The sequence below is a fragment of the Notolepis coatsorum genome, assembly GCF_963971535.1.
Source record: "Notolepis coatsorum genome assembly, chromosome: 7".
Taxonomy (NCBI): Eukaryota; Metazoa; Chordata; class Actinopteri; order Aulopiformes; family Paralepididae; genus Notolepis; species Notolepis coatsorum.
In genome coordinates this window covers 164,682,921-164,971,278 of record NC_140171.1, presented here as the reverse complement: position 1 = coordinate 164,971,278, position 288,358 = coordinate 164,682,921, and positions in this window count along the sequence as shown.

The window sequence follows — 288,358 nt, the reverse complement described above, 5'->3', positions numbered from 1 at the left end:
ACGACTGAGATAAAAAAAATATATATATATATATCATCAAACGATGCACAATGGAGAGGCATTGTTGTTATTGATATCATCTTCATCAATGCCATCAGCCCTGTTTAGACATTCACAAGACTTGCGTAACGTTAGCTAGCAAGCAAGCTAGTCGACAATATCTCCTTCCTCCATTGCAACGCTATCTACAGTACTAGAGAATTCAAAGTGCCCGCGAGGCGATGACGTTGTTGTTGTTGTTGTCACATTTAGCTTTTATCGCAGGTGTATATATATATCATCAAACGATGCACAATAAGTTCATGAACAATAACAAAACACTCCACCCTGGGCCTGATAGCTGCGGTGGTAGCCCTTTAGCTACGTTAGCTCCAACAAGTTATCTTCCTGAGATAAAAATTATTTTGTAAACAAGCCGCAGTATGGCACAAGAGAAACCATTATCTGATTGGGCCACAAGGCTGTCAATCATGCTAGCTGCAGAGCCGCAGCGCAGCAAAAGAGAAACCATTAGCTGATTGGATAACAAGGCTGTCAATCATTCAATCCCCCATTCAATGGCAAGAGTTAAACTGCACAGACCGTGCTTAGATGACATTAATAGCCTATTTTGATTGGCTATTATTTATTTAAATAAACCTGTGCAGATATTCTGCACGAATATTACTGCAGTGCAGGCCTGCTCAGAGCTGTACATATTGGCAATTTTTTGAAGAAAAAAAAATTCACTGGCATTTTTTTACAGAGGAAAACTTTTCTAATAAAAAAAAATTAAATAATAATAATAAAAAAATATATATATATGTATATATATATGTAAATTAATAATAATTATGAATTATGAGTGAATTTGTATTTCACGTGTTGTCATAGAGAAACTTCCACTGGTGCACACGTACACTGAGAATGGACTATATGGTCGAAGTAGCTAGTGTAATGTTTCTGTTCTGGCTGTCACTCTTAGTGTCTAGCAGAAAGAATTGAATGTCCACACGATGACAATATAGCTGAAGGTTCTTTACTTCCACACTTTGGGTTAACTTGCATACATCCAACTGGCGGCCACCGTATCTGACGTCATTAACATGAGTCTGGGCTAAACCAACATATGGGTGAAACTATTATTCCAGGATACCACAGCTAGCAGCTAACATTCATCTGCTGTTTACAGCCTCACAGCCAATAATACATTTACGTTATAATATTTGTTCCTTATTCTCACCTGTTATGAAATGGGTAGAGCAGATACACGTATGATTTGACTTGGGGGACCAGTGTCTGCTTTGATGGACTCTCCCGTCTGCATCTACGTGTGCCCTCTTGATAGCCACCAGCCACTTTTCCTCTGTGATGCCTCAGCTGGTAAATTATATAAAACTTCCGATTTTGATTTAGTTATTAGTACAAAACGTAACACAGCAGCTCTTTGGCATTGTGATGCACTGAAGAAAATTACCCTTGATTTTGTTTACTTTGCCGCTTTTCCGATCCGTTTTCTGCACTAAATGAAGCGTTCACAATGTACTCGTGGTGCATGTTTCCCCCCAAGCCATAGTTGCGTAGCAACAACAGACAGGACGTTGACTTCAAGAATATCTCCCGGTCTCTCTTACTATCCCACATGCACACACTCTCTCCCGGTCTCTCTTACTATCCCACATGCACACACTCTCTCCTGGTCTCTCTTACTATCCCACATGCACACACTCTCTCCTGGTCTCTCTTACTATCCCACATGCACACACTCTCTCCTGGTCTCTCTTACTATCCCACATGCACACACTCTCTCCTGGTCTCTCTTACTATCCCACATGCACACACTCTCTCCCGGTCTCTCTTACTATCCCACATGCACACACTCTCTCCTGGTCTCTCTTACTATCCCACATGCACAAACTCTCTCCCGGTCTCTCTTACTATCCCACATGCACACACTCTCTCCTGGTCTCTCTTACTATCCCACATGCACACACTCTCTCCTGGTCTCTCTTACTATCCCACATGCACACACTCTCTCCTGGTCTCTCTTACTATCCCACATGAACACACTCTCTCCCGGTCTCTCTTACTATCCCACATGCACACACTCTCTCCTGGTCTCTCTTACTATCCCACATGCACACACTCTCTCCCGGTCTCTCTTACTATCCCACATGCACACACTCTCTCCCGGTCTCTCTTACTATCCCACATGCACAAACACACACACACACATGCATAATTGCATACACATATCAGCCTTCAGTCTCAGACATATCTCTTAGAGCCATATGAAATCCGTTTTATTTTTTTCCAAATTCCATTAAATTTTTTTCCAAATTCAGTTTTTTCCGTTTTAATATTTCAGAATTCTGTATTTTGTAGGGATGCCCCGATCGATCGGCCACCGATCGTTATCGGCCGATAATCAGTATAAATATGCGATCGCGGAATTCCGATAATTAGTCATATTCGCCGATCGCGGAAACTGATCAAGTGGATATCTCACTCGCTTGTCTCAGACGCACAGGACCTGCAAACTGCTCCTCCTCCCTAGCCCCGCCCGTACCCGTGTAGAGTTTGTAAACACGGAGGAGGCGGACCTCCTCTGCTGAGTCTACATAGTGCATTCGTAACGTTAGCTACCTAGCTATCGTTACTGTTTAAACAAAATTACCCAGTCAACTATTCACTTTTAGTAGGCATTGTCTAACGGTATTTAGCCGGCTAGCTACTGATAGCTCCGGATATCAACAAATGCCCCAGGAAGTCTAGTAGCCCATGTTGATATCTCCGTTAGCTTGCGTTAGCTGACGTTAGTTCACGGTTCAAAACGAAATGTCCGATTGAACTAAATAGTTGTCTTAACGTCATCTAGCCGGCTAGCAGTAGCTACAGATAGCTCCTGATATCAATGTCTTATAACATTGATTGAATGCGTATTCGAGCTGAGGGCTTGCTGAATGTGAAATGACCAAAGCATAACGTTACCAAGGCAATAGGGTCCCGCTGCAGCGCCGGAGAATCCTTTTTGGAGCTAGGGCTACTAGAGTACACACAGACAGTGGAGCTGTTTGCAGATAGCGAGCATTTTGACTTGTTGCGTGGTGGCGATGTCTCGCAGATAATACAAGTACAAGTCTAATTATATAATATATATATTTTATAAAAAAAAAAAAAAAAAACTTTTTATATAAAATAATTTTTAATTTCTTTTTAATCAAAAACGATCGGTATCGGATTGGTATCGGCCGATATGGCTCACGACGATCGGTGATCGGTATCGGTGGCAAAAAACGTGATCGGGGCATCCCTAGTATTTTGCTTTGTACGCTCATTTTACCATCAGAAATAGTGTCTAATAAGTGGGAATGAATAAATGTCCACAATTTAATAAGATATAACAGTCCATTTAATAGGGCTGTCTTAAATACTTCGAAGCTTCGTTCGATAGGCATGGGATTCGAATATGAAAATAAAATTCGATTATTAAAAAAAAAAAAAAAATCATATATATATATATATATATATGCTTTTTTTTTTTTTTTTTTTTTTTTAAATCAACTCTGCCTCTCTTTGTTAACTACAACAAGCAATGCTGTTTGTTATTTAAGATGAGGTCGGACTCGGCACTGACAGATTTGTGTTCATTGTGCTGCTTTTATAAAGCCTCAAATGACGGCTTACAATATTTCATGAAAGCAAAGTGTTTTGTTTGTCTAAGATTTAAAAAGGTTTAAACTTTACAGCACTGACAAAGTTGAACAAAGTGCTGTACAAGTCCCACAACATAAAAAAAATATTATTATTTTATTCTTTTTACAGTTGATTCCATTTTTATTGCTCAATTCCGCGATTCCGTCCGCGATTCCGTGAACGCGGATTCCATATGGCTCTAATATCTCTCTACACACACTACCCCACCCCCCTTGCAACTTGTACACATATGCACAAAATAGAGCCTTCTCATGTCTATGATCTCCCTTTCTGACACACACATGTAACGGAGGTACCGCGTGTCTATCCACAGTCACGATGGACAGTGTAGTGAAGTGGCTGTGGACGTTAAGTGGTACTGCAAGTAAACTCACTCCCCAGAGGCATCCAGAGTTCACCTCTTGGTATAGCGGTCTGCGATGTCGCCTGCGGCGCGGGAGACCGGGGTTCAACTCCCACTCAGGGCATGTCAAATGAGACCGGTTTCAGTGGTGCCCAGTGACCCGGATGCCCTGGGTGTAGTGATGTGTCGGTCATGAGCGACTCGTTCATAAGAGCCGATTCAGTGCCGTGAGCGTGAGTCGAATCGTTCACGTCTGGCAATGAGTCGGTTCACGCCCCCCCCCACCCACCCCCCCCCCCTGGCACGCACACAGACACACACACAATGAACTCAACGGATATCGTCGATCGGGGGCTCAACTGAGTCTGACACAGACAACTGAATGAATAGCATACTACTTATTTGGTTGTATAGGAGTCGAGTGGCGCTAATGAGTGTCTTTTGTCAAACAACAGTAGCCTATGAAGAATAGGCTATGACTAACGTAACGAGATGCAAATATGCAATTGATCACTTGCCTGCTGCGCCTGCTGTGTGCTGTGAGTGTCAGTGTTGCTACAGTACAGTCACAGTCGTCAGTCAGTCACACTTATTTAACATGATCAAATGATCATTTAACATGATCAAATAATTATTATAATATTTTTTACTTCACTTTGAAATATTATAGTGAAATATTTTGCAATGTTGTCGCATTTATCTTGTTGAAATCCTCCAACAGGCTCTTTTTTGTAAGTTGACTGGTTTGCACACCAATAATACAGTGCAATAATAGAATAGTAGAATAGATAGTAAAAGTATGCAATAGAATGGCCAGAGTAAATAGTGCTACAGTACAATCAACAGCGGGATGTATTAGAAGGCTATGGTGAAGAGGTACGTTTTTAGCTTATTTCTGAAAATATTAAGAGATCTAGCTTCCCTAATGTCCATAGGTAGTGTGTTCCATAACTTTGGTGCATAGTTAGCAAAGGCTGCATCCCTGATTTTCTTTAGACTGTGGCTTGGAACCTTCAATAGTAGATGATCGCAATGTTTATACTTTGTATATAAGGAGGACCTTGAAATCAATTCTAAATCAATGTTCTAAATGTTACAGATGATCAGGGACCCTGATCATGTAAACAAGACGAAAGTCTTTCTCTGGTCTGCATCCCCTTAACAATTGTATGTATAATTGTATGTATAACATTGGCCACATTTTTTCCGCGGTCGCGCTACGTGCTCCCACTTCATATCTTTTGGCTCGCTGCACGATCCGGAAGCGCCACTGAACGGTGAACCGTGAGTCGCATCAGTGAATCGGATCATTGCCGTGAGCGTGAATCGAATCGCTCACTCACTGAAATGATCCGTTTGGGCACATCACTACCGGGGTGGAGTGAGTTTAGGGGGGTGAGTGTAACGGAGGTACTGCGTGTCTATCCACAGTCACGATGGACAGTGTGAAGTGGCTGTGGACGTTAAGGGTTCCTGCAAGTAAACTCACTCCCCATAGTAGGGCTGCAACTAACGATTATTTTGGTAGTCGACTAATCTGTCGATTCTTTTTTCGATTAGTCCACTAATCTAACTATTATTTTTGTCATTTGATTAGTCGACTAATCTAACGATTATTTTTGTCACACCCTCAATCTCTGCTTCCTGTGGGCGCGGCTCCTTCTCCAGTGCATGTTTTACCTCACATGCTCAAGTCTGCACACCTGTGAATGTCACCCTGTTGTCCAGTCCCTCTGCCTTAACACTTTGAGTGCCAGCGATGAGATTTCTCGTCTCTCTGTTTAATTAATTTATCCACTCTGGTTGGATGGTGTGTATGTATATGTATGTATTGTGCTGTATAATGACAATACATTTGAATCGAATCTCATTTTGAAATCGCTACGCTGCCTATGGACACGACAGTGGCAGACAGCTTCGGAGGTGATTGCATTGCACCATGGTGATCCACTCAACAGGTAGCGATTTTAAAATGAGATTTGATTAAAATGTATTGTCATTATACAGTACAATACATACATATACATACACACCATCCAACCAGAGTGGATAAATTAATTAAACGTAAAAAAAAAAAAATTTTAACCAAGAGTGATTTGAACTTGTGACCATAGGATCCACAGCCAGCAGACTAACGAGGTGAGCTAAGTCAGATGTTAAAACTGAGTGACTAATCCATGATTTACACTTGTGCCAATTGCGTTTGTCCCTAATCTTTAGTATTGGCATTAATAAATCAGATGTCATGCTAATATGTCATGTTCTACAGTAGGACGTACTACTGTGATACCCATTAAAACAGTAATTCGAATAATAGAAGCCTGCTTTGCTGGAATGATTCTTTTCAAAGATGAATTGGATAATGCAGGCGCGAGCTGGGCGTAACTGGCGTAGATAACTTACCGGGGGCAAAACTAGCGTACGTCAGTGGCCAATCAGGCCGCGCAAACCGAACACGGAAGTGCAATCCCCTTAGGGAAAGTATTCACGCGACCGGTACCCTGTCCCGCACACACAGGACTTCTCTACCCACCTAGCGGGGGCCATCATCTTCTCCAAGGTGGACCTGGTGCGCGTGTACCACCAGGTGCCGGTCCATCCACGAGATGTGCCAAAAACAGCTGTCATTACACCCTTTGGACTTTTTGAATTCCTAAGAATGCCTTTCGGGCTCATGGGGGCGGCGCAGACGTTTCAGCGCCTGATGGACTCTGTGCTCCAGGACATGCCGTATTTGTTTGTGTACTTGGATGACATTCTTGTAGCCAGTACGTCCATAGAGGAGCACATGACACACCTCCAGCAGCTGTTTGAGCAGCTCAGTAAACACGGCCTCATCGTCAACCCGACCAAGTGCCAGTTTGGGCAGTCCTCCATCACCTTCCTCGGACACCATGTCACTCCACAGGGAGCCACCCCACTCCCTGCCAGGGTGGAGGCCATTGCCAGTTTTCCTCATCCCCGCACCGTACGGTCTCTACAGGAGTTCCTGGGCATGGTGAACTTTTACAACCGGTTCCTTCCCCATGCTGCCCACCTCATGCGCCCCTTGTACGAGGCCCTGCGGGGCAAAGTGCCCAAGGACGAGTTAGATTGGTCTAGGGATGCCCCGATCACGTTTTTTGCCACCGATACCGATCACCGATCGTCGTGAGCCATATCGGCCGATACCGATCCGATACCGATTGTTTTTGATTAAAAAGAAATGAAAGATTATTTTATATAATTTTTTTTTATAAAATATATATATTATATAATTAGACTTGTACTTGTTTTATCTGTGAGACATCGCCACCACGCAACAAGTCAAAATGCTCGCTATCTGCAAACAGCTCCACTGTCTGTGTGTACTCTAGTAGCCTCCAGCTCCAAAAAGGATTCTCCTGTGTTGCAGCGGGACCCTATTGGTAACGTTACTGTGCTTTGGTCATTTCACATTCAGCAAGCCCTCAGCTCGAATACGCATTGAATCAATGTTATAAGACATTGATATCAAGAGCTATCTGTAGCTACTGCTAGCCGGCTAGATGACGTTAAGACAGAACTTTTTAGTTCAATGGGACATTTCGTTTTTAACAGAGAACTAACGTCAGCTAACGCAAGCTAACGCAAGCTAACGGAGGTATGAACATGGACTACTAGACTTGCTGGATCATTTGTTGATATCAGGAGCTATCAGTAGCTAGCCGGCTAAATACCGTTAGACAATGCCTACTAAACGTGAATAGTTGACTGGGTAATTTTGTTTAAACAGTAACGATAGCTAGGTAGCTAACGTTAGCTCAGGTCGAATGCACTATAGACTCGAGCAGAGGAGCCGCCTCTCAGTCCTCAGTGTTTACAAACTGTACACGGGTGCCGGCGGGGCAAGGGAGCAGCGGCAGTTTGCAGGTTGTGTGTGTCTGAGACAGACAGCGAGTGAGATCTTCGCTTGATCGGTTTCCGCGATCGGCGAATATGACTCATTATCGGAATTCACAGATCGCATATTTATACTGAGTATCGGCCGATAACGATCGGTGGCCGATCGATCGGGGCATCCCTAGATTGGTCCTCTGGGATGGACAGCGCTTTTGGGGCTGCCAAGACCGCGCTAGCCAACGCTGCTCTGCTGGCGCACCCCTCTCCCACTGCCCCGGTCGCCCTCACGACAGACGCCTCGGACTATGCGGTGGGAGCGGTGTGCGAGCAGTGGGTGGGCGGTTCCTGGCAGCCACTGGCCTTTTTTAGCAAACAGCTCCGCGACAACGAGCGTAAGTACAGTACTTTCGACAGGGAACTGCTGGGTCTGTTCCTCGCCACTAGGCACTTTAGATGCCTGTTGGAAGCCCGCCAGTTCCCTGCCTTTGTGGACCACAAGCCGCTAACGTTCTCCATGGCCAAGACCTTGGAGCCGTGGTCGGGACGTCAGCAGCGGCAGCTCTCGGCGATCTCCGAGTTAACCACGGACATTGAGCACGTGGCGGGCAAGGACAACTTGCCACTTCCGACTGCCTCTCTCTGGCGGTCATCGGGTCCGTCCACTTGGGACTCGATTATGCCACCATGGCGGCAGACCAAGCCACAGACTCAGACATTCAGGCCTACCGGACGGGCCCTACTGCACTGCAGCTGGAGGATGTGGTGTTCGACACAGCTAACGCCACTCTCCTCTGCGACATCTCCACTGGCCAACCGCGCCCTATGGTGCCTACGGCCTGGCGGCGCCGGGTTTTTAACATGATCCACAGCCTTTCCCACCCAGGTGTGAAGGCCTCGACTAAGCTGGTGGGGGTCAAGCTGGCCTCCAGAAGGATGTTAGGACCTGGGCTAGCTCGTGTGTGGCGTGCCAGCGTGCCAAGGTGCACCGCCATACCAAAGCCCCTTTGGCACCGTTTATAGTGCCAGAGAGGCGGTTCGACCACGTGTATGTGGACCTGGTGGGCCCCCTGCCCCCCTCCCACGGATATACTCACCTCCTCACCATGGTGGACAGGACCACCAGGTGGCTGGAGGCTGTTCCACTGTCCTCCACTACGGCAGCGGAGGTGGCCCAGGCGTTCATCGGCTGCTGGGTGGCCCGTTTTGGCACACCGGGGGACATCACAAGCGACAGGGGCCCCCAGTTCACTTCGGAGCTCTGGACTGCAGTTGCGGAGCAACTGGGGGTGAAGATCCACCGCACTACGGCGTACAACCCGCAGGGCAACGGACTTTGTGAGCGGTTCCATAGGGACATGAAGGCCGCTCTTCGGGCTGCCCTTACGGATGGCGACTGGGTTGACCGCCTCCCGTGGGTCTTGCTTGGTCTTCGTTCTGCCCCCAAAGAGGACCTCCAGGCCTCGTCCGCTGAGCTGGTGTACGGCCAGCCGCTGCGGGTCCCTGGGGAGTTTTTTCCGGAGGCCACAGCTTCCTGGTCCGTCGCCTCCCATCGAACAGTGTCCCGGGGTGTTGCCGATGCCCTTATTCCCATTCCAACATCCCGCCACTGCCTTCCCCAGTCCTACGTCCCCAGGGACCTGCCATTGTCCAAATATGTGTTCATCTGGCACGACAGCCATCGGACCCCGCTGCAGCCCCCTTATGACGAGCCTTTCCGTGTCCTGGAGGCAGGCACTAAAAACTTTGTTGTGGACATGGGGGGCAGGCCAGAGCGGGTCACTATAGACCGTCTTAAGCCTGCTCACTTGGACAAGGACGAACCAGTTCAGTCGGCCCTACCCCCGCGGCGGGGGCAGCGTTTCCGTTAGCCGGTAATTACCGGTATTTGACCGGCAAAATCTGTTGAAGTCCGACATATTTAATCTCTCCGGTCTTAATGTCCGGTGAAAATAATTCCCTGAGTCTAAGCACAATTTGATTATTTGAATTGTATTAAAATAGGCTAAAATTAAATAGCCTATGCGATGAACGAAACAATCATTACATTTGTTTCATCGTTGCTTCTAATAATGACAACGACGTTGTCAGTGAGAGCTTAGTGCTGGATGTGCGAGTGCATGTGAAGCTGCAGAGCCGGAGCAGCAGCGGCACAGTGCAGTACTCCAATTCAGCCATTGGCAATTCAGCTGTTGGGTGGGGGGCGCTGCTGTGCGGTCCCCAGATAGAGCCAAAAAAGAGCCAGAAAACAGCTGAATCTGCTGCTCTGCATCGACATACTCTCGCAAATAAGTCGTTGGGAGGTGGAGAGAGAGAGAGTCGTCACGCAAACCCACAATAATGTTGCCGTCTCTCTCTGCCAAATTTCTCAGTTCTTCGCTTGATATAATTAATACAAATGTCCAATATAACGGAATTCGTTAGCTCATAAAAATGTGATTATAACAGACTGCTGTTTAAAACGATGACAGACTACAAAGGCGCCTCCCTCAAACTGAACAGTGACATCTCCTTAGCAAATGACCTCAATACCTTCTATGCGAGGTTTGATGCTGGTAATAACAACACCAGCCCACAAGCCACGGCAATGGGGGGGGGGGGGGGTCTGCTGCTGATGGAGACTCAGTGTTCAGGGTAACAGAGCATGAGGTGAGGCGGACCTTTAAAAAAGTGAATATCAGGAAGTAGAGCTGCCGCGATAACCGCATTACCGCGGTATCGCTGTTGCATCACGCCCACCGCAGAGTTGGGCTGAATACCGCATCACAGCTGATTTTTTTAATAATAATAAAGTAGCGCCCAGACGTTGGACTTGCGGCTCTGCAGATCTACCCTACTCGGTTCCAAGCGACCCTATTGGGTAGAAGTGGTACCAGAAAAGTCATGTGAAACATTGCAGACCACTGATTGGTCAGAAGAGAGACTGGGGGGTGAAGATCCACCGCACTACGGCGTACAACCCGCAGGGCAACAGACTTTGTGAGCGGTTCCATAGGGACATGAAGGCCGCTCTTCGGGCTGCCCTTACGGATGGCGACTGGGTTGACCGCCTCCCGTGGGTCTTGCTTGGTCTTCGTTCTGCCCCCAAAGAGGACCTCCAGGCCTCGTCCGCTGAGCTGGTGTACGGCCAGCCGCTGCGGGTCCCTGGGGAGTTTTTTCCGGAGGCCACAGCTTCCTGGTCCGTCGCCTCCCATCGAACAGTGTCCCGGGGTGTTGCCGATGCCCTTATTCCCATTCCAACATCCCGCCACTGCCTTCCCCAGTCCTACGTCCCCAGGGACCTGCCATTGTCCAAATATGTGTTCATCTGGCACGACAGCCATCGGACCCCGCTGCAGCCCCCTTATGACGAGCCTTTCCGTGTCCTGGAGGCAGGCACTAAAAACGTTGTTGTGGACATGGGGGGCAGGCCAGAGCGGGTCACTATAGACCGTCTTAAGCCTGCTCACTTGGACAAGGACGAACCAGTTCAGTCGGCCCTACCCCCGCGGCGGGGGCAGCGTTTCCGTTAGCCGGTAATTACCGGTATTTGACCGGCAAAATCTGTTGAAGTCCGACATATTTAATCTCTCCGGTCTTAATGTCCGGTGAAAATAATTCCCTGAGTCTAAGCACAATTTGATTATTTGAATTGTATTAAAATAGGCTAAAATTAAATAGCCTATGTGATGAACGAAACAATCATTACATTTGTTTCATCGTTGCTTCTAATAATGACAACGACGTTGTCAGTGAGAGCTTAGTGCTGGATGTGCGAGTGCATGTGAAGCTGCAGAGCCGGAGCAGCAGCGGCACAGTGCAGTACTCCAATTCAGCCATTGGCAATTCAGCTGTTGGGTGGGGGGCGCTGCTGTGCGGTCCCCAGATAGAGCCAAAAAAGAGCCAGAAAACAGCTGAATCTGCTGCTCTGCATCGACATACTCTCGCAAATAAGTCGTTGGGAGGTGGAGAGAGAGAGAGTCGTCACGCAAACCCACAATAATGTTGCCGTCTCTCTCTGCCAAATTTCTCAGTTCTTCGCTTGATATAATGAATACAAATGTCCAATATAACGGAATTCGTTAGCGCATAAAAATGTGATTATAACAGACTGCTGTTTAAAACGATGACAGACTACAAAGGCGCCTCCCTCAAACTGAACAGTGACATCTCCTTAGCAAATGACCTCAATACCTTCTATGCGAGGTTTGATGCTGGTAATAACAACACCAGCCCACAAGCCACGGCAATGGGGGGGGGGGGGTCTGCTGCTGATGGAGACTCAGTGTTCAGGGTAACAGAGCATGAGGTGAGGCGGACCTTTAAAAAAAGTGAATATCAGGAAGTAGAGCTGCCGCGATAACCGCATTACCGCGGTATCGCTGTTGCATCACGCCCACCGCAGAGTTGGGCTGAATACCGCATCACAGCTGATTTTTTTAATAATAATAAAGTAGCGCCCAGACGTTGGACTTGCGGCTCTGCAGATATACCCTACTCGGTTCCAAGCGACCCTATTGGGTAGAAGTGGTACCAGAAAAGTCATGTGAAACATTGCAGACCACTGATTGGTCAGAAGAGAGACGCGTCACACATTGGAGTCTCTGAACAAAAACAGAAAGCCGCCATCTTTACTGCCTCGCTAAGGATGTATTTCATTCAGGATTTGTTTGCGACAGCACCGAGTGTAATAAACAGAAAAGGATGGATTCACTGTGTATTCAGCCTCATTTATTGATGAAACAAAACCGACATCAACCCAATTTACCACAGAGCGGAAAGTTTAGTGTCACAACAAGATCGCTGATGTGTTAAGTTTGTTGTTATTAGCCTAATACTAACGTCAGCAGATATACACGAGAGGTAACGTTAAACCCGGGTTGCTTGGTAGAATAGACACAATGAGGTAACGTTAGCTTTAGCACAATAGACACAACGAGAGTCTGGTTAATGTTGTTATTGATTGATTGAAACTGTGTTAAACTCTGGCTTGCTGCAAGCCCTCGGACATGCCCACGGAGCTTTCAGTGTACACAAGCGGCCCCGCCTGCATCCCCACACGGAGACAAACAGAGTTTTTTTTTTGTGTGTGCGCACTGTGCGGTAATAACCGCGGCGGTAGGAAATATTTCGCAAATTTGTGCGGTAAGGAAAATATCAATACCGCGGCAGCTCTATCAGGAAGGCAGCAGGTCCGGACGCGTGAATATTAAAGGCAACCAACTTGTGTTCGGCTTTTCTCTGATTGGCCGCGCCCCCCCGCCCCCACGCGCAGGCAAGCGCAGCCGTCCCACGTCCCAAATGAAATCCAAAGAGCAAGCGCGGCAGCGCGGCAGCGCGGGCAACCAACTTCTGTAGTGTTGGGCTGCTGTTCCAACGCACTTGTGTTGGGCTGTGGTAGCAGTGGAGCGTGGAGCGCTGCTGACTGATTATTATGTTTCGCGTTTTTAACAACCAACGGTAGATTCACTCGTCACTGTACATGTATAAACAAAGCCCATACAGTTATGAAATAATAAACACTGTTAGGACTCGCAATAATAAACACTGTTACGACTATATATATACTAGACTAGACTAGACACATAGCCATAATTTAAGATATAGTTTATGTATTCGCAAATATGAGAGCTCTGTCATTGAAGTGGGTGGTGGCAGTGTAACAACGTTCACCCTGATGTAAAGTAGCGATTTTTATTGTTTTGTCATGACAACCCAATTACATAATCCAACATATGTGTAAAGAAACAACATATTCCAGTTAACGGAATATTTTTTAATGATTCATTACGGTATAAATTAGGTTAACTAGAGCCAGCGGGGCAATGCGGTTGTTCATTCACCGGCTTCAGTGCGCCGCCCGCGGCTTGACTCGGTTCAGCGTTCACCCTGATGTAAAGTAGCGATTTTTATTGTTTTGTCATGACAACCCAATTACATAATCCAACATATGTGTAAAGAAACAACATATTCCAGTTAACGGAATATTTTTTAATGATTCATTACGGTATAAATTAGGTTAACTAGAGCCAGCGGGGCAATGCGGTTGTTCATTCACCGGCTTCAGTGCGCCGCCCGCGGCTTGACTCGGTTCAGCGTTCACCCTGATGTAAAGTAGCGATTTTTATTGTTTTGTCATGACAACCCAATTACATAATCCAACATATGTGTAAAGAAACAACATATTCCAGTTAACGGAATATTTTTTAATGATTCATTACGGTATAAATTAGGTTAACTGGAGCTGTGGAAACTATTATCTTAAATTATGGCTATGTGTCTAATATGGCTGTCTCAAACACAAGGACCTGGGGGAGCCTCATGCGCATGCGCGGCTCTCTGCCGCGACTCTCTTGTCTCTCTTGTCTCTCTTGCCGCAAGGCCGCGTGCTAGTGGATTGATTGATTGGCCGTGTGGCCAATCAGAGAAACGCTGAACGAAAAGCTGAACACAAGTTGGTTGCCTTTAATATTCACGCGGTCCGGACGGCATCCCCGGCCGCGTCCTAAAAGTCTGTGCCGACCAACTGGCCCCGGTATTCACTGACATATTTAACCTGTCCTTAGAACAGGCTGTCATCCCCACCTGCCTGAAGAAGTCCACTATTATCCCTGTACCCAAAAAATCCAAGCCTGCCTGCCTCAACGACTACCGCCCTGTAGCTCTCACCTCCATAGCCATGAAGTGCTTTGAGAAGCTAGTAAAGGGCTACATCTGCTCCTCCCTCCCCATCAACATGGACCCCCTGCAATTTGCATACCGCCCCAACAGGTCCACGGAGGACGCCATAGCCCATGTGCTGCACACAGCAGCATCACACCTGGACAGGCAGGGGAACTATGTGAGAATGCTATTCATCGACTACAGCTCGGCATTCAATACCATAGTCCCCTCCATACTCATAGCCAAGCTCAGGGACCTGGGCTTGAACTATGACCTCTGCCAGTGGGTCTTGGACTTCCTGACGGGCAGACCCCAGGTGGTGAGAGCAGGCAACTGCACCTCCTCATCCATCACCCTCAACATAGGGGCCCCCCAGGGCTGTGTTCTGAGTCCCCTCCTCTACTCCCTGTACACACACGACTGTGTGGCTCAGCGGAGTAGCAATACAATCATCAAATTTGCTGACGACACAGTGGTGGTGGGCCTGATCTCTGCCAACGACGAGAGGGCCTACCTGGAAGAGGTCAAGGTCCTGGCGGGATGGTGCCAGGAAAACAGCCTCTCCCTGAACGTCAGCAAAACAAAGGAGATGATTGTGGACTTCAGGAGGTCGGGGGTCAAGGACTACAGCCCCCTCAGCATCGACGGGGCACCGGTTGAGAGAGTCAACAGCTTTAAGTACCTCGGAGCCTACATATCCGAGGACTTGACATGGACACACACATTGACAGTGTTGTGAAGAAGGCACGACAACGCCTCTACTTCCTCAGGCGCCTAAGGAAGTTCCAAGTCAGTCAGAAGATCCTTAAGAACTTCTACTCATGTACAATAGAGAGCATCTTGACTGGCAACATCACCTCCTGGTTTGGGAATAGCACTGCACAAGACCGAAGCAGACTACAAAGAGTGACACGTTCAGCCGAACGCACAATTGGAGGGGGGCTCCCCACCCTCCAGAACATTTACAACAAGCGTTGCAGGGGCAAGGCTAAGAGAATCATTAAAGACTCCAGTCACCCGAACAACTGCCTCTTTGAACTGCTGCGGTCAGGCAAGCGATACCGGAGTCTCAAGGCGAGCACAGAAAGACTCAGAAGAAGCTTCTATCCCCAGGCCATCAGGCTGCTAAACGAACAATGAACACTACACAACAACAACCATCAAACGCACATAGCACACACATCCACACGCACACACTCACTTTAAACAAACACACTGTAGCACCCACTCCACACACTTTATAGCACACACCCACTTTAAACAAACACACTGTAGCACCCACTCCCCACACTTTATATTTATTGATGAAGGATTGCACTACAACTCGTACACCTTACTGTAAATTGTACCTAAATTGTACCTCATCCCATTTCTGCTTTGCACTATATAGTACTGTACATTAGTACACTGCATAGTATTGTATATTATATGGTAACTCAGTTACGTCTATTCTGCATCGAACATTGTACATATGTCTATACTGAACACTGTGACCTCATTTTCTACTTCTAAATGACATGCTATACTATGTTATTTGATACTATCTTGTCTAGCACAGTCTCTGGAGCGTAACAGTAAGAAGCATTTTGTATGAAAGTATTCTGTACTTCTGTATGACAACTATTAAAGAAACTTGAAACTTGAACTATTAATGTCGGGCGACTGCCCACAGACACCTATTTGATTTAAAGTCGGCAGCAGCACGGAGTCTCTGGACTTATTTTATTTGGAATATAATGACTTTATACGCAAAAGTAGCCTAGTTTTAAGTAATAATATTATAAATCTACATGCCTTGATGATGTCATTCTTTTGTTTTGTTGTCATTCTTTTGCCTATCAATTGTTTTTAAGCTCAATAAACTCTGACAGGAATTTCTCTCATTTGACCGGTAGATTGAAATCTACCGGACACTGAGGCCGGCAACAATTTTTTCTAACGGAAACCCTGGGCGGGGGCGCCCCCCCGGTTTCGGCTCAGACCCCTTCCCCGTCCTCTGTTCCGGCCTTGGCCCCTTCCATGGCCCGGCCGCTGGTCCCACTTCTCTCCCTTAATCCCCCTCTTGTTAAGCACAGTCGGTTCGGCCGCTTGATCCATCCCCCTCCACGTTGACTATTTCATGCGGTAATCTGTTCACTGATGGACTGTTCACTGGCTATTAATTAGTTGCAGTTTTTGTATTGGTGAATTCTGGGGGGGCCTGTGTGGTGACCTATATTAAGAGACATTCACCAAGGTGGGCTTGTGCCTTTAAGGGCGGGGGTTTTACTGTTTAGGGGAAAGGGGAAATACCACTTCCGGTTCCGGGTTAAGTTGGTTGTTATTGTAAATGCTATGTGCAGTGAGAAGTAAAGTACCTCAACTCGAACCACATCTCTGGTAGAGCCATATGAAATCCGTTTAATTTTTTTCCAAATTCCATTTATTTTTTTTCCAAATTCCGTTTTTTCCGTTTTTAATATTTCAGAATTCTGTATTTTTCTTTGTACGCTCATTTTACCATCAGAAATAGTGTCTAATAAGTGGGAATGAATAAATGTCCACAATTTAATAAGATATAACAGTCCATTTAATAGGGCTGTCTTAAATACTTCGAAGCTTCGTTCGATGGGCATGGGATTCGAATATGAAAATAAAATTTGATTATTAAAAAATATAAATGATAGATATATATTTTTTTGCAAAATCAACTCTGCCTGTCTTTGTTAATTACAACAAGTAATGCTGTTTGTTATTTAAGATGAGGTCGGACTCGGCACTGAAAGATTTGTGTTCATTGTGCTGCTTTTATAAAGCCTCAAAATCAAATGACGGCTTACAATATTTCATGAAAGCAAAGTGTTTTGTTTGTCTAAGATTTAAAAAGGTTTAAACTTTACAGCACTGACAAAGTTGAACAAAGTGCTGTACAAGTCCCACAACATAAAAAAAATATTATTATTTTATTTTTTTTACAGTTTATTCCATTTTTATTGCTCAATTCCGCGATTCCGTCCGCGATTCCGTGAACGCGGATTCCATATGGCTCTAATATCTCTCTACACACACTACCCCACCCCCCTTGCAACTTGTACACATATGCACAAAATACAGCCTTCTCATGTCTATGATCTCCCTTTCTGACACACACATGTAACGGAGGTACCGCGTGTCTATCCACAGTCACGATGGACAGTGTAGTGAAGTGGCTGTGGACGTTAAGTGGTACTGCAAGTAAACTCACTCCCCAGAGGCATCCAGAGTTCACCTCTTGGTATAGCGGTCTGCGATGTTGCCCGCGGCGCGGGAGACCGGGGTTCAACTCCCACTCAGGGCATGTCAAATGAGACCGGTTTCAGTGGTGCCCAGTGACCCGGATGCCCTGGGTGGAGTGAGTTTAGGGGGGTGAGTGTAACGGAGGTACCGCGTGTCTATCCACAGTCACGATGTGTGAAGTGGCTGTGGACGTTAAGGGTTCCTGCAGGTAAACTCACTCCCCATAGTAGGGCTGCAACTAACGATTATTTTGGTAGTCGACTAATCTGTCGATTCTTTTTTCGATTAGTCCACTAATCTAACGATTATTTTTGTCACACCCTCAATATCTGCTTCCTGTGGGCGCGGCTCCTTCTCCAGTGCATGTTTTACCTCACATGCTCAAGTCTGCACACCTGTGAATGTCACCCTGTTGTCCAGTCCCTCTGCCTTAACACTTTTGAGTGCCAGCGATGAGATTTCTTGTCTCTCTGTTTAATTAATTTATCCACTCTGGTTGGATGGTGTGTATGTATATGTATGTATTGTGCTGTATAATGACAATACATTTCAATCGAATCTCATTTTGAAATTGCTACGCTGCCTATGGACACGACAGTGGCAGACAGCTTCGGAGGTGATTGCATTGCACCATGGTGATCCACTCAACAGGTAGCGATTTCAAAATGAGATTCGATTAAAATGTATTGTCATTATACAGTACAATACATACACACCATCCAACCAGAGTGGATAAATTAATTAAACGTAAAAAAAAAAAAATTGAACCAAGAGTGATTTGAACTTGTGACCATAGGATCCACAGCCAGCAGACTAACGAGGTGAGCTAAGTCAGATGTTAAAACTGAGTGACTAATCCATGATTTACACTTGTGCCAATTGCGTTTGTCCCTAATCTTTAGTATTGGCATTAATAAATCAGATGTCATGCTAATATGTCATGTTCTACAGTAGGACTTACTACTGTGATACTAATAGAAGCCTGCTTTGCTGGAATGATTCTTCTCAAAGATGAATTGGATAATGCAGGCGCGAGCTGGGCGTAACTGGCGTAGATAACTTACCGGGGGCAAAACTAGCGTACGTCAGTGGCCAATCAGGCCGCGCAAACCGAACACGGAAGTGCAATCCCCTTAGGGAAAGTATTCACGCGACCGGTACCCTGTCCCGCACATACAGGACTTCTCTACCCACCTAGCGGGGGCCATCATCTTCTCCAAGGTGGACCTGGTGCGCGTGTACCACCAGGTGCCGGTCCATCCAAGGGATGTGCCAAAAACAGCTGTCATTACACCCTTTGGACTTTTTGAATTCCTAAGAATGCCTTTCGGGCTCATGGGGGCGGCGCAGACGTTTCAGCGCCTGATGGACTCTGTGCTCCAGGACATGCCGTTTTTGTTTGTGTACTTGGATGACATTCTTGTAGTCAGTACGTCCATAGAGGAGCACATGACACACCTCCAGCAGCTGTTTGAGCAGCTCAGTAAACACGGCCTCATCGTCAACCCGACCAAGTGCCAGTTTGGGCAGTCCTCCATCACCTTCCTCGGACACCATGTCACTCCACAGGGAGCCACCCCACTCCCCGCCAGGGTGGAGGCCATTGCCAGTTTTCCTCGTCCCCGCACCGTACGGTCTCTACAGGAGTTCCTGGGCATGGTGAACTTTTACAACCGGTTCCTTCCCCATGCTGCCCACCTCATGCGCCCCTTGTACGAGGCCCTGCGGGGCAAAGTGCCCAAGGACGAGTTAGATTGGTCTAGGGATGCCCTGATGACGTTTTTTGCCACCGATACCGATCACCGATCGTCGTGAGCCATATCGGCCGATACCGATCCGATTGTTTTTGATTAAAAAGAAATTAAAGATTATTTTATATAATTTTTTTTTATAAAATATATATATTATATAATTAGACTTGTACTTGTTTTATCTGCGAGACATCGCCACCACGCAACAAGTCAAAATGCTCGCTATCTGCAAACGGCTCCACTGTCTGTGTGTACTCTAGTAGCCTCCAGCTCCCAAAAGGATTCTCCTGTGCTGCAGCGGGACCCTATTGGTAACGTTACTGTGCTTTGGTCATTTCACATTCAGCAAGCCCTCAGCTCGAATACGCATTGAATCAATGTTATAAGACATTGATATCAAGAGCTATCTGTAGCTACTGCTAGCCGGCTAGATGACGTTAAGACAGAACTTTTTAGTTCAATGGGACATTTAGTTTTGAACAGAGAACTAACGTCAGCTAACGCAAGCTAACGGAGGTATGAACATGGACTACTAGACTTGCTGGATCATTTGTTGATATCAGGAGCTATCAGTAGCTAGCCGGCTAAATACCGTTAGACAATGCCTACTGTTACGAAGGATCAGATTAAACCGAATATATATATTTACTACTTGATATATATTGCATAATATTTGTATATCGTCTGATATCCCTTGTGTATTCTTTGTACATATACACGGAATATCCCTTTTACCTAGTACAGACCATAATATTTCGTTCTCCTATTGGATAGCGATCCACTAGGCGCCACTGCCATACCCCCAATGTCTAGTTCAAAGTCACCGCCAAGGCTTGCCTGGACATGCCCGGTTCTGCGCAAGAATACGAGACAGGAATAAGGCTGGTACTAGATTATTCACCGTACGTATAAATACGTCGCAGGTGGATACAGCAGCACTTAGTCTAAAGTCAAGTTAACCTAGAAACGTGTTACCCTCAAAACGTAAAAGCCTTCATCACGAGTCAACGACCAAGTGAAGTGAGCAACCGTGCATCTAAATAGAGCACTTATAACCGCGTGCGAATAGGACAGTAAAAGTGTCAGAGCTTAGTGTAATAACGTCAAGTTCGACCTAGTTAATGTGAAGTACCGCGCACCGGAGAATCTACACCGGTGAATGCAGAGCCCTTTTCCGGCTGGATTATTATTATAATGAACACTACACAACAACAACCACCAAACGCACATAGCACACACATCCACACGCACACACTCACTTTAAACAAACACACTGTAGCACCCACTCCACACACTTTATAGCACACACCCACTTTAAACAAACACACTGTAGCACCCACTCCCCACACTTTATATTTATGGATGAAGGATTGCACTACAACTCGTACACCTTACTGTAAATTGTACCTAAAATTGTACCTCATCCCATTTCTGCTTTGCACTAGATAGTACTGTACATTAGTACACTGCATAGTATTGTGTATTGTATATTATATGGTAACTCAGAACATTGTACATATGTCTATACCGAACACTGTGACCTCATTTTTCTTCTTCTAAATTCATGCTATATTATGTTATGTTATTTGATACTATCTTGTCTAGCACAGTCTCTGGAGCGTAACAGTAAGAAGCATTTTGTATGAAAGTATTCTGTACTTCTGTATGACAACTATTAAAGAACTTGAACTTGAACTTGAACTGTGGCTGTTGGAGCGGAGGAGAATCGTCTACACCCACTACTGTGTGGGATTTACCCGTGAGGAACATCACTCGAGCCCGTCTCAAGGAGAGGCTGGCTGACTTTCACCTATGCTGCACGCATACTTGGATTACAGCTGCTGCTTTCGTCTGCCGATCAAGGGAGTAATGTACCGACTCCCGTAGCTGGAGCTTATTGATTCCCCGTTGATCCAGAGTTTGCATTCGAACATTTCCTCCCCCTGCTGGCCTACAACCGGAGGGACCCTACTAGTATCTCCCGCTGCCCTACTAGTGTACCATAGATATAATTCCTATTGATACAGGTGGTATTTATTATCTCCTGCATACTATTCTAATGGACTTACGCTCTTGACTTACTCACGCACATTCTTCGCCTTACAAGCGCAATTCATAGTTATCATTCTGTAACCTACCGTTCAGTGTTTCCGTTAGAAAAAATTGTTGCCGGTCTCCGTGACCTGCAAGATTTCAATCTACCGGACAAATGAGATTAATTCCGGTCATAGTTTATTGAGCTTTAAAACAATTGATAGGCAGGGCAGGCTATATAAAGAATGTCATCCTCAAGGCATGTAGATTTATTTATTTACTAGGCTACTTTTGCGTATACAGTCATTAATATATTCCAAATAAAATAAGTCCCTCGATACTCCGTGCTGCTGCTGACTTGAAATAAAATAGACCGCGTATGTGGGCAGTCGGTCTGACACTAAACAGCAGTCTGTTATAATCACATTTTTATGAGCTAACGAATTCCGTTATATTGGACATTTGTATTAATTATATCAAGCGAAGAACTGAGAAAGCAGAGAGACGGCAACATTATCGTGGTTTGCGTGACGACTCTCTCCACCTCGCAACGACTTGGTGCTGGTCATAATGTCCGGTGAAAACAACTCCCTCCAAGCACAACTTGACCACCCGAACCGTACCAAAACAGGCCAAAATTAAATAGCCCATGCGACGAACGATTCATTACATTCGTTTCATCGTTGCTCCACCAAGCAGCCGGTCCAACAATGAAAGCTGTTATCAGCGCGAGCCGGCCGCAGTTAGTTTGCAAGAAGCATCCAGCTGCAGACCCGCAGAGCAGCTTTCCAGGTCTGGGGACCGCACTGTGCCAGCAAAGCTGGTGGGTTCTGTGGGTCTGCAGCTGCATGCCTTCCGCAAATCCAGCAGCAAGCTCTCGCTGAGCGAAGCAACGACAACAAACGCAATGATTGTTTCGTTCATCGCATAGGCCACCCAACTCCAGCCCATCCAAATACAATTCAAATAATCAAACTGTGCCCAGAGGGAACTATTTTCACCGGACACTATGACCGGAGAGATTAAATATGTCGGACTTCAACAGATTTTGCCAGTCAAATACCGGTAATTACCGGCTAACGGAAACGCTGCTACCGTTGCTATAATAATAAATATTATTCTAACCAAGATTTGTTGTGGAACCGTGCCATTGTGGAGGTGTTCATATCATATACCTGTGTACTGTATGGCCAGTAGTAATGTACATAAGACAGTAGTGGTTTAATGATACCATACTTATTAATACAGTCAGGGAATTGTACCCCTCAGTTACAATTGGTCCTTCGAGCCGGAGGGTAATTAGCGTAATATTAATATAATATTAATATTAACATGGCCGATGATGAACACTCCACAAACGGTTCTCCTAAACTAGATCGCCCGCAGCGCAGACAGCAGCCACCTCTTTCCCTAGAAGACTACGCTGACAGTCTACTACCTAGCTTTATAAAGAAGTTAAGTACGGATAAAATAAATAAAGCGGATAGTAAAAGTATGTCAAACCCTACCGACCAGGCGAGCCCGCCAGTAGAGACCCTAGTGGGTTCTAACGTAACTGACCAAGCTCACGGGGGGGACCAGGAGGGACCTGACATGACTTTACCCCCCGCCGACGCCAACGAGGTAGTCCCCGGAGAGCTCCAGGATAAAGAAAGCCCTCCAGGGACGGAACCCGACCCACTACCAGAAGAGACTCACACCCAGGAGATGGATCTCCTCGGAGCGCGACAGGAGAACGGATCTCCAACGAGCACTGCCAGAAGCCGATCACCTCCGCCTGTGTCTTCCCCCAGCGAAGCGGACAAGATGCTGGCGCAGGCACTCATCGCCACCCTGGCAGCCTCCACCGAGCGCGAACGAGCTGCAGACCAACGAGAGCGCCTTCACGCGCAACTCCAAGCGCAAGCCCTCAGTGAACGCGAACATTCTGCAACCGAGCGAGAGCGCTTCCAGGCACAACAAAGGAGTGAAGACGACCGCATAAGACTGGAGACCAGACGCCTTCAGACGGAAGAGAACATTGAAAGAAGCCGCGCCGATGCACAGTGCGCCGCCGCCAATGCACAGCGCGACGCCGCCCATGCCAGCGCCAATGCGCAGCGCGACGCCGCCAATGCCCAGCGCGAAGCAGTGCGCGAAGCCGCCCATGCCCAGCGCGAGGCAGAGCGCGACCGGCTGCAGGCGCAGCTGATGGACAAATTGATTGCCATGGCGACACCCCCTCAATCCGCACGGAGCTCCCGGAGATCGTCAAGACAAGGGTCTAGGACACATTCCCCTACCCGACTAAGCGACCCGGGACCCCGCCAACAGGAGGATCCTGTCCACGTCTCCGAACCCCCTCCCCGGCCGGTCCATACGAGACCCAGCAACCGGGAAGAACCGGACCACGCCGAGAGACTGAACAGAAGACTCCAGGACCTAGCAGAGGAAGAGGAAGAGGAGGAATGTCAAGCCGACCAGCAGCAACGTACTCTGGACCAGGAGGCCCAGTACAGCCCCGACCAGCAGCAACGTACTCTGGACCAGGAGGCCCAGTACAGCCCCGACCAGCAGCAACGTACTCTGGACCAGGAGGTCCAGTACAGCCCAGACGTCAGCCCCGAGGCACTGCGCTACAAACCCCCGACTCAACTCACGGGTGAGTTTGACGCACCGTCAGCACCGAGGAACAGCACCTGGGTACCCGACCTTCGGTACCCACCAAGTACCAGCCCAAGACGACACGCACGGGGAGACTCGCCCCAGGAGGCCTCTCCCCCAACGCTCACCGATGTGCCAGCCATCCATGGCATCGTACCTTGGCACACCGACGTTCCCGGACTTCACACACGAACAGAGCACAGTACACAGAGCTACGAATGTGCTTAGAGACAATGATGTCCGATGTACCGGATGAAACGTACAAGTATGCTATCCTACTCAAGCACCTGAAGGTGCCCAGAGCGCACAATATAGCGCTGGCATATTCCAACTCTACTACCCCATACACCGCGGCTCTAGTAGCCCTCGACCAATGTTATGGACGCATATGGGACTACGTGATACAAGAGATAAGAGACATTGACCGTCTCCCCCCAGCCAGAGACAACAGAGCACTAGATGACCTCTCTATCAAGGTACAGTCCCTGGTAGGGATGCTGGGGTCCCAAAAGGAAAAAGGGATCTATGAACTGTACGCTAACTCTAATGTAGAGAGGATATTAGAGAAGCTTCAGGCGGCAGAGAGACCACCGCGACCCCAACGGCCCAGAGGCATCCCTCCTAGACTTGTCTGACTTCCTCGCGAGAGAAGTCAGCAGCTTACGACTGGACACGTTTGTATGGAGTGGACCAAGCCCAAGACCAGGACCTCGGGGATTAAATGATAACCGCCGGTCGGTGACCGTTATGCACCAAGCCGAATCAGTACCGCAGCACAAGAACCACAACACCCCCTCGACGAAAGAGGAGTGGAAGATTGAATGCCAGTACTGTGAAGGAGAACATCGGCTGTATCAATGCGACAAGTTCAAGACGCTGACCACGGACGAGGTGAGTCAGTGGGTCAAAGACCACCGCCGCTGCGCGCGCAGCCATATGGCAGCTGAGTGCCGCTTGAAGAAGAAGTGCGGCAGGTGCGGCGGCGCCCACCTGGAGGTCCTGCATGACATCAACAGGCGTCCGCCAGGACAACAGAGTGGGCCCGTCACGGTAATGTACCAGGCCGAGGCGGTGGCACCAGTACCAAAGATCCACCAGACCGCTCCCTACTGTTCCGACTGCTACAGCAGACACTGGGAGTCACGGTGCTACTCGGACGACCGCGAGTCGGCACCACCCCAGACGATCCAAAGCAACCGACCAACAGGAGTGCTCCACATTGACCAGCATAGCGGGACCCCCCGAGTGCTCATCAAAGTGGTCAGAGTGCTCCTGAGCTACGAGGACAAGGTCCTGGACACTTACGCCGTCCTGGACGATGGGTCTGAAAAGACTCTCCTCCTCGCTTCCGCAGCAGCCCAGTTGGGCCTGCGGGGTGCCAAAGGTACCATGACAATACGCACCATCAGAAGGGACCAGAAGACCATAAAAGGTGAGAAGGTCTCCTTCAAGATAGCAGCGGTGGACCAGCCCGAGAAGCAGTATAGTATAACCAACGTCTTCACCAGCCACGACATAGGCCTATCACAGTACACCTACCCCATCCCACAGCTGATGGCGAAGTATGTGCACATACGTCAACTACCTATACCGCTTATCGATGGCGCCACACCGACCCTGCTCATCGGCTCCGACCACGCGGACCTCATTCTCCCAATTGAGGCGGCCCACATCGGACCCAAAGGATGCCCAGTCGCGGTTCAGACCCGACTGGGGTGGACGCTCCAGGGCCCCCTCTACGGACTTGACAGTCAACCCACGTCTACACGCTGCCTACACACAAAGGCGAGCGACACCGGCCACTCCCTCGTACAGCCCGTTGAGAGGCTATTGACATTAAGCGAGAGGCCTGTGAGAGAACCGTGGGCACAAGAGGGAGTTCGGAACTCCAGACGTAGCTGACCTCGAACCCAGCACCCCGAGCGACTCCTTGATGGTGCGGCCGGAACCGGCCCCTCCTCAGACGGGGTACAGAGCAAACAAGAGAAACAGACGGAGGAGGTGGAGGCGCAGCCAAGCACAGATCAAAGCAGTCTCAGGCCCGCTTCCTCCTAACCCCCCTACCATCCCTTCCAGCCCGGCAGAAGCGGGTCAAGGACGGGGACAACTTAAAAGTGAACACAGTCGTCATGACCATAGACCAGTCACTACCCAGAGCTGCGTGGCCGGCCGGCCGCGTAAGCAACGTGATCACTGGTGCCGACGGAAAGGTCAGAGCGGCAGAAGTGCTTGTCCAGGGGCGGACATACACCCGACCCGTGGCGAGGCTGATAGAGTTGCCAAGGCTCCCCGACTCTCTTGATGACGACCATGACCCCCTGACTTTGTGAACTGCCCTACCCTCACAACGGACATTGAGTAGTGGACAGTGCGGTTAATCTGTCTCTGCTTATCTAATTAGGTGGGACTAATTAGGAGGCGGCTGTTACGAAGGATCAGATTAAACCGAATATATATATTTACTACTTGATATATATTGCATAATATTTGTATATCGTCTGATATCCCTTGTGTATTCTTTGTACATATACACGGAATATCCCTTTTACCTAGTACAGACCATAATATTTCGTTCTCCTATTGGATAGCGATCCACTAGGCGCCACTGCCATACCCCCAATGTCTAGTTCAAAGTCACCGCCAAGGCTTGCCTGCAGGGGAGGAAACTAACTTTTTGGCTTACCAGCCAACTGGCGAGTATCTGATTTTTTTTACCAGCCAAACAGATTTTTTACCAGACAAAAAAAATCGCTAATTGTGATAATTACTTCTTTGTATGTCAAGCCGCGTCAATGTTGTGTATGCATCTGGGTAGGCACACTGTGCCTTTAAGACAGCACGGTGGTCTTACGACAGTGCTGTGACGTACCGTCAAGTGTTGTGGTAACGTCAGTTGGGTTGGTGTGCTGTTGTCTGGTTGAGCTTAGCTAGCCCCTTTCGTGACTGCGATGTGCAAGCCAGGGGCTTTTGAGCATGAAATAAAATGTCTAACCTTACGTCGTAGTCCGGTGCTTTTTCGGAAACATTATAGTCATAACAGATACACCTAGCTGGCTGCTTTGAGCACACGGGGCTAACGTTAGCTAGCAAGCAGCTATATAACGCTAACTAGAAGCTAACCACTGTATACAGTTCCAGTAGACAACATTACACCTCTGATTTAAATGTGTCCTTAGTAACTTATACTCGATGGTTGTACTAGGGTTGGATGCAGTTCCCCGTTGGTCAGTCTGTCTGTTTTCCATATTCTAGCTATGAGGTCACCGAGGTCCGGACCTCGGTAACTATTTGTAACTATTAAAAAAAAATATATATATATATATAATTTTTTTTTTATAAAAAAAATTATAATTTTTTTTTTTTTTTTTTTGTCAACGACTGGCCCACTACTAGGCTGAGACATCGGCCCATTGGTACTGACTGACACTGGGCTGGCCCAATCACATCTCTTACTAAGCACCCCCCCGCCAGTCGTGCAGGTATATGACTGAGAGGGGGGCTGGTACATGACTGAGATGGGGCTGGTACATAACAGAGGGGGCTGTGGTACATGACTGAGAGGGGGCTGGTACATGACTGAGAGGGGCTGGTACATGACTGAGAGGGGGCTGTGGTACATGACTGAGAGGGGGCTGTGGTATATGACTGAGAGGGGGCTGTGGTACATGACTGAGAGGGGGCTGGCTGGTACATGACTGAGAGGGGGCTGGTACATGACTGAGAGAGGGCTGGTACATGACTGAGAGGGGGGCTGGTATACATGACTGAGAGGGGGCTGTGGTACATGACTGAGATGGGGCTATGGTACATGACTGAGATGGGGCTGTGGTACATGACTGAGAGGAGGCTGGTACATGACTGAGAGGGGGCTGGTACATGACTGAGAGGGGGCTGGTACATGACTGAGAGGGGGCTGGTACATGACTCAGATGGGGCTGTGGTACATGACTGAGAGGGGGCTGGTAGATGACAGAGGGGGCTGGTATACATGACTGAGAGAGGGCTGGTACATGACTGAGAGGGGCTGGCTGGTACATGCCTGAGAGGGGCTGGTATAAATAATAATTTAGGACCTGCTCCGAGGTCATCAATTGGCACACATGCGATGCATGCATGCAATTCGTATCTGCGATTAACCCATCCCGTCGTCCTTCCCCCCCAAGGGCAGCCGGGAGCAGACAGGCGTCAACGTGAGCCGCGCCAGGGGACCAATCCAAGTGCTCCTGTCCGTCTTCGTCAAGGACGCCACAGTGTTAGCGATCTTGTTGTTGTGCATGTTTTTCCATTGGGTTTATCTTATCGGGGGGAAACCCTTGCGAGCACGGGGAGAACATGCAAACTCCACACAGAAAGGCCTGGGAGATACCCCACCTGGGTAACTGGCATCATGGAAACCTGGTCCCCAAGCGGGAATCGAACCCTGGACCTTCTTGCTGTGAGGCGACAGTGTTAACCACTACACCACCGTGCCACCATGACTGAGAGGGGGCTGGTACCATGTATTGTGCATCATTGTAGGTCAAACCATTAAAAAGTTAATTTCCACGGCAGCCATTTTGGATTTTGGTCTCTCACAAATTTCCCCCGCCTTTTTAAAAAATCCATTGAGAAACAAAGTGCCACAGATGACCCAACTACTAGGTCCATATCGTATCATCATAATATTATTTTTTAAATCATTAGGATAAGGGTTCCCTTGATAAAGATGCATGAAAAGGCTGTATAATATACAACACCAGTAGCTCAACTGCAAAAACTGCTTTTTTATTTGATTAGATTTATTTGGAAATTAAAAACACATCATAAAAACAAATGATCTTGACCAATTTGTATTCCTGAGGATATCACCTAAAAGCATTCATTAACAAGCATTAACACTTATTTCCAAGGTGGTCCTCGATGGAAGACATAAAAACACAGCACATTATAGCCTACTCAACTGCAAATTTTTCCTCAACTGCAAAAATGTATGCCTACTTATGTATTAGCCTACAGGGAAAAACACATTCACAACAGGCAGCAAAGTTTGTTTTAAGCCAAGTATGGTAATAAGGTAACTATTAGGATATATATGGTATGGATTACTTACTCTTAATAACTTATTACTATCTGTGGTAGCTCTAGTCTCCACCTACACAAATTGTTTTTGTGCTGTCCATTGATCGCACCTTCACGTGGTAGGCACATAGGTCAAACTCCCCAAACAAACACACCATTGATTTAATTGCCATATAAGATTAATATAAAACAAGAAGGTGATCTATTAACTGTGTAAACCTTATGCAATATTCATCATTGATATTTGAATACTTGAAATCTGTATGAACTGAGTAGTTGGTATCAAATGAAATAAGATGGAACTGCTCCATGCATTCATTGAATAAACAACTATTTTCTCATTACCAGTATGGTATTGTTTAAATTGTACAGCTTTTTGCACATCTTTGTCAGGGGATTCCAACAATTCTGGACCTGAATGTACCAGTTAATTGTAATCATCTCTCTCCTTATGCCTAGTCAAGCCAGGTTGTGGAGGAGAGAGACAGGGATGAACAGGCTATAGACTACGTTGCCCATCCTGAGCCTGCTATGATGCAGGTGTTTTTACATCACCACCCAAAACAAGATTCAGCCAAGAGCGAGTGAGTACACTGGTCCACTTGTCCATGGCACTTACTACCCAGCTTTGTAATTGGTTGGGGGGGGGGATAGTACAGTAGGTACGCATATTTAAGGGGACCGTAAGGATGGTGTACTGGTGGGTGGTGTCCGACCGATTATAGTGGGCCGGTCTGGGCCAAAAAAATAAATGGACCTCCCTAATTTCTAAACCCTGGCTACGGCCCTGTTTGCGAGTGCTCCTGATGGCTAGCCTAGTAGTACCGCGGGACTTTTATTATTATATGTCCGCGGGTTGGCCAGTACTGCGCAAACGTTTATTAAACATTATATGTCCGCGGGTGGTCTTGTGCAGTGCTCTCGTGGCACTGTCAACTAAAGCGAACACTCAGAAGACGCGCACCGTTTGCCAGTGCAGTGATTGCAGAATGTTTTATTTTTTTGTATACTCGCCAGACTGGCGAGTGGTCTTCATGAATCACTCACCAAACGTAAAAAATACTCGCATTTGGCGAGTAAAGTGGCCTAATTTCCTCCCCTGCTTGCCTGGACATGCCCGGTTCTGCGCAAGAATACGAGACAGGAATAAGGCTGGTACTAGATTATTCACCGTACGTATAAATACGTCGCAGGTGGATACAGCAGCACTTAGTCTAAAGTCAAGTTAACCTAGAAACGTGTTACCCTCGAAACGTAAAAGCCTTCATCACGAGTCAACGACCAAGTGAAGTGAGCAACCGTGCATCTAAATAGAGCACTTATAACCGCGTGCGAATAGGACAGTAAAAGTGTCAGAGCTTAGTGTAATAACGTCAAGTTCGACCTAGTTAATGTGAAGTACCGCGCACCGGAGAATCTACACCGGTGAATGCAGAGCCCTTTTCCGGCTGGATTATTATTATATTGCTTTGGTCCTGTGGCTGTTGGAGCGGAGGAGAATCGTCTACACCCACTACTGTGTGGGATTTACCCGTGAGGAACATCACTCGAGCCCGTCTCAAGGAGAGGCTGGCTGGCTTTCACCTATGCTGCACGCATACCTGGATTACAGCTGCTGCTTTCGTCTGCCGATCAAGGGAGTAATGTACCGACTCCCGTAGCTGGAGCTTATTGATTCCCCGTTGATCCAGAGTTTGCGTTCGAACATTTCCTCCCCCTGCTGGCCTACAACCGGAGGGACCCTACTAGTATCTCCCGCTGCCCTACTAGTGTACCATAGATATAATTCCTATTGATACAGGTGGTATTTATTATCTCCTGCGTACTATTCTAATGGACTTACACTCTTGACTTACTCACGCACATTCTTCGCCTTACAAGCGCAATTCATAGTTATCATTCTGTAACCTACCGTTGCTATAATAATAAATATTATTCTAACCAAGATTTGTTGTGGAACCGTGTCATTGTGGAGGTGTTCATATCATATACCTGTGTACTGTATGGCCAGTAGTAATGTACATAAGACAGTAGTGGTTTAATGATACCATACTTATTAATACAGTCAGGGAATTGTACCCCTCAGTTACACCTACTAAACGTGAATAGTTGACTGGGTAATTTTGTTTAAACCGTAACGATAGCTAGGTAGCTAACGTTAGCTCAGGTCGAATGCACTATAGACTCGAGCAGAGGAGCCGCCTCTCAGTCCTCAGTGTTTACAAACTGTACACGGGTGCGGGCGGGGCAAGGGAGCAGCGGCAGTTTGCAGGTCGTGTGTGTCTGAGACAGACAGCGAGTGAGATCTTCGCTTGATCGGTTTCCGCGATCGGCGAATATGACTCATTATCGGAATTCACAGATCGCATATTTATACTGAGTATTGGCCGATAACGATCGGTGGCCGATCGATCGGGGCATCCCTAGATTGGTCCTCTGGGATGGACAGCGCTTTTGGGGCTGCCAAGACCGCGCTAGCCGACGCTGCTCTGCTGGCGCACCCCTCTCCCACTGCCCCGGTCGCCCTCACGACAGACGCCTCTGACTATGCAGTGGGAGCGGTGTGCGAGCAGTGGGTGGGCGGTTCCTGGCAGCCACTGGCCTTTTTTAGCAAACAGCTCCGCGACAACGAGCGTAAGTACAGTACTTTCGACAGGGAACTGCTGGGTCTGTTCCTCGCCACTAGGCACTTTAGATGCCTGTTGGAAGGCCGCCAGTTCCCTGCCTTTGTGGACCACAAGCCGCTAACGTTCTCCATGGCCAAGACCTTGGAGCCGTGGTCGGGACGTCAGCAGCGGCAGCTCTCGGCGATCTCCGAGTTAACCACGGACATTGAGCACGTGGCGGGCAAGGACAACTTGCCACTTCCGACTGCCTCTCTCTGGCGGTCATCGGGTCCGTCCACTTGGGACTCGATTATGCCACCATGGCGGCAGACCAAGCCACAGACTCAGACATTCAGGCCTATCGGACGGGCCCTACTGCACTGCAGCTGGAGGATGTGGTGTTCGACACAGCTAACGCCACTCTCCTCTGCGACATCTCCACTGGCCAACCGCACCCTATGGTGCCTACGGCCTGGCGGCGCCGGGTTTTTAACATGATCCACAGCCTTTCCCACCCAGGTGTGGAGGCCTCGACTAAGCTGGTGGGGGTCAAGCTGGCCTCCAGAAGGATGTTAGGACCTGGGCTAGCTCGTGTGTGGCGTGCCAGCGTGCCAAGGTGCACCGCCATACCAAAGCCCCTTTGGCACCGTTTATAGTGCCAGAGAGGCGGTTCGACCACGTGAATGTGGACCTGGTGGGCCCCCTGCCCCCCTCCCACGGATATACTCACCTCCTCACCATGGTGGACAGGACCACCAGGTGGCTGGAGGCTGTTCCACTGTCCTCCACTACGGCAGCGGAGGTGGCCCAGGCGTTCATCGGCTGCTGGGTGGCCCGTTTTGGCACACCGGGGGACATCACAAGCGACAGGGGCCCCCAGTTCACTTCGGAGCTCTGGACTGCAGTTGCGGAGCAACTGGGGGTGAAGATCCACCGCACTACGGCGTACAACCCGCAGGGCAACAGACTTTGTGAGCGGTTCCATAGGGACATGAAGGCCACTCTTCGGGCTGCCCTTACGGATGGCGACTGGGTTGACCGCCTCCCGTGGGTCTTGCTTGGTCTTCGTTCTGCCCCCAAAGAGGACCTCCAGGCCTCATCCGCCGAGCTGGTGTACGGCCAGCCGCTGCGGGTCCCTGGGGAGTTTTTCCGGAGGCCACAGCTTCCTGGTCCGTCGCCTCCCATCGAACAGTGTCCCGGGGTGTTGCCGATGCCCTTATTCCAATTCCAACATCCCGCCACTGCCTTCCCCAGTCCTACGTCCCCAGGGACCTGCCATTGTCCAAATATGTGTTCATCCGGCACGACAGCCATCGGACCCCGCTGCAGCCCCCTTATGACGAGCCTTTCCGTGTCCTGGAGGCAGGCACTAAAAATGTTGTTGTGGACATGGGGGGCAGGCCAGAGCGGGTCACTATAGGCCGTCTTAAGCCTGCTCACTTGGACAAGGACGAACCAGTTCAGTCGGCCCAACCCCCGCGGCGGGGGCAGCGTTTCCGTTAGCCGGTAATTACCGGTATTTGACCGGCAAAATATGTTGAAGTCCGACATATTTAATCTCTCCGGTCTTAATGTCCGGTGAAAATAATTCCCTGAGTCTAAGCACAATTTGATTATTTGAATTGTATTAAAATAGGCTAAAATTAAATAGCCTATGCGATGAACGAAACAATCATTACATTTGTTTCATCGTTGCTTCTAATAATGACAACGACGTTGTCAGCGAGAGCTTAGTGCTGGGTGTGCGAGTGCATGTGAAGCTGCAGAGCCGGAGCAGCAGCGGCACAGTGCAGTACTCCAATTCAGCCATTGGCAATTCAGCTGTTGGGTGGGGGGCGCTGCTGTGCGGTCCCCAGATAGAGCCAGAAAAGAGCCAGAAAACAGCTGAATCTGCTGCTCGGCATCGACATACTCTCGCAAATAAGTCGTTGGGAGGTGGAGAGAGAGAGAGTCGTCACGCAAACCCACAATAATGTTGCCGTCTCTCTCTGCCAAATTTCTCAGTTCTTCGCTTGATATAATTAATACAAATGTCCAATATAACGGAATTCGTTAGCTCATAAAAATGTGATTATAACAGACTGCTGTTTATTAATGTCGGGCGACTGCCCACAGACACCTATTTGATTTAAAGTCGGCAGCAGCACGGAGTCTCTGGACTTATTTTATTTGGAATATAATGACTTTATACGCAAAAGTAGCCTAGTTTTAAGTAAAAATATTATAAATCTACATGCCTTGATGATGTCATTCTTTTGTTTTGTTGTCATTCTTTTGCCTATCAATTGTTTTTAAGCTCAATAAACTCTGACCGGAATTTCTCTCATTTGACCGGTAGATTGAAATCTACCGGACACTGAGGCCGGCAACAATTTTTTCTAACGGAAACCCTGGGCGGGGGCGCCCCCCGGTTTCGGCTCAGACCCCTTCCCCGTCCTCTGTTCCGGCCTTGGCCCCTTCCATGGACCGGCCGCTGGTCCCACTTCTCTCCCTTAATCCCCCTCTTGTTAAGCACAGTCGGTTCGGCCGCTTGATCCGTCCCCCTCCACGTTGACTATTTCATGCGGTAATCTGTTCACTGATGGACTGTTCACTGGCTATTAATTAGTTGCAGTTTTTGTATTGGAGAATTCTGGGGGGCCTGTGTGGTGACCTATATTAAGAGACATTCACCAAGGTGGGCTTGTGCCTTAAGGGCGGGGGTTTTACTGTTTAGGGGAAAGGGGAAATACCACTTCCGGTTCCGGGTTAAGTTGGTTGTTATTGTAAATGCTATGTGCAGTGAGAAGTAAAGTACCTCAACTCGAACCGCGTCTCTGGTAGAGCCATATGAAATCCGTTTTTCCCCCCCCAAATTCCATTAAATTTTTTCCAAATTCCGTTTTTTCGTTTTTCTAAAATTTCTGTTCATTGTGCTGCTTTTATAAAGCCTCAAAATCAAATGACGGCTTACAATATTTCATGAAAGCAAAGTGTTTTGTTTGTCTAAGATTTAAAAAGGTTTAAACTTTACAGCACTGACAAAGTTGAACAAAGTGCTGTACAAGTCCCACAACAGTTGATTCCATTTTTATTGCTCGATTCCGTGAACACGGATTCCATATGGCTCTAATATCTCTCTACACACACTACCCCACCCCCCTTGCAACTTGTACACATATGCACAAAATACAGCCTTCTCATGTCTATGATCTCCCTTTCTGACACACGCATGTAACGGAGGTACCGCGTGTCTATCCACAGTCACGATGGACAGTGTAGTGAAGTGGCTGTGGACGTTAAGTGGTACTGCAAGTAAACTCACTCCCCAGAGGCATCCAGAGTTCACCTCTTGGTATAGCGGTCTGCGATGTCGCCTGCGGCGCGGGAAAACGGGGTTCAACTCCCACTCAGGGCATGTCAAATGAGACCGGTTTCAGTGGTGCCCAGTGACCCGGATGCCCTGGGTGGAGTGAGTTTAGGGGGGTGAGTGTAACGGAGGTACCGCATGTCTATCCACAGTCACGATGTGTGAAGTGGCTGTGGATGTTAAGGGTTCCTGCAACTAAACTCACTCCCCATAGTAGGGCTGCAACTAACGATTATTTTGGTAGTCGACTAATCTGTCGATTCTTTTTTCGATTAGTCCACTAATCTAACGATTATTTTTGTCACACCCTCAATCTCTGCTTCCTGTGGGCGCGGCTCCTTCTCCAGTGCATGTTTTACCTCACATGCTCAAGTCTGCACACCTGTGAATGTCACCCTGTTGTCCAGTCCCTCTGCTTTAACACTTTGAGTGGCAGCGATGAGATGTCTCGTCTCTCTGTTTAATTAATTTATCCACTCTGGTTGGATGGTGTGTATGTATATGTATGTATTGTGCTGTATAATGACAATACATTTGAATCGAATCTCATTTTGAAATCGCTATGCTGCCTATGGACACGACAGTGGCAGACAGCTTCGGAGGTGATTGCATTGCACCATGGTGATCCACTCAACAGGTAGCGATTTCAAAATGAGATTCGATTCAAATGTATTGTCATTATACAGCACAATACATACATATACATACACACCATCCAACCAGAGTGGATAAATTAATTAAACGCAAAAAAAATAATAATAATTGAACCAAGAGTGATTTGAACTTGTGACCATAGGATCCACAGCCAGCAGACTAACGAGGTGAGCTAAGTCGGATGTTAAAACTGAGTGACTAATCCATGATTTACACTTGTGCCAATTGCGTTTGTCCCTAATCTTTAGTATTGGTAGTGATGCACCGATGTGAAAATTGTGGCCGATACCGATAACCGATATTAATATTGCTGTTCTGGCCGATACCGATATTTACCGATGTCGATATCTCTGTATAGAAAACACTTTTTTATGATAATCAAATAAAGAGCTATTTTCCAAAACGCAATTTTTTTGTACTTTTGTAACTTATTTTCAGAAATGACTGATATTTTGAAACTATTTGAGGCCAAAACATGTAAAAGTTTTTTTTTTTTTTTTTATATATATATCGGCCCTATCTTGATATCGGACCGATACCGATGTGTAAAAAAACTGCCATATCGGCCGATATTATATCGGCGGCCGATATATCGTGCATCACTAAGTATTGGCATTAATAAATCAGATGTCATGCTAATATGTCATGTTCTACAGTATGACTTACTACTGTGATACCCATTAAAACAGTAATTCGAATAATAGAAGCCTGCTTTGCTGGAATGATTCTTTTCAAAGATGAATTGGATAATGCAGGCGCGAGCTGGGCGTAACTGGCGTAGATAACTTACCGGGGGCAAAACTAGCGTACGTCAGTGGCCAATCATCATATGGCTCTAGTCTCTGGCTCGCTACTTTCTTATCGCCACAGCAGCCTATTACTAGCCTCTAGGGCTGACCCCTATTAGTAGATTAGTCGACTAATCGGTCGAAAGGAGCCATAGTCGACTAGCCAACCTCTTAGTCGAATACAAAAAAAAATATATATATATATATATTTATAATTTCTTTATTTCTTTATTTTTATTTTTTTCATTCTTTCCAAAAGAAAAGAGGCCTAGAAGCATGGTTAACGCTAATGGCACGCATACCAGAGGCTAACTGCCTACGAAAACAGGCACAGAGGCACTGAAAGAGGATTTCACCGATCTAATGAACACACTAGACTAGACAAATATCAAGATGTATCCATCAGTGGACCAATTGCATGCTTTTGCAGAGGACAAGAAGCCTCCAGTCGACTCCTTCAGACATTAAGCACCCCCCACAGCCCAAATGGAATGATAAAATATATATATATATATATATTTGTTTTTTAATATTAAAAATATGATGCCTTTTAATTTTTTTTGACCAATAGGCGACTAACAGCAAGTTTTGGCCAATCATAGTCGACCATCCAAATCCTTAGTCGGGGACAGCCCTACTAGCCTCCCAGGAATTACCCTAAACCGCTCTAAAACCATACTTATATTCACCACGGTATAAAACGGGAATGTATGGATGGAAAAATTATTCCTTTTTCACATCTTGAATGATAGATACTCGATGTCAAATGGGCCATGTGTTAATGATAAAGTTATCTACTGCATCTTTGTTTGTTATTCATATTATTATTATTCTCTCCTCCAGACCCCCCACAGCTCTCTGTCTGTGAAGAGGAGGTTCCCCCTGAACAGCAGGAGAGGAGCCCCAGTCTGAGCCAGGAGGAGCCAGAGCCCCTACAGATGAAAGAGGAACATGAGGAACTCTGGATCAGTCAGGAGGGAGAGCAGCTCCAAGGTCTGGAGGAGGCTGATATCATCAAGTTCACTTTCAACCCTGTCCCTGTGAAGAGTGAAGATGATGAAGAGAAACCTCAGTCCTCATGGTTTAACCAAACCCAGGACCCAGAGTCCCTACAGATTAAAGAGGAACAGGAGGAACTATTTCAAGATCTAGAGGAGGCTGATGGCTCCAAGATGACCTTACAACCTATGAAATATGAACATGGTGGAGAGAATACTCTGTCCTCACTGCTCAGCCAAACCCAGGACCCAGAGCTCCTACAGATCAAAGAGGAACTACATCAAGGGCTGGAAGAAGCTGATCTCTCCAAGATCACAGTAGACCCAGTGAAATGTGAAGATGGTCAAGAGAACGCTCTGTCCTTCCAGCCTCTTCAAACCCAGGGGGAGAAAAACAGAGAAGCTTACTCTTTACCCAGCACCTCAACTGGACAGATGAAAACAGAACCTGGTGGAGAGGACTGTGGAGTATCAGAACCAGCCAGTAACTTATATCCAGATGGTGATTTAGAACCAACTAGAGATGGCCAGCTTCTCTCTTCAGACTGTCCTGAGACTGATGACAGTGATGATTGGAAGGAGAGTGGGGAACCTCAGTCAGGGTTAAAGATGCTAATATCAGACAAGAAACAAAAAACATTAAGTTTGTCTCATACAGGACAGAAACAATTTAGTTGTTCAGTTTGTAGAAAAGGGTTCAGTGACAAAGGAACTTTGAACAGACACATGTCAACTCATACAGGAGAGAAACCATTTAGTTGTTCAGTTTGTTCAAAAGGGTTCAATCGGAAAGGACTTTTGAAGATCCACATGACAAGTCATACAGGAGAGAAACCATTTAGTTGTTCAGTTTGTGGAAAAGGGTTCAGTGACAAAGGAATTTTGAATATCCACATGAGAACTCATACAGGAGAGAAACCATTTAGTTGTTCAGTTTGTGGAAAAGGGTTCAGTGACAAACGAATTTTGAATATCCACATGAGAACTCATACAGGAGAGAAACCATTTAGTTGTTCAGTTTGTTCAAAAGGGTTCAGTGAGAAAGGATATTTGAAGATCCACATGAGAATTCATACAGGAGAGAAACCATTTAGTTGTTCAGTTTGTTCAAAAGGGTTCAATCAGAAAGGACTTTTGAAGATCCACATGACAAGTCATACAGGAGAGAAACCATTTAGTTGTTCAGTTTGTTCAAAAGGGTTCAATCAGAAAGGACTTTTGAACAGACACATGTCAACTCATACAGGAGAGAAACCATTTAGTTGTTCAGTTTGTTCAAAAGGGTTCAGGGATAAAGGACATTTGAATATCCACATGAGAACTCATACAGGAGAGAAACCATTTAGTTGTTCAGTTTGTGGCAAAGGGTTCAGTGACAAAGGAACTTTGAATATCCACATGATAACTCATACAGGAGAGAAACCATTTAGTTGTTCAGTTTGTGAAAAATGCTTCAGTCACAAAAGAACTCTGAAAATACACATGGGAACTCATACAGCAGAGAAACCATTTAGTTGTTCAGTTTGTTCAAAAGGGTTCAGTGATAAAGGATATTTGAAGATCCACATGAGAACTCATACAGGAGAGAAACCATTTAGTTGTTCAGTTTGTTCAAAAGGGTTCAATCGGAAAGGACTTTTGAATATCCACATGAGAACTCATACATGAGAGAAACCATTTAGTTGTTCAGTTTGTTCAAAAGGGTTCAATCAGAAAGGACATTTGAATATCCACATGAGAACTCATACAGGAGAGAAACCATTTAGTTGTTCCGTTTATGGGAAAGGGTTCATTGAGAAAGTACATTTGAATATCCACATGAGAAACCATTTAGTTGTTTAGTTTGTGGAAAAGGGTTCAGTGAGAAAGGACATTTGAAGATCCACATGAGAACTCATACAGGAGAGAAACCCTTTAGTTGTTCAGTTTGTGAAAAAGGCTTCAGTCACAAAGGAACTCTGAAAATACACATGAGAACTCATACAGGAGAGAAATCCTGAAGTTTGTGGAATGGTTCAGTGATAATGGGGTTCTGAGAAGACGCATGGGAAGTCATACTGGAGAGAAACTCTAGTTGTTTAATTTGTTGGAACAGGTTCAGAGGTTCAGAGATAAAGGAAATGCACAATAAGTCATTGTAGACCATTTAGCTGTCCAGTTTGTGGCAAAATATTTATTCAGAAAGGTAATTAACATGGAAACAACATGTTAACTATATTCAAGGGGAAATATCTAAGTCAGTAGAAATCTTGTATAAATGTAAGGATATATTAAACTATAAAGCCTTGTACATTATCTACTGCTCACCTTACATATCTTACTACGGGGGATATGTAAGTATGGGGGTCGACATAAAATACTGTAAATCCGATAGTCTTACTGCAAAAGCGTGCCATCCGGAGCCTTCATACGGCTGGTTACTATGACCACACAAATCCACTGTTTATAAAGTCTCATGTTATGACATTTAATGATTTGGTTTATTATAAAATTATGCAAATAATGTACAGAGCTAAAGCAAAGTTACTCCCGGACGGTGTGCAAAGGTTTTTTTTCAATACACGGAAGAAAATATGATTTGAGAGACATTTGTAAATTTACTGTTCAAAAAGCTAAGAAAGGGATTACAAGGAGATGTATTTCTATTGTTGGGGTTAACTTGTGGAACAATGCTGATATACATAAGAATGAGTCATTCACTTTTGGTTTTTAAGACAATGGTTTCTATAGCTATTTTTTAAGATTACAAATGTGAATAATTATTTTTTTATTTTATTTTAGAATACTGTTTTGGAGTCTTAATTTTGTTAAGAATATAGGACAGGCATGTATAAGCATTATGCTTCAGTGTGTACCTTTTCAGTCACTGCCAAATCAAATATTGTGGAATGATTGTGTTGTATTGTGTGTGATGATGACTGAATACAACTACTACTACTACTACCTATAAAATAACTTTTTGAGTGATAAACCCAGCTTGTAACTATTTTCACATTGGTCACACCAATTATTATATTCTTAGTCTTCTAGTTTATAACAGAAGTATTGGGTTAAAAGCCCATGACTTGATGCATAACAGCATTCTCCTACACAAGAGCAGAATATGTCACGTAAACTGGCTCCCCCTTGTGGTTGATCCTTTATTTCAGATCTACAGTCAGTAGCCAGTATTGAAACTATTCCAGTCAGAGATGGTCATTATTGCTGGTATGAGGTTGACTGTTTAATATCTGAGATGAAAGATTCGCCTTTAATACACATGTTGCTGCTGCTGGTCATGTATTTCAAAATGAAAACAGGATCCCTTCTTATTAATGATAGTGTGCAATAAGTCGCCCACTGAGTCATATTTCTCTGTAAACTACAGCCTTCCTCTCCTAGTGTTATTGAGGCAGTGCAAGACATTGATAAGAGGAGACATTTGATCCTTTATCTAAAGCTATCTGCTCCATTGATTACAGAGTAAATAACACTTATATTAATAATATTTAATCTGGCATAGTTTGTAGGTTTTTGAAAGTCATGACTCATTCCGTTAAATAGGGTGAAGATAGATGTTATCTCAATAATTACAGACCAATTTCCAAACTATTCTGTAACACAAATCCTGTAATCATTGGTAATTAATAATTAACCCAGTGTATTCTGTATTGAGCTCTCAACAGTTAGTTCCAGAGTTAAGTTATGTTATTAGGTCTTAAATAGTGTATCTGCTATGGGCAACAGAAAACATTGTGCTGTTCTTTTCATCAATCTGTATTGCATTGATATAATTCACTGCTTTTTGAGAGATTACGTAGGATTGGTTTTGATTCAACAGGGATCAATTGAACCCTATCCGAGTTCTTACCGGTAACTAAATGTGTTCCAGAGGGATCAATGTTGGGTCCTGTCCTGTTTATTTCTATTATTGATATTAGAAAGCATAGCACAGCTATTAGGAGCATAGCTATGACAAGAAAATGTACAAAGTATTTAACATAGAGGAATGAGCACTAGTATGAAAATAAGATAAAGGCTAAATGTCAAGGCTCGGAGCTCAAAATATCAATCATATACCATTTGGATGAATGTATGTATTCCACTCTGATCCATTTGAAGTAGGGGGGCGACGTAGAGAAGATCACACCCCCTTGGCCATCACCACGAGACATCCACCCCCTTGATCATCACCATGAGACATCCACCACCTTGATCATCACCATGAGACATCCACCACCTTGATCATCACCACGAGACATCCACCACCTTGATCATCACCAGGAGACATCCACCACCTTGGCCATCACCATGAGACATCCACCACCTTGATCATCACCATGAGACATCCACCACCTTGATCATCACCATGAGACATCCACCACCTTGATCATCACCACGAGACATCCACCACCTTGATCATCACCATGAGACATCCACCACCTTGATCATCACCATGAGACATCCACCACCTTGATCATCACCACGAGACATCCACCACCTTGATCATCACCAGGAGACATCCACCACCTTGGCCATCACCATGAGACATCCACCACCTTGATCATCACCACGAGACATCCACCACCTTGATCATCACCAGGAGACATCCACCACCTTGATCATCACCACGAGACATCCACCACCTTGATCATCACCACGAGACATCCACCACCTTGATCATCACCAGGAGACATCTACCACCTTGATCATCACCACGAGACATCCACCACCTTGATCATCACCACGAGACATCCACCACCTTGATCATCACCAGGAGACATCCACCAACTTGATCATCACCATGAGACATCCACCACCTTGGCCATCACCACGAGACATCCACCACCGTGATCATCACCAGGAGACATCCACCACCTTGATCATCACCACGAGACATCCACCACCTTGATCATCACCACGAGACATCCACCACCTTGATCATCACCAGGAGACATCCACCACCTTGGCCATCACCATGAGACATCCACCACCTTGATCATCACCACGAGACATCCACCACCTTGGTCATCACCACGAGACATCCACCACCTTGATCATCACCATGAGACATCCACCACCTTGGCCATAACCACGAGACATCCACCACCTTGATCATCACCATGAGACATCCACCACCTTGGCCATAACCACGAGACATCCACCACCTTGGCCAGCACCACGAGACATCCACCACCTTGGCTATCACCACGAGACATCCACTCACAGACAGACAGGGAGACGAGGACAGGGGTTAGAGAGTTCCCTATGAAAACCTGGAAGAGGATCATTGAAGCCAGTTTCTTGGCAGTTTTGGATTACGGTGATACCTGGGCCCTCATTCATCAACGTGTTCTACACACAGATCTGTGCTTACCCTGTGCGTACGATCATTTCTAAGCAAAGAGTGGGATTCATCAATTTCGATTTGAACTTGACTCCGTGCTTACGTCTACGCACAGGTCAGACCATGCGTACCTGGCGCCCAGTGGTAGAATATATTATTACAACAAGGAAATGAGCTTCTGTGCATAATAACACTGGCATGTTCTGTACGAACCGTAGTTCATTATAGTTCATTGTAAAATAGCAACAGTAGTGTAATTATGGTCAAAACCCTATAAATAGCATTTGGAATAATAGATCTTTCTCTCAGAATGAATGCAGCATGGTTTATATAGCGTTATCGGAATATACGGGGTGTAGGCTACTGACTGACTGCGCTCCGCGTAGCTTGATTGATTGATTGATTGAAACGTTTATTAACAGATTGCAGAATGGGTACAGTACAGTACAGCTCAGTACATACAATTGTTAATTGGGGATGCAGACCAGAGAAAGACTTTCGTCTTGTTTACATCAGGGTCCCCCATTTTCAATTCATCATAAATCATAAAGCTCAACTCGTTATTATTTTGCGCAGACCGCAGAAACACGGGAACGTTTTGATTATATTTAAAAGGCTTTACGTTAAACGAAACAAGTGGAATTTCGAAGCTGTAAGCAGAATACAAGTCATATGAATATAGTGTTCTTCCCCCTTTTTACTGTATAAGAAAGAATAGAAAACGCATTGCAATGACACCAGATAGTGGACAGACTATGTATATGATGGGATTCAAGTTCGCGTTTTTGTTGATCATAGGCATGCTGTCAGAGTATGATATCTTAATCAAACATTCTAGAACATTTGTCGTCACAGATCATGTCCTAATAGAACATAGGCTATGGCATGGATCGTGATATTGTGTGGACTGTTATTATTACCGGTACCACCCATTGTGACAACAGCCTTGTGAGTCCCGCACACAAACATGATGGAATTCAAGTTCATGTATTGAAAGGCAGGCTACATCATACATGCAGTGAGATTCATTGTTCTTGTATATGCTCTCGTATTATTGTTTATATGTGACTCCGCCCAGCGTGCGCGCCTACAACTCGGCGACCCAGGTTCCTCACGAGAAGAGAAAGAATTTTTTATTTTTTTTTTTTTTTTCATTTCCGTTTTTTTTTTTTTTTTATATATACTTACAGTTCGAGGGTTGAAGAACATATTTAGTATAACAGCGAACATATATAATAACTCTAATTGTGTTTAAATTGTGTTTAAAAATGGCTCCTTGAGACATACTCTGATCGTCTCTCACGAAGCTGTGGGGGCAGTTCCCTCGGGCTGTCCCATTTTTGCATGTGAAAGGCTGCTGTTGATGTGAGGTACGCCCCCACACGGTGTGGTGTTTATATTCACAGCACCTGTAGCAGAGAACACTTTTTTGCTGCTTAGATAACATCGACATGGCCGCACAAAAATTATCAGCTGCTCTTAATAGAGGAAGAGATGGAATGAGTATAGACTCCTCGGCGACGATGAGTGACCACATCACGGACTACATGGTCATCACTGAAGGTGAGCCGCCACCAGCTCTTTTATCCGACGATGAGACCGAAGACGCAGATGAAGACGCAGATGAAATTGTCCCAGATCCAATCGAATCTGCCGACGATGGTGAAACAGAGGAAGACGGAGACCTTTGCGTTGAAACTGTAGCATTGGGCTTTTCAGCTGAATCGACCATGCGATCAGTTGAAAAGATGTCTGGTTTAACGGTGGAGGGCGAAATAGAAGAGGAACTCGGAAAGATAAACTCTTTCCACTGCAAGTGCCAGGCGCGCCGAAAGGAAAATTCAGAACGATCTGCCCTGTCTTGTTCAAGCTTGAGCTAATTTACCAAAACCGATTGGACACCGCGTCGTTGACACCAAGAGAAAGGGACATGTGTCTGTTGTCCATTATTGGAACATGCCAAAATGTTTCAGAGATGACGCAAAGTACAAAGAAAGTCAACGCTATACGCCTGGCTTCAAGGACAACGTACAGATTCCACGACGTTGTCGTCTGTCGTCCAACGTTCTGTTTCATTTATGGGTAAGTGTTTTTATGCTTGTATATTGTATTGGACGTAGATGTATTGTATTGGACGTATATGTATGTTTAGCAATAGGTTTAAATAGGTTTAAATAGGTGTTAAAGTCTAGATATAGTCGTCGAATCCTATTCTACCCTGCGAGGGCGTCCATTTTGGATATTCTGGGTAGTGTAGTTTTTGTGCGGCCATTTTGTAATGCACATCGCTAGGATAGGGATTCTTAAAAACTACACCTGAATGTAAACAAGAGTGATTGATTGATTGATTGAAAAGTTTATTAACAGATTGCAGAATGGGTACAGTACAGTACAGCTCAATACATACAATTGTTAAGGGGATGCAGACCAGAGAAAGACTTCCATCTTGTTTACATCAGGGTCCCCCATTTTCAATTCATCATAACATAATATATGACATACAGATACAGTGTGTACAATGTGTGTATTTCATTCATTAATTCTCTTCCCTATTGTTAACATTTTTGTTTAGGATCAGCGATGCGCTTCTCAAAAGCCTTTTCAAACACTACAAGACAGATGGCCTCACACCGCGGGAGAGGAAGAAACAGCCGAGAAATCACAAGCGTTTTTTGTCTCTTTTTGACGTAAAAAGGGTTGTGAAATTTCTGATCAACTTTGCTGTCCTCCATGCGATTGTGTTGCCTGGCCGTCATGCTGGTCACAAGGATTTCACTGCAAAGTTACTGCCAACCAATCTGACCAAAGCTGCCCTGTGGCGCCTTTACAGCGATATAGAAGGTATGTCATAAAACCACCCCTTTCTTTCTCTCTCACACACACACATGGTTCCCACTTTTTCTTATTCTACCAATCTAACAAAAACACTTGTCTTTTCAGGATTTCGTGTTGTTGGTCAGAGATCCTTCCTTCGGTTGTGGAAAGCACTCCTTCCGCAGATAATGATCACAAAACCCAGGACAGATCTGTGTTCTCAATGCTACTCCAACAATCACCAATTACAGCAAGCCGCGGGAAGGCCAGAGAAGTTGCAGGTGGAGAAACTCCAGGGCCCTCATTCATCAACGTGGACTTTGACCTTGACCTACTTCCACACGTAAGCACGGAATTTAGAACTAGCGCACGCACAGGGAAGTCGGCATTCATCACACGTGCGTAAGCAGGCTCTACGCACACCTGTCATGATGAATCCCACCTTGGCCCTGCGCCGCAGCTCGTGCACGCTTTCACGTATTTGCATACCAAAACCGCCCGACCAACCAAATATGGTCAGGCCCTCCCCTTCAAATACCATGAGGGAATCCCTGTGCGTGGAATGTTGGAGGATGGCAAAGCGAACGAAAAAGAGAAACTACACAGACACCGAGGTGGAGGTCCTCGTAACGGAGGTGGATAAATAAAAGGAGGATTTGTAAACGGTGATGTCAGATATCAACGGCTCCCTAAGACCATTGCTGCAATTCTGCCTGGACAGCTCAAAATACTAATAAAGACCGTTCGTTGACCACTGTTTGGCGTTGGTTGTGTTGTGTCATTATAACCGTGCTGTACAATATGAATGCCTTTATTAGTTGTGTTCGATTGGCTATATGATTTTTAGAGGCATCTATTTTGTTGTCGGCTAATAAAGACCGCGCTGGAATATGACTGCCTTTTCCCGTGTTGTTTGATTAATACCCACGGATTAAAGTTCTCCTCAATTCTATTCCAAATCGCGATGGATCTCCCGTCAATTTTCTACCTGCTGCATGATTTCTAGAGGCATACTACTACAATCTATTTTGATGTCAGTATTGGGTAGCCTATATAAACAATATAATACGAGAGCATATACAAGAACAATGAATCTCACTGCATGTATGATGTATCCTGCCTTTCAATACATGAACTTGAATTCCATCATATAGTCTGTACACTATCTGCATGGTGTCATTGCAATGCGTTTTCTATTCTTTCTTGTACAGTAAAAAGGGGGAAGAACACTATATTCATATGACTTATTCTGCTTACAGCTTCGAAATTCCACTTGTTTCGTTTAACGTAAAGCCTTTTAAATATAATCAAAACGTTCCCGTGTTTCGGCGGTCTGTGCGCAAAATAATAACGAGTTGAGCTTTATGATTTATGATGAATTGAAAATGGGGGACCCTGATGTAAACAGGACGAAAGTTGGTCTGCATCCCCAATTAACAATTGTATGTACTGAGCTGTACTGTACTGTACCCATTCTGCAATCTGTTAATAAACTTTTCAATCAATCAATCAATCAAGCTACGCGGAGCGCAGTCAGTCAGTAGCCTACACCCCGTATATTCCGATAACGCTATATAAACCATGAATGAATGAATGAATGAATGAGAACTTTATTAACAGATTGCAGAATGGGTACAGTACAGTACAGCTCAATACATACAATTGTTAAGGGGATGCAGACCAGAGAAAGACTTTCGTCTTGTTTACATCAGGGTCCCCCATTTTCAATTCATCGTAACATATATGACATGCTGCATTCATTCTGAGAGAAAGATCTATTATTCCAAATGCTATTTATAGGGTTTTGACCATAATTACACTACTGTTGCTATTTTACAATGAACTATAATGAACTACGGTTCATAGAACATCCAGTGTTATTATGCACAGAAGCTCATTTCCTTGTTGTAATAATATATTCTACCACTGGGCGCGAGGTACGCCAGGTCCGAAATGTGCGTAGATGTAAGCACGAAGTCAAGTTCAAGTTGAAGTTGATGAATCCCACTCTTTGCTTAGAAATGATCGTACGCACGGGTTACGCACAGATCTGTGCGTAGAACACGTTGATGCATGAGGGCCCAGGTGTGTACAGTCTACTTTCACTACTACACTACAGACTGTTTTTTACCACCATCTATTCCCCTGTACCCCCGTCCATAGTGGCTTGTTTACAGTATTTACCCAAACATAGCAACGTCCGATGACGACATAGAATGGGTACAATACAGTACAGCTCAATACAACAACAGTGGACTGGAGGATGAAGACCAGAAAAAGACTTTCGCCTTTTTTACATAAGGGTCCTCCATTTTCAATTCATCAAAACATTTAGAGACATACAAATATACAGTAGTTTCATAAAAATGCTAAAATGCTATTTATTGATTGATTGATTGATTGATTTAAAACTTTATTAACATATTGCAGAATGGGTACAGTACAGCTCAATACATACAATTGTTAAGGGGATGCAGACCAGAGAAAGACTTTCGTCTTGTTTACATCAGGGTCCCCCATTTTCAATTAATCATATTTCATATCTAAATCATATAATATCTCATTGCTAAATATATGCAATATATAATCTAATAATCCAATAATCTAAATCTAATATATAATATAAAAATGCTAAATGCATGGGTATTTTATTTTGTCTTTAATGTTAGCTTGCAAACTCGAATACTGTCTTGGTAAGCCTCATAATGAATTGTTTGGGGGAAAAAAGAAAAACATTGTGATGTGTATCGTGTATCGCCGAAAGGTCAGAAAATATCGTGATATCATATTTAGGACATATCGCCCAGCCCTAGCTTCAACACACATGACATTAGGATAACCTGAGGATAACTGAGCACTGCCACCTCATTAGCCGTGTGTGTGTGTGTGTGTGTGTATTGAGCCGTACTGTGTTGTACCCATTCTGCAATCTGTTAAATAACGTTTTCTTTCATTCATGCTTTCATCCAGGTGCAGTTAAAACATCTGGCCCTTGTTGACAGAGAACGCGAGCTGTTGCAGGAGATGACTGTCGCCACAAAGCGCACATGCGCCGAGAACATGGATCTGTCGCTAGGCCCCTCCCCACCTGCAAGCAGAGATATCACGATGCACTACAGCTTTGATTACGCACAGCAGGTGAATATCCAATATAATGTTGCTTTTTGTTGTTAAAGGAAAACTTACAGGAACGTTTGAGTTGTATTTGGAGTGTATTTAGATAAGATGAGAGTGGGAGGAGAGAGGAGAGAGAAAATAGGAGAAGAGAGGAGAGAATAGGAAAAGAGAGGAGAATTTTTTATGTAAAAATAGTTCCTTATAGTTTTAGCAGTATTTTTTCATGAATCACTCGCCAAACATAAAAAATACTTGCATTTGGCTAGTAAAGTGGCCTAATTTCCTCCCCTGTTCCCTTATTTCAATGTCCCTTATTTCAATGTCCTTTTTTCTTTTTCTTCTTTCTCTGTCCTGCAGGTTCATTTTCCATCTCACCCTTTTCAAGTGGGTCCCATCTTTTTTCAAACACCGCGCAAATGTGGCCTGTTCGGTGTCCACTGTGAAGGGCTGACGAAGCAAGTGAATTACCTAATTGATGAAGGGATGTCAACTGGTAAAGGCAGCAATGCCGTTATCAGCTATGTGGATCATTTCTTCACCAACTATGGAGTTGGAGAAAAATCAGTGGACCTGCACTGCGACAATTGCTCCGGGCAAAATAAAAACAATTATGTCTTGTGGTATTTTGCGTGGCGTACTATTCACAAACTTCACCTGCAGCTTGCTCTCCACTTCCTAATTGCAGGCCACACTAAATTTGGCCCCGACTGGTGCTTTGGTTTGATAAAGCAGGTTTACAGGAAGACTGCGGTCGACACCCTGGCAGGCATCGCAGACATCGTCAGGAAAAGCTCTGCAGTGAAAGGAGTCAATATCCCCCAACTTGTCGGTCGCGAAGATGGCACAGTTTATGTTCCAAGCCACGACTGGCAGCAACATCTCGGAGGCTTCTTCAAAAGATTCCCACAAATAAAGAAATACCAGCACTTCAGCTTCGATGCCAACAGTCCTGGCATGGTGACGGCGAAATTACACTGTGACGATACAGAGCCATTCACGTTTCAGCTGTTGAAAGACCCAAAACGCTACCCAACCATCTCTGGTTTTCCTGTCCTCACCCCACCTGGTCTAGACAATGACCGACAGGAATATCTTTATAAGGAGATAAGACAATACTGTTCTGATGACGCAAAAGACATTACATGCCCACTCCCAACATCTAGAGCACCTCAGAACAAGAAGACTGTACGATGTTAGACACATGGATGTAGAGCACACACACACACACACACACACACACTGTACTAGCAGTCACTTTAACATGAACACACACACACACTCATGCTGCACACGCTCACAATGTAAGGTCACTTTAAAAAAATTAAACAAGAACAGGAGTGGTTCTTGTAGAGTAAAAGCTTATTACTTGTTCTTATTACTTGTATTATTGCACAATGTCGCATTCTCATCCTATTGGAATCTTATTATTGCATTCTTGACTTGACTTGATAGTATAGTAGTACTAGTATAGCATAGGGACATAGAAGAATTGTATTGTTGTACCGGTACATCATACATGTACATTATATTTTTATTACTATTGTTTTATTGCACAATCGTAGCGGGCATGGCCAACCGCATTTCACTGTATGCCCTGGTATGCAATGAATAAAAAAAAATGTCACTTTAAACTAAATGGAAAGGTCACTTTAAAGGAAAGAACCGATGTGGTTCTTGTATAGTTTAGATTATTGTAGTATAGCATAATGACAGCATGTCTATTTTTATCATGCACATCTTATGCCTTCTTATTACCTGTTTATGTATTTTATTATTAGTATTATTGCACAATCGATGCGGGCATGACCACCCGCATTTCACTGTATGCCCTGGTATGATATGCAATGAATAAAAAAAAATGTCACTTTAAACTAAATGGAAAGGTCACTTTAAAAGAAAGAACCGATGTGGTTCTTGTATAGTTTAGATTATTGTAGTATAGCATAATGACAGAGATGAAACTGTATTAGCATGTCTATTTTTATCATGCACATCTTATGCCTTCTTATTACCTGTTTATGTATTTTATTATTAGTATTATTGCACAATCGATGCGGGCATGACCACCCGCATTTCACTGTATGCCCTGGTATGTATGTGACGAATAAACCTCTTGAATTGATTTGATATTGTCTGCTGATTTTCGTCCAGTTGTCACATGAAAGGTGGTAACAAAGACTGATAATGATAACAATAATAATGATAATAGGCTACCTGTTTTAGGTCCAATTAATATAATAAGCAATGTGAGAAGATGCAATCTTTATCTGTGTAGGCTACACGACATAACATTTAATGGGGGCAGAGGTAATGCCACACTAGAAGATATTCCATGTTTATCACCTCGTGCTTCCCTCCTTGGAGACCTGTTTCAGAACCACAACCCAAGATGCTTCTATCCACCCTTTGCTGGGTTCAGTGTAAATAAGCAAAGCCGGCAGAATGAGGGGTCTTCTTTAATGCATTATTATTTATTGCATTTCTGTATAAAAAAGGCTTGTGTCTATCACTCCGCTGGCCAGTTCTACCAACTATGCATTAAAATTCCCTGCGGTCAACATAATTTCTTCCTATTTTGGTTGTAATTGTGTAATGATAGATGTATAACCTGAACACTGTACATATCTGTTTTCAGGAAACACTGGGCTATACAAAGAATATGCTGTGATGTCACATGAATGTATAAATATATGGCCATGCATTTAATCTCTCTCTTTTTTATAAAATCATTATAGCCAACATGCAATATATCCCATTGATTGGTACAATGGGACAGACATTTGTTTTATACAGCTATAACCTGCATTCTTTCAAAATATATCATTAATCAATAAAACAGATATTGGAATACACTATGTAGCCTATGTGTCTAATGAATAATGCTGCGAAAGATTGGACACAACACAAGCTGTGTAAACAAATAGGTCAATATAATTTAATTTAATAAATAAAGGTTTTCAATTCAATAACTGAAATATACATTATTCAGACTAGTAGTTATATTACTACTACAATACAAAATGTTTGATTTTGTATCTGATCTGTCATGACAGCATGGCTGTCACAGCACTTAATTATGTTAATACTATTCAGGGGAGAGGTGTGGCTGGGAGGTATTGTTTACGCCCAGCAGAATCCTGGCAAAAGGTGTCAAATCTTTAAGAGCTGTTTTCTCTGCTTAGGTCTCTGGGGAAAAAAGACTGCTACAAGATTTAAAATTAGCACATCACAATAATAACATTCTCAGATTTCAAAGTATGACACATCATTTGAAAGCTTACATTCTGTACTTTCACAATCTGGAAAAATCTGGAAAATGAAAAAATAGACATGTAGGCTATAGCACTGGTCGGGGTCACATATAGGCTACCCAATACTGACATCAAAATAGATTGTAGTATGCCTCTAGAAATCATATGCAGCAGGCAGAAAATTGACGGGAGATCCATCGCGATTTGGAATAAAATTGAGGAGAACTTTAATCCCTGGGTATTAATCAAACAACACGGGAAAAGGCAGTCATATTCCAGCACGGTATTTATTAGTGTTTGCGCTGCCCAGGCAGCAATGGTTAATAGATATCATATCCGACATCACCGTAAGTGTACACGTCTGTCAGCCTGTCTCATGACACGCTTCCCTCGGCTTAGTCCATTTTCCCACATTTCATGGGTGTATTCCATTACGGTATATGGTTAATCGGGGCGTTCCTGGTATGCAAATACGTGAAAGTGTGCACGAGCCTCGGCGCAGAGCCAAGGTGGGATTCATCATGACAGGTGTGCGTAGAGCCTGCGTACGCACGTGTGATGAATCCCGACTTCCCTGTGCGTACACTGGTTCTACATTCCGTGCTTACGTGTGGAAATAGAACATGTTCTACGCACACATTGATGAATGAGGGCCCTGGAGGGTATGGCAATCACTCATGTGGTCATTCTGTCTGTCTGTCTGCATTAGCCATAACTTCTAAGGTTCTGGTCTGATTTGGATGAAACATCGCCCAGGCCAAGGACCTGAATTCCAGAATATTTTTCAAATCTGTCAATGACAAGCATTTTATTTGAATTAATTCCCATTATCGTGCATTGAATAGATACTGTATGAAGTTCCACCTTTTGAACACAAGATGGCGATACGACACAGGTTGCTGCTCAGAGCCACTGCTTCTCCACAAGCTGCTCTCTCCCCCATGCTTGCTTTTTCCCGTAGCCTCTGTGAGCGAAGACGCTCTTTGATTGCAGCGAAGAAGAAAAAGACGCTCTCCGATTGGCTAACCCTAACTCTAAGCATAACCACGTCGAAAGAGGGCCTAAGCATAACCACTTCGAAAGAATGCCTAAGCATAACCACTTCGAAAGAATGCCTAAGCATAACCACTTCGAAAGAATGCCTAAGCATAACCACTTCGAAAGAATGCCTAAGCATAACCACTTCGAAAGAATGCCTAAGCATAACCACTTCGAAAGAATGCCTAAGCATAACCACTTCGAAGCAGAGAATATATGTACAAGGCGGAAAAGACCCTTCAGAGCTAAACCAGTCAGAGAGGGTCTTTTCTTCTTCGCTGTACGCGGCCTAGCCAATCAGAGAGCGTCTTCGCAAACAGAGGCTACGGGAAAAAATCATGCCTCTCCCACGGAGCGCCTGAGTGTATGATTGATTGATTGAATTGATTGATTGAAAAGTTTATTAACAGATTGCAGAATGGGTACACTACAGTACAGCTCAAAACATACAATTGTTAAGGGGATGCAGACCAGAGAAAGACTTTCGTCTTGTTTACATCAGGGTCCCCCATTTTCAATTCATCATATGACACACACGACATACAGATAGACAGTACTGCTACATCATCTATACATTTATGACATACCAGATTTGCAAATACAATACCGTTTGTGATACTAAAAAAAATCCAGAAAGAGTGTATATACATTTGACATAGAAGCTGTACATTGGAGGAGGTTGGGTAGGTGGGGTGGGGTTGGGTGGGGCTGTACATTGGAGGTGGGGGGTTGGGTAGGGGGGGGGGGCACTGTACACTGTACATTCTCGTATCGTGACAACCACTGAGCAAGGGCTCGGATATTTCACATACTGGCCGAAAGAGAGACCAGATCCCAGCGATTCTCATAGTTACATCAATATTGTGCTGTCGGAACCATTTCATGTTTGTAGGTTAATTATTTATTAATGTTCGCTATATGGCCAATTCCGGACAACACGCTCATCACAGACAAGCTGGATGTGGCCAATTACTTAAACATTTTCTTCACAAACATAGCCACAACACTGGTAAATAAACTACCCACCCACTCAGGGCATTTTGGGGTAGAACACATCATAGCCTACTACAATAACCTAGGGGTCCACAAAGACGATTTCAAACTAGAAATGGTAACAACAGCTGAGGTACTCAAAAGACTGAGCGCCCTCCAACCTAACAAGGCCACTGGCCATGACAATATCCCCTCCAAATTCCTCGGAGACTCAGCAGCCGCCATCACCCCAGTCATCACACACATAATAAACCTCTCCATAAAACAGGGATACGTACCCAAAGACTTCAAAATTGCGAGAGTAACCCCCCTGCACAAAAGGGCAGCAAATTAGACCCAGGCAACTACCGCCCTGTTTCTATTCTTACCTCCATCTCGAAAGTCATGGAAAAAATAGTATACGAACAGGTCGAAAAGTACCTTGCGGAAAAAAATCTAATCTTCGAATTCCAATCTGGCTTCAGAACATCCCACTCCACTGACACATGCCTTCTCTATTTGAACGACCACATCAAACAAGAGGTGGACGTGGGCAAATACTGCGGCATGGTCATGCTGGACCTACAAAAGACCTTTGACACTGTCAATCACTCTATTCTGATTGACAAGCTAAAAGCAATTGGTTTTGATAGTCTATCAGTGAGCTGGATGCAATCCTACCTGGAGGGGAGAGAACAGATGGTGGAGGTAAACGGTACCCTATCCCCCCCCCTCCCAGTGAGCTGTGGTGTTCCACAAGGAAGCATACTAGGACCGCTACTGTTCCTAATTTATGCAAATGACATGTCGTCAACTTGTGACTGCAACTTGTTCCTGTTCGCGGTCGACTCAGCCCTGCTGGTCTCTGACAAGAACAAGTTACAGGTTGAAAAAACCCTCAGCTCGGAACTAGGCAAAATCTGCACCTGGCTCGCTGATAACAAACTATCATTACACCTGGGTAAAACAGAGTCCATTCTCTTCGGTTCAAATAACAAACTCAGCAAGGCCGACGGCTTCTCAGTTACAGTGGGTGACAATATTGTCACAAGGAAAGATGAAATTACATACCTAGGTTCCATCCTAGAGGCTAATCTTTCCTGTGACAAAATGGCATCCAATGTAATAAAAAAAAGTCAGCAACGAACTAGATTCTTGTACCGGATCTCCTCTCTGGTAAACAAGAATACCCTGAAGACTCTGGCAGGAGCACTCATTCAAGGGTACTACGACTATGCTTGCACCTCATGGTACCAAAGCACCTCAAAGGTGCTAAAAACAAAATTACAAACATCACAAAACAAACTGGTCAGACTACTGCTTGACCTTACTCCTAGAACCCACCTCACCCCTGCCCACTTTGACAACCTAGGATGGCTTAGAGTAGACGACAGAGTACAGCAACTTGCAATGGGCCTGGTCTACAAGATACACTACACGACTAAGGTACCCATGTACATGTCAAAATACTTCTCAAAGGTCAGTGAATACCACGACCACAACACCAGAGGGAGCTCCACAATTCATATTAAACCCAGATTCGGCTCAAACAAGGGACTAAACATGTTTCGCAATTATGCCACATCAATGTGGAACGCCCTACCCACAGCTGTAAAGGAATGTGAATCACTACCCACTTTTAAAACCACTCTCAAGGAGCACCTACGGGAGACTGCAATTCGAAACTGGCCCCTGTAAATGTCCTAACCCAACCCCCTCCAATGTACAGTAAATGTCCTAACCCAATAATACACAAGACCCTCTTCTTGGAACCAAGTAAGTTTTCGTCGCTGTTTACAACAACCAGGACCCACCCACGCCGGCTTCCCACCCACTGACACTGCCAATTGTGTCAGCACGGACGACCGACAAGCCGGAGGTACCGCTGGCAGTTGGATTCGATCCCACTGTCTCTGCGGTGGTAGGCAGACGCTTAGTCCGCTGCGATTTTCAATCTGTCCCTGGCCCAGGCAAAAGTTCCCACATGCTTCAAAGTCACCTCCATCATTCCTGTCCCTAAACACGCCTCCCCAGAGAGCCTCAATGACTACCGACCCGTAGCACTCACCTCCATCATCATGAAGTGCTTCGAGAGGCTAGTCCTGGCTCACCTTAAATCCTGCCTACCACCCTCACTTGACCCCTACCAGTTTGCCTACCACCCTCACTTGACCCCTACCAGTTTGCCTACCACCCTCACTTGACCCCTACCAGTTTGCCTACCACCCTCACTTGACCCCTACCAGTTTGCCTACCACCCTCACTTGACCCCTACCAGTTTGCCTACCGCCCTCACTTGACCCCTACCAGTTTGCCTACCACCCTCACTTGACCCCTACCAGTTTGCCTACCACCCTCACATGACCCCTACCAGTTTTCCTACCACCCTCACTTGACCCCTACCAGTTTGCCTACCACCCTCACTTGACCCCTACCAGTTTGCCTACCGCCCTCACATGACCCCTACCATTTTGCCTACCGCCCTCACTTGACCCCTACCAGTTTGCCTACCACCCTCACTTGACCCCTACCAGTGTGCCTACCGCCAGAACAGGTGTAATGACAATAAAGTGAATCTAATCTAATCTAAAAAATTATGTCATTGATTGAAAAGTAGAGCCAGGTACTAATATTTAATTGTGTGCCCAGGTAAACGAGAAGCCATTCTTCCTGTTTTCAATGATCAATATTGAGATATGGGGGAAGGCCAATACCAGTGATGTATAGAGATATCCAGGAGAGGTCATATTCCAGGTGGAGTGAACTCCTATTGAGCGGAGCATTTAACGCCTTACTTTTATAAATAATAAAGTACCTTGGACCTGATGAGGAACTAAATGTTAACAAAGTATATAGAACAAATATTATTCACCTGATTTTTATTTGAGGTAAACAGATGGATAGGTCTTTACTGAATGTGTCATTAGGAAGGGAAGTAGAAGCCATTCTGGAAGGATTTCAGGTAATCAGGTCTGAGACTTGAGTAACAATAATCAATAGTTTAACATCAAATTCCTCAATAGGTGCTTAATCATGATTAGTATGCCCTCTAAAGTAAATGTTACTGTATTTATAAAGGACCTTTCAATACAGTTAAGTAACAAAGAAACACAAATAAAAAAAACAGGGGTTTACACATTAAGAAAAATGCCTGTTGGTTGTTTTTAAAATTCAAATCAAACTTTATTTATATAGAGCCTTTTGTGCAAGATTGAAATACAAAGTGCTTAACGTAGAAATCATGTAAAATAAATACAACACAATAATTGAAATAGGAATAAAACAACAATAGTGTTAATGAAGTAATGAATTAGATAAAAGCTAATAAAAGGAGCATGGTGAGACAGACTGATGCAGCACAGCAAAAGCAGTCAGATTAAAACGGAATGGGTTAAACAACCATTTAAAAAAAAGCAACTGGTTGGGCTGATCTAATCCCAGCAACTGGTTGGTGTAGTGGGAATTGGAGATTAAAAGAACTCGAACAGCCAGAGAGTGCGTTTCTCCGGTACTTTATTCAATCACATCATGTGTTCTCTTCCTCACACTCCCACAGAGTCAGTGGTTGTGGAAAAGAGCCCCGACCACTTGTCCGCTGACCCCTCATATAGACAATAGATCACAGAAGTGTCTGGTTATTCTCCTGATCAGTTATATTTATGGCCAATGTATTGACAGCTATAGACCTTTTCAGTTCTGTACTGGGGATCCTGGTTAAATTCAAGTTCAAGTTTGTCAGAACAAAATACAGGATACTTTATGATGAAATGCTTGTTTCTGTATTGGCCCCTGAGAGTGTGCTACATACAGAGAAAGTAAGTACAAAATAATTAAGAAGTAAAAAGTAGGTAAAGTCAATATACATATATACAATACAGAGTAAAATGAGTACCAGTGAGGTAGAATGCAGAGAGAAAAATTGGGGTAGGGTGCAAATGAGGTATGAAAGTGGTGCAAATCTCTTTAATAATAGATAAATATAAAGTGAGTGGTACGGTGAGTGTTTGTTTAAAGTGAGTGTGTACATGTGGATGTGTGTGCAGTGAGTGTAGATGATGGGTTGTTACATGGAGTCATTGAGCATCCTGATGGCCTGGGCCCAGGAGTTCAACACTTTTAATCCCTATCAGATTTGGATTGTGGGTAGTTCTAAACCAAAAAACAGGATCAGGATCACTTTGATATCCGATCAGATCAGGAAATCAAATCCAAACTTTAATCTGGATCAAATCTTCAAAACGGGTATTTCAAACCGACAACACCGGATTGGGATCAATTTGATCCCAAAAAACTGGATTCTCTTGATCCCATCAGAGGGGTGGATTTCCAAAAAAATATGTTTCAATATAAATAAGATGGCAAAGTTTGTTAACTGAAATAATACACAATTCTTAGCCTTCATGGCAAATCAATCTTTTATTTTTATTTTTTGGTCACGTTAATGGTGGCCTATTTTGTTTTCAACCAAATGCTGATGACATAAATGTTTATGCTCATAAAAGTATCACAACAAAGATTGTCAATCACAAATGTAATTTAGGTTAAAGAAAAAATATCTTCAACAAAAAAAAAGTCCATCTGTCATCACCTTCAGCAAACAGAAATCTCACTTAGAATTCAGCTCCTCAAAGCACGTCTGGATGATCCAGCTGCCTTTGAATCAAGTTTTTTTTTTATGTTACCCTAGTGGGAGTCTTTTTAAAAAAGAATTACAATTCCATTATGATTTGATGTCCTTTATGTATTTAACAATATAATTAGACATTATAGATGTCTCTGCAATGTGGTCCTTGTCTTCCTTTTTTCCCATCGGAGATCGGTAGGATTAAAGCACTGATATTCGGATCTAGTAATCTTGAAAAGTCTCAATCTGGATCAGGGTGATCCTATCCTGGATTGCTTTGAAATACCGGGACAAAATCTGGCCGAGTTGTGATCCTGGATCACAAAAAATGGGATTTAAAAATGGGATCGGATCAGATATGGATTAAAAGTTTTGAACTCCTGGGCCCTGGGCATAGAAGCTCCTTCTGAGTCTCTCTGTACTGGCCATGAGACTCCGGTAGTGCTTGCCTCCAGTACTGCGCTACATTAACCACTAGAGAGCAACCACCGGTCTCATCAGTCTTGGATATGTCAAAGATTAGACAAAATATTGACTTTGATGCATTATTCGTTTTTGTGTAGCAGATTTACAATTCTGTAATAATTCTTAAGTAATTTGAGGACAGAAATGTCCCATTAACTCCCATTAAAACCACATGTTTTAATCTCATAGCCATTACAAATAATAATCATGCATTCTGTAATGTTAGGGTTTCATCTTTGAGAAAAATAGTAAAGTTTGTCATTTTTACTGTTCATCACTCAAATCTGCCATTTCCCCATTATAGGCCTATAGAAAGTGTGTGTGTTTGCTGTTTCGTGTCTTTGAAGTAGACAGACTGACCTTAGGTTGACCTTATTGCAGAACTTTAATGTCTGATATAGTTACTTTAGTATACTGTCATACACAGCCATACATGCACTATTTCAAGTAAATAAAAACATGGCTCCCCTTCTCTTACACTTCAAAGAGGTCACTGTGGAGATGGCAGCAAACAGGTCTCACCCATGCAGAGGGGAAAACATTCTATCCTCTGGACTGGACAGGATATTCCTTTAGTGATCCCCTTTGGGAGATTCAGTCGTCATAGCAGCAGGAGGGGTACAGATAATGCTCACGGTAATAGGAGAGTAATATATATTATAGACAATAAACGAATTAAATCTAAATATACAATTTTAATCAAATAAACCATATACACAGATGGTCTGTATACCCTATTGGTCATAATATAAGTTACAATCAATATAAGCAATATAAAATATGACAAAGTAAACCGTATACACAAAGGTGCAGAGGATGGTCATAATATGCGTTATAGTCCATGCAGGGTTATCCCCTCTAATTCCATTCTCTTTTTCATATATTAAAATTAATATTCTTCCACAAATGAGCATTTTCAGCTCCATGCTCCCTCTGGCAGACTCAAACTTTCAACCCTCCAGAGGGAAAAAGGTGAAGGTGGATCGGGACTACCAACCTCCTTCCAATGGTACCAGGGGCGGAGCTATAGGCGCGGCTGCAGAGGCAGCTGCCTTAGGGCCCGCCCACCGTCTGGCGGGAGGGGGGCCCGGGCCCAGGCCCGGGACTGAATGGAGTTGCCGTTCGCGTGTGGGACTGGATCGAACGGTAACTGGTAACGGCAACTGGGACTGGTGCGTTTGTTTTGATTCTAGGCTCCTCCCGTTTTGCCAGTACTGTGGTACGAGTACGACTGATAGCGTGTGGTTTAGGAACAGGGCGTTTTGCACAAATCCAGCGATCCCTTTCCTTGGCTGTGACGTAGCCACGTAAGTCTCACAAGCAGCGCGGAGGTGGGAAGCGATATTTTTCTCTGATGTCGCGTTCATGTTACGTGGGAAGAATCGGAAGAACCGGCTTCCGACTGGGAAAAACCATTCACGTCAGCCTCCTAGTTGTAATTCCTACTAGGACATATGGGATTTCATTTTTTATAGACCCCGATATCTCCCACTTCGCGTCACGAATTGCGGAAGTATGGATGTGGGCGTTTTGATCGAGTCAATGCGTGAAGGCTTCCTAGTTGTAGCAACGAGATGTCCTCTGGTTCTTCCGCTTCTTCCCACGTAACGTGAACGCGACATCAGAGAAAAATATCGCTTGCTGCAACAAGCTATGTCCAAATAATAAGTCACCTGAAACATCACCACCGCTACCATGGTGTATTAAAATCCGACGACGCCGAGCAGCTAAAGGGGACATTTACCGAGGACCAGCACAAAGTGTGGATACATTATGATTTAACAAGTCTTATCTGTCCAGGACGATGACAACATTATTGCAGGTAAGCTAACTACTAACGTTATCACGGTAGCTTGGATGCTAACTAACGTAATGTGAATGAATGAAAACTTTATTTAACAGATTGCAGAATGGGTACAATACAGTACGGCTCAATACACACAATTGTTAAGGGGATGCAGACCAGAGAAAGACGTTTGTCTTGTTTACATCAGGGTCCCCCATTTTCAATTCATAGTGATCATAGAAAACATATACGTTACCACCTAGCCACAATCTATGGTATTTCTAGGTTACCACATGGGTGGCGCACGTGAACACTTTGTGAATTATGTGAGGGTGTATCATGATGATGGTAATTTGGCACTTAACGACCATTACCTATCTCTTTGCCGTTTTGCATAGTGCACTGCATAGTACCAGAGATGACAAAAGTTATGTGGTAACATAGATCGCATCACTGCCAGTAGTCTGCCTATTACCCAATTCTGACTCTGGTATTAGTCAACTAACGTACTGTTAGCCAGTTAGTACTGTTAGCCAGTTAGTACTGTTAGCCAGCTACTGTAATAACGAAACTGAAATATCTAATGATGATAGTCAATCATAAAGACAGAAAACACTCTCATCACAGACAAGCTGGATCTGGCCAAATACCTAAACATGTCATGGTGAATGAATGAAAACTTTATTTAACAGATTGCAGAATGGGTACAATACAGTACAGCTCAATACATACAATTGTTAAGGGAATGCAGACCAGAGAAACACTTTCGTCTTGTTTACATCAGGGTCCCCCATTTTCAATTCATTATAACATAATGACATACAGATAGACAGTAGTGCTACATCTATACATGACATACCAGATTTGCAAATACAGTACTGTTTGTGATACGAAAAGAGTCCAGAAAAGAGAGTATATACATTTGACGTATTATTATTGTATTGTGATATGTTTTGTTTCATGTTGGGGGGGGGGGCCGAGCTGTCAATCTCGCCTCGGGGCCCGTGGGGCATTCCAACCGCCACTGAATGGTACTATTGGTGTCCTGGCACCCTATATAGAGGGACATTCTGTACGGCCCTCATAGGTTACAATTACAATATGTAATCTATTCCAATATATCTATCAAACAATCAAAAACTAATTTGGCTCCATCATTATTGAGCTAATCTCAGTTCGCAGTCTTGCAGAAAATCTCAGGAAAATGACACCAAATTTGTACCTTCAATCGCCCATGATAACACTGGTCTCCAGTTGGGAGGCGTCCAATACTGCCCCCCAGTGGTGTAATAAGGGAGTTCTTACACTTGCTGATTTGTTTGTGGTAGAGGGTCTCTGCTCATTCCAAGACATTCAGAAACACTTTAATTCACCTGGCACTTTCTTCTAGCTTCTATTGCGCACAGCAATGGTGTGCCTTGGGATAGTCAATTAGGTACCCAACCATTTCACACAATATTTACCAGACCCAGGGGTCTGGTCTCAACGGTTTACACCATGTTTGCAAAGACTTCTTCAAAGCCTCTACCCATTGATAGAGTGTGCCAGTGTGGATATACCATTCAATAGCAGCAGTCTAAATGGGCTATTAATCTGGCAAAACATTTTGCTATCCTCCAGAATTCCCAACCACCAAGTCATCCATTTTGATTTTATACATAGGACATACTTTACTCCATGCATATTACATAAAGAAAGCCATACCATCACCTAAAAGCGCTTTGTGCACACAAAAACGCCTTGTGTACCTTTTTCCATATGGTATTGCCCAGGATTGGTTGATTTCTGGAGGAAGGATGCTTATGGTTGTCCTTCTTATTGATTGATTGATTGAAAACGTATTAACAGATTGCAGAATGGGTACAATACTAAGAGGATGCAGACCAGAAAAATACTTTCGTTTTGTTTACATCGGGGTCCCCCATTTTCAATTCATCAGGACATTTATGACATACAATCAATCAAATCAAGGTCAGTGAATACCACGACCACAATGAATGAATGAATGAATGAATGAATGAAAACTTTATTTAACAGATTGCAGAATGGGTACAATACAGTACGGCTCAATATACACAATTGTTAAGGGGATGCAGATCAGAGAAAGACGTTTGTCTTGTTTCCATCAGGGTCCCCCATTTTCAATTCATATAGACATTTATGACATACACAACATACATGACATTTATGGCATAGGGACATATAGGTATTTAGTACTGATACATTTGTGACATAAACGGTATTCAAATATACAGTACTGTTACCCCTAGATTCTGACAGAGTATATACATATGATGGGGAGGGGACTGTACATTAGGAGGGGGTGGGTGGGTGGGAGAGAAATATACATACGGCGGGGAGGGAATATATACATGCGGTGGGGAGGAGGCTGTCTATTAGGAGGTGGTGGGGGTTTTGGGCATTTACGGTGGCCAGTTTCGAATTGCAGCCTCCCGTAGGTGCTCTTTAAGAGCGGTTTTGAATGTGGGTAGGGATTCACATTCCTTTACAGCTTTGGGTAGAGCGTTCCACATTGATATGGCATACTTGCTAATCGTATTTAGTCCCTTGTTTGAGCCGAATCTGGGTTTAACATGATTTGTTGAGCTTCCTCTGGTTCAAGTTTCTTTATTAGTTGACATGCAAAGATACAGAATACCTTCACATGGAATGCTTTTTTCTGTTATGCTCCTATGAGGATCATAGGACGCTTGGATCATACACATACAGCTCATTACAGTAATATTCCACAATTATTACATTTTAGATAGTAATAATGGTACAGAGCCTTGAGACAAACATATGCATATTCACCACCGCAAACAGACTGGCAGCCGTCATAGGCAGCGCCATTTACGGAAGGAGGGGGGAGTGGGTTGGGGTTGTTACAGGGCTGTAGGGGGGGGGGGGGGTGATCCCTCACACGAGGCAGCCGACAGTGCAGCGCCAATGCAGAGGAAGGGGGGGGGGGGGGGTGGGGGGGAGTGCACAAGCCAAGTCCTGGGTGGGGGAGGTAGGGATTGCGGGTGGGGAAGCCGCTCGCCACTCTTATCTCCCAGAGGGCCTTCGACTCCAGCAGCTCCCTGTTTCGACCTTGGTCCAGGAATTTGTTTTGGCTGACTGACTGGCCCATTTATCCCAGCCACGTCACTTTAAATTTGATTTGAATAGAGTGAAATATAACTCTATTGATTTGAGTGGAGTGAGTTTTAACAACTCCGTCCAAATGACTGAATGCATTATTAGTCCAAGTGTCCAAGTGTCTTATCAGTTCATTTTGGTAGATCCTGTGCGCGGTAAACAGATCCAAAATCTTCTTATTGCAGTCCAAAAGCTTCGATAATCCAAAAATTACCACGTCTTGAAGTTGGTAGCCCGATTATGATGTCCCAATACATTTACATTTACATTTAGTCATTTAGCTGACGCTTTTATCCAAAGCGACTTACAAGTTCTGTACGACAAGACAGCAAGAAGGGTACAACTCTATCAGCTGAGTAACAATGTTCATCAAGTGTTGCGTGTTACAGTGTAGGTTAGTTTATTAGGACAAGTGCATGACAGTAAGGTTAGTCAGGGTTAGATTTTTTTTTTTTTTTTTTTTTTTTTAATCATTTCAGATAGTGGTTGAAGAAGTGAGTCTTTAGTCGACGGCGAAAGATTGGACGGGATTCGGCTGTCCTAACTGGGATGGGTAGTTCATTCCACCATTGTGGGGCAAGGACTGAGAATAGGCGGCTTCTCTTTGATGACCCTCCGGGAGCTTGGATAGGAGTAGCTCTGAGGCGGCCAGAAGATGCAGAGCGTAGGGGTCTTGAGGGTGTGTAGTTAGAGACCATTGACCGGAGGTAGGCGGGAGCGGTTCCCTTTGCTGCACGGTATGCTAGGTCGAGGGCCTTGAAGCGGATACGTGCAGCAATGGGGAGCCAGTGCAGGTCCCTAAGAAGTGGGGTGACATGGGCCGACTTCGGTAGGTTTGATATCAGGCGGGCCGCTGCGTTTTGAATGAGTTGAAGAGGCTTGGTGGCAGTGGCCGGGAGGCCAGCTAGCAGTGCGTTGCAGTAGTCGAGGCGGGAGATGACTGTTGATTGGACGAGGAGTTGGGTGGCTTCTTTTGTCAGGAAGGGGCGTATCCTTCTGACGTTGCTCAGGAGGAATCTGCAGGTTCTGGTTGTCGCTGCGATGTGAGCAGAGAAGTTCAACTGGTCTTCAAGGACAACACCAAGGTTCTTGGCGGTCGGGGACGTGGTCACAGCTGCATTCTCGACTGTGATGGAGAGGTCGGTCAGGGGGGAGGATTTGGCCGGCAGGTGGAGCAATTCTGTTTTGCTTAGGTTCAGTTTGAGGTGGTTGGTCGTCATCCAGGCGAAGATGTCGGACAGACAGGCCGAGATCCGCTCAGAGACGTGGATATCTGAGGGAGGGAAGGAGAGGAAGAGTTGAGTATCATCGGCATAACAATGATATGAGAAGCCATGAGACGTGATAATGTTACCCAGTGATTTAGTGTAGAGGGAGAAGAGAAGGGGTCCTAGGACCGAGCCCTGGGGGACACCCATCCGGAGGGGGCGGGTGGCCGACAGAGTCCCTCTCCATGACACTTGGTAGGAGCGGTCGTTGAGGTATGATGTCAGCCATGTCAGCGCAGATCCAGCCACTCCCATTCCTGCGAGGGCCGTGAGGAGGATCTGATGGTTGACTGTGTCGAAGGCTGCAGATAGATCTAGGAGAATCAGGACAGAGGAGAGGCCTTTCGCTTTTGCTAAGTGAAGTGCCTCTGTGACCGCAATGAGGGCCGTTTCTGTGGAGTGGCTAGTCCGGAAGCCAGACTGATTGGGGTCTAGGAGGTCATTCTGTAAGAGATAAGCAGTAAGTTGGTTGGATACAGCACGTTCAAGTGTTTTAGAAAGAAAGGAGAGAAGAGAGACAGGAAGATAGTTGGCTATGACAGTGGGGTTCAGGGTTGGTTTTTTTATGAGGGGCGTGACTCTGGCTTGTTTTAGGGAGGTGGGGACCACCCCCGAGTTGAGTGAGGAGTTGATGGTTGCAGTTAGGAATGGGAGGATGTCCGGTGCTATGGTCTGGAGGAGTGGGGAGGGTAGCTGGTCCAGCTGGCATGTAGTCGGACGGTTCGACGTTACCAGTGTCAGGGTCTCGGCTTCTGTAATGGGAGAGAAAGATGACAGAGTGAAGGATGAGGTTCTCGATTCAGCGTTTGGAATGGGTGGGGGTTGGGAGAAGGAACTGCGGATGTTCTCCACTTTTTCCTCAAAGAAGATCGCAAAGTCTTCGGCAGAAAAAGATGAGGGAGGAGGGGGTGGGGGGGGAGTGAGGAGGGAGGACATGGTAGCATGCAGTTTGCGAAGATTCTTGGCAGAGGCCTCGATCCTATGGTGAAAGAAAGAAGCTTTGGCATTAGTAATGGTTTTGGAGAATGTTAACAAGAGGTTGTGATATGTGTCGATGTCAGCAGTGAGGCGTGATTTTCTATACTTCCTCTCAGCCGCTCTCAGGACCTGTCTTTGTTCTCTCACTGCATCCGTCAGCCATGGACTGGGTGGGGAACGGCGGGCAGGTTTCTCAACTAGGGGACAGAGCTTGTCAAAGGAGGTTGCAAGGGCTGAGAGGAGGGTGGAGGTTGCCATCTCTGTGGGGTGAGCAGAGAAGGTGTCACTCAAAGGTAGAGCGGATATTATGTCAGAGGAGAGGGTGGAGGGGGATAGGGAGGCCAGGTTACGTCTGAGTGAGACGGTTTGAGTTGGGGTGAAGACCTTTCGGTTAAGCATGAGAGTTAGTGAGAAGGATATGAAGGAATGGTCAGATACATGTAGGGGAGTTACCGTGGTGTTAATGATGCTGGAGTTACGGGAAAATATGAGATCCAAGGAGTTGCCTGCTTTGTGGGTGGGAGGCATGGCAGTGGGAGTCAGGTCAAATTGTTGTAGGAGGGAGACCACTGGGACCGACTGAGATGAGTCAGGCAGGTTGAAGTCGCCCAATAGAAGGAGCGGGGTACCATCTTCCGGTAAGGAGCTTAGAAGCATGTCCAGCTCATCTATGAAGTGATCGAGGGGACCTGGAGGGCGATAGAGTGTAACAATGGTGAGATTGAAAGGATTAGAGACAGATACTGCATGAATGATATTCGAGGGAGGAGAGTGACAGTTCCGGGAGTTGTGTTAGGTTTGTAGCCCATGAAGGAGATGTCATGAGGCCAGTGCCTCCACCCCGTCTGGAGGGTCGAGGTGTGTGAGTGAAGTTATAGTTTGTAGATAATGCTGCAGGTGTTGATGAGTTATTGGGAGTTATCCAGGTCTCAGTTAGAGCCAGGAGCTGCAGATTTAGACTATGGGCGTAGGCAGTAATGAAGTCAGCTTTCTTGACTGCTGATTGACAATTCCATAAGCCTCCCCGTACTGTGACAGGTGTATTAGTGGCTGTAGGAGGGTAGGAGAGATTTGCCGGGTTGCTAGCAAACTGGCGTGGATGGGTAGAGTCAGTTCTGGAGGAGCAGATTGTGGATATAGGTATGAGGCACATTGTGGTGTCAAGAGTGGCAGGGAGAAGGTTGTAGGGAGGAAGCGAGATAGTAGGGAAATAGCAGAGTGGGAGGGAAATATAGGATTATGGTGTGCTTAGCACTGGGTGGATCGGTGGATCCCTTGCGAATAACTCCAGGAAAACTCCTCTTTGTCCCTCGACGCTTCGCTGACGCTAGGCCAGCAAGTCCTTAAATCACTATCACTAATTACTGATGAGTGACACCTGCAGCAAAAGGCCACACCTCCAGTTTCTGTCAGCTGGGTGAAACTAATTACAAACTATTTCCACAACACAATTTAGTCACACACTTCAAAATGATGTACACAGTATTATTCAGTTAAAAGATCCTACCCTCTCTGCTGCTGTCATCAGAATGATTCCAACAGAGAAAAAGCTGGTCTTTAAGCAAAAAAAACTGTCACAAGTGCCCACTTAACTTACAAAAGCCACATGCACAAAGGCCACACCTCCAGTTTCTGTCAGCTGGGTGAAACTAATTACAAACTATTTCCACAACACAATTTAGTCACACACTTCAAAATGATGTAAACAGGCAGAAAGGGTTAGCCTTATTCTGCTTCTTGAAGAAAATATGCAATCCACTGATTAGATCCATTTAGAGTTGATTTGAGTATAGTCCGGCCACTGGCACGAAGCAGAGCATAGCAGCGTTGGGCTCCATGGAGCAGTAGAGGCGGCGGTAGGAACGGCCTTGAAGGCCTAGGGAGAGAGGAAAGAAATGCGACTTGTCTCTGCAAGAGGTGGGAGGTTGTGTAGTGGTTGTGGTATTCACTGACCTTTGGGAAGTATTTTGACATGTACATGGGTACCTTAGTCGTATAGTGTATCTTGTAGACCAGGCCCATTGCAAGTTGCTGTACTCTGTCGTCTACTCTAAGCCATCCTAGGTTGTCAAAGTGGGCAGGGGTGAGGTGGGTTCTGGGGGTAAGGTCAAGTAGTAGTCTGACCAGTTTGTTTTGTGATGTTTGTAATTTTGTTTTAAGCGCCTTTGAGGTGCTTTGGTACCATGAGGTGCACGCATAGTCGTAGTACCCTTGAATGCTCCTGCCAGAGTCTTCAGGGTATTCTTGTTTACCAGAGAGGAGATCCGGTACAAGAATCTAGTTCGTTGGTTGACTTTTTTTATTACATTGGATGCCATTTTGTCACAGGAAAGATTTGCCTCTAGGATGGAACCCAGGTAGGTAATTTCGTCTTTCCTTGTGACAATATTGTCACCCACTGCAACTGAGAAGCCGTCGGTCTTGCTGAGTTTGTTATTTGAACCGAAGAGAATGGACTCTGTTTTGCCCATGTGTAATGATAGTTTGTTATCAGCGAGCCATATGCAGATTTTGCCTAGTTCCGAGCTGAGGGTTTTTTCAACCTGCAACTTGTTCTTGTCAGAGACCAGCAGGGCTGAGTCGTCCGCAAACAGGAACAAGTTGCAGTCACAGGCTGACGACATGTCATTTGCATAAATTAGGAAGGAAGCTCAACAAATCATGTTAAACCCAGATTCGGCTCAAACAAGGGACTAAACACGTTTCGCAATTATGCCACATCAATGTGGAACGCCCTACCCAAAGCTGTAAAGGAATGTGAATCCCTACCCACATTCAAAACCTACGGGAGGCTGCAATTCGAAACTGGCCACCGTAAATGTCCAAACCCCCCCACCCCCTCCTAATAGACAGTCTCCTCCCCACCGCATGTATATTTCTCTCCCACCCACCCACCCCCTCCTAATGTACAGTCCCCTCCCCATCATATACTCTGTCAGGATCTATGGGTAACAGTACTGTATATTTGCATATCGTATGTCACAAATGTAACAGTACTAAATACCTGTATGCAGGGGTGCAGTCGTAATATGGGCGGAGGCCAAACGGTATCCTATTATTATGCAAAGTCTAGGCACTTATCACCTAGACTTTGCATAATAATAGGATGCGCGCACTTCGAAGCCCAAACGCTGTTTGACCGCGGTTGCCCAGCACTGCACCACTGCCTGTATGTCATGTATGTCCCTATGCCATAAATGTCATGTATGTTGTGTATGTCATAAATGTCACTATGAATGAAAATGGGGACCCTGATGTAAACAAGACAAACGTCTTTATCTGGTCTGCATCCCCTTAACAATTGTGTGTATTGGGCCGTACTGTATTGTAGCCATTCTGCAATCTGTTAAATAAAGTTTTCATTCATTCATCATTCATTGCTGACGACACAGTGGTGGTGGGCCTGATCTCTGCCAACGACGAGAGGGCCTACCTGGAAGAGGTCAAGGTCCTGGCGGGATGGTGCCAGGAAAACAGCCTCTCCCTGAACGTCAGCAAAACAAAGGAGATGATTGTGGACTTCAGGAGGTCGGGGGTCAAGGACTACAGCCCCCTCAGCATCGACGGGGCACCGGTTGAGAGAGTCAACAGCTTTAAGTACCTCGGAGCCTACATATCCGAGGACTTGACATGGACCACACACATTGACAGTGTTGTGAAGAAGGCACGACAACGCCTCTACTTCCTCAGGCGCCTAAGGAAGTTCCAAGTCAGTCAGAAGATCCTTAAGAACTTCTACTCATGTACAATAGAGAGCATCTTGACCGGCAACATCACCTCCTGGTTTGGGAATAGCATTGCACAAGACCGAAGCAGACTACAAAGAGTGACACGTTCAGCCGAACGCACAATTGGAGGGGGGCTCCCCACCCTCCAGAACATTTACATCAAGCGTTGCAAGGGCAAGGCTAAGAGAATCATTAAAGACTCCAGTCACCCGAACAACTGCCTCTTTGAACTGCTGCGGTCAGGCAAGCGATACCGGAGTCTCAAGGCGAGCACAGAAAGACTCAGAAGAAGCTTCTATCCCCAGGCCATCAGGCTGCTAAACGAACAATGAATGAACACTACACAACAACAACCACCAAACGCACATAGCACACACATCCACACGCACACACTCACTTTAAACAAACACACTGTAGCACCCACTCCACACACTTTATAGCACACACCCACTTTAAACAAACACACTGTAGCACCCACTCCCCACACTTTATATTTATGGATGAAGGATTGCACTACAACTCGTACACCTTACTGTAAATTGTACCTAAAATTGTACCTCATCCCATTTCTGCTTTGCACTAGATAGTACTGTACATTAGTACACTGCATAGTATTGTATATTATATGGTAACTCAGAACATTGTACATATGTCTATACCGAACACTGTGACCTCATTTTTCTTCTTCTAAATTACATGCTATATTATGTTATTATGTTATTTGATACTATCTTGTCTAGCACAGTCTCTGGAGCGTAACAGTAAGAAGCATTTTGTATGAAAGTATTCTGTACTTCTGTATGACAACTATTAAAGAACTTGAACATTCATTCATCCCTCTCTCTCGCACTCTCTCCCATAGATATATATAGAACACTAGATAGCTTACCCGCGCTGCCGGCCAATGGAGAGCGACGTCACTGAACCGTCGCCATCTTACCCCAGTCAGCCTGGAGTGAGAGTGAGTGAGCTGCACAGACAAAAATACTCATAACTCGCTGAAATATTGACGGATTTACAAACGGTTTGGTTTATTACAAGCATTATTAACGTGGCTATGATTCAAGCGGTTTGTAAAAAAAAACATCTTTAAATTTTTTTTTTTTATAAGTATGCAGTATCATAACTACATCTTTGATGTTTATAGCAAACCAACCCGTTTGTAAATCCGTCAATATTTCAGCGAGTTATGAGTATTTTTGTCTGTGCAGCTCACTCACTCTCACTCAAGGCTGACTGGGGCAAGATGGCGGCGGTTCAGTGACGCTGGTGACTCCTCCTTAAGCTATCTAGTGTTCTATAGATATCTATGCTCTCTCCAACCGCACGTCTCAACCGAGCCTGGTCAGGGGGGAGGGGCTAGGCCCAATGTGGAGTGACGTCCCCTCTCCGCCAATCAGCGCGCGTTCTGTCGCGGCCACCGGCATTCCCCGTGTGAGGCAGCTATTGGCTGTTTATTTCCAAAGGGGCGGGGCGTGGGGTGCCGCGTGACGCAGATGTAGCTGATTGGTCCAGCCCTCCCTGACGTCACCAGGAAATACGGAAATGCCATGCAATGTCTCGTCCTAGCCACCAGGGGCACCACAATCCATGCTTCACCTCGTTGTCTGTTGCTATAACGAGCTAATGCTGCTAATCTCTAACGTTAACTCTCTGAACAGATCTAGATGCAGTGATCGTGTAAAGAACGGACTAACTGCAGCTGCTGGAGACACATTTGAACTAAGGAGGAGTCGAGACTGGCCGTAAACTTCAGAGTGTTGTGAAAGTGAGATGAAGAAACACAAAGCAGGTTTGTTTAATCAGAAGGTCCTTTGGACATTATTCTTTGATCAATATGTTCCCGTTTGTGATTACGGTACTTCACAATTGCCTAACCCTTAATAATAATAATGTACCCAACAGTTAGACCAGCGGTGCTGCCATAAATAAAACATTAGATGCGACATTACGCCATAAATCATGTGATAACCGTCCGCCATCTTACCTGGATATTGTTTAGGCAGCAACTATGTTTGTCGGCTGTGCAGCCTAGTTACTGTACTAACATGATCAGAGAGACTAGTGCAGCCTAGTTACTGTACTAACATGATCAGAGAGACTAGTGCAGCCTAGTTACTGTACTAACATGATCAGAGAGACTAGTGCAGCCTAGTTACTGTACTAACATGATCAGAGAGACTAGTGCAGCCTAGTTACTGTACTAACATGATCAGAGAGACTAGTGCAGCCTAGCCCCTTTCGTTACTGGGAAGAAGCGGAAGAACCAGAGGACATCTCGTTGCTACAACTAGGAAGCCTTCACGCTTTGACTCTATATATATCTATGGATGAAACGCCCACATCCATACTTCCGCAATTCGTGACGCGAAGTGGGAGATATGGGGTCTATAAAAGAATCCCATATGTCCTAGTAGGAATTACAAGTGACTCCGGTGTGTCAAGTGACTCCGGTCACAAAAGCCACAGGCTTGCAAACCGAAAGTCACGAAAGGGGCTAAGTGCAGCCTAGTTAAATGGGGGACCCTGATGTAAATAAGACAAAAGTCTTTCTCTGGTCTGCATCCCCTTAACAATTGTGTGTATTGTTGAGCTGTACTGTATTGTACCCATTCTGCAATCTGTTAATAAAGTTTTCAATCAATTACTGTACTAACATGATCAGAGAGACTGAGGAGGCTGGCATCACTTTATACACATGAGTATGGAGGAGATTAGATCACACAAGGCTCAACTACTCTCTTTCTAACAGACACACATGCACACACAAGACACTCTGACGTCACGAGACCGCCGCCATCTTAGTTTTGGGGACAAACCAACCGGCAAAAGTGAGCTCCGTTTTTAAAAAGTAGTAACATATAAACATGAAAAAGGCATGTAGGCTACTTGAAGCCTCCAGTGCACACCAGTGGAGGCTGCTGACCAAATTTTTAGGTGAAGCACAAATTATTATATTATATTATATATTAAATTATATTTTTTAAACATCCCCAACGCTGCAACACCCCCATTCCTCCCAGGTGTCAGGCTCCTCATTCGCTTCCATTCATTTTGGGGACCATGTTTAAATATCATACTTCTGAAGTATACACAAACTATACTGCTGTGACGATTTCAATAACACAGACCATTCTGAGTCAATGGTATGCAAAACTGTACATTGGAATATCTAACATGTATTTACCACTTTCCTCTGCACGAGGCCACAGGTGGGTTTTATGTAACACAAGGACAATGAATGAATGAGAGAGAGAGACAGAGAGAGACCACGGCGGGTTTATATTAACACAACAGAACTGAATGAGAGAGAGAGAGAGAGTGTGTGTGTGTCTGTGTGATAACAAGTATACTATAATCACAGGTGTATTATGGTGCAGGGTCCATGTGTGTGGCTTGTGTCCAATAACAATAGTCCATGTATCTTTTGTGTGTGCGTGTGTTTAAGACTGTGGTCTTTGAGAATGAGAATGTTATAGTTCTTCTTTCTACACATGAATGAATGAATGATGAATGAAAACTTTATTTAACAGATTGCAGAATGGGTACAATACAGTACGGCTCAATACACACAATTGTTAAGCAGACCAGAGAAAGACTTTCGTCTTGTTTACATCAATTCAGTGCCACATACACACAGTCTTCATATCCCTCCTAGTTACACACAGTCATCATTATCCCTCCCATACAATACGCACAACACAACAGACTAACTCGTCTTGCTCAATACTTGTTTATGAGTTTTAAGAGACAGCACTGTAATCTGTCTCAACCAAAGCTCTACTAGTTAACAAAGATCTCCACCTTGCTATCTGAAACACTGACACCATTATCAACCTAATAATATCAACCTGATAATATTGAAACATTATCAATATAACGTTAGCTACCAACTTTAGCAGGGCTCCTAATAACACAAGATACATTTCACTATGAATTGAAAATGGGGGACCCTGATGTAAACAAGACGAAAGTCTTTATCTGGTCTGCATCTCCTTAATAATTATGTGTATTGAGCCGTACTGTATATTGTACCCATTCTGCAATCTGTTAAATAAAGTTTTCATTCATTCATGCCTTTTGAAAAGTGACATGGTCGATGTAGGAGTTATGATGCTGTTTCAATTCGGTTACAGTAACGTTACACAAACTGATATTCTAAAGCCAAGAAGACACGACTTACCCATAAAGACGGTATCTCGATCTCATCTATCGTTGAATAGTGCAGCTTCTCCATGTGACGAGTCCGACTCGAGCCACGTGCATTAATCCCATGGAAAATGTAAACAATAGTGCATCGCGAGCCAGCTTGTTGCATCAAATTGATGTTTGGCTTTTGTCTCCCGAGTGAAGTTAGAACTACTACACTTCGGCTGAGGCTAAGCACTGCAGGCTTTCGTTTTACAACGACTGAGATAAAAAAAAAATATATATATATATATATCATCAAACGATGCACAATGGAGAGGCATTGTTGTTATTGATATCATCTTCATCAATGCCATCAGCCCTGTTTAGACATTCACAAGACTTGCGTAACGTTAGCTAGCAAGCAAGCTAGTCGACAATATCTCCTTCCTCCATTGCAACGCTATCTACAGTACTAGAGAATTCAAAGTGCCCGCGAGGCGATGACGTTGTTGTTGTTGTTGTCACATTTAGCTTTTATCGCAGGTTTATATATATATCATCAAACGATGCACAATAAGTTCATGAACAATAACAAAACACTCCACCCTGGGCCTGATAGCTGCGGTGGTAGCCCTTTAGCTACGTTAGCTCCAACAAGTTATCTTCCTGAGATAAAAATTATTTTGTAAACAAGCCGCAGTATGGCACAAGAGAAACCATTATCTGATTGGGCCACAAGGCTGTCAATCATGCTAGCTGCAGAGCCGCAGCGCAGCAAAAGAGAAACCATTAGCTGATTGGATAACAAGGCTGTCAATCATTCAATCCCCCATTCAATGGCAAGAGTTAAACTGCACAGACCGTGCTTAGATGACATTAATAGCCTATTTTGATTGGCTATTATTTATTTAAATAAACCTGTGCAGATATTCTGCACGAATATTACTGCAGTGCAGGCCTGCTCAGAGCTGTACATATTGGCAATTTTTTGAAGAAAAAAAAATTCACTGGCATTTTTTTACAGAGGAAAACTTTTCTAATAAAAAAAATTAAATAATAATAATAAAAAAAAAAATATATATGTATATATATATATGTAAATTAATAATAATTATGAATTATGAGTGAATTTGTATTTCACGTGTTGTCATAGAGAAACTTCCACTGGTGCACACGTACACTGAGAATGGACTATATGGTCGAAGTAGCTAGTGTAATGTTTCTGTTCTGGCTGTCACTCTTAGTGTCTAGCAGAAAGAATTGAATGTCCACACGATGACAATATAGCTGAAGGTTCTTTACTTCCACACTTTGGGTTAACTTGCATACATCCAACTGGCGGGCACCGTATCTGACGTCATTAACATGAGTCTGGGCTAAACCAACATATGGGTGAAACTATTATTCCAGGATACCACAGCTAGCAGCTAACATTCATCTGCTGTTTACAGCCTCACAGCCAATAATACATTATGTTATAATATTTGTTCCTTATTCTCACCTGTTATGAAATGGGTAGAGCAGATACACGTATGATTTGACTTGGGGGACCAGTGTCTGCTTTGATGGACTCTCCCGTCTGCATCTACGTGTGCCCTCTTGATAGCCACCAGCCACTTTTCCTCTGTGATGCCTCAGCTGGTAAATTATATAAAACTTCCGATTTTGATTTAGTTATTAGTACACAGCAGCTCTTTGGCATTGTGATGCACTGAAGAAAATTACCCTTGATTGTGTTTACTTTGCCGCTTTTCCGATCCGTTTTCTGCACTAAATGAAGCGTTCACAATGTACTCGTGGTGCATGTTTCCCCCCAAGCCATAGTTGCCTAGCAACAACAGACAGGACGTTGACTTCGAGAATATCTCTCTGTCTCTCTTACTGTCCCACATGCACACACTCTCTCCCGGTCTCTCTTACTATCCCACATGCACACACTCTCTCCTGGTCTCTCTTACTATCCCACATGCACACACTCTCTCCCGGTCTCTCTTACTGTCCCACATGCACACACTCTCTCCTGGTCTCTCTTACTATCCCACATGCACACACTCTCTCCCGGTCTCTCTTACTGTCCCACATGCACACACTCTCTCCCGGTCTCTCTTACTATCCCACATGCACACACTCTCTCCTGGTCTCTCTTACTATCCCACATGCACACACTCTCTCCCGGTCTCTCTTACTGTCCCACATGCACACACTCTCTCCCGGTCTCTCTTACTATCCCACATGAACACACTCTCTCCTGGTCTCTCTTACTATCCCACATGCACACACTCTCTCCCGGTCTCTCTTACTGTCCCACATGCACACACTCTCTCCCGGTCTCTCTTACTATCCCACATGCACACACTCTCTCCCGGTCTCTCTTACTATCCCACATGCACAAACACACACACACACATGCATAATTGCATACACATATCAGCCTTCAGTCTCAGACATATCTCTTAGAGCCATATGAAATCCGTTTTATTTTTTTCCAAATTCCATTAAATTTTTTTCCAAATTCTGTTTTTTCCGTTTTAATATTTCAGAATTCTGTATTTTGTAGGGATGCCCCGATCGATCGGCCACCGATCGTTATCGGCCGATAATCAGTATAAATATGCGATCGCGGAATTCCGATAATTAGTCATATTCGCCGATCGCGGAAACTGATCAAGTGGATATCTCACTCGCTTGTCTCAGACGCACAGGACCTGCAAACTGCTCCTCCTCCCTAGCCCCGCCCGTACCCATGTAGAGTTTGTAAACACAGAGGAGGCGGACCTCCTCTGCTGAGTCTAGATAGTGCATTCGTAACGTTAGCTACCTAGCTATCGTTACTGTTTAAACAAAATTACCCAGTCAACTATTCACTTTTAGTAGGCATTGTCTAACGGTATTTAGCCGGCTAGCTACTGATAGCTCCGGATATCAACAAATGCCCCAGGAAGTCTAGTAGCCCATGTTGATATCTCCGTTAGCTTGCGTTAGCTGACGTTAGTTCACGGTTCAAAACGAAATGTCCGATTGAACTAAATAGTTGTCTTAACGTCATCTAGCCGGCTAGCAGTAGCTACAGATAGCTCCTGATATCAATGTCTTATAACATTGATTGAATGCGTATTCGAGCTGAGGGCTTGCTGAATGTGAAATGACCAAAGCATAACGTTACCAATAGGGTCCCGCTGCAGCGCCGGAGAATCCTTTTTGGAGCTAGGGCTACTAGAGTACACACAGACAGTGGAGCTGTTTGCAGATAGCGAGCATTTTGACTTGTTGCGTGGTGGCGATGTCTCGCAGATAATACAAGTACAAGTCTAATTATATAATATATATATTTTATAAAAAAAAAAAAAAAAAAACTTTTTATATAAAATAATTTTTAATTTCTTTTTAATCAAAAACGATCGGTATCGGATCGGTATCGGCCGATATGGCTCACGACGATCGGTGATCGGTATCGGTGGCAAAAAACGTGATCGGGGCATCCCTAGTATTTTGCTTTGTACGCTCATTTTACCATCAGAAATAGTGTCTAATAAGTGGGAATGAATAAATGTCCACAATTTAATAAGATATAACAGTCCATTTAATAGGGCTGTCTTAAATACTTCGAAGCTTCGTTCGATAGGCATGGGATTCGAATATGAAAATAAAATTCGATTATTAAAAAAATCATATATATATATATATATATATATGCTTTTTTTTTTTTTTTTTTTTTCAAAATCAACTCTGCCTCTCTTTGTTAACTACAACAAGCAATGCTGTTTGTTATTTAAGATGAGGTCGGACTCGGCACTGACAGATTTGTGTTCATTGTGCTGCTTTTATAAAGCCTCAAATGACGGCTTACAATATTTCATGAAAGCAAAGTGTTTTGTTTGTCTAAGATTTAAAAAGGTTTAAACTTTACAGCACTGACAAAGTTGAACAAAGTGCTGTACAAGTCCCACAACATAAAACAAATATTATTATTTTATTCTTTTTACAGTTGATTCCATTTTTATTGCTCAATTCCGCGATTCCGTCCGCGATTCCGTGAACGCGGATTCCATATGGCTCTAATATCTCTCTACACACACTACCCCACCCCCCTTGCAACTTGTACACATATGCACAAAATAGAGCCTTCTCATGTCTATGATCTCCCTTTCTGACACACACATGTAACGGAGGTACCGCGTGTCTATCCACAGTCACGATGGACAGTGTAGTGAAGTGGCTGTGGACGTTAAGTGGTACTGCAAGTAAACTCACTCCCCAGAGGCATCCAGAGTTCACCTCTTGGTATAGCGGTCTGCGATGTCGCCTGCGGCGCGGGAGACCGGGGTTCAACTCCCACTCAGGGCATGTCAAATGAGACCGGTTTCAGTGGTGCCCAGTGACCCGGATGCCCTGGGTGTAGTGATGTGTCGGTCATGAGCGACTCGTTCATAAGAGCCGATTCAGTGCCGTGAGCGTGAGTCGAATCGTTCACGTCTGGCAATGAGTCGGTTCACGCCCCCCCCCACCCACCCCCCACCCCCGGCACGCACACAGACACACACACACTGAACTCAACGGATATCGTCGATCGGGGGCTCAACTGAGTCTGACACAGACAACTGAATGAATAGCATACTACTTATTTGGTTGTATAGGAGTCGAGTGGCGCTAATGAGTGTCTTTTGTCAAACAACAGTAGCCTATGAAGAATAGGCTATGACTAACGTAACGAGATGCAAATATGCAATTGATCACTTGCCTGCTGCGCCTGCTGTGTGCTGTGAGTGTCAGTGTTGCTACAGTACAGTCACAGTCGTCAGTCAGTCACACTTATTTAACATGATCAAATGATCATTTAACATGATCAAATAATTATTATAATATTTTTTACTTCACTTTGAAATATTATAGTGAAATATTTTGCAATGTTGTCGCATTTATCTTGTTGAAATCCTCCAACAGGCTCTTTTTTGTAAGTTGACTGGTTTGCACACCAATAATACAGTGCAATAATAGAATAGTAGAATAGATAGTAAAAGTATGCAATAGAATGGCCAGAGTAAAATAGTGCTACAGTACAATCAACAGCGGGATGTATTAGAAGGCTATGGTGAAGAGGTACGTTTTTAGCTTATTTCTGAAAATATTAAGAGATCTAGCTTCCCTAATGTCCATAGGTAGTGTGTTCCATAACTTTGGTGCATAGTTAGCAAAGGCTGCATCCCTGATTTTCTTTAGACTGTGGCTTGGAACCTTCAATAGTAGATGATCGCAATGTTTATACTTTGTATATAAGGAGGACCTTGAAATCAATTCTAAATCAATGTTCTAAATGTTACAGATGATCAGGGACCCTGATCATGTAAACAAGACGAAAGTCTTTCTCTGGTCTGCATCCCCTTAACAATTGTATGTATAATTGTATGTAATTGTATGTATAACATTGGCCACATTTTTTCCGCGGTCGCGCTACGTGCTCCCACTTCATATCTTTTGGCTTGCTGCACGATCCGGAAGCGCCACTGAACGGTGAACCGTGAGTCGCATCAGTGAATCGGATCATTGCCGTGAGCGTGAATCGAATCGCTCACTCACTGAAATTATCCGTTTGGGCACATCACTACCGGGGTGGAGTGAGTTTAGGGGGGTGAGTGTAACGGAGGTACTGCGTGTCTATCCACAGTCACGATGGACAGTGTGAAGTGGCTGTGGACGTTAAGGGTTCCTGCAAGTAAACTCACTCCCCATAGTAGGGCTGCAACTAACGATTATTTTGGTAGTCGACTAATCTGTCGATTCTTTTTTCGATTAGTCCACTAATCTAACTATTATTTTTGTCATTTGATTAGTCGACTAATCTAACGATTATTTTTGTCACACCCTCAATCTCTGCTTCCTGTGGGCGCGGCTCCTTCTCCAGTGCATGTTTTACCTCACATGCTCAAGTCTGCACACCTGTGAATGTCACCCTGTTGTCCAGTCCCTCTGCCTTAACACTTTGAGTGCCAGCGATGAGATTTCTCGTCTCTCTGTTTAATTAATTTATCCACTCTGGTTGGATGGTGTGTATGTATATGTATGTATTGTGCTGTATAATGACAATACATTTGAATCGAATCTCATTTTGAAATCGCTACGCTGCCTATGGACACGACAGTGGCAGACAGCTTCGGAGGTGATTGCATTGCACCATGGTGATCCACTCAACAGGTAGCGATTTTAAAATGAGATTTGATTAAAATGTATTGTCATTATACAGTACAATACATACATATACATACACACCATCCAACCAGAGTGGATAAATTAATTAAACGTAAAAAAAAAAAAAATTTAACCAAGAGTGATTTGAACTTGTGACCATAGGATCCACAGCCAGCAGACTAACGAGGTGAGCTAAGTCAGATGTTAAAACTGAGTGACTAATCCATGATTTACACTTGTGCCAATTGCGTTTGTCCCTAATCTTTAGTATTGGCATTAATAAATCAGATGTCATGCTAATATGTCATGTTCTACAGTAGGACGTACTACTGTGATACCCATTAAAACAGTAATTCGAATAATAGAAGCCTGCTTTGCTGGAATGATTCTTTTCAAAGATGAATTGGATAATGCAGGCGCGAGCTGGGCGTAACTGGCGTAGATAACTTACCGGGGGCAAAACTAGCGTACGTCAGTGGCCAATCAGGCCGCGCAAACCGAACACGGAAGTGCAATCCCCTTAGGGAAAGTATTCACGCGACCGGTACCCTGTCCCGCACACACAGGACTTCTCTACCCACCTAGCGGGGGCCATCATCTTCTCCAAGGTGGACCTGGTGCGCGTGTACCACCAGGTGCCGGTCCATCCACGAGATGTGCCAAAAACAGCTGTCATTACACCCTTTGGACTTTTTGAATTCCTAAGAATGCCTTTCGGGCTCATGGGGGCGGCGCAGACGTTTCAGCGCCTGATGGACTCTGTGCTCCAGGACATGCCGTATTTGTTTGTGTACTTGGATGACATTCTTGTAGCCAGTACGTCCATAGAGGAGCACATGACACACCTCCAGCAGCTGTTTGAGCAGCTCAGTAAACACGGCCTCATCGTCAACCCGACCAAGTGCCAGTTTGGGCAGTCCTCCATCACCTTCCTCGGACACCATGTCACTCCACAGGGAGCCACCCCACTCCCTGCCAGGGTGGAGGCCATTGCCAGTTTTCCTCATCCCCGCACCGTACGGTCTCTACAGGAGTTCCTGGGCATGGTGAACTTTTACAACCGGTTCCTTCCCCATGCTGCCCACCTCATGCGCCCCTTGTACGAGGCCCTGCGGGGCAAAGTGCCCAAGGACGAGTTAGATTGGTCTAGGGATGCCCCGATCACGTTTTTTGCCACCGATACCGATCACCGATCGTCGTGAGCCATATCGGCCGATACCGATCCGATACCGATTGTTTTTGATTAAAAAGAAATGAAAGATTATTTTATATAATTTTTTTTTATAAAATATATATATTATATAATTAGACTTGTACTTGTTTTATCTGTGAGACATCGCCACCACGCAACAAGTCAAAATGCTCGCTATCTGCAAACAGCTCCACTGTCTGTGTGTACTCTAGTAGCCTCCAGCTCCAAAAAGGATTCTCCTGTGTTGCAGCGGGACCCTATTGGTAACGTTACTGTGCTTTGGTCATTTCACATTCAGCAAGCCCTCAGCTCGAATACGCATTGAATCAATGTTATAAGACATTGATATCAAGAGCTATCTGTAGCTACTGCTAGCCGGCTAGATGACGTTAAGACAGAACTTTTTAGTTCAATGGGACATTTCGTTTTTAACAGAGAACTAACGTCAGCTAACGCAAGCTAACGCAAGCTAACGGAGGTATGAACATGGACTACTAGACTTGCTGGATCATTTGTTGATATCAGGAGCTATCAGTAGCTAGCCGGCTAAATACCGTTAGACAATGCCTACTAAACGTGAATAGTTGACTGGGTAATTTTGTTTAAACAGTAACGATAGCTAGGTAGCTAACGTTAGCTCAGGTCGAATGCACTATAGACTCGAGCAGAGGAGCCGCCTCTCAGTCCTCAGTGTTTACAAACTGTACACGGGTGCCGGCGGGGCAAGGGAGCAGCGGCAGTTTGCAGGTTGTGTGTGTCTGAGACAGACAGCGAGTGAGATCTTCGCTTGATCGGTTTCCGCGATCGGCGAATATGACTCATTATCGGAATTCACAGATCGCATATTTATACTGAGTATCGGCCGATAACGATCGGTGGCCGATCGATCGGGGCATCCCTAGATTGGTCCTCTGGGATGGACAGCGCTTTTGGGGCTGCCAAGACCGCGCTAGCCAACGCTGCTCTGCTGGCGCACCCCTCTCCCACTGCCCCGGTCGCCCTCACGACAGACGCCTCGGACTATGCGGTGGGAGCGGTGTGCGAGCAGTGGGTGGGCGGTTCCTGGCAGCCACTGGCCTTTTTTAGCAAACAGCTCCGCGACAACGAGCGTAAGTACAGTACTTTCGACAGGGAACTGCTGGGTCTGTTCCTCGCCACTAGGCACTTTAGATGCCTGTTGGAAGCCCGCCAGTTCCCTGCCTTTGTGGACCACAAGCCGCTAACGTTCTCCATGGCCAAGACCTTGGAGCCGTGGTCGGGACGTCAGCAGCGGCAGCTCTCGGCGATCTCCGAGTTAACCACGGACATTGAGCACGTGGCGGGCAAGGACAACTTGCCACTTCCGACTGCCTCTCTCTGGCGGTCATCGGGTCCGTCCACTTGGGACTCGATTATGCCACCATGGCGGCAGACCAAGCCACAGACTCAGACATTCAGGCCTACCGGACGGGCCCTACTGCACTGCAGCTGGAGGATGTGGTGTTCGACACAGCTAACGCCACTCTCCTCTGCGACATCTCCACTGGCCAACCGCGCCCTATGGTGCCTACGGCCTGGCGGCGCCGGGTTTTTAACATGATCCACAGCCTTTCCCACCCAGGTGTGAAGGCCTCGACTAAGCTGGTGGGGGTCAAGCTGGCCTCCAGAAGGATGTTAGGACCTGGGCTAGCTCGTGTGTGGCGTGCCAGCGTGCCAAGGTGCACCGCCATACCAAAGCCCCTTTGGCACCGTTTATAGTGCCAGAGAGGCGGTTCGACCACGTGAATGTGGACCTGGTGGGCCCCCTGCCCCCCTCCCACGGATATACTCACCTCCTCACCATGGTGGACAGGACCACCAGGTGGCTGGAGGCTGTTCCACTGTCCTCCACTACGGCAGCGGAGGTGGCCCAGGCGTTCATCGGCTGCTGGGTGGCCCGTTTTGGCACACCGGGGGACATCACAAGCGACAGGGGCCCCCAGTTCACTTCGGAGCTCTGGACTGCAGTTGCGGAGCAACTGGGGGTGAAGATCCACCGCACTACGGCGTACAACCCGCAGGGCAACGGACTTTGTGAGCGGTTCCATAGGGACATGAAGGCCGCTCTTCGGGCTGCCCTTACGGATGGCGACTGGGTTGACCGCCTCCCGTGGGTCTTGCTTGGTCTTCGTTCTGCCCCCAAAGAGGACCTCCAGGCCTCGTCCGCTGAGCTGGTGTACGGCCAGCCGCTGCGGGTCCCTGGGGAGTTTTTTCCGGAGGCCACAGCTTCCTGGTCCGTCGCCTCCCATCGAACAGTGTCCCGGGGTGTTGCCGATGCCCTTATTCCCATTCCAACATCCCGCCACTGCCTTCCCCAGTCCTACGTCCCCAGGGACCTGCCATTGTCCAAATATGTGTTCATCTGGCACGACAGCCATCGGACCCCGCTGCAGCCCCCTTATGACGAGCCTTTCCGTGTCCTGGAGGCAGGCACTAAAAACTTTGTTGTGGACATGGGGGGCAGGCCAGAGCGGGTCACTATAGACCGTCTTAAGCCTGCTCACTTGGACAAGGACGAACCAGTTCAGTCGGCCCTACCCCCGCGGCGGGGGCAGCGTTTCCGTTAGCCGGTAATTACCGGTATTTGACCGGCAAAATCTGTTGAAGTCCGACATATTTAATCTCTCCGGTCTTAATGTCCGGTGAAAATAATTCCCTGAGTCTAAGCACAATTTGATTATTTGAATTGTATTAAAATAGGCTAAAATTAAATAGCCTATGCGATGAACGAAACAATCATTACATTTGTTTCATCGTTGCTTCTAATAATGACAACGACGTTGTCAGTGAGAGCTTAGTGCTGGATGTGCGAGTGCATGTGAAGCTGCAGAGCCGGAGCAGCAGCGGCACAGTGCAGTACTCCAATTCAGCCATTGGCAATTCAGCTGTTGGGTGGGGGGCGCTGCTGTGCGGTCCCCAGATAGAGCCAAAAAAGAGCCAGAAAACAGCTGAATCTGCTGCTCTGCATCGACATACTCTCGCAAATAAGTCGTTGGGAGGTGGAGAGAGAGAGAGTCGTCACGCAAACCCACAATAATGTTGCCGTCTCTCTCTGCCAAATTTCTCAGTTCTTCGCTTGATATAATTAATACAAATGTCCAATATAACGGAATTCGTTAGCTCATAAAAATGTGATTATAACAGACTGCTGTTTAAAACGATGACAGACTACAAAGGCGCCTCCCTCAAACTGAACAGTGACATCTCCTTAGCAAATGACCTCAATACCTTCTATGCGAGGTTTGATGCTGGTAATAACAACACCAGCCCACAAGCCACGGCAATGGGGGGGGGGGGGGGGTCTGCTGCTGATGGAGACTCAGTGTTCAGGGTAACAGAGCATGAGGTGAGGCGGACCTTTAAAAAAGTGAATATCAGGAAGTAGAGCTGCCGCGATAACCGCATTACCGCGGTATCGCTGTTGCATCACGCCCACCGCAGAGTTGGGCTGAATACCGCATCACCGCTGATTTTTTTAATAATAATAAAGTAGCGCCCAGACGTTGGACTTGCGGCTCTGCAGATATACCCTACTCGGTTCCAAGCGACCCTATTGGGTAGAAGTGGTACCAGAAAAGTCATGTGAAACATTGCAGACCACTGATTGGTCAGAAGAGAGACGCGTCACACATTGGAGTCTCTGAACAAAAACAGAAAGCCGCCATCTTTACTGCCTCGCTAAGGATGTATTTCATTCAGGATTTGTTTGCGACAGCACCAAGTGTAATAAACAGAAAAGGATGGATTCACTGTGTATTCGGCCTCATTTATTGATGAAACAAAACCGACATCAACCCAATTTACCACAGAGCGGAAAGTTTAGTGTCACAACAAGATCGCTGATGTGTTAAGTTTGTTGTTATTAGCCTAATACTAACGTCAGCAGATATACACGAGAGGTAACGTTAAACCCGGGTTGCTTGGTAGAATAGACACAATGAGGTAACGTTAGCTTTAGCACAATAGACACAACGAGAGTCTGGTTAATGTTGTTATTGATTGATTGAAACTGTGTTAAACTCTGGCTTGCTGCAAGCCCTCGGACATGCCCACGGAGCTTTCAGTGTACACAAGCGGCCCCGCCTGCATCCCCACACGGAGACAAACAGTTTTTTTTTTGTGTGCGCACTGTGCGGTAATAACCGCGGCGGTAGGAAATATTTCGCAAATTTGTGCGGTAAGGAAAATATCAATACCGCGGCAGCTCTATCAGGAAGGCAGCAGGTCCGGACGGCATCCCCGGCCGCGTCCTAAAAGTCTGTGCCGACCAACTGGCCCCGGTATTCACTGACATATTTAACCTGTCCTTAGAACAGGCTGTCATCCCCACCTGCCTGAAGAAGTCCACTATTATCCCTGTACCCAAAAAATCCAAGCCTGCTTGCCTCAACGACTACCGCCCTGTAGCTCTCACCTCCATAGCCATGAAGTGCTTTGAGAAGCTAGTAAAGGGCTACATCTGCTCCTCCCTCCCCATCAACATGGACCCCCTGCAATTTGCATACCGCCCCAACAGGTCCACGGAGGACGCCATAGCCCATGTGCTGCACACAGCAGCATCACACCTGGACAAGAGGCAGGGGAACTATGTGAGAATGCTATTCATCGACTACAGCTCGGCATTCAATACCATAGTCCCCTCCATACTCATAGCCAAGCTCAGGGACCTGGGCTTGAACTATGACCTCTGCCAGTGGGTCTTGGACTTCCTGACGGGCAGACCCCAGGTGGTGAGAGCAGGCAACTGCACCTCCTCATCCATCACCCTCAACATAGGGGCCCCCCAGGGCTGTGTTCTGAGTCCCCTCCTCTACTCCCTGTACACACACGACTGTGTGGCTCAGCGGAGTAGCAATACAATCATCAAATTTGCTGACGACACAGTGGTGGTGGGCCTGATCTCTGCCAACGACGAGAGGGCCTACCTGGAAGAGGTCAAGGTCCTGGCGGGATGGTGCCAGGAAAACAGCCTCTCCCTGAACGTCAGCAAAACAAAGGAGATGATTGTGGACTTCAGGAGGTCGGGGGTCAAGGACTACAGCCCCCTCAGCATCGACGGGGCACCGGTTGAGAGAGTCAACAGCTTTAAGTACCTCGGAGCCTACATATCCGAGGACTTGACATGGACCACACACATTGACAGTGTTGTGAAGAAGGCACGACAACGCCTCTACTTCCTCAGGCGCCTAAGGAAGTTCCAAGTCAGTCAGAAGATCCTTAAGAACTTCTACTCATGTACAATAGAGAGCATCTTGACTGGCAACATCACCTCCTGGTTTGGGAATAGCACTGCACAAGACCGAAGCAGACTACAAAGAGTGACACGTTCAGCCGAACGCACAATTGGAGGGGGGCTCCCCACCCTCCAGAACATTTACAACAAGCGTTGCAGGGGCAAGGCTAAGAGAATCATTAAAGACTCCAGTCACCCGAACAACTGCCTCTTTGAACTGCTGCGGTCAGGCAAGCGATACCGGAGTCTCAAGGCGAGCACAGAAAGACTCAGAAGAAGCTTCTATCCCCAGGCCATCAGGCTGCTAAACGAACAATGAACACTACACAACAACAACCATCAAACGCACATAGCACACACATCCACACGCACACACTCACTTTAAACAAACACACTGTAGCACCCACTCCACACACTTTATAGCACACACCCACTTTAAACAAACACACTGTAGCACCCACTCCCCACACTTTATATTTATTGATGAAGGATTGCACTACAACTCGTACACCTTACTGTAAATTGTACCTAAATTGTACCTCATCCCATTTCTGCTTTGCACTATATAGTACTGTACATTAGTACACTGCATAGTATTGTATATTATATGGTAACTCAGTTACGTCTATTCTGCATCGAACATTGTACATATGTCTATACTGAACACTGTGACCTCATTTTCTACTTCTAAATGACATGCTATACTATGTTATTTGATACTATCTTGTCTAGCACAGTCTCTGGAGCGTAACAGTAAGAAGCATTTTGTATGAAAGTATTCTGTACTTCTGTATGACAACTATTAAAGAAACTTGAAACTTGAACTATTAATGTCGGGCGACTGCCCACAGACACCTATTTGATTTAAAGTCGGCAGCAGCACGGAGTCTCTGGACTTATTTTATTTGGAATATAATGACTTTATACGCAAAAGTAGCCTAGTTTTAAGTAAAAATATTATAAATCTACATGCCTTGATGATGTCATTCTTTTGTTTTGTTGTCATTCTTTTGCCTATCAATTGTTTTTAAGCTCAATAAACTCTGACAGGAATTTCTCTCATTTGACCGGTAGATTGAAATCTACCGGACACTGAGGCCGGCAACAATTTTTTCTAACGGAAACCCTGGGCGGGGGCGCCCCCCGGTTTCGGCTCAGACCCCTTCCCCGTCCTCTGTTCCGGCCTTGGCCCCTTCCATGGCCCGGCCGCTGGTCCCACTTCTCTCCCTTAATCCCCCTCTTGTTAAGCACAGTCGGTTCGGCCGCTTGATCCGTCCCCCTCCACGTTGACTATTTCATGCGGTAATCTGTTCACTGATGGACTGTTCACTGGCTATTAATTAGTTGCAGTTTTTGTATTGGAGAATTCTGGGGGGGCCTGTGTGGTGACCTATATTAAGAGACATTCACCAAGGTGGGCTTGTGCCTTAAGGGCGGGGGTTTTACTGTTTAGGGGAAAGGGTAAATACCACTTCCGGTTCCGGGTTAAGTTGGTTGTTATTGTAAATGCTATGTGCAGTGAGAAGTAAAGTACCTCAACTCGAACCATGTCTCTGGTAGAGCCATATGAAATCCGTTTTATTTTTTTCCAAATTCCATAATATTTTTTTCCAAATTCCGTTTTTTTCGTTTTTAATATTTCAGAATTCTGTATTTTTCTTTGTACGCTCATTTTACCATTAGAAATAGTGTCTAATAAGTGGGAATGAATAAATGTCCACAATTTAATAAGATATAACAGTCCATTTAATAGGGCTGTCTTAAATACTTCGAAGCTTCGTTCGATGGGCATGGGATTCGAATCTGAAAATAAAATTTGATTATTAAAAAAATATAAATGATAGATATATATTTTTTTGCAAAATCAACTCTGCCTGTCTTTGTTAATTACAACAAGTAATGCTGTTTGTTATTTAAGATGAGGTCGGACTCGGCACTGAAAGATTTGTGTTCATTGTGCTGCTTTTATAAAGCCTCAAAATCAAATGACGGCTTACAATATTTCATGAAAGCAAAGTGTTTTGTTTGTCTAAGATTTAAAAAGGTTTAAACTTTACAGCACTGACAAAGTTGAACAAAGTGCTGTACAAGTCCCACAACAGTTGATTCCATTTTTATTGCTCGATTCCGTGAACACGGATTCCATATGGCTCTAATATCTCTCTACACACACTACCCCACCCCCCTTGCAACTTGTACACATATGCACAAAATACAGCCTTCTCATGTCTATGATCTCCCTTTCTGACACACGCATGTAACGGAGGTACCGCGTGTCTATCCACAGTCACGATGGACAGTGTAGTGAAGTGGCTGTGGACGTTAAGTGGTACTGCAAGTAAACTCACTCCCCAGAGGCATCCAGAGTTCACCTCTTGGTATAGCGGTCTGCGATGTCGCCTGCGGCGCGGGAAAACGGGGTTCAACTCCCACTCAGGGCATGTCAAATGAGACCGGTTTCAGTGGTGCCCAGTGACCCGGATGCCCTGGGTGGAGTGAGTTTAGGGGGGTGAGTGTAACGGAGGTACCGCATGTCTATCCACAGTCACGATGTGTGAAGTGGCTGTGGACGTTAAGGGTTCCTGCAACTAAACTCACTCCCCATAGTAGGGCTGCAACTAACGATTATTTTGGTAGTCGACTAATCTGTCGATTCTTTTTTCGATTAGTCCACTAATCTAACGATTATTTTTGTCACACCCTCAATCTCTGATTCCTGTGGGCGCGGCTCCTTCTCCAGTGCATGTTTTACCTCACATGCTCAAGTCTGCACACCTGTGAATGTCACCCTGTTGTCCAGTCCCTCTGCCTTAACACGTTGAGTGGCAGCGATGAGATTTCTCATCTCTCTGTTTAATTAATTTATCCACTCTGGTTGGATGGTGTGTATGTATATGTATGTATTGTGCTGTATAATGACAATACATTTGAATCGAATCTCATTTTGAAATCGCTACGCTGCCTATGGACACGACAGTGGCAGACAGCTTCGGAGGTGATTGCATTGCACCATGGTGATCCACTCAACAGGTAGCGATTTCAAAATGAGATTCGATTCAAATGTATTGTCATTATACAGCACAATACATACATATACATACACACCATCCAACCAGAGTGGATAAATTAATTAAACGTAAAAAAAAAAAAATTGAACAAAGAGTGATTTGAACTTGTGACCATAGGATCCACAGCCAGCAGACTAACGAGGTGAGCTAAGTCGGATGTTAAAACTGAGTGACTAATCCATGATTTACACTTGTGCCAATTGCGTTTGTCCCTAATCTTTAGTATTGGCATTAATAAATCAGATGTCATGCTAATATGTCATGTTCTACAGTAGGACTTACTACTGTGATACCCATTAAAACAGTAATTCGAATAATAGAAGCCTGCTTTGCTGGAATGATTCATTTCAAAGATGAATTGGATAATGCAGGCGCGAGCTGGGCGTAACTGGCGTAGATAACTTACCGGGGGCAAAACTAGCGTACGTCAGTGGCCAATCATCATATGGCTCTAGTCTCTGGCTCGCTACTTTCTTATCGCCACAGCAGCCTATTACTAGCCTCTAGGGCTGACCCCTATTAGTAGATTAGTCGACTAATCGGTCGAAAGGAGCCATAGTCGACTAGCCAACCTCTTAGTCGAATACAAAAAAATATATATATATATATTTATAATTTCTTTATTTATTTATTATTATTTTTTTCATTCTTTCCAAAAGAAAAGAGGCCTAGAAGCATGTTTAACGCTAATGGCACGCATACCAGAGGCTAACTGCCTACGAAAACCGGCACAGAGGCACTGAAAGAGGATTTCACCCATCTAATGAACACACTAGACTAGACAAATATCAAGATGTATCCATCAGTGGACCAATTGCATGCTTTTGCAGAGGACAAGAAGCCTTCAGTCGACTCCTTCAGACATTAAGCACCCCCCACAGCCCAAATGGAATGATAAAATATATATATATATATATATTTGTTTTTTAATATAAAAAATATGATGCCTTTTAATTTTTTTTGACCAATAGGCGACTAACAGCAAGTTTTGGCCAATCATAGTCGACCATCCAAATCCTTAGTCGGGGACAGCCCTACTAGCCTCCCAGGAATTACCCTAAACCGCTCTAAAACCATACTTATATTCACCACGGTATAAAACGGGAATGTATGGATGGAAAAATTATTCCTTTTTCACATCTTGAATGATAGATACTCGATGTCAAATGGGCCATGTGTTAATGATAAAGTTATCTACTGCATCTTTATGTTTGTTATTCATATTATTATTATTCTCTCCTCCAGACCCCCCACAGCTCTCTGTCTGTGAAGAGGAGGTTCCCCCTGAGCAGCAGGAGAGGAGCCCCAGTCTGAGCCAGGAGGAGCCAGAGCCCCTACAGATGAAAGAGGAACAGGAGGAACTCTGGAGCAGTCAGGAGGGAGAGCAGCTTCAAGGTCTGGAGGAGGCTGATATCATCAAGTTCACTTTCAACCCTGTCCCTGTGAAGAGTGAAGATGATGAAGAGAAACCTCAGTCCTCATGGTTTAACCAAACCCAGGACCCAGAGTCCCTACAGATTAAAGAGGAACAGGAAGAACTGTGTCAAGATCTAGAGGAGGCTGATGGCTCCAAGATGACCTTACACCCTGTGAAATATGAACATGGTGGAGAGAATACTCTGTCCTCACTGCTCAGCCAAACCCAGGACTCAGAGCTCCTACAGATCAAAGAGGAACTACATCAAGGGCTGGAAGAAGCTGATCTCTCCAAGATCACAGTAGACCCAGTGAAATGTGAAGATGGTCAAGAGAATGCTCTGTCCTTCCAGCCTCTTCAAACCCAGGGGGAGAAAAACAGAGAAGCTTACTCTTTACCCAGCACCTCAACTGGACAGATGAAAACAGAATCTGGTGGAGAGGACTGTGGAGTATCAGAACCAGCCAGTAACTTATATCCAGATGGTGATTTAGAACCAACTAGAGATGGCCAGCTTCTCTCTTCAGACTGTCCTGACACTGATGACAGTGATGATTGGAAGGAGAGTGGGGAACCTCAGTCAGGTTTAAAGATGCTAATATCAAACAAGAAACAAAAAACATTAAGTTTGTCTCATACAGGACAGAAACAATTTAGTTGTTCAGTTTGTGGAAAAGGGTTCAGTGACAAAGGAACTTTGAACAGACACATGTCAACTCATACAGGAGAGAAACCATTTAGTTGTTCAGTTTGTTCAAAAGGGTTCAATCGGAAAGGACTTTTGAAGATCCACATGACAAGTCATACAGGAGAGAAACCATTTAGTTGTTCAGTTTGTTCAAAAGGGTTCAGGGATAAAGGACATTTGAAGATCCACATGAGAACTCATACAGGAGAGAAACCATTTAGTTGTTCAGTTTGTGAAAAATGCTTCAGTCACAAAAGAACTTTGAATATCCACATGAGAACTCATACAGGAGAGAAACCATTTAGTTGTTCAGTTTGTGGAAAAGGGTTCAGTGATAAAGGACATTTGAATATCCACATGGGAACTCATACAGGAGAGAAACCATTTAGTTGTTCAGTTTGTTCAAAAGGGTTCAGGGATAAAGGACATTTGAATATCCACATGAGAACTCATACAGGAGAGAAACCATTTAGTTGTTCAGTTTGTGGAAAAGGGTTCAGTGACAAAGGAACTTTGAATATCCACATGAGAACTCATACAGGAGAGAAACCATTTAGTTGTTCAGTTTGTGGAAAAGGGTTCAGTGACAAAAGAAAACTGAAAATACACATGGGAACTCATACAGGAGAGAAACCATTTAGTTGTTCAGTTTGTTCAAAAGGGTTCAGTGAGAAAGGATATTTGAAGATCCACATGAGAATTCATACAGGAGAGAAACCATTTAGTTGTTCAGTTTGTTCAAAAGGGTTCAATCAGAAAGGACTTTTGAAGATCCACATGACAACTCATACAGGAGAGAAACCATTTAGTTGTTCAGTTTGTTCAAAAGGGTTCAATCAGAAAGGACTTTTGAATATCCACATGAGAACTCATACAGGAGAGAAACCATTTAGTTGTTCAGTTTGTGAAAAATGCTTCAGTCACAAAAGAACTCTGAAAATACACATGGGAACTCATACAGGAGAGAAACCATTTAGTTGTTCAGTTTGTTCAAAAGGGTTCAGTGATAAAGGATATTTGAAGATCCACATGAGAACTCATACATGAGAGAAACCATTTAGTTGTTCAGTTTGTTCAAAAGGGTTCAATCAGAAAGGACATTTGAATATCCACATGAGAACTCATACAGGAGAGAAACCATTTAGTTGTTCCGTTTGTGGGAAAGGGTTCATTGAGAAAGTACATTTGAATATATCCACATGAGAACTCATACAGGAGAGAAACCATTTAGTTGTTCAGTTTGTGGGAAAGGGTTCAGTCAGAAAGGACATTTGAAGATCCACATGAGAACTCATACAGGAGAGAACCCATTAAGTTGTTTAGTTTGTGGAAAAGGGTTCAGTGAGAAAGGACATTTGAAGATCCACATGAGAACTCATACAGGAGAGAAACCCTTTAGTTGTTCAGTTTGTGAAAAAGGCTTCAGTCACAAAGGAACTCTGAAAATACACATGAGAACTCATACAGGAGAGAAATCCTGAAGTTTGTGGAATGGTTCAGTGATAATGGGGTTCTGAGAAGACGCATGGGAAGTCATACTGGAGAGAAACTCTAGTTGTTTAATTTGTTGGAACAGGTTCAGAGGTTCAGAGATAAAGGGAATGTGAAAATGCACAATAAGTCATTGTAGACCATTTAGCTGTCCAGTTTGTGGCAAAATATTTATTCAGAAAGGTAATTAACATGGAAACAACATGTTAACTATATTCAAGGGGAAATATCTAAGTCAGTAGAAATCTTGTATAAATGTAAGGATATATTAAACTATAAAGCCTTGTACATTATCTACTGCTCACCTTACATATCTTACTATGGGGGATATGTAAGTATGGGGGTCGACATAAAATACTGTAAATCCGATAGTCTTACTGCAAAATCGCTCCACCCGGAGCCTTCATAAGGCTGGTTACTATGACCACACAAATCCACTGTTTATAAAGTCTCATGTTATGACATTTTATGATTTGGTTTATTATAAAATTATGCAAATAATGTACAGAGCTAAAGCAAAGTTACTCCCGGACGGTGTGCAAAGGCTTTTTTTCAATACATGAAAGAAAATATGATTTGAGAGACATTTGTAAATGTACTGTTCAAAAAGCTAAGAAAGGGATTACAAGGAGATGTATTTCTATTGTTGGGGTTAACTTGTGGAACAATGCTGATATACATAAGAATGAGTCATTCACTTTTGGTTTTTAAGACAATGGTTTCTATAGCTATTTTTTAAGATTACAAATGTGAATATTTATTTTTTTATTTTATTTTAGAATACTGTTTTGGAGTCTTAATTTTGTTAAGAATATAGGACAGGCATGTATAAGCATTATGCTTCAGTGTGTACCTTTTCAGTCACTGCCAAATCAAATATTGTGGAATGATTGTGTTGTATTGTGTGTGATGATGACTGAATACAACTACTACTACTACTACTACTACCTATAAAATAACTTTTTGAGTGATAAACCCAGCTTGTAACTATTTTCACATTGGTCACACCAATTATTATATTCTTAGTCTTCTAGTTTATAACAGAAGTATTGGGTTAAAAGCCCATGACTTGATGCATAACAGCATTCTCCTACACAAGAGCAGAATATGTCAGGTAAACTGGCTCCCCCTTGTGGTTGATCCTTTATTTCAGATCTACAGTCAGTAGCCAGTATTGAAACTATTCCAGTCAGAGATGGTCATTATTGCTGGTATGAGGTTGACTGTTTAATATCTGAGATGAAAGATTCGCCTTTAATACACATGTTGCTGCTGCTGGTCATGTATTTCAAAATGAAAACAGGATCCCTTCTTATTAATGATAGTGTGCAATAAGTCGCCCACTAAGTGATATTTCTCTGTAAACTACAGCCTTCCTCTCCTAGTGTTATTGAGGCAGTGCAAGACATTGATAAGAGGAGACATTTGATCCTTTATCTAAAGCTATCTGCTCCATTGATTACAGAGTAAATAACACCTATATTAATAATATTTAATCTGGCATAGTTTGTAAGTTTTTGAAAGTCATGACTCATTCCGTTAAATAAGGTGAAGATAGATGTTATCTCAATAATTACAGACCAATTTCCAAACTATTCTGTAACACAAATCCTGTAATCATTGGTAATTAATAATTAACCCAGTGTATTCTGTATTGAGCTCTCAACAGTTAGTTCCAGAGTTAAGTTATGTTATTAGGTCTTAAATAGTGTATCTGCTATGGGCAACAGAAAACATTGTGCTGTTCTTTTCATCAATCTGGATTGCATTGATATAATTCACTGCTTTTTGAGAGATTACCTAGGATTGGTTTTGATTCAACAGGGATCAATTGAACCCTATCCGAGTTCTTACCGGTAACTAAATGTGTTCCAGAGGGATCAATGTTGGGTCCTGTCCTGTTTATTTCTATTATTGATATTAGAAAGCATAGCACAGCTATTAGGAGCATAGCTGTGACAAGAAAATGTACAAAGTATTTAACATAGAGGAATGAGCACTAGTATGAAAATAAGATAAAGGCTAAATGTCAAGGCTCGGAGCTCAAAATATCAGTCATATACCATTTGGATGAATGTATGTATTCCACTCTGATCCATTTGAAGTAGGGGGGCGACGTAGAGAAGATCACACCCCCTTGGCCATCACCATGAGACATCCACCACCTTGATCATCACCATGAGACATCCACCACCTTGATCATCACCAGGAGACATCCACCACCTTGATCATCACCACGAGACATCCACCACCTTGATCATCACCACGAGACATCCACCACCTTGATCATCACCATGAGACATCCACCACCTTGGCCATCACCACGAGACATCCACCACCTTGATCATCACCACGAGACATCCACCACCTTGATCATCACCAGGAGACATCCACCACCTTGATCATCACCAGGAGACATCCACCACCTTGATCATCACCACGAGACATCCACCACCGTGATCATCACCAGGAGACATCCACCACCTTGATCATCACCACGAGACATCCACCACCTTGATCATCACCACGAGACATCCACCACCTTGATCATCACCAGGAGACATCCACCACCTTGGCCATCACCATGAGACATCCACCACCTTGATCATCACCACGAGACATCCACCACCTTGGTCATCACCACGAGACATCCACCACCGTGATCATCACCAGGAGACATCCACCACCTTGATCATCACCACGAGACATCCACCACCTTGATCATCACCACGAGACATCCACCACCTTGATCATCACCAGGAGACATCCACCACCTTGGCCATCACCATGAGACATCCACCACCTTGATCATCACCACGAGACATCCACCACCTTGGTCATCACCACGAGACATCCACCACCTTGATCATCACCATGAGACATCCACCACCTTGGCCATAACCACGAGACATCCACCACCTTGGCCAGCACCACGAGACATCCACCACCTTGGCTATCACCACGAGACATCACAGACAGACAGACAGGGAGACGAGGACAGGGGTTAGAGAGTTCCCTATGAAAACCTGGAAGAGGATCATTGAAGCCAGTTTCTTGGCAGTTTTGGATTACGGTGATACCTGGGCCCTCATTCATCAACGTGTTCTACGCACAGATCTGTGCTTACCCTGTGCGTACGATCATTTCTAAGCAAAGAGTGGGATTCATCAATTTCGATTTGAACTTGACTCCGTGCTTACGTCTACGCACAGGTCAGACCATGCGTACCTGGCGCCCAGTGGTAGAATATATTATTACAACAAGGAAATGAGCTTCTGTGCATAATAACACTGGCATGTTCTGTACGAACCGTAGTTCATTATAGTTCATTGTAAAATAGCAACAGTAGTGTAATTATGGTCAAAACCCTATAAATAGCATTTGGAATAATAGATCTTTCTCTCAGAATGAATGCAGCATGGTTTATATAGCGTTATCGGAATATACGGGGTGTAGGCTACTGACTGACTGCGCTCCGCGTAGCTTGATTGATTGATTGATTGAAAAGTTTATTAACAGATTGCAGAATGGGTACAGTACAGTACAGCTCAGTACATACAATTGTTAATTGGGGATGCAGACCAGAGAAAGACTTTCGTCTTGTTTACATCAGGGTCCCCCATTTTCAATTCATCATAAATCATAAAGCTCAACTCGTTATTATTTTGCGCAGACCGCAGAAACACGGGAACGTTTTGATTATATTTAAAAGGCTTTACGTTAAACGAAACAAGTGGAATTTCGAAGCTGTAAGCAGAATACAAGTCATATGAATATAGTGTTCTTCCCCCTTTTTACTGTATAAGAAAGAATAGAAAACGCATTGCAATGACACCAGATAGTGGACAGACTATGTATATGATGGGTTTCAAGTTCACGTTTTTGTTGATCATAGGCATGCTGTCAGAGTATGATATCTTAATCAAACATTCTAGAACATTTGTCGTCACAGATCATGTCCTAATAGAACATAGGCTATGGCATGGATCGTGATATTGTGTGGACTGTTATTATTACCGGTACCACCCATTGTGACAACAGCCTTGTGAGTCCCGCACACAAACATGATGGAATTCAAGTTCATGTATTGAAAGGCAGGCTACATCATACATGCAGTGAGATTCATTGTTCTTGTATATGCTCTCGTATTATTGTTTATATAGGCTACCCAATACTGACATCAAAATAGATTGTAGTATGCCTCTAGAAATCATATGCAGCAGGTAGAAAATTGACGGGAGATCCATCGCGATTTGGAATAAAATTGAGGAGAACTTTAATCCCTGGGTATTAATCAAACAACACGGGAAAAGGCAGTCATATTCCAGCGCGGTATTTATTAGTGTTTGCGCTGCCCAGGCAGCAATGGTTAATAGATATCATATCCGACATCACCGTAAGTGTACACGTCTGTCAGCCTGTCTCATGACACGCTTCCCTCGGCTTAGTCCATTTTCCCACATTTCATGGGTGTATTCCATTACGGTATATGGTTAATCGGGGCGTTCCTGGTATGCAAATACGTGAAAGTGTGCACGAGCCTCGGCGCAGAGCCAAGGTGGGATTCATCATGACAGGTGTGCGTAGAGCCTGCGTACGCACGCGTGATGAATCCCGACTTCCCTGTGCGTACACTGGTTCTACATTCCGTGCTTACGTGTGGAAATAGAACATGTTCTACGCACACATTGATGAATGAGGGCCCTGGAGGGTATGGCAATCACTCCTGTGGTCATTCTGTCTGTCTGTCTGCATTAGCCATAACTTCTAAGGTTCTGGTCTGATTTGGATGAAACATCGCCCAGGCCAAGGACCTGAATTCCAGAATATTTTTCAAATCTGTCAATGACAAGCATTTTATTTGAATTAATTCCCATTATCGTGCATTGAATAGATACTGTATGAAGTTCCACCTTTTGAACACAAGATGGCGATACGACACAGGTTGCTGCTCAGAGCCACTGCTTCTCCACAAGCTGCTCTCTCCCCCATGCTTGCTTTTTTCCGTAGCCTCTGTGAGCGAAGACGCTCTTTGATTGCAGCGAAGAAGAAAAAGACGCTCTCCGATTGGCTAATCCTATACTCTAAGCATAACCACGTCGAAAGAGGGCCTAAGCATAACCACTTCGAAAGAATGCCTAAGCATAACCACTTCGAAAGAATGCCTAAGCATAACCACTTCGAAAGAATGCCTAAGCATAACCACTTCGAAAGAATGCCTAAGCATAACCACTTCGAAAGAATGCCTAAGCATAACCACTTCGAAGCAGAGAATATATGTACAAGGCGGAAAAGACCCTTCGGAGCTAAACCAGTCAGAGAGGGTCTTTTCTTCTTCGCTGTATGCGGCCTAGCCAATCAGAGAGCGTCTTCGCAAACAGAGGCTACGGGAAAAAATCACGCCTCTCCCACGGAGCGCCTGAGTGTATGATTGATTGATTGAATTGATTGATTGAAAAGTTTATTAACAGATTGCAGAATGGGTTCACTACAGTACAGCTCAAAACATACAATTGTTAAGGGGATGCAGACCAGAGAAAGACTTTCGTCTTGTTTACATCAGGGTCCCCCATTTTCAATTCATCATATGACACACACGACATACAGATAGACAGTACTGCTACATCTATACATTTATGACATACCAGATTTGCAAATACAATACCGTTTGTGATACTAAAAAAAATCCAGAAAGAGTGTATATACATTTGACATAGAAGCTGTACATTGGAGGAGGTTGGGTAGGTGGGGTGGGGTTGGGTGGGGCTGTACATTGGAGGTGGGGGGTTGGGTAGGGGGGGGGGGGGGCACTGTACACTGTACATTCTCGTATCGTGACAACCACTGAGCAAGGGCTCGGATATTTCACGTACTGGCCGAAAGAGAGACCAGATCCCAGCGATTCTCATAGTTACATCAATATTGTGCTGTCGGAACCATTTCATGTTTGTAGGTTAATTATTTATTAATGTTCGCTATATGGCCAATTCCGGACAACACGCTCATCACAGACAAGCTGGATGTGGCCAATTACTTAAACATTTTCTTCACAAACATAGCCACAACACTGGTAAATAAACTACCCACCCACTCAGGGCATTTTGGGGTAGAACACATCATAGCCTACTACAATAACCTAGGGGTCCACAAAGACGATTTCAAACTAAAAATGGTAACAACAGCTGAGGTACTCAAAAGACTGAGCACCCTCCAACCTAACAAGGCCACTGGCCATGACAATATCCCCTCCAAATTCCTCGGAGACTCAGCAGCCGCCATCACCCCAGTCATCACACACATAATAAACCTCTCAGAACCTCTCAAAACAGGGATACGTACCCAAAGACTTCAAAATTGCGAGAGTAACCCCCCTGCACAAAAGGGCAACAAATTAGACCCAGGCAACTACCGCCCTGTTTCTATTCTTACCTCCATCTCGAAAGTCATGGAAAAAATAGTATACGAACAGGTAGAAAAGTACCTTGCGGAAAAAAATCTAATCTTCGAATTCCAATCTGGCTTCAGAACATCCCACTCCACTGACACATGCCTTCTCTATTTGAACGACCACATCAAACAAGAGGTGGACGTGGGCAAATACTGCGGCATGGTCATGCTGGACCTACAAAAGACCTTCGACACTGTCAATCACTCTATTCTGATTGACAAGCTAAAAGCAATTGGTTTTGATAGTCTATCAGTGAGCTGGATGCAATCCTACCTGGAGGGGAGAGAACAGATGGTGGAGGTAAACGGTACCCTATCCCCCCCCCCTCCCAGTGAGCTGTGGTGTTCCACAAGGAAGCATACTAGGACCGCTACTGTTCCTAATTTATGCAAATGACATGTCGTCAACTTGTGACTGCAACTTGTTCCTGTTCGCGGTCGACTCAGCCCTGCTGGTCTCTGACAAGAACAAGTTACAGGTTGAAAAAACCCTCAGCTCGGAACTAGGCAAAATCTGCACCTGGCTCGCTGATAACAAACTATCATTACACCTGGGTAAAACAGAGTCCATTCTCTTTGGTTCAAATAACAAACTCAGCAAGGCCGACGGCTTCTCAGTTACAGTGGGTGACAATATTGTCACAAGGAAAGATGAAATTACATACCTAGGTTCCATCCTAGAGGCTAATCTTTCCTGTGACAAAATGGCATCCAATGTAATAAAAAAAAGTCAGCAACAAACTAGATTCTTGTACCGGATCTCCTCTCTGGTAAACAAGAATACCCTGAAGACTCTGGCAGGAGCACTCATTCAAGGGTACTACGACTATGATTGCACCTCATGGTACCAAAGCACCTCAAAGGTGCTAAAAACAAAATTACAAACATCACAAAACAAACTGGTCAGACTACTGCTTGACCTTACTCCTAGAACCCACCTCACCCCTGCCCACTTTGACAACCTAGGATGGCTTAGAGTAGACGACAGAGTACAGCAACTTGTAATGGGCCTGGTCTACAAGATACACTACACGACTAAGGTACCCATGTACATGTCAAAATACTTCTCAAAGGTCAGTGAATACCACGACCACAACACCAGAGGGAGCTCCACAATTCATATTAAACCCAGATTCGGCTCAAACAAGGGACTAAACATGTTTCGCAATTATGCCACATCAATGTGGAACGCCCTACCCACAGCTGTAAAGGAATGTGAATCACTACCCACTTTTAAAACCACTCTCAAGGAGCACCTACGGGAGACTGCAATTCGAAACTGGCCCCTGTAAATGTCCTAACCCAACCCCCTCCAATGTACAGTAAATGTCCTAACCCAATAATACACAAGACCCTCTTCTTGGAACCAAGTAAGTTTTCGTCGATAATCCAATGTACAGTTACCCCACCCCGCCTACCCACCCACCCCCCACCCACCCCACCCACCCAACCACCTCCTATGTACAGTAAATCCTTGGAATGCCATCATTATTTAAATTTTTTTATTCTATTTATTTTTGGGCTTTCTGTATTTTTCACCCATCCCAAATTAGTTGTTATGCCAATTCCCTTCCTGGTCGCGTCTATTCTTATCCTAACGCATGTTTGCTCCCGCGTTCACGTTTTGCGCTCTGATTGGCCACTGACGTACTCTTTTTACCAAGAGTGCTTTGAACTTGTGACCATAGGATCCACAGCCTGCAGACAAACGAGGTGAGCTAAATCAGACGTTAAAACTGAGTGACTAATCCATGATTTACACTTGTGCCAATTGCGTTTGTCCCTAATCTTTAGGGACAAACACAAGATCGAGGGGCATCGACGCCATAGCCCATATGCTGCACACAGCAGCATCACACCTGGACAAGAGGCAGGGGAACTATGTGAGAATGCTATTCATTGACTACAGCTCGGCATTCAATACCATAGTCCCCTCCATACTCATAGCCAAGCTCAGGGACCTGGGCTTGAACTATGACCTCTGCCAGTGGGTCTTGGACTTCCTGACTGGCAGACCCCAGGTGGTGAGAGCAGGCAACTGCACCTCCTCATCCATCACCCTCAACATAGGGGCCCCCCAGGGCTGTGTTCTGAGTCCCCTCCTCTACTTCCTGTACACACACGACTGTGTGGCTCAGCGGAGTAGCAATACAATCATCAAATTTGCTGACGACACAGTGGTGGTGGGCCTGATCTCTGCCAACGACGAGAGGGCCTACCTGGAAGAGGTCAAGGTCCTGGTCGGGATGGTGCCAGGAAAACAGCCTCTCCCTGAACGTCAGCAAAACAAAGGAGATGATTGTGGACTTCAGGAGGTTGGGGGTCAAGGACTATAGCCCCCTCAGCATCGACGGGGCACCGGTTGAGAGAGTCAACAGCTTTAAGTACCTCGGAGCCTACATATCCGAGGACTTGACATGGACCACACACATTGACAGTGTTGTGAAGAAGGCACGACAACGCCTCTACTTCCTCAGGCGCCTAAGGAAGTTCCAAGTCAGTCAGAAGATCCTTAAGAACTTCTACTCATGTACAATAGAGAGCATCTTGACCGGCAACATCACCTCCTGATTTGGGAATAGCACTGCACAAGACCGAAGCAGACTACAAAGAGTGACACGTTCAGCCGAACGCACAATTGGAGGGGGGCTCCCCACCCTCCAGAACATTTACAACAAGCGTTGCAAGGGCAAGGCTAAGAGAATCATTAAAGACTCCAGTCACCCGAACAACTGCCTCTTTGAACTGCTGCGGTCAGGCAAGCGATACCAGAGTCTCAAGGCGAGCACAGAAAGACTCGAACAATGAATGAACACTACACAACAACAACCACCAAACGCACATAGCACACACATCCACACGCACACACTCACTTTAAACAAACACACTGTAGCACCCACTCCACACACTTTATAGCACACACCCACTTTAAACAAACACACTGTAGCACCCACTCCCCACACTTTATATTTATTGATGAAGGATTGCACTACAACTCGTACACCTTACTGTAAATTGTACCTAAATTGTACCTCATCCCATTTCTGCTTTGCACTATATAGTACTGTACATTAGTACACTGCATAGTATTGTATATTATATGGTAACTCAGAACATTGTACATATGTCTATACCGAACACTGTGACCTCATTTTCTTCTTCTAAATTACATGCTATACTATGTTATTTGATACTATCTTGTCTAGCACAGTCTCTGGAGCGTAACAGTAAGAAGCATTTTGTATGAAAGTATTCTGTACTTCTGTATGACAACTATTAAAGAAACTTGAAACTTGATCTAAATGGCTCTGACCCCCGGCGCATGTGGCAGGGCTTGCAGGCCATTACAGACTACAAACCCAAACACGCCACCCCCCCCCCCCCCCCCCCGACCACTGACCCCTCCCTCCCAGACGACCTAAACTACTTTTACGCCCATTTTGACAGGGACAACCACGAGAGGGCCATCACGACCCCCACCCCCGGCCAACCACCTGACCCTCACACTCTCCCCCACTGACGTGTTTCCGGAACTGTGCAAAACCAACACACGAAAAGCTGCCGGACCCGATGGGATCCCCGGGCGGGTACTCAGTGTCTGTGCTGGGCAGCTGACAGGGGTCCTGACTGAGATATATATATATATATTTTTTTTTATCTTTTCCCCCCTCCTTTTTCCGATTTTTCTCCCATCCCACTGTTAGTCGTTATGCCAATCCCCTTCCCCTGGTCGTTGCGTACCCCCCCCCCCCCCCCCCCCCCCCCTACTGTTGGTCCGGGAGGCCGGAGACTATCACATGCTTTCCTCCGACACATGTGCAGCCAGCCGGCAGCCAGCCTGGCAGCGCGGACTCTCACTGGGAGAGTGTAACGTGTGGAAGGTCACACTACCTCTCTCCAGATCCTTCCCTCGCTGTGCAGGCGCCCCGACCGAACTGTAGGAGTCGCTGTTTACAACGACCAGGACCCACCCACGCCGGCTTCCCACCCACTGACACTGCCAATTGTGTCAGCACGGACGACCGACAAGCCGGAGGTACCGCTGGCAGTTGGATTCGATCCCACTGTCTCCGCGGTGGTAGGCAGACGCTTAGTCCGCTGCGATTTTCAATCTGTCCCTGGCCCAGGCAAAGGTTCCCACATGCTTCAAAGTCACCTCCATCATTCCTGTCCCTAAACACGCCTCCCCAGAGAGCCTCAATGACTACCGACCCGTAGCACTCACCTCCACCATCATGAAGTGCTTCGAGAGGCTAGTCCTGGCTCACCTTAAATCCTGCCTACCACCCTCACTTGACCCCTACCAGTTTGCCTACCACCCTCACTTGACCCCTACCAGTTTGCCTACCGCCCTCACTTGACCCCTACCAGTTTGCCTACCACCCTCACTTGACCCCTACCAGTTTGCCTACCGCCCTCACTTGACCCCTACCAGTTTGCCTACCGCCCTCACTTGACCCCTACCAGTTTGCCTACCGCCCTCACATGACCCCTACCAGTTTGCCTACCACCCTCACTTGACCCCTACCAGTTTGCCTACCACCCTCACTTGACCCCTACCAGTTTGCCTACCACCCTCACTTGACCCCTACCAGTTTGCCTACCACCCTCATTTGACCCCTACCAGTTTGCCTACCACCCTCACTTGACCCCTACCAGTTTGCCTACCACCCTCACTTGACCCCTACCAGTTTGCCTACCACCCTCACTTGACCCCTACCAGTTTGCCTACCGCCAGAACAGGTGTAATGACAATAAAGTGAATTTAATCTAATCTAAAAAATTATGTCATTGATTGAAAAGTAGAGCCAGGTACTAATATTTAATTGTGTGCCAGGTAAACGAGAAGCCATTCTTCCTGTTTTCAATGATCAATATTGAGATATGGGGGAAGGCCAATACCAGTGATGTATAGAGATATCCAGGAGAGGTCATATTCCAGGTGGAGTGAACTCCTATTGAGCGGAGCATTTAACGCCTTACTTTTATAAATAATAAAGTACCTTGGACCTGATGAGGAACTAAATGTTAACAAAGTATATAGAACAAATATTATTCACCTGATTTTTATTTGAGGTAAACAGATGGATAGGTCTTTACTGAATGTGTCATTAGGAAGGGAAGTAGAAGCCATTCTGGAAGGATTTCAGGTAATCAGGTCTGAGACTTGAGTAACAATAATCAATAGTTTAACATCAAATTCCTCAATAGGTGTTTAATCATGATTATTATGCCCTCTAAAGTAAATGTTACTGTATTTATAAAGGACCTTTCAAAACAGGATTTTACACATTAAGAAAAATGCCTGTTGGTTGTTTTTCAAATTCAAATCAAACTTTATTTATATAGAGCCTTTTGTGCAAGATTGAAATACAAAGTGCTTAACGTAGAAATCATGTAAAATAAATACAACACAATAATTGAAATAGGAATAAAACAACAATAGTGGTAATGAAGTAATGAATTAGATAAAAGCTAATAAAAGGAGCATGGTGAGACAGACTGATGCAGCACAGCAAAAGCAGTCAAATTAAAACGGAATGGGTTAAACAACCATTTAAAAAAAGCAACTGGTTGGGCTGATCTAATCCCACAACTGGTTGGTGTAGTGGGAATTGGAGATTAAAAGAACTCGAACAGCCAGAGAGTGTGTTTCTCCGGTACTTTATTCAATCACATCATGTGTTCTCTTCCTCACACTCCCACAGAGTCAGTGGTTGTGGAAAAGAGCCCCGACCACTTGTCCGCTGACCCCTCATATAGACAATAGATCACAGAAGTGTCTGGTTATTCTCCTGATCAGTTATATTTATGGCCAATGTATTGACAGCTATAGACCCTTTCAGTTCTGTACTGGGGATCCTGGTTAAGTTCAAGTTCAAGTTTGTCAGAACAAAATACAGGATACTTTATGATGAAATGCTTGTTTCTGTATTGGCCCCTGAGAGTGTGCTACATACAGTAAAGAGAAAGTAAGTGCAAAATAATTAAGAAGTAAAAAGTAGGTAAAGTCAATATACATATATACAATACAGAGTAAAATGACTACCAGTGAGGTAGAATGCAGAGAGAAAACTTGGGGTAGGGTGCAAATGAGGTATGAAAGTGGTGCAAATCTCTAATAGATAAATATAAAGTGAGTGGTACGGTGAGTGTTTGTTTAAAGTGAGTGTGTACATGTGGATGTGTGTGCAGTGAGTGTAGATGATGGGTTGTTACATGGAGTCATTGAGCATCCTGATGGCCTGGGCCCAGGAGTTCAACACTTTTAATCCCTATCAGATTTGGATTGTGGGTAGTTCTAAACCAAAAAACAGGATCAGGATCACTTTGATATCCGATCAGATCAGGAAATCAAATCTAAGCTTTAATCTGGATCAAATCTTCAAAACGGGTATTTCAAACCGACAACACAGGATTGGGATCAATTTGATCCCAAAAAACTGGATTCTCTTGATCCCATCAGAGGGGTGGATTTCCAAAAAAATATGTTTCAATATAAATAAGATGGCAAAGTTTGTTAACTGAAATAATACACAATTCTTAGCCTTCATGGCAAATCAATCTTTTTTTTTGGGTCACGTTAATGGTGGCCTATTTTGTTTTCAACCAAATGCTGATGACATAAATATTTATGCTCATAAAAGTATCACAACAAAGATTGTCAATCACAAATGTAATTTAGGTTAAAGAAAAAATATCTTCAACAAAAAAAAAGTCCATCTGTCATCACCTTCAGCAAACAGAAATCTCACTTAGAATTCAGCTCCTCAAAGCACGTCTGGATGATCCAGCTGCCTTTGAATCAAGTTTTTTTTATGTTACCCTAGTGGGAGTCTTTTTAAAAAAGAATTACAATTCCATTATGATTTGATGTCCTTTATGTATTTAACAATATAATTAGACATTATAGATGTCTCTGCAATGTGGTCCTTGTCTTCCTTTTTTCCCATCGGAGATCGGTAGGATTAAAGCACTGATATTCGGATCTAGTAATCTTGAAAAGTCTCAATCTGGATTAGGGTGATCCTATCCTGGATTGCTTTGAAATACCGCGACTAAATCTGGCCGAGTTGTCTGATCCTGGATCACAAAAAATGGGATTTAAAAATCGGATCGGATCAGATAGGGATTAAAAGTTTTGAACTCCTGGGCCCTGGGCATAGAAGCTCCTTCTGAGTCTCTCTGTACTGGCCATGCGACTCCGGTAGCGCTTGCCTCCAGTACTGCGCTACATTAACCACTAGAGAGCAACCAGCGGTCTCATCAGTCTTGGATATGTCAAAGATTAGACAAAATATTGACTTTGATGCATTATTTGTTTTTGTGTAGCAGATTTACAATTCTGTAATAATTCTTAAGTAATTTGAGGACAGAAATGTCCCATTAACTCCCATTAAAACCACATGTTTTAATCTCATAGCCATTACAAATAATAATCATGCATTCTGTAATGTTAGGGTTTCATCTTTGAGAAAAATAGTAAAGTTTGTCATTTTTACTGTTCACCACTCAAATCTGCCATTTCCCCATTATAGGCCTATAGAAAGTGTGTGTGTTTGCTGTTTCGTGTCTTTGAAGTAGACAGACTGACCTTAGGTTGACCTTATTGCAGAACTTGTAATGTCTGATATAGTTACTTTAGTATACTGTCATACACAGCCATACATGCACTATTTCAAGTAAATAAAAACATGGCTCCCCTTCTCTTACACTTCAAAGAGGTCACTGTGGAGATGGCAGCAAACAGGTCTCACCCATGCAGAGGGGAAAACATTCTATCCTCTGGACTGGACAGGATATTCCTTTAGTGATCCCCTTTGGGAGATTCAGTCGTCATAGCAGCAGGAGGGATACAGATAATGCTCACGGTAATAGGAGAGTAATATATATAGACAATAAACGAATTAAATCTAAATATACAATTTTAATAAAATAAACCATATACACAGAGGTGCAGATGATGGTCTGTATACCCTATTGGTCATAATATAAGTTACAATCAATATAAGCAATATAAAATATGACAAAGTAAACCGTATACACAAAGGTGCAGAGGATGGTCATAATATGCGTTATAGTCCATGCAGGGTTATCCCCTCTAATTCCATTCTCTTTTTCATATATTAAAATTAATATTCTTCCACAAATTAGCGTTTTCAACTCCATGCTCCCTCTGGCAGACTCAAACTTTCAACCCTCCAGAGGGAAAAAGGTGAAGGTGGATCGGGACCACCAACCTTCCAATGGTACTATTGGTGTCCTGGCACCCTATATAGAGGGACATTCTGTACGGCCCTCATAGGTTACAATTACAATATGTAATCTATTCCAATATATCTATCAAACAATCAAAAAACTAATTTGGCTCCATCATTATTGAGCTAATCTCAGTTCGCAGTCTTGCAGAAAATCTCAGGAAAATGACACCAAATTTGTACCTTCAATCGCCCATGATAACACTGGTCTCCAGTTGGGAGGCGTCCAATACTGCCCCCCAGTGGTGTAATAAGGGAGTTCTTACACTTGCTGATTTGTTTGGGGTAGAGGGTCTCTGCTCATTCCAAGACATTCAGAAACACTTTAATTCACCTGGCACTTTCTTCTAGCTTCTATTGCGCACAGCAATGGTGTGCCTTGGGATAGTCAATTAGGTACCCAACCATTTCACACAATATTTACCAGACCCAGGGGTCTGGTCTCAACGGTTTACGCCATGTTTGCAAAGACTTCTTCAAAGCCTCTACCCATTGATAGAGTGTGCCAGTGTGGATATACCATTCAATAGCAGCAGTCTAAATGGGCTATTAATCTGGCAAAACATTTTGCTATCCTCCAGAATTCCCAACCACCAAGTCATCCATTTTGATTTTATACATAGGACATACTTTACCCCATGCATATTACATAAAGAAAGCCATACCATCACTTCCGGTTTGACCGCGGAAGAACATGGCAGCTTAACTCACGAGCTCCCCGACAGCAAAATGATATAGCCCCGGAAAACATTTATTAACAACACCAGGGTATATATTTAATAGGGATGAAAGAAGGGGCTATCACAAGACGTACAGTAGGGCGAACACGATTACAACTGGAAAAGACGACGGAATGGCAGAGAATGGCGATACAACGGGAGAAAAAGATGGCGACGATGAATCTGAACGAGAGGCCACGCTGGTGAACATCTTCAAGGAGCTTAAAGAGTTCAGAAGAGATAATGAGCGTCAATTTCGGGAAATAAAAAATGAGATGAACAAAATGGGCGACAGACTCGATGAGGCGGAGGGAAGAATCGGAGAAAATGAGGATGTGCTTGATGCGGCGACGGTGTTGATCAAGAGGCTAATGCAGGGACAGGCCGACATGGAGGCTAAACTGCTCGATCAGGAGGGCAGAGCGAGGAGGGACAACCTACGGGTATATGGTATCCCAGAGGAGAAAGAGGAAAAGGACATGCATGGATTTCTAGACGGCCTGTTTAAGGACGCACTCGGCCTGCCTCAGGACATGGACCTTCTTATCGAACGAGCACACCGGGCATTAGCCCCAAGGCCTAACAGCCCGCAGCTGAAGCCACGGTCAATTGTGGTTAAGTTTGGGAGCTACAAAATGAAGGAAGAGATAATACGTCGGACGTGGCAGAAGAAAAACGTCTCATGTGACAATGAACGTTTCTATGTCGATCATGCTTTCCCCACTGAAGAAATGAGGAGAATATGCCGAGGCCAAGAGAATGATGAAGGAGAAGAATCTCAAGTTCCAGACACCGTATCCTGCGAAAATGAGGGTGTTTTACGAAGATGGCACCTGTCTGTACCAGAGCGCGGCGGAGGCGACGCAAAGTGCCAATTTGTGTAAAAAAAATATATATATATCCTGGATAGATAAAAAGGGATGGCGAAATGAACCATAGTCCAATATGGATATGGCATGGAAGTTACAATGTACCAATATATATCTAGGGGATATACAAATGTTAATTGTTGGAAGAGAAAAAAACTTCACCATTTTGACGAGTTCAGTTGAATTGATCACACTGTATATAGACTACAGTGTGAGCCATACGTTACATTAGGGTATACAAAATAGTAGGGGCACAGTTTTGGGCAACCTGCCTTGTGCCAAATGCACTCCTCTGTTAGACGAGGGGGACCAAAGTGCACGGGTGAGTATCGATCTCACCCTCGGTGCAATTGTTCTATTTGGGGTCATATCGAACGTAGCTTGGGTAAGTGTGGGGGGGGGGAAATGTATTTATGTTTTTATGTGTTCCTTTTTATTTCATCATATACTATGCTGTTGTATGTATATCATCACAGTCTCAGGTCCTAGATATGGAAATATGGGATATAGCGCCCCAGACATAGAAGAACTATGTGCAGGAATGCACAGGGGAGATACATTACAAGGGATATGGGGCTGATTAAAATAGTATCGTGGAATATAGACAGATGTCATCATCCCATTAAGAGAAAAAAAATACTGACGTTCTTGAAACAAAAAAAGACGGATATTGCACTAATTCAAGAATCACACCTGAATGAGGAAGAGTCGGCCAAGCTTAAGAGGGATTGGGTGGGACAAATATTCTATAGTACGTTCTCCTCTAGGAAGAGGGGGGTGGCAATATTAGTGAGAAAAAACATAGACATTAAGGTGCACAACAGTTTCTCGCATGATGAGGGGAGATGGGTTATATTGGATGCAGATTTGGAGGGACAGAGAACTACATTAGCTAATATATATGCGCCCAACGTGTCGTCCTCAGACTTTTTTCATGAAGTATGTGAGGTGATTAGGAAGATAGGGAATAGCAACGTAATCATAGCCTGGTTGGAAACACCTTGCTGGACAAATCATCTCAACCCAGGACCGCTGACAATGCAGGGAGACTTGCGGTCGGTGTACTTGTAGAGGAATTGGGTCTAGTGGATATCTGGAGGGTTCTGAACCCACAGGAAAGAGACTACATGTTTTACTCTCACCCACATGCCTCATACTCTAGAATAGACTATTTCCTGATCTCTAGCGCACTGGTAGAACAAATAGCAGATAGTAGGATAGGGAACATTGTAATATCTGATCATGCTCCGGTTGATTTGGTAATCACATCCATAGAGGAGGGGCAACGGTCTCGGAGATGGCGATTCAATAACCTAATGTTGAATGATGAAGTGTCATGTGCATACATTAGAACTATATTTAAGGAATTCTGGGAACTTAATGAAGGGTCAATAGATGATAGTGGCATAATGTGGGACACATGTAAAGCATACATGAGAGGACGACTCATACAATACAGTGCAATACTAAAAAGGGCAGAGAAACAAAAAATGACAGCATTGGACGAGGAAATTAAAGCACTCTCGAAACAGCACAGTCAGAGACCAGACCCAGAAACTGTTATGGTTTGTAACCGACCCCAATCGCACAACACAAGACAGGTATGATGGTTTGCCAAGAAACAGATATTTATTGAGAACAGGGAAAAAGGGCACTGTCCCTTTAAGGGAGAAAACACAAAACACTGGAATAACACAAGAGGGGAAGGTAAAGTGCCTTTAAGAGGCGGGCAGGAAAGGGAACACTAAGGGAAGGTATAAGGGAACGCCTAGGGACAGAGGAACTAGAGACTAGGAGAACTAGGGACAAGGACTAGGGACTAGGAGAGCTAGGGATAGAGGACTAGGGACTAGGAGAACTAGGGATAGAGGACTAGGGACAGAGGAACTAGAGACTAGGAGAACTAGGGACAAGGACTAGGGACTAGGAGAGCTAGGGATAGAGGACTAGGGACTAGGAGAACTAGGGATAGAGGACTAGGGACAAAGGCCCGCGGAGGCGGGCTGGGGACAGGGAGGACTGGGAGGACTGGTGGGAAAACCTGGGCCGCTCTGCAGAACTCTCGGCAGATCTCCGAGGTGGGTAACGGCGGCCGAGAGGGAGAGAGGAGAGGGTTAATGTACAAAGGGGAAAAACAGAGCAGATGCAGGAGAGGTGACCAGTCCAAATACCAAAGTTAAACAAAGTAAAACTATCTTCGTGAAAAATACACAAAGAGCAAAGTACCAAAACAAATACAAAGAGAATACTATCTTTGGTGTGAACAAACACACAGTGGGAGATGTAACGTCCAAAATAATATCCAAGTGAAACAAACAGAGGCACAACGCTGGGTGAGTGACTGTCAGATTAAAAGGTGGTAATTCTTCAGTGTTAGAAACACACGAAAACGGAGATGATCTAGACAGTCAAAACTCACCCAGACGTATGCGTAATGGTGCAGGAACAGCAGCGGCGGCGAGGGTGTCGCCACCGGGTAGCTGGCTGTCCGAGCCGAGAACAGAGTGGTGCTGGAACAGGCGGCGGTGGCGAGGGTATAATATCCACGAGAGAACAAAACAGGCATTACGCTGGGTGAGTGACTTAACAGTCAAACTCACCCAGGAGGCACAACGCTGGGTGAGTGACTTAACAATCAAAACTCACCCAGGAGGCAACACGCTGGATGAGTGACTTAACAATCAAAACTCACCCAGGCGTATGCGTAATGGTGCAGGAACAGCAGCGGCGGCGAGGGAGTCGCCACCGGGTAGCTGGCTGTCCGAGCCGAGAACAGAGTGGTGCTGGAACAGGCGGCGGTGGCGAGGGTGTCGCCACCGGGTAGCCGGCTGTCCGAGCCGAGGAACAGAGTGGCGCTGGAACAGGCGGCGGTGGCGAGGGTGTCGCCACCGGGAAGCCGGCTGTCCGAGCCGAGGACAGAGTGGTGCGCCACAACTTGGAGTGTGCCAAGCACGAAGGTCTGGAAGATGCGCTCCTGCGCGCTGGTCTGGAGAGCGTGCCAAGCTCGAAGGTCTAGGAGATGCGCGTCTGCGCGCTGGTCGGGAGAGCGTGCCAAGCTCGAAGGTCTAGTAGATGCGCGTCTGCGTGCTGGTCGGGAGAGCGTGCCAAGCTCGAAGGTCTAGGAGATGCGCGTCTGCGCGCTGGTCGGGAGAGCGTGCCAAGCTCGAAGGTCTAGGAGATGCGCGTTTGCGCGCTGGTCGGGAGAGCGTGCCAAGCTCGAAGGTCTAGGAGATGCGCGTCTGCGCGCTGGTCGGGAGAGCGTGCCAAGCTCGAAGGTCTAGGAGATGCGCGTCAGCGCGCTGGTCGGGAGAGCGTGCCAAGCTCGAAGGTCTAGGAGATGCGCGTCTGCGCGCTGGTCGGGAGAGCGTGCCAAGCTCGAAGGTCTAGGAGATGCGCGTCTGCGCGCTGGTCGGGAGAGCGTGCCAAGCTCGAAGGTCTAGGAGATGCGCGTCTGCGCGCTGGTCGGGAGAGCGTGCCAAGCTCGAAGGTCTAGGAGATGCGCGTCTGCGCGCTGGTCGGGAGAGCGTGCCAAGCTCGAATGTCTAGGAGATGCGCGTCTGCGCGCTGGTCGGGAGAGCGTGCCAAGCTCGAAGGTCTAGGAGATGCGCGTCTGCGCGCTGGTCGGGAGAGCGTGCCAAGCTCGAAGGTCTAGAAGATGCGCGTTTGCGCGCTGGTCGGGAGAGCGTGCCAAGCTCGAAGGTCTAGGAGATGCGCGTCTGCGCGCTGGTCGGGAGAGCGTGCCAAGCTCGAAGGTCTAGAAGATGAGCGTTGCGCGCTGGTCTGGATGTGCGTCAGGACGAACAGCTGCGCGGGGGTCTGCAGTGGAACGCTGGGGTGCCTCCCGTGGAAGTACAGGGAGCGCAGACCAGTCTCCCCCACAGGCAACGGCGACAGAGGATCTCCCGAAAGAGTCTAGATGTTTAGAGAATATGACTCGGCAAGTATACAACACGACCCCACGCCGAAACGAGGGGAAGCGCCCTGGTATTTAAAGCCCACAGGGGGACTAATTAGCCTGCCACCACAGGTGCGAGAGATAATAGATAATCGAACAGGTGTGGCCACTGAGGGTAAAGAACGAGAGGGTGGGGGCTAGAGAGAGTGAGTGAGAAGGGAAAATAAACAGTATAGGCTTAAAGAAACAGAGAAAAGGTGGTGAGCAGCGGGCAAAACCTCACAGTACCCCCCCCTCAACGGGAGCCACCCGGCGACCCAAAACAAATACAGACAGAGTGGCAGGGGGCAAAACAAGAGGTAATGGCCAAGCCAGCAGGGGAAGCCACCACAAGAGTGGGGCTAGCAAAAGAAACAGGGTCGCCGAGGGGTAACTAGGGTAGCAGAGGGGCAACTGGGGGAACTGGTCTAGAGGAACTGGGTCTAGAGAACCAGTCTAGCGAACTGGGCAAGAGAACTGGTCTAGAGAACTGGTTTAGAGAACTGGTCTAGAGAACTGGTCTAGAGAACTGGTCTAGAGGAACTGGTCTAGAGGAACTGGGTCTAGAGAACTGGTCTAGAGCAACTGGTCTAGAGGAACTGAGGGGCAAGCAGGGTAGCAAAGGGGTAACCATGGTAGCACCGGGAAAGGGCTAGCAGAGGGAAGGTTAGCTGCCAGAGCACTGATAGCTACAGGGCCTATGCTAGCTGTACTGCTACATCAACATAGAGGCTGCGCAAGCTGCCGGAGCCAGGCTAGCAGAGGGAAAGGGTAGCTGCCAGGGCACTGATAGCTACAGGGCCTATGCTAGCTGTACTGCTACATCAACATAGAGGCTGCGCTAGCTGCCGGAGCTAGGCTGGCAGACAGGGCTGGACCAGCATGAGAGAACAAGCTAGCTGGAAGGACAGTCCTAGCTGTGTGAGATAAACTGACCTTGCTAGCTGAAAGGGCAGTCCTAGCAGTGGGATAAACTACACAAAAAAGTGGAGGCCATGCAGAGGGACCGGGTTAGCTGCTTGGGCCTGGCTAGCTACAGGGCCTATGCCAGCTGCAAGGCTGCATTAACATAGAGGCTGTGCTAACAGCCGGGGCCAAGCTAGCAGACCAGGGCCATGCAGAGGGAAACTGGGTTAGCTGCCAGGGCATGGCTAGCTACAGGGCCCATGCCAGCAGCAAGGGCTGCATAAACATAGAGGCTGTGCTAGCAGCCGGGGCAAAGCTAGCAGACAGGGGCTCTGCTGAGGGACTGGGTTAGCCGCCAGGGCATGGCTAGCTACAGGGCCTATGCCAGCAGCAAGGGCTGCATAAACATAGAGGCTGTGCTAGCAGCCGGGGCTAAGCTAGCAGACAGGGGCTCTGCTGAGGGACTGGGTTAGCTGCCAGGGCATGGCTAGCTACAGGGGGGTCAAACAGGGCAAAACGGGAAGCAAACAGGGGAGCACAGGGCTAACAGGGGAGCTAGAGGGAACAAGAAAAAAAAAAGGCAAACTCAACATACACCGTCTGTGCTGGCTGGGGTCGTAGACTTGGTGGGGTCGTACTGTTATGGTTTGTAACCGACCCCAATCGCACAACACAAGACAGGTATGATGGTTTGCCAAGAAACAGATATTTATTGAGAACAGGGAAAAAGGGCACTGTCCCTTTAAGGGAGAAAACACAAAACACTGGAATAACACAAGAGGGGAAGGTAAAGTGCCTTTAAGAGGCGGGCAGGAAAGGGAACACTAAGGGAAGGTATAAGGGAACGCCTAGGGACAGAGGAACTAGAGACTAGGAGAACTAGGGACAAGGACTAGGGACTAGGAGAGCTAGGGATAGAGGACTAGGGACTAGGAGAACTAGGGATAGAGGACTAGGGACAGAGGAACTAGAGACTAGGAGAACTAGGGACAAGGACTAGGGACTAGGAGAGCTAGGGATAGAGGACTAGGGACTAGGAGAACTAGGGATAGAGGACTAGGGACAGAGGCCCGCGGAGGCGGGCTGGGGACAGGGAGGACTGGGAGGACTGGTGGGAAAACCTGGGCCGCTCTGCAGAACTCTCGGCAGATCTCCGAGGTGGGTAACGGCGGCCGAGAGGGAGAGAGGAGAGGGTTAATGTACAAAGGGGAAAAACAGAGCAGATGCAGGAGAGGTGACCAGTCCAAATACCAAAGTTAAACAAAGTAAAACTATCTTCGTGAAAAATACACAAAGAGCAAAGTACCAAAACAAATACAAAGAGAATACTATCTTTGGTGTGAACAAACACACAGTGGGAGATGTAACGTCCAAAATAATATCCAAGTGAAACAAACAGAGGCACAACGCTGGGTGAGTGACTGTCAGATTAAAAGGTGGTAATTCTTCAGTGTTAGAAACACACGAAAACGGAGATGATCTAGACAGTCAAAACTCACCCAGACGTATGCGTAATGGTGCAGGAACAGCAGCGGCGGCGAGGGTGTCGCCACCGGGTAGCTGGCTGTCCGAGCCGAGAACAGAGTGGTGCTGGAACAGGCGGCGGTGGCGAGGGTATAATATCCACGAGAGAACAAAACAGGCATTACGCTGGGTGAGTGACTTAACAGTCAAACTCACCCAGGAGGCACAACGCTGGGTGAGTGACTTAACAATCAAAACTCACCCAGGAGGCAACACGCTGGATGAGTGACTTAACAATCAAAACTCACCCAGGCGTATGCGTAATGGTGCAGGAACAGCAGCGGCGGCGAGGGAGTCGCCACCGGGTAGCTGGCTGTCCGAGCCGAGAACAGAGTGGTGCTGGAACAGGCGGCGGTGGCGAGGGTGTCGCCACCGGGTAGCCGGCTGTCCGAGCCGAGGAACAGAGTGGCGCTGGAACAGAGTGGCGCTGGAACAGGCGGCGGTGGCGAGGGTGTCGCCACCGGGAAGCCGGCTGTCCGAGCCGAGGACAGAGTGGTGCGCCACAACTTGGAGTGTGCCAAGCACGAAGGTCTGGAAGATGCGCTCCTGCGCGCTGGTCTGGAGAGCGTGCCAAGCTCGAAGGTCTAGGAGATGCGCGTCTGCGCGCTGGTCGGGAGAGCGTGCCAAGCTCGAAGGTCTAGTAGATGCGCGTCTGCGCGCTGGTCGGGAGAGCGTGCCAAGCTCGAAGGTCTAGGAGATGCGCGTCTGCGCGCTGGTCGGGAGAGCGTGCCAAGCTCGAAGGTCTAGGAGATGCGCGTTTGCGCGCTGGTCGGGAGAGCGTGCCAAGCTCGAAGGTCTAGGAGATGCGCGTCTGCGCGCTGGTCGGGAGAGCGTGCCAAGCTCGAAGGTCTAGGAGATGCGCGTCAGCGCGCTGGTCGGGAGAGCGTGCCAAGCTCGAAGGTCTAGGAGATGCGCGTCTGCGCGCTGGTCGGGAGAGCGTGCCAAGCTCGAAGGTCTAGGAGATGCGCGTCTGCGCGCTGGTCGGGAGAGCGTGCCAAGCTCGAAGGTCTAGGAGATGCGCGTCTGCGCGCTGGTCGGGAGAGCGTGCCAAGCTCGAAGGTCTAGGAGATGCGCGTCTGCGCGCTGGTCGGGAGAGCGTGCCAAGCTCGAAGGTCTAGGAGATGCGCGTCTGCGCGCTGGTCGGGAGAGCGTGCCAAGCTCGAAGGTCTAGGAGATGCGCGTCTGCGCGCTGGTCGGGAGAGCGTGCCAAGCTCGAAGGTCTAGGAGATGCGCGTCTGCGCGCTGGTCGGGAGAGCGTGCCAAGCTCGAAGGTCTAGGAGATGCGCGTCTGCGCGCTGGTCGGGAGAGCGTGCCAAGCTCGAAGGTCTAGGAGATGCGCGTCTGCGCGCTGGTCGGGAGAGCGTGCCAAGCTCGAAGGTCTAGGAGATGCGCGTCTGCGCGCTGGTCGGGAGAGCGTGCCAAGCTCGAAGGTCTAGAAGATGCGCGTTTGCGCGCTGGTCGGGAGAGCGTGCCAAGCTCGAAGGTCTAGGAGATGCGCGTCTGCGCGCTGGTCGGGAGAGCGTGCCAAGCTCGAAGGTCTAGAAGATGAGCGTTGCGCGCTGGTCTGGATGTGCGTCAGGACGAACAGCTGCGCGGGGGTCTGCAGTGGAACGCTGGGGTGCCTCCCGTGGAAGTACAGGGAGCGCAGACCAGTCTCCCCCACAGGCAACGGCGACAGCTGGCGAAGGCTGGAGCAAACATCTCGACGCCGGAGAATGGAACAGCATAGGCAGACAGAGGATCTCCCGAAAGAGTCTAGATGTTTAGAGAATATGACTCGGCAAGTATACAACACGACCCCACGCCGAAACGAGGGGAAGCGCCCTGGTATTTAAAGCCCACAGGGGGACTAATTAGCCTGCCACCACAGGTGCGAGAGATAATAGATAATCGAACAGGTGTGGCCACTGAGGGTAAAGAACGAGAGGGTGGGGGCTAGAGAGAGTGAGTGAGAAGGGAAAATAAACAGTATAGGCTTAAAGAAACAGAGAAAAGGTGGTGAGCAGCGGGCAAAACCTCACAGTACCCCCCCCTCAACGGGAGCCACCCGGCGACCCAAAACAAATACAGACAGAGTGGCAGGGGGCAAAACAAGAGGTAATGGCCAAGCCAGCAGGGGAAGCCACCACAAGAGTGGGGCTAGCAAAAGAAACAGGGTCGCCGAGGGGTAACTAGGGTAGCAGAGGGGCAACTGGGGGAACTGGTCTAGAGGAACTGGGTCTAGAGAACCAGTCTAGCGAACTGGGCAAGAGAACTGGTCTAGAGAACTGGTTTAGAGAACTGGTCTAGAGAACTGGTCTAGAGAACTGGTCTAGAGGAACTGGTCTAGAGGAACTGGGTCTAGAGAACTGGTCTAGAGCAACTGGTCTAGAGGAACTGAGGGGCAAGCAGGGTAGCAAAGGGGTAACCATGGTAGCACCGGGAAAGGGCTAGCAGAGGGAAGGTTAGCTGCCAGAGCACTGATAGCTACAGGGCCTATGCTAGCTGTACTGCTACATCAACATAGAGGCTGCGCAAGCTGCCGGAGCCAGGCTAGCAGAGGGAAAGGGTAGCTGCCAGGGCACTGATAGCTACAGGGCCTATGCTAGCTGTACTGCTACATCAACATAGAGGCTGCGCTAGCTGCCGGAGCTAGGCTGGCAGACAGGGCTGGACCAGCATGAGAGAACAAGCTAGCTGGAAGGACAGTCCTAGCTGTGTGAGATAAACTGACCTTGCTAGCTGAAAGGGCAGTCCTAGCAGTGGGATAAACTACACAAAAAAGTGGAGGCCATGCAGAGGGACCGGGTTAGCTGCTTGGGCCTGGCTAGCTACAGGGCCTATGCCAGCTGCAAGGCTGCATTAACATAGAGGCTGTGCTAACAGCCGGGGCCAAGCTAGCAGACCAGGGCCATGCAGAGGGAAACTGGGTTAGCTGCCAGGGCATGGCTAGCTACAGGGCCCATGCCAGCAGCAAGGGCTGCATAAACATAGAGGCTGTGCTAGCAGCCGGGGCAAAGCTAGCAGACAGGGGCTCTGCTGAGGGACTGGGTTAGCTGCCTGGGCATGGCTAGCTACAGGGCCTATGCCAGCAGCAAGGGCTGCATAAACATAGAGGCTGTGCTAGCAGCCGGGGCTAAGCTAGCAGACAGGGGCTCTGCTGAGGGACTGGGTTAGCTGCCAGGGCATGGCTAGCTACAGGGGGGTCAAACAGGGAAAAACGGGAAGCAAACAGGGGAGCACAGGGCTAACAGGGGAGCTAGAGGGAACAAGAAAAAAAAAAGGCAAACTCAACATACACCGTCTGTGCTGGCTGGGGTCGTAGACTTGGTGGGGTCGTACTGTTATGGTTTGTAACCGACCCCAATCGCACAACACAAGACAGGTATGATGGTTTGCCAAGAAACAGATATTTATTGAGAACAGGGAAAAAGGGCACTGTCCCTTTAAGGGAGAAAACACAAAACACTGGAATAACACAAGAGGGGAAGGTAAAGTGCCTTTAAGAGGCGGGCAGGAAAGGGAACACTAAGGGAAGGTATAAGGGAACGCCTAGGGACAGAGGAACTAGAGACTAGGAGAACTAGGGACAAGGACTAGGGACTAGGAGAGCTAGGGATAGAGGACTAGGGACTAGGAGAACTAGGGATAGAGGACTAGGGACAGAGGAACTAGAGACTAGGAGAACTAGGGACAAGGACTAGGGACTAGGAGAGCTAGGGATAGAGGACTAGGGACTAGGAGAACTAGGGATAGAGGACTAGGGACAGAGGCCCGCGGAGGCGGGCTGGGGACAGGGAGGACTGGGAGGACTGGTGGGAAAACCTGGGCCGCTCTGCAGAACTCTCGGCAGATCTCCGAGGTGGGTAACGGCGGCCGAGAGGGAGAGAGGAGAGGGTTAATGTACAAAGGGGAAAAACAGAGCAGATGCAGGAGAGGTGACCAGTCCAAATACCAAAGTTAAACAAAGTAAAACTATCTTCGTGAAAAATACACAAAGAGCAAAGTACCAAAACAAATACAAAGAGAATACTATCTTTGGTGTGAACAAACACACAGTGGGAGATGTAACGTCCAAAATAATATCCAAGTGAAACAAACAGAGGCACAACGCTGGGTGAGTGACTGTCAGATTAAAAGGTGGTAATTCTTCAGTGTTAGAAACACACGAAAACGGAGATGATCTAGACAGTCAAAACTCACCCAGACGTATGCGTAATGGTGCAGGAACAGCAGCGGCGGCGAGGGTGTCGCCACCGGGTAGCTGGCTGTCCGAGCCGAGAACAGAGTGGTGCTGGAACAGGCGGCGGTGGCGAGGGTATAATATCCACGAGAGAACAAAACAGGCATTACGCTGGGTGAGTGACTTAACAGTCAAACTCACCCAGGAGGCACAACGCTGGGTGAGTGACTTAACAATCAAAACTCACCCAGGAGGCAACACGCTGGATGAGTGACTTAACAATCAAAACTCACCCAGGCGTATGCGTAATGGTGCAGGAACAGCAGCGGCGGCGAGGGAGTCGCCACCGGGTAGCTGGCTGTCCGAGCCGAGAACAGAGTGGTGCTGGAACAGGCGGCGGTGGCGTCTGCGCGCTGGTCGGGAGAGCGTGCCAAGCTCGAAGGTCTAGGAGATGCGCGTCTGCGCGCTGGTCGGGAGAGCGTGCCAAGCTCGAAGGTCTAGGAGATGCGCGTCTGCGCGCTGGTCGGGAGAGCGTGCCAAGCTCGAAGGTCTAGAAGATGCGCGTTTGCGCGCTGGTCGGGAGAGCGTGCCAAGCTCGAAGGTCTAGGAGATGCGCGTCTGCGCGCTGGTCGGGAGAGCGTGCCAAGCTCGAAGGTCTAGAAGATGCGCGTTGCGCGCTGGTCTGGATGTGCGTCAGGACGAACAGCTGCGCGGGGGTCTGCAGTGGAACGCTGGGGTGCCTCCCGTGGAAGTACAGGGAGCGCAGACCAGTCTCCCCCACAGGCAACGGCGACAGCTGGCGAAGGCTGGAGCAAACATCTCGACGCCGGAGAATGGAACAGCATAGGCAGACAGAGGATCTCCCGAAAGAGTCTAGATGTTTAGAGAATATGACTCGGCAAGTATACAACACGACCCCACGCCGAAACGAGGGGAAGCGCCCTGGTATTTAAAGCCCACAGGGGGACTAATTAGCCTGCCACCACAGGTGCGAGAGATAATAGATAATCGAACAGGTGTGGCCACTGAGGGTAAAGAACGAGAGGGTGGGGGCTAGAGAGAGTGAGTGAGAAGGGAAAATAAACAGTATAGGCTTAAAGAAACAGAGAAAAGGTGGTGAGCAGCGGGCAAAACCTCACAGAAACGTGGAGAAATTTTAACAAATCCAAATATGAATTGAACAACGTATATCAAAAAAAGGCTGAATATGCTTTATTTAGGACCAACCAAAGATATTATGAACAGGGGGAGAGAGCGGGTAAAATACTAGCAAATCGGGTTAAACAAATGCAAAATCAAAATATTATATCCTCAATTCGTAATAAGAATGACAAAATTATTACGGACAAAAAGGAAATTAATAATGTTTTCAGGTGCGTTTACCAGGATTTATATACCCCACAGGCGGCGGTGGATCGGGTAAAAATGGACGCGTTCTTCAACAAGATTGAATTACCGTCGTTATCGAAACAACAAGTAAAGTCAATGGAGGGGGAGGTCTCAATAGAGGAAATACATGCGGCAATCAACAGCCTTAAATTAGGTAAAGCACCAGGAGACGATGGGTTTACTCCCGATTTCTACAAACAATTCAGTGATATAATCTCTCCAAGACTATTGAAAGTATATCAAAATTCACTGTTAAAAGGGAGCTTGCCCACTAGCCTGAGATCGGCCACTATTACGTTACTACAGAAAAAGGGCAAAGACCCTCAATACTGTGGGAACTATAGGCCTATATCCCTGAGCAATTTGGAAGAAAAAGTATTGGCAAAAATACTAGCGAATAGAATAGAAGATGTACTACCAAGTTTGGTACACTCAGACCAAGTGGGTTTTGTGAAGGGGAGAAACTCAGCTGATAATATTCGCAGACTCCTACACATAATGTGGAAGGTTAGGAATGATGTAGAGCCTACAGTGGCCTTCTCATTGGACGCCGAAAAGGCCTTTGATAAGGTGGAATTTGCATTCTTATTTCACACGCTAGAGCGCTTCGGATTTGGACCATCGTTTACTGGATGGGTAAAGCTGTTATACACAAATCCGATGGCCTCTGTCTTGACTAACGGGATCGTATCCTCGCCCTTTAATCTAGGACGGGGGACGAGGCAAGGTTCTCCGCTTTCTCCCCAAATGTTCGCGCTTTTCCTCGAACCACTTGCTATCGCACTAAGGACTAATCAAGACATTAAAGGGGTAATAGCGGGACAGGTGGAACATAAACTATTTTTATATGCGGATGATATCTTATTGGTATCCAGCAATCCCCAAACAGCAGCTGGGGTCATTGGAACTGTTATCGAGTCCTTCTCCGAAATTTCTGGATACACAATCAACTGGAGCAAGTCAGAAGCAATGCCTCTCTCTAAGTGCTGTCCCCCTTCTATTAGGAGGGGATGGCAGTACAGGTGGATGCCGTCAGGGTTGATATACCTTGGAATAAAGCTGATCCCAGGTCTGAAAGAGATAGTACAAGCCAATATTGCCCCTATAATTGAACACGTTAGTGCTCTGACCCAGAATTGGGCCAAGATGAATATGTCCCTCCTTGGGAAGATAAACTTAGTAAAAATGATATTGGCTCCCAAATTAAATGATATCCTATATATGCTGCCGCTGACTCTCCCAACTCAGTTACTCAAACAGTATGACAAAGTCATTAATGTATATTTATGGGGGGGCAAAAGGCCACTATTTGGTCGGGCCAAAATGTATGCAGCAAAGGAAAATGGCGGCTTGTCCCTGCCTAAGCTAGACTGGTATCACTATGCGTTCTCGCTCTTCCTTGGAACACAAGGAACAGAGGTTCCTCTGAGGTTCACGCCCCTTTCCAAGATGGCTGCACGTTTGTGAGTTGTGAGTTTGTCTCTGTTTTTACCTCGTCTAATGTCGGCTAAACTGGATTGAATTCCCATTTTTCTTGGAAGCAACAGTAGTCTACATGCTACATGAAAATCAACCTTTGAGCTGGACTACGTGCTTACTCCTAAACTCCTGCTTGCTGCTACAATAGCTGAGTTACTGTCAACTGAGCTGTGAGTTTGTCTGATTGATAATCAATCAATCAGTCTCTGTTTTTACCTCGACTAATGTCGGCTGAACTGGATTAAATTCCCAATCATTTTGTCTGGAAGCAACAGTAGTCTACATGCTACATGAAAATCAATCTTTGAGCTGGACTACGTGCTTACTCCTAAACTCCTGCTTGCTGCTACAATAGCTGAGTCACTGTCAACTGAGTTGTGAGTTTGTCTGATTGATAATCAATCAATCAGTCTCTGTTTTTACCTCGACTAATGTCGGCTGAACTGGATTAAATTCCCAATAATTTTGTCTGGAAGCAACAGTAGTCTACATGCTACATGAAAATCAATCTTTGAGCTGAACTACATGCTTACTGCTAAACTCCTGCTTGCTGCTACAATAGCTGAGTCACTGTCAACTGCGTTTGACTAAACACCACCAAGCATCACCACCAACTGTGCTGCTCTTCACTCCTCTCCTATAATCGGTCTGCTCATCTCACACTGCTTGCTGTTCCCGGGCCTGGCTCCGGGTCTAGTCAACGACCCCTTACCCCTCTGCGATCCTCTCATACCTCCCCCTGGTCTCGTCCAACTGCTACCCCTCGAATCCCCTACCCTCTCGTACACATTTGTGTTCAAAGCCGTTCTGTTGTGCATCGAACTTTTGCTGAAATCATGCGTGTTGCGTTCGCTGTACTAACTCTGTTCTATTTGCTAACACAAATGGAACAGCAAGGAAATGGACTTGGTGAACTTTTCTCGTCCCGTTTATCACTCCAGCACACAAAATCCACTTGGACCTTTCTATCTAGGTTCAGGTGTAGTAGACCTACTAGAATTGTGACTTTATCCCCAGATCAATTGTCTGTTACCATGATATGTCACTATGCACTAAAAAACTATTTCACTATGTCAATGGACTCTCTTTTCTACTCCATTCTAAGCTCTGATGTAAATTCAAAGTGTAACTCCCCTAAAATGGCTAAATTAAGATGCATGGTTGTGTTACTGCTGATGATCTCTGGTAATGTTCAACCAAATCCTGGTCCTGATCTTCATTGTATTCAGACTCCTTCTGACTTCAATGCAAGATCTGGACTTGGCATCATTCATGTAAATGTTAGAAGTCTCTTGCCGAAAATTGATTTTGTTCGAATCTGGGCGCAGACAACGGGAGCTGATATCATTATAATTTCTGAGACTTGGTTAAACAAATCTATTTGCGATAACGACATTTCCATTGATGGCTATAATTTAAGTCGTACTAATCGTCCTAAACGTGGTGGTGGCATAGCTGTCTATGTTAAATCCAAATACCACACCAAAGTGTTAGTAACGAAATCTATACCTAAGCATTTCGAAATAATCGCCTTACAAATTGAATTATCAAAGGGTTGCAATGTCACGGTTGTCGGCTGTTACAGACCTAATTCTGCTGTAAAGGAAACGTTAGCCGCAATATCTGACATTATTTCCCAATTAACGGACAATGAAATAGTCATTGTTGGTGATTTCAATTGGGACTGGTTATCTCCGGCGTCAGATGAATTTAAAGCATATTGCAATTCAATGAATTTTATGCAATTAATACTCTCCCCAACTCGCCCAAATCTGAAATGTCCTGAAAAATCTACACTTATTGACTTGTTCTTAACAAATAATCCTCATAAGTATACCTCGATAGGCATGTTTCCTAATGACTAGAGTGACCATTGTGTTATTGCGGGTGTTAGGGATACAAAGATATCGAAGTCAAAACCTCGCTACATTATTAAACGTGATACAAAGCACTTTTTTGAACAGGGATTTTGGCAGGATATGTACCTAAATGATTGGAGCAGGGTCTCTTTAATACCTGACGTTGAATTAGCATGGAATCTCTTCCTGGATATGTTTTTGCCAATTGTAGACAGACACGCCCCCTTTAGGAAGTATAGAGTTAGGGGCAGGGATAACCCCTGGTTTTCTAAAGATTTATCCAACCTCATACGAGAAAGGAATCTCATCTGGGCCAAGGCAAGGAAGGCAAACTCTGAAGCTCTCTGGACCACTTTTAGATGTTTAAGAAATAAATGTACTTCCTTAGTAAAGAAGGCCAAATCAAGTTTTTATCTCACTCTCACAACAGAAAACCTAAATAACCCACAGAAATTTTGGCAGACAATCAAATCCTTATCCCCAAATAGCACAGCTGGTCTTCCACCCTGTATTGTATCTGGTCTATCTACTGTGTATGAGAAAACTGAGATGCTCAACTGCTTTAACAAACACTTTGTCTCTTCTGGGTTTCTCTTTGATCAAGTAACAAACAATACCACAACACAGGTCCCACTTGAAACTGAGCCCCCATCACATAATACATTTGATTTTCAGCCCTTCTCTATTGGTGAAGTGCATAAAGCCCTTAAGAATTTGAATCCTAAAAAACGGGCTGGGCCAGACAAACTGGATCCCTATTATTTAAAGCTTTCTGCTGATTTTATTGCAGAACCTCTAACTTATATTTTTAACTTAACCTTGACTTGTAATAAAATACCCAAGATTTGGAAAAAGGCTTATGTTCTACCCCTGTTAAAAGGTGGTGAGCCTTCAAACCCCAACAACTACAGGCCCATTTCTAATTTGTCAGCTTTAGCCAAGATACTGGAAACTCTGGTAAGTAATCAGCTGAAGGAGTTCTTATATAACAATGCTATTTTATCTTGTGATCAATCTGGTTTTAGGAAATGTCACAGTACCGTTACAGCAGCTACAAAGGTAGTAAACGACATAATTGGGGCTTTAGATAGGAAACAACATTGTGCTTCCCTTTTTATTGATTTTTCAAAGGCATTTGATACAGTGGACCATAATATAATGAAGCATAGGCTAATTAATGTAGGACTGTCTGACTCTGCTGTTGGCTGGTTCTGTAATTATCTTGCTGACAGGACTCAATGTGTTCAGGCTGATGGTTTTTATTCTGATGTTTTATCTGTCCACAAGGGGGTGCCACAAGGTTCTGTTCTAGGACCATTGTTATTTACAATCTATATCAATAATCTAGGCAAAAATGTTCCAAATGCAAACTTTCATTTTTATGCTGATGACACTGTCATTTACTGTTGTGCTAATACGTTGACAAAAGCTCTGGAAAGTTTGCAAAATACGTTTAAAGAAATAGAATCCCAACTTCAGCAACTAAAGCTTGTTTTAAATCCGGAAAAAACAAAAATTATGATTTTTACTAAATCCATAACAAAAATGCCTTGTCTTGCCTCTATACACACATCGCAAGGCATTCCTATTCAGATTGTGTCAACTTTTAAATACCTTGGCTTTTTACTTGATGACAGCTTGTCTTTTAAACCACACGTTGAAAGCCTGGTCAAGAGGCTAAAAGTGAGGTTGGGTTTCTTTTTCAGAAACAAATCGTGCTTTTCTTTTAATGCAAAGAAGCAACTAGTTGCTGCCACTTTTTTACCAGTATTAGATTATGGTGATGTTTTATACATGAATGCCTGTTCCACCTCACTACACATGTTGGACACTGCTTACCATGGTGTATTAAGATTTATTTCTGGATATAGATCACTTACCCATCATTGCACTCTGTATGCTAAAGTTAACTGGCCGTCCTTGACTGCCCGTAGACTGCTTCATTGGTACACCTTCATTTATAAAGCAATTATTGGTCAGCTCCCTTTTTACCTCGGTTCATACCTCACCATCACATCAAACCCATTTTACAGCTTACGATCCCAGGACTATTTATATGCCTCAGTACCCAGAACCCGCACAGAGTTTGGGAAAAGGTCATGTTCTCTGCTCCCTCTGCCTGGAATGGACTTCAAAAAACTTTGAAACTGCAGGCCCTCACTACCATATCTGATTTTAAAGTTCAAATTAAGGGCATTTTAAAGAATGAGATGGGAGAATGTCGCTGCTTCACTGCATAATGTGCTGTTATATTTTATGTTTTTAACCTGACCTTCTCTCCCCAGCAACCTCCTGCAGGGCCTCACCTTCCATCCTCTTTCTACCTTTTTACCCTACCCTCCAATCTCCCCCAATCCCATTCAATCTGATTTGCTGCAGCTCAAATGTATCCCCTTGCCCCACTTTGCCTTTTATGTCTTTGTCTGTGTTTTGTGTATTTTTGTATGTTTGTTTTTAGTTTTTGCTGCCATTTTGGCCAGGTCTTGCTCGAAAAAAAGATCTTTGATCTCAAGTGACTACCTGGTAAAATAAAGGTTATCGAGTCCTTCTCTGAAATTTCTGGATACACAATCAACTGGAGCAAATCAGAAGCAATGCCTCTCTCTAAGTGCTGTCCCCCTGCTATTAGGAGGGGATGGCAGTACAGGTGGATGCCGTCAGGGTTGATATACCTAGGAATAAAGCTGATCCCAGGTCTGAAAGAGATAGTACAAGCCAATATTGCCCCTATAATCGAACACGTTAGTGCTCTGACCCAGAATTGGGCCAAGATGAATATGTCCCTCCTTGGGAAGATAAACTTAGTAAAAATGATATTGGCTCCCAAATTAAATGATATCCTATATATGCTGCCGCTGACTCTCCCAACTCAGTTACTCAAACAGTATGACAAAGTCATTAATGTATATTTATGGGGGGGGCAAAAGGCCACTATTTGGTCAGGCCAAAATGTATGCAGCAAAGGAAAATGGCGGCTTGTCCCTGCCTAAGCTAGACTGGTACCACTATGCGTTCTCGCTCTCCCAGCTCTCCAAATTGAATCACTCGACTGAGGAGGCACCTGCTTGGGTCAAGATAGAGGAGGAAATGGTATATCCCTCGTCTCTGGAATCCTTCCTGACACAATCAGACAGACCTATACCTCTTAAGAACCCTCTAATGGCGTTTGCCAGGGAAACTTGGAATCAGTCGCATAGGCTGACTGGTGATAGCCCATATCTAACTACAAGAGCCTCTATATAGTATAATAAAAAACTAAAGATTGGTAAGAAATCAGTCATATGGGACGACTGGATTAAAAGGGGGATACATGTACTGGGTGATATAGCCGGGGAAGATGGGGTTTTACCTTTTGAGGATATTAAAGAGGATTTTGGTATAGATAATAAAAACTTCTATAAATTCCTACAGATTAGACATTGTATATCGTCATCAATGGGAGGGCCAAAGTGTGGCCCGATTACTGCAATTCAAGAAATATTTTATAAAGGATGGCGTAGTGGGATGGCGTGGTGTGACGAATGTGAGAAGGTCCGGAAAATGTGGGATCAAATTGTGATATTCCTAAGTAAGGTTCTGAATGTGAGGATAAATAACGCCCCAATGGCATGTGTTTTGGGTATAGTACCGAAAGGGATTAAACTGCCTAAATACCGGGGAATGTGGTATAGAATGGCCATGATATCAGGATGTAGAATTGCATTACGACATTGGAAATCACCTGTTGATATTACTTTTAAAGAATGGATGGAACTAATGTTCCGGACAGCATCATATGAAAGGGTGACATATAGAGTCGCAGGAAGAGAGGATATCTTCGCTGAGGTATGGGACAGTTTTCTACACCTGACTGAACGGTCTGGGGACAAATGACTAAGGTGGGGTTACAATGGTATCAAGGAGGAATATAAAAAAGGGGATCTGATCTGATGGTACTTGTACTTTATATTGTATTATGTATGTATATGCATAGATTTTATGTATGCAGGACATACCTGCTCACAGGTAGATCGGTCTACATGTAAGGTATATGCATCAGGGATATATGTGCACAATGTATAGTATAGTATCTTTCTTTTTTCGTAAGTCTTTTTTTAATTTCCATGTCAGTTTTTAATGTATTTGTATGAGTCTTGTACATGTTTTGTATGTTCTTACAAAAAAAGAAAAAGGCAAATCTTGGACGTTGCATACTGTGATGTGGAAAAATATGTTTTGAATATTTGAGATTTGTGCAAAAAATATCAAAAAAAAAAAAAAAAAAAAAACGAAAGCCATACCATCACCTAAAAGCGCTTTGTGCACACAAAAACTCCTTGTGTACCTTTTTCCATATGGTATGGGAGTGCCCAGGATTGGTTGATTTCTGGAGGAAGGATGCTTATGGTTGTCCTTCTTATTGATTGATTGATTGATTGAAAACGTATTAACAGATTGCAGAATGGGTACAATACTAAGAGGATGCAGACCAGAAAAATACTTTTGTTTTGTTTACATCGGGGTCCCCCATTTTCAATTCATCAGGACATTTATGACATACAATCAATCAAATCAAGGTCAGTGAATACCACGACCACAATGAATGAATGAATTAATGAAAACTTTATTTAACAGATTGCAGAATTGGTACAATACAGTACAGCTCAATACACACAATTGTTAAGGGGATGCAGACCTGAGAAAGACGTTTGTCTTGTTTCCATCAGGGTCCCCCATTTTCAATTCATATAGACATTTATGACATACACAACATACATGACATTTATGGCATAGGGACATATAGGTATTTAGTACTGATACATTTGTGACATAAACGGTATTCAAATATACAGTACTGTTACCCCTAGATCCTGACAGAGTATATGATGGGGAGGGGACTGTACATTAGGAGGGGGTGGGTGGGTGGGAGAGAAATATACATGCGGTGGGGAGGAGACTGTCTACTAGGAGGGGGTGGGGGGGTTTGGACATTTACGGTGCCGCGTGACGCAGATGTAGCTGATTGGTCCAGCCCTCCCTGACGTCACCAGGAAATACGGAAATGCCATGCAATGTCTCGTCCTAGCCACCAGGGGCACCACACTCCATGCTTCACCTCGTTGTCGTTGTCTGTTGCTATAACGAGCTAATGCTGCTAATCTCTAACGTTAACTCTCTGAACAGATCTAGATGCAGTGATCGTGTAAAGAACGGACTAACTGCAGCTGCTGGAGACAGATTTGAACTAAGGAGGAGTCGAGACTGGCCGTAAACTTCAGAGTGTTGTTTCTTCACAAACATAGCCACAACACTGGTAAACAAACTACCCTCCCACTCAGGGCAGTATGGGGTAGAACACATAGTAGCATACTACATGAACCTAGGCGTCCACAAAGACGACTTCAAACTGGAAATAGTAACTACAGATGAGGTACTCAAAAAACTGAGCGCCCTCCAACCAAACAAGGCCACTGGCCATGACAACATCCCCTCCAAATTCCTCAGAGACTCAGCAGCAGCCATCACCCCAGTCATCACACACATAATAAACCTCTCCATAAAACAGGGACACGTCCCCAAGGACTTCAAAATTGCGAGAGTAACACCCCTGCACAAAAAGGGCAGCAAATTAGACCCGGGTAACTACCGCCCTGTTTCTATCCTTACATCCATCTCGAAAGTCATGGAAAAAATAGTATACGAACAGATCGAAAAGTACCTCGCGGAAAAAAATCTAATCTACGAATTCCAATCTGGCTTCAGAACATCCCACTCCACTGACACATGCCTTCTCTACTTGAACGACCACATCAAACAAGAGGTGGACGCGGGCAAATACTGCGGCATGGTCATGCTGGACCTACAAAAGGCCTTCGACACTGTCAATCACACCATTCTGATTGACAAGCTAAAAGCAATTGGTTTTGATAGTTTATCAGTGAGCTGGATACAATCCTACCTGGAGGGGAGGGAACAGATGGTGGAAGTAAACGGTACCCTATCCCCCCCCCTCACAGTGAGCTGTGGTGTTCCACAAGGAAGCATACTAGGACCGCTACTATTCCTAATTTATGCAAATGACATGTCGTCAGCTTGTGACTGCAACTTGTTCCTGTTTGCGGACGACTCAGCCCTGCTGGTCTCTGACAAGAACAAGTTACAGGTTGAAAAAGCCCTCAGCTCGGAACTAGGCAAAATCTGCATATGGCTCGCCGACAACAAACTATCATTACACATGGGCAAAACAGAGTCCATTCTCTTCGGTTCAAATAACAAACTCAGCAAGACCGACGGCTTCTCGGTTACAGTGGGTGACAATATTATCACAAGGAAAGATGAAATTACCTACCTGGGTTCCATCCTAGAGGCTAATCTTTCCTGTGACAAAATGGCATCCAATGTAATAAAAAAAGTCAACCAACGAACGCGATTCTTGTACCGGATCTCCTCTCTGGTAAACAAGAATACCCTGAAGACTCTAGCAGGAGCACTCATTCAAGGGTACTACGACTATGCTTGCACCTCATGGTACCAAAGCACCTCAAAGGCACTAAAAAACAAATTACAAACATCTCAAAACAAGCTAGTCAGACTACTACTTGACCTGACTCCTAGAACCCACCTCACCCCTGCCCACTTTGACAACCTAGGATGGCTTAGAGTAGACGACAGAGTACAGCAACTTGCAATGGGCCTGGTCTACAAGATACACTACGCGACCAAGGTACCCATGTACATGTCAAAATACTTCCCAAAGGTCAGTGAATACCACTATCACAACACCAGAGGGAGCTCCACAAATCATGTAAAACCCAGATTCGGCTCAAACAAGGGACTAAACACGTTTCGCAATTATGCCACATCAATGTGGAACGCCCTGCCTAAAGCTGTAAAGGAATGTGAATCACTACCCACCTTCAAAAACACTCTCAAAAAACACCTACGTGAGACTGCAATTCGAAACTGGCCCCTACAAATGTCCTAACCTAGTTGTACAGTAAATGACCAAGTAAGGCTTTGTCAATATTCCAATGTACAGTGTAACATGTGTGTGTGTCCCCTACCCAACCCCCCCCACCTCCAATGTACAGCCCTCACCCAACCCCACCCCACCAACCTCCTCCAATGTACAGTTTCTACGCCAAATGTATATACACTCCTTTTCTGGACACTTTTGTATCACAAACAGTACTGTATTTGCAAATCTGATATGTCATAAATGTATAGATGTAGCAGTACTGTCTATCTGTATGTCATGTATGTCATATATGTTACGATGAATTGAAAATGGGGGACCCTGGTGTAAACAAGTCGAAAGTCTTTCTCTGGTCTGCATCCCCTTAACAATTGTATGTATTGAGATGTACTGTACTGTACCCATTCTGCAATCTGTTAATAAACTTTTCAATCAATCAATCAATTGTGAAAGTGAGATGAAGAAACACAAAGCAGGTTTGTTTAATCAGAAGGTCCTTTGCTTTGGACATTATTCTTTGATCAACATGTTCCCGTTTGTGATTACGGTATTTCACAATTGCCTAACCCTTAATAATAATGTACCCAACAGTTAGACCAGCGGTGCTGCCATAAATAAAACATTAGATGCGATATTACGCCATAAATCATGTGCGTCTGCAGCTAATGCAGCTTCACCAATGGGCGCTCGCAAAATCGTGTCTTTTAGCTTCAGAATGTGTAAACGGCTAAGGAATCTCGTCTCCCACAGATCATATCTATCTTCTTTTCCATCGAATATAATCTGCTGGTGTAGTGTTCCTGCAACAGCTATTTTCACGTTACTTCAGAGTCTACCAGTGGAGGCTGCTGACCAAATTTTTAGGTGAAGCACAAATTATTATATTATATTATATATTAAATTATATTTTTTAAACATCCCCAACGCTGCAACACCCCCATTCCTCCCAGGTGTCAGGCTCCTCATTCGCTTCCATTCATTTTGGGGACCATGTTTAAATATCATACTTCTGAAGTATACACAAACTATACTGCTGTGACGATTTCAATAACAGACCATTCTGAGTCAATGGTATGCAAAACTGTACATTGGAATATCTAACATGTATTTACCACCTTCCTCTGCACGAGGCCACAGATGGGCTTTATGTAACACAAGGACAATGAATGAATGAATGAGAGAGAGAGACAGAGAGAGACCACGGCGGGTTTATATTAACACAACAGAACTGAATGAGAGAGAGAGAGAGAGTGTGTGTGTGTGTGATGTGTGTGTGATAACAAGTATACTATAATCACAGGTGTATTATGGTGCAGGGTCCATGTGTGTGGCTTGTGTCCAATAACAATAGTCCATGTATCTTTTGTGTGTGCGTGTGTTTAAGACTGTGGTCTTTGAGAATGAGAATGTTATAGTTCTTCTTTCTACACATGAATGAATGAATGATGAATGAAAAACTTTATTTAACAGATTGCAGAATGGGTACAATACAGTACGGCTCAATACACACAATTGTTAAGCAGACCAGAGAAAGACTTTCGTCTTGTTTACATCAATTCAGTGCCACATACACACAGTCCTCATATCCCTCCTAGTTACACACAGTCATCATCATTATCCCTCCCATACAATACGCACAACACAACAGACTAACTCGTCTTGCTCAATACTTGTTTATGAGTTTTAAGAGACAGCACTGTAATCTGTCTCAAGTCAACCAAAGCTCTACTAGTTAACAAAGATCTCCACCTTGCTATCTGAAACACTGACACCATTATCAACCTAATAATATCAACCTGATAATATTGAAACATCAAAAATAACGTTAGCTACCAACTTTATCAGGGCTCCTAATAACACAAGATACATTTAACTATGAATTGAAAATGGGGGACCCTGATGTAAACAAGACGAAAGTCTTTATCTGGTCTGCATCTCCTTAATAATTATGTGTATTGAGCCGTACTGTATATTGTAGCCGTACTGTATATTGTACCCAATCTGTTAAATAAAGTTCTCATTCATTAATGCCTTTTGAAAAGTGACATGGTCGATGTAGGAGTTATGATGCCGTTTCAATTCGGTTACAGTAACGTTACACAAACTGACATTCTAAAGCCAAGAAGACACGACTTACCCATAAAGACGGTATCTCGATCGATCTCATCTATCGTTGAATAGTGCAGCTTCTCCATGTGACGAGTCCGACTCGAGCCGCGTGCATTAATCCCATGGAAAATGTAAACAATAGTGCATCGCGAGCCAGCTTGTTGCATCAAATTGATGTTTGGCTTTTGTCTCCCGAGTGAAGTTAGAACTACTACACTTCGGCTGAGGCTAAGCACTGCAGGCTTTCGTTTTACAATGACTGAGATAAAAAAATATATATATATATATCATCAAACGATGCACAATGGAGAGGCATTGTTGTTATTGATATCATCTTCATCAATGCCATCAGCCCTGTTTAGACATTCACAAGACTTGCGTAACGTTAGCTAGCAAGCAAGCTAGTCGACAATATCTCCTTCCTCCATTGCAACGCTATCTACAGTACTAGAGAATTCAAAGGGCCCGCGAGGCGATGACGTTGTTGTTGTTGTCACATTTAGCTTTTATCGCAGGTGTATATATATATCATCAAACGATGCACAATAAGTTCATTAACAATAACAAAACACTCCACCCTGGGCCTGATAGCTGCAGTGGTAGCCCTTTAGCTACGTTAGCTCCAACAAGTTATCTTCCTGAGATAAAAATTATTTTGTAAACAAGCTGCAGAGCCGCAGTATGGCACAAGAGAAACCATTATCTGATTGGGCCACAAGGCTGTCAATCATGCTAGCTGCAGAGCCGCAGAGCAGCAAAAGAGAAACCATTAGCTGATTGGATAACAAGGCTGTCAATCATTCAATCCCCCATTCAATGGCAAGAGTTAAACTGCACAGACCGTGCTTAGATGACATTAATAGCCTATTTTGATTGGCTATTATTTATTTAAATTGGGTCAACCTGTGCAGATATTCTGCACGAATATTACTGCAGTCATTACTGCAGTGCAGGCCTGCTCAGAGCTGTACATTTTGGCAATTTTTGAAGAAAAAAAAAATCACTGGCATTTTTTTTACAGAGGAAAACTTTTCTAATAAAAAAAAATGAAATAATAATAATTTAAAATATATATATATGTAAATTAATCATTTATGAATTATGAGTGAATTTGTATTTCACGTGTTGTCATAGAGAAACCTCCACTGGTGCACACGTACACTGAGAATGGACTATATGGCGAAGTAGCTAGTGTAATGTTTCTGTTCTGGCTGTCACTCTTAGTGTCTAGCAGAAATAATTGAATGTCCACACGATGACAATATAGCTGAAGGTTCTTTACTTCCACACTTTGGGTTGCATACATCCAACTGGCGGGCACCGTATCTGACGTCATTAACATGAGTCTGGGCTAAACCAACATATGGGTGAAACTATTATTCCAGGATACCACAGCTAGCAGCTAACATTCATCTGCTGTTTACAGCCTCACAGCCAATAATACATTTACGTTATAATATTTGTTCCTTATTCTCACCTGTTATGAAATGGGTAGAGCAGATACACGTATGATTTGACTTGGGGGACTCTCCCGTCTGCATCTACGTGTGCCCTCTTGATAGCCACCAGCCACTTTTCCTCTGTGATGCCTCAGCTGGTAAATTATATAAAACTTGCTATTTTGATTTAGTTATTAGTACAAAACATAACACAGCAGCTCTTTGGCATTGTGATGCACTGAAGAAAATTACCCTTGATTGTATTTACTTTGCCGCTTTTCCGATCCGTTTTCTGCACTAAATGAAGCGTTCACAATGTACTCGTGGTGCATGTTTCCCCCCAAGCCATAGTTGCCTAGCAACAACAGACAGGACGTTGACTTCGAGAATATCTCCCGGTCTCCCTTACTATCCCACATGCACACACTCTCTCCCGGTCTCTCTTACTATCCCACATGCACACACTCTCTCCCGGTCTCTCTTACTATCCCACATGCACACACTCTCTCCCGGTCTCTCTTACTATCCCACATGCACACACTCTCTCCCGGTCTCTCTTACTATCCACATGCACACACTCTCTCCTGGTCTCTCTTACTATCCCACATGCACACACTCTCTCCTGGTCTCTCTTACTATCCCACATGCACACACTCTCTCCCGGTCTCTCTTACTATCCCACATGCACACACTCTCTCCCGGTCTCTCTTAGAGCCATATGAAATCCGCGTTCACGGAATCGCGGACGGAATCGCGGAATTAACCAATAAAAATGGAATCAACTGCAAAACGTGGAATATTGCAGAATTTGGCCTAATCTGGACTGAAATTTCGTTTTTGGGTGGAACGTTTGGTGCACACGCGACCGGGGAGGCGGGGACTCTACAGCGCGTTACACACAACACAGCCGCGGTGCTCAAGCGTCTGGCTGCTTCAGTGTTAACATCGTCAAGAAGCTAAACAATTCCAAAATAAGCCCTCAATTCAGAGCAGAACAGTATCCTAATGACTTTTATGCCTCCGGTGATAGTCAAGTCAAGTCAAGTCAAGAGTTTTAATTGTCACGGCATACAGGTATACAATGAAATGCGGGTGGTCTTGCCCGCAACGATGTGCAATACAGTGGTACATATAATAGAATCAAAAGAAGAAACAACATTGTGCAGTAACAGGTAGCAGGTAACATGGAGTGACATCTCGGTATCTGTACATAGTTATTTACAGAGCATGTGTGACATGCTAGTTAGCTTTGGTAGTGCAATACACTGTTCCTGTTATTCTAATTTAAAGTGTCCTTTCCTTTGGCCATAAGTGTGCGTGTGTGCGACATGAGTGTGTGCCCGCTCATGTTAAAGTGTTAAGTGGCTGCTCGTGTGTGAGCGTGCACAGTGTGCGTGTCGTGTGTGTGTTCATGTGTGCTTGTGTGTGGACAGTTCAATGTTCTGAGCACTCAATGTTCATTGTTCATGGCTCTGATGGCCTGGGGGAAGAAGCTGAGCCTAAGCCGCTCTGTCCTAGTAGCTGGGGTTCGCAGGCGTCTGCCTGACCTCAGCAGCTGAAACAGGCTGTTATTGGGGTGGTGAGGGTCTTTCATTATCCTGCAGGCTCTGGATTTGCACCTCTTGTTGTATAGAACCTGCAGGGGGGGTAGTGCAATACCCGTGGTACACTCGGCTGAGCGCACCACTTTCTGTAGGGCCTTCTTGTCCTGTGCCGTGCTGTTTCCATACCAGGCAGTGATGTTTCCGGTCAGGATGCTCTCTACAGCTCCTGAGTAGAAGGACTGGAGTATCTTCCCCGATACTCTGAACTTCCTTAACTGTCTCAGGTGGTAGAGACGCTGTTTCGCCTTCTTTACTACTGTGTCTATGTGTGTTGACCATGTCAGGTCCTCTGAGATGTGGACCCCCAGGTACTTGAAGCTGCTCACCCTGTCCACGGTAGCCCCGTTTATCATCAGTGGTGTGTGTGTCTCCTGCTGTCCTCTCCTATAATCCACGATCAGTTCCTTGGTTTTGCCAATGTTCAGGAGCAGGCTGTTGTCCTGGCACCAGCGTTCCAGTACCTCAACCTCCTCCCGGTAGGCCTTCTCGTCGTTGTCCGAGATCAGCCCCACCACCACAGTGTCATCTGCGAACTTCACTATGGAGTTGGAGCTGAACTTGGCCACACAGTCATGTGTGTAGAGTGAGTACAGCAGGGGGCTCAGAACACAGCCCTGGGGGGACCCGATGCTCAGGGTGATGGTGTTGGAGGTCTGACCCCCCACCCTGACCGCCTGGGGTCTTTCGCTCAGAAAGTCCAGTACCCAGGCGCTCAGGGCGGAGCTCAGACCTAGCTCGATCAGCTTGTCCACCAGTCTGGTGGGGACTATGGTGTTGAACGCTGAGCTGTAGTCAATGAACAACAGTCTCACATAGCCCCCCTTCTGACGGTCAAGGTGCGAGAGGGTGCTGTGCAGTACCTGGGAGACCGCGTCGTCGGTGGACCTGTTTGTCCTGTATGCAAATTGCATAGGGTCCATATCACTGGGGAGGGAGTAGGGCTGGGCGATATGGCCTAAATATGATATCACGATATTTTCTGACCTTTCGGCGATACACGATACACATCACGATGTTTTTCTTTTTTTCCCCAAACAATTCATTATGAGGCTTACCAAGACAATTTGAGTTTGCAAGCTAACATTAAAGACTAAATAAAATACCCATGCATTTAGCATTTTTATATTATATATTAGATTTAGATTATTGGATTATTAGATTATATATTGCATATATTTAGCAATGAGATATTATATGATTTAGATATGAAATATGATTAATTGAAAATGGGGGACCCTGATGTAAACAAGACGAAAGACTTTCTCTGGTCTGCATCCCCTTAACAATTGTATGTATTGAGCTGTACTGTACCCATTCTGCAATATGTTAATAAAGTTTTAAATCAATCAATCAATCAATAAATAGCATTTTAGCATTTTTATGAAACTACTGTATATTTGTATGTCTCTAAATGTTTTGATGAATTGAAAATGGAGGACCCTTATGTAAAAAAGCCGAAAGTCTTTTTCTGGTCTTCATCCCCCAGTCCACTGTTGTTGTATTGAGCTGTACTGTATTGTACCCATTCTGCAATCGTTAATAACGTTTCCATTCATTCGATCATTCAGCCGGCAGAGTCTGCCAATTACGTCACACCGATTGAACCCGCCCTGCTGTTCTTAGCACCAATCGGCAAGCTCTATGCGTTTTTTACTTCCGCAATTGATTTTGACGAGAGCTGAGCTCAGCTCAACGACAACAACAGCTCCCTGCGGCAGACGAGTGATTACCAGCGCACCGCAGCATGACTAAACAAGCCATAATGATTTTATTGCAACGAATGTTATAATAAAAGCCTTTCCATACATCTGTCTGATTGAAAACTTTATTAACAGACCGCAGAATGGGCATGCACAACTCCGCACGGGCTGAGATATGAACAGTAACGCTTGCTATCTATGTCGTCATTGGACATTGCTATGTTTGGGTAAATACGCTAATGTTATTGAACGTGTAACTATATAACGTTAATGCCACAAAACGAATGCCTTTGTTAATAATAATTAGTAACTTTGATGCAGTAGTGTGTGTGGGGGCGGCGTTGTTCAAAAGTTTGAACGGGTGTGGACCAGATTGACGCGACACAATCCTCTTGGGCAAAACATCACGATATCCACAATACGTTAAAAAAGTGTATCGTTAATGAACTGTACCCGATATTTATATAATATCGTCATATCGCCCAGCCCTAGGAGGGAGGCACAAATGTGGTCCTTGACCAGCCTCTCGAAACATTTCATGACCACAGAGGTGAGTGCCACCGGTCTGTAGTCATTTGGACATGCTGGGGAGGGTTTCTTCGGCACAGGGATGATGGTAGACATCTTGAAGCAGGCAGGGACCACTGACTCCGCCAGTGATTGATTAAATATGGCGGTGAACACAGGGGCCAGCTGGTTGGCACAGGTCTTGAGTATACGTCCTGTTATGCCATCTGGGCCAGCAGCCTTCCTGGTGTTCACCTGCATAAATGCTCTTCTCACACTGTGTTCCGACAACGAGAGAGCGTCCCCCCCCCCTCGCGGTTGCCCCCCCCCCCCCCCTCCACAACAGCCGGCGCGCTGTTGTGGATTCTGTCAACGTTGCTAATTCTGTCAACGTTCCGTGGACTGGACCCGCAAAAACACTTGCGACACTATTGTGATTAAATAGCTATAACGTTAGGACGTTTAGCGTCTAGCTAAATCTAGTGCACCCATCCATTTGTTTAATGCAAACGATTGTCATTATACACTGCCCTTTATAAACTAAATACACTTAAATAGCTATGTAACGTTATAGGACTATCTATGGAAATGATAGCTTCTAGAAGTTCTAGCTAAATCTGGTGCACCCATATTTGTTTAAAGGGGAACTATTTTACTATTTCTTTCACTATTTGGGCACTTTTACACAATTCCTGTGAGTCTATGGAACACCTCTGTAATATATATATTTTTTTTATTCATTGTTTTGTATTTCTAATCAAGTCCTCAAAAACAGCATTTTTCTACCTCAAGATTTCGAGCTGTTTTGAGCCTGGGCTCCTAAACCACTGCGCCGGGCCTGCTGAGCGTCGTGTTCGCCTGAACATTAACATGCAGCAGTGACTATATGACATCACATATAGGCACATTTTCAAACGACTCAGTTCAGTGAGGGTGAATATTGTGAGAGGAGAATTGGAAGAATGCACCAATATGAGAATTTTGAGACATAGATCATATTAATATAAGTTCACATAGCTAGGAAACAATGCTAAACACTCAAAAAGGCCATTTATAAGATAGTTCCCCTTTAATGCAAACGATTGTCATTATACACTGCCCTTTATAATCTAAATAAACTTAAATAGCTATGAAACGTTACAGTACATAGGACTATAGATGGAAATGATAGCTTCTTGCTAAATCTAGTGCACCCATCCATTTGTTTAATGCAAACGATTGCCATTATACACTGTCCTTTATAAACGAAATAAACTAAACTAAAGGTGCCTAAATTATGCATTACTAAATTTCATCACAATATAATAGATATAGCTAGGTTACTGACATTGTCATTGTGATAATGTCAGTAGTAGCTAGCTGTAAAAAATGGAATTTGGGAAAAAATTAAATGGAATTTGGAAAATAATAAAACGGATTTCATATGGCTCTAGTCTCTCTTACTATCCCACATGCACACACTCTCTCCTGGTCTCTCTTACTATCTCACATGCACACACTCTCTCCCGGTCTCTCTTACTATCCCACATACACACACTCTCTCCTGGTCTCTCTTACTATCCCACATGCACAAACACACACTCATGCATAATTGCATACACATATCAGCCTTCAGTCTCAGACATATCTCTTAGAGCCATATGAAATCTGTTTAATTTTTTTCCAAATTCCATATTTTTTTTTCCAAATTCAGTTTTTTCCGTTTTTAATATTTCAGAATTCTGTATTTTGCTTTGTACGCTCATTTTACCATCAGAAATAGTGTCTAATAAGTGGGAATGAATAAATGTCCACAATTTAATATAAGATATAACAGTCCATTTAATAGGGCTGTCTGAAATACTTCAAAGCTTCGTTCGATGGGCATGGGATTCGAATATGAAAATAAAATTCGACTAATAACACTTTGAGTGCCGGGACCCGTCTTTAGACGTCTTTCCTGGCCATGCTAAAGTTGCCGGGGGACGCTGTACAGCGTCCCTATATCAATATTTCAAAAATCTGCGATCGGATTCATAATGTCCCTCCGCTGGCCTGAGATCCACCAGCAGGACCCACTGAGCTCTCTGGCGGTTCAGGAGCGCCATCTGGTGGCCGATCGGCGCAACCGCTTAACAGGAAGCGCAGTAGAGGTTTTGCTGGTCGGCCATATTACTTCCGGGCACTCGGTATAGGTTCCGGCACTCTAGCTCGTCACACTCCATAGCGATCGATTGCCAATAACTCGATAAACAACATGATTTGGACGTATATACCATTATACAAGCTGGAGATGGACCGGGTAATAATATATCCCATAATGATAAAATTTCTACTCGACGATGATCGCCCAACGGCGCGCGGAGACTGGGGTGAGTTTCAGCGTGTAACGTTACCGTCTTCGATAATAACTGATATTATCAACATTTGACCCACATTAGATGATTGGTATAACGCTGCCCACGGAATTATAAACGCCCCCTCGCCCATCCGGTCAACATCAGATGACGTGTAGTAACTTCTAGATGTACGTCTAGTTGGAATTTTTTATATCGCGCTGATTGCCATCAAACTGTATTTCATCATCAATATAATGCATTTGGGGCTATATATCACGTTCTGGAGAAAGCTGCAGAAAGAGATGAAAACATACTTATACATTAGACCATACTTTACTATGAATATGTGAATGAAAAAGTTTAACGTTGCTACACAATGAACAATACATATAGGACTTTGAATGGGCCCTAATAATGGCAATGTAGCAATAGAATTTAAAAAGTTATAGCCCTGCAAAGAAGGGGACTTTCTCCATAGACAAATAGCGCTGGCAATCTATGGTATATCATTAATTTAACCTTAGGCAACCAAAGTGTTAAAAAAAAAAAAAAAAAAAAATCATATATATATATATATATTTTTTTTTTGCAAAATCAACTCTGCCTCTCCTTGTTAACTACAACAAGTAATGCTGTTTGTTATTTAAGATGAGGTCGGACTCAGCACTGACAGATTTGTGTTCATTGTGCTGCTTTTATAAAGCCTCAAATGACTGCTTACAATATTTCATGAAAGCAAAGTGTTTTGTTTGTCTAAGATTTAAAAAGGTTTAAACTTTACAGCACTGACAAAGTTGAACAAAGTGCTGTACAAGTCCCACAACATAAAACAAATTAAAAATTTAAAAATATTATTATTTTTATTTTTTTTACAGTTGATTCCATTTTTATTGCTCAATTCCGCGATTTCGTCCGCGATTCCGTGAACGCGGATTCCATATGGCTCTAATATCTCTCTACACACACTACCCCCACCCCCCTTGCAACTTGTACACATATGCACAAAATACAGCCTTCTCATGTCTATGATCTCCCTTTCTGACACACACATGTAACGGAGGTACCGCGTGTCTATCCACAGTCACGATGGACTGTAGTGAAGTGGCTGTGGACGTTAAGTGGTACTGCAAGTAAACTCACTCCCCAGAGGCATCCAGAGTTCACCTCTTGGTATAGCGGTCTGCGATGTTGCCCGCGGCGCGGGAGACCGGGGTTCAACTCCCACTCAGGGCATGTCAAATGAGACCGGTTTCAGTGGTGCCCAGTGACCCGGATGCCCTGGGTGGAGTGAGTTTAGGGGGGTGAGTGTAACGGAGGTACCGCGTGTCTATCCACAGTCACGATGGACAGTGTGAAGTGGCTGTGGACGTTAAGGGTTCCTGCAGGTAAACTCACTCCCCATAGTAGGGCTGCAACTAACGATTATTTTGGTAGTCGACTAATCTGTCGATTATTTTTGTCACACCCTCAATCTCTGCTTCCTGTGGGCGCGGCTCCTTCTCCAGTGCATGTTTTACCTCACATGCTCAAGTCTGCACACCTGTGAATGTCACCCTGTTGTCCAGTCCCTCTGCCTTAACTGAGTGCCAGCGATGAGATTTCTCGTCTCTCTGTTTAATTAATTTATCCACTCTGGTTGGATGGTGTGTATTTATATGTATGTATTGTGCTGTATAATGACAATACATTTGAATCGAATCTCATTTTGAAATCGCTACGCTGCCTATGGACACGACAGTGGCAGACCGCTTCGGAGGTGATTGTAGAGCCATATGAAATCCGCATTCACGGAATCGCGGACGGAATCGCGGAATTAACCAATTAAAAATGGAATCAACTGCAAAACGTGGAATATTGCAGAATTTGGCCTAATCTGGACTGAAATTCCGTTTTTGGGTGGAACGTTTGGTGCACACGCGACCGGGGAGGCGGGGACGCTATAGCGTGTTACACACAACACAGCGGTGCTCAAGCGTCTGGCTGCTTCAGTGTTAACATCGTCAAGAAGCTAAGAAATACTGCAATAAGCCCTCAATTCAGAGCAGAACAGTATCCTAATGACTTTTATGCCTCCGTGATAAGGTGTTTTGCAAATTCTTCAACGTTCCCTGGACTGGACCCGCAAAAACACTTGCGACACTATTGTGATTAAATAGCTATAACGTTAGGACATGATAGCTTCTAGCTAAATCTAGTGCACCCATCCATTTGTTTAATGCAAACGATTGTCATTATACACTGCCCTTTATAATCTAAATACACTTAAATAGCTATGAAACGTTACAGTACATAGGACTATAGATGGAAATGATAGCTTCTTGCTAAATCTGGTGCACTCATCCATTTGTTTAATGCAAACGATTGTCATTATACACTGCCCTTTATAATCTAAATAAACTTAAATAGCTATGAAACGTTACAGTACATAGGACTATAGATGGAAATGATAGATTCTTGCTAAATCTAGTGCACCCATCCATTTGTTTAATGCAAACGATTATCATTATACACTGTCCTTTATAAATGAAATAAACTAAACTAAAGGTGCCTAAATTATGCATTACTATATTTCTTTTTTTTTAAACTTTCTTTTTTAGTGTTTATCGCTTTTCTCTGGTCAAGCATGACCGACAGAAACAGGTTGAAATGGGAGGTAGAGCAGGGGAAGACATTCTGAGAAATGACGGCGGGTCCGGGAATCGAACTCGTGTCCCCCAGATCCGTGACGAGCACGGTTTTCCCCGACGCAGAAATAGCGCAGAGATATGCGGTGAGCTACGGGAGCTCCCCTGCATTACTATATTTCATCACAATATAATAGATATAGCTAGGCTAACATTGTCATTGTGATAATGTCAGTAGTAACTAGCTGTATCTATTGTTTACACTTGAAATGTGTATTTTTATTTTGTCACAATATTAATTGAAAAATATTGTGTAAAATTGAACTGTATTTCTGAGTTGCAGCACTTAAACACTGTAGCGGCCTCTGCCTGGGTCCGCTTCCAGTGGCAGTCGGGGAGTGATTCCATACGCGCTCCATCCAAAGAATAGTCTCCACACCTTGAGTTCCGTTATCAGATACCGACGTGGCTATCCGATTTATTTAGAAAATGTAGGTTACATGGGAGAGGTGATCAAAGCGATCCTAAAGCGTCCTATAACCGTGGTTCTAATTGTTCAAAGTGTTTCCTAAGATAAGACTATTCTAAAGCGTTCCCGAAGCGATCTAAAGCTTCCTGAAGCGTTCAGAAAATATTATGCGTTCCCCGTGCTACAGCCCAACAGCTGATTCCTATCACCTATTTAATGATCTCCGCCGCGCTGTGGCTAATCCACCCGACAGGTGCAGGTGATCCACCCACAGTACAACAGAGTCCACCAACTGGTTACACAGATAATCATAACATTACCATAAATCATAACCTTCTATTGGTAATATTAATAATAATAATAATAATAATAATAATAATAATAATAATAATAATAATAATAATAATAATAATAATAATAATAATAATAATAATAATAATAATAATAATAATAATAATAATAATAATAATAATAATAATAATAATAATAATAATAATAATAATAATAATAATAATAATAATAATAATAATAATAATAATAATAATAATAATAATCCATAACAAAAAACACTCATTCGGCCTTTACACCGGCCCCTAATTGTGCCTACACAATTACAAAACAAATAACATGGTCGGGTGAGTGTTCATTACGGCTGGCAATCCTCCTTTTGGCTCCAGTAGTAGGCACTTCGTACTGAACCTTTGTCATCTGGAAAGGCTTCCAGGATCCGTCCGAGCGGCCAGGGTTCCTGGGCGCTGTGTAGTCCTGGGCGCTGTGTAGTACACTATAATGGCTAAGGCACAGTCCTTACCGGCCCCATTATCTTCACCAAGCCTCACCTTTCTCTCTTTAACCGGTGCGGCTGATGCTCCTGCTCGTGTTTGCCATCCAGAGGCTGCCATCCTGAGGGCTTGGGGCAGCTCTGTCATGGCTCATGTAGTCCACCATAATGGATATGATAATGTTCATTCAAAGTCCATATTCTGCTCTTCTGGACATTCCATGTTACAAAACAACAAATCTTCATGTCGATGATTAATTCATAACTTAAAAAGAGTCCATAATAAACTTAAATGCCTTAATGATGCATATTCCTTGGTCTTAATTATGCATATTCCTTGGTCTTTAGTGATGCATTTTCCATTGTGTTAATGATGCATGTTCTATTGTTCCATGGTCTTTAGTGATGCATTTTCCATTGTATTAATTGGGTATTATTGTCGTGTGATCAATACACCAATGCATCATGTGTTCTTGTGTTTGTGTTTCCTTTTCTCAAAGTCAAGACCTTGTCAAGACCTTGGTCAGCCTCTCCCTTACCCTACCAAAGTGGGCTGAAAGGGGGGGGGCTTGAGAGTCCACAATCCACCTCACTCCAGAGTTTGCCATGGTGGTGCCTTGGAATGATGATGTGAATCAAGCACCACTCATGTCCTCTTCTCTTTCCTTCTTTTATGATACACCCTGTACCAGACATGGCCATCTTCTTTGCTTAGCTCTTGAAGAGGTACATTCTCTGTGCTTTTAGATATGCCAGTCTTCTCTCTGCTTTTAGATCTTCTAGTCTTTTCTTTGCTCCTAGATCTTCCAGAGTTGTCTCTGCTCTGAGATCTTCCAGACTTGTCTTTTCTCTTAGATCTTCCAGAGTTGACTCTGCTCTGAGATCTTCCAAACTTGTCTTTTCCATCCACCACTACTCCTTTCTTGTTCTTAGTCTTCTTGGGCTTGATGTCCTCTTCTTCATCTTGTTTACTTTTCTTGACCTTGTCGTTTTTAGTCTTGATTTTCTTAGGTTTGAAGTCGATTCCTGTCACATCATCTCGCTCCCTCTTCAGAGACTTCTGGTGTTTAGGAGAGTGGTAGAGGTCTTCTTCATGCTCAGACTTCATATTCATACGTGAACTGTTCTCTTCCAATACAGAACTGTTCTCTTCCTTCTTAATCTTGCCGTCAAGGGACTTCACTTTCTCCTCCTTTCTCTTGTCTTTGTACTTGTCCTTGTCCTTCCGTTTATCCGTGCCGTCATCTTTGCGCTCTGCATCCTTCATGAGCTTATTTTGCAGGTGCGTGGAAACCTGAGCCACCTGTGGCTTGGTAGCGGCTGCCTGCTGCTGTTTCAGCTGTTGTCTTTGTTTGCCGTCAAGGGACTTCACTTTCTCCTCTGGCTTCTTCTTCAGCTGAGCCTGGCTCACCACAGACTTCGGGGTTGGTGCCACCTGGACCTGGTTCTTCTGCTGGTTCTGCTGAGCCTGGAGGACCAGGCTCTGGGCTAGTTGTTGTTGCTGCTGCTGCTGTTGTTGCTGTTGCTGCTGCTGTTGCTGCTGCTGTTGTTGCTGCTGTTGCTGCTGTTGTTGCTGCTGCTGTTGCTGCTGCTGCTGTTGTTGTTGCTGTTGTTGTTGTTGCTGCTGTTGCTGCTGCTGTTGTTGCTGTTGTTGTTGTTGCTGTTGTTGTTGCTGCTGCTGTTGTTGTTGTTGTTGCTGCTGTTGCTGCTGCTGTTGTTGTTGTTGTTGTTGTTGTTGTTGCTGTTGTAGAGACACGAGGTAGGCCCTCTCCTGTTGAAGCTGTCTCTGCAACCGCAGAAGCTGTCACTGCTCCTCAATCCGTCTACGCTTGTACTTCCGCTCTCTCTCCTCCTCTCTTCTCAGCTGCTCTTTGCAGGCAGGCATGTCACTTGGGTTGACAGAGTCAGAGTAAAACTGTTTCTTGTCAGCCGGTCTGGCCTCCTGTTGCTGTTGCTGGTGGCTAATTAGCTGGAGCTGCTGTGAGGGTGGCTGAAATGTCTGTGGACCTTCTGAGACCGTCTCAGTCTTTAATTTAGCTTTTAGTTTAGCGTCCTACAGCTTTAATTTAGCCTTTAATTCAGCCTTTAAATTAGCCTCCTGCAGCCTTAATCTATCCTCTAATTCATAACGTTCCATTACATTGATTTTGGCCTTTGATACAGCGATGTCTGTTTCCATGTCAAGTTTCTCCCTCTCAGCCTTTAATACCGCTCTGGCTGAAAGTGCAGTGGCATTTAATTGAGCCTCTAATGCAGCTCTGGCCGAAAGTGCAGTGGCCACTAATGCAGCTGTCTTTAGACTTAATTCAGCCTCAAATTCAGCTCTCTTTAAACTTAATTTATCCAATTTATCCTGAGCACTCTCAACCCGTCTTTGGACCACAGACTCAATTTGGCTGGGAGCTAGGGTTTGGCTTTTCAACCAATTATCCGTCTCATTAATAAATGCATTGAATACATCCATCTTCTGGCTACACCATTGTGCTGTAACATCTTCACAGTCTTCCATCATATGCATCCAGTCTTGTAGAACCTCATTAGCGACCATAAGCTCTTTGAGTGCAATATTAATTAATGCCAGGTGTGATCTTACACCTACTACATCTTTTAATTGCACCTTTTGTTCAATCTCATGTTGTTTGCTGGTGCAAATTGTGAGCTTCTCTTTACATGCTGTTCGCATTTGTTGCACATAATTATTATCCTCCTCTTCACCAGGGTAAGAATAAGACATTTTCGTTAATGGTTACTGGCCTTTACAACTTTATAATTATTTTATATTCCACAGCGCCGTGTGCGCGCGCAACGTAAGTAGTAGTCCGTATTTCATTCATAGATTTCTACTCACGAATCCTCTTGATGTCCTCGGGAGGGAAGATCCTCCACTCGCTGTGATGCCGTCGTTGATCGATCCTTCCTGCTGATCACAGCGATGTCCTCGGCTGTGATGCCGTCGGTGATCGATCCGTCCTGCTGATCACAGCGATGTCCAAACACAACCAGTTTCCTTGTCCTGGTTGTCTCTCTCAACAATGCTGTCAGTCCTCTTGCGAGTCCTCTATCGTCAGTTGTCACTTTATTGACGCACGCCTCTACCTGGGTCGCTATCAATAATCTGCGAGTCCTCTCGTCAGAGTTGTCACTTATTGACGCGCGCCTCTACCTGGGTCGCTATCAATAATCTGCGAGTCCTCGTCAGTTGTCACTTATTGACGCGCGCCTCTACCTGGGTCGCCATCAATAACCTGCGCGAGTCCTCCTTTGACAACCTGAGTCCTTCTGTCACTTTATTGAAGCGCGCCTCTCCATGGGTGGCTCAATAACAGCGTATTTTCTGACTTAATGCTTATTGAAGTGCGCCTTTAGCCTGGACTCACTTCAATAACGCATAGTCAGATGCATATTTTCTGACTTAATATAGCGGCCTCTGCCTGGGTCCGCTTCCAGTGGCAGTCGGGGAGTGATTCCATACGCGCTCCATCCAAAGAATAGTCTCCACACCTTGAGTTCCATTATCAGATACCGACGTGGCTATCAGATTTATTTAGAAAATGTAGGTTACATGCAGGGGAGGAAATTAGGCCACTTTACTCGCCAAATGCGAGTATTTTTTACGTTTGGCGAGTGATTCATGAAGAGCACTCGCCAGTCTGGCGAGTACTAGTAATTACAAAACAAAACAAAAAAATCATTCTGCAATCTTCTGATTCGCTCACTGGCACAAGCCGAAATCTGACTCCCCCCTTGATTCTTCCCATTTGTGCCTCATAATAATCCGACCATAACCAATGAACATCATCGTTGTACAGATGCGCTCTAAGCTCCTCCAATGAACACTCGTTTTCTAGAAGATGTCGCGCATCTAGGGGAAGTGGACAGACCACTGCGCGCAGACCTACAAACTCCTGTCACCGGCTTGACAACGTAGACACACTTAGACAAAAACACATTGTGGATGAAAATAATTGCATGTAGAGTCGTCGCTTTCGGATATCAGTGCGGTCTGACATGGGGACGAACAACAGCACACGACGTTCTCCTTCGAGTCGGATGAGAATGACAAGTGGACGTGAGGCTAACCAGCATTAGCCGGCTAGCTACCTAGCATCAAGCTACCATAACGCGCATTCAACATAGTGGACTATACTGAGCGGCTTTGCTTAAATGCAGCCGAGTGACATTTTATTATTACCGGGTTTCACCCCATATCACCACTCGCCCATATGCCCTTCACAACGGTGATGTTGTCATACTTGGCATTCAGAATACACCTGCTGAACCCCTAGCGTTGTCAACTTGTCATGAGATTCGGTTCCAATGTATTGTCATCATACAGCACAAGTACAGTACAACCAGAATACGTTTGGTATCCAACCAGAGTGCAAATGTAACAAGTCAAGTTGTTTTATTTAGCTATTACATTACAGTGAAATGCTTGGTTCTTTCACTGCCCAACTCAGTCCAACCTAGACCAGCCCAACCCAGCATCTTTCACTGCCTAGTTCAGCCCAACCCAGTCCAGAATAGTTCCCTCTTTCATGTTAATATGTGATATCCTAATATTTTGAAGAGTAGAGACAGTGTGATTAATACATGTTATATGCTAATATTGTGAAGAGTAGAGACTGTTATTAATGTTTTATGCTAATAAATATTTTAAAGAGTAGAGACACGGTGTGATTTTTACTATGATTGAAAATCAATTTAGACGAAGACATACAAAGAAGTAATTATCACAATTAGCGATTTTTTTTGGCTGGTAAAAAATCAGTTTGTCTGGTAAAAAAAATCAGATACTCGCCAGTTGGCTGGTAAGCCAAAAAGTTAGTTTCCTCCCCTGGTTACATGGGAGAGGTGATCAAAGCGATCCTAAAGCGTCCTATAACCGTGGTTCTAATTGTTCAAAGTGTTTCCTAAGATAAGACTATTCTAAAGCATTCCCGAAGCGATCTAAAGCTTCCTGAAGCGGTCAGAAAATATTATGCGTTCCCCGTGCTACAGCCCAACAGCTGATTCCTATCACCTATTTAATGATCTCCGCCGCGCTGTGGCTGATCCACCCGACAGGTGCAGGTGATCCACCCACAGTACAACAGAGTCCACCCAACTGGTTACACAGATAATCATAACATTCCCATAAATCATAACCTTCTATTGGTAATAATAATAATAATAATAATAATAATAATAATAATAATAATAATAATAATAATAATAATAATAATAATAATAATAATAATAATAATAATAATAATAATAATAATAATAATAATAATAATAATAATAATAATAATAATAATAATAATCCATAACAAAAAACACTCATTCGGCCTTTACAAACACATTAAATGGACTGTTATATCTTATTCAATTGTGGAAATTTATTCATTCCCACTTATTAGACACTATTTCTGATCATAAAATGAGCATAAAAAGCAAAATACAGAATTCTGAAATATTAAAACGGAATTTGGGAAAAAATTTAATGGAATTTGGAAAATAATAAAACGGATTTCATATGGCTCTAGGTGATTGCATTGCACCATGGTGATCCACTCAACAGGTAGCGATTTCAAAATGAGATTCGATTCAAATGTATTGTAATTATACAGCACAACACATACATATACATACACACCATCCAACCAGAGTGGATAAATTAATTAAACGTAAAAAAAAAAAACTTGAACCAAGAGTTATTTGAACTTGTGACCATAGGATCCACAGCCAGCAGACTAACGAGGTGAGCTAAGTCGGATGTTAAAACTGAGTGACTAATCAATGATTTACACTTGTGCCAATTGCATTTGTCCCTAATCTTTAGTATTGGCATTAATAAATCAGATGTCATGCTAATATGTCATGTTCTACAGTAGGACTTACTACTGTGATACCCATTAAAACAGTAATTCGAATAATAGAAGCCTGCTTTGCTGGAATTTCATTTCAAAGATGAATTGGATAATGCAGGCGCGAGCTGGGCGTAACTGGCGTAGATAACTTACCGGGGGCAAAACTAGCGTACGTCAGTGGCGACCGGTACCCTGTCCCGCACATACAGGACTTCTCTACCCACCTAGCGGGGGCCATCATCTTCTCCAAGGTGGACCTGGTGCGCGTGTACCACCAGGTGCCGGTCCATCCACGGGATGTGCCAAAAACAGCTGTCATTACACCCTTTGGACTTTTTGAATTCCTAAGAATGCCTTTCTGGCTCATGGGGGCGGCGCAGACGTTTCAGCGCCTGATGGACTCTGTGCTCCAGGACATGCCGTTTTTGTTTGTGTACTTGGATGACATTTTTGTAGCCAGTACGTCCATAGAGGAGCACATGACACCTCCAGCAGCTGTTTGAGCAGCTCAGTAAACACGGCCTCATCGTCAACCCGACCAAGTGCCAGTTTGGGCAGTCCTCCATCACCTTCCTCGGACACCATGTCACTCCACAGGGAGCCACCCCATTGCCAGTTTTCCTCGTCCCCGCACCGTACGGTCTCTACAGGAGTTCCTGGGCATGGTGAACTTTTACCACCGGTTCCTTCCCCATGCTGCCCACCTCATGCGCCCCTTGTACGAGGCCCTGCGGGGCAAAGTGCCCAAGGACGAGTTAGATTGGTCCTCGGGGATGGACGGCGCCTTTGGGGCTGCCAAGACCGCGTTAGCCAACGCTGCTCTGCTGGCGCACCCCTCTCCCACTGCCCCGGTCGCGTGTACCACTTCCGCAACGCATTTGATTTCCGGGGTTGGCCTGATTGGCCGAGATGGCCACGTGACGCGCGTGGCACGCCCCCGCGGTAGCCGCAGCGGCAAGCGCGCTACTGCTGGAGTTCGCGTCGCCTTTCACATCGCTGCCATTGGCGAAAGCAGGATGAGAGAGCGTAGATTTAGCTGTGTATCATTTAATCATTTATCATTTAACATTTGAAAGGCATACATTGTTGTCATACAGAAGTACAGAATACTTGTATCCAAAATGCTTCTTACTGTTACACTGTTAGAGACTGTGCTAGACAAATGAATGACTAATTCGGTCAGAAATAACGTAACTAATAACGTTAGTAAGCACTGCTTATATGCTTATTATGTCTGCGGGGTACAGTAAACGTTTCTCCCGGTACATTCTGAGGAGCACACCGCTGTATGTTGGAGAACCAGCGGTCTTCCGCTCCTCCTCACTCGAGTGAGAGCAAAGCCGTGCACAGCTCAGCCCTGTGTGAGACGCGAGCAGGAAGGAGGAGATGGGAGTCCTTCCAATCGGAATATGTTGTTTCTTTACACATATGTTGGATTATGAATATGTTTTTATAGCTACAAATGAATGACTAATTCGGTCAGAAAGCAGTAACACAACAGTTGCAATGTTGTGTTATTGCTTCTCGGCATAAGCCCCAATATAAGACCGTCACCAGAGCTCAGCGATGCCGCTCGCGTGAGCATATTCTCCCCGCTGGTGATCGCAGCACGGAGGGTCGCGGACCAGCCTGGCAGCATAGCTATAAAGACTAGGGCTGACCTTTGAAGTTTTTTTTTTTTTTATCTTATGTTGTGGGACTTGTACAGCACTTTCGTAAACTTTGTTGTTTTTAAATGTGCTCTATAAATAAAGTGGGTTGGATTAATTAATTAAGTAGCCCCTTTCGTGACTGTGACGCAGCCAACAAGGTTTCACTCGGCTGTGTGATTTAATTCAAGATGGATCGCTGTTGTCGTTTGAACAACTTCAGATTTCATGGGAACTACCAATCCCCCAAATCAAGAATGTTTGAGATGAATGAAGTAAGATTTTGATTATTTGAAATATGGCCTGTGTAGACTAAACTATGCACAGAATTATGTCAGTCTACAAGGTCCGGATTCTACATGGTCCGGCAATGTAGACCTTGTAGACTCCACTACAGACCAATTATCAGTGAATGTTCATGCATTTTTAAGAAGGGCAACTTCCACAAAAAAACAAAGAACTCACACAAACATCTCAGTAGAACCTTATATTTCATATATGGAGATTCATATTTATTTATGTATTGCATGCATTTCTACATTTTATTTCCTATTTTGTTTATTCATCCCAGTATCTTTCTTTCTTATGTGTGGAATTCTACAAGGCGCGCGCACACACACACACACACACACACACACACACACACACCTACACACACACACACACACACACACTTACATTTAGTCATTTAGCTGACGCTTTTATCCAAAGCGACTTACAAGTTCTGTACGACAAGACAGCAAGAAGGGTACAACTCTATCAGCTGAGTAACAATGTTCATCAAAGTGTTGCGTGTTACAGTGTAGGTTAGTTTATTAGGACAAGTGCGTGACAGTAAGGTTAGTCACGTTTTTTTTTTTTTTTTTTTTTTTTTTTATCATTTCAGATAATGGTTGAAGAAGTGAGTCTTTAGTCGACGGCGAAAGATTGGACGGGATTCGGCTGTCCTAACTGGGATGGGTAGTTCTCACTCACTCACTCACTCACTCACTCACACACACACACGCACACGCACACGCACACGCACACGCACACTTACATTTAGTCATTTAGCTGACGCTTTTATCCAAAGCGACTTACAAGTTCTGTACGACAAGACAGCAAGAAGGGTACAACTCTATCAGCTGAGTAACAATGTTCATCAAAGTGTTGCGTGTTACAGTGTAGGTTAGTTTATTAGGACAAGTGCATGACAGTAAGGTTAGTCACGGTTAGATTTTTTTTTTTTTTTTTTTTATCATTTCAGATAATGGTTGAAGAAGTGAGTCTTTAGTCGACGGCGAAAGATTGGACGGGATTCGGCTGTCCTAACTGGGATGGGTAGTTCACACACGCACACACACACACACACACACACAAATCGAAGTAAAACATTTTTGAACACTTTTTTTTGAAAAAAAAATTAATATTTTTTTTTTTTTTTTTTTTAAATTCGATTTTTTTTTTAATGTTCGAAGCTTGTGCCATCGAACGAAGCTTCGAATCTTCGAAGTATTTAAGACGGCCCTAATAAAGACATATTCATAATCCAACATATGTGTAAAGAAACAACATATTCCGATTGGAAGGACTCCCATCTCCTCCTTCCTGTTTGCGTCTCACACAGGGCTGAGCTGTGCGCGGCTTTGCTCTCACTCGAGTGAGGAGGAGCGGAAGACCGCTGGTTCTCCAACATACAGCGGTGTGCTCTTCAGAATGTACCGGGAGAAACGTTTACTGTACCCCGCAGACATAATAAGCATATAAGCAGTGCTTACTAACATTATTAGTTATGTTATTTCTGACCGAATTAGTCATTCATTTGTCTAGCACTAGGGCTGCAACTAATGACTAATTTGGTAGTCGACTAATCTGCCGATTATTTTTTCGATTAGTCGACTAATCGAAAACCAATGTAAACAACAACAAACCAAAAAAAATGATTTTTTTTTTTCTTTTTTTCTTTTTTTAATTACCTATCTTTGTGAAAGTGGCTTCTCAGCTCTGGTCCAGCTGAAGACAGAGCAGAGGAACAGATTGGACATTGAGCATGACCTCAGAGTTGCTTGTCTACCATCACCCCAGACTTTGAGACTCTTGTCAGGACCAAACAACAACATCATAACATGATGATCCCATAGCAAATTAAAATAATGACTCATGAAACATTTGAATTTGGATCTTTAAGCCACTTTAAATGAAAATGTATTTGAAGAACAATACAGCAATCACTCATAACAAGATAAATAAATTAAATAATACAAATTAAAGTGGAAGTGTACTTTAAATAACTTTTGTTTGCTGTGTGTGAGAGGAGTCCGTGTGTGTGTGTATGTGTGTGTGTCTTACTCTGATCGCTGTGTGAGTGAGAGGAGTGTGTGTACTGTGTAATTTGTGTGTCTTACTCTGATCGCTGTGTGAGTGAGAGGTGTGTACTGTGTAATTTGTGTATGTGTGTGTGTCTTACTCTGATCGCTGTGTGTGAGTGAGAGGAGTGTGAATGTGTGTGTGTCTTACTCTGATCGCTGTGTGTGAGAGAGAGGAGTGTGAATGTGTGTGTGTGTCTTACTCTGATCGCTGTGTGTGAGTGAGAGGAGTGTGTATGTGTGTGTGTCTTACTCTGATCGCTGTGTGTGAGTGAGAGGAGTGTGTATGTGTGTGTCTTACTCTGATCGCTGTGTGTGAGTGAGAGGAGTACGTGTGTAATGTATTGTGTGTCTAGTCTGATCATCATCTCCTGCAGGGGAACAATGTTTTCAATGTCCAAAATTTGCTATGGGATCATCATGTTATGATGTTGTCTGGAACCCTGAGAAGCCACTCTCACAAAGATAGGTAGTGCACACAAAAAAAAAAAAAAAAAAAATTAAATAAAGTTTTTTTTTTTTTTTTTTTTTAATGACTAATCGACGCAACAATTTCTCGTCAACGATTTTTTATAATCGACATCGTCGATTATGTCGACTAATCGTTGCAGCCCTATCTAGCACAGTCTCTAACAGTGTAACAGTAAGAAGCATTTTGGATAAAAGTATTCTGTACTTCTGTATGACAACAATGTATGCCTTTCAAATGTTAAATGATGAATGATTAAATGATACACAGCGTGTACACATGCTTACGTGATACACGTACCCACATACATGTGTCGGAGACATGCGTGCATGCATGTTATCATGCACAACTGCATATGTCTGGGGCGCTTTCTCTCACATGCAATATGGAGAAGGGTGGCATCCCGATAGAGGATGCAGCACATACCTGCTCGAAGGTAGTTCGGTCTACATGCAAGGTATATATATCAGGAATGTATACGCATAATGTATAGTATAGTATGTTTCTTTTTTCGTAAGTCTTTTTTTATTTTCCATGTCAGTTATTAATGTATTTGTATGAGTCCTTTACATGTTTTGTATGTTCTTACAAAAAAGAAAAAGGCAAATCCTGGAAATTGAATATGATGATGTGGAAAGAGATGTTTGGAATGTTGGAGAGATTTGTGCAAAAAATTAAAATATAAAAAAAAAAATGATACACAGCGAAATCTACGCTCTCTCATCCTGCTTTCGCCAACGGCAGCGATGTGAAAGGCGAAGTGAACTCCAGCAGTAGCGCGCTTGCCGCGGGGGTGTGCCACGCGCGTCACGTGGCCGTCTCGGCCAATCAGACCAACCCCGGAAATCAAATGCGTTGCGGAAGTGGTACACGTCACGCGCCCCGGTCGCCCTCACGACAGACGCCTCTGACTATGCAGTGGGAGCGGTGTGCGAGCAGTGGGTGGGCGGTTCCTGGCAGCCACTGGCCTTTTTTAGCAAACAGCTCCGCGTCAATGAGCGTAAGTACAGTACTTTCGACAGGGAACTGCTGGGTCTGTTCCTCGCCACTAGGCACTTTAGATTCCTGTTGGAAGGCCGCCAGTTCACTGCCTTTGTGGACCACAAGCCGCTAACGTTCTCCATGGCCAAGACCTTGGAGCCGTGGTCGGGACGTCAGCAGCGGCAGCTCTCGGCGATCTCCGAGTTAACCACGGACATTGAGCACGTGGCGGGCAAGGACAACTTGCCACTTCCGACTGCCTCTCTCTGGCGGTCATCGGGTCCATCCACTTGGGACTCGATTATGCCGCCATGGCGGCAGACCAAGCCACAGACTCAGACATTCAGGCCTATCGGACGGGCCCTACTGCACTGCAGCTGGAGGATGTGGTGTTCGACACAGCTAACACATCTCCACTGGCCAACCGCGCCCTATGGTGCCTACGGCCTGGCGGCGCCGGGTTTTTAACATGATCCACAGCCTTTCCCACCCAGGTGTGAAGGCCTCGACTAAGCTGGTGGGGGTCAAGTTGGCCTCCAGAAGGATGTTAGGACCTGGGCTAGCTCATGTGTGGCATGCCAGCGTGCCAAGGTGCACCGCCATACCAAAGCCCCTTTGGCACTGTTTATAGTGCCAGAGAGGCGGTTCAACCACGTGAATGTGGACCTGGTGCGCCCCCTGCCCCCCTCCCACGGATATACTCACCTCCTCACCATGGTGGACAGGACCACCGGGTGGCTGGAGGCTGTTCCACTGTCCTCCACTACGGCAGCGGAGGTGGCCCAGGCGTTCATCGGCTGCTGGGTGGCCTGTTTTGGCACACCGGGGGACAACACAAGCGACAGGGGCCCCCAGTTCACTTCGGAGCTCTGGACTGCAGTTGCGGAGCACCTGGGGGTGAAGATCCACCGCACTACGGCGTACAACCCGCAGGGCAACAGACTTTGTGAGCGGTTCCATAGGGACATGAAGGCCGCTCTTCGGGCTGCCCTTACGGATGGCGACTGGGTTGACCGCCTCCTGTGGGTCTTGCTTGGTCTTCGTTCTGCCCCCAAAGAGGACCTCCAGGCCTCGTCCGCTGAGCTGGTGTACGGCCAGCCGCTGCGGGTCCCTGGGGAGTTCTTTCCGGAGGCCACAGCTTCCTGGTCCGTCGCCTCCCATCGAACAGTGTCCCGGGGTGTTGCCGATGCCCTTATTCCCATTCCAACATCCCGCCACTGCCTTCCCCAGTCCTACGTCCCCAGGGACCTGCCATTGTCCAAATATGTGTTCATCCGGCACGACAGCCATCGGACCCCGCTGCAGCCCCCTTATGACGAGCCTTTCCATGTCCTGGAGGCAGGCACTAAAAACTTTGTTGTGGACATGGGGGGCAGGCCAGAGCGGGTCACTATAGACCGTCTTAAGCCTGCTCACTTGGACAAGGACGAACCAGTTCAGTCGGCCCTACCCCCGCGACGGGGGCGCCCCCCGGTTTCGGCTCAGACCCCTTCCCCGTCCTCTGTTCCGGCCTTGGCCCCTTCCATGGCCCGGCCGCTGGTCCCACTTCTCTCCCTTAATCCCCCTCTTGTTAAGCACAGTCGGTTCGGCCGCTTGATCCGTCCCCCTCCACGTTGACTATTTCATGCTGTGATCTGTTCACTGATGGACTGTTCACTGGCTATTAATTAGTTGCAGTTTTTGTATTGGTGAATTCTGGGGGGGGCCTGTGTGGTGACCTATATTAAGAGACATTCACCAAGGTGGGCTTGTGCCTTAAGGGCGGGGGTTTTACTGTTTAGGGGAAAGGGGAAATACCACTTCCGGTTCCGAGTTAAGTTGGTTGTTATTGTAAATGCTATGTGCAGTGAGAAGTAAAGTACCTCAACTCGAACCACGTCTCTGGCTCGCTACTTTCTTATCGCCACAGCAGCCTATTACTAGCCTCTAGGGCTGACCCCTATTAGTAGATTAGTCGACTAATCGGTCGAAAGGAGCCGTAGTCGACTAGCCAACCTCTTAGTCGAATACAAAAAAAAAATATATATATATTATTATTTTTATTTATTTATTATTATTTTTTCATTCTTTCCAAAAGAAAAGAGGCCTAGAAGCATGGTTAAAGCTAATGACACGCATACCAGAGGCTAACTGCCTACGAAAACAGGCACAGAGGCACTGAAAGAGGATTTCACCCACACACTAGACTAGACAAATATCAAGATGTATCCATCAGTGGACCAATTGCATGCTTTTGCAGAGGACAAGAAGCCTTCAGTCGACTCCTTCAGACATTAAGCACCCGCCACAGCCCAAATGGAATGGATTTTTTTTTTATATATGTGACTTGCTCTTACAAAATCAGTCACATTGACCCGAAAACACATGAGATGTATACACCACTGGAAAGAGGAGAATGTTAGCTTTCCAATGATACCAATATCACCTTTCTACTCCAAATATAAAGCAAGTTATTACAATAGTTAGTTACTACATATCGGATGTCAGCAAAACCTTATTTAATTGTGGAGAAAAAAGCCTTCAAAGTTTTCGGTTAATTAATTAGAATACATTTATTTAATTTTATTTTTATTTTTTTTACTCACACACCTGGCCCGAGGGACAGAATGTCTGGGACATGTAAGTAGATCTCAAAGTAATATCCTGCAGGGACCCTCAATGGGGAAAACACGTACATAGGATGAAATCTGAGAACACACACTTAACGTTAGATCATACAAGTAATTTCCAACGCCTTGGCCCGAGACAACAAACACCATGCTATTTTTCAACATGGCATCAAGGATATCAATGACGTTATGCTGCCACCCTCAGTTTACAAAAAGTAACAGCAGTCACGTTAACAAAACTATAAGCTAACCTAAACATTTCACATAACTGTACCTGTCAGGGCTGTACGCTAAGCTTTTTCACTAGGGGCACACTTGCCCCTAAATGAGAAATTTAGGGGCAAAGAATATTTTTTAGGGGCAAATTTTTAAATAACTATTTTACCATTATAGTAGGGCTGGGCGATATGGCCTCTAAATGATATCGTGATATTTTGACATTTCCTCTCTAAAGCACTTAAAAATGCTTGATTTAACCCTTTGATGCATACAGTCACGCCAATATGATGATTATAATAAGTCCCTGCAACATATGTTTGAATTATTAAACCATGAAGATGCTTTAAAAAATTATTTAATGAAAATGTACTAAGAGTAGTCTACTGACACACTAATAAAAATAAATCTAAGACAATTTATATAAAAACTCTTGGGTGCCTTTTACACGGTACTGTGTTTTCTATCCACGTTAGCCAAACACACACACATATATGTATATATATATATATATATATATATATATATATATATATATATATATATATATATATATATATATATATATATATATATATATATATATATATATATATATATATATATATATATACACACACACTACTGTGAGAAAATAATAATCACACAGACTTAATGATTTTAGAATATTTCAGATAATGAAATTAAATGTTTATATCATCAACTATCCAGTTAGTATTTATACTGTGTGTAACATTTGGCTACTTTAAATCATTGAATGTAGAGAGAGAGCGAGAGAGAGAGAGAGAGAGAGAGAGAGAGAGAGAGGGGGGGGGCGAGAACGAACAAGAGAGCCAGCCCCCCCCTTCGGGTTTTGTTCTAGGTTCGCGTTTTGATCGTCTAAGGCTCTAAGCTGCCGTAGGTGATGACGTCACACTCGAATGTAAACAGGAAGAGATGGAGATGGAGACACACGGAGATCGAAATTGAATGATATACAGAAATGAATAACCAATAAATATGAAGTTGTAGGAATGCAGGTAATAATAGTGAAAACGGAGTCGTGTTCCGATGCAATAATACTATTTTAATACGCACTCTACTGTCGCACAACAACACTGCCATTCATCTTTCATTCGTCTCACTTTAACTACGTCATCCCCCGCTAAGGATCACGGGAGATGTAGTAAACACCACCTAAGGCTAGGATGCCGTGAATTATGTCCCAGTAGCCACTACACATAGTAAACACCACCTAAGGCTAGGATGCCGTGAATTATGTCCCAGTAGCCACTACACACGTCCCCCCAGAATTCACAAGAACTGGCCCCAAAAAACGTCCAGGGGCTCTGACGACCCGCCCAAAACGACTCCGGTACCCCTGGGCAGGCACAGGAACCCGAGGCAGTGGTAAAGCAGTAGGCTGGCCCTGAACAGGCCTCGGACGGCAGGTCCGGGGGTCCGCCGTAGCTAGAGTAGGCGTCGGGACTGCCCTACCAAGGGGCCGACCGCGGCGGGGCGGTTGGGCCAACTCAATGGGGCGGTCCAAATCCAGGTGAGCAGGCTTCAGGCGATCCACCGAGATCCGTTCTTCCCTCCCCCCCATGTCAACGACGAAGGTCTTATCGCCTGCCTTCACAACCCGGTAAGGACCATCGTAGGGGGCCTCGATGGGCGTCGCAGCGGATAAACACGTACCCCGCTGCTTGCAGATCAGGCGGGACACGCACCCTTGGAACGCCGTGGCACGAGGTGGGGATGGGCAAGAAAGCCTTGGCCTTGTCCAGCAGAGCATCCCGCTGTTCCAGTGCTGACCAGGAGGCCGTAACACAGAGAAGAAAATCCCCTGGGACACGGAGGGGTTGGCCGTATACCAGCTCAGCTGAAGATGAAAGAAGGTCCTCCTTAGGCGCAGTACGGAGCCCCAGCATCACCCAAGGAAGTCTGTCGACCCAGGTGTCGCCTCGGAGATCGGCCTTGAGAGCAGCTTTCATCGACCGGTGAAAACGTTCACACAGGCCATTGGCCTGTGGATGGTAAGCCGTAGTGCGGTGGAGGGAGACACCCAACTGCTGGGTAATGGAAGTCCATAACGCGGAAGTGAATTGGGCCCCTCGGTCAGAGGACAGATCAGAGGGAACACCGAACCGGGTGACCCAGGTACCGATGAACGCGCGAGCCACGTCGGCTGTAGTAGTCGCAGTGAGTGGGACAGCCTCCGGCCAATGGGTGGTCCTGTCCACCATCGTCAGAAGGTGAGTGTACCCCCTGGAGGGAGGAAGGGGTCCCACCAGATCCACGTTGATGTGGTCAAAACGCCTCTCAGGCACATCAAACCGCTCCAACGGGGCTTTAACATGTCGATGGACCTTCGCACGTTGGCATGCCATGCAGGTCTTGACCCAACCTCCAATGTCAACCTTCATCCTGGGCCAGACGAATTTTGCTGCCATTAGGCGCTGTGATGGTTTCCTGCCCGGGTGCGAGAGGCCATGGATAGCGTCGAAAACTTGTTGTCTCCATGCCCGTGGAACAACTGGCCTTGGCTGCGCCATAGATATATCACATAGCAGCGTCGTGCCATCATCAACGAAGGGGACGTCCGCCAACTGGAGGCCAGTAACCGCCATCCTGCATGCCTGGATGTCTGGGTCTGAAACCTGATCCGCAGCCATACGGGCGTAATCAATTCCCAGGTGGACAGCACCAATGGCGGCCCGCGAGAGGCAGTCAGCCACGGGGTTGTCCTTCCCCGCCACATGCTGGATGTCAGTGGTGAACTCAGAGATGAAAGCCAGATGGCGCTGTTGCCTGGCAGACCACGGTTCAGACACCTTCGACATAGCAAAAATGAATGGTTTGTGGTCTACAAAAACAGTGAAAGGGCGAGCCTCCAGCAGGAAACGGAAATGTCTGACCGCCAAGTACAGGGCGAGGAGCTCACGGTCAAAGGTGCTGTACTTCTGTTCGCTAGAACGGAGCTGTCGGCTGAAGAACGCCAGGGGTTGCCAAATGCCCTCGACCAACTGTTCATATACGGGAGCCTCAGGCACGGGGTGCGTCAGCATGGTTGCACTCGCAAGGGCCTCCTTGGTATCCGAGAACGCCTTTGACATGTCGTCGGCCCAGGCGATGGCATGCTTGGGAGTCTTGCCCTTGAGAGCCCCATACAGGGGGTGCATTAGGTGGGCAGCCTGAGGGATGAACTGATGGTAGAAATTCACCATCCCCAGGAACTCCTGCAAGGCCCTAACCGTGGTAGGGCGTGGGAGCCGCAGCACCGCTTCCACCTTTACTGGTAATGGGACCGCTCCAGCAGTAGTGATGTGGTGGCCAAGGAAGTCCATGGCAGGCAGACCAAACTGACACTTTGCTGGGTTGATGATTAATCCATGCTCTCTGAGGCGACTGAAGAGGAGTCGGAGGTGTGTTAGGTGTTCCGCCTTGGACGTGCTGGCTACCAGGATATCGTCTAGGTAGACGAACACGAAAGACAGGTTGCGCAGCATGGCGTCCATTAACCTCTGAAAGGTCTGAGCCGCATTTTTGAGGCCAAAAGGCATCCTCAAAAATTCAAAGAGCCCGAATGGGGTTATAACTGCCGTCTTGGGGATGTCCTGAGGGCTAACCGGCACCTGGTGGTATCCTCTCACCAGATCCACCTTTGAAAAAACAGACGCTCCAGCCAGGTGGGCTGAAAAATCTTGTATGTGTGGAACCGGGTAACGATCAGGTGTAGTGGCGTCGTTAAGGCGCCGGTAGTCGCCACACGGACGCCAGCCGCCGTTGGCCTTTGGAACGAGATGGAGAGGCGAGGCCCAAGGACTGTCGGACCGACGAACGATGCCCAGTGCCTCCATGGAGGCAAACTCATTCCTAGCGATGGTGAGCTTGTGTGGGTCGAGACGATGAGCCCTAGCATGTACTGGCGGGCCCTCCGTGGAGATGTAATGCACGACTCCATGCTTAGTGGCCGCGGACGAGAAGGTGGGTGTTGTGATGTCCGAGAACTCCAACAGGAGGCGGGAGAAATCATCAGTGGGCGCGACGGCGCTGGACAGTGTCATTGTGGCCGTGTCACTGCGCTCACATGCTAAGGAGCCAAAAGTCTCAGCATTGACGAGCCGGCGATTCCCCACGTCTACCAAGAGACTGTTGGCGCAGAGAAAGTCAGCGCCTAGGAGGGGAGTAGACACCTTGGCCAACACAAAATCCCAGCTGAAACGCTGGTCAGCAAAACAAAAAAAGATAGAGAGTGGCTGGAACCCCTGCTCATCAACGGTGTAGGCTGATGCTGCCACACACCTCTTCCCAGCTGAGAAAAATACATCTGCTTCCCTAGCTAGCTGGCGAAAGTCAGTTTTGATGGAATTAGCCATAGGTAAACGCACATAGTCTGGCAGCTGTTGCAAGAAAAGCTCCTTAAATAGAAAACATGGCCCATGGTCACCCAGCAGAGCTAACATGTGATCCATCAGTTCAGAGGGCTTTGAGTCACCCAATCCAGGTAGAGAGAGAAGCTGGCGAGCACGGTCAGATTCAGACAGACCGAAAGCCTCCTTCAGGTGTGTTTTTATAGCCACATATTTGTCATGTGTAGGTGGGTTTTCCAGCAAACTCACCACTCTTGCCGCAGTTGAGTTCGTCAGGGCTGCTACCACATAGTAGTACTTTGTGGCGTCCGCGGTAATGTCCCTGAGAGCGAATTGGGCTTCAGCCTGTGCAAACCAAGCGTTGGCGCTCCGCTCCCAAAACTCCGGCAGCTTGAGTGAAACGGCGTTCAAAGTGCTGCGATCTGCGTTCTGTTGTTCATCAGGCATGTTCAATGTAATCTCCGAAATACGTCCAGGAGAAATGTCAGGGTCACCAATGTAGGAATGCAGGTAATAATAGTGAAAACGGAGTCGTGTTCCGATGCAATAATACTATTTTAATACGCACTCTACTGTCGCACAACAACACTGCCATTCATCTTTCATTCGTCTCACTTTAACTACGTCATCCCCCGCTAAGGATCACGGGAGATGTAGTAAACACCACCTAAGGCTAGGATGCCGTGAATTATGTCCCAGTAGCCACTACACATAGTAAACACCACCTAAGGCTAGGATGCCGTGAATTATGTCCCAGTAGCCACTACAAAGTTATGTTTAAACTTCTGTTGTCAAGCGTTGTCAATATAACCCACCCCCTTTCCTCACGAATGGAACTAGTCTTGTGGAGTCCGCTTTGACCGTTTTCCAGGGTTAGCAGAGATCGCTAGTTAGCTTAGCATAATCCTAATGGACACCTTGGTTAGCAGCTACCGTTAGCTCATTGCTTGTGTCAATTAAATTGCATGCTATTAAAGGTCCGCGCTGGTCTGTCTAATGAAATTACAACCGCAACATTATATTGCACTGTACAGCCCTGGTTGTAGGCTAATGTTTTACTACAATTTGTATGGATTAATTTAGGAGTGAAATGCGAATGAAGGGTTGAAATCACCACTCGCAAGCTTGCCCCCAGATATTATTTTAAACTCGCACGGACCAAATTAGGGGGCAATTTGCGATCATATCATCGCACTGTACAGCCCTGCCTGTGAATGGGACACACACAACCAGCAGGTCAAACAATACAGTCGGTCGCTCGCTCCAGCTTGCATCAAGCTACAGAACAGAAAAATGCACATTAGCAACTAGCAACATGTGCATAAAAGCAGCGTGCACTTCCGTCACCTCTCAGTCAGTAATAAAGGTATTTACACAAATTATCAGCGAACTAATTGTGGTCTACATAAGTTACAGTGAGTCATAAAATTATACTGATGACTTTTCCACACTGTGATCACTTAAATTATAGTATTAACAGTTTTTCTATACGGAGCGAGGAGCAGAGCATCTTACTCACAGCTGAAGACATCTTTGCAATGCACCGGTATTATGAATCGCACCACAAAAGCCTTGACTTTTTCACACCTGTAGGTGGTGCACTTGTACATTAAATAAAAGGACTTTTATTTACAATGGCTGCTTGACCCAAATTATTCACAATTTAACAATACTAAAACGGTATTACTAACATACTGTAGCTGAACATCATTCTTCACACCATTACAAGTGCATACACTACTACACTCACTCACTCACACACACCTGACCGAGGGACAGAAGGTCAGGGACATGTAATGTCCTTGGTCTCCTCAGTGCAATAGTCTCTTATCTTGTCGAAGAGGTACCATTGCCTTTTGGCATCCAGTCCTGGCCTCTCCTGCTGACATGGATCTTCCTGCCTCACCATTGCATCAGGGCGCAGTAGCTCAAACTCTTGCTCTGGTGAGTGTTGGAACTCCTTGGCCAGGACGACCCCAGGCTTTTGGTGTGTGAAGCGGAGGTGGTGAAACCGCTTGATTCCGGGTAGTGGGCGGTAACTGGGGGATAGGAAGGTTTGCCAGTCATACGATGGCACCAAACCCTCCCTAGACTCCAACCCAACCAGCTGCGGGATGTTCACACCGCTGACTGTGCTTTGTCTCAATGCCCAGCAGATGTCTTCAAGGCAGGAGACAGGTGTGCGGCGGAACTTCTGCTTGAAAAGCCCAAAGCACCAGTCAGGGGCAAACTTGGTGTGACCCACCAAGAGGAAGTTCAGTGAGATGGTGTCATGCAGGCCCACCATGCAGCGCCAAGCACAGTACCAGAGCAGGTATCTGTTCTTGTTCTGCCCGGAACAATTGTCGCAGTGCAGCTGCAGATGCCTCTCCCCAAGGCCATAGTGTGCAAAAAATGGTGGAGGTAGCTGATCACTGCATTAGACCCTTTGCTGCTGCAGTGGGCCTCGTCGATCAGGTAGTTTACCTGCTGGGGTACTCCCTCGCAACAAACACCAAATACTCCACACTTTCTTGGCACAAGAAAATATACTGGGCCAGGCTGAAGAGGGTCACTGGGGTAGTGGACCTGCAACATTAAATGAAGAAATGTATCAGCTGAATGAAAGAATATTGTAAATTACAAATGGGTGATAATTCAATTACAGTAATTAAACTAACCTGATGTGCAAAGTCAAAACTGTAATGTACAGTTACATCTCTACTGCAGGGTGGGTTAGGGCCAAGCTTAGCAGAGAGATCCTCTACCACCACCTTGCATCTGTCGGTCATCCCCCGTAAGATGTCCCGCTCCTTTCCCACCAGGCGTAGGTGTTCCTCCAGCTTCTGAAGTTTGGCAGACTTCACACATTCGGGCAGGTTGGAGCTCCGATATATGGCCACGTTATGTTTTTGACACTGCCAGCAGAGGTCCGTCATTGGTTTGCCAATTACAATGTATGGCAGAAGTTGGCACCACATCTTCCGGAAAGTGCTGTTGCCAGCAGCACGATAACTTGAACAGTGAACACACAGTGATAAAATAAGACAGGTTCGTAGTAGCAGTAGTCCACTTAAGCAAATCAAGGGCCTAATTTATAATGAGCCATTAATCATTATTATTGTCAAATAACACTAATTAATCAATCAAATGCAATGAAAGCATTTTGGTCCTTGTCGTCTAGTGTTAGTCCTTGAATCAAGAGTTCAGTCAGTCGAATAGAGAATAAAAACATGCCCATTTCTTTTTTTGGTGGTGGGGCCACCCATTTGTTATAATGTGGATCATTGACTGGATCTTTAACAACATAAAACATTTTTTTATAAACTTTTTATTTATTTATTTTCATTTTGAATCATTTTTATCAACACAAAAAATATACATTCATAAAATATTGATAGACGAGTATGTATAATTTATGTGTGTTAAATGTAACCTTTCTGGTGTTTCCTTTAATAATAAAAAAAAAAAAAGTGTCACCTGTTTGTATGTCTGCAGTCATAATAACAAGTATCTTAAGACAAAGAAAATATTAAGACATACACACCAGTTTCATGCATTGACGCCTTGTACTTCCGCCACACAGAGGACTTAGTCTCCGTTGTTGGAAGCACACGGATGTCTGCCCTCTTGAAGCCGGGAATGCGTCCTGGGAGTGACATGGCACAGTCATCTACAAAGTTGCTGATGAATCTCACGATCCTCCTGATGTCTTCATATAGAAGCACCTTCTTGTTGGCCAAGCGACCCCCACCCCTCTTTATCCTGGGAGCCACACCATACTCCTTGTAGAATTTGATGGTTGCCGTGAGCTTGTCTTGTGAAATTCTGAAACACATAAACATGGACATTAAGCCAAATAAGAACGTGAGAAATAACAATCTATTTATTGTGCAAACACAAAGCAATGAACTGTAATGCAGAGGGGAGTTTGTTATGATCGTTAAGGAAATCTATGAATGACATTGGACTAGTTTTTAACTTTTGTAAATAGAATATAATGCATTTATTTATCATTGTCACAAGAGTAAGTAATCATTGGTGATTATATTCTAAAACAAAACACTTGTAGCTTTCAGAAAATGTATTGTTGGGCAATGTTACAGCATGCTTTTAAAGTTGTGGACCCAGTACCGGGCATTGATTTGTTCCAATGTCTTTAATACAAAAATAATACTTACACATGAAGAAACTTGAATGTTTCTCTGCATATTTGTTGGCCATCTATGAAATAAGACGTCCTCTGGTGCTTCTTCTCTTTCTGATCTTTCCTTTTGGAACATGCAGTGTCTTTGGAGAGGTTCATGGTGCTGCTTATCTTTCCTAACAGGAACATGTGTTTTTCACCTGGGACATGACACCAAAATTACCGTTATTCACTGCCATCAGTTAAAAACATACATGTACATCACACACACAATTTATGTGCAGCATTATCACAATCTACAGTTCTGAAGTTGATCAAGTTCTCTCACTCACTCGCTCTGTTTCTTGCACACACACACACACACACACACACACACACACACACACACACACACACACACACACACACACACACGGAGCAAATAGAATAATTTGACATCTTTACATGTTATTTCTTTCACCTAGTAACTATTCAAACCCTGCAGCAACAAGCTGTTATACACCAGAGAGAGAGATAGATAGAGAGAGAGACACACACAGATACAGAGAGAGAGAAAGAGAGATAGACACTCTCTCTCTCTCTCTCTCTAGCGAAGTGGATAAGTTCTTACCAGCAGTCAGCTCTTGAACCTGGTCGCGCATTTTCACCATATCTTCAGGAGTAAACCGCGTACAGCAGGCTTGCCCTTTGTTAAGCTTGCAGGTACAAGCAAATAAACGAGCCTTTTCGAGATCGCATCCAACCTCAACACTTGCGTATTCGCCCTGTAGTCTTTGAAGCACTTCAGCTGTCGGGTCTATTAAAAAAAGCGGTTCTCCATCTCGCTCCATCTCGCTCGTCTCTTCTTCATCACTATCCGAGACCGAGAGCTGCAGGGGTCCCACAGAGTCTGAATCTGAGCTTGTCTCAGTGTCACTGGATGAGTCCGAGTCTGATTTATTAATAGTTTGATCAGGTCCCGGTGCAAAAAAGTAATCACGAATAAGCTGGCGCCATCTATCACCAGACTCTGCAGACAGCTGTTTAACAGCCGAGCGATTACATCTTCTTCACCCCGGTCCGGATCGCGGGATGCCATTATGAACTAAAATAGAATACAAATCTAAAAAGAAAACGGATGATACAGATGTAGAGTGTAGACCGATCGATACCAGCGTTAACGTGTTGGCTGGGCCAGCATAAGCATAACGTTGACCGTGAGCTCTGACAGAAGTGACAGGTGCGTCGCCTCCTTCGCGCGACTTGTATAGCAACACTCATTGATTGGACAATCAAGAGACAAACAAACAAACAAACAAGCCTATCATTCATAGTTATTCTTGTTGCCATGCTGTGTCATGTGTCAGAGAAGATTGGCAGGGCGATTGACGAGTCAGTTTTGGGAGGAGACAGTAAACTGACGCTTGAGTAAAACTGCGACCTGATTATTATTATTCCCCCCATCTCTCATTGCTACGCTTCAAAATCATATTTCCCAGTCGAAATGAGAAATAATATATACATATTATGAAAGCCAATGTGTTGTTTTATTAGAATAATGTTTTAAAAAAAAAAGAAAAAATGAAAAAAAATCCACGGTTTGACAGAAAAAGGCATTCCTATGTAAATGAGCAATTGCGACATCCGACTGATTCTGTGAGAGCATGTCACATATTAAAAATATGATAATTTTTAATTTATTTTGACCAATAGGCGACTAACAGCAAATGTTGGCCAATAATAGTCGACCATCCAAATCCTTAGTCGGGGACAGCCCTACTAGCCTCCCAGGAATTACCCTAAACCGCTCTAAAACCATACTTATATTCACCACGGTATAAAACGGGAATGTATGGATGGAAAAATTATTCCTTTTTCACATCTTGAATGATAGATACTCGATGTCAAATGGGCCATGTGTTAATGATGAAAAGGTATCTACTGCATCTTTATGTTTGTTATTCATATTATTATTATTCCTCCCTCCAGACCCCCCACAGCTCTCTGTCTGTGAAGAGGAGGTTCCCCCTGAGCAGCAGGAGAGGAGCCCCAGTCTGAGCCAGGAGGAGCCAGAGCCCCTACAGATGAAAGAGGAACAGGAGGAACTCTGGATCAGTCGGGAGGGAGAGCAGCTTCAAGGTCTGGAGGAGGCTGATATCATCAAGTTCACTTTCAACCCTGTCCCTGTGAAGAGTGAATATGATGAAGAGAAACCTCAGTCCTCGTGGTTTAACCAAACCCAGGACCCAGAGTCCCTCCAGATTAAAGAGGAACAGGAGGAACTGTGTCAAGATCTAGACGAGGCTGATGGCTCCAAGATGACCTTACACCCTGTGAAATATGAACATGGTGGAGAGAATACTCTGTCCTCACTGCTCAGCCAAACCCAGGACTCAGAGCTCCTACATATCAAAGAGGAACTACATCAAGCGCTGGAAGAAGCTGATCTCTCCAAGATCACAGTAGACCCAGTGAAATGTGAAGATGGTCAAGAGAATGCTCTGTCCTTCCAGCCTCTTCAACCCCAGAGGGAGAAAAACAGAGAAGCATACTCTTTACCCAGCACCTCAACTGGACAGATGAAAACAGAACCTGGTGGAGAGGACTGTCGAGTATCAGAACCAGCCAGTAACTTATATCCAGATGGTGATTTAGAACCAACTAGAGATGGCCAGCTTCTCTCTTCAGACTGTCCTGAGACTGATGACAGTGATGATTGGAAGGAGAGTGGGGAACCTCAGTCAGGTTTAAAGATGCTAATATCAGACAAGAAACAAAAAACATTAAGTTTGTCTCATACAGGACAGAAACCATTTAGTTGTTCAGTTTGTGGAAAAGGCTTCAGTGTCAAAGGAACTTTGAACAGACACATGTCAACTCATACAGGAGAGAAACCATTTAGTTGTTCAGTTTGTGGAAAAGGGTTTACTCACAAAGCACATTTGAAGATCCACATGTCAACTCATACAGGAGAGAAACAATTTAGTTGTTCAGTTTGTGGAAAAGGGTTCACTCACAAAGGACATTTGAATATCCACATGGGAACTCATACAGGAGAGCCATTTAGTTGTTCAGTTTGTGGGAAAGGGTTCAATGAGAAAGGACATTTGAAGATCCACATGATAACTCATACAGGAGAGAAACCATTTAGTTGTTTAGTTTGTGGAAAAGGGTTGACTCACAAAGGACATTTGAATATCCACATGAGAACGCATACAGGAGAGAAATCATTTAGTTGTTCAGTTTGTGGAAAAGGCTTCAGTGTCAAAGGAACTTTGAACAGACACATGTTAACTCATACAGGAGAGAAACAATTCAGTTGTTCAGTTTGTGGAAAAGGGTTCACTCAAAAAGGACATTTGAATATCCACATGAGAACTCATACAGGAGAGAAACCATTTAGTTGTTCAGTTTGTTCAAAAGGGTTTACTCACAAAGCACATTTGAAGATCCACATGAGAACTCATACAGGAGAGAAACCCTTTAGTTGTTCAGTTTGTGAAAAAGGATTCAGTCACAAAGGAACTCTGAAAATACACATGAGAACTCATACAGGAGAGAAATCCTGAAGTTTGTGGAATGGTTCAGTGATAATGGGGTTCTGAAAAGACACATGGGAAGTCATACTGGAGAGAAACTCTAGTTGTTTAATTTGTTGGAACAGGTTCAGAGATAAAGGGAATGTGAAAATGCACAATAAGTCATTGTAGACCATTTAGCTGTCCAGTTTGTGGCAAAATATTTATTCAGAAAGGTAATTAACATGGAAACAACATGTTAACTATATTCAAGGGGAAATATCTAAGTCAGTAGAAATCTTGTATAAATGTAAGGATATATTAAACTATAAAGCCTTGTACATTATCTACTGCTCACCTTACATTTCTTACTATGGGGGATATGTAAGTATGGGGGTCGACATAAAATACTGTAAATCCAATAGTCTTACTGCAAAAGCATGCCATCCGGAGCCGTCATAAGGCTGGTTACTATGACCACACAAATCCACTGTTTATAAAGTCTCATGTTATGACATTTAATGATTTGGTTTATTATAAAATTATGCAAATAATGTACAGCGCTAAAGCAAAGTTACTTCCGGACGGTGTGCAAAGTTTTTTTTTCAATACATGAAAGAAAATATGATTTGAGAGACATTTGTAAATTTACTGTTCAAAAAGCTAAGAAAGGGATTAAAAGGAGATGTATTTCTATTGTTGGGGTTAACTTGTGGAACAATGCTGATATACATAAGAATGAGTCATTCGCTTTTGGTTTTTAAGACAATGGTTTGTATAGCTATTTTTTAAGATTACAAATGTGAATAATTCTTTTTTTGTTATTTTCTTTTAGAATACTGTTTTGGAGTCTTAATTTTGTTAAGAATATAGGACAGGCATGTATAAGCATTATGCTTCAGTCTGTACCTTTTCAGTCACTGCCAAATCAAAGATTGTGGAATGATTGTGTTGTATTGGGTGTGATGACTGAATAAAACTACTACTACTACCTATAAAATAACTTTTTGAGTGATAAACCCAGCTTGTAACTATTTTCACATTGGTCACACCAATTATTATATTCTTAGTCTTCTAGTTTATAACAGAAGTATTGGGTTATAAAAGCCCATGACTTGATGCATAACAGCATTCTCCTACACAAGAGCAGCATATGTCAGGTAAACTGGCTCCCCCTTGTGGTTGATCTTTTATTTCAGATCTACAGTCGGTAGCCAGTATTGAAACTATTCCAGTCAGAACTGGTCATTATTGCTGGTATGAGGTTGACTGTTTAATATCTGAGATGAAAGAGATTCGCCTTTAATACACATGATGCTGCTGCTGGTCATGTATTTCAAAATGAAAACAGGGTCCCTTCTTATTAATGATAGTGCAATAAGTCGCCCACTAAGTGATATTTCTCTGTAAACTACAGCCTTCCTCTCCTAGTGTTATTGAGGCAGTGCAAGACATTGATAAGAGGAGACATTTGATCCTTTATCTAAAGCTATCTGCTCCATTGATTACAGAGTAAATAACACCTATTTTAATAATATTTAATCTGGCATAGTTTGTAGGTTTTTGAAAGTCATGACTCATTCCGTTAAATAGGGTGAAGATAGAAGTTATCTCAATAATTACAGACCAATTTCCAAACTATTCTGTAACACAAATCCTGTAATCATTGTTAATGAATAATTAACCCAGTGTATTCTGTATTGAGCTCTCAACAGTTAGTTCCAGAGCTAAGTTATGTTATTAGGTCTTAAATAGTGTATCTGCTATGGGCAACAGAAAACATTGTGCTGTTCTTTTCATCAATCTGGATTGCATTGATATAATTCACTGCTTTTTGAGAAATTACGTAGGATTGGTTTTGATTCAACAGGGATCAATTGAACCCTATCAGAGTTCTTACCGGTAACTAAATGTGTTCCAGAGGGATCAATGTTGGGTCCTGTCCTGTTTATTTCTATTATTGATATTAGAAAGCATAGCACAGCTATTAGGAGCATTAGGAGCATAGCTGTGACAAGAAAATGTACAAAGTATTTAACATAGAGGAATGAGCACTAGTATGAAGATAAGATAAAGGCTAAATGTCAAGGCTCGGAGCTCAAAATATCAGTCATATACCATTTGGATGAATATGTATTCCGCTCTGATCCATTTGAAGTAGGGGGGCGACGTAGAGAAGATCACACCCCCTTGGCCATCACCACGAGACATCCACCACCTTGATCATCACCATGAGACATCCACCACCTTGATCATCACCATGAGACATCCACCACCTTGATCATCACCATGAGACATCCACCACCTTGATCATCACCATGAGACATCCACCACCTTGATCATCACCATGAGACATCCACCACCTTGATCATCACCACGAGACATCCACCACCTTGGCCATCACCATGAGACATCCACCACCTTGATCATCACCATGAGACATCCACCACCTTGATCATCACCATGAGACATCCACCACCTTGGTCATCACCATGAGACATCCACCACCTTGATCATCACCATGAGACATCCACCACCTTGATCATCACCATGAGACATCCACCACCTTGATCATCACCAGGAGACATCCACCACCTTGATCATCACCACGAGACATCCACCACCTTGATCATCACCACGAGACAATCCACCACCTTGATAATCACCATGAGACATCCACCACCTTGGCCATCACCATGAGACATCCACCACCTTGATCATCACCATGAGACATCCACCACCTTGGCCATCACCATGAGACATCCACCACCTTGGCCACATCACCACGAGACATCCACCCCTTTGGCCATCACCACGAGACATCCACCACCTTGATCATCACCATGAGACATCCACCACCTTGATCATCACCACGAGACATCCACCACCTTGATCATCACCACGAGACATCCACCACCTTGATCATCACTAGGAGACATCCACCACCTTGATCATCACCATGAGACATCCACCACCTTGATCAGAACCACGAGACATCCACCACCTTGATCATCACCACGAGACATCCACCACCTTGGCCATCACCATGAGACATCCACCACCTTGGCCATCACCACAAGACATCCACCACCTTGATCATCACCATGAGACATCCACAACCTTGGCCATCACCATGAGACATCCACCACCTTGGCCACATCACCATGAGACATCCACCACCTTGGCCAGCACCACGAGACATCCACCATCTTGGCCATCACCATGAGACATCCACCACCTTGATCATCACCACGAGACATCCGCCACCTTGATCATCACCAGGAGACATCCACCACCTTGATCATCACCACGAGACATCCACCACCTTGGCCATCACCACGAGACATCCACTCACAGACAGACAGGGAGACGAGGACAGGGGTTAGAGAGTTCCCTATGAAAACCTGGAAGAGGATCATTGAAGCCAGTTTCTTGGCAGTTTTGGATTACGGTGATACCTGGAGGGTATGGCAATCACTCCTGTGGTCATTCTGTCTGTCTGTCTGCATTAGCCATAACTTCTAAGGTTCTGGTCTGATTTGGATGAAACATCGCCCAGGCCAAGGACCTGAATTCCAGAATATTTTTCAAATCTGTCAATGACAAGCATTTTATTTGAATTAATTTCCATTATCGTGCATTGAATAGATACAGTATGAAGTTCCACCTTTTGAACACAAGATGGCGATACGACACAGGTTGCTGCTCAGAGCCACTGCTTCTCCACAAGCTGCTCTCTCCCCCATGCTTGCTTTTTTCCGTAGCCTCTGTGAGCGAAGACGCTCTTTGATTGCAGCGAAGAAGAAAAAGACGCTCTCCGATTGGCTAACCCTAACTCTAAGCATAACCACGTCGAAAGAGGGCCTAAGCATAACCACTTCGAAAGAATGCCTAAGCATAACCACTTCGAAAGAATGCCTAAGCATAACCACTTCGAAAGAATGCCTAAGCATAACCACTTCGAAAGAATGCCTAAGCATAACCACTTCGAAGCAGAGAATATATGTACAAGGCGGAAAAGACCCTTCGGAGCTAAACCAGTCAGAGAGGGTCTTTTCTTCTTCGCTGTACGCGGCCTAGCCAATCAGAGAGCGTCTTCGCAAACAGAGGCTACGGGAAAAGATCACGCCTCTCCCAAGGAGCGCCTGAGTGTATCGTGACAACCACTGAGCAAGGGCTCGGATATTTCACGTACTGGCCGAAAGAGAGACCAGATCCCAGCGATTCTCATAGTTACATCAATATTGTGCTGTCAGAACCATTTCATGTTTGTAGGTTAATTATTTATTAATGTTCGCTATATGGCCAATTCCGGACAACACGCTCATCACAAACAAGCTGGATGTGGCCAATTACTTAAACATTTTCTTCACAAACATAGCCACAACACTGGTAAATAAACTACCCACCCACAGCTGAGGTACTCAAAAAACTGAGCGCCCTCCAACCTAACAAGGCCACTGGCCATGACAATATCCCCTCCAAATTCCTCGGAGACTCAGCAGCCGCCATCACCCCAGTCATCACACACATAATAAACCTCTCCATAAAACAGGGATACGTACCCAAAGACTTCAAAATTGCGAGAGTAACCCCCCTGCACAAAAGGGCAGCAAATTAGACCCAGGCAACTACCGCCCTGTTTCTATTCTTACCTCCATCTCGAAAGTCATGGAAAAAATAGTATACGAACAGGTCGAAAAGTACCTTGTGGAAAAAAATCGAATCTTCGAATTCCAATCTGGCTTCAGAACATCCCACTCCACTGACACATGCCTTCTCTATTTGAACGACCACATCAAACAAGAGGTGGACGTGGGCAAATACTGCGGCATGGTCATGCTGGACCTACAAAAGACCTTCGACACTGTCAATCACTCTATTCTGATTGACAAGCTAAAAGCAATTGGTTTTGATAGTCTATCAGTGAGCTGGATGCAATCCTACCTGGAGGGGAGAGAACAGATGGTGGAGGTAAACGGTACCCTATCCCCCCCCCTCCCAGTGAGCTGTGGTGTTCCACAAGGAAGCATACTAGGACCGCTACTGTTCCTAATTCATGCAAATGACATGTCGTCAACTTGTGACTGCAACTTGTTCCTGTTCGCGGTCGACTCAGCCCTGCTGGTCTCTGACAAGAACAAGTTACAGGTTGAAAAAACCCTCAGCTCGGAACTAGGCAAAATCTGCACCTGGCTCGCTGATAACAAACTATCATTACACCTGGGTAAAACAGAGTCCATTCTCTTCGGTTCAAATAACAAACTCAGCAAGGCCGACGGCTTCTCAGTTACAGTGGGTGACAATATTGTCACAAGGAAAGATGAAATTACATACCTAGGTTCCATCCTAGAGGCTAATCTTTCCTGTGACAAAATGGCATCCAATGTAATAAAAAAAAGTCAACCAACTAACTAGATTCTTGTACCGGATCTCCTCTCTGGTAAACAAGAATACCCTAAAGACTCTGGCAGGAGCACTCATTCAAGGGTACTACGACTATGCTTGCACCTCATGGTACCAAAGCACCTCAAAGGTGCTAAAAACAAAATTACAAACATCACAAAACAAACTGGTCAGACTACTGCTTGACCTTACTCCTAGAACCCACCTCACCCCTGCCCACAATGACAACCTAGGATGGCTTAGAGTAGACGACAGAGTACAGCAACTTGCAATGGGCCTGGTCTACAAGATACACTACACGACTAAGGTACCCATGTACATGTCAAAATACTTCCCAAAGGTCAGTGAATACCACAACCACAACACCAGAGGGAGCTCCACAATTCATGTTAAACCCAGATTCGGCTCAAACAAGGGACTAAACATGTTAGTCAATTATGCCACATCAATGTGGAACGCCCTACCCACAGCTGTAAAGGAATGTGAATCACTACCCACTTTTAAAACCACTCTCAAGGAGCACCTACGGGAGACTGCAATTCGAAACTGGCCCCTGTAAATGTCCTAACCCAACCCCCTCCAATGTACAGTAAATGTCCTAACCCAATAATACACAAGACCCTCTTCTTGGAACCAAGTAAGTTTTTGTCGATAATCCAATGTACAGTTACCCCCCACCCCGCCTACCCACCCCCCACCCACCCAACCACCTCCTATGTACAGTCCCCCCACCCCACCCCACCTACCCAATTACCCCTCCTATGTACAGTTACCCCCCACCCCACCTCCTCCAATGTACAGTTTCTTCGTCAAATGTATATACTCTCTTTTTTAAACTCTTTTTGTATCACAAACAGTACTGTATCTGTAAATCTGGTATGTCATAAATGTATAGATGTAGCAGTACTGTCTATCTATATGTCATGTATGTCATATATGTTATGATGAATTGAAAATGAGGGACCCTGATGTAAACAAGACTAAAGTCTTTCTCTGGTCTGCATCACCTTAACAATTGTGTGTATTGAGCTGTACTGTATTGTACCCATTCTGCAATCTGTTAATACAATTTTCAATCAATCAATCAATCCTTGGAATGCCATCATTATTTGTATTTTTTTATTCTATTTATTTTTGGGCTTTCTGTATTTTTCACCCATCCCAACGTTTTTTTTTTTTTAACGTTTAATTAATTTATCCACTCTGGTTGGATGGTGTGTATGTATGTATGTATTGTGCTGTATAATGACAATACATTTTAATCAAATCTCATTTTGAAATTGCTACGCTGCCTATGGACACGACAGTGGCAGACAGCTTCGGAGGTGATTGCATTGCACCATGGTGATCCACTCAACAGGTAGCGATTTCAAAATGAGATTCGATTCAAATGTATTGTCATTATACAGCACAATACATACATACATACACACCATCCAACCAGAGTGGATAAATTAATTAAACGTAAAAAAAAAATTAACCAAGAGTGCTTTGAACTTGTGACCATAGGATCCACAGCCAGCAGACAAACGAGGTGAGCTAAGTCGGATGTTAAAACTGAGTGACTAATCCATGATTTACACTTGTGCCAATCTTTAGGGACAAACACAAGGTCGAGGGGCATCTAAATGGCTCTGACCCCCGGCGCATGTGGCAGGGCTTGCAGGCCATTACAGACTACAAACCCAAACACGCCACCCCCCCCCGACCACTGACCCCTCCCTCCCAGACGACCTAAACTACTTTTACGCCCATTTTGACAGGGACAACCACGAGAGGGCCATCACGACCCCCACCCCCGGCCAACCACCTGACCCTCACACTCTCCCCCACTGACGTGTTTCCGGAACTGTGCAAAACCAACACACGAAAAGCTGCCGGACCCGATGGGATCCCCGGGCGGGTACTCAGTGTCTGTGCTGGGCAGCTGACAGGGGTCCTGACTGAGATATATATATATATATATATTTTTTTTTATCTTTTCCCCCCTCCTTTTTCCGATTTTTCTCCCATCCCACTGTTAGTCGTTATGCCAATCCCCTTCCTGGTCGTTGCGCACCCCCCCCTACTGTTGGTCCGGGAGGCCGGAGACTATCACATGCTTTCCTCCGACACATGTGCAGCCAGCCGGCAGCCAGCCTGGCAGCGCGGACTCTCACTGGGAGAGTGTAACGTGTGGAAGGTCACACTACCTCTCTCCAGATCCTTCCCTCGCTGTGCAGGCGCCCCGACCGAACCGTAGGAGTCGCTGTTTACAACGACCAGGACCCACCCACGCCGGCTTCCCACCCACTGACACTGCCAATTGTGTCAGCACGGACGACCGACAAGCCGGAGGTACCGCTGGCAGTTGGATTCGATCCCACTGTCTCCGCGGTGGTAGGCAGACGCTTAGTCTGCTGCGCTACCCGGCCGCCCCTGACTGAGATTTTCAATCTGTCCCTGGCCCAGGCAAAAGTTCCCACATGCTTCAAAGTCACCTCCATCATTCCTGTCCCTAAACACGCCTCCCCAGAGAGCCTCAATGACTACCGACCCGTAGCACTCACCTCCATCATCATGAAGTGCTTCGAGAGGCTACTCCTGGCTCACCTTAAATCCTGCCTACCACCCTCACTTGACCCCTACCAGTTTGCCTACCACACTCACTTGACCCCTACCAGTTTGCCTACCACCCTCACTTGACCCCTACCAGTTTGCCTACCACCCTCACTTGACCCCTACCAGTTTGCCTATCACCCTCACTTGACCCCTACCAGTTTGCCTACCGCCCTCACTTGACCCCTACCAGTTTGCCTACCGCCCTCACTTGACCCCTACCAGTTTGCCTACCGCCCTCACTTGACCCCTACCAGTTTGCCTACCACCCTCACTTGACCCCTACCAGTTTGCCTACCACCCTCACTTGACCCCTACCAGTTTGCCTACCGCCCTCACTTGACCCCTACCAGTTTGCCTACCGCCCTCACTTGACCCCTACCAGTTTGCCTACCACCCTCACCTGACCCCTACCAGTTTGCCTACCGCCAGAACAGGTGTAATGACAATAAAGTGAATCTAATCTAATCTAAAAAATTATGTCATTGATTGAAAAGTAGAGCCAGGTACTAATATTTAATTGTGTGCCCAGGTAAACGAGAAGCCATTCTTCCTGTTTTCAATGATCAATATTGAGATATGGGGGAAGGCCAATACCAGTGATGTATAGAGATATCCAGGAGAGGTCATATTCCAGGTGGAGTGAACTCCTATTGAGCGGAGCATTTAACGCCTTACTTTTATAAATAATAAAGTACCTTGGACCTGATGAGGAACTAAATGTTAACAAAGTATATAGAACAAATATTATTCACCTGATTTTTATTTGAGGTAAACAGATGGATAGGTCTTTACTGAATGTGTCATTAGGAAGGGAAGTAGAAGCCATTCTGGAAGGATTTCAGGTAATCAGGTCTGAGACTTGAGTAACAATAATTGTAACTGAGGGGTTACAAAACCCTGACTGTATTAAAGATTGTGATAGATTAAACCACTGCTAGTTATGTACTTAGTATTACTGGCCAGACAGTACATCTAAATATGGCAGACACTCATAATAACACGGCACGGGACAAAGAAATATCATTGAGGGTATTTATTATTATGCAGTAAATGTACAGATATGAGAATTAGGGTCGCGCTTGTATGGCGAAGAATATGCATAAGTCAATCAGTAGCAGAAGTCAGTGGGAATAGAATAATTCCTACGATGGGGTACTAGGCTAACGCCGCCTGGCGTAGGATGGCAATTATAGGGGGCAACGCTGGTACCGCTGGAGACAAGGGGTTCCTCCCAGAGTTGTAAGCTCTGGAGGAGAGAGGAATGTTCGGATACTCAGTCTGATCAATTGAAGAATAAGGGGGTTCACGTACAGAATCCAGTCCTTGTAATCCAAAGCTCAGCATCAAAGCAATAACTGTAATCCAATTGCACGATAGCAATGATGATAGCCAGCTAGCCTCGGTCCATGAGGCCAGCCCGAATGTAGATCCTCAAGGTGGTTAAATCCAAACGACAGTGGAGATTAACGATGCTCTTCTCCAAGGGTACGTTCCACAATCAATATAATCCAACCAATACTGGTTCTGCAATCGCCGCCGTCGGTTCCAATGTGCACATGTCCAGTAGGTTCTCCGACTAGGCCTCCTCGTGTGCTGGCACCAATGTATTTAGTCCATGCACCCTGGCTAAGGTCCACTAGCTAAACGAACGAACTGCTGGGTAATGCTGCACACGAACGAACTGCTGTTGGCACGATACACAATAATTAACGACTCTTTACTTCACATTAAGCTAAGTCGAACTTGACGTTACTGCATTAAATCTGACACGTTTACTATTCACTTCGCACGTGGTTCTCAATGCTCTGTTAGACGAACTGCTTCTCACTACATGACTGGATGAACGAACCTCTACTGTTCGCACCTGCCGCCATATATATATACTTAAGTGGCTATCTAGTGCCGAACCTCAGTTCTTGTCTCGAATCAATGCGCCGTCTCCGGGCATGTTGCGTCGCATTTGAACCTGACTTTGGGGGCTTACGGTCTGGCGCCGATAGCGTTATCCAATAAGGAAAGCGAATATTACTAGGATTCAAACGCAGGCTTAAAGGGATATAACGTGTATATATAAATAATATACAAGGTATATAAAACAATAAATGTAGATTCTCAGCTTTAATCTGGCCCTTCACAACAGCCGCCTCCTAATTAGTCCGCACCTAATTAGTTAAGGGAGACAGATTAATAGTCCAGTCAACTGCTCAATATTTGTTGTGAGGAGTAGGGCAATCTACAAAGTCAGTGGGTCATGGTCGTCATCAGGGGAGTCAGGGAGCTCCGGCAACTCTATCAGCTTCGCCACGGGTCGGGTGTAGGTCCGCCCTTGGACTATGACTTCTGCCGCTCTGACCTTCCCATCGGCACCAGTAATCACTTTGCTTACGCGGCCGGCCGGCCACGTAGCTCGGGGTAGTGACTGGTCTATGATCATAACGACTGTGTCCACCTTCAGGTTGTCCCTGTCCCTTACCCACTTCTGACGGGCTTGGAGGGACGGTAGGTAGTGGAGGAGGAAACTGGGCAGGGTCCAGCCGCCCCATCAAGAGATAGTTTGGGGTGACTGGGTCGAAGTCTGCTACATCACTTGAGACGTAACCGAGGGGCTTCGAGTTCAAGACGCCCTCGATCTCTGTGAGGACTGTCGTGAGGACTTCTTCCGCCACGGTCTGGGCCCCAAGCACGGCGTACAGAGCAGTCTTTATAGAACGGACTTCTCTTTCCCAGGTTCCCCCGAAATGAGGGGCGTTCGGGGGGTTGAACTGGAATTCGATCTGATAGGGAGCGAAGTGGGTCTTAAGTTCTTCACCCATGGCCTGGAAACTCTCTCTCAGTTCCCTTTCTCCGCCTTTGAAGTTTGTCCCTTGATCGGACAACAACACAGACGGGTTTCCTTTTCGTGATATAAATCTCCGGAAGGACATGAGGAATGAATCCGTACTCATGGTCTGGAGGATTTCTATATGAACAGCTCGTGTGGTCATACACTTGTACACAATGCCCCACCTCTTCTCCGTCCCTCTTCCTTTCTTGACGTAGAGCGGGCCGAAGCAGGCCACGCCTGTGGAGTGGAAGGCCTTCTCGCCGAGTCGGAGGCGGCAGGGAGGCAGGTCGGCCATCATAGGTATACTGGGCTGTGCTCGCCACTTGCGACAGTCTAGACAAGTCCGTTGGAAGCGACGTACTGCTTCTCTCCCTTGCAGTATCCAGTAACGGCGTCGGATCTCAGCGAAGACTCTCTCTGCCCCCGCGTGGTGCACATCCTCGTCGTACTTCTGTATGATAAGCTCGGTAACCTTGTGTCGGCTGTTGAGGACGATAGGATACTTGACAGCATCCGTCAAGTCCGGGGCCCGTCTCAGACGACCACCCACCCTGATTAGGTCCTGGGTGTCGAGCTCGGGGGCCAACGTGAGCAGTCGGCTGTCTGAAGGGATTGGCTTTTTTCCCTGCAGGCAGTCTAGCTCATCTGGAAAGGAGTCTCTTTGGGCTCGCTTTAGCAGAAGGAGTTCTGCCTCTGCGTAGTTCGATGCGTCAATGTCTGTGGTGGGGGGAACCTCAGGGTGGTGCCACAAGAATGTCTTTTTCTGAGCACTCTCAAAGGTTAAGCAGTCGTCTATATTAGGGTCCGTGGGAGCTGGGACGTGCGTCAGCCCGCAGAACATAGACTTCTTGATCTCTGCCTCCTCTTGACTAGCCTCCTGTACTGAGCTCTGTTAAGGAAGGACAGGACACACTCACTGAGAAACATTGCTTTATACTGAAAACTAGGGTAAGCCATTTTAAGTTTATTAGTGAATCTTAAAAGTGAGGAACCAGCTGACTTGATTAAAGGGGCGTGTTTAAAACGGCCATTTTGTTTAGTTAAGTGCCCCCATTAAGGGACTGTTTCCTGTTTACTAGTAGCAACTGATTTGCTGAGTGAGCCATTAAGAGCCTGCCCTGTTTAAAAGCAGAGGTCCAGACTGTGTTGAAATCACTCTGTACTGAGCTCTGTTAAGGAAGGACAGGACACACTCACTGAGAAACATTGCTTTATACTGAAAACTAGGGTAAGCCATTTTGAGTTTATTAGTGAATCTTAAAAGTGAGGAACCAGCTGACTTGATTAAAGGGGCGTGTTTAAAACTGCCATTTTGTTTAGTTAAGTGCCCCCATTAAGGGACTGTTTCCTGTTTACTAGTAGCAACTGATTTGCTGAGTGAGCCATTAAGAGCCTGCCCTGTTTAAAAGCAGAGGTCCAGACTGTGTTGAAATCACTCTGTACTGAGCTCTGTTAAGGAAGGACAGGACACACTCACTGAGAAACATTGCTTTATACTGAAAACTAGGGTAAGCCATTTTAAGTTTATTAGTGAATCTTAAAAGTGAGGAACCAGCTGACTTGATTAAAGGGGCGTGTTTAAAACAGCCATTTTGTTTAGTTAAGTGCCCCCATTAAGGGACTGTTTCCTGTTTACTAGTAGCAACTGATTTGCTGAGTGAGCCATTAAGAGCCTGCCCTGTTTAAAAGCAGAGGTCCAGACTGTGTTGAAATCACTCTGTACTGAGCTCTGTTAAGGAAGGACAGGACACACTCACTGAGAAACATTGCTTTATACTGAAAACTAGGGTAAGCCATTTTAAGTTTATTAGTGAATCTTAAAAGTGAGGAACCAGCTGACTTGATTAAAGGGGCGTGTTTAAAACGGCCATTTTGTTTTGTTAAGTGCCCCCATTAAGGGACTGTTTCCTGTTTACTAGTAGCAACTGATTTGCTGAGTGAGCCATTAAGAGCCTGCCCTGTTTAAAAGCAGAGGTCCAGACTGTGTTGAAATCACTCTGTACTGAGCTCTGTTAAGGAAGGACAGGACACACTCACTGAGAAACATTGCTTTATACTGAAAACTAGGGTAAGCCATTTTAAGTTTATTAGTCAATCTTAAAAGTGAGGAACCAGCTGACTTGATTAAAGGGGCGTGTTTAAAACGGCCATTTTGTTTTGTTAAGTGCCCCCATTAAGGGACTGTTTCCTGTTTACTAGTAGCAACTGATTTGCTGAGTGAGCCATTAAGAGCCTGCCCTGTTTAAAAGCAGAGGTCCAGACTGTGTTGAAATCACTCTGTACTGAGCTCTGTTAAGGAAGGACAGGACACACTCACTGAGAAACATTGCTTTATACTGAAAACTAGGGTAAGCCATTTTAAGTTTATTAGTCAATCTTAAAAGTGAGGAACCAGCTGACTTGATTAAAGGGGCGTGTTTAAAACGGCCATTTTGTTTTGTTAAGTGCCCCCATTAAGGGCCAGGTGTTAAGACAGCACTAATTAGTGTTAGAGATTTAAAGGCTTGCTGGTGTAGCGTCAGCGAAGCGTCGAGAAACGAAGAGGGACAAAGAGGAGGAGTTTTCCTGGAGTTCTTCGCAGAGGGACCCACCGATCCACCTAGTGCTAAGTACACCCTAGTCCTATCTTACACTCCACTCTGAAAAATCCTTTCCCTCCCACTCTGCTATTTCTCTACTTCCTCCCTGCCACTCTTGACAAGACAATGTGTCTCATACCTATATCCACAATCTGCTCCTCTAGAACAGATTTAACCCACCCACGGCAGTTTGCTAGCAACCCGGCTAATCTCTCCTACCCTCCTACAGCCACTAATACACCTGTCACAGTACGGGGAGGCTTATGGAATTGTCAATCAGCAGTCAAGAAAGCTGACTTCATTACTGCCTACGCCCATAGTCTAAATCTGCAGCTCCTGGCTCTAACTGAGACCTGGATAACCCCCAATAACTCATCAACACCTGCAGCATTATCTACAAACTATAACTTCACTCACACACCTCGACCTTCCAGACGGGGTGGAGGCACTGGCCTCATGACATCTCCTTCATGGGCTACAAACGTAACACCACTCCCAGAACTGTCACTCTCCTCTCTCGAATATCATGCAGTATCTGTCTCTAATCCTTTCAATCTCACCATTGTTACACTCTACCGCCCTCCAGGTACACTCGATCACTTCACAGATGAGCTGGACATGCTTCTTAGCTCCTTACCGGAAGATGGTACCCCTCTCCTTCTATTGGGCGACTTCAACCTGCCTGACTCATCTCAGTCAGTCATAGTAGTCTCCCTCCTACAATCGTTTGACCTGACTCCCACTGCCATGCCTCCCACCCACAAAGCAGGCAACTCCTTGGATCTCATATTTTCCCGTAACTCCAGCATCATTAACACCACGGTAACTCCCCTACATGTATCTGACCATTCCTTCATATCCTTCTCACTAACTCTCATGCTTAACCGAAAGGTCTTCACCCCAACTCAAACAGTCTCACTCAGACGCAACCTGCCCTCCCTATCCCCCTCCACCCTCTCCTCTGACATACTATCCGCTCTACCTTTGAGTGACACCTTCTCTGCTCTCTCCACAGAGATGGCAACCTCCACCCTCCTTTCAGCCCTTGCAACCTCCTTCAACAAGCTCTGTCCCCTCGTTGAGAAACCTGCCCGCCGTTCCCCACCCAGTCCATGGCTGACAGATCCAGTGAGAGAACAAAGACAGGTCCTGAGAGCAGCTGAAAGGAAGTATAGAAAGTCACGCCTCACTGCTGACATCGACACATATCACAACCTCTTGTTAACATTCTCCAAAACCATCACTAATGCCAAAGCTTCTTTCTTCCACCATAGGATCGAGGCCTCTGCCAAGAATCTTCGCAAACTGCATGCTACCATGTCCTCCCTCCTCACTCCCCCCCCCACCCCCCCCTCCCTCATCTTTCTCTGCCGAAGACTTTGCAATCTTCTTTGAGGAAAAAGTGGAGAACATCCGCAGCTCCTTCTCCCAACCCCCACCCATTCCAAATGCTGAATCGAGAACCTCATCCTTCACTCTGTCATCTTTCTCTCCCATTACAGAAGCATAGACCCTGACACTGGTAACGTCGAACCGTCCGACTACTTGCCAGCTGGACCAGCTACCCTCCCCACTCCTCCAGACCATAGCACCAGACATCCTCCCATTCCTAACGGCAACCATCAACTCCTCACTCAACTCGGGGGTGGTCCCCACCTCCCTAAAACAAGCCAGAGTCACGCCGCTCATAAAAAAACCAACCCTGAACCCTACCGTCATAGGCAACTACCGTCCTGTCTCTCTTCTCTCCTTCCTTTCTAAAACACTTGAACGTGCTGTATCCAACCAACTTACTGCTTATCTCTTACAGAATGACCTCCTAGACCCTAATCAGTCAGGCTTCAGGACTGGTCACTCCACAGAGACAGCCCTCATTGCGGTCACAGAGGCACTTCACTTAGCAAAAGCGAAAGGCCTCTCCTCTGTCCTGATTCTCCTAGATCTATCTGCAGCCTTCGACACAGTCAACCACCAGATCCTCCTTGCGGCCCTCGCAGGAATGGGAGTGGCTGGCTCTGCGCTGACATGGCTGTCATCATACCTCAATGACCGCTCCTACCAAGTGTCATGGAGAGGGACCCTGTCGGCCACCCGCCCCCTGCGGACGGGTGTCCCCCAGGGCTCGGTTTTAGGACCCCTTCTCTTCTCCCTCTACACTAAATCACTGGGTAACATTATCACGTCTCATGGCTTCTCCTACCATTGTTATGCCGACGATACTCAACTCTTCCTCTCCATCCCTCCCTCAGATATCCACGTCTCTGAGCGGATCTCGGCCTGTCTGTCCGACATCTCCGCCTGGATGACGTCCAACCACCTCAAACTGAACCTAAGCAAAACAGAATTGCTCCACCTGCCGGCCAAATCCTCCCCCCTAACCGACCTTTCAATCACAGTCGAGAATGCAGCTGTGACTGCGTCCCCGACCGCCAAGAACCTTGGTGTTGTCCTCGACGACCAGTTGAACTTCTCTGCTCACATCGCAGCGACGACCAGAACCTGCCGATTCCTCCTGAGCAACGTCAGAAGGATCCGCCCCTTCCTGACAAAAGAAGCCACCCAACTCCTCGTCCAATCAACAGTCATCTCCCGCCTCGACTACTGCAATGCACTGCTCGCTGGCCTCCCGGCCACTGCCACTAAGCCTCTTCAACTCATTCAGAACGCAGCGGCCCGCCTGATCTCAAACCTACCGAAGTCGGCCCATGTCACCCCACTTCTTAGGGACCTGCACTGGCTCCCCATTGCTGCACGAATCCGCTTCAAGGCCCTCGACCTAGCATACCGTGCGGCAAAGGGAACCGCTCCCGCCTACCTCCGGTCAATGGTCTCTAACTACACACCCTCAAGACCCCTACGCTCTGCATCTTCTGGCCGCCTCAGACCTACTCCTATCCAAGCTCCGGGAGGGTCATCAAAGAGAAGTCGCCTATTCTCAGTCCTTGCCCCACAATGGTGGAATGAACTACCCACCCCAGTTAGGACAGCCGAATCACGTCCAATCTTTCGCCGTCGACTAAAGACGCACTTCTTCAACCATTATCTGAATTAAAAAAAAAAAAAAAAAAAAAATCTAACCCTAACTAATCGTACTGTCATGCACTTGTCCTAATAAACTAACCTACACTGTAGCACTCAACACTTTGATGAACATTGTTACTCAGCTGATAAGAGTTGTGCCCTTCCTGATGGCTTGTCGTACAGAACTTGTAAGTCGCTTTCGATAAAAGCGTCAGCTAAATGACTAAATGTAAATGTAAAATGTAAATGTGTGGGGGTAGGCCACTCCTCCTCCGGGAGCTTGAGGAACTCAGGACCGTCACTGTAAATGTTGGGACGTGTGAGGTTGTCTAGAGACATCCCCCGTGTGATGACATCTGCTGGGTTCTGCTTGGTGTCAACGTACCTCCAACACGCTGATCCTACCAAGTCTTGAATCTCGGTGACTCGGACTCCGACGAAGACTTTGTATCGACAAGAATCGGACTGGATCCATGTGAGCACAGTCATGGAGTCTGACCACAAGATTGTCTTTTGCACCGTTATGGTGAGTTCACGTTGTATCAGCGTGGCGAGTTGCACGCCTACCAGAGCTGCGCAGAGCTCTAGACGCGGGATAGATTGTTGCTTGCGGGGGGCTATTCTTGAGCAAGCCAGGACAAAAGCTGTGTTTACTTCTCCTCCCTCCTCTCGGGCTCTCAAGTAAGCCACCGAACCGTAAGCTACTTCTGAGGCGTCACTGAAGACGTGCAGGTCCATCTGACACGTCTCCAGCTGCACTGTGGGTGGGAAGTAGCTCCGGCGAATGTTCACATTTTGGAGCGAGTTGAGTTCTCTCTCCCACTCTCTCCAGGTGGAAGCTAGGTGGTCGGGTATGGGGTCGTCCCAGCCCTGCTCCTTGTCCCACAGTTCTCGCACAAGCATCTTCGCCCAAGTGGTGTAAGGTAGGATACACCCCAGCGGGTCATATTGGCTTGCGAGTGTTCTGTATACGCTCCGTCGAGTGGTCGGTAGAGGGGTCGACCTTCCCTGCTCCTGGGTCAGGGGTGTGTGCTTATAATGGAGCGAGTCTGTTTTGAAGCGCCAGACGAGGCCCAATGTCATTTCCTGTGCTTCACCTGGGGTGGTCCCCATCCAGGTCTCGCTGCTTGCTGCCTTTGTCTCTGGGGAGAGGCTGCAAAGTACTTGAGGGTCACTGCTGGCCCACTGCCTAAGGTCGAAGCCGCCTTTGATCAGGGAGGCTCGGAGCTTAAGTAGGATGGCTTCGGCTTCTTCTGGCGTTGATACGCTTTGTAGACAGTTGTCCACGTAGAAACTCCTCTCTACGCTTTGTCTGACCTCCTCGTCAGCTCCAGGGTCTTCGGTCACGTGCTTTTGTAGTGCGAACGTGGCACAGCATGGGCTGCATGTGGTGCCGAAGGGGAGGACCTCCCATTGATAGATGGAGGGTTGTTCATCGTCGATCCTCTCTCTCCACAGGAACCGCAGCAGGGGCTTGTCCTCCTCCATCAGTCGCACCTGCAGGAACATCCCTTTGATGTCGCCGCTGATGGCCACCTTGTCTTGGCGGAAACGTAGTAGTACGCCGAGGAGGGAGGGGCCGAGTGTCGGGCCGGGCAAGAGCAATTTATTCAGGTTCTGTAGTCCGATCTGGTAGCTGCAGTTGAATACAATGCGGTTCTTGCCGTTGTGGTGGACCTTGTGGTGGGGCACGTACCAGGATTCAGTCGTCTGGTCTGCCTCTTGATTGTCGATTTTCTTGATATGTCCCGCTGTGATCAGTTTGTCGATCTCAGCGCGGTATATAGTGGCTTGAGGGGGGTCTTTAGCTAGACGCCGCTCGGTGTTCAGTAGATAGCGTTGTGTCGCTTCTTTTGAGGCGTGGAGGGTGGGCATCCCCTCTCGCCTCAAGAGTGGAGTTGCGTATCTCATCACTCCGTCGACCTCGACCCTCTTTGTCTTCTGCTCGAGGAGAGCTATGGCATACGTGTCTTCCTTGGAACAAACTAGTTTCCGTTCGTTCTTGAAGGGCATCGAGTCTAATGTCCATAGTCTCTCGACGTGCTGCAAGAGGGTGGTGTCGTCTTTGCTTACCCTCGTGTAGAGGCAGCGGGTGGCTGTCGGTCGGTTGGAAGACCCGGAGAGGGGGCCTTGTAGTGTCCAACCCAGGCGGGTCTTGACCGCTGCTGGGCAGCCTCTGGGTCCGATGTGGACCTGGTCCGTTGGGACGATGAGGTCGGCGTGGTCGGAGCCTATGAGCAGGGTCGGGGTGGCGCCGTCGATGAACGGTATAGGCAGTTGACGTAGGTGCACGTATTTCTCCATCAGCTGTGGGATGGGGTAGGTGTAACGTGACAGACCTATGTCATGGCTTGTGAAGGCATTAGTGATGCTGTACCGCTTCTCTGGCTGCTCGACCGCTGCTATTGTGAATGAGACGTTTTCACCCTTTATGGTCTTTAGGTCTCGCCGAATAGTACGGATTGTCATTATTTCTTCGGTACCCCGCAGGCCCAACTGGGCTGCGGCGGAAGCGAGGAGGAGAGTCTTTTCAGACCCATCGTCGAGGACGGCGTAAGTGTCCAGGACCTTGTCCTCGTAGCTTAGGAGCACTCGGACCACCTTCAAGAGCACTCGGGAGCTCCCGCTCTTCGCAGGGTCTATATACATGACATTTTGTGTCATTTTGTGTTGACGCTTTGTGGTACGGGTCTCCTCTTGTTGCTGTCGTGCAGGACCTCCAGGTGGGCGCCGTCGCACTTGCTGCATCTTTTCTTCAGGCGGCACTCAGCTGCCATGTGGCTGCGCGCACAGCGGAAGCAGCGGCGGTTCGCCTTGATCCACTGACTCACTTCGTCAGCAGTCAGCTTCTTAAAGGTGTCACATTGAGACAGCCAATGTTCATGTTCACAATACTGGCAGGCAATCTTCCACTTTCCCTTCGCGTGGGGGGTGTTGTGGTTCTTGTGCTGCGGCACTGACTCGGCCTGGTGCATAACTGTCACGGACCGGCGGTTGTCATTGAACCTCCGCGGTCCATCTCTAGGGCTAGAGCCACTCCACACGAATGTGTCCAATCGTAGACTGCTGACCTCCCTGGCGAGGAAATCAGCCAGGTCTAGGAGGGATGGTTCTGGGCCGTGGGGGTCACGGTGGTCTTTCTGCCGCCGAAAACGCTCTTGACGGGCTGGAGGGAGCTTCTCCAGTATCCGCTCCACATTGGAATTTGCATATAGTTCATATCTCCCTTTCTCCTTTTGTGACCCCAGCATCCCCACGAGGGATTGTACCTTGATAGAGAGGTCATCTAGTGCTCTATTGTCTTTGGCTGGGGGGAGGCGGTTGATATCTCGTATTTCTTGGATCACGTAATCCCATATGCGTCCATAGCGCGCGTCGAGGGCCACCAGAGCATCTGAGTAGGGGGTTCTTGAGTTCGAATATGCCAGCGCTATGTTATGCGCTCTGGGCACTTTGAGATGCTTGAGGAGGATGGCATATTTATAAGACTCGTCGTGGACATCGGACATTATAGTCTCTAAACACATGCGTAATTCTGTGTACTGTGCTCTGTCCTCGCGCGTAAAGTCTGGGAACGTCGGTGTTCCATGGATGGCTGGGACACCGATGAGCGTAGGGGGAGAGGCCTCCTGGGTGAGTCTCCCCGTATGGGTGGTCGTTGGTTAGTGCTGGGTGGGTACCAGAGGCCGGGCCCCCAGGTGCTGCTCCTCGGTACTGACTGTGCATCAAACTCACCCATGGGTTGGGTCGGGGGTTTGTAATGCAGTGACTCGGGGCTGGGGTCGGGGCTGTACTGGGCCTCCTGGTCCAAAGTAGGTTCGTTCCTCGTCCTCCGCTAGGTCCTGGAGTCTTCTAGTTAGTCTCTCGGCGACGTAGGCCGGTTCTTCTCGTTGGCTGGGTCCCGTATAGACCGGTCGGGGAGGGGGCTCGGCGACGTAGGCAGGTTCTTCCTGTTGGCCGGGTCCCGTGTAGATTTGTCGGGTAGGGGAAGGTGCCCTAGACCCGTGTCGTGATGATCTCCGGGAGCTCCGTGTGGAGGAGGGGGGGGTCGCCCTCTGGATCAATTGTTCTATCATCTGCGCCTGCAGACGGTCTCTTTCCATCTCGCGCTGTGCATTGGCGGCATCGCGCTGTGCATTGGCGCGGTCTCTCTGAATGTTCTCTTCAACCTGGAGGCGCCTCTCTTCCAGTCTGATAGTCATCGCTGCGTCAGCCTGGAGGCGACTCTCTTCCAGTCGGATGCGTTCGTGCTCACTCTGTTGTTGAGCTTGGAGACGTTCGCGCTCCACTGCAGACTGTTCGCGCGCACTCTGTTGTTGCGCTTGGAGGCGCTCTCGTTCCGCTGCAGAGTGTTCGCGCTCACTAAGTGTCTGTGCTTGGAGACGGTCTCTTTCGGTTGATGCTGTCAGTGTGGCAATCAAGGCTTGTGCTAGTCGCTGGTCAGCCTCGCTGGGGGATGACACTGATGGAGGTGATCGGGCGCTGACAGGACTTGGTGGGGACCTGTTCTCTTGGCGCGCTCCGAGGTCGATCTCTTGAGCGCTGCTTCTTGATTTCTCCCGCGCCCCGAGGTCCATCTCTTGAGCGCGGTACTCTTCTCTGGGGTGCGCGCCGAGGTCTATCTCGGGTGCACGCTCTTGGGTCTCTTGCGTTCCGGGGTCTATCCCGGTGGCACTTTCTTTATCCTGGGGCGCTCCGGGGTCTATCCCGGTGGCGCTGTCTTTCTCCTTTGGCGCTCCGGGGTCTATCCCGGTGGCGCTGTCTTGGGGTATAGTCACGTCATGTCCCGCTTGTTCCCCCCGTGAGCTAAGTCAGTTTCGTTTGAACCCACTGGGGTCTCTACTGGTGGGGCCGACAAGTCGATAGGATTGGGCATGCTTAAGCTATCAGTTTTATCCGTGCTTAACGTCTTTTTAGATAAGCTAGGAGGTAAAACGAAAGCGTAGTCCTCCAGGTGTGGAGGTGGCTGACGTTTGCGCCGAGGGCGCTCTAGTTTGGGAGAGCCGTCTGGAGAGTGTCCGCCGCTGGCCATATCAATATTAATATGATATTAAAGATTACTGGCTCGAAGGACCAATTGTAACTGAGGGGTTACAAAACCCTGACTGTATTAAAGATTGTGATAGATTAAACCACTGCTAGTTATGTACTTAGTATTACTGGCCAGACAGTACATCTAAATATGGCAGACACTCATAATAACACGGCACGGGACAAAGAAATATCATTGAGGGTATTTATTATTATGCAGTAAATGTACAGATATGAGAATTAGGGTCGCGCTTGTATGGCGAAGAATATGCATAAGTCAGTCAGTAGCAGAAGTCAGTGGGAATAGAATAATTCCTACGATGGGGTACTAGGCTAACGCCGCCTGGCGTAGGATGGCAATTATAGGGGGCAACGCTGGTACCGCTGGAGACAAGGGGTTCCTCCCAGAGTTGTAAGCTCTGGAGGAGAGAGGAATGTTCGGATACTCAGTCTGATCAATTGAAGAAGAAGGGGGTTCACGTACAGAATCCAGTCCTTGTAATCCATAGCTCAGCATCAAAGCAATAACTGTAATCCAATTGCACGATAGCAATGATGATAGCCAGCTAGCCTCGGTCCATGAGGCCAGCCCGAATGTAGATCCTCAAGGTGGTTAAATCCAAACGACAGTGGAGATTAACGATGCTCTTCTCCAAGGGTACGTTCCACAATCAATATAATGCAACCAATACTGGTTCTGCAATCGCCGCCGTCGGTTCCAATGTGCACATGTCCAGTAGGTTCTCCGACTAGGCCTCCTCGTGTGCTGGCACCAATGTATTTAGTCCACGCACCCTGGCTAAGGTCCACTAGCTAAACGAACGAACTGCTGGGTAATGCTGCACACGAACGAACTGCTGTTGGCACGATACACAATAATTAACGACTCTTTACTTCACATTAAGCTAAGTCGAACTTGACGTTACTGCATAAAATCTGACACTTTTACTATTCACTTCGCACGTGGTTCTCAACGCTCTGTTAGACAAACTGCTTCTCACTACATGACTGGATAAACGAACCTCTACTGTTCGCACCTGCCGCCATATATATACTTAAGTGGCTATCTAGTGCCGAACCTCAGTTCTCGTCTCGAATCAATGCGCCGTCTCCGGGCATGTTGCGACATGCCCGGACTCGCATTTGAACCTGACTTTGGGGGCTCTAAAGTAAATGTTACTGTACTGTATTTATAAAGGACCTTTCAATACAGTTAAGTAACAAAGAAACACAAAGAAAAAAAAACAGGATTTTACACATTAAGAAAAATGCCTGTTGGTTGTTTTTAAAATTCAAATCAAACTTTATTTATATAGAGCAGGCACGTGCATACATAGGGGTGAAGGGGTGCCCGGGCACCTGCCTTTTTCATTTCTCATTAGAAAGTGCCCTTTTTATGCCACCCTCTTTTTTTATTTTTTTTTACAGTTGCACATATATATATACTGCTCTGCCCTTCCAAATGAAAGATGTCACGATAGAATCTAAATATTAGGTAAAGAAAGAGAGAGAAATGCCACCCCTCTCGTAAATAATAGGTCCTTCCAGCCTACGCAGCATACTCTCTCTCTCTCTCTCTCTCTCTCTCTCTCTCTCTCTCTCTCTCTCTCTCTCTCTCTCTCTCTCTCTCTCTCTCTCTCTCTCTCTCTCTCTCTCTCTCTCTCTCTCTCTCTCTCTCTCTCTCTCTCTCTAATTTTTTTCCTTAGCCGCATTTCGCGGAGACGTTCTCTCTGATTGGCCAACACCATTTTCTGGCTGTGTTGTTGTGAGATGCAGCTATTTGTCTTAGAGCGTGAAGGCAAGTTCTTTCGACGGTTAACTAAGCTTAGGCACTCTTTCAAAGTTGGTTAAGGTTAGAGTTTGTCTTAGAGCAGGGCGATAGAACGCCAGGTAGTTTGCAGGCTGTTTGATGAGGAAATGGGCAAAGACACAGCTCTGCACAGTACTTGTTGCCGTTGTTGGCTAACAACAAGCTATATGGATGCAGTGTGGACAACTGGACATGCATGGACAATGGACATCAACACAGTCTGGACAGTGGAGTGGAGTGGATATACTTTATCAAGCCATTCTGCCCTGCTGGACCACTGTGCGTTTCAACTTAACAAGGTATAGTTGCGATGATGCGATCTCTCTCTCTCTCTCTCTCTCTCTCTCTCTCTCTCTCTCTCTCTCTCTCTCTCTCTCTCTCTCTCTCTCTCTCGCAGCTGTTGGTCTGGAGCGCATATTGTGTTATTAAAGGGACACTTCTGGAGCGCATATTGTGTTATTAAAGGGATACTATGTAGTTTTGGTGACATCTATCGGTGAAACTGAATGTACCATGATAGACTTGTATTAACCCCAAAAATTGGGCTCGCGCGCTGCGCGCGCTCGCCTTACATTTACTAATTAATGCCCTTTTAATGATTTTGGGCACCTGCCTTTCTAAAGTCCTGTGCACGTCCCTGATATAGAGCCTTTTGTGCAAGATTGAAATACAAAGTGCTTAACGTAGAAATCATGTAAAATAAATACAACACAATAATTGAAATAGGAATAAAACAACAATAGTGGTAATGAAGTAATGAATTAGATAAAAGCTAATAAAAGGAGCATGGTGAGACAGACTGATGCAGCACAGCAAAAGCAGTCAAATTAAAACGGAATGGGTTAAACAACCATTAAAAAAAAAAAAAAAAATTGTTGGGCTGATCTAATCCCAGCAACTGGTTGGTGTAGTGGGAATTGGAGATTAAAAGAACTCGAACAGCCAGAGAGTGCGTTTCTCCGGTACTTTATTCAATCACATCATGTGTTCTCTTCCTCACACTCCCACAGAGTCAGTGGTTGTGGAAAAGAGCCCCGACCACTTGTCCGCTGACCCCTCATATAGACAATAGATCACAGAAGTGTCTGGTTATTCTCCTGATCAGTTATATTTATGGCCAATGTATTGACAGCTATAGACCCTTTCAGTTCTGTACTGGGGATCCTGGTTAAGTTCAAGTTCAAGTTTGTCAGAACAAAATACAGGATACTTTATGATGAAATGCTTGTTTCTGTATTGGCCCCTGAGAGTGTGCTACATACAGTAAAGAGAAAGTAAGTACAAAATAATTAAGAAGTAAAAAGTAGGTAAAGTCAATATACATATATACAATACAGAGTAAAATGAGTACCAGTGAGGTAGAATGCAGAGAGAAAACTTGGGGTAGGGTGCAAATGAGGTATGAAAGTGGTGCAAATCTCTTTAATAATAGATTCAGTTCAGAGTTCAGAGTTTTTTATTTGCCACATGGAATCATACAATCATAGTTTCTTCATTACACAATCATAAATAGTCATTTCATGGACAAAAGGAGCAGGAAGAAGAATACATCTTATAGTTACCTGCCCCTTATTCCTAAACTAACAAGTATTTACTTAATGGTCGGCGTACAACCTAATTTACACAAATAATCATTTATACCATTATAAAAGAAACACACAATCCACAGTTAAACAAGAACAAATTTAATAATAATAATAATGATAAAGAATAAAGAATAAAAGAAAGAGAAGAAGAAAAAAAGAAAAGATCTCACTATTCAGATCACATTTGATTTTCATACTGACTAAATTAATTTTTTTATAAAGATTTTCTTAACTGAACTGAACTGAACTTTAATAATAGATAAATATAAAGTGAGTGGTACGGTGAGTGTTTGTTTAAAGTGAGTGTGTACATGTGGATGTGTGTGCAGACAGTGAGTGTAGATGATGGGTTGTTACATGGAGTCATTGAGCATCCTGATGGCCTGGGCCCAGGAGTTCAACACTTTTAATCCCTATCAGATTTGGATTGTGGGTAGTTCTAAACCAAAAAACAGGATCAGGATCACTTTGATATCCGATCAGATCAGGAAATCAAATCCAAGCTTTAATCTGGATCAAATCTTCAAAACGGGTATTTCAAACCGACAACACAGGATTGGGATCAATTTGATCCCAAAAAACTGGATTCTCTTGATCCCATCAGAGGGGTGGATTTCCAAAAAAATATGTTTCAATATAAATAAGATGGCAAAGTTTGTTAACTGAAATAATACACAATTCTTAGCCTTCATGGCAAATCAATCTTTTATTATTATTTTTATTTTTTGGTCACGTTAATGGTGGCCTATTTTGTTTTCAACCAAATGCTGATGACATAAATGTTTATGCTCATAAAAGTATCACAACAAAGATTGTCAATCACAAATGTAATTTAGGTTAAAGAAAAAATATCAACAAAAAAAAAGTCCATCTGTCATCACCTTCAGCAAACAGAAATCTCACTTAGAATTCAGCTCCTCAAAGCACGTCTGGATGATCCAGCTGCCTTTGAATCAAGTTTTTTTATGTTACCCTAGTGGGAGTCTTTTTTTAAAAGAATTACAATTCCATTATGATTTGATGTCCTTTATGTATTTAACAATATAATTAGACATTATAGATGTCTCTGCAATGTGGTCCTTGTCTTCCTTTTTTCCCATCGGAGATCGGTAGGATTAAAGCACTGATATTCGGATCTAGTAATCTTGAAAAGTCTCAATCTGGATCAGGGTGATCCTATCCTGGATTGCTTTGAAATACCGGGACAAAATCTGGCCGAGTTGTCTGATCCTGGATCACAAAAAATGGGATTTAAAAATCGGATCGGATCAGATAGGGATTAAAAGTTTTGAACTCCTGGGCCCTGGGCATAGAAGCTCCTTCTGAGTCTCTCTGTACTGGCCATGAGACTCCGGTAGCGCTTGCCTCCAGTACTGCGCTACATTAACCACTAGAGAGCAACCACCGGTCTCATCAGTCTTGGATATGTCAAAGATTAGACAAAATATTGACTTTGATGCATTATTCGTTTTTGTGTAGCAGATTTACAATTCTGTAATAATTCTTAAGTAATTTGAGGACAGAAATGTCCCATTAACTCCCATTAAAACCACATGTTTTAATCTCATAGCCATTACAAATAATAATCATGCATTCTGTAATGTTAGGGTTTCATCTTTGAGAAAAATAGTAAAGTTTGTCATTTTTACTGTTCACCACTCAAATCTGCCATTTCCCCATTATAGGCCTATAGAAAGTGTGTGTGTTTGCTGTTTCGTGTCTTTGCAGTAGACAGACTGACCTTAGGTTGACCTTATTGCAGAACTTGTAATGTCTGATATAGTTACTTTAGTATACTGTCATACACAGCCATACATGCACTATTTCAAGTAAATAAAAATGGCTCCCCTTCTCTTACACTTCAAAGAGGTCACTGTGGAGATGGCAGCAAACAGGTCTCACCCATGCAGAGGGGAAAACATTCTATCCTCTGGACTGGACAGGATATTCCTTTAGTGATCCCCTTTGGGAGATTCAGTCGTCATAGCAGCAGGAGGGGTACAGATAATGCTCACGGTAATAGGAGAGTAATATATATAGGCAATAAACGAATTAAATCTAAATATACAATTTTAATAAAATAAACCATATACACAGAGGTGCAGATGATGGTCTGTATACCCTATTGGTCATAATATAAGTTACAATCAATATAAGCAATATAAAATATGACAAAGTAAACCGTATACACAAAGGTGCAGAGGATGGTCATAATATGCATTATAGTCCATGCAGGGTTATCCCCTCTAATTCCATTATCTTTTTCATATATTAAAATTAATATTCTTCCACAAGGGGTTCCGGTTCCGGGTCGGAAGGATGTGAACGTCTCTGAGCCACGCTGCCGCTCCCGTACTTTTATTTTACTTTAAAAAGCCTTTTTTTATTTTCAAGATAATTGAACCACTAATATACAACATCCGTATCTAAGACTGTACTATTCGACCCAAAAAGGAAAAGAATAACGAGCGTGATGACTGCGCAAGAAGCGAGGCCGCCCCTGTGGATGGGGCTACCATGGCTAAGCTAATGGAGGAGCTCAAACAGGCCTTCACCACGGAGTTCAGAACGTTTGCTGCCTCGCTCGAGTCTAGACTCGACGGCTTCCAGCAGGAGATCGCAGACCATACCCAACGCTTGACCTCCGTGGAGGGCGGCATGGATAGGTGGTCGGATAGGATGGTGGAGCTGGAAGTAAGATGCACAGCTCAGGATGTAGTCATCGACAAGCTAAGAAACAAGCTAATTGATGTTGAATCACGTAGTCGGCGTTCTAACATATGCATCCTGGGCCTGGACGAATCCCTGCACAGCAACCGTCCCAGTGTCTTTTTCGCGGAGGTCCTGGTGGAAATCATGGGGAAAGATGTCCTCGCTACACCACCGGAGCTTGACCGATGCCACAGGACGCTAACACCCAGACCAGCGCCAGGCTCCAGGCCTAGGGCCGTAATTGCCCGCTTACATCACTACAAGATCAAAGAGACTATTATCCTGGAAGCTCGCAAAAGGAGGGGGAATCTGACATACAGAGGGAAACCAGTCTCGATCTTCGAAGATTATCCCCCCGAGGTGGTCGAGCAACGATCACAATACCGAGATGTCATGGGGCCCCTGTACAAGCGCGGATTTAAACCATCGCTCCAGTTCCCTGCGAAGCTAATCATCAGAACCAAGGAGGGCAGGTTGCATCTACCATCGCCCAAGGACGCCGTGGACTTCCTGAGGACCCGGCCCAGAGGGACCTCGACACCGGTTTCACCAGGGCGAGACGCGGACCCGACACCGGCTTCACCGGGGCGAGACGTGGACCCGACACCGGCTCCACCAGGGCGAGACGCGGACCCGACACCGGCTTCACCAGGGCGAGACGTGGACCTGACGCTGGCTCCACCGGGGCGAGACGCGGACCTGACGCTGGCTCCACCGGGGCGAGACGCGGACCCGACACCGGCTTCACCAGGGCGAGACGTGGACCTGACGCTGGCTCCACCGGGGAGAGACGCGGACCTGACGCTGGCTCCACCGGGGCGAGACGTGGACCTGACGCTGGCTCCACCGGGGCGAGACGTGGACCTGACGCTGGCTCCACCGGGGACGAGACGTGGACCTGACGCTGGCTCCACCGGGGCGAGACGTGGACCTGACGCTGGCTCCACCGGGGTGAGACGTGGACCTGACGCTGGCTCCACCGGGGCGAGACGCGGACCCGACACCGGCTTCACCGGGGCGAGACGTGGACCTGACGCTGGCTCCACCGGGGCGAGACGCGGACCTGACGCTGGCTCCACCGGGGCGAGACGTGGACCTGACGCTGGCTCCACCAGGGCGAGACGTGGACCTGACGCTGGCTCCACCGGGGCGAGACGCGGACCCGACACCGGCTTCACCAGGGCGTGACGTGGACCTGACGCTGGCTCCACCGGGGCGAGACGCGGACCTGACGCTGGCTCCACCAGGGCGAGACGTGGACCTGACGCTGGCTCCACCGGAGCTGAACGCGGACCCGACACCGGCCTCATCAGATCCTGACGTGGTAGTAGCGATGGGCCGTTAGCATCCTGCTACGGCTATCACACAGAGAGGGGTCGCATTTGATATTTTATTACATATGTGAGTATGGATGAATACTTGACGTTAGGCCTCGCCTGGAAAGTTATCTTTTTATTTTTCTCTCGCTATCTGACATAAGGGGAGGAGGGGGACAAGTATGTTGTATATGACTGTTGTACTGTTGCACGACTATAGCCACGGGCTAGGATGCTAACTGCTAATGTCTCGGAAGGAGCGGGACCTATTCTATTTTGTTTCGGATATTTCTGCCACGCTTATAACTTCTGCGCGATATACCAGCTCCCGGCCATGTTTTTGGTCATTGCCACCGGGATGCGTTTACTGTTGATTACACGTCGAGCGAGATGGGGTCTCGTGGCTGCGCCAACTGTTTGACTCCTAACCGGTTCATGCAACCCGCATGGCTCCCATTAATGTTTGCTGCTGACATTGTGCTCGCTGGAGCGGCGGGCGGCACAGCGCCCTCCTCTGGTGGGGAGGCCTAACTGTGTAGGGTCAAACCAGCGTCAGGGGAGATAACAGTCTCACGGACAGGGTATCGCCCGGCCTGGTGGATGTACTGCGCGCCTGTTTTGTCGCAACATGCCTGGCAGATACACCCCCCCCCCCCCTTTTTACCGACAGTTCTGGGTTCCAGCCGTTGACCTTACTAATGGCTTATGGTTCAATTTGATTTTTTCTTGTTTACTTTACACTTTGAGGCACTTTTGTATACAGGGGAATGTGGCAGTTGGCCACTGAGATGGTTCTACGAGTGGTAGGTTTGAAGTCTCTGGAAATGTTGGTGAGTCCCTGTGATCATCACTGATACAAAGATGGCTGCTGATTGAAGTGCTGAGCTGCACTCCGTGCCAAACTTCCCTTTAAATGCCATTATATATGCTTTGATCAGAGATAAAACTTAACTTTTTCCAATCTGGATTCACCTGTTAACGAGACGGTGGAGGGACTGGAAGCCTATATTGACACGTTTTATAAAGAAAACGCTATGGCGGGCACCAAACCCGATACCAAACGCACCCGAAGTGAGCTGGGCTCGAGTGATGCGGATGACCCAACCAGCGACATCCGTGAGTCTTTAACATCTATTCAACATCAACTCCAGAAGCTTGATCTACTCGAACAGCTGACAAACAATGTCAAAGAGTTAAAAGCTTCTGTGGAGTACAACAACTCACTCATCGAGGTGCTAAAGGCAGACAATGCCTCACTCAGGATCGACGTAAACAAACTACAACGTCTGACGGGTAATCTCCAAAAAGAAAATTTCAACATGGCTAATAACATTCTTGACCTACAATGTAGAAGCATGAGAGACAACATAATAATTCACGGACTTCCTGAAACTAAAAGTGAATCCGAGGAACTTTTTAGGTTATTCCTGTCAGATAACCTGAAAATGAAGTCGGTTGAAACCGAAGCTATCCGCTTTTCCAGAGTCCATCGCTTGGGGAAAGCCAAAGTCGACCAGCAGAGGCCCCGTCCCATTGTGGCCAAAGTCATCGATTCAAAGATGAAATCTGCTATTATGTCCAACGGTAGAGAGCTGAAAGGATCCAAATATTCCATCAGTGACCAGTTCCCGGCAGAGATCATGAGTAGACGCAGGCTGCTCTACCCGGTCATGGCGGATGCGAGGAAAAACAAACGGAATGCTCGTATGTTCATGGATAAACTTTATATTGATGGAACTATGTACAGGAATCCCTGTATTACATACTGGCTGAGTGGAGGCGACGAAAACATCTTTCATGACGCTCAGGAGGAGATACTGACTCCAAGTATCCAGCGTGCTACCCGAGCTGCTGTAAACAATGACCCTTGAAGATGACGTCATCATCACCAAGGCGTCCTCGTTGCTATGACTACCCGGGACCATGACTGAATACACGTAGGACACTGCATGCAGAATGCTGCAGATGTCAATGTTTGATTCTCTCTCTCTCTCTCTCTCTCTCTCTCTCTCTCTCTCTCTCTCTCTCTCTCTCTCTCTCTCTCTCTCTCTCTCTCTCTCTCTCTCTCTCTCTCATATATATATATATTTTCCCTCATCTTTGGCTAGGGAAATGCGGTTAACGTTGGGCTACTCACCCAGACCCTTGGGCTAATGGGTTTGAATGGAGTGGCCTTGGGTTATTGTTATTTTTGTTATCTGTTTTTGTCTTTCTGTCACCTTTTCCTTTTGTCTTATGCGTTTGTTTATGTTCTTTGTCTGCTCTCTCGTCTTGTCTGTGTCTTTGTTGTCTGTCTGTGTTTTTGTTTGTATGTTCTGCTTGCTGCTATCACTCTCTACCTGCACCCGTCGGTTGTCTGTCCGCTGGTTGGTCTTGTCCGTGGCTCTCGCTTTCAACCCCTTGATATTCGCTCTGATGTCCACTTTCCAAGTTCCAATTTACTTGGATAGTTGTGTATGAATGGTGACGATGATGATGAATACTCATCCCTAATAGAGAGTGAGAATTTGAACGAAACCTCCACGAATTTTGATTACGAGAGTCTAGAATTTGAAACGTTTGAGTATACTGACTATAAATCTCAAAATACGGTGAATGAAATTGATCCAGATAATAACATCTTTATAGATATTAAGAAAGACTGCAAATATTATACAGAAACTAAATTTAATGAAATGATTGATGCGAAACACAAAATATCATTCATTCATTTTAATAGTAGGAGCCTGTATGCTAATTATGAGCACATTCAGGATTACTTGATGCAATTTAATTCACCGTTTAGCATAATAGCCATTTCAGAGACTTGGTTAAACCTTGACAGAGGTACAGATCTTAATATGCCTGGTTATGACATGTTTTACACAAACAGACAAAATAAAAGTGGAGGGGGTGTGGCATTATATGTTGATAGTAAAATGGATTGTAAAGTGTTGGATAAGATGTCATTGGCAGTAGAAAATGTGTTTGAATGTGTAAAAAGAAGAATGTAGTTGTTAGCTGTATATATCGGACACCAAGATCAGATATTAATGTGTTTAACAACTGGATGGAAAAACTATTTTCTATAAATAATCAAAAAGATGTATTCATATGTGGGGATTTCAATATTGATCTGCTAAATCCACAGAAACATAGATTGACAGAGGAATTCATTGACACTATGTTCAGCATGAGCCTATATCCTAAAATCACCAGACCCAGCAGAATAACTTCACATAGTGCCACACTGATAGATAACATTTTTACAAACATAATAGATAACAATACTGTGAGTGGGCTATTACTTAATGACATTAGTGACCATCTACCAATTGTTGTTGTGTATGATACTATGTATAGAAAAGTCATGGAGGCAAAAAATGTATACTATAGCCGTGTAAGAAGTGAGGAGTCATTGACTGCTCTGAGAAATAACTTAATTGAACAGGATTGGAATACAGTATACCAAGCAAATAATATCGATGTCGCCTATGACTCCTTTCTGGAAATATTTAAAGCATCATATGACAACAAATGTCCAATAAAAAAACAGGACAAGAGAAGAAATACCTCAAAGAATCCATGGTTAACAAAGGGGCTATTAAATGCTTGCAAAAAGAAAAACCTGTTGTATAGAAAATTTATTAAATACAGAACTAATGAAACAGAGTCTAAATATAAAATGTATAAAAACAAGTTAACTATTATTATGAGAAACTGTAAAAAGGAATATTATGCCAATCTACTAGAAAGTAAAAAAAACATGATATTAAGGGTATTTGGAAGGTGCTTAATAATCTTATCAGAAAGGGGTCTAATGGTGAGAACTATCCAGATCATTTTATTGTAAATGAAAAGTCCATAAGCAACATGGATGAGGTGGTTGATGGTTTTAATAAATTCTTTGTACGTATTGGACCTGAATTGGCAGATAAAATTACATTCACAACTGGGTCACTGGATAAACTGATAGACTTCAATTCAAGCTCAATGTTTCTTTATCCGGTAGATGAAAATGAAGTAATGGACACTGTATTGAACTGTAAGAATAAAAAATCTAAAGATTATAATGATATTGATATGGAGATGATTAAGAAAATTGTTGGGGGAATTATAAAACCACTAACTCACATTTGCAACTTATCCTTTCAAACAGGAACATTTCCAAATAAAATAAAATAGCAAAAGTAATACCATTATTTAAATCAGGGGATAAACATACTTTTACAAATTACCGGCCAGTCTCTCTCCTACCTCAGTTCTCAAAAATTCTAGAAAAGCTCTTTTCAATAAGACTTTTCAGTTTTATTGAAAAAAATAACTTGCTTTCCGACAGCCAGTATGGTTTCCGAAAAAATAGATCAACTTCATTGGCGCTTACAGACCTAATTGAGGAAATCACCACATGTATGGACAATAAGAAATTTGCTGTAGGAATATTTATAGATTTTAAGAAGGCGTTTGATACTATAGATCATGGTATATTATTAAAAAAAACTGGATCGATGTGGTATTAGAGGAACAGTTCTAAATTGGTTGGAAAGTTATTTGGAAGACAGGAAACAATTTGTACAAATTGACAAACATAGGTCAACATTGAGGAACATAGTCTGCGGAGTACCGCAAGGGTCAATTTTGGGTCCGATACTGTTTTTATTATACATTAATGACATATGTGACCACGCCCAGCGTGCGCGCCTACAACTCGGCGACCCAGGTTCCTGACGAGAAGGGAAAGTATTTTTTTTTTTTTTTTTTTTTCATTTCCGTTTTTTTTTTTATATATATATATATACTTACAGTTCGAGGGTTGAAGAACATATTTAGTATAACAGCGAACATATATAATAACTCTAATTGTGTTTAAATTGTGTTTAAAAATGGCTCCTTGAGACATACTCTGATCGTCTCTCACGAAGCTCTGGGGGCAGTTCCCTCGGGCTGTCCTATTTTTGCATGTGAAAGGCTGCTGTTAATGTGAGGTACGCCCCCACACTGTCTGGTTATAATTCACAGCACCTGTAGCCCACAACACTTGTTTGCTGCTTAGATAACATCGACATGGCCGCACAAAGATTATCAGCTGCTCTTAATAGAGGAAGAGATGGAATGAGTATAGACTCCTCGGCGTTAATGAGTGACCACATCACGGACTACTTCGGTGACAACAACGAAGGTGAGCGGCCACCAGCTCTATCATCCGACGACGAGGAGACCGAAGGTGCAGGTGAAATTGTCCCAGATCCAATCGAACCTACCGACGAAACAGAAGAGGAAGACGGGGACATTTGCGTTGAAACTGTAGCATTGGGCTTTTCAGCTGAATCGACCATGCGATCAGTTGAAAAGATGTCTGGTTTAACGGTGGAGGGCGAAATAGAAGAGGAACTCAGAAAGATACACGCTTTCCACTGCAAGTGCCAGGCGCGCCGAAAGGAAAATTCAGAACGATCTGCCCTGTCTTGTTCAAAAAAACTGTCGGTTGAGCTAATTTACCAAAACCGATTGGACACCGCGTCGTTGACACCAAGAGAAAGGGACATGTGTCTGTTGTCCATTATTGGAACATGCCAAAATGTTTCAGAGAAGACGCAAAGTACAAAGAGAGTAAACGCTGTCCGTGTGGCTTCGAGGACAACATACAGATTTCACGACGTTGTTGTCTGTCGTCCAACGTTCTGTTTCATTTATGGGTAAGTGTCTTTATGCTTGTATATTGTATTGGACGTAGATGTATTGTATTGGACGTATATGTATGTTTAGCAATAGCAATAAATCGGTTTAAATAGGTGTTAAAGTCTAGAGATAGTCGTCGAATCCTATTCTACCCTGCGAGGGCGTCCATTTTGGATATTCTGGGTAGTGTAGTTTTTGTGCGGCCATTTTGTAATGCACATCGCTAGGATAGGGATTCTTAAAAACTACACCTGAATGTAAACAAGAGTGATTGATTGATTGATTGAAAAGTTTATTAACAGATTGCAGAATGGGTACAGTACAGTACAGCTCAATACATACAATTGTTAAGGGGATGCAGACCAGAGAAAGACTTTCATCTTGTTTACATCAGGGTCCCCCATTTTCAATTCATCATAACATAATATATGACATACATGACATACAGATACAGTGTGTACAATGTGTGTATTTCATTCATTAATTCTCTTCCCTATTGTTAACATTTTTGTTTAGGATCAGCGATGCGCTTCTCAAAAGCCTTTTCAAACACTACAAGAGAGATGGCCTCACACCGCGGGAGAGGAAGAAACAGCCGAGAAATCACAAGCGTTTTTTTTCTCTTTTTGACGTAAAAAGGGTTGTGAAATTTCTGATCAACTTTGCTGTCCTCCATGCGATTGTGTTGCCTGGCCGCGTGAATATTAAAGGCAACCAACTTGTGTTCAGCTTTTCGTTCAGCGTTTCTCTGATTGGCCACACGGCCAATCAATCAATCCACTAGCACACGCCCTTGCGGCAAGAGAGACGCGCGGCAGAAGCGCTGGTCGAACCAGCGGTGTTCTGTTGTGTGACTGTACTAAACTCTTCCACCACATGACCGACATTTGACATACAGTATACCTCCTATCTATGTTGGGATTATGTTTGGTCATGACAAAACAATACAAATCGCTACTGTTAGTAATGCTGCCACCACCCACTTCAATGACAGAGCTCTCATATTTGTGAATGCATAAACTATATCTTAAATTATGGCGATGTGTCTAATATGGCTGTCGCAAAGTCATTGATAAGCGACAGCCATATTAGACACATAGCCATAATTTAAGATATAGTTTATGCATTCGCAAAATATGAGAGCGCTTGTCATTGAAGGGCTTCCTACAATGGAGGAACGGCCGCTGCTGCTGCTGGAGCTGAACCGAGTCAAGCCGCGGGCGGCGCACGCAAGCCGGGGAAAAAACAACCGCGTCGCCCCGCTGGCTCTTCAGCAAGGAGCCTCCACAGCTCCAGATAACCTAATTTATACCGTAATGAATCATTAAAAAATATACCGTTAACTGGAATATGTTGTTTCTTTACACATATGTTGGATTATGTAATTGGGTTGTCATGACAAAACAATAAAAATCGCTACTTTACATCAGGGTGAACGCTGTTACACTGCCACCACCCACTTCAATGACGCAGCTCTCATATTTGCGAATGCATAAACTATATCTTAAATTATGGCTATGTGTCTAATATGGCTGTCGCGAAGTCATTGATAAGCGACAGCCATATTAGACACATAGCCATAATTTAAGATATAGTTTATGCATTCGCAAAATATGAGAGCTCTGTCATTGAAGGGCTTCGTTCTACAACGGAGCACGGTCGCTGCTGCTGGAGCTGGACCGAGTAGAGCCGGCGGGGGTGCACGGAAGCCGGGGACAAACCACCGCATCGCCCCGCTGACGTTAAAAACGCGAAATAACGTTACAGCTTACATTTCCACACTGATGTACAGTGACACCCAGAGTTTCTAGTTACAGTAGTGACGCGTGAATCGAGATAGTCCTAACACTGTAACAGTGTTTATTATTAAGAGTCAGACCATAGTCCTGAATGAATGAATGAATGAATGAATGAATGAATGAATGAATGAATGAATGAATGAATGAAAACTTTATTAACAGATTGCAGAATGGGTACAGTACAGTACAGCTCAATACATACAATTGTTAAGGGGATGCAGACCAGAGAAAGACTTTCGTCTTGTTTACATCAGGGTCCCCCATTTTCAATTCATCGTAACATATATGACATACATGACATACAGATAGACAGTACTGCTCCATCTATACATTTATGACATACCAGATTTGCAATTACAGTACTGTTTGTGATACAAAAAGAGTCCAGAAAGAAAAGAGTATATACATTAGGCGTGGAAACTGTACATTGGATTGGGTAGGTGGGGGTGGGGGGGGACTGTACATTGGAGGTGGTTGGGTGGGTGGGGGGGGGGGTTGGGGTGGGTTAGGAGTGGGGGGGGGGGGGGTTGGGTAGGAGGGGTGGGTGGGGGACACTGTACAACTGTACAAACAACACTGTACATTGGATTATTGACAAGACCATACTTGGTAATTTACTGTACATTGGAGGGGGTTGTGTTCGGACATTTACAGGGGCCAGTTTCGAGTTGCAGTCTCCCTTAGGTGTTTTTTGAGAGTGTTTTTGAAAGTGGGTAGTGATTCACATTCCTTTACAGCTTTGGGTAGGGCGTTCCACATTGATGTGGCATAATTGCGAAACGTGTTTAGTCCCTTGTTTGAGCCGAATCTGGGTTTAACATGATTTGTGGAGCTCCCTCTGGTGTTGTGATCGTGGTATTCACTGACCTTTGGGAAGTATTTTGTCATGTACATGGGTACCTTGGTCGTGTAGTGTATCTTGTAGACCAGGCCCATTGCAAGTTGCTGTACTCTGTTGTCTACTCTAAGCCATCCTAGGTTGTCAAAGTGGGCAGGGGTGAGGTGGGTTCTAGGAGTAAGGTCAAGCAGTAGTCTGACCAGTTTGTTTTGAGATGTTTGTAATTTTGTTTTTAGCGCCTTTGAGGTGCTTTGGTACCATGAGGTGCAAGCATAGTCGTAGTACCCTTGAATGAGTGCTCCTGCTAGAGTCTTCAGGGTATTCTTGTTTACCAGTGAGGAGATCCGGTACAAGAATCGAGTTCGTTGGTTGACTTTTTTTATTACATTGGATGCCATTTTGTCACAGGAAAGATTTGCCTCTAGGATGGAACCCAGGTAGGTAATATCTTCTTTCCTTGTGACAATATTGTCACCCACTGTAACTGAGAAGCCGTCGGTCTTGCTGAGTTTGTTATTTGAACCGAAGAGAATGGACTCTGTTTTGCCCATGTGTAATGATAGTTTGTTATCAGCGAGCCATATGCAGATTTTGCCTAGTTCTGAGCTGAGGGTTTTTTCAACCTGTAACTTGTTCTTGTCAGAGACCAGCAGGGCTGAGTCGTCCGCAAACAGGAACAAGTTGCAGTCACAAGCTGACGACATGTCATTTGCATAAATTAGGAACAGTAGCGGACCTAGTATGCTTCCTTGTGGAACACCACAGTTTACTGTGAGGGGGGGGATAGGGTACCGTTTACCTCCACCATCTGCTCTCTCCCCTCCAGGTAGGATTGCATCCAGCTCACTGATAGACTATCAAAACCAATTGCTTTTAGCTTGTCAATCAGAATGGTGTGATTGACAGTGTCGAAGGCCTTTTGTAGGTCCAGCATGACCATGCCGCAGTATTTGCCCGCGTCCACCTCTTGTTTGATGTGGTCGTTTAAATAGAGAAGGCATGTGTCAGTGGAGTGGGATGTTCTGAAGCCAGATTGGAATTCGTAGATTCGATTTTTTTCCGCAAGGTATTTTTCGACCTGTTCGTATACAATTTTTTCCATGACTTTCGAGATGGAGGTAAGGATAGAAACAGGGCGGTAGTTGCCTGGGTCTAATTTACTGCCTTTTTTGTGCAGAGGGGTCACTCTCGCAATTTTGAAGTCCTTGGGGATGTGTCCCTGTTTTATGGAGAGGTTTATTATGTGTGTGATGACTGGGGTGATGGCGGCTGCTGACTCTCTGAGGAATTTGGAGGGGATGTTGTCATGGCCAGTGGCCTTGTTGGGTTGGAGGGCGCTCAGTTTTTTGAGTACCTCATCTGTTGTTACCATTTCCAGTTTGAAGTCGTCTTTGTGGACCCCTAGGTTCTTGTAGTATGCTACTATGTGTTCTACCCCATAATGCCCTGAGTGGGAGGGTAGTTTGTTTACCAGTGTTGTGGCTATGTTTGTGAAGAAACTATTTAAGTAATTGGCTACATCCAGCTTTTCTGTGATGAGCGTGTTGTCCGTCTTTATGTTTATGTTTGAGAATCTGGTTTTAAGTTTTTTACTGCAGCCTAGTTGGTTATTGAGTAATTTCCAAAGTTCACGCGGTTTGTTTTTGTTTTCCTCGGTTTTGTCATTGATGAATTTTTTCTTTGCTGTTTTGATCATGGAGTTTACATCATTTCTTAGTCTGTTTCTTTCCAGTTTGAGTTCAGTCACGTGGGCTTGGAGTTCACTGCTCGTGCTTTTGGTAAGCTTTGACTGACTTTTACGAAACTCAGAGCATTTTTTGTCTCTGGTTTTCATAGCGGTCAGTATTTCAGTGTGCATCCACGGCTCAGCGCGATTTTTTACCCTAGTGGTTCTTAGGGGGGCCATGTTGTTTAGTATCCTAACAGTGTTTTTTTTTTTTTTGATCCACTTTTTCTCCCATTTTTCTATATTTTTCTCCCATCCCAATTTCGTATCATCCAATTCAACCCTCCCCTGTCACGAACGCTGTTTCTTGCCTCCCACAAGCCGGCTGCAATGTGGACTAAGTCATACATAGCACAAGTCCCCTCCGGTACTTGAGGTAACAGCAGTCGCATCTTTTCACCTGCGCAGCTCGATCTCTCAGTGTCGAGGAGTAACGCGTGGGAGGCTCACGCTGCCCCCGACACTTCCTGATTCTACTGCGCAGGCGCACCAACCGACTTGTAGGAGTCGCTTGTTCACAACGTTCGATCCCCACCCTTCAGTTTTCCCTCCCCGTAATACGGCCAATGTGTATTACTGCGGACGACCAGCCAAACTGAAAAACAATGTGGAGAGCTGGATTCGAACACGCGAATCCTAGCGTCTCCACACTGGTGGCGAGTGCCTTAGACCACTACACCACCTAGCCGCCCGTATCCTAACAGTGTTTATAGTCCTAACACAGTATGGGCTTTGTTTATACATGTACAACGACGAGTGAATCTACCGTTGGAACGCGAAACATAATAATCAGTCAGCAGCGCTCCACTGCTACCGCAGCCCAACACAAGTGCGTTGGAACAGCAGCCCAAAACAACACAAGTTGGTTGCCCGCGCTGCCGCGCTTGCTCCTTGGATTTCATTTGGGACGTGGGACGGCTGCGCTTGCCTGCGCGTGGGGGCGGGGGGGCGCGGCCAATCAGAGAAAAGCCGAACACAAGTTGGTTGCCTTTAATATTCACGCTGCCGTCATGCTGGTCACAAGGATTTCACTGCAAAGTTACTGCCAACCAATCTGACCAAAGCTTCCCTGTGGCGCCTTTACAGCAGTATAGAAGGTATGTCACAAAACCACCCCTTGCTCTCTCTCTTTCTCTCTCACACACACACATGGTTCCCACTTTTTCTTATTCTACCAATCTAACAAAAACACTTGTCTTTTCAGGATTTCGTGTTGGTCAGAGATCCTTCCTTCGGTGGTGGAAAGCACTCCTTCCGCAGATAATGATCACAAAACCCAGGACAGATCTGTGTTCTCAATGCTACTCCAACAATCACCAATTACAGCAAGCCGCGGGAAGGCCAGAGAAGTTGCAGGTGGAGAAACTCCAGGTGTGTACAGTCTACTTTCACTACTACACTACAGACTGTTTTTTACCACCATCTATTCCCCTTTCAATAACATCAGCGTATTTACCCAAACATAGCAACGTCCGATGACGACATAGATAGCAAGCATTTTACTGTTCATATCTCAGCCGCAGGGAGCTGTTGTTGTTGTCGTTGAGCTGAGCTCTCGTCAAAATCAATGGCGGACAAAAGCGGAAGTAAAAAACGCATAGCGCTCGCCGATTGGTGCAAGCGGTGTGACGTAATTGGCAGACTCGACTGTCAATCAAAATTATTCTGTTGCCGGCTGAATGATTGAATGCAGAATGGGTACAATACAGTACAGCCAGCTCAATACAACAACAGTGGACTGGAGGATGAAGACCAGAAAAAGACTTTCGCCTTTTTTACATAAGGGTCCTCCATTTTCAATTCATCAAAACATTTAGAGACATACAAATATACAGTAGTTTCATAAAAATGCTAAAATGCTATTGATTGATTGATTTAAAACTTTATTAACATATTGCAGAATGGGTACAGTACAGCTCAATACATACAATTGTTAAGGGGATGCAGACCAGAGAAAGACTTTCGTCTTGTTTACATCAGGGTCCCCCATTTTCAATTAATCATATTTCATATCTAAATCATATAATATCTCATTGCTAAATATATGCAATATATAATCTAATAATCCAATAATCTAAATCTAATATATAATATAAAAATGCTAAATGCATGGGTATTTTATTTTGTCTTTAATGTTAGCTTGCAAACTCGAATACTGTCTTGGTAAGCCTCATAATGAATTGTTTGGGGAAAAAAAGAAAAACATTGTGATGTGTATCGTGTATCGCCGAAAGGTCAGAAAATATCGTGATATCATATTTAGGACATATCGCCCAGCCCTAGCTTCAACACACATGACATTAGGATAACCTGAGGATAACTGAGCACTGCCACCTCATTAGCCGTGTGTGTGTGTGTGTGTGTGTGTGTGTATTGAGCCGTACTGTGTTGTACCCATTCTGCAATCTGTTAAATAACGTTTTCATTCATTCATGCTTTCATCCAGGTGCAGTTAAAACATCTGGCCCTTGTTGACAGAGAACGCGAGCTGTTGCAGGAGATGACTGCTGCCACAAAGAGCACATGCTCCACGAACATGGATCTGTCGCTAGGCCCCTCCCCACCTGCAAGCAGAGATATCACGATGCACTACAGCTTTGATTACGCACAGCAGGTGAATATCCAATATAATGTTGCTTTTTGTTGTTAAAGGAAAACTTACAGGAACGTTTGAGTTGTATTTGGAGTGTATTTGGTGACTGTAGGACCCTGTAGGGAACGTCATGCTATTGATTAGAGATAGCATTAGAGGAGAAAAGAGAGGAGAGGAGAATAGAAAAGGGGTGGGGTGAGGTAATGAGAGGGGAAGAGAGAAGAGAGGAGAGAGAAACATGGATAGGAGAAGAGAGGGGAGGAGTGAGGATAGGAGAGAGGAGAGGAAAGGAGAGGAGAGAGAAGAGAGGAGATAAGATGAGAGGAGAGAGAAAATAGGAGAGGTGGGGAGAAGAGAGGAGAGGAGAGATGAGAGAAAATGGGAGATGAGAGGAGAAGAGAGTAGATGAGATGAGAGTGGGAGGAGAGAGGAGAGAGAAAATAGGAGAAGAGAGGAGAGGAGAAGAGAGGAGAGAATAGGAAAAGAGAGGAGAATAGAGAGAGAGAGAAGCACTTTGAGCTGCAATTCTTGGAATGAAGGTGCTATACAAATACGGTTTATTATTGTTATTATAGTTTATTCAGTTTTAATGTAAAAATAGTTCCTTATAGTTTTAGCAGTATTTTTTCATGAATCACTCGCCAAACATAAAAAAGACTTGCATTTGGCTAGTAATGTCCTTTTTTCTTTTTCTTCTTTCTCTGTCAGGTTCATTTTCCATCTCACCCTTTTCAAGTGGGTCCCATCTTTTTTCAAACAACGCGCAAATGTGGCCTGTTCGGTGTCCACTGTGAAGGGCTGACGAAGCAGGTGAATTACCTGATTGATGAAGGGATGTCAACTGGTAAAGGCAGCAATGCCGTTATCAGCTATGTGGATAATTTCTTCACCAACTATGGAGTTGGAGAAAAATCAGTGGACCTGCACTGCGACAATTGCTCCGGGCAAAATAAAAACAATTATGTCTTGTGGTATTTTGCGTGGCGTACTATTCACAAACTTCACCTGCAGCTTGCGCTCCACTTCCTAATTGCAGGCCACACTAAGTTTGGCCCGGACTGGTGCTTCGGTTTGATAAAGCAGGTCTACAGGAAGACTGCGGTCGACACCCTGGCAGGCATCGCAGACATCGTCAGTAAAAGCTCTGCAGTGAAAGGAGTCAATATCCCCCAACTTGTCGGTCGCGAAGATGGCACAGTGTATGTTCCAAGCTACGACTGGCAACAACATCTGGGAGGCTTCTTCAAAAGATTCCCACAAATAAAGAAATACCAGCACTTCAGCTTCGATGCCAACAGTCCTGGCATGGTGACGGCGAAATTACACTGTGACGATACAGAGCCATTCACGTTTCAGCTGTTGAAAGACCCAAAACGCTACCCAACCATCTCTGGTTTTCCTGTCCTCCCCCCACCTGGTCTAGACAACGACCGACAGGAATATCTTTATAAGGAGATAAGACAATACTGTTCTGATGACGCAAAAGACATGACATGCCCACTCCCAATGTCTAGAGCACCTCAGAACAGGAAGACTGTACGATGTTAGATACCATGGAGAAGACACATGGATGTAGAGCACACACACACACACACACACACACACACACTGTACTAGCAGTCACTTTAACATGAACACACACACACACTCATGCTGCACACGCTCACAATGTAAGGTCACTTTAAAAAAATTAAACAAGAACAGGAGTGGTTCTTGTAGAGTAAAAGCTTTTGTAAAACTCATGTACATATACCTGATATGTCTTATTCTTATTACTTGTATTATTGCACAATGTCGCATTCTCATCCTATTGGATTCTTATTATTGCATTCTTGACTTGACTTGATAGTATAGTAGTACTAGTATAGCATAGGGACATAGAAGAATTGTATTGTTGTGTACCGGTACATGTACATTATATTTTTATTATTATTACTATTGTTTTATTGCACAATCGTAGTGGGCATGGCCAACCGCATTTCACTGTATGCCCTGGTATGTATGCAATGAATAAAAAAAAGTCACTTTAAACTAAATGGAAAGGTCTGTGAGGTTCGCCTTTCCCTTGACCTTTAATTCCCTGTCTCCTCACCTCACTAGCCCCCACCCTCGCATTCGTTTACTCTCGTTTGCTCTTCAGCAGCCACACCCTTGGACTACCTGTCATTATGTGTTTGATTGGTCTGGTGCCGAACACACACTTCTAGTTCGAGTATCAATTACCATCACGCACCTGATGTGTATTCTAATTAGTGCCCCTGTGGGCTTTAAGTACCTCGCTCTTCCCCTCTGTCCTTGTCGGGTCGTTCCGTATCATATCTCTATCACCAAACTCCTTCGGGAGGTTCTCTGTCTGTAGGCTCCTACGGGAGTTTCTGTCTGTATGCTGTTTTATCTCCGGCGTGAGACGAGGTGCAAGCTTTGGCCACCTGTCGCCGTTTGCCTGGAGGGAGACATTGTACTGCGCTCTCTAATCCTCTACGGGAGGTATTCCAATGTTCCACTCCAGACCTCCGCGCCAGATGCGCTCAAGCCTTCGCCACCTGTCGCCGTTTGCCTGGAGGGAGACATTGTACTGCGCTCTCTAATCCTCTACGGGAGGTATTCCAATGTTCCACTCCAGACCTCCGCGCAGCAGATGCGTTCTCCGTACCGGCGCGTACTCCAAGCAGACGCGCATCCAGACCTCCGAGCCAGACGCGCTCTTCACTCCAGACGCGCATCCAGACGCGCATCCAGACCTCCGAGCCAGACGCGCTCTTCACTCCAGACGCGCATCCAGACGCGCATCCAGACCTCCGAGCCAGACGCGCTCTTCACTCCAGACGCGCATCCAGACGCGCATCCAGACCTCCGAGCCAGACGCGCTCTTCACTCCAGACGCGCATCCAGACGCGCATCCAGACCTCCGAGCCAGACGCGCTCTTCACTCCAGACGCGCACCACTCAGACCTCCGCGCCAGATGCGCTCTCCGTACCGGCGCGTACTCCAAGCAGACGCGCACCACTCAGACCTCCGCGCCAGATGCGCTCTCCGTACCGGCGCGTACTCCAAGCAGACGCGCACCACTCTGACCTCCGCGCCAGATGCGCTCTCCGTACCGGCGCGTACTCCAAGCAGACACGCACCACTCAGACCTCCGCGCCAGATGCGCTCTCCTCCAGACGTCTAGCCTGCGCCTTCCTACTCCTCCCTGTAAGCAGCTCCAGCCCTCGCCCTGTTCCAAGGCCTTACCCTGTTTTCTCTATCTAGTCCTCCTAGTCCTCCCGGTCCAGTTCTCTAGTCCTCCTAGTCCTCCCTGTCCAGTCCTTCTAGTCCTCCTAGTCCTCCCTGTCCCCAGCCCGCCTCCGCGGGCCTCTGTCCCTGTTTCCCCTCTCTAGTCCTCCTAGTCCTCCCTGTCCAGTCCTCTAGACCTCCTAGTCCTCCCTGTCCAGTCCTTCTAGTCCTCCTAGTCCTCCCTGTCCCCAGCCCGCCTCCGCCGGCCTCTGTCCCTGTTTCCCCTCTCTAGTCCTCCTAGTCCTCCCTGTCCAGTCCTCTAGACCTCCTAGTCCTCCCTGTCCAGTCCTTCTAGTCCTCCTAGTCCTCCCTGTCCCCAGCCCGCCTCTGCGGGCCTCTGTCCCTGTTTCCCCTCTCTAGTCCTCCTAGTCCTCCCTGTCCAGTCCTCCTAGTCATCCTAGTCCTCCCTGTCCAGTCCTCCTAGTCCTCCTAGTCCTCCCTGTCCAGTCCTCCTAGTCCTCCCTGTACCTGCCTGTTCCCCTGCCCTGGCCCAGTCCGTTAGCCTTCCCTAGCCTTCCCCTTAGCCAGCTCGCCTCTTAAAGGCACTGGGCCTTTTCCCTATTCTTGTTTTCCTGTGATTTATGTTCTCCCTTAAAGGGACAGTGCCGTTTTCTGTTGTTTTCAATAAATGCCCAGTTCTTGGCTTACTCTCATACCTGTCTTGTGTTGTGCGATTGGGGTCGGTTACAAACCATAACAAGGTCACTTTAAAGGAAAGAACCGATGTGGTTCTTGTATAGTTTAGATCAGGGGTAGGCAACCCTAGGCACGCGTGCCTGCATAGGCACGCGGGGGCATTTGCATAGGCACAGGGGGCAGCATTAAAAAAAAATAAAAAATTATTTTTGTTTTTGAAATATTATAGTGAAATATTTTGCACTGTTGTCACATTTATCTTGTTGAAATCCTCCCACAGGTTCTTTCTACTACCACATATTTAATTGAGACCCTTTATTTGTTTATTATTTCAATTTAGCTGGAAATACATTGCTACATCATTCAGTAACATTTGCAGAGCCTTATAACAAAAACATTATTACGGTCACCATTGTGACCAGTGGGATTAATCAACAAATTGTATTATTTATTTTTCTATTTCATTGAACATTGCACATGTTAAAAGCCACTTTTTTTTACTCAAAATGTGAGTATTACCAAGTCAACTTGTGTTCTTAAAACAATGACAATAAACATAGTTTTATTAGGTTGAAATAATGTGGTTGTGTACTTATTTTTCTGTTAACTTATTATGGATTGAAAACTGAAAACCTTAATGCACAGTAACTGAACTCAATATTTTTAAGTTCTGGTAACTTATTATTATATTTCTTTTTACAGTGTAGTCTTGCGATCAATCAAAACTTATTTACACAATATACCTCACATTGACCCTCCATTCACATCCTGGTGTTCTCCATTAGGCCTGTAGGTGGAGCTATGACAGCACACGTACAGTGCACACACCAATGGTGTGTGATGTGTCCAAAAATGAATGGGCAAATGTGAGTGAAATGGTCGCACTGTATGCAGCTGTTTGTCTGCATTGCATCCCCCCCCCCCAACTCAGATTTAGGGTTGATACAACCATCATAATAATATTGTTAATAATAACAATAACAATAATGATGTAATAATGTAAAAATTATCATTAAAAAGACCTGATTATGAGAACAAATTTTTACGATGAATGGAATATTGTTGAGGCACACTAGTTACAACTATATTTCAAACAGGCACTCCATGTCAAAAAGGTTGCTGACCCCTGGTTTAGATTATTGTAGTATAGCATAATGACAGAGTTGAAACTGTATTAGCATGTCTATTTTTATCATGCACATCTTATGCCTTCTTATTACCTGTTTATGTATTTTATTATTAGTATTATTGCACAATCGATGCGGGCATGACCACCCGCATTTCACTGTATGCCCTGGTATGTATGCAATGAATAAAAAAAAGTCACTTTAAACTAAATGGAAAGGTCACTTTAAAGGAAAGAACCGATGTGGTTCTTGTATAGTTTAGATTATTGTAGTATAGCATAATGACAGAGTTGAAACTGTATTAGCATGTCTATTTTTATCATGCACATCTTATGCCTTCTTATTACCTGTTTATGTATTTTATTATTAGTATTATTGCACAATCGATGCAGGCATGACCACCCGCATTTCACTGTATGCCCTGGTATGTATGTGACTAATAAACCTCTTGAATTGATTTGATATTGTCTGCTGATTTTCGTCCAGTTGTCACATGAAAGGTGGTAACAAAGATAATGATAATGATAATAATGAGGCTTGTGTCTATCACTCCGCTGGCCAGTTCTACCAACTATGCATTAAAATTCCCTGCGGTCAACATAATTTCTTCCTATTTTGGTTGTAATTGTGTAATGATAGATGTATAACCTGAACACTGTACATATCTGTTTTCAGGAAACACTGGGCTATACAAAGAATATGCTGTGATGTCACATGAATGTATAAATATATGGCCATGCATTTAATCTCTCTCTTTTTTATAAAATCATTATAGCCAACATGCAATATATCCAATTGATTGGTACAATGGGACAGACATTTGTTTTATACAGCTATAACCTGCATTCTTTCAAAATATATCATTAATCAATAAAACAGATATTGGAATACATAAATAAAGGTTTTCAATTCAATAACTGAAATATACATTATTCAGACTAGTAGTTATATTACTACTACAATACAAAATGTTTGATTTTGTATCTGATCTGTCAGCATGGCTGTCACAGCACTTAATTATGTTAATACTATTCAGGGGAGAGGTGTGGCTGGGAGGTATTGTTTACGCCCAGCAGAATCCTGGCAAAAGGTGTCAAATTTTTAAGAGCTGTTTTCTCTGCTTAGGTCTCTGGGGAAAAAAGACTGCTACAAGATTTAAAATTAGCACATCACAATAATAACATTCTCAGATTTCAAAGTATGACACATCATTTGAAAGCTTACATTCTGTACTTTCACAATCTGGAAAAATCTGGAAAATGAAAAAATAGACATGTAGGCTATAGCACTGGTCGCGGTCACATATGTAGAGTATCATCAATCATGAAATTCATCCTTTTTGCAGATGACACTAATATAATTTGTTCAGGGCAAAATTTGCAGGGTCTTTTGCAGGTGATCACACAGGAGTTGATAAAGTTAAAAAAATGGTTTGATGAGAATAAATTGTCGTTGAATTTGAGTAAAACTAAATTAATGTTATTTGGAAAGCGAAATAGTGATTTAACAGTGAAAGTTATGATAGACAATGTATGTATTGAAAGAGTAAAGCAAACCACATTCCTGGGTGTAATCATAGATGACAGGATATGCTGGAAACCTCACATCAGTCATGTAAAATCCAAGATGGCCAAAAGTGTGGGGATTATGTATCGATCCAAGAATTTTGTCAACCAAAGGTCACTTCTCATCCTCTACCATGCACTTTTAGTCCCATATTTAAATTATTGTCTGGAAGTATGGGGTAATACTTATCGTTCCAATATATCACCTCTTTATATTCTGCAAAAAAAGGCCATAAGGATTGTGTACAGTGCTAAGTACAACCAACACTCTACCCCATTATTTTTACAAGCATCAGCTTTTAAATTATGGGACTTGATCAAAATTAAAACTGCCGAAATTATGTTCAAAGCTTCACATAACTCTCTTCCAACCCCCATCCAATATCGGTTCACTGAGAGGGTAGGAACCAGGAATTATAATCTTAGAGGGAAACAGAAACTCCAGCAACCGGGTGTAAGAACCACTCTAAAATCTATGTGTATATCTGTTTGTGGAGTAAAATTATGGAATGGATTGGACGAGGACGTTAAACTGAGTAAAAACATATACCAGTTTAAAAGAAAGTTAAAAAAAGGAATATTGGAAAGGTATAAGGAGGAGGGTGAACATGATGTTTGGCATTAAAAGGAGTATGTATATAAAATATGTATTGACGGGTCAGACTCATGTATGTCTTGTTGAGATGTCGGGGGATGTGGGAAGCGGAGCTGTGTTACATGTTGTATGTAGAGGGTGATGGCCGGGGTGTGGGGAATGGAAGTTCACAGGATTGGCTTCTTCCATCCCACTTTTCGGACCATGGGTGGTGTCTGTTGTTGCTGTTGTCTATTGTTTTGTGGTGGTTGTAGTGTTGTTTTGTGGTTGTTTTGTATTGTATAGGTTGTATGGTTTGAAATGAAAAAATGAAACTGATACTGATACTTGTTTAGTTTAAAAATAGGGGGCAGGTAACCATAAGATTTATTCTTCTTCCTGCTCCTTTTGCCCATGGTAGAACTCTATTTATGATTTTGTATGAAAACTGTATGATTGTATTGCTTCCATGTGGCAAATAAAAAAAAATCTGAATCTGAATGTTGGGGAAAGACCCACCGGTCCCACACATTTATATGTTTTTTATGTCATTAATATTTGTTTTATGTATGGCTCAAAATACGTGTGCATAGTGTTTAAGATAAGTGAATTCTACATGCCCACAGGCTTGCCCAGGTCTGCCCCACCTGCACGCCCCTCAATGTTCTATGGCTACGGCTAACTCTGAGAGCTTCAAGCTCTGCTCCTGGAATGTTCGAGGCCTGCAGAAGTTGGCTAAGAGGAAGGCGATTCTGACCTTTTTAAGGAGGGAGAATGTGTCTATTGCTTTTTTACAAGAAACTCATATGGGGCCCATATGGGCGGAGACTTTAACTGTCACCTCATACCGTCTCTTGACAAACTCCCACCCAGTCTGGCTCCCCCCTCTAGGCAAGCAAAGATGCTCACCTCCCTATGCGAAGACACTGGATACTCAGATGTCTGGAGAACCCTTTGCCCATCCGAACTGAAGTTCACCTTTTTTAGCGGCCCACACAAGAGCAACAGTAGAATAGACTATTTCTTCATCCCTTCCTCTAAGCTCTTTCTAGTATCGTCCTGCACAATCGGAAGCATCGTTCTATCGGATCACGCCCCTATATACCTGGTCTACTCCCTGTCAGAAGAGAGAGCGCTGTTGAGGCGTTGGCGCCTCAACCCATACATCCTCAAAGATGATATATTTGTCTCCTATTTCGAATCGGAATTTAAAATGTTCTACTCAATTAACTTTCATTCTACGGATAACCCGTCTCTACTCTGGGAAACATCTAAGGTCTTTTCTCGTGGACTGATTATATCTTATGTATCATCCAAGAAGCGCAAGAAAAATGAACAATGCAAACTTCTTGAATCCAAACTAGCCGACCTTGAAAATCAACATGTTTCAAACCCAGCCCCGGCTGTGCTTATAGAGCTTACGGCCACCAGAGCGGCGCTAAACACTCTTCTGATCCAGGACGCCGAATATTCTCTTAAATTTGCCAAACAGAGAATGTACGAACACGGTGACAAGCCGGGTAGGTGCCTGGCTAACTTGGCAAAAAAAAGGGCTGACACCCAAGTAATAGCCTCAATCTCTGACTCCAACGGGGTCAGGTCCTTTGACACCAAAACTATTAACAAAGAGTTTGCCTCTTTCTATGCCCAACTCTATAGGACCGAGCGACCCGATGGTGCTCTCTCTGACATGCAGGCCTTCTTCGCTGAATTACACCTCCCTAAGGTATCGAAAGATCAGAACATGCTCCTTAACGCCCCAATTATGAAGGAAGAAGCTCTGGGCGCCCTTAAGGCTATGCCATCTGGTAAGGCTCTGGGCCCGGACGGTTTCGGATGCGAGTTTTATAAGGAATTCGGTCATATTCTATTGGATCCCCTGCTGGCAATGCTTAATCACTCCGCTGAGGTGGGGATACTGCCCCAGTCTCTACGGGAAGCTAATATCTGCCTTCTCCTTAAGAAGGGTAAATGCCCTGAGGAGTACGCCTCCTATAGGCCTATAGCCCTACTCAATTCGGACCAAAAGTTGCTTTCCAAGATCCTGTCCATGCGCCTGGAAAAAGTACTCCCTTTTATTATTAACGAGGATCAGACCGGTTTTATTAAGGGTAGGAGCTCTACCGACAACATGAGACGGCTCCTCAATATCATCCAAATGACTCGTGAGACAGACCACCCCGCGGTGGTTCTGTCTCTCGACGCGGAGAAGGCATTTGACCGTGTAGAATGGCCGTATCTATTTTTAACCCTCGCTGAATTTGGCTTAGGTGACACCTTTATTGACTGGGTCAAGGTTCTTTACAACTCGCGGATGTCGGCGGTCCTGACTAATGGACTTAGGTCTAGCAACTTTCCTCTACAACGGGGGAACCCCCAGGGGGATCCTCTTAGCCCTTTACTATTCGACATGGCCATAGAACCACTCGCACAAGCCGTAAGGCAGTCAGCCGAGATCTCAGGTATTAGAGTGGGCGGGAGGGAGCACAAAATCACTCTTTACGCGGACGACGTGCTGATCTTTGTGTCTAAGCCTGACTCTTCAATTCCATGTCTAACCCGCATGATTTCCACATTTGGAACCTTCTCGGGGTACAAAATAAACTTTTCCAAATCCGAAGCAATGCCACATGGGACACTCAAATCTATTCCGATACTGCCCGAGCCCTTTCCATTTCGCTGGTCGCCCTCCGGCTTTGTTTACCTAGGAGTATTTGTGCCACCCACCTATGATACGTTGTCTAAGGCCAATTTTCCCCCTCTTTTAGACACCATAAGGGCAGACTTAGTTAGATGGGCCCCTTTACCGATCTCCTGGCTGGGTAGGATAGCCCTTGTCAAGATGAACGTACTCCCCAGACTGTTGTACCCTCTCCAGTGCTGCTGACAAACAAGGTTATCAAGGTGCTAGAAGACTGGCTAAGCTCATTCATTTGGAATGGGAAGAAACCGCGTCTGAAAATGGCCAAATTACAGATGGATAGTGAAGATGGGGGTCTAGACTGTCGTGTTACTTTGCACGGTAACAAATACGTGAGTCCTCTGCTTTGGTTGTAAGTATGTTTATTAGCTTAGCCTCGCTACGTTACACGGGTGTGCATCCTAGGTTCCTCTCGAACATCCCGTGACCCCCAGTACGGTGGCCTGTACCTTCGCGTATAGCGCACACACATTAACATAACACCACATCTCCCTTTCTAGAATCAATGGGTAGACTGCCATTGATTCCCCAGACCTTAGAGGATTATTCTGCCTCTATATCTAAAAGGTCTGTTCATCTGAACTGATCTAAACAATTTCTTTAACACCATATAAACCATGGGTTATATTAAACATAGCAATTGCTTTCTTTCGAAATGTATATCTAAACGAATAATATATATAAACATGAAACAATGTCTTATCTTAACATAAACCTCTATCATTCTATCGCATGAATGTCACTTTTCTTTACTCTCTCTCTCTCTACTGTCTCTTACAAGTCCAACCTAGTTGGTTTCACCACACATCTCCCAGACCTGGTTCTGGGAGTAGCTGGTGGTTCCAGGACCTCCTGCTCCGCAGGTTCTGCTGCACTCTGCTCCGGTGAGGGCTCCATGGGGACGAGATGGCGACGGTTTCGCCTTAATGTTCCATGGGGTCCATCTATGATGTACGAACGTGGAGTGGGGTGACTGCTGACCACAACTCCAGTTGCACTTTGATCTGTGACCCACACCTCCTTTCCTGGAGTGAGCCTGTCGAGACTTCGCGTACGATGACGCCGGTTGTAGCTTTGTGCATCTCTCATTCTCCTCTCCTCCTCCTTCTGAACCACTGCCTTACTGTCAGGAAGAGTAGGGACCAGTAGAGCAGGAAGCGTTGGCACCGTCGTGCGGAGTCTCCTCCCCATAAGGAGCTGGGCTGGACTGTATCCGTTATGCAACGGGGTGGCTCTGTATGCCAGCAGAGCACGGTATGGGTCGGCTGCCTTCTTCAGGAGGCCTTTTATTGTCTTGACAGCACGTTCTGCCTCCCCATTACTCTGGGGATATCTCGGGCTGCTTGTGACATGGCGAAACCCATATGATGTCGCAAACGCTGCAAAGGCCATTCCGGAGAATTGCGGCCCGTTATCCGTCACCAGTTCCTCCGGGATACCATGGCGTGCGAAGATTGACTTCAAGTGGTGGATGACGTCTGTTGATTTTGTGGGAGTCAGCAGAGCGATCTCCACGTACCTTGATGCATAATCCACGACCAGCAGGTAAGTCTTGCTCTCCAGCATGAACAGGTCTGCTCCCAACTTCTGCCACGGTCGCCCCGGGTATTGAGATGGCATCAGGGGCTCCCTTTGGTTCTCTCTCTCTTTGCTGCATGTTCGGCAGTTGAGGACCAGCTCATTCAGCTGCTGGCTGAGCCCGGGCCACCATACAGACTGCCGTGCTCGCTCCCTGCACTTTACCACCCCCTGGTGGCCTTCATGCAGCCTGGCAAGCACGTCGTTTCTCATTGTTGAAGGGATTACAAGCCTGCTTCCCCTCAGCAACAGTCCATCCTCTACTGTGAGTGACGCCTGTTCCGCCCAGTACAGCCTGAGAGCCGGTTCACTGTTGTGTGCTGGCCATCCCTCTGCACACCGCTGCTTCACCTGTGCGCACACACTGTCCCCCTCCAACTGCTCTCTCAGCTCGTCCAGGTAGGCAGTGCTCGCTGGCAGGTTCTCCATTACCATGTCCACATAGATATTTGTATTCTCAAATAACTCTTCCTCCTCCGGTGTCTCTCTCCTCTTCACAGGAGCACGTGAGAGCATATCAGCAGTCCACAGGCTCTTCCCTGGCACATGGGCAATGGAATAGGAATAGGGCATCAGGCGCATCCGGAAGCGCAGAATCCGTGGAGGGAGATCATCCAATGCCTGAGACCCCAGGAGACTCAGGAGAGGCTTGTGGTCCGTCTCCAGCTGGAAGCGTCTGCCGATGAGAAAATTTCTAAACCTCTCACAAGCCCAGGTCAAGCCCAGGGCCTCCTTCTCAACCTGTGCGTATCTCTGCTCAGTCTGTGTGAGAGACCGCGACACATAGGCTACTGGTCTCCACACTCCATCCCATTTTTGGAGAAGCACACTCCCCAAGCCGTACGACGACGCGTCCGCTGAGACCTTGCACTCCCTGTGGTTATCGTACATGGCCAACACTGGTGGAGATATTAGTGCATCTTTTAAATCTTGAAAGGCTTTGGCCTGCTCGATGCCCCACAGCCAGCAGTTCTTCTTTGACAGAAGGTCTCGCAGGGCCTTGTCTCTCTCCGCCAGCCGCGGGATAAACTTCCCCAGCTGGTTTACCATGCCGAGAAAGCTTCTCAGCTCACTGACATTTGTCGGCTCCTCCATCCTCCTCGCGGCATCCGTCTTACTCGGGTCGGGGTTAATGCCACTGCTGGAGATCACATGGCCTAGAAAGGTCACCTCTTCCTTTGACAGGTCGCACTTGCCTGTGTTCAGGGTGATTCCTGCTTTCTCGATCCTCCCCAGCACGACATGCAGACGAGCGTCATGCTCCTCCTGTGATCGGCCCCACACCAGCACATCATCCATGTGGCAGACGACACCCTCCAGCCCCTCTGTGACCTCAGTCACCATTCTGTTTTGGAAGTGTTCTGGGGCGGAGGCGATGCCGAAAGGTAGGCGATTGAAGTGGTAACGACCAAACGGCGTGATGAAAGTTGTATACTTTGACGACTCCTCAGTCAGGGGTATTTGCCAAAATCCCATGTTCGCGTCTAACTTGCTGAATATCCTGGCTCCGGCCAGCATTCCCAGTGTTTCCTCGACTGTCGGCAGGGTGTATTTCTCCCGGCACACTGACTCATTGAGGTTTGTGAGATCGACACATATGCGTACCTCCTCTGTCTTCTTCTTAGGGACCACTACCATGCCAGCGCACCAGTCGGTTGGCTCTTCGATCCGGCTGATCACTCCGAGGCTTTCCATGCGGGACAGTTCTTGCTTGACTTTGTCCATCAGTGGCAATGGAATCCTTCTGGGCGTCTTCAGTGAGAATGGTTGAGCCCCCGGTTTCAGCCTGATTGCATACGGCTGTTTCATCTCCCCGAGACCACTGCATATCTTTGGGTAGGTCGTCTTGAGCGTCTCCATCGTTATACTGTCTAGACGTGCCACAAGCTCCATCTTGCTGATAGCAGGTCTCCCCAGCAACGCTGAGTGTAGGTGTCGAGCGACGTACACGTCCTCCAACACCTCTCTCTCTCCTCTCCTCAGCAACAGCTTGGCGACGCCCACAACATCTAGTGGACTCCTCCCAGGTCCCATCAGTGGTTTTGTCGCTTTCTGCAGGGTAGGTGGATCCTTGTGTTTGTATATCTCTCTGAATACAGTGTGAGGCATCACAGTAACATCAGCGCCAGTGTCTATTTTGAATGGCACACATCTGCCATTGATGTCTATGTCGACCATCCATGGCTCCCCATCAGTTGTGATGCTGCCCAAGAACATGTGCTCCTCCTCCCCATCACAGGAGCAGGAATAGTCTTCTTCAACCTCATGTACATTTTTGGAAGATTTACACACACGTTTATAATGGCCCATCTTCCCACATGAATGGCACTTCACCTCGTTAGCAGGGCAATCGCGCTGTGGGTGGAGCTGAGAACTGCCACATTTATGACACTGGACACTTCTCCCCCTCGGGTACTGGGTACTGAGTGGTTTGGCTGTGTAGCTGTTAGCCTGTTGGGGGCTGTTCTTAGCATAGTTCTTGCTACTGCTCTTAAACACCCTGTCCACCAATTTAATGTCACTTGCCTCTGTCCTGGTATCCCCTCGCAGAGAGGATTGCTGTCGTTTCACCTCCTCACTCTGCCTCGCCATGTTCAATGCCCTCTCCAAGGTTAAGTCTGGGTCCAGCTGCATGCGTTCTGACAGCCGCTTATCCATCAGACCGACGACAAGCCTGTCACGTATAAGTTCATTATGCAACACACCGTATGTACAATGCTCCGCCAGCGCATACAATGACGTCACAAAGGAATCGACTGTTTCACCTTCTCCCTGTTTGCGCATGTTAAACTTGGCTTGTTCATATATCACGTTCTTCTTGACCACGAAGAAACCTTGCAATCCATCCCGCACTCCTTGGTACGTACGTCGTAGATCAACAGCCAGATTCAGTCCACGTAAAATATCGTCCGCCTCATCGCCCATACAATATATTAGCGTGTTGACTTGATTCTCTTCAGAGCTAGCATTTAGGTTACTTGCCAGGCGAAATCTTTCAAACCTGCGTATCCACTTGGCCCACTCTTGCGGCTTTGAGAAGTCGAAGGACTCAGGAGGCTGGATGCTAAACGTAGCACTTGAAACCGCAGCCGCTACCGGAGCTACAGGGTTATTAGCGTTATCCACCATCTTTTTCTTTCTCCTTCTGCTTTTCTTCGTCATAAACGAGTCTCAAATGGCACTTTAATGTCCGACCGAACTCACACACAACTCTAGCAGGACTTCTGACACCATGTCGTGTTACTTTGCACGGTAACAAATACGTGAGTCCTCTGCTTTGGTTGTAAGTATGTTTATTAGCTTAGCCTCGCTACGTTACACGGGTGTGCATCCTAGGTTCCTCTCGAACTCCCCGTGACCCCCAGTACGGTGGCCTGTACCTTCGCGTATAGCGCACACACATTAACATAACACCACATAGACCTACCTAATATTAGACACTACCAGCTAGCGGCACACCTTAGGGTACTGGTTGGCTGGTTCAAGACCTGGTATAAGCAGGGCATAACCGATCTTGGCCACCTGTTTGATGGCCAGACCCTAATGTCCTTTACACAGCTGCAGCAGCGATATGGCCTACTGAAAGCGGAATTTTTTAGATACCTACAAATTAGGCAGTTTATCACCAAGGACACCTCACTTTTAACTGACATCTCCACCTCGCAGGTGGAGAAAGCCCTCTCCTTGCAGATCCCCAAAAAACAAATATCTATCTTCTATAGTACTCTGAACCTTAATTCATCTTTATCTTCCTATGTTACTAAACAGTCCTGGGAAAAGGATTTGGACATAGAAATCACAGATGCAGACTGGCAGGATACGTGGACCTACACAAAAAGAATCTCGGTTTGCAACCGCACCAAGGCCATCCAAATTAGAATATTGCATCGCATTCATATTACCCCCGCCCGTAAAAGTAAAATGGATCCCAATACGTCCCCACTTTGCTTTAAATGCAAGATAGAGATTGGAAACCACGTCAACTGTTTTTGGACCTGTGTAAAACTCCAGAGCTATTGGTACGACATTGTAGAAGAACTGTCTGACATATTTCACACCCCCATCGAGCTGGATCCCCTCTGCCTTTTGCTGGGCCTCCCAGATATTCATGTTACCAATTTCAAACATAACAGACTGTTCAATTTGTTGACATTTGCTGCTAGAAAGAACATCCTATTGTTTTGGATCAAGGACGAGGTCCTGTCAATAAGGTCGTGGCACAATATCATAATGGAATGCATTCCCTGTGAGTATATTACGTGCATGCTGCTTTCCAAGTTGGACACTTTTTATGAGATCTGGGACCCTTATCTGTCACATATTGGGCCTGCGCTATCCACCACTGTACTCGCTGGATTTCCCCATTACCAGTAACCTCCCACTGCTGCCTTGTTTTGTCTGACGGGACTGGCATTGTAATACTGTACATGTACACTTGGCTACAGTAATACTGTACATGTCCTCTTGGCTACAGAGATACTGTACATGTCCTCTTGGCTACAGTAATACTGTACATGTACACTTGGCTACAGTAATACTGTACATGTCCTCTTGGCTACAGTAATACTGTACATGTCCTCTTGACTACAGTAATACTGTACATGTCCTCTTGACTACAGTAATACTGTACATGTCCTCTTGACTACAGTAATACTGTACATGTCCTCTTGACTACAGTAATACTGTACATGTCCTCTTGACTACAGTAATACTGTACATGTCCACTTGACTACAGTAATACTGTACATGTCCTCTTGACTACAGTAATACTGTACATGTTCTCTTGACTACAGTAATACTGTACATGTCCTCTTGACTACAGATATACTGTACATGTTCTCTTGACTACAGTAATACTGTACATGTCCTCTTGACTACAGTAATACTGTACATGTCCTCTTGACTACAGATATACTGTACATGTTCTCTTGACTACAGTAATACTGTACATGTCCTCTTGACTACAGTAATACTGTACATGTCCTCTTGACTACAGTAATACTGTACATGTCCTCTTGACTACAGTAATACTCTACATGTCCTCTTGACTACAGTAATACTGTACATGTCCTCTTGGCTACAGTAATACTGTACATGTCCTCTTGACTACAGTAATACTGTACATGTCCTCTTGGCTACAGTGATACTGTACATGTCCTCTTGACTACAGTAATACTGTACATGTCCTCTTGACTACAGTAATACTGTACATGTCCTCTTGACTACAGATATACTGTACATGTCCTCTTGACTACAGTAATACTGTACATGTCCTCTTGACTACAGTAATACTGTACATGTCCTCTTGGCTACAGTAATACTGTACATGTCCTCTTGGCTACAGTAATACTGTACATGTCCTCTTGACTACAGTAATACTGTACATGTTCTCTTGACTACAGTAATACTGTACATGTCCTCTTGACTACAGTAATAATGTACATGTACTCTTGACTACAGTAATACTGTAAATGTCCTCTTGGCTACAGATATACTGTACATGTCCACTTGACTACAGTAATACTGTACATGTCCTCTTGACTACAGTAATACTGTACATGTTCTCTTGACTACAGTAATACTGTACATGTCCTCTTGACTACAGATATACTGTACATGTTCTCTTGACTACAGTAATACTGTACATGTCCTCTTGACTACAGTAATACTGTACATGTCCTCTTGACTACAGATATACTGTACATGTTCTCTTGACTACAGTAATACTGTACATGTCCTCTTGACTACAGTAATACTGTACATGTCCTCTTGACTACAGTAATACTGTACATGTCCTCTTGACTACAGTAATACTCTACATGTCCTCTTGACTACAGTAATACTGTACATGTCCTCTTGGCTACAGTAATACTGTACATGTCCTCTTGACTACAGTAATACTGTACATGTCCTCTTGGCTACAGTGATACTGTACATGTCCTCTTGACTACAGTAATACTGTACATGTCCTCTTGACTACAGTAATACTGTACATGTCCTCTTGACTACAGATATACTGTACATGTCCTCTTGACTACAGTAATACTGTACATGTCCTCTTGACTACAGTAATACTGTACATGTCCTCTTGACTACAGTAATACTGTACATGTCCTCTTGGCTACAGTGATACTGTACATGTCCTCTTGACTACATATATACTGTACATGTCCACTTGACTACAGTAATACTGTACATGTCCACTTGGCTACAGATATACTGTACATGTCCACTTGACTACAGTAATACTGTACATGTCCACTTGACTACAGTAATACTGTACATGTCCTCTTGACTACAGTAATACTGTACATGTCCTCTTGGCTACAGTAATACTGTACATGTCCACTTGACTACAGTAATACTGTACATGTCCTCTTGGCTACAGTAATACTGTACATGTCCTCTTGACTACAGTAATACTGTACATGTCCTCTTGACTACAGTAATACTGTACATGTCCACTTGACTACAGATATACTGTACATGTCCACTTGACTACAGTAATACTGTACATGTCCACTTGGCTACAGATATACTGTACATGTCCACTTGACTACAGTAATACTGTACATGTCCACTTGACTACAGTAATACTGTACATGTCCTCTTGACTACAGTAATACTGTACATGTCCTCTTGGCTACAGTAATACTGTACATGTCCACTTGACTACAGTAATACTGTACATGTCCTCTTGGCTACAGTAATACTGTACATGTCCTCTTGACTACAGTAATACTGTACATGTCCTCTTGACTACAGTAATACTGTACATGTCCTCTTGACTACAGATATACTGTACATGTCCTCTTGACTACAGTAATACTGTACATGTACTCTTGACTACAGTGATGCTGTACATGTCCACTTGACTACAGTAATACTGTACATGTACTCTTGACTACAGTAATACTGTACATGTACTCTTGACTACAGTAATACTGTACATGTCCTCTAGACTACAGTAATACTGTACATGTCCTCTTGACTACAGATATACTGTACATGTCCTCTTGACTACAGATATACTGTACATGTCCACTTGACTACAGTAATACTGTACATGCCCACTTGACTACAGTAATACTGTACATGCCCACTTGACTACAGTAATACTGTACATGTCCTCTTGACTACAGATATACTGTACATGTCCACTTGGCTACAGAGATACTGTACATGTCCACTTGACTACAGTAATACTGTACATGCCCACTTGACTACAGTAATACTGTACATGTCCTCTTGACTACAGTAATACTGTACATGTCCTCTTGACTACAGTAATACTGTACATGTCCTCTTGACTACAGTAATACTGTACATGTCCTCTTGACTACAGTAATACTGTACATGTCCACTTGACTACAGTAATACTGTACATGTACTCTTGACTACAGTAATACTGTACATGTCCTCTTGACTACAGATATACTGTACATGTCCACTTGACTACAGATATACTGTACATGTCCTCTTGACTACAGATATACTGTACATGTCCACTTGACTACAGTAATACTGTACATGCCCACTTGACTACAGTAATACTGTACATGTCCTCTTGACTACATATATACTGTACATGTCCACTTGACTACAGTAATACTGTACATGTACTCTTGACTACAGTAATACTGTACATGTACTCTTGACTACAGATATACTGTACATGTCCTCTTGACTACAGATATACTGTACATGTCCACTTGACTACAGTAATACTGTACATGCCCACTTGACTACAGTAATACTGTACATGCCCACTTGACTACAGTAATACTGTACATGTCCTCTTGACTACAGATATACTGTACATGTCCTCTTGACTACAGATATACTGTACATGTCCTCTTGACTACAGAGATACTGTACATGTCCTCTTGACTACAGATATACTGTACATGTCCACTTGGCTACAGAAATACTGTACATGTCCTCTTGGCTACAGTAATACTGTACATGTCCACTTGACTACAGTAATACTGTACATGTCCACTTGACTACAGTAATACTGTACATGTCCTCTTGACTACAGTAATACTGTACATGTCCTCTTGGCTACAGTGATGCTGTACATGTACTCTTGGCTACTAGGGAATACACGGTCACATGCACACGTTCACACCACACATATATGCATGTACACATAAAACATATACATAGGTAAAGCACACGCACATATGAGTAGGTAGAACACACATATATATAGCACACGAGATAATGCGCACACGTGAAAGCCACACTTATTTTTTTTTTTTTTTTTCATTTATTGTCATTTTCTTATTTAATTTTTATTGTCTTACTTTTTTGTTTGCCTGTCTTGTGCTGTTATTACTGTTGTTAGTGTCATTATTTTTATTATTGTTAACGGTATTGTATTGTGATGTCTTGTTCTATGTTGAAAATTTAAAATAAAAACATTTATAAAAAATAAAAAATAAATATATATATTCTTCCACAAATTAGCGTTTTCAGCTCCATGCTCCCTCTGGCAGACTCAAACTTTCAACCCTCCAGAGGGAAAAAGGTGAAGGTGGATCGGGACTACCAACCTTCCAATGGTACTATTGGTGTCCTGGCACCCTATATAGAGGGACATTCTGTACGGCCCTCATAGGTTACAATTACAATATGTAATCTATTCCAATATATCTATCAAACAATCAAAAAACAAATTTGGCTCCATCATTATTGAGCTAATCTCAGTTTGCAGTCTTGCAGAAAATCTCAGGAAAATGACACCAAATTTGTACCTTCAATCGCCCATGATAACACTGGTCTCCAGTTGGGAGGCGTCCAATACTGCCCCCCAGTGGTGTAATAAGGGAGTTCTTACACTTGCTGATTAAGAGGGTCTCTGCTCATTCCAAGACATTCAGAAACACTTTAATTCACCTGGCACTTTCTTCTAGCTTCTATTGCGCACAGCAATGGTGTACCTTGGGATAGTCAATTAGGTACCCAACCATTTCACACAATATTTACCAGACCCAGGGGTCTGGTCTCAACGGTTTACGCCATGTTGGCAAAGACTTCTTCAAAGCCTCTACCCATTGATAGAGTGTGCCAGTGTGGATATACCATTCAATAGCAGCAGTCTAAATGGGCTATTAATCTGGCAAAACATTTTGCTATCCTCCAGAATTCCCAACCACCAAGTCATCCATTTTGATTTTATACATAGGACATATACTTTACTCCATGCATATTACATAAAGAAAGCCATACCATCACCTAAAAGCGCTTTGTGCACACAAAAACTCCTTGTGTACCTTTTTCCATATGGTATGGGAGTGCCCAGGATTGGTTGATTTCTGGAGGAAGGATGCTTATGGTTGTCCTTCTTATTGATTGATTGATTGATTGAAAACGTATTAACAGATTGCAGAATGGGTACAATACTAAGAGGATGCAGACCAGAAAAATACTTTCGTTTTGTTTACATCGGGGTCCCCCATTTTCAATTCATCAGGACATTTATGACATACAATCAATCAAATCAAGGTCAGTGAATACCACGACCACAATGAAGGAATGAATGAATGAAAACTTTATTTAACAGATTGCAGAATGGGTACAAAACAGTAAGGCTCAATATACACAATTGTTAAGGGGATGCAGACCTGAGAAAGACGTTTGTCTTGTTTCCATCAGGGTCCCCCATTTTCAATTCATATAGACATTTATGACATACACAACATACATGACATTTATGGCATAGGGACATATAGGTATTTAGTACTGATACATTTGTGACATAAACGGTATTCAAATATACAGTACTGTTACCCCTAGATCCTGACAGAGTATATACATATGATGGGGAGGGGACTGTACATTAGGAGGGGGTGGGTGGGTGGGAGAGAAATATACATACGGCGGGGAGGGAATATATATGCGGTGGGGAGGAGGCTGTCTATTAGGAGGTGGTGGGGGTTTTGGGCATTTACGGTGGCCAGTTTCGAATTGCAGCCTCCCGTAGGTGCTCTTTAAGAGCGGTTTTGAATGTGGGTAGGGATTCACATTCCTTTACAGCTTTGGGTAGGGCGTTCCACATTGATGTGGCATAATTGCGAAACGTATTTAGTCCCTTGTTTGAGCCGAATCTGGGTTTAACATGATTTGTTGAGCTTCCTCTGGTGTAGTGGTTGTGGTATTCACTGACCTTTGGGAAGTATTTTGACATGTACATGGGTACCTTAGTCGTATAGTGTATCTTGTAGACCAGGCCCATTGCAAGTTGCTGTACTCTGTCGTCTACTCTAAGCCATCCTAGGTTGTCAAAGTGGGCAGGGGTGAGGTGGGTTCTGGGGGTAAGGTCAAGTAGTAGTCTGACCAGTTTGTTTTGTGATGTTTGTAATTTTGTTTTAAGCGCCTTTGAGGTGCACGCATAGTCGTAGTACCCTTGAATGAGTGCTCCTGCCAGAGTCTTCAGGGTATTCTTGTTTACCAGAGAGGAGATCCGGTACAATAATCTAGTTCGTTGGTTGACTTTTTTTTATTACATTGGATGCCATTTTGTCACAGGAAAGATTTGCCTCTAGGATGGAACCCAGGTAGGTAATTTCGTCTTTCCTTGTGACAATATTGTCACCCACTGCAACTGAGAAGCCGTCGGTCTTGCTGAGTTTGTTATTTGAACCGAAGAGAATGGACTCTGTTTTGCCCATGTGTAATGATAGTTTGTTATCAGCGAGCTATATGCAGATTTTGCCGAGTTCCGAGCTGAGGGTTTTTTCAACCTGCAACTTGTTCTTGTCAGAGACCAGCAGGGCTGAGTCGTCCGCAAACAGGAACAAGTTGCAGTCACAGGTTGACGACATGTCATTTGCATAAATTAGGAAGGAAGCTCAACAAATCATGTTAAACCCAGATTCGGCTCAAACAAGGGAGTAAACACGTTTCGCAATTATGCCACATCAATGTGGAACGCCCTACCCAAAGCTGTAAAGGAATGTGAATCCCTACCCACATTCAAAACCTACGGGAGGCTGCAATTCGAAACTGGCCACCGTAAATGTCCAAACCCCCCCACCCCCTCCTAATAGACAGTCTCCTCCCCACCGCATGTATATTTCTCTCCCACCCACCCACCCCCTCCTAATGTACAGTCCCCTCCCCATCATATACTCTGTCAGGATCTATGGGTAACAGTACTGTATATTTGCATATCGTATGTCACAAATGTAACAGTTGTAGTGCCGAGAGATGGGAGTCGGAGACGGTAGCTCGGTAGAGCGAACAGCTTTTATTCAATACACAAAATACAACAAGCTACTGCTCCGTTGCGTGCAGAACGACTCGTGTGTGGTGGCAGGCAGTGCCACCTCCTATAATGTTCGGGCGGAACTCTTGTTCCCAACAATAGTTCCGTGGGTGAATTATGTACCATTAACAATCACTACACAAGCCCCCCCAGAATTCAACCATGGTCAAAATCTCCACGGCGGGGAGAGACCACGACCCGGCCGCGGCGTGAGCGGACAACCCGGGGCGCGGTGCAAGCGATTGCGCCCTCCACGGCGCCCGGGGGCATGAACCGGCCACGGTGAGTGCGGAAAGCCAGGGGCGGGGAGGTAGGGGCGGCGCAAGCGCCCGTGTCCTCCCCGACACCCGGGGGCACAGACGTCGACGAGGCCAACGGCGGCTCCGTCGTTGGCGGGTCCCGGGGTAGCGGCGCACGGCCTCGGCGGGGGGAGAGGGCCAGCTCCAAGGGCTGGGAAATGTCCACGTGGGCGGGTTCCATCTTGTGGTGGTTGTACCCCACCTCAAAGGCGAGCCTTCGCCAGTCCTCAGGGGCCTGTGGGCTAGGGTGTCCGGTGGATAGGTCATTCAGCGGCGTCGGACCCGAGTGACCAATCGCGACGCCCTCCCGGCGTAGACTGGAATCTGCAGTCCCGAGGGCCTGGATGTCGTGGTCGGAGGCCTGTTCCGAGCCCCTGTTGACATAGTCGAGGTCCGGCTGTACAGCTCCGACGACGACGTTGGGCTTCTCGGCGACGTGTCTCGCGGCGCACTCGGAATCGTACTCGAGCTGTTGTCGTGCCGACCATGGCTCCGCTACCCTTGACTCAGACGTCGTGAGGGGTTCGTGGTCGGTGAAAGCTGTAAGAAGGCCGCCGTATGTCGCCTCATCGCGGACACATGCCAACGAAGCCCGTGTCTGTGCGTTTATTAGGCGGCCATGTCTAATGTCCACGAGGAGACCGTGTGCACCCAGGAAATCTGCCCCCAGTAGTGGGAACGAAATGTCGGCCGTGATGCAGTCCCACGTGAACCGCTGGCCCCCAAAACACAGTTCCACGGTCCTTGTACCGTAGGTGCGGATAGGGGTATCGTTGGCGGTCGTCAGGCGCGGACCTCTATTATCGCCGGCGGTGTCCTCTTTCGTAGCTGGCAGGACGCTCCTCTGAGCTCCGGTGTCGCAGAGGAATTTGCAACCGGAGAGTGTGTCTCTAATGAAAAGCAGCCGGTCCGACATACCTGTGCTCACCGCTGCTACTGGGCGCAGGTGTCTGCGTTTCTGCGTTATGCCGAAAGTGCAAGGGGAACGGCATCTTGTCGCCCTGGCGCCGAAACGTGCGTGGTAAAAACACAGGCCTGCGGCAGCGCTGCTCCTGTTCTTCCTCGCCCCTCCCCCCTGCGGCGTGTAACCGCGAGTCGAGGCTATTAGCCCTGGGGTAAAGTGTCGAGTGGCCAGGTAGAACCGATCTGCCTCCTCTGCCAGAGCACGGGGATCCACAATGTTTGTATTGGCTAGTGCCGTCTGTACCCGTGGCGGCATGTGTCTGAGGAACAGCTCTTTAAATAAAAAGTTCGGCTGCTCGGCGCCCAGCAGGTTCAGCATCATCTCCATATGCGCCGACGGCCTGCTGTCTCCCAAGCCACGTATATCCAACAAGCGTCGGGCCCGCTCAGACGGCGACAACTCGAATATTCCGAGTAGGTGCGTCTTAAACGCCTCATATTTATTCCGTGCAGGCGGAGCTGTTATGAAGCCTACCGTCCTCGCCGCTGTAGTGCTCCCGAGGCTCGAGACGACGTGGTAATATCGCGCGGCGTCGTCGTCAACCCCTCGTAGGGCGAACTGCGCCTCCGCTTGCGCGAACCACGCCGCCGCAGAATGCTCCCAAAACTCCGGCAATCGAATAATAACGGCATCGTTTGCCATGTTCGGTTCGGTCCCTGATACTTCAGCGAGACCAACGTCAGGGTCACCAGTGTAGTGCCGAGAGATGGGAGTCGGAGACGGTAGCTCGGTAGAGCGAACAGCTTTTATTCAATACACAAAATACAACAAGCTACTGCTCCGTTGCGTGCAGAACGACTCGTGTGTGGTGGCAGGCAGTGCCACCTCCTATAATGTTCGGGCGGAACTCTTGTTCCCAACAATAGTTCCGTGGGTGAATTATGTACCATTAACAATCACTACACAGTACTAAATACCTGTATGTCATGTATGTCCCTATTCCATAAATGTCATGTATGTTGTGTATGTCATAAATGTCACTATGAATGAAAATGGGGGACCCTGATGTAAACAAGACAAACGTCTTTATCTGGTCTGCATCCCCTTAACAATTGTGTGTATTGGGCCGTACTGTATTGTACCCATTCTGCAATCTGTTAAATAAAGTTTTCATTCATTCTCTCCAACCGCACGTCTCAACCGAGCCTGGTCAGGGGGGAGGGGCTAGGCCCAATGTGGAGTGACGTCCCCTCTCCGCCAATCAGCGCGCGGTCTGTCGCGGCCACAGGCTTTCTCCGTGTGAGGCAGCTATTGGCTGTTTATTTCCAAAGAGGCGGGGCGTGGGGTGCCGCGTGACGCAGATGTAGCTGATTGGTCCAGCCCTCCCTGACGTCACCAGGAAATACGGAAATGCCATGCAATGTCTCGTCCTAGCCACCAGGGGCACCACACTCCATGCTTCACCTCGTTGTCGTTGTCTGTTGCTATAACGAGCTAATGCTGCTAATCTCTAACGTTAACTCTCTGAACAGATCTAGATGCAGTGATCGTGTAAATAACGGACTAACTGCAGCTGCTGGAGACAGATTTGAACTAAGGAGGAGTCGAGACTGGCCGTAAACTTCAGAGTGTTGTGAAAGTGAGATGAAGAAACACAAAGCAGGTTTGTTTAATCAGAAGGTCCTTTGGACATTATTCTTTGATCAATATGTTCCCGTTTGTGATTACGGTATTTCACAATTGCCTAACCCTTAATAATAATGTACCCAACAGTTAGACCAGCGGTGCTGCCATAAATAAAACATTAGATGCGATATTACGCCATAAATCATGGGATAACCGTCCGCCATCTTACCTGGATATTGTTTAGGCAGCAACTATGTTTGTCGGCTGTTTTGATTGATTGATTGAAAAGTTTATTAACAGATTGCAGAATGGGTACAGTACAGTACAGCTCAATACATACAATTGTTAAGGGGATGCAGACCAGAGAAAGACTTTCGTCTTGTTTACATCAGGGTCCCCCATTTTCAATTCATCATAACATATATGACATACATGATTGATTGATTGATTGATTGAAAAGTTTATTAACAGATTGCAGAATGGGTACAGTACAGTACAGCTCAATACATACAATTGTTAAGGGGATGCAGACCAGAGAAAGACTTTCGTCTTGTTTACATCAGGGTCCCCCATTTTCAATTCATCATAATACACATGACATACAGATAGACAGTACTGCTACATCTATACATTTATGACATATCAGATTTGCAAATACAGTACTGTTTGTGATACAAAAGTGTCCAGAAAAGGAGTGTATATACATTTGGCGTAGAAACTGTACATTCGAGGAGGTTGGTTGGGTGGTGGGGTGGGGTTGGGTGGGTTGGGTGAGGGCTGTACATTGGAGGTGGGGGGGGGGGGTTGGGTAGGGGACACACACACATTTTACACTGTACATTGGAATATTGACAAAGCCTTACTTGGTCATTTACTGTACAATAGGACATTTGTAGGGGCCAGTTTCGAATTGCAGTCTCACGTAGGTGTTTTTTGAGTGTTTTTGAAAGTGGGTAGTGATTCACATTCCTTTACAGCTTTAGGTAGGGCGTTCCACATTGATGTGGCATAATTGCGAAACGTGTTTAGTCCCTTGTTTGAGCCGAATCTGGGTTTTACATGATTTGTGGAGCTCCCTCTGGTGTTGTGATCGTGGTATTCACTGACCTTTGGGAAGTATTTTGCCATGTACATGGGTACCTTGGTCGCGTAGTGTATCTTGTAGACCAGGCCCATTGCAAGTTGCTGTACTCTGTCGTCTACTCTAAGCCATCCTAGGTTGTCAAAGTGGGCAGGGGTGAGGTGGGTTCTAGGAGTCAGGTCAAGTAGTAGTCTGACTAGCTTGTTTTGAGATGTTTGTAATTTGTTTTTTAGTGCCTTTGAGGTGCTTTGGTACCATGAGGTGCAAGCATAGTCGTAGTACCCTTGAATGAGTGCTCCTGCTAGAGTCTTCAGGGTATTCTTGTTTACCAGAGAGGAGATCCGGTACAAGAATCGCGTTCGTTGGTTGACTTTTTTTATTACATTAGATGCCATTTTGTCACAGGAAAGATTAGCCTCTAGGATGGAACCCAGGTAGGTAATTTCATCTTTCCTTGTGATAATATTGTCACCCACTGTAACAGAGAAGCCGTCGGTCTTGCTGAGTTTGTTATTTGAACCGAAGAGAATGGACTCTGTTTTGCCCATGTGTAATGATAGTTTGTTGTCGGCGAGCCATATGCAGATTTTGCCTAGTTCCGAGCTGAGGGCTTTTTCAACCTGTAACTTGTTCTTGTCAGAGACCAGCAGGGCTGAGTCGTCCGCAAACAGGAACAAGTTGCAGTCACAAGCTGACGACATGTCATTTGCATAAATTAGGAATAGTAGCGGTCCTAGTATGCTTCCTTGTGGAACACCACAGCTCACTGTGAGGGGGGGGGGATAGGGTACCGTTTACTTCCACCATCTGTTCCCTCCCCTCCAGGTAGGATTGTATCCAGCTGCTCACTGATAAACTATCAAAACCAATTGCTTTTACCTTGTCAATCAGAATGGTGTGATTGACAGTGTCGAAGGCCTTTTGTAGGTCCAGCATGACCATGCCGCAGTATTTGCCCGCGTCCACCTCTTGTTTGATGTGGTCGTTCAAGTAGAGAAGGCATGTGCAGCCTAGTTACTGTACTAACATGATCAGAGAGACTAGTGCAGCCTAGTTACTGTACTAACATGATCAGAGAGACTAGTGCAGCCTAGTTACTGTACTAACATGATCAGAGAGACTAGTGCAGCCTAGTTACTGTACTAACATGATCAGAGAGACTAGTGTAGCCTAGTTACTGTACTAACATGATCAGAGAGACTAGTGCAGCCTAGTTACTGTACTAACATGATCAGAGAGACTAGTGCAGCCTAGTTAAATGGGGGACCCTGATGTAAACAAGACGAAAGTCTTTCTCTGGTCTGCATCCCCTTAACAATTGTGTGTATTGAGCTGTACTGTATTGTACCCATTCTGCAATCTGTTAATAAAGTTATCAATCAATCAATTACTGTACTAACATGATCAGAGAGACTGAGGAGGCTGGCATCACTTTATACACATGAGTATGGAGGAGATTAGATCACACAAGGCTCAACCACTCTCTTTCTAACACATGCACACACAAGACACTCTGAAGTCACGAGACCGCTGCCATCTTAGTTTTGGGGACAACCAACCAGCAAAAGTGAGCTCCGTTTTTAAAAAGTAGTAACATATAAACATGAAAAAGGCATGTAGGCTACTTGAAGCCTCCAGTCCACACGTACACTGAGAATGGACTATATGGCGAAGTAGCTAGTGTAATGTTTCTGTTCTGGCTGTCACTCTTAGTGTCTAGCAGAAAGAATTGAATGTCCACACGATGACAATATAGCTGAAGGTTCTTTACTTCCACACTTTGGGTTGCATACATCCAACTGGCGGGCACCGTATCTGACGTCATTAACATGAGTCTGGGCTAAACCATTGTGCTTAGAGGGAATTATTTTCACCGGACATTATGACCGGAGAGATTAAATATGTCGGACTTCAACAGATTTTGCCGGTCAAATACCGGTAATTACCGGCTAACGGAAACGCTGGCCTCGATACAGGCTCCACATAAAAAAAGCTGGATTGCTCGACACAAGCTCCGAAGCCTCGCTTCAAACGTCACATCACTACTAAACCAACATTATGGGTGAAACCATTATTCCAGGATACCACATCCCCCTTTTTTTTTTTTTTTATATTTTATTTTGATTTTCCATTATTCAAAACATACACAAATGCCAATACTGAGACAATTACAGGACAGTAATAACGGCAACAATAACAACAACAACAACTATATGTGGGTGCCATATACCCCTTAATGGTTGTAAATGTGTGGGATAAAGTGATAGAGGCCCCTACATATGTAAACAAACACATCAGGAAAACAGAAACAAACGACAACAAAAAAAACAGAACAAAAAATAACAATATTTTCAGAGACATTGAGAGATACAGGATGTCCTCAACACATCTTTACCAGAATGGAGCTACTAGAGAGATCAATGAGAAGGTCATTCAGTCAAGTCGGGTGGGAAATCTCCAAGATAGTCCAGAAAAGGCTGCCAAATTTTATTGAAATGATCAACCCTGTTCCTTAGTGAATAAGTCACCTTTTCTAGAGGGATACAGCTCTTCACCTCTGAAAGCCACATCCCAAATGGCAAAGGGAGATCTGACTTCCATTTTGTTGCAATAAATTTTTTGGCAATAACCAGGAGGAGTTCTGTAAGCTTGATGGAATGACTGCGTGTAAGGTTTGAGTTTGTAAAGTTACCAAGGAGGCATATTTCGGGATCAGTCGAAAATGTTATATTATGAATTTGTGCTATAGCCTCACAGACCCGCTCCCAGAAACGTTGCAGTTTGATACAATGCCAAGTGGAGTGAAGGAACGTGCCCTCCTCCTGGCCACACCTAAAACAGAGGGACGAGATACTAGAGTTGAACCCATGTAATTTGGAGGGGGTAAATAGACCTGATGCAGAAAATTGAATTGAATCGGTCTATCTTGAATTTAGTGTGCATGTGACCCCATCTTTACATAGGTCCTCCCAGAGGCCTTGATCAATTTCTGTGTCTAAATCTCTCTCCCATCTAGGTCTCCTGGACCTATCGGGTTCAGTGGTCGGCAGAGAGGGTAGTAAGGTGTTATAGACTTGAGAGATGGTTCTCACCATCCTTTGATCATTATGAAAAAGCCTTTCAATGGGAGATTTTTCTGGTAGTTTCCATTGACCTTGAGTGTTAACCCTCACAAAATCTCTCAGTTGCAGGTATTTAAAGAAATCTCTTCCAGGAAGTTGATATTTCTCTTTCATTTGCTGGAAGGACATAAAAACCTCATTTTCATAACAATGTTCCAGTCGAGTGATACCTTGTAAAGGCCAGGACTCAAAGTCTCTATTCTGGTATAAGATAGGTATAAGCCTATTTCCCCATAGGGGGGTTTTAGGTGATAGAGGGCTAATATTGTGTCTGATTTTTTTTTGTAATTTTAACCAGGTTTGGACTGAATGGATCATGAAGGGGTTCTGGGTGATGGTCTTAATTGATTTCACGTCCCATTTGTACAAGGTATCAGACGGGGTGGTCTCGTTAATGTCTAGACATTCAATGTTCAACCATGAGGCTGAGAGGTCCCCCTCAAACATTTGAGCCAAAAATCTGGCTTGTGCCGCCAAGTAATACAATCTAAAATTAGGACGTTTCAGTCCTCTCTTTGTATAGTCTAAAGTAAGTTTAATTAAGGCGATCCTTGGGGATTTACCTCGCCATATAAACCGTCTGATCAATCCGTCCAAGGAGGAGAAAAATTTAGAAGGGACTTGGATTGGGAGGGACTGAAATATATAAAGAAACTTTGGCAGGACATTCATTTTTATAGCATTAATTCTGCCTAGTAAGGTGAGAGGGAGGTTCATCCATTTTTCCAAGTCCTCCCCTAGGATTTGTAACTGTTTTAACAGATTGAGCTTATATAGATTCCCCATCTCCTTATCTATTAGTATACCCAAGTATCTTATACCATTTGGTGACCATTTAAAGGGAAGTTATGTTGAATGGTGTCTTTAATAGAATCTGATAAGGGCAGTATTTCACTTTTGTCAAGGTTAATTTTATATCCGGAAAAGGAGCTATATAAGTCCAACAGTTCGACTAAACGTGAGAGGGAGCTTTCCGCGTTTGTTAAAAAGAGAAGAATATCGTCGGCAAAGAGCGAGATTTTATGTGTGTTCGGTCCAATTTCGAAGCCCGTCATTTCAGTGTCTATTCTGATTGCTTCTGCTAGGGGTTCTATGGCGAGCGTAAATAAGGCAGGGCTAAGAGCGCAGCCCTGTCGGCAGGGCTCCAGACTAACTTTTTTCACCACCGTCCCAGAACCGTCCCGAAATACAATTTTAACCGTCCCAAAGTGAATGTAACCGTCCCAAAAATCAAATGTCGTTTCTTTACTTTGGTTTTGTCATCTATAGTTGTTATTTCCATAAGAAACACCATTCAGAGAAGGGGAGAATAAATTGATTTAGTCAAAAGGCTCCCAGGTGGAAAGATTTCACAAGAATAATTATGATTAAAAATAAATATATATATATATATATATAAAAAAAGTGTTTAACAAGGTGCTAGTATAGGGATATTTGGTCACGGTGCCGTTATAGTCAACCAATTGGAGCCATGTTGATTATTCCTTCCATAGGAAAATATATTTAAATGTATTTGTATTTTATTTCGTTTTGTTTTTTTTGTTTTTACAAATGTGTGTGTTTATGGTTGAAAATGTTAGAGATAAATAAAGATCAAATCAAATCTAACTGAATAAGTTATCCCTCTTCTAACAAGAAAGAAAAACGTAGTTTAGCTTTAAACTATATAATGTCATTGCGTCCAGAGATTCCACCTTTGATAACTAAAGTAATGACACTTGACTAGTAATGAAACTTAATGTCCCTTAGATCGCGCTGTCCTCCTGGTCGATATTGATAACTGCTGCTAAAATAAAATAAGTCCTGAGTCGCGACTCCGTGCTGCTCCCAACGAATCCCAATAGTATGCAACTGCAGAGCCGCAGAGCAGGGGCGCTTTCAGGTCCGGTCACAGGCCCGCTCAACAGCACCCCCCCACCCAACGGCTGAATTGCCAATGGCTGAATTGGAGTATTGCACTGTGCAGCTACATGCTTCTCGCAAAATCCAGCGTCCAGCTTCCGCTGCCCAGCCGTCGTTATCAGAACACTACACACATATCATAATGTTCACAGCAAACTTTAGTTGATCACCAGGTATGTTTTATTAATGTAGAATAATTCGTATATATATATGCGCGCACTGACAGTCAGCTAATTGACATTTCCTGTGAAAAAAATAAAATCCTCTCCGTCCCGTTTACGTCCCAAAAAAGATTTCTGTTCGTCCCAAATCAATATTTGATCGTCCCCGGGACGACGGGACATCGTTAGTCTCGAGCCCTGCCTGTCGGTTACCTCTATGTATGGTAGGGGTGGGAATCATCAGTTTCATCACGATACGATACGATATCGATTCTTTGGACAACGATACGATATTTGCCGATATCACAAAGTCTGCCACGATACGATACGATACGATTCAATTCAGGTGTCTGCGATCGATATGAGGCGATATTATGTGCCCATTTAACACAATCAGTCACATTTAGATCAACTAAAAAAAGGCTACGGAAATATCAATTGATGTATTTATTTTTGAGCTCTTCCAGACATTTAAATGAAAAACAATCTATTGTTTTTAATACAAATAGACCTCCTGTTCACTTTTGTTTTTATATATTGAGCTTTAACACACACACAGACACACACACACACACACACACACACACACACACACACACACACACACACACACACACACACACACACAGTCCCCCACAGCCCCCACCCCTCCTCCTTCCAAGTCCCCTCTTCACTCTCCTGTTCTCTCTCACGGTTAGCTGCTTAGCTTTTAGCAGCCAACGCGACGTTCATTTAGATATTTAACGCGACGTTGGCATAAAGGAATGGCGACGATGCAACGCCTGTTATATGCATTTGACCCGTTGCGGGGAAAAAACTGCACAGACTTATATCGGCTCGCAAAATAGACGCTCTGTAGTGCTTTACAGCAGACGCAAACACTGCTGTAATTTCTACACGGAGTTTCACAATACTGGGCGCCGGCGGATATGACTCGCGGGGATTTTCAAAATAAGAGTATCGCAATATGAATCGATCTTTTTACGTTGCGTCGATCCTATTTGATTATTGATAATAGATCGATATATCGATCTGGATCGATGTATTGTCCCACCCCTAATGTATGGAGAAATAATCTGAGGTAGTCCCATTGACCGCAATCCTAGCTTTGGGGGAGCCATAGAGTGATTTGATCAAGTCGACAAATTGAGCGTCAAAACCGAATTTTTTAAGGACTTTGAAGAGATAGGGCCATTCCAACCGGTCAAAGGCCTTTTCGGCATCGAGGGAGAGAGCAATGCTGAGAATCTTGTTTTTATGTGCGAAATGGATAATATTAAAAAAGCGTCTAAGATTGTTAGAGGAATGTCTGTTAATTATAAAGCCAGTCTGATCGGAATTAACAAGGCGGGGAAGGAATGTTTCTAATCTTTTGGATGTCATCTTAGTTACAAGTTTATAGTCTGTATTTAGGAGCGAGATTGGCCTGTAGGAGGCGCACTTTAAAGGGTCCTTCCCCGTCTTGTGAATAACCGATATAATGGCCAGAGAGAACGTCTCAGGAAATTGTTTTTCTTCTCTAGCTAATTGAAGGACTTCCATTAAGGGAGGGATTAAGAGGTCTTGAAATTCCTTGTAGAACTCTGGGGGGAAACCATCGTCCCCAGGAGATTTATTTGACGGTAGAAGTTTAATGGTCGCAAAATACTTCGCAAATTGAAAATGGTTTGCTCATAAACTCACTATCCTCGACAGACAAGCTTGGGAGATCAAGTTTGGAAAGAAAGGAGTCTATTGCTGTGCTGTCCCTGCTAGGTTGTGCAGTGTATAAGTCACTGTAATAGTTTCTAAAAGCATCGCTAATTTCTGTGGGTTTATTGGAGATTTTGCCCGGGGCCGTATAAAGTTTCAAGTTTCTTTAATAGTTGTCATACAGAAGTACAGAATACTTTCATACAAAATGCTTCTTACTGTTACGCTCCAGAGACTGTGCTAGACAAGATAGTATCAAATAACATAGTATAGCATGTAATTTAGAAGTAGAAAATGAGGTCACAGTGTTCAGTATAGACATATGTACAATGTTCGATGCAGAATAGACGTAACTGAGTTACCATATAATATACAATACTATGCAGTGTACTAATGTACAGTACTATATAGTGCAAAGTAGGGCTGCAACGATTAGTCGACATAATTGACGACGTCGATTATAAAAAATCGTCGACGAGAAATTGTTGCGTCGATAAAAAAAAAAAAAAAAAAAAATTATTTAATTATTTTTTTCTTTTTCTTTTTGTGCACTACCTATCTTTGTGAGAGTGGCTTCTCAGGGTTCCAGACAACATCATAACATGATGATCCCATAGCAAATTTTGGACATTGAAAACATTGTTCCCCTGCAGGAGATGATGATCAGACTAGACACACAATACATTACACACGCACTCCTCTCACTCACACACAGCGATCAGAGTAAGACACACACATACACACTCCTCTCACTCACACACAGCGATCAGAGTAAGACACACACACATACACACTCCTCTCACTCACACACAGCGATCAGAGTAAGACACACACATTCACACTCCTCTCTCTCACACACAGCGATCAGAGTAAGACACACACACATTCACACTCCTCTCACTCACACACAGCGATCAGAGTAAGACACACACACATACACAAATTACACAGTACACACCTCTCACTCACACAGCGATCAGAGTAAGACACACACACATACACACACACGGACTCCTCTCACACACAGCAAACAAAAGTTATTTAAAGTACACTTCCACTTTAATTTGTATTATTTAATTTATTTATCTTGTTATGAGTGATTGCTGTATTGTTCTTCAAATACATTTTCATTTAAAGTGGCTTAAAGATCCAAATTCAAATGTTTCATGAGTCATTATTTTAATTTGCTATGGGATCATCATGTTATGATGTTGTTGTTTGGTCCTGACAAGAGTCTCAAAGTCTGGGGTGATGGTAGACAAGCAACTCTGAGGTCATGCTCAATGTCCAATCTGTTCCTCTGCTCTGTCTTCAGCTGGACCAGAGCTGAGAAGCCACTTTCACAAAGATAGGTAATTAAAAAAAAAAAAATATATATACTTTTTTTTTTTTTTTTTTTTTTTTTACATTGGTTTTCGATTAGTCGACTAATCGAAAAAATAATCGGCAGATTAGTCGACTACCAAATTAGTCATTAGTTGCAGCCCTAGTGCAAAGCAGAAATGGGATGAGGTACAATTTAGGTACAATTTACAGTAAGGTGTACGAGTTGTAGTGCAATCCTTCATCAATAAATATAAAGTGTGGGGAGTGGGTGCTACAGTGTGTTTGTTTAAAGTGAGTGTGTGCTATAAAGTGTGTGGAGTGGGTGCTACAGTGTGTTTGTGTGTGTGCGTGTGGATGTGTGTGCTATGTGCGTTTGATGGTTGTTGTTGTGTAGTGTTCATTGTTCGTTTAGCAGCCTGATGGCCTGGGGATAGAAGCTTCTTCTGAGTCTTTCTGTGCTCGCCTTGAGACTCCGGTATCGCTTGCCTGACCGCAGCAGTTCAAAGAGGCAGTTGTTCGGGTGACTGGAGTCTTTAATGATTCTCTTAGCCTTGCCCCTGCAACGCTTGTTGTAAATGTTCTGGAGGGTGGGGAGCCCCCCTCCAATTGTGCGTTCGGCTGAACGTGTCACTCTTTGTAGTTTGCTTCGGTCTTGTGCAGTGCTATTCCCAAACCAGGAGGTGATGTTGCCAGTCAGGATGCTCTCTATTGTACATGAGTAGAAGTTCTTAAGGATCTTCTGACTGACTTGGAACTTCCTTAGGCGCCTGAGGAAGTAGAGGCGTTGTCGTGCCTTCTTCACAACACTCAATGTGTGTGGTCCATGTCAAGTCCTCGGATATGTAGGCTCCGAGGTACTTAAAGCTGTTGACTCTCTCAACCGGTGCCCCGTCGATGCTGAGGGGGCTGTAGTCCTTGACCCCCGACCTCCTGAAGTCCACAATCATCTCCTTTGTTTTGCTGACGTTCAGGGAGAGGCTGTTTTCCTGGCACCATCCCGCCAGGACCTTGACCTCTTCCAGGTAGGCCCTCTCGTCGTTGGCAGAGATCAGGCCCACCACCACTGTGTCGTCAGCAAATTTGATGATTGTATTGCTACTCCGCTGAGCCACACAGTCGTGTGTGTACAGGGAGTAGAGGAGGGGACTCAGAACACAGCCCTGGGGGGCCCCTATGTTGAGGGTGATGGATGAGGAGGTGCAGTTGCCTGCTCTCACCACCTGGGGTCTGCCCGTCAGGAAGTCCAAGACCCACTGGCAGAGGTCATAGTTCAAGCCCAGATCCCTGAGCTTGGCTATGAGTATGGAGGGGATTATGGTATTGAATGCCAAGCTGTAGTCGATGAATAGCATTCTCACATAGTTCCCCTGCCTCTTGTCCAGGTGTGATGCTGCTGTGTGCAGCACATGGGCTATGGCGTCCTCCGTGGACCTGTTGGGGCGGTATGCAAATTGCAGGGGTTCCATGTTGATGGGGAGGGAGGAGCAGATGTAGCCCTTTACGAGCTTCTCAAAGCACTTCATGGCTATGGAGGTGAGAGCTACAGGGCGGTAGTCGTTGAGGCAAGCAGGCTTGGATTTTTTGGGTACAGGGATAATAGTGGACTTCTTCAGGCAGGTGGGGATGACAGCCTGTTCTAAGGACAGGTTAAATATGTCAGTGAATACCGGGGCCAGTTGGTCGGCACAGACTTTTAGGACGCGGCCGGGGATGCCGTCCGGACCGCGTGAATATTTTAGGCAACCAACTTGTGTAAAGCGTTTCTCTGATTGGCCAATACGCCCATGTGACCACGGCAGCGCGAGAGAGCGGCAGCGCGGAAATAGGCTGTCTATTGCCTCGCGCTGCAGCGCGGAAATAGGCTGTCTATTGCCATTCTCTAAGTCAAACTCTAACCTTAACCAGCTCCTTAACAGCGCCTAAACTTAACCCTTCTAACCTTAAGCAACTCCGAAACAATGCCTAACCTTAACCAACTCCGAAACAATGCCTAAACTTAACCGGCGAAATGAATGCACGTTAAAAAATATTGCCATTCTCTAAGTCAAACTCTAACCTTAACCAGATCCTTAACAGCGCCTAAACTTAACCCTTCTAACCTTAAGCAACTCCGAAACAATGCCTAACCTTAACCAACTCCGAAACAATGCCTAAACTTAACCGGCGAAATGAAACGGCAAAAGAATGCGAATGCACGTTAAAAAAAAATAAAAATTGAAGGGAATCGAACTCGCCAGCAACGAGCCGTAGGATCCACAGCCATGCAGTCTTGCCAATTGAGCTATTTCTGGATACTGAATAAGGGGTGGTTACTTGCATATAATGAGCTCCGCTCTGCCGCTACGCTCCGCGGCGGGGGCGTGGCGAGACGCAAGTTGGGCGTGGTTAGACACAAGTTGGTTGCCTTTAATATTTAGGCGTCCGGACCTGCTGCCTTCCTGATATTCACTTTTTTAAAGGTCCGCCTCACCTCATGCTCTGTTACCCTGAACACTGAGTCTCCATCAGCAGCAGACCCCCCCCCCCCCCCCCCCCTTGCCGTGGCTTGTGGGCTGGTGTTGTTATTACCAGCATCAAACCTTGCATAGAAGGTATTGAGGTCATTTGCTAAGGAGATGTCACTGTTCAGTTTGAGGGAGGCGCCTTTGTAGTCTGTCATCGTTTTGAGCCCCTGCCACATAGCTCTAGAGTCAGCCTGTTCAAACTGGAGTTCAATTTTATCCCTGTAGCGCCGTTTGGCCTCTGTCACTGTCCTCCTTACGTTGTATCGCGCCACCTTGTGGTCATTCATGTTGCCTGCCACTAGGCCGTCGTTGTATGCCTTGGTGCGCGCTCTCAGAGCTTCACGGACGGATTTGTCTACCCAGGGTTTTTGATTTGGGTAAACTCTCATTGTGGTAGTGGGGATTGTTTCTTCCACCAAAGTACGAACATAGTCCAGCACTGTCTCCGTGTAGACATTAATGTTATCTGTGTCGTGGAACACGCTCCAGTCTGTGCAGTCAAACGCAGCCTGGAGCGTCTCCTCTGACGTCAAATCCCATTTCTGCACCTCTCGCGAGACTACAGGAGTGCTTTTGATTCTCTGTTTGTACTTTGGTGAAAGAAAAATGGCCGCGTGATCCGACTTGCCAAAGCCACTAGCAGAATGAGCCTTGTAGCCACCTTTGAATTGCGTGTAACAGTGATCTAGGATGTTACCGCCTCTGGTCAGGGACCGAAACTAGAGAGCGCCACCCGCCATTTGCGCTCAGTTTTTACGTTTGGCGCCTCCCACTGAGACGTCTGAGCGCCGTGTGACGGGCAATCAAATAGTCATGTGAAAACCGAAAATCATGATCCAATTCTTTAGCGGAGTTCTCACTCGCTGTCTCAGCAGACATGAAGCGCGCACTGCTGCTGCTACCCCCTCCCCACCTGTTTCTGTATGCCAATGCCTGCATGTAAACAGAGGCTATTGCCTCCGAGTCACCGTGACGTTAGTTAGCACTGCTGCTCCTACCCCTGTATGCCTGCATGTAAACATAGGCTATTGCCTCACCGTGACGTTAGTCTAGTCAGTGTGGGACCTTCGTGAGATAACGTTAGCTACCGTTACAAAATGACCCAGTCAACTATTCACTTAGTTTAATACACAAGGCATTGTGTAACGTTATCCAGCCGGCTAGCTACGGATAGCTCCCGACATCAACAAATCCTCCAGCAATAGTCCAGTGCATAATACCTCCGTTGGCTAGGTAACTAGTCACTACGAAATGTCGCAGTAAACTAAATAGTTCACTGAGGCGTTGTCCCAACGCCATCCAGCAGTAGCTACAGATAGCTCTTGGCATCAATGTCCTACAACAACAACATGCGTATTCGAGTCCCTGGTTTACATCGCATGAGTGAGGGCTGCTGACTAGGGTCCAGGTGCAGCGCCGGAGAATTCTTTTGCATGCTGAATGTAGAGTTTAGGGTCCAGCTGCACCCCCGGAGAATCCTTGCTGGAGCTGGAGGCCACTTGAGTATACACACAGACAGTGGAGCTGTTTGCAGACAGCGAGGTGGCGATGTCTCGCAGATAACACAATCACAAGTATGATTATATAATATATATATTTTATTAAAAAAAAAATCTATATAAAATAATAATAAAAAAAAAAAGTATCAAAAAAAAGTTGGCGGGTAAGAAATATGCTTGGCGGGTAGATTCTTCCCATCTACCCGCCACAGGCCGGTGAGTCAAAAAGTTAATTTCGCTCCCTGCCTCTGGTGTTACAAGTCACATGCTGATAGAAGTCAGGTAAGACCTTTCTCAGATTGGCGCTATTGAAATCACCCACCACTATAATGTTAATTATATTAATTAAATGTTAATGTAATGTAAAATGTAATGTAAAATAAATGTAGCTACACATTTACATATTGTTAAACATGGTGTTTCTGTATTTATTACTTATTCAAGTTATACATATTGCATATTCATTTGCATAAATGTAAAAATATATGTTAGCTTATGTTATTTTAACAAATAATTTTAGTTTATCAGAACCCCATATTACTCCAAGTCCACCAATCAATGATCAAACCATTCAAGTAAATAACAAAGAAGAATATCATCAAATACAAGCTATGACATTAAGTTTGTTCAAAACCTTTTTGTCACAGTCAAGAGGGGCAGAACTAACAACTGTGAGCTGCAAAGAACACGTGGGACAGATGTAGCAGATGTTACAAAAACAAATGGCTGCACACAACCTTGCAGAGGCCATACATCCAACTAATGGAAGATAGTTTAATTAACTTTAATTAACAGATTGCAGAATGGGTACAGTACAGTACAGCTCAATACACACAATTGTTAAGGGGATGCAGACCAGAGAAAGACTTTCGACTTGTTTACATCAGGGTCCCCCATTTTCAATTCGGAATGAAATTGCTATTATGTGTCTGCATGAACACACAACTGTAACTGTACTCAAAAATAACAAAATAAGGGTTGTCTCAGTTCACAACTATATTGGTCAAGTTTTGGGTGGGACTTGTTTGCATCCCTACAGCTTCTTATTCAATTGAGCGAGATGCTCGGTTATGTCACACAGCCAGTTTGCATCTGACAGTTCAGACAATATTTCTTCAACCCTTTGTTACCTATTCCGCCTGGATCTTTTTTGTATTTTGGGCTGTAAAATTGTCAAAGAATGTCTGAGGAGTAAGTGCTTTTGGCTTTTTTCCTTTGTTACCTCAGATGTTCAACATACATGTATGTGTAAGAATGTGTAATAACTAAGGCTGTCAAAGTTAAAGCTTTATTAACGCATTAACCCACAATTATTTTAACACTGCTATTTTTTAACCCAATATTAACACTTTGGCTGCCAGGAGCCGTGTTAAAGCGTCATTCCCGGCCATGCTCAAGTTGCCGGAGGACGCTTTACAGCGTCCTTATATCAATATTTCAAAAATCTGCGATCGGATTCATATGTCCCCTCCGCTGGCCTGAGATCCACCAGGAGGACCCACTGAGCTCTCTGGCGGTTCAGGAGCGCCATCTGGTGGCCGATCGGCGCAATCGCTTAACAGGAAGTGGCATAGAGGTTGTGCTGGACGGTCGTATTACTTCCGGGCACTCGCTATAGGTCCCGGCATTCTAGCTCGTCACAATACACAGTGATCGATTGCCAATACCTCGATAAACAACATGATTTGGACGTATATACCATTATACAAGCTGGAGATGGACCGGGTAAATCTACATCCCATAATGATAAAATTTCTACTCTACGATGATCGCCCAACGGCGCGCGGAGACTGGGGTGAGTTTTAGCGTGTAACGTTACCGTCTTCGATACTAACTGCTATTATCAACATTTGACCCACATTAGATGATTGGTATAACGCTGCCCACGGAATTATAAACGCCCCCTAGCCCATCCGGTCAACATCAGATGACGTGTAGTAACTTCTAGAAGTACGTCTAGTTGGAATTTTTTATATCGCGCTGATTGCCATAAAACTGTATTGCATCATCAATATAATGCATTTGGGGCTATAGATCACATTCTGGAGAAAGCTGCAGAAAGAGATGAAAACATACTTATACATTAGACCATACTTTACTATGAATATGTGAATGAAAAAGTTTAACGTTGCTACACAATGAACAATACATATAGGACTTTGAATGGGCCCTAATAATGGCAATGTAGCAATAGAATTAAAAAAGTTATAGCCATGCAAAGAAGGGGTACTTCTCCATAGACAAATAGAGCCAGCAACCTATGGTATATCATGAATTTAACCCATGGCAACCAAAGTGTTAATGTAAAAAAAAAAAAAAAATGTATATCTGAGCTCTTGGGGGGCCACATCAAATGACGTGGCGGGCCGGATTTGGCCCGCGGGCCGTGAGTTTGACACCTATGGTATACGGTATAAACGGTATGAATTTGCTCTACGGTATGGATTTTGACTATACCGTGTAACCGGTAGAGCAGCTCTAAAATAGCAATGACGTCATGTAACCACAGCGCGACTATTTCACTCGCATTTGCCCCTAAAAATAGATAGAATTAGTCATAGATAATAGATATGTGCAAACTGGAAAAAGTTATTTAGGAGGCTTCGTGCAGTGGGTGTGTCAACACGCAATTGTCATTTCATAATAAACACATATCACCGCAGCGCACAGCAAGTTTCAATTTCAGTTCCTGGCATTTTTAACCAGTGGAGAAAGGTAAGAGATTTCCCTATCGTTTTTCTTATATGAATTATTCTACGTTAATAAAACATACCTGGTGATCAACTACAGTTTGCTGTGAACATTATGATGTGTAGTGTTCTGACGGCTGGGCAGCGCGAGCTGGATGCGAGAAGCATATGCAGCTGCAGAGCCGCAGAATCCACCATAACCCACCCATCTGTACCGGCAAAGTGCAGTACTCCAATTCAGCCATTGGCAATTCAGCTGTTGGGTGGGGGGCGCTGTTGAGCGGTCCCCAGATAGAGCCTTAAAACAGCTGAATCTGCTGCTCTGCAGCAACATACTCTTTGCAAATAAGTCGTTGCGAGGTGGAGAGAGTCATCACGCAAACCCACGATAATGTTGCCGTCTCTCTCTGCCAAATTTCTCAGTTCTTCGCTTGATATAATTAATACAAATGTCCAATATAACGGAATTGGTTAGCTCATAAAAATGTGATTATAACAGACTGCTGTTTATTAATGTCGGGCGACTGCCCACAGACACCCATTTGATTTAAAGTCGGCAGCAGCAAGGAGTCTCGGGACTTATTTTATTTGGAATATAATGACTGTATATACGCAAAAGTAGCCTAGTTTTAAGTTAAAATATTATAAATCTACATGCCTTGAGGATGTCATTATTTATATAGCCTGCCTATCAGGCAAAAAAAATTATTCTAACGGAAACACTGATACCGTGATATATACCGTTACCGTCTATGCTTCAAATTATACCGTGATATAAATTTTAGACCATACCTACCGTCCACCCCTAAGTTCAGCACAGTATTTCTTTTTCAGTCCCTTTGTATAGGAGATAATGTGGCCCCTTATGTAAGCCTTGAGTGTATCCCAAAAGATGAGTGGCAGATTGTTTATTTGTTAGTGTAAAGAATGCAATTTGTTCTCTAATAAAGGAGCAAAATTCTGGTTGTTTGAGAAGCATTGGATTAAATCGGCATCTATTGTTTTTATCTTTCTGGCATAAATAAGGATATAATCAGGGGGGAATGATCGCTCAGTAGTCGAGTAAGGTATTGAGCGTTCAATACTCTATGGCCCGAGAGTACTATTTTTTTTCTCAGGAAGACACAAGACATTTTCTAGAATAGATTATGTTTTTGCTTCCCCTAGACTATTTGATAGCTTTGACGTGGAATTGGTAACCAGTGCACTATCAGATCACAGCTATTTACTCCTAAAGGGCTCTTTTAGTAGAATGACCTCCCCAAGATGGCGTTTTAACACTGTTGAAAAACACTGAATTCAATTTACAATTCAACATTAAACTAAATTATTTCCTAAAGAGTAATACAGGTTCTGTACAAGACCCCAGAATGTTATGGAGATCGGTAAAGGGTTTTATTAAGGAAAACACTACTGTATTTGCCTCCAACCTCCGCAAGAAACGTCAATCCAAATTGGTAGAACTGGAAATGCTACACTCATCGCTATTCTCCTCCTTACAACGCAACTACTCATGTCAAGTGGAGTATCAAATCAAAGTGTTAAAAAAGAGATTAATTCCATTTAATATAATTATTTAAATTTTTTTTACAGTTTATTCCATTTGTATTGCTCGATTCCGTGAACGCGGATTCCATATGGCTCTAATATCTCTCTACACACACTACCCCACCCCCCTTGCAACTTGCACAAAATACAGCCTTCTCATGTCTATGATCTCCCTTTCTGACACACACATGTAACGGAGGTACCACGTGTCTATCCACAGTCACGATGGACAGTGTAGTGAAGTGGACGTTAAGTGGTACTGCAAGTAAACTCACTCCCCAGAGGCATCCAGAGTTCACCTCTTGGTATAGTGGTCTGCGATGTCGCCCGCGGCGCGGGAGACCGGGGTTCAACTCTCACTCAGGGCATGTCAAATGAGACCGGTTTCAGTGGTGCCCAGTGACCCGGATGCCCTGGGTGGAGTGAGTTTAGGGGGGTGAGCAGGGCTCTACATTGCGACCAAATTGCTCGCATATGCCCCTAAAAATATGTGTGTGCGAACCGTAAAACTCAATTACGCTCTACTTCCTCAGGCGCCTAAGGAAGTTCCAAGTCAGTCAGAAGATCCTTAGGAACTTCTACTCATGTACAATAGAGAGCATCCTGACCGGCAACATCACCTCCTGGTTTGGGAATAGCACTGCACAAGACCGTAGCAGACTACAAAGAGTGACACGTTCAGCCGAACGCACAATTAGAGGGGGGCTTCCCACCCTCCAGAACATTTACAACAAGCGGTGCAAGGGGAAGGCTAAGAGAATTATTAAGGACTCGAGCCACCCGAACAACTGCCTCTTTGAACTGCTGCCGTCAGGCAAGCGATACCGGAGTCTTATGGCGAGCACAGAAAGACTCAGAAGGAGCTTCTATCCCCAGGCCATCAGGCTGCTAAACGAACAATAATCGCTAAACGAACAATAACCACTATGCAACAACCATCAAATGCACACAGCACACACACCCACACGCACACACACACTCACTCAAACAAACAACACACTGCAGCACCCACTCTCCACACTTTAGATCACACAAACACACTTACACTTTATATTTATTGATAAAGGATTTGCACTACAACTCGTACACCTACTGTGAATTGTACCTAAACTGCACCTCGTCCATTTATGCCTTGCACTATATAGTATTGTATATTAGTACACTGCACAGTATTGTATATTGTATGGTAACTACGTCTACGAACATTGTACATATGTCTAAACTGAACACTGTGACCTCTTTTTTTTTTCTTCTAATTTTTACTATGTTTTTATTTCATACTTATCTTGTCATGCACAGTCTCTGGAGCGCAACAGTAAGAAGCATTTTGTACAAAAGTATTCTGTACTTCTGTATGACAACTATTAAAGAAACTTGAAACTTGAAACTTGGTGTGCGAGTACAGATTACAGCCTCTCGTCTTTTTTTTCTCCGCCGCGAGAAACGTTAAAAAACTACAAGTCCCACATTGCACTCAAGCCAACGGTCCAATCACAGTAGAGTGACGTGACTGGTTTCAAGAGAAAGAAAGCAAATGACCAATCGGAAGCTCTCATTTGGCTTGTTTACTTCCTGAAACACCACCATTGCGATATGCGAGTTTCCCGAGACATGTAACTTCTAGTCTTACCAATAGCAATATATTTTAGAACACCTAGATTTAGCGATAACAATAGTAATTTAACGTTAATGCAACAAAACGAATGCCTTGCTTTGTTAATCATAACGTTGATGCAGTAGCGTATGCCGTTGTGTTGACTGTAACGGACATGATAACAACATAACACTGTGTACACATTCAAATTGCGATAATCGATTCTAACATTTTCAAATCGATGCAGTTGAATTTCCCCCTTAGGATCGATGCATTGTTACACCCCTACACCAAAGTCACTGGCCCACTGTGTATCTGTGTGTACAGCTAACTTGGCTAGCGTTATGAACAGCAGAGGTGGGCAATAGGGTCCAGCTGCAGCGCCGGACGACCAGAGTGCAAGCGGTGTGACGTAATTGGCAGACTCGACTGTCAATCAATGGTCTACCTGACACGCAAACTCATAAACAATGTTTCTGTACTGGAGGTGTACAGTATTTCAATAGGCAACCCTGAAAGGATTATTTCTCTAGAAGAGCAACACAGCCAAAACATAGGCATTGTATGCATAAAAGGGGCAAAAGCTAAAGTTAAGTGACTGCTACTTTGTAGCAGTAGTTTGATTTGATAGTTTATTTGATAGAGACAGCACATGTTAATGAACATCAAGTACAAAATACAAAATGTAAACATGCAGGGTTGTAGCAAGAGCTAATTTACACACATGCACGCACGCACAATACGAATATAAATTTATTTTTGAAAAAAAAAAAAAAAAAATTACTTGAAATATTTTCACTGTGCTCCTAAATTTCTTTGTGTGCTCCTAACCTTTTTCATTTAAGAGCACCTGTGCCCCTAGAGAAAAAGGTTAGCGTAGAGGGTAGAGCCCTGGTGAGTGTAACGGAGGTACCGCGTGTCTATCCACAGTCACGATGGACAGTGTGAAGTGGCTGTGGACGTTAAGGGTTCCTGCAAGTAAACTCACTCCCCATAGTAGGGCTGCAACTAACGATTATTTCGATTAGTCGACTAATCTAACGATTCTTTTTGTCATTCGATTAGTTGACTAATCTAACGATTATTTTTGTCACACCCTCAATCTCTGCTTCCTGTGGGCGCGGCTCCTTCTCCAGTGCATGTTTTACCTCACATGCTCAAGTCTGCACACCTGTGAATGTCACCCTGTTGTCCAGTCCCTCTGCCTTAACACTTTGAGTGGCAGCGATGAGATGTCTCGTCTCTCTGTTTAATTAATTTATCCACTCTGGTTGGATGGTGTGTATGTATATGTATGTATTGTGCTGTATAATGACAATACATTTGAATCGAATCTCATTTTGAAATCGCTACGCTGCCTATGGACACGACAGTGGCAGACAGCTTCGGAGGTGATTGCATTGCACCATGAGGCATAACAAAAAATATTGTTTGTTTCCGGTTGCCGACCGACCCTGCCGATTTAGGTGCGACCCAATATATTTTATGAGTTTAAAAAAAAAAAAAAATTAAAAAAAAAGAAAAAGAAAGGACTTTTTTTTTTTTTTATAATAAAGTTTCATAGAAATCTTAGTCAAACCTTTAGTATTATGGATATTAAACATGCTGGCAGAGTACATGCATCTATGTTGTTGTGAACATTTTAATTAAATAAAGAAATTCCCTATCCATAGTAGCCGTGGGAAAGAATAAAATAAAAAAATAAAAAATTCCCTACCTACCCATGCCTTAACTGACAACCAACAGGAAACAAACACTATTTTTTTTTATGCCTGGTGATCCACTCAACAGGTAGCGATTTCAAAATGAGATTCGATTCAAATGTATTGTCATTATACAGCACAATATATACATACACACCATCCAACCAGAGTGGATAAATTAATTAAACGTTAAAAAAAAAAGAAACTTGAACCAGAAGTGATTTGAACTTGTGACCATAGGATCCACAGCCAGCAGACTAACGAAGTGAGCTAAATCGGATGTTAAAACTGAGTGACTAATCCAGTGTTTCTCAAAGTGGGGGGCGCGCCCCCCAGGGGGGACGCAGAGGCATGACAGGGGGCCCTTGAGATTTAAAAAAAAAAAAAAAATGGATTACAGAAAATTATCACTAAAGTGCTATCTGTTGCAGCTGCACTGTTCTCCATGAAAATACCATTTCTCAAATTCTGAAAATCATTATTTAATAAAACACAGAAAAGGATCACCAAGTTACTCTGGATAAAAGAAAACCTTTACAGACAACATTGAGACAGCTTCCTGACACATCTCCATCCAAACTCTTGGAAGAACTCTTTGAAATCTCATCTGATACCACCTGGAGAGCTAGTTTCAGAGTGTGGTGCTGAGTACCAAGTATCTCATCTCATGGCCCACCAAGTATCTCATGATGCAGCAGTTAAGGTGTTGATACCATTCAGCACCACATACAGTATCTGTGTGAAGCTGGCTTTTCATCCATGACAGCTCTGAAAACAAAATATAGGGCCAAGTTGAAAGGTCACGATATTGGTGTTATTTCAATAAATTTAAACATGGTCCATTTCATGACTATTTTGTGGGGGGGGGGACAAAATATTTTGGTCCGCCAAAGGGGGGCCTGACAGAGAAAGTTTGAGAAGCACTGGACTAATCCATGATTTACACTTGTGCCAATTGCGTTTGTCCCTAATCTTTAGTATTGGCATTAATAAATCAGATGTCATGTTCTACAGTAGGACTTACTACTGTGATACCCATTAAAACAGTCATTCGAATAATAGAAGCCTGCTTTGCTGGAATGATTCATTTCAAAGATGAATTGGATAATGCAGGCGCGAGCTGGGCGTAACTGGCGTAGATAACTTACCGGGGGCAAAACTAGCGTACGTCAGTGGCAAATCAGGCCGCGCAAACCGAACACGGAAGTGCAATCCTCTTAGGGAAAGTATTCACGCGACCGGTACCCTGTCCCGCACATACAGGACTTCTCTACCCACCTAGCGGGGGCCATCATCTTCTCCAAGGTGGACCTGGTGCGCGTGTACCACCAGGTGCCGGTCCATCCACGGGATGTGCCAAAAACAGTTGTCATTACACCCTTTGGACTTTTTGAATTCCTAAGAATGCCTTTCAGGCTCATGGGGCCTAATGGACTCTGCGCTCCAGGACATGCCGTTTTTGTTTGTGTACTTGGATGACATTCTTGTAGCCAGTACGTCCATAGAGGAGCACATGACACACCTCCAGCAGCTGTTTGAGCAGCTCAGTAAACACGGCCTCATCGTCAACCCGACCAAGTGCCAGTTTGGGCAGTCCTCCATCACCTTCCTCGGACACCATGTCACTCCACAGGGAGCCACCCCACTCCCTGCCAGGGTGGAGGCCATTGCCAGTTTTCCTCGTCCCAGCACCGTACGGTCTCTACAGGAGTTCCTGGGCATGGTGAACTTTTACAACTGGTTCCTTCCCCATGCTGCCCACATCATGTGCCCCTTGTACGAGGCCCTGCGGGGCAAAGTGCCCAAGGACGAGTTAGATTGGTCTTCGGGGATGGACAGCGCTTTTGGGGCTGCCAAGACCGCGCTAGCCAACGCTGCTCTGCTGGCGCACCCCTCTCCCACTGCCCCGGTCGCCCTCACGACAGACGCCTCTGATTATGCAGTGGGAGCGGTGTGCGAGCAGTGGGTGGGCGGTTCCTGGCAGCCACTGGCCTTTTTTAGCAAACAGCTCTGCGACAACGAGCGTAAGTACAGTACTTTTGACAGGGAACTGCTGGGTCTGTTCCTCGCCACTAGGCACTTTAGATGCCTGTTGGAAGGCCGCCAGTTCACTGCCTTTGTGGACCACAAGCCACTAACGTTCTCCATGGCCAAGACCTTGGAGCCGTGGTCGGGACGTCAGCAGCGGCAGCTCTCTGCGATCTCCGAGTTAACCACGGACATTCAGCACGTGGCGGGCAAGGACAACTTGCCACTTCCGACTGCCTCTCTCTGGCGGTCATCGGGTCCGTCCACTTGGGACTCGATTATGCCGCCATGGCGGCAGACCAAGCCACAGACTCAGACATTCAGGCCTATCGGACGGGCCCTACTGCACTGCAGCTGGAGGATGTGGTGTTCGACACAGCTAACGCCACTCTCCTCTGCGACATCTCCACTGGCCAACCGCGCCCTATGGTGCCTACGGCCTGGCGGCGCCGGGTTTTTAACATGATCCACAGCCTTTCCCACCCAGGTGTGAAGGCCTCGACTAAGCTGGTGGGGGTCAAGTTGGCCTCCAGAAGGATGTTAGGACCTGGGCTAGCTCATGTGTGGCGTGCCAGCGTGCCAAGGTGCACCGCCATACCAAAGCCCCTTTAGCACCGTTTATAGTGCCAGAGAGGCGGTTCGACCATGTGAATGTGGACCTGGTGCTCCCCCTGCCCCCCTCCCACGGATATACTCACCTCCTCACCATGGTGGACAGGACCACCGGGTGGCTGGAAGCTGTTCCACTGTCCTCCACTACGGCAGTGGAGGTGGCCCAGGCGTTCATCGGCTGCTGGGTGGCCCGTTTTTGGCACACCGGGGGACATCACAAGCGACAGGGGCCCCCAGTTCACTTTGGAGCTCTGGACTGCAGTTGCAGAGCACCTGGGGGTGAAGATCCACCGCACTACGGCGTACAACCCGCAGGGCAACGGACTTTGTGAGCGGTTCCATAGGGACATGAAGGCCGCTCTTCGGGCTGCCCTTACGGATGGCGACTGGGTTGACCGCCTCCCGTGGGTCTTGTGTGACGGATCATATTGGTCTGCGTTGTGTTGTTGTTAAATGTTAATGTCCCGAGGGGGAGTCGAACAGGGGAGCTCCCGCGCCGCGGGCGACGACACAGGCCGCTGCACTAAGAAGTGGATCCACTCCTAACTACCGTACCTATGCATCTGTTAACCCTGTTATGAGGAAGTGAGTTTAACTTACCAGCCCGTAATGCCACAGTCACTTGTCAACACCCCTGTTTCTGTGACTGTGGATAGACTCACAGGCTTCCCCGTTACACTCACCTCCCTAAACTCACGCCCCTCAGGACATCCGGGTCACGGCACCACTGTGACGGATCATATTGGTCTGTGTTGTGTTGTTGTTAAATGTTAATGTCCCGAGGGGTAGTCGAACAGGGGGCTCCCGCATCGCGGGCGACGACACAGACCGCTGCACTAAGAAGTGGATCCACTCCTCACTACCGTACCTATGCGTCTGTTAACCCTGTTATGAGGAAGTGAGTTTAACTTACCAGCCCGTAATGCCACAGTCACTTGTCAACACCCCTGTTTCTGTGACTGTGGATAGACTCACAGGCTTCCCCGTTACACTCACCTCCCTAAACTCACTTGTTGTGGACATGGGGGGCAGGCCAGAGCGGGTCACTATAGACCGTCTTAAGCCTGCTCACTTGGACAAGGACGAACCAGTTCAGTCGGCCCTACCCCCGCGGCGGGGGCGCCCCCCGGTTTCGGCTCAGACCCCTTCCCCGTCCTCTGTTCCGGCCTTGGCCCCTTCCATGGCCCGGCCGCTGGTCCCACTTCTCTCCCTTAATCCCCTTCTTGTTAAGCACAGTCGGTTCGGCCGCTTGATCCGTCCCCCTCCACGTTGACTATTTCATGCTGTGATCTGTTCACTGATGGACTGTTCACTGGCTATTAATTAGTTGCAGTTTTTGTATTGGTGAATTCTGGGGGGGCCTGTGTGGTGACCTATATTAAGAGACATTCACCAAGGTGGGCTTGTGCCTTAAGGGCGGGGGTTTTACTGTTTAGGGGAAAGGGGAAATACCACTTCCGGTTCCGGGTTAAGTTGGTTGTTATTGTAAATGCTATGTGCAGTGAGAAGTAAAGTACCTCAACTCGAACCACGTCTCTGGCTCGCTACTTTCTTATCGCCACAGCAGCCTATTACTAGCCTCTAGGGCTGACCCCTATTAGTAGATTAGTCGACTAATCGGTCGAAAGGAGCCGTAGTCGACTAGCCAACCTCTTAGTCGAATACAAAAAAATATATATAGAAGCATGGTTAACGCTAATGGCACGCATACCAGAAGCTAACTGCCTACGGAAACAGGCACAGAGGCACTGAAAGAGGATTTCACCCGTCTAATGAACACACTAGACTAGACAAATATCAAGATGTATCCATCAGTGGACCAATTGCATGCTTTTGCAGAGGACAAGAAGCCTTCAGTCGACTCCTTCAGACATTAACCACCCCCACAGCCCAAATGGAATGATAATTTCTTTTTTATATATATATTAAAAATATGATTCTTTTTTTTTGTCTACCAATAGGCGACTAATGGCAAATTTTGGCCAATCATAGTCGACCATCCAAATCCTTAGTCGGGGACAGCCCTACTAGCCTCCCAGGAATTACCCTAAACCGCTCTAAAACCATACTTGTATTCACCACGGTATAAAACGGGAATGTATGGATGGAAAAATTATTCCTTTTTCACATCTTGAATCATAGATACTCGATGTCAAATGGGCCATGTGTTAATGATGAAAAGTTATCTACTGCATCTTTATGTTTGTTATTCATATTATTATTATTCCTCCCTGCAGACCCCCCACAGCTCTCTGTCTGTGAAGAGGAGGTTCCCCCTGAGCAGCAGGAGAGGAGCCCCAGTCTGAGCCAGGAGGAGCCAGAGCCCCTACAGATTAAAGAGGAACAGGAGGAACTCTGGAGCAGTCAGGAGGGAGAGCAGCTTCAAGGTCTGGAGGAGGCTGATATCATCAAGTTCACTTTCAACCCTGTCTCTGTGAAGAGTGAAGATGATGAAGAGAAACCTCAGTCCTCGTGGTTTAACCAAACCCAGGACCCAGAGTCCATACAGATTAAAGAGGAACAGGAGGAACTATTTCAAGATTTAGAGGAGGCTGATGGCTCCAAGATGACCTTACACCCTGTGAAATATGAACATGGTCGAGATAATACTCTGTCCTCACTGCTCAGCCAAACCCAGGACTCAGAGCTCCTACAGATCAAAGAGGAACTACATCAAGGGCTGGAAGAAGCTGATCTCTCCAAGATCACAGTAGACCCAGTGAAATGTGAAGATGGTCAAGAGAATGCTCTGTCCTTCCAGCCTCTTCAAACCCAGAGGGAGAAAAACAGAGAAGCATACTCTTTACCCAGCACCTCAACTGGACAGATGAAAACAGAACCTGGTGGAGAGGACTGTGGAGTATCAGAACCAGCCAGTAACTTATATCCATATGGTGATTTAGAACCAACTAGAGATGGCCAGCTTCTCTCTTCAGACTGTCCTGAGACTGATGACAGTGATGATTGGAAGGAGAGTGGGGAACCTCAGTCAGGTTTAAAGATGCTAATATCAGACAAGAAACAAAAAACATTAAGTTTGTCTCATACAGGACAGAAACAATTTAGTTGTTCAGTTTGTGGAAAAGGGTTCAGTGACAAAGGAACTTTGAACAGACACATGTCAACTCATACAGGAGAGAAACCATTTAGTTGTTCAGTTTGTTCAAAAGGGTTCACTCACAAAGCACATTTGAAGATCCACATGAGAACTCATACAGGAGAGAAACCCTTTAGTTGTTCAGTTTGTGAAAAAGGGTTCACTCAGAAAGGAAATTTGAAGATCCACATGACAAGTCATACAGGAGAGAACCCATTTAGATGTTCAGTTTGTGGAAACGGCTTCAGTGACAAAGGAACTTTGAACAGACACATGTCAACTCATACAGGAGAGAAACCATTTAGTTGTTCAGTTTGTGGAAAAGGGTTCACTCACAAAGGACATTTGAATATCCACATGAGAACTCATACAGGAGAGAAACCATTTAGTTGTTCAGTTTGTTCAAAAGGGTTCAGTGAGAAAGGACATTTGAATATCCACATGAGAACTCATACAGGAGAGAAACCATTTAGTTGTTCAGTTTGTGGGAAAGGGTTCAGTGAGAAAGGACATTTGAAGATCCACATGATAACTCATACAGGAGAGAAACCATTTAGTTGTTTAGTTTGTGGAAAAGGGTTCACTCACAAAGCACATTTGAAGATCCACATGAGAACTCATACAGGAGAGAAACCCTTTAGTTGTTCAGTTTGTGAAAAAGGCTTCAGTAACAAAGGAAATTTGAAGATCCACATGACAAATCATACAGGAGAGAAATCATTTAGTTGTTCAGTTTGTGGAAAAGGGTTCAGTGACCAAGGAACTTTGAACAGACACATGAGAACTCATACAGGAGAGAAACCATTTAGTTGTTCAGTTTGTTCAAAAGGGTTCAGTGAGAAAGGACATTTGAAGATCCACATGATAACTCACACAGGAGAGAAACCATTTAGTTGTTTAGTTTGTGGAAAAGGGTTCACTCACAAAGCACATTTGAAGATCCACATGAGAACTCATACAGGAGAGAAACCCTTTAGTTGTTCAGTTTGTGAAAAAGGCTTCAGTCACAAAGGAACTCTGTAAATACACATGATAACTCATACAGGAGAGAAATCATTTAGTTGTTCAGTTTGTGGAAAAGGCTTCAGTGACAAAGGAACTTTGAAGATACACATGTCAACTCATACAGGAGAGAAACAATTTAGTTGTTCAGTTTGTGGAAAAGGCTTCAGTGACAAAGGAACTTTGAACAGACACATGTCAACTCATACAGGAGAGAAATCATTTAGTTGTTCAGTTTGTGGAAAAGGGTTCACTCACAAAGGACATTTGAATATCCACATGACAACTCATACAGGAGAGAAACCCTTTAATTGTTCAGTTTGTGAAAAAGGCTTCAGTCACAAAGGAACTCTGAAAATACACATGAGAACTCATACAGGAGAGAAATCCTGAAGTTTGTGGAATGGTTCAGTGATAATGGGGTTCTGAGAAGACACATGGGAAGTCATACATGCAGTCACTGTGTGTTGTTGTAGCCACCGGGTAAATCGCGATTTTTTTATTTGTTTGTCATGACAAACCAATTACATAATCCAACATATGTGTAAAGGCACAACATATTCCAGTTAACGGTATATTTTTTTACTGATTCGTTACGGCGTAGTCAATACTTCCATGCGTATAAATTGAGGAAGGCGAGAACACACAGGGACCTCTGCCGCGCGCTGCAACACACAGAGCGGCAGGTGTGGATAAGGGGGCGTGCTAGCGCGCGGTCACGTGGACGTCGTGGCCAATCAGAGAAACGCTGAACGCAAGTTAGTTACCTCAAGTGTTCACGCCTCCCGCATGCTTGCTTTTTTCCCGTAGCCTCTGTGAGCGAAGACGCTCTTTGATTGGCTAACCCTAACTCTAAGCATAACCACATCGAAAGAGGGCCTAAGCATAACCACTTCGAAAGAATGCCTAAGCATAACCACTTCGAAAGAATGCCTAAGCATAACCATTTCGTCAAAAGAATGCCTAAGCATAACCACTTCGAAGCAGAGAATACAAGGCGGAAGAGACCCTTCGGAGCTAAACCAGTCAGAGAGGGTATTTTCTTCTTCGCTGTACGCCGCCTAGCCAATCAGAGAGCGTCTTCGCAAACAGAGGCCACGGAAAGAAATCACGCCTCTCCCACGGAGCGCCTGAGTATTGATTGATTGATTGAAAACTTTATTAACAGATTGCAGAATGGGTACAATACAGTACAGCTCAATACACACAATTGTTAAGGGGATGCAGACCAGAGAAAGACTTTCGTCTTGTTTACATCAGGGTCCCCCATTTTCAATTCATCAGGACATATATGACATACATGACATACAGATAGACAGTACTGCTACATCTATACATTTATGACATACCAGATTTGAAAATACAGTACTGTTTGTGATATAAAAAGAGTCCAGAAAAGGGAGTATATACATTTGACGTAGAAACTGTACATTGGAGGAGGTTGGCTGGGGTTGAGTGGGGGGGGGGGGGGGGACACTACACCTGTACAAGCAAAACTGTACATTGGGATATTGACAATCATACTAGGTAATTTACATTGGAGGGGGGGGGGGGCATTGTACAAACAAGCAAAACTGTACATTGGAATATTGACAACCATACTAGGTAAATTACTGTACATTGGAGGGGGTTGGGTTATGACATTTACAGCGGCCAGTTTCGAATTGCAGTCTCCCGTAGGTGTTCCTTGAGAGTGGTTTTGAAAGTGGGTAGTGATTCACATTCCTTTACAGCTTTGGGTAGGGCGTTCCACATTGATGTGGCATAATTGCGAAACGTGTTTAGTCCCTTGTTTGAGCCGAATCTGGGTTTAACATGATTTGTGGAGCTCCCTCTGGTGTTGTGATTAGAGTTGTTCCGATACCGATACTGGTATCGGAAATGCCGCCGATACTGCCTAAAATGCTGGTATCGGTATCGGCGAGTACACGTAAATTCTAGCCTCCGATCCCATGATGTAATTTATCTCCTGCCGAGTCCTGCGGAGAGTGAGGATTATAAAATGAACATGTTTTAAAGTGTGATGCTGTGTCATTTTAACAGCAGATACACTTTCTTAAATTCCATTGTCCCCGACAGTGCGGTGTGACGGGGAGCTCGGACGGGAATCGGGATGTGTTTGGCTGGTGTTATGATAGCATTAGCTGGAAAGATAGCTAGTTGGAACAACATCCGCTTTTAACGTTACATCAAATCAGATGATCGCCTGTCCTTTCTCGAGGACCTAACACTGTCCGTGACCGTCTATCAACAATAATGCACCCACGGTGAATTGTATTTAAGTTAAGTAGCTACGGACTAGCGTTAGCTGACTATTACTAACGTTATCTTAATGGCAATGCGGGAAGACGAGCTAGGTCAGTTAGCTTAGCTTGATAACGTTACCGTGTCTAAAGTTGGTGCTATTCACATAATCCAGCAATAATGGCTGCAGACCTGCAAGCAAAGTACAGCAAGTGCCAAAGGATAAGAGTCTGAGGCGGAGTTTCAAAAGAGAATGTTGAATATTTATTTTGCATCAAAAATCACAACATGAACGTCTATCTGCCACTAGCTTACAGACTGAATAGGGTATATCTGCAGAGCCACTGAGTAGCGAGTGCAACACCGTTTAATGTCCGTGTGGATCATTGGAGTAGGGTATATCTGCAGTGCTGCAGCCCATACTCATTGATTAATGATACTAATACAAATCTATACAATCACCTGTTATTGAATAAATACTATACGTTCTAGTTATTACTAAAAAACAGTATAACAGTATCTAAAAAAAATAAAAAATAAAAAATGGTATAATTTATATACTTTTTTTTTTAATTTTTTTTTTATGCACTGGTATCGGATAAATATCGGTATCGGCCGATACCCAAAGCTTAGGTATCGGAATCGGATCGGAAAGGGAAAAATGGTATCGGAACATCTCTAGTTGTGATCATGGTATTCACTGACCTTTGGGAAGTATTTTGACATGTACATGGGTACCTTGGTCGTGTAGTGTATTTTGTAGACCAGGCCCATTGCAAGTTGCTGTACTCTGTCGTCTACTCTAAGCCATCCTAGGTTGTTAAAGTGGGCAGGGGTGAGGTGGGTTCTAGGAGTAAGGTCAAGCAGTAGTCTGACCAGTTTGTTTTGAGATGTTTGTCATTTTGTTTTTAGCGCCTTTGAGGTGCTTTGGTACCATGAGGTGCAAGCATAGTCGTAGTACCCTTGAATAAGTGCTCCTGCCAAAGTCTTCAGGGTATTCTTGTTTACCAGAGAGGAGATCCGGTACAAGAAACGAGTTCGTTGGTTGACTTTTTTTATTACATTGGATGCCATTTTGTCACAGGAGAGATTAGCCTCTAGGATGGAACCCAGGTAGGTAATTTCATCTTTCCTTGTGACAATATTGTCACCCACTGTAACTGAGAAGCCGTCGGTCTTGCTGAGTTTGTTATTTGAACCGAAGAGAATGGACTCTGTTTTGCCCATGTGTAATGATAGTTTGTTATCAGCGAGCCATATGCAGATTCATTTGCATAAATTAGGAACAGTAGCGGTCCTAGTATGCTTCCTTGTGGAACACCACAGCTCACTGTGAGGGGGGGGGGGGTAGTGTACCGTTTACCTCCACCATCTGTTCCCTCCCCTCAAGGTAGGATTGCATCCAGCTCACTGATAGACTATCAAAACCAATTGCTTTTAGCTTGTCAATCAGAATGGAGTGATTGACAGTGTTGAAGGCCTTTTGTAGGTCCAGCATGACCATGCCGCAGTATTTGCCCGCGTTCACCTCTTGTTTTGATGTGGTCGTTCAAATAGAGAAGGCATGTGTCAGTGGAGTGGGATGTTCTGAAGCCAGATTGGAATTCGTAGATTAGATTTTTTTCCGCTAGGTACTTTTCGACCTGTTCGTAGACTATTTTTTCCATGACTTTCGAGATGGAGGTGAGAATAGAAACAGGGCGGTAGTTGCCTGGGTCTAATTTGCTGCCCTTTTTGTGCAGAGGGGTAACCAGTGGTGCGTTGTTGAAATCATCTGGGGTTGCACGCACCTACTGGCGCCACGCGCGCTCCCGCGAATGCACATTTAATGTCCCCTTGCTTGAGCACAGACTAAAGACAGTGCCTAATTGCCTCTACGAATGGAATGTAACACATGTCATTCACAACAAGTTAGGTGTGAATGTATCTGAGAACGTATTTAACACACCTGACGACCGGCGCTATTGATATGCAAATAGCGAGTACTTATCTGGGCTTGCACGGAGTGCAACCCCGTCCCATGAAGAACGCATGCCTGGGGGTAACCCTCGCAATTTTGAAGTCCTTGGAGACGTGTCCCTGGTTTATGGAGAGGTTTATTATGTGTGTGATGACTGGGGTGATGGCGACTGCTGAGTCTCTGAGGAATTTGGAGGGGATGTTGTCATGGCCAGTGGCCTTGTTAGGTTGGAGGGCGCTCAGTTTTTTGAGTACCTCTTCTGTTGTTACCATTAGGGCTGTCTTAAATACTTCGAAGCTTCGTTCGATGGCACAAGCTTCGAACATTAAAAAAAAAATCGAAGTTTAAAAAAATAAAAAAAATATATTTTTTTTCAAATTTTCTTTTTTTTCAATTTTTTTATTTTATTTTATTTTTACTTCGGTGTGTGTGTGTGTGCATGGGGCCATTGGTGGGGCCGGGGGACAATTACACTGGAGGAAAGTAACCCAGCTCAGCACTGCCCAAATGATATCATCTCTATTGCCTGTTTGAAGGATATCATCCTCAAACACATATACACCACCTACACGCCTATTCTCAGTCCTTGCCCCACAATGGTGGAATGAACTACCCACCCCAGTTAGGACAGCCGAATCCCATCCAATCTTTCGCCGTCGACTAAAGACGCACTTCTTCAACCATTATCTGAAATAAAATTTTAAAAATAAAATAAAATAAATCTAACCCTAACTAACCTTACTGTCATGCACTTGTCCTAATAAACTAACCTACAGTGTAACACGCAACACTTTGATGAATATTGTTACTCAGCTGATAGAGTTGTATCCTTCCTGATGACCTGTCGTACAGAACTTGTAAGTCGCTTTGGATAAAAGCGTCAGCTAAATGACTAAATGTAAATGTGAATGTAAATGCCTTGTAGAATTCCACACATAAGAAAGAAAGATACTGGGATGAATAAACAAAATGTAGAAATGCATGCAATACATAAATAAATATGAATCTCCATATATGAAATAGAACATTTAGATAAGGTGCTACTGAGATGTTTTGGTGAGTTCTTTGTTTTTTTGTGGAAGTAGCCCTTCTTAAAAATGCATGAACATTCACTGATAATTGGTCTGTAGTGGAGTCTACAAGGTCTACATTGCCGGACCATGTAGAATCCGGACCTTGTAGACTGACATAATTCTGTGCATAGTTTAGTCTACACAGGCCATATTTCAAATAATCAAAATCTTACTTCATTCATCTTAAACATTCTTGATTTGGGGGATTGGTAGTTCCCATGAAATCTGAAGTTGTTCAAACGACAACAGCGATCCACAGTCACGAAAGGGGCTACTTAATTCATTAATCCACTTTATTTATAGAGCACATTTAAAAACAACAGTTTACCAAAGTGCTGTACAAGTCCCACAACATAAGATAAAAAATGATATAAAAAAAAAATGAATTACATTTTTTTTTAATTCGAAGCTTCGAATTAAAATCGAAGCTCGGCCCCGAAGCTTCGATTGCCAAAAAAATTCGAAGGTCAGCCCTAGTTACCATTTCCAGCTTGAATTCGTCCTTGCGGACCCCTAGGTTTTTGTAGTATGGTACTATGTGTTCTACCACATAAAGCCCTGAGTGGGAGGGTAGTTTGTTTACCAGTGTTGTGGCTATGTTTGTGAAGAAAATGTTTAAGTAATTGGCTACATCCAGCTTGTCCGTTTTTATGTTTATGTTTGAGAATCTGGATTTAAGTTTTTTACTGCAGCCTAGTTGATTATTGAGTAATTTCCAAAGTTCACGTGGGGTAACAACAATGGTAATGGTAACAACAGCTGAGGTACTCAAAAATCTGAGCGCCCTCCAACCTAACAAGGGCACTGGCCATGACAACATCCCCTCCAAATTCCTCTGAGACTCAGCAGCCACCATCACCCCAGTCATCACACACATAATAAACCTCTCCATAAAACAGGGATACGTACCCAAAGACTTCAAAATTGCGAGAGTAACCCCCCTGCACAAAAGGGCAGCAAATTAGACCCAGGCAACTACCGCCCTGTTTCTATTCTTACCTCCATCTCGAAAGTCATGGAAAAAATAGTATACGAACAGGTCGAAAAGTACCTTGCGGAAAATAATCTAATCTTCGAATTCCAATCTGGCTTCAGAACATCCCACTCCACTGACGCATGCCTTCTCTATTTGAACGACCACATCAAACAAGAGGTGGACGCGGGCAAATACTGCGGCATGGTCATGCTGGACCTACAAAAGACCTTCGACACTGTCAATCACTCCATTCTGATTGACAAGCTAAAAGCAATTGGTTTTCATAGTCTTATCAATGAGCTGGATGCAATCCTACCTGGAGGGGAGAGAACAGATGGTGGAGGTAAACGGTACCCTACCCCCCCCCCCCCCCTCCCAGTGAGCTGTGGTGTTCCACAAGGAAGCATACTAGGACCGCTACTGTTCCTAATTTATGCAAATGACATGTCGTCAGCTTGTGACTGCAACTTGTTCCTGTTCGCGGACGACTCAGCCCTGCTGGTCTCTGACAAGAACAAGTTACAGGTTGAAAAAACCCTCAGCTCGGAACTAGGCAAAATCTGCACATGGCTCGCTGATAACAAACTATCTTTATACCTGGGTAAAACAGAGTCCATTCTCTTCGGTTCAAATAACAAACTCAGCAAGGCCGATGGCTTCTCAGTTACAGTGGGTGACAATATTGTCACAAGGAAAGATGAAATTACATACCTAGGTTCCATCCTAGAGGCTAATCTTTCCTGTGACAAAATGGCATCCAATGTAATACAAAAAAGTCAACCAACGAACTAGATTCTTGTACCGGATCTCCTCTCTGGTAAACAAGAATACCCTGAAGACTCTGGCAGGAGCACTCATTCAAGGCTACTACGACTATGCTTGCACCTCATGGTACCAAAGCACCTCAAAGGCGCTAAAAACAAAATTACAAACATCACAAAACAAATTGGTCAGACTACTGCTTGACCTTACTCCTAGAACCCACCTCACCCCTGCCCACTTTGACAACCTATAGGATGGCTTAGAGTAGACGACAGAGTACAGCAACTTGCAATGGGCCTGGTCTACAAGATACACTACACGACTAAGGTACCCATGTACATGTCAAAATACTTCCCAAAGGTCAGTGAATACCACGACCACAACACCAGAGGGAGCTCCACAAATCATGTTAAACCCAGATTCGGCTCAAACAAGGGACTAAACACGTTTCGCAATTATGCCACATCAATGTGGAACGCCCTACCCACAGCTGTAAAGGAATGTGAATCACTACCCACTTTTAAAACCACTCTCAAGGAGCACCTACGGGAGACTGCAATTCGAAACTGGCCCCTGTAAATGTCCTAACCCAACCCCTTCCAATGTACAGTAAATGTCCTAACCCAATAATACACAAGACCCTCTTATTGGAACCAAGTAAGGTTTTGTCAATAATCCAATGTACAGTTACCCACCCCCCCCCCACCCACCCAACCACCTCCTATGTACAGTCCCCCCACCCCACCTACCCAATTACCCCTCCTATGTACAGTTACCCCCCACCCCACCTCCTCCAATGTACAGTTTCTTCGTCAAATGTATATACTCTCTTTTTTTAAACTCTTTTTGTATCACAAACAGTACTGTATTTGTAAATCTGGTATGTCATAAATGTATAGATGTAGCAGTACTGTCTATCTATATGTCATGTATGTCATATATGTTATGATGAATTGAAAATGGGGGACCCTGATGTAAACAAGACGAAAGTCTTTCTCTGGTCTGCATCCCCTTAACAATTGTGTGTATTGAGCTGTACTGTATTGTACCCATTCTGCAATCTGTTAATACAATTTTCAATCAATCCTTGGAACGCCATTATTATTTAAATTTTTTTATTCTATTTATTTTTGGGCTTTCTGTATTTTTCACCCATCCCAAATTAGTCGTTATGCCAATTCCCTTCCTGGTCGCGTCTATTCTTATCCTAACGCATGTTTGCTTCCGCGTTCGCATTTTGCGCTCTGATTGGCCACTGACCCCCCCCCCCCCCCCCCCCCCCCCCGGTATGGGCGTAGAAATAATGTATGGAGAGCGAGCCTCGCACACACGCACTTTGAAATGGGTATCACAGTAGTAAGTCCTACTGTAGAACATGACATATTAGCATGACATCTGATTTATTAATGCCAATACTGAAGATTAGAGACAAACGCAATTGGCACAAGTGAAAATCATGGATTAGTCAATCAGTTTTAACATCTGACTTAGCTCACCTTGTTTGTCTGCTGGCTGTAGATCATATGGTCACAAGTTCAAATAACTCTTGGTTAAATTTTTATTTATTTTTTTTAACGTTTAATTAATTTATCCACTCTGGTTGGATACTTTATGATGAAATGCTTGTTTCTGTATTGGCCCCTGAGAGTGTGCTACATACAGTAAAGAGAAAGTAAGTACAAAATAATTAAGAAGTAAAAAGTAGGTAAAGTCAATATACATATATACAATACAGAGTAAAATGAGTACCAGTGAGGTAGAATGCAGAGAGAAAACTTGGGGTAGGGTGCAAATGAGGTATGAAAGTGGTGCAAATCTCTTTAATAATAGATTCAGTTCAGAGTTCAGAGTTTTTTATTTGCCACATGGAATCATACAATCATAGTTTCTTCATTACACAATCATAAATAGTCATTTCATGGACAAAAGGAGCAGGAAGAAGAATACATCTTATAGTTACCTGCCCCTTATTCCTAAACTAACAAGTATTTACTTAATGGTCGGCGTACAACCTAATTTACACAAATAATCATTTATACCATTATAAAAGAAACACACAATCCACAGTTAAACAAGAACAAATTTAATAATAATAATAATGATAAAGAATAAAGAAGAAAAGAAAGAGAAGAAGAAAAAAAGAAAAGATCTCACTATTCAGATCACATTTGATTTTCATACTGACTAAATAAATTTTTTTATAAAGATTTTCTGAACTGAACTGAACTGAACTTTAATAATAGATAAATATAAAGTGAGTGGTAAGGTGAGTGTTTGTTTAAAGTGAGTGTGTACATGTGGATGTGTGTGCAGTGAGTGTAGATGATGGGTTGTTACATGGAGTCATTGAGCATCCTGATGGCCTGGGCCCAGGAGTTCAAAACTTTTAATCCCTATCAGATTTGGATTGTGGGTAGTTCTAAACCAAAAAACAGGATCAGGATCACTTTGATATCCGATCAGATCAGGAAATCAAATCCAAGCTTTAATCTGGATCAAATCTTCAAAACGGGTATTTCAAACCGACAACACAGGATTGGGATCAATTTGATCCCAAAAAACTGGATTCTCTTGATCCCATCAGAGGGGTGGATTTCCAAAAAAATATGTTTCAATATAAATAAGATGGCAAAGTTTGTTAACTGAAATAATACACAATTCTTAGCCTTCATGGCAAATCAATCTTTTATTATTATTTTTATTTTTTGGTCACGTTAATGGTGGCCTCTTTTGTTTTCAACCAAATGCTGATGACATAAATGTTTATGCTCATAAAAGTATCACAACAAAGATTGTCAATCACAAATGTAATTTAGGTTAAAGAAAAAATATCAACAAAAAAAAGTCCATCTGTCATCACCTTCAGCAAACTGAAATCTCACTTAGAATTCAGCTCCTCAAAGCACGTCTGGATGATCCAGCTGCCTTTGAATCAAGTTTTTTTTATGTTACCCTAGTGGGAGTCTTTTTTTAAAAGAATTACAATTCCATTATAATTTGATGTCCTTTATGTATTTAACAATATAATTAGACATTATAGATGTCTCTGCAATGTGGTCCTTGTCTTCCTTTTTTCCCATCGGAGATCGGTAGGATTAAAGCACTGATATTCGGATCTAGTAATCTTGAAAAGTCTCAATCTGGATCAGGGTGATCCTATCCTGGATTGCTTTGAAATACCGGGACAAAATCTGGCCGAGTTGTCTGATCCTGGATCACAAAAAATGGGATTTAAAAATCGGATCGGATCAGATAGGGATTAAAAGTTTTGAATTCCTGGGCCCTGGGCATAGAAGCTCCTTCTGAGTCTCTCTGTACTCGCCATGAGACTCCGGTAGCGCTTGCCTCCAGTACTGCGCTACATTAACCACTAGAGAGCAACCACCGGTCTCATCAGTCTTGGATATGTCAAAGATTAGACAAAATATTGACTTTGATGCATTATTCGTTTTTGTGTAGCAGATTTACAATTCTGTAATAATTCTTAAGTAATTTGAGGACAGAAATGTCCCATTAACTCCCATTAAAACCACATGTTTTAATCTCATAGCCATTACAAATAATAATCATGCATTCTGTAATGTTAGGGTTTCATCTTTGAGAAAAATAGTAAAGTTTGTCATTTTTACTGTTCACCACTCAAATCTGCCATTTCCCCATTATAGGCCTATAGAAGGTGTGTGTGTTTGCTGTTTTGTGTCTTTGAAGTAGACAGACTGACCTTAGGTTGACCTTATTGCAGAACTTGTAATGTCTGATATAGTTACTTTAGTATACTGTCATACACAGCCATACATGCACTATTTCAAGTAAATAAAAATGGCTCCCCTTCTCTTACACTTCAAAGAGGTCACTGTGGAGATGGCAGCAAACAGGTCTCACCCATGCAGAGGGGAAAACATTCTATCCTCTGGACTGGACAGGATATTCCTTTAGTGATCCCCTTTGGGAGATTCAGTCCTCATAGCAGCAGGAGGGGTACAGATAATGCTCACGGTAATAGGAGAGTAATATATATAGGCAATAAACGAATTAAATCTAAATATACAATTTTAATAAAATAAACCATATACACAGAGGTGCAGATGATGGTCTGTATACCCTATTGGTCATAATATAAGTTACAATCAATATAAGCAATATAAAATATGACAAAGTAAACCGTATACACAAAGGTGCAGAGGATGGTCATAATATGCATTATAGTCCATGCAGGGTTATCCCCTCTAATTCCATTATCTTTTTCATATATTAAATTAATATTCTTCCACAAGGGGTTCCGGGTCGGAAGGATGTGAACGTCTCTGAGCCACGCTGCCGCTCCCGTACTTTTATTTTACTTTAAAAAGCCATTTTTTTATTTTCAAGATAATTGAACCACTAATATACAACATCCGTATCTAAGACTGTACTATTCGACCCAAAAAGGAAAAGAATAACGAGCGTGATGACTGTGCGAGAAGCGAGGCCGACCCTGTGGATGGGGCTACCATGGCTAAGCTAATGGAGGAGCTCAAACAGGCCTTCACCACGGAGTTCAGAACGTTTGCTGCCTCGCTCGAGTCTAGACTCGACGGCTTCCAGCAGGAGATCGCAGACCATACCCAACGCTTGACCTCCGTGGAGGGCGGCATGGATAGGTGGTCGGATAGGATGGTGGAGCTGGAAGTAAGATGCACAGCTCAGGATGTAGTCATCGACAAGCTAAGAAACAAGCTAATTGATGTTGAATCACGTAGTCGGCGTTCTAACATACGCATCCTGGGCCTGGACCAGGGGTGGGCAATTATTTTTCCCGGGGGGCCGAATGAGCAACTGAAAATATGTTGGGGGGCCGGGCCAAAATTCCAAACTCAATTATGCATAATATACATTTTATTTCTATATAAAAAGCAGTAAATGGCATTGTTTTGACCCCTGGTAAGAGTGTATGTTATTATTTGGCAATTAAAAGGTAAGGTTAGCTTTCAAAAATATCATTTATTCAAATAGAATTTATTTCCAAAATGATAAACAAAATGTGAAACATTAATAACAAAGGGCATTTTGAGTTTCATATACTATTGAAACAAGGATTTTCTTAGCTTTCTAAAGACATCACATCATCTTATAGCAAAAATAAACAAGACATGTCACTGAACTGTGTAAAGAAAAGTGTCCCAGTTTTGTAGCCTTTTTTACTTTACATGCCTATATTAAACATTTAATGTTTTCAGAACTGTGCAAAAAAAAGAAAAAAAAAGATCAAGTGTCCCATTTCACTTGTTATATTTCCACATTTTAGTGTTCTTCAGTTCTTTTTTTTTCATTCAGTGTGAGAAATCCAGTCTCTGTTGAGCTTTAACAAGTCCATCAAAGTCAGGTTGCATGTCTGAGGTGGAGATGCGAAGCACAGCTGCCAGATGTTCATCAGTGAGAGAGGATCTGTACCTGGACTTGGTAAACATCATGACTGAGAATGTCTGTTCACATATGTAGGTGGATCCAAAGAGAACCAACATCTTCTGAGCATGTCTCCTAAGCGTATACTGTGCGTGTGAACGTTGACATGAAGAAAAAAAAAATTAAAAATATATATATTTTTTTATTTTTTTTTTATTTTTTTTATTATCATGTAATCTTTCGCGGGCAGGTCAGAATGATCCGGCCCGCGGGCCGTACAATGCCCAGGTCTGGCCTGGACGAATCCCTGCACAGCAACCGTCCCAGTGTCTTTTTCGCGGAGGTCCTGGTGGAAATCATGGGGAAAGATGTCCTCGCTACACCACCGGAGCTTGACCGATGCCACAGGACGCTAACACCCAGACCAGCGCCAGGCTCCAGGCCTAGGGCCGTAATTGCCCGCTTACATCACTACAAGATCAAAGAGACTATTATCCTGGAAGCTCGCAAAAGGAGGGGGAATCTGACATACAGAGGGAAACCAGTCTCGATCTTCGAAGATTATCCCCCCGAGGTGGTCGAGCAACGATCACAATACCGTGATGTCATGGGGCCCCTGTACAAGCGCGGATTTAAACCATCGCTCCAGTTCCCTGCGAAGCTAATCATCCGAACCAAGGAGGGCAGGTTGCATCTACCATCGCCCAAGGACGCCGTGGACTTCCTGAGGACCCGGCCCAGAGGGACCTCGACACCGGCTTCGCCAGGGCGAGACGCAGACCCGACACCGGTTTCGCCAGGGCGAGACGCGGACCCGACACCGGCTCCACCAGGGCGAGACGCGGACCCGACACCGGCTTCACCAGGGCGAGACGTGGACCTGACGCTGGCTTCACCGGGGCGAGACGCGGACCTGACGCTGGCTCCACCAGGGCGAGACGCGGACCTGACGCTGGCTCCACCGGGGCGAGACGCGGACCTGACGCTGGCTCCACCGGGGCGAGACGTGGACCCGACACCGGCTCCACCGGGGCGAGACGTGGACCTGACGCTGGCTCCACCAGGGCGAGACGTGGACCTGACGCTGGCTCCACCGGGGCGAGACGTGGACCTGACGCTGGCTCCACCGGGGCGAGACGTGGACCTGACGCTGGCTCCACCGGGGCGAGACGTGGACCTGACGCTGGCTCCACCGGGGCGAGACGTGGACCTGACGCTGGCTCCACCAGGGCGAGACGCGGACCCTACACCGGCTTCACCAGGGCGAGACGTGGACCTGACGCTGGCTTCACCGGGGCGAGACGCGGACCTGACGCTGGCTCCACCAGGGCGAGACGTGGACCTGACGCTGGCTCCACCGGGGCGAGACGTGGACCTGACGCTGGCTCCACCGGGGCGAGACGCGGACCCGACACCGGCCTCATCAGATCCTGACGTGGTAGTAGCGATGGGCCGTTAGCATCCTGCTACGGCTATCACACAGAGAGGGGTCGCATTTGATATTTTATTACATATGTGAGTATGGATGAATACTTGACGTTAGGCCTCGCCTGGAAAGTTATCTTTTTATTTTTCTCTCGCTATCTGACATAAGGGGAGGAGGGGGACAAGTATGTTGTATATGACTGTTGTACTGTTGCACGACTATAGCCACGGGCTAGGATGCTAACTGCTAATGTCTCGGAAGGAGCGGGACCTATTCTATTTTGTTTCGGATATTTCTGCCACGCTTATAACTTCTGCGCGATATACCAGCTCCCGGCCATGTTTTTGGTCATTGCCACCGGGATGCGTTTACTGTTGATTACACGTCGAGCGAGATGGGGTCTCGTGGCTGCGCCAACTGTTTGACTCCTAACCGGTTCATGCAACCCGCATGGCTCCCATTAATGTTTGCTGCTGACAATGTGCTCGCTGGAGCGGCGGGCGGCACAGCGCCCTCCTTTGGTGGGGAGGCCTAACTGTGTAGGGTCAAACCAGCGTCAGGGGAGATAACAGTCTCACGGACAGGGTATCGCCCGGCCGCGTGAATATTTTAGGCAACCAACTTGTGTTTAGCGTTTCTCTGATTGGCCAATACGCCCATGTGACCACGGCAGCGCGAGAGAGCGGCAGCGCGGAAATAGGCTGTCTATTGCCTCGCGCTGCAGCGCGGAAATAGGCTGTCTATTGCCATTCTCTAAGTCAAACTCTAACCTTAACCAGCTCCTTAACAGCGCCTAAACTTAACCCTTCTAACCTTAAGCAACTCCGAAACAATGCCTAACCTTAACCAACTCCGAAACAATGCCTAAACTTAACCGGCGAAATGAATGCACGTTAAAAAATATTGCCATTCTCTAAGTCAAACTCTAACCTTAACCAGCTCCTTAACAGCGCCTAAACTTAACCCTTCTAACCTTAAGCAACTCCGAAACAATGCCTAACCTTAACCAACTCCGAAACAATGCTTAAAGTTATGCCTAAACTTAACGGCGAAAGAATGCGAATGCACGTTAAAAAAAAAAAAAAAAATTGAAGGGAATCGAACTAGCCAGCAACGAGCCGTAGGATCCACAGCCATGCAGCCTTGCCAATTGAGCTAGTTCTGGATACTGAATAAGGGGCGGTTACTGGCATATAATGCTGCCGCGACGGAGCTCCGCGGCCGAGCCATTATATATGCTTTGATCAGAGATAAAACTTAACTTTTTCCAATCTGGATTCACCTGTTAACGAGACGGTGGAGGGACTGGAAGCCTATATTGACGCGTTTTATAAAGAAAACGCTATGGCGGGCACCAAACCCGATACCAAACGCACCCGAAGTGAGCTGGGCTCGAGTGATGCGGATGACCCAACCAGCGACATCCGTGAGTCTTTAACATCTATTCAACATCAACTCCAGAAGCTTGATCTACTCGAACAGCTGACAAACAATGTCAAAGAGTTAAAAGCTTCTGTGGAGTACAACAACTCACTCATCGAGGTGCTAAAGGCAGACAATGCCTCACTCAGGATCGACGTAAACAAACTACAACGTCTGACGGGTAATCTCCAAAAAGAAAATTTCAACATGGCTAATAACATTCTTGACCTACAATGTAGAAGCATGAGAGACAACATAATAATTCACGGACTTCCTGAAACTAAAAGTGAATCCGAGGAACTTTTTAGGTTATTCCTGTCAGATAACCTGAAAATGAAGTCGGTTGAAACCGAAGCTATCCGCTTTTCCAGAGTCCATCGCTTGGGGAAAGCCAAAGTCGACCAGCAGAGGCCCCGTCCCATCGTGGCCAAAGTCATCGATTCAAAGATGAAATCTGCTATTATGTCCAACGGTAGAGAGCTGAAAGGATCCAAATATTCCATCAGTGACCAGTTCCCGGCAGAGATCATGAGTAGACGCAGGCTGCTCTACCCGGTCATGGCGGATGCGAGGAAAAACAAACGGAATGCTCGTATGTTCATGGATAAACTTTATATTGATGGAACTATGTACAGGAATCCCTGTATTACATACTGGCTGAGTGGAGGCGACGAAAACATTTTTCATGACGCTCAGGAGGAGATACTGACTCCAAGTATCCAGCGTGCTACCCGAGCTGCTGTAAACAATGACGCTTGAAGATGACGTCATCATCACCAAGGCGTCCTCGTTGCTATGACTACCCGGGACCATGACTGAATACACGTAGGACACTGCATGCAGAATGCTGCAGATGTCAATGTTTGATTCTCTCTCTCTCTCTCTCTCTCTCTCTCTCTCTCTCTCTCTCTCTCTCTCATATATATATATATTTTCCCTCATCTTTGGCTAGGGAAATGCGGTTAACGTTGGGCTACTCACCCAGACCCTTGGGCTAATGGGTTTGAATGGAGTGGCCTTGGGTTATTGTTATTTTTGTTATCTGTTTTTGTCTTTCTGTCACCTTTTCCTTTTGTCTTATGCGTTTGTTTATGTTCTTTGTCTGCTCTCTCGTCTTGTCTGTGTCTTTGTTGTCTGTCTGTGTTTTTGTTTGTATGTTCTGCTTGCTGCTATCACTCTCTACCTGCACCCGTCGGTTGTCTGTCCGCTGGTTGGTCTTGTCCGTGGCTCTCGCTTTCAACCCCTTGATATTCGCTCTGATGTCCACTTTCCAAGTTCCAATTTACTTGGATAGTTGTGTATGAATGGTGACGATGATGATGAATACTCATCCCTAATAGAGAGTGAGAATTTGAACGAAACCTCCACGAATTTTGATTACGAGAGTCTAGAATTTGAAACGTTTGAGTATACTGACTATAAATCTCAAAATACGGTGAATGAAATTGATCCAGATAATAACATCTTTATAGATATTAAGAAAGACTGCAAATATTATACAGAAACTAAATTTAATGAAATGATTGATGCGAAACACAAAATATCATTCATTCATTTTAATAGTAGGAGCCTGTATGCTAATTATGAGCACATTCAGGATTACTTGATGCAATTTAATTCACCGTTTAGCATAATAGCCATTTCAGAGACTTGGTTAAACCTTGACAGAGGTACAGATCTTAATATGCCTGGTTATGACATGTTTTACACAAACAGACAAAATAAAAGTGGAGGGGGTGTGGCATTATATGTTGATAGTAAAATGGATTGTAAAGTGTTGGATAAGATGTCATTGGCAGTAGAAAATGTGTTTGAATGTGTAAAAAGAAGAATGTAGTTGTTAGCTGTATATATAGGACACCAAGATCAGATATTAATGTGTTTAACAACTGGATGGAAAAACTATTTTCTATAAATAATCAAAAAGATGTATTCATATGTGGGGATTTCAATATTGATCTGCTAAATCCACAGAAACATAGATTGACAGAGGACTTCATTGACACTATGTTCAGCATGAGCCTATATCCTAAAATCACCAGACCCAGCAGAATAACTTCACATAGTGCCACACTCAGACCAGGCTGCAGAAACAAATGAGTGGGGGGGCATACAATTTTCTCGGGGGGGCACAATGGTTTTTCAACACCGGTTCCCTTTTATATGTTTCAGCTGGGACAACGGCGCTGTGGCTTGCTTGGCGCTGCCCACGGTGCTGAACTAAACAGCAGAGAGGCAATTGAAAAATCTAATTTCTCTCTATCTTAAGAACATTCACTTATACAAAAACAGACTGAACGGATATATATATATAACAGACCTGCTGGGGCAGTGGACTGAGAGCAGGGGACACAAACAGGCTGGATAAGATGGTCAGGAAGGCCAGTAGCGTGGTTGGGGTGGAGCTGGACTCTAGCGAGGGTGGCGGAGAGGAGGAACCTTGCTAAGCTCCAGGCCATCAGGGAAAACCCCTCCCACCCACTATACACAGACTTGGCTGACAGGAGGAGCATGTTATAGGCTCACACTACCTAAATGCAGCACTGAATGGCACAGGAAGTCCTTCATTCCGACAGCCATCAGACTATACAATGCATCACTGTGCCTCACTGCATCACTGAGCACAGAGTGACAGTTACGATCTTCCTGGACTCTTACTTTTTAAACAGCACTGTGCAATATTACACCTACTGTAGACTTCAGTATATTTTTACTGTATTTATTTACTGTATCTTTTATTCTATTTCATTTTATTCTATTCTTAGGCCATTTGTTTTGTTATTCTTATTCGTGGCTTGTTCTGTCTAAATGTTTAATGTTGAGTGATTTGCAATGTCAAATTTCCCTCAGGATAATACATTTCTATTCTATATCTTTGAAAAGTCTCCATTTATTCAACACTTCTGAATTCACTGACAAATTGAACTGAACTGACAAAAATAAGGTGCATAAAAAAGCAAACAAAATTCCTCCACAGTCTACTCACCATCATTAGTAGAGCGGCAAGCAGCGTTTGGGGACAGAGTGAAATCTTCTTAAAACACTGCCCCTCCACTCATTCCTGAACTTTTTTGTTAAGTCCTTCTCAAATGCCAACTGAATTAAATTGGCCTTGCGTCGATGAAGCATACTAAGGCGATGTTCTGTAAAGACGTTCTTGAGGGTAGAAAACTAATTCTCACAGAGTGCCGTGCTAGCTTCAGTAGTGTTGTTGTTGACATCAGTGCCCACTAGGGCTGTCCCCGACTAAGGATTTGGATAGTTGACTTTGATTGACAAAAAAAATAAAAATCTTTTTACCAGGGTGGGCACAGCTGACTCAGTGGGCGGGCCCGGCCCCCTAATGCCCGCCCATGGCGCCGGGTCTGGCCACACTGATAGATAACATTTTTACAAACATAATAGATAACAATACTGTGAGTGGGCTATTACTTAATGACATTAGTGACCATCTACCAATTTTTGTTGTATGTATAGAAAAGTCATGGAGGCAAAAAATGTATACTATAGCCGTGTAAGAAGTGAGGAGTCATTGACTGCTCTGAGAAATAACTTAATTGAACAGGATTGGAATACAGTATACCAAGCAAATAATATCGATGTCGCCTATGACTCCTTTCTGGAAATATTTAAAGCATCATATGACAACAAATGTCCAATAAAAAAACAGGACAAGAGAAGAAATACCTCAAAGAATCCATGGTTAACAAAGGGGCTATTAAATGATTGCAAAAAGAAAAACCTGTTGTATAGAAAATGTATTAAATACAGAACTAATGAAACAGAGTCTAAATATAAAATGTATAAAAACAAGTTAACTATTATTATGAGAAACTGTAAAAAGGAATATTATGCCAATCTACTAGAAAGTAAAAAAAACATGATATTAAGGGTATTTGGAAGGTGCTTAATAATCTTATCAGAAAGGGGTCTAATGGTGAGAACTATCCAGATAATTTTATTGTAAATGAAAAGTCCATAAGCAACATGGATGAGGTGGTTGATGGTTTTAATAAATTCTTTGTACGTATTGGACCTGAATTGGCAGAGAAAATTACATTCACAACTGGGTCACTGGATAAACTGATAGACTTCAATTCAAGCTCAATGTTTCTTTATCCGGTAGATGAAAATGAAGTAATGGACACTGTATTGAACTGTAAGAATAAAAAATCTAAAGATTATAATGATATTGATATGGAGACGATGAAGAAAATTGTTGGGGGAATTATAAAACCACTAACTCACATTTGCAACTTATCCTTTCAAACAGGAACATTTCCAAATAAAATGAAAATAGCAAAAGTAATACCATTATTTAAATCAGGGGATAAACATACTTTTACAAATTACCGGCCAGTGTCTCTCCTACCTCAGTTCTCAAAAATTCTAGAAAAGCTCTTTTCAATAAGGTTTTTTCAGTTTTATTGAAAAAAATAACTTGCTTTCCGACAGCCAGTATGGTTTCCGAAAAAATAGATCAACTTCATTGGCGCTTACAGACCTAATTGAGGAAATCACCACATGTATGGACAATAAGAAATTTGCTGTAGGAATATTTATAGATTTTAAGAAGGCGTTTGATACTATAGATCATGGTATATTATTAAAAAAAACTGGATCGATGTGGTATTAGAGGAACAGTTCTAAATTGGTTGGAAAGTTATTTGGAAGACAGGAAACAATTTGTACAAATTGACAAACATAGGTCAACATTGAGGAACATAGTCTGCGGAGTACCGCAAGGGTCAATTTTGGGTCCAATACTGTTTTTATTATACATTAATGACATATGTAGAGTATCATCAATCATGAAATTCATCCTTTTTGCAGATGACACTAATATAATTTGTTCAGGGCAAAATTTGCAGGGTCTTTTGCAGGTGATCACACAGGAGTTGATAAAGTTAAAAAAAATTGTTTGATGAGAATAAATTGTCGTTGAATTTGAGTAAAACTAAATTAATGTTATTTGGAAAGCGAAATAGTGATTTAACAGTGAAAGTTATGATAGACAATGTATGTATTGAAAGAGTAAAGCAAACCACATTCCTGGGTGTAATCATAGATGACAGGATATGCTGGAAACCTCACATCAGTCATGTAAAATCCAAGATGGCCAAAAGTGTGGGGATTATGTATCGATCCAAGAATTTTGTCAACCAAAGGTCACTTCTCATCCTCTACCATGCACTTTTAGTCCCATATTTAAATTATTGTCTGGAAGTATGGGGTAATACTTATCGTTCCAATATATCACCTCTTTATATTCTGCAAAAAAAGGCCATAAGGATTGTGTACAGTGCTAAGTACAACCAACACTCTACCCCATTATTTTTACAAGCATCAGCTTTTAAATTATGGGACTTGATCAAAATTAAAACTGCCGAAATTATGTTCAAAGCTTCACATAACTCTCTTCCAACCCCCATCCAATATCGGTTCACTGAGAGGGTAGGAACCAGGGCCCTTATTCATCAACGTGTTCTTCGCACAGATCTGTGCTTACCCTGTGCGTACGATCATTTCTAAGCAAAGAGTGGGATTCATCAATTTCGATTTGAACTTGACTCCGTGCTTACATCTACGCACAGGTCAGACCAGGCGTACCTGGCGCCCAGTGGTAGAATATATTATTACAACAAGGAAATGAGCTTCTGTGCATAATAACACTGGCATGTTCTGTACGAACCGTAGTTCATTATAGTTCATTGTAAAATAGCAACAGTAGTGTAATTATGGTCAAACCCCTATAAATAGCATTTGGAATAATAGATCTTTCTCTCAGAATGAATGCAGCATGGTTTATATAGCGTTATCGGAATATACGGGGTGTAGGCTACTGACTGACTGCGCTCCGCGTAGCTTGATTGATTGATTGAAACGTTTTTTTTTTTTTTTTTTTAATCTTTTTCCCCCTCCATTTTCCTCCGATTTTCTCCCATCCCAATGTTAGTCGTATGCCAATTCCCTAGTCCCTTCCTGGTCGCTGCGCACTTACCCCCCACAGTCAGATCATCTGGGAGAGTGGAGGCTACCACGTGCTTCCTCCGACACACGTCCAGCCAATCACCGCTTCTTTTCACCTGGCAGCGCGGATTCTCATCGAGAGGGCGTAGCGTGTGGGAGGACCACACTATCCCCCTCAAGTCCTATCCGCGCTTAGCAGGCGCCCCGACCGAACTGTAGGAGTCGCTGTTTACAACGACCCGGACCCACCACGCCAGCTTCTCCCACCCTCTAATACAGCCAATTGTATTAGTGCAGACGGCCAGCCAAGCTGGTGACAACCCCGGAGCTGTGAGCTGGATTCGAACAGGCGAATCCAGCTCACAGCTCCGGGGTTGGTGACGAACGCAATCTCCGCTCGGCCACCTAACCGCCTGATTGAAAAGTTTATTAACAGATTGCAGAATGGGTACAGTACAGTACAGCTCAGTACATACAATTGTTAATTGGGGATGCAGACCAGAGAAAGACTTTCGTATTGTTTACATCAGGGTCCCCCATTTTCAATTCATCATAAATCATAAAGCTCAACTCGTTATTATTTTGCGCAGACCGCAGAAACACGGGAACGTTTTGATTATATTTAAAAGGCTTTACGTTAAACGAAACAAGTGGAATTTCGAAGCTGTAATCAGAATACAAGTCATATGAATATAGTGTTCTTCCCCCTTTTTACTGTATAAGAAAGAATAGAAAACGCATTGCAATGACACCAGATAGTGGACAGACTAT